Raw genomic sequence first — 272,240 nt, forward strand, 5'->3', positions numbered from 1 at the left:
ACAGACACACAGACACAGAGACACACAGAGACACACAGACACACAGAGACACACACAGAAACACACAGACACACACACACAGACACACAGAGACACACACAGACACACAGAGACAGACACACAGAGACACACAGACACACACACACAGACACACACACAGAGACACACATGCAGACACACAGAGACACACAGATGCACACGCACAGACACCACACACAGACACCACACACAGACACACACAGACACACAGACACACACAGAGAGGCACACACAGAGAGGCACACACACAGACACACAGAGACACACAGTTGCACACGCACAGACACACACACAGACACACACAGACACACAGAAACACACAGACACACAGAGACACACACAGAGACACACACACAGAGACACACACACACGGCATCTCCTGTCACAGAGTCCACAGGGGCCTCCCTGGGCCCACCTGTGAGAAAGGGAAAGTGAGCTTCACCTCTGAAGGTATTTCTGAAGCTGCAGCCATGAATTCCCAGGAGATGCAGTGAGAAGTTATAAAGTTTTATTTTTTTATTTCAATGCTTTAATATTAAATATATTTAATGTTTCCATATTTTAAAAAGTGGAATTTTGGATCATATCTGTGATCACCTCATATCCAAGCACTGCCATTTAATTTTAGTGCCCACATTTGCTTCTAGGTTCGTGACTAGTGACGACAGAAAGTGACAGCTTTAAACTTTCTCTTAAACTGGGGTATGAGTTCATCACTCTTTCTGTATGTTTCTCAAGTTTGAGAAAAGCTTAGCTATACTAAATAAACACTATGGCAGGTAAGGATGGGGAAGATGGGCGGGCCTATGTGGGAAAGTCCCAGGAGTACCTGAAAGAAGGAGAAAGTTCTGGAAAGAGGAGGCAGCATCTGGTAGAGGTTAATTATGAGCTATGAGCTAGGCTGATTTGATTCAGAGGTCAGCTCAGTCACCTTGGCTGTGACTTTAGAGCCTAGAGGCCATCACAAATGTATGAGAGTTAGAGAAACATTTATGTGAAATCCCTTGAGACATGGACTCATCTCAAGCACCAACATCTCTTCAACCACATCCACAGCACAACATACAACCTATGCGCACAGGAGTGGATTTACACTGTCCTGTGCAGACTCTGGCCAATGCACTCACTGGGCCAGCGGAAGTGTTCTTCAGGTTATGTGGCTGTGAAGACATCACCTGACTCTGCCACCACGAAGCAAAGAGACTGTGCAGAGGACAACTTCTGTATAATGAACACAGAATCAACAGGGGCCAGTTACTCACCAGAGAATGGCAGAGGCAGAAGAGGTTTTTCAGGGAAGGAGACACGACAGTGCCCCATCTGAGACTGTCATAGGGAGGGGTGAAAGCAATTGTATAAGAGATCTAATATTGGGACTTGGAGCTCAAGCAGGAATTATAGTGTTCCTGCTGTGACTGGCCACCCTGATGTCGTATAATGTGAATCTTTATTCCAGGAGGTCAGGCACCTCTCCTCACATGCCTGGGGCAGGGAACCCACAGATGCACTTGCCTCAGCCTCTGGACCTGCTGTCCCACGGGTCTGAACAGCTCCTCCTCCGCTCCTGGAGAGCACACAGAGCACAGGCTCCTGGTTGACTAATGCATGGCCAGGAGGGCAGCAGCAGGTTTTGGAGGGAGACCAATGGACCAGTCTTGCCGAGACTCAGCAGTCACATCAGAAAAATAGGGATAATTTTGAGGATGTAAGAAAATCACGGGGAGGGGGAAGGGTAAGCTGGGACGAAGTGAGAGAGTAGCATGGACATATATACACTACCAAATGTAAAATAGATAGCTAGTGGGAAGCAGCTGCATAGCACAGGGAGATCAGCTCGGTGCTTTGTGACCACCTAGAGCGGTGGGATAGGGAGGGTGGGAGGGAGACGCAAGAGGGAGGAGCTATGGAGATATACGTATATGTATAGCTGATTCACTTTGTTATAAAGCAGAAACTAACACACCATTGTAAAGCAATTATACTCCAATAAAGATGTTAAAAAAAAAAAAAAGAAAATCACATAGTCCAGCCCCTTGCACCCAGCAAATTGTAGCTATCACCATTATTTAAATTCAGCAGTGGATAGAACAGGATGGGGAAGCCTGGCTTCCAGCCCAAAGAATATAGAAGAAAGCTTCAGTTGCTCAACCATTGAGGCTTTTTTTTTTTTTACCTCAATGGGTTGCCCTGAGGATATCTACTGAATAGCTCATTGTCTCACTGGCCACATGTGTGCAACTGAGGATTTTGCTTGGAGTGCATGAAAGTGTCTGGGAGAAAGGGCAACACTCAGTTTCCTGGGACTGGCCGTGCCATCTTCTCTCCAGCTTGGTTTTGGGGTTTTGGACATGACCTTATCTGGCTCACCAGAGGATCCCTTTTCATTTTCCATCTGTAGATGATTAAGGTGACCTTAAACTCTAAACAGTAGATTTTAAATATGTGTATAGGGACCAATATCTGTGCGTGACGAGTGTAGCTCATCACCTTGGGAAGAGTGTGGACATTCAGATTCTAGCTCATCCTGACTATGTGACTGACAGAGGCTTGGCCCCTTCACGGGTTGGGGCCTTAATTGCTTCATCTGCAAGTCCCTCAGGAGACTGGATTAAATGCTGTCTAAGGATGGACCCTTCAGTGTTTTCAGCTGATCTATGAATACCTTACTGGAGTGCCTGAATGGTTGCTGATTTTCTTAAAGGTCTTGGAGCTGACCACCGTATTCGTAGAAAGGTGAGTTCAGGAGAATCTGTTCCATGAACCCTCACTTATAGAGAAAAAGTATTTAATTTGAGGATCTTCTCAGCCTTTAAATTCACCTTTTCCTTCTACTGTCTACTTTTTTTGTTTGTTTTACTTGGTTTTGGTTTACTAGGTTTTTTTTTTTTACATCTTTATTGGAGTATAATTGCTTTGCAATGGTGTGTTAGTTTCTGCTTCATAACAAAGTGACTCAGTTATACATATACATATGTTCCCATGTCTCTTCCCTCTTGCATCTCCCTCCCTATCCCACCCTCCCTATCCCACCCCTCCAGGCGGTCACAAAGCACCGAGCTGATCTCCCTGTGCTATGCGGCTGCTTCCCACTAGCTATCTACCTTACGTTTGGTAGTGTATATATGTCCATGCCACTCTCTCGCTTTGTCACAGTTTACCCTTCCCCCTCCCCATATCCTCAAGCCCATTCTCTAGTAGGTCTGTGTCTTTATTCCTGTCTTACCCCTAGGTTCTTCATGACATTGTTTTTTTCCTATATTCCATATATATGTGTTAGCATACGGTATTTGTCTTTCTCTTTCTGACTTACTTCACTCTGTATGACAGACTCTAGGTCTATCCACCTCATTACAAATAGCTCAATTTCGTTTCTTTTTATGGCTGAGTAATATTCCATTGTATATATGTGCCGCATCTTCTTTATCCATTCATCTGTCGATGGACACTTAGGTTGTTTCCATGTCTGGGCTATTGTAAATAGGGCTGCAATGAGCATTTTGGTACATGACTCTTTGAATTATGTTTTTCTCAGGGTATATGCCCAGTAGTGGGATTGCTGGGTCATATGGTAGTTCTATTTGTAGTTTTTTAAGGAATCTCCATACTGTTCTCCATAGTGGCTGTACCAGTTCACATTCCCACCAGCAGTGCAAGAGTGTTCCCTTTTCTCCACACCCTCTCCAGCATTTATTGTTTCTAGATTTTTTGATGATGGCCATTCTGACTGGAGTGAGATGATATCTCATTGTAGTTTTGATTTGCATTTCTCTAATGATTAATGATGTTGAGCATTCTTTCATGTGTTTGTTGGCAGTCTGTATATCTTCTTTGGAGAAATGTCTATTTAGGTCTTATGCCCGTTTTTGGATTGGGTTTTTTGTTTTTTTGTTATTGAGCTGCATGAGCTGCTTATAAATTTTGGAGATTAATCCTTTGTCAGTTGCTTCATTTGCAAATATTTTCCCCCATTCTGAGGGTTGTCTTTTGGTCTTGTTTATGGTTTCCTTTGCTGTGCAAAGGCTTTGAAGTTTCATTAGGTCCCATTTGTTTATTTTTGTTTTTATTTCAATTACTCTAGGAGGTGGGTCAGAAAGGATCTTGCTGTGATTTATGTCATAGAATGTTCTGCCTATGTTTTCCTCTAAGAGTTTGATAGTGTCTGGCCTTACATTTAGGTCTGTAATCCATTTTGAGCTTATTTTTGTGTATGGTGTTAGGGAGTGATCTAATCTCATACTTTTACATGTACCTGTCCAGTTTTCCCAGCACCACTTATTGAAGAGGCTGTCCTTTCTCCACTGTACGTTCCTGCCTCCTTTATCAAAGATAAGGTGACCATATGTACATAGAGAATCCTAATGATGCCATCAGAAAACTACTAGAGCTAATCAATGAATTTGGTAAAGTAGCAGGATACTAAATTAATGCACAGAAATCTCTTGCATTCCTATACACTAATGATGAAAAATCTGAAAGTGAAATCAAGAAATAACTCCCATTTACCATTGCAACAAAAAGAATAAAATATCTAGGAATAAACCTACCTAAGGAGACAAAAGACCTGTATGCAGAAAATTATAAGACACTGATGAAAGAAATTAAAGATGAAACAAATAGATGGAGAGATATACCATGTTCTTGGATTGGAAGAATCAACATTGTGAAAATGACTCTACTACCCAAAGCAATCTACAGATTCAATGCAATCCCTATCAAACTACCACTGGCATTTTTCACAGAACTAGAACAAAAAATTTCACAATTTGTATGGAAACACAAAAGACCCCGAATAGCCAAAGCAATCTTGAGAACAAAAAACGGAGCTGGAGGAATCAGGCTCCCTGACTTCAGACTATACTACACAGCTAAAGTAATCAAGACAGTATGGTACTGGCACAAAAACATAAAGATAGATCAATGGAACAGGATAGAAAGCCCAGAGATAAACCCACACACATATGGTCACCTTATCTTTGATAAAGGAGGCAGGAATGTACAGTGGAGAAAGGACAGCCTCTTAAATAAGTGGTGCTGGGAAAACTGGACAGGTACTGTCTACTTTTGGGCTTACTCTGCACTGGTATTTCCATGATTCAATGGAAATAAAAAGAAGTGAACACCCTATGTATAGCAGTGAGGAAAATCTCTGCTGCCTTTTGCTAAATCAGAATTACAGTACATGAGTTTGCTGGAATTTAAACCCACTTGGGTATGTTCAGAGAAGAAACTACAGTGACCTGGAGAAGCAATAGGAAGATAGAGAACACAGGACTAAAGAATTCCTCTTTACAGAGCTGCCAAGGGCCTTGGGGTGTTCTCATGTGCTTTGAGATAAATGAAAACACTTTTGAGTCCACCATCCCTGCAGACCTCTAGGTGCTGCTGGGACTACTGCAGGAGGGCCAACTCTGAGGGCCAGTCCTCCCCTTCTCTTCTTCCATCACACTAAGTCAACTCAGGATGGGGGAGAAGTAGTTTATGATGAAATCCACAGCCCTGCGATGGCTGTTGAGGTGTGCTTCTGTAGTAATGCCACCTTAGGTCCACGAAGCATGAATTGACATTTATTTGGATGCAACTGGCTCTAAAGTCTGAGGCAGAAAAGCAAGAGCTAGACTTTCTGTAACCCGAGTTCTTTCAACATTTAAGTGTTTTTTGTGCAGTTGCAGGAATGGAAAAAGCACGGGGTTAATGCACTTAGCGGCCTCTCTGGTTCTTTATGGAGGCAGGCAGGCACATTTCCAGGAGTGACCAAGGGTAGAGAGAGAGGGAGAAAAGCGAGTATGTGGGAACTCTGTTATTTTCTGAGCAATTTTTTTGTAACCTTAAAACTGCTCTAAAAAATCTGTTAAAGAAAAGGAAAAAAACACAGTCGGTGTTGAGTAGTTAACTTTGAAAATTACCAATCATTTATCTGTATTTGCCCCCCTTTTCATTGTTACTGAGCTAAAAATCATTTCATAATAATGATGAAAAATATAATATGTTTTTAAAAAAGCTTAGAGGGATGGGTCATTGCTGGCCTGGGTTCTGGTGGGGTCACCAAGAGGAGAGGTGAGCCTGGAACATGACACATAATAGATACTCAGTAAGTATAAAATGAATGAATAGATAAGTGAAATAAATGAGGTGGCCTGTCTGTGTTGGGACACAGGGATCTTTCTAATGTTATGCCCTGGGTTACCACTCAGGTGCAGGCTGCCTCTGGGGACCAGCCTTGTCCCCTGCCCCAGGCAGGGAAGCTGCCATCACCCACTCTATTCCTGGACTCCTCGAAACACAAAACCATAAGCTTGCCTCTTCCTCATCAACCCTGAAGGCAAATGATTGGGCTTTTTTTTTTTTGACTTAAGGGTTTTGCTGTCAACTGTAGGGGAATAGAAGCAAATCAGAATTTCGTTGTCTAAGTTGCTAGAATATTGCAAAATTCTTATAGTGTCCTAGGCCCTGGCATAAAGTTCTTGCCATGCACCTACAGTGGCAACTGGATGAGCCTTTGATCTTCAGTGATTGGTTTTTATTTCCTGTCACATCACCCCACTTACTGTCTCTAATATTATTGGTCTTCTTGGTGATTATATGCCTCATTTTCTCTGGATATAAATTCCTTGAGAAAAGGTTGCTGCCTGTCTCATTCCCACTATCTCTAAAGCTTAGAATGGGCCTCTACTATAGTGGGTGTTCTGGTTGGAGAATGAGTGAATGGAAACCCAAGAGTCCAAGGCAGTTTAGAGAGGAAATTCGAACCTGAGTTGAAGATGTTAGTGGCACTCACACACGTTTGGCAGGCATTTGGAGATATGGACATCTGACTTATTCATTCATTCAAAAACTGTTACCTGAGCACCTACTATGTGCCAGCTACGATGTGGGCACTTGAAATACAGATGTGGCTTTCAGCCACAGATTCCAGACCCAGGAATAGAATCTCTAGACCAAGTTCTCGAACTTACTTCTTCTGCCAATTTGCTATGTGGGTTGGACCAAATCTCTTAACCTTTCTCTGTACCGAGTAGGTTAGCTGACAGTCCATTGCCTCACAGACCAGTTGTAAGGATTAATTGGCATTTACAGAGTGCTTTGGGATCCAGAGATGAAAGGTCTATTTCATCTGCCAAATCGCATGATTACAGTAGCATGGTGAGGATGAATGATTTAGAAGGATTTTGAAGATGAAAAGACACTAAGTCTTATTATGATTTCTTTTAGCTTCTGGGCAATACCGGCCTGGAGGTTTATGTGCCCCCAAGCCTTTCTGGCACCACTGGGATTCCGTCTTTTTTTCTTGTTCTTCCCAAGAAGTTACGTTGGCCCTCAAAAATTTTAATTTGCAGTTTCCAAAAGAAAAATCAAAGGCAGCATCCTGAATTATAGAAACACAACCTCAATGAGCCTAGAGCTAAGGGAAGAGGAGGAAGACACAGAATAAAAGTTTCTCTAACATTTTCATCCCTGAGCTTATATCCAGTTGCTCACTGATTATTGGCACCGGTGAATTCTACTGAGAGTGACTCCCTGGACAAAAATAAGTCTAAGTAGTAATCAACCTAAAGGATGGCTTGAGGCATCAATTTGTTTAATGTTAGATTTAGAAATATGTTCAGAGATAAAGTCTCTGAGGACACATTAAAACTGCTTCCCGTGAAAGACAAAACACTTACCTATATCCTGTGCATTTCTGGAGTGTCCCTCCCTCTTGAGGACCCACAAGACCCATTCCTGGAGGTGGAGAGATTCCCCCTGGTACGGCAGGGTCTCCCACAACTTCCTTCCGGGTTCCCAGGACTCCAGAGGAAGCTGCCACTGGAATGTAGACTAAAGCAGGGTCATACCTTGGAGGAGGGTTCTGGGCTTGGGGTAACAAAACCTGCGTGGAGTTCACCCTGAAGAATCTCACCCGAAAGGAGTCCACTCCGTCACCATTTTTCAAAGCCCTCTTGGGACCAAAAATTTGCCAAGGATGTTAGTGATATTCAGAAGAGAGGATATGGTGCAGTGCCCTAAAGCTTCCTGCCCACCCACCCCTTAAATGCGGGGTCCAGAGTTGCTGCCCAACCTGTCCCACCCAAGGGATAGGTGTACACAAGAGGATGTAGGATTCAGGTGGTGGATGCCTTCTGATTTCCATCTGCCTGGGAGGTTGTGCTGAAGACATTTATATGGTGTTCCTGATACAGAAGAACTTGATCCTGGAGGCAGTAGCCCCAGATGGGACCTGGATCATGGTTAAATTCCTAACTCTGTTCAAAAGAAACCTACAAGACCAGAAGGAGTTTTCAGTTTCTTAATTCCAGAAGGGAGGTAAAACTTACCTTTATCAGCTCCTCTCAAAACCCGACTGGGGCCAGAGATAGTTGTCTTGATCCTTCCATGCATTCTCACGTCTCCTACCACTTAATTTCCTCAAGCCTGAGGGTCTCTTTTTTCTGTGCTCTTTTAGAGTATCAGCCAGGAGGTGGGGCGTGATTTCACTGATAGGTCACCTCACTTTCTAGCATATTTACAGGCGAATGAGAGTTTGGCTTTTGAAAAACACAAAGAGTGTGCAATTTAACTCAACACCACCAAAAACACGCAGTCTCCCCCCTGAGACCCACTCCTGGAAATTCTCATCACCATATAAAAATCACTATTGTGCTAAGCTTAAAGTAAACGCTGTAATCCTGTGCCTTGCCAGAAAATACATTTGCACAGGCATTTCTAGACAGAACAGTTTGCATCGGAAGGACGTGTATCTGAGTGCAAAGTGCAGAGAGCACCTTATCCGAGTGAGAGGGGATCTGAGAAGAAAGTTTTCATGAATTCTTTCAAAGCCTTTTAGTAATTCATGAACAGGCGGACCATTCAGTGGCACACCTGAGTTTTCCATTTCTAAATAGGGATATAATAACATAGCAGTTTGATCCAAAATTCTGTCCCTGAATGTCCCATTTCTTGGTGGCGATTTTCAGTGCTACAAGTGAACTTTATTGGCTTTGGGGAGTATTTCCCATTCTCTCTACAGTGCTTTCTGAAGCTGTGCGATTGCTCGATGAAAGGTGCTTTGTGAAAACACTGACTTGTTTTAAGAAAACATTATTCAACTTTTATGCCATATCTCTTCCCAGTATTTACGTTAATAGATTGCCCTAGGTATATGTACAGTTGCACAGTTTCTATATACATTTATTATTACATTATGTTTTATCTTCTCTGAAGATTGTCCCCAGTAGTCTTCTATATGTCTTGTTTTTGTTATGTCTGATTCTAAATTTATCCAGAGATGGCTGTGGTTTGATGAGTTTAAATCATAGGAAGGACATGTGCTGAATTAAAGGCTTGTTGGTAATTTTTTTTTTTTTTTGGATGCTGGGTGTTTTTAACCCTCCCCTCTTGCAGAGGAGAAATAGGTTTTTATAAGAATGTGTATTTAAAAACATTTTTTGACACATGACTTCTGAAGCCTGAGAATTCTGTGATACGGGAAAGGGCCAGGGGATCATTTGCAAGAGAAACATAAAAATGAAATATTAATATGATCAGGCACTAGCTTCAAGGCATTTGTTCTCTAGAAAATCAGTGCTGCCACGTTTCATTTCTTTAAGCCCTCTGTCTAACATAGCTCATATCTCTGTCCTCATTATTTAATTATAGGCCTAAGGACTCAATGGAGAGGGAGGGCATCTGGTCTCACGATTGATTTTATTTATTGGTTGTGGTCAGGTTGCAGACCTCTGGGAAGAAGGCAGTTTCCAAGAATAGCAGATTTTAGTTGTTACTTAGTCATCTATTCAAAGAACTGGTTATTTAACCAGAGTTCAGTAGCTGCCTGACAGTGCACAGTCATTCTCATTTTCCTGTGTCTGGGACCCCACCCCAGTTCTGAATCCATCCTGCATAGCAGGACGTGTCTGAGTTGTCCTGCCTTTCTTCTTCTCACCTCCAACCAGTGGGCATTTGTAGTCACCGGTGTAGAAGGACTTGGACTGTTGTGTTCCATGTGGTAGCCAAGACCATCTTGAAGGCACAGTGACTTAGGAAATGGGGAAACCTGGTTGTGAGTGCTAGGCTGCCCCAGGGCATTATAGTACATTGGAGCGTCTGAGTGGCCAGATTTAACTGTATTGGACCTATAACATAAGCTGTAAACCTAATATTTGTACTGGTGTAGTTAACTGTAGCCACCTCTCATTTGTTGGTTCACTTCAGCAGCTGCTTTGTTGCTTGTCACCTTCCGGGTGTTGGTGTTGTCGGTGCTTAAGTCAGCAGTTTATTCACTGCTCTGATTTTCAGATGAGACCGTTAGAGGAAGCTGATGAATCCCTGTATTTGGCTCTTTTGTCCTAATGGGCTACCTCCATCTCACTTCACATCTACTCCAATGTGAAACTTGGCCTAGACTTTAAATCTATAAACTGTAAAAACTTGCATTAAGAATTCATGACTTTAGTGTTTTTAAAAATAATTTCCGAGTGTCAATAGGAGTTAGCACGTTGCATAGTATGTAGACTTCCATCATCTCACTTGTTTCTCTCTTATCTCCTCCTCACTCCTTCCTCCTGGATTGCCTGTGAAACTTCAAAAGTGCATTCCTCTTTAAATACACAATAATCCAATCCTCATTAACTTTGGTTCTAGCCAACATATAGGACCTAACCAGGTGTATCAATCCGTTCAGGCTGCTATAACAAAGGGCCATAGATTGGATGGCTTATAAAAAGCAGACATTTATTTCTCAAAGTTTCGGAAGCTGGCAAGTCCAAGATTAAGTTGTTGGCAGATTCAGTCTGGTGAGAACTGCTTCCTGGTTCATAAAGAGCCATCTTTTTGCTATAACCTCCCATGGTGGAAGGGGTGAGGGATCTCTCTGGGGTCTCTATTATAAGGGTACTACTCCCATTCATAAGGGCACCACCCTCATGACCTAGTCATCTCCCACAGGCACCACCTCCAAAAACCATTGTGTTGAGGGAATAGGTTGCAACGTGTGAACTTGGTGGGGGACATAAACATTCAGTCCATTGCACCAGGGGAGAGAGGTAAAATGGGGAGAGAGGAGAGGGTCTCACTGTGCACTCCAGTCTGTGGTAAAATTATTTTTCAGACCAAACTATTTCCCTTTCCAAGATTCTCATGCCAGCTGTGCAAATGATAACATATTTTCTCTGTTCTGTACATTTGGATGCTTTATTCCATCCACCTGTGCGTAAGAAGCACACATTTATTGTTTATTTGTGCATTCCTTCTGCACCTGTTTCTTAAGTGCTCGCTCTGTGCTGGGGAATGGGCTAAGCACTGGTCTACGCAGGCCTTACCTCAAGGAACCACTGTTTCGGTGACAGGCAGAAAAGCAGACAGACAGGTCAACCTTGTGTGTTTTGAGTGCAGTGTCACTGGATGTTACGGATGCACAAAAGAGGACTATGTAATCCATTCTTCAGAGGTCAGAGAGGCCCAGGTACCCTGAATGATGGTGCAGTCTTGAAAGATGAGCAGGAGTGAGCCAGGTGAAGGAGGAGGGGAAGGGAGTTCCGAGAAGATCGAGGAACACTTGCAAATGGATAGGTGAGACCCGTAGCACACGTCAAAGAACATCCGTCCTAGCCATGCCCGAGTGGCTTGCTTGGGATCACGGCAAAGCCTCTTCCCGTGAAGGCTGAGTGCCCCCAACTGTACTTTTGTTCTACAAGTAAAGGCCCATGTAGTTTGCTTATGGTATTTGTTCAGCAGAGCCTTTACCCTTGGTATCAAGAGCTTGATTTTTCTCATTTCCCCGGTGAATTGCCATATTCTTCCCCTTCCTGCTGTCTTGGCAGCACTTAAGGAAATGCAGCTGTTTGGGGAAGCTCTTCTGAGATCTCATCTCTAAAGTAATAACAACCAGGATTTTGCACTGTGGGTTTGCTCAGGGTAGAGCACCTTGGAGTTGAGTAGATGTAGGTTCATAGCCCAGTTCTACCATTTCTAGCTGCCTACCCTGGGGCAAGTTATTTGAGGCTCAGTTTCCTTATCTGTAAAATGGGAATAGAATAATACCTACGTTATAGAGTTATGGTGAGGTGAGGCAATGCCCCATGTAGCAAAAGCATTCATCAAATGGTAGCTTTTGTCTTAATCCGCATTAAGAATGTAAAATCCCACTCACTGAATAGGGAGATGGTGGCTGTAGGACTTTATGCCTATGTGGCAAAAAATGGTTGAGAACTGAGTGCATGTGAGAGGGGAGGAAGGAGATCCCCTGGTCTCATTTCCTCTATTTGTCACCAAAATAAGAAAATAAAGAAACTGTTGCAAGGAATTTGCCAGGCCTCAGTGTCCCCTTCTCCAAAATAAGGGTTGGTTTAGATGATGTTTTAAGTCCCTTTCAGACTGTAACACTTCATCCATTTCCGTCTCCTGAATCATTGCTAATGGAGGAAATCAATTATCAAGGTACAGGTCTTCTAAATTATGGTTACATATTACAGTCCCTAAGAAATTTAAAAAAAATCCTGATGTCCAGTTCCCACCCAGACATGTTAAATCAGAATCGCTAGTGGGGTGGTGATTTTATGGGGCAGCCAGGGTTGAGGGTTACACTAGTGGCTAAAGTAAGAGTCTTGTCTTTGATTTCCAGCTTACGGCATCCGTTATAGCAAATCACCTAAGTCGGAGCATCAGATGTCAAATGTGAATATCGCCAATTGCTTTTGCTGTTGTTTGTTGAAAAATTTCTGTGTTACTCCTTAAAGTGAATGATTAGCCCTCTGAGAGATGGATGTAACTGCTAGTCTTTGAACCTCCTTTACCAAAATATTCCTAGCATCAAGACGTATGTGACCGATTATGTTTTTAATTAGAATGGAAATGTGTGTAAAGCTCTTTCATAGAAATGTGTACTAAATCTGTTTTAGAGAAAATTACTTGTCAGTCTTTTTTTTTTTTTCTTTTTTACTCAATTCCAATTCAGGCTTTGGCCTCCAATCAAGAGAAGCCACTACAATGAAATGTTTTCTGACACTGTGTGGAAATAGCTGTCCTTGATGTGTGTGTCTTTATTTATGTCAGGACTCCTAACAATTCCCACAAATAAGACCTGTTTTTTCAATGAAAAACATTGCAAAGTGGAAGAAGAATGTATGTCATGTTGACCAAAATAGCATGAGGATAATGAGGCCAACACTGAAGAGGCCTTAAGGGCCCAAATCTTCATGGGAAATATTTGTTGATTTTTACCTCACTGTAATTGGGAGAGAAAGCATAATGGTATTTTTGCTTGACAATTGCTTGATTTGTATTTATTGAACTTCAGGATGTGTGGTCTGTTAAAAAGAATTTCATAGGAGACATTTCATAAATCATATATATGTATATACATAATTTTAGAGAGATAATAACTATATACATTGTTTTGTAACTTGCTTTTTTTTTTAACTTACCATAAGTAGATGTTCTTCCTTGTCAAAACCTTTGATCTCCATCATCGTTTTAATGCCTATATAATATTCTTAATTTTCAATACACAAGAATTTGTTTAACCAATCTCATTACTTGGCATTTAGATTATTTCCAACTTTTCCTATGCCCCAATGAACATCCTTGTTCATATATCTTCTTGCCTTTGTACAATTCTCTCTTTAGGATGAATTAATAAAAGTGGGATTACTGGGTCAAATAGTGTTCATAATTTTAAGAATTTTGATACATATTGCCAAATTATATTGAAGGCTGTACCAATTTATACTCCTACCTGCGCAATTGTTTCTTGTTCAGCAGATTCTTTTCAGCAGTAGAGTGTTGTCGTCTGCATAGTAATTTGAAATCCAGAGTTAAACGCTCCCCTTGTACTAACTCGGCAAATACCTTCCTCACAACCCAACCTCATTCTGCAACGTAAAATGCTAGCGACAGCTAAACACGTATTGAAGCAACAGGGGTGGAGGCCAGGAGAATGAAGAGGAGAAAGAGGTTGTCAACAATGGGCTTAAAAGAAATTCATCTTTTTTTCTCTTGCCAGTGTCTGACCCAACCTCTTAGACAATGAGCTTCCTTCTAAAGAAAAGCTGAGGTTGGAGAGAAGGGAAAACTAGAAATTCCACTTAAACTTCCTCTGGGTCTCGTATTTGAGATTGGCAGCCCTGAGGCTTTCCAGATGACTTTTATTCGTTTGAACCTGTCTTTTGATCTTTTTAGAATTTCCTCCTCATTTCACCTGTTCTGGGTTTATTGCCTGGAAAACAAGCAGATGAACATATTAGCTCCTCCTTAAGGTGCCTCTAGACTACAGGAACTTTACGTTCAGGTCAGGAATCGTATAACATGACTACATGCTCCAAGTTTATGGGCAAGTTAAGCAACAGGGAATTTTATGCTGGGGTTTAGGACACAAACTTGTAGTAGACACATTGTGAGGTGGGAGGGAAATTTAAATAAGCAAAAACTCTGCCATTAATACTGATTCAAGTTCTCCAGTTGATGGAAAAAACACGTGAGAATTTTATTCTTGAAATTGCCTGTGAGTTAGACAAGGGTCAGGAAAACAAAAATATTATAAACACATCTCCCTTCCTTCCCCCATATATTGATTCTCCTCTTTCAGATGAAGTCAGTTTTCTAGTCAGTCTGTGTACAGGCCAGAATGATCTAAAACCTTTTAATTAGATGCTTTAGCAATCTCGATCCCCATTAATTCCGGGGGTGGGGGGGGGAAGAAAAGAGAAGCATGTGTCGAGTTGAGAGGGCAAGACTTCTGCATTCTCTAAAAAACTGACCTACACCTTATGTATCTGTCCTTACAGCCTGTAAAAGCCAGCACAAAGGAGAGTACCAGCTGGAATCATTCAGGGAAGGCAATGGCTTTCAAAGCCCTGGCTAGCAGCAGGTGGACTATGCATTAGGGGTTCTTTTATTGTTCAAGTAGTACTTATTTTCAGTGGGAAGCAATATGGTTCTTATGCAGTCAATAAAGCGCAAATTCAGGGTGTTTGCCTTTTAGCCAGAGCGGCTGACGATTTGTGATGACTCTGGCACCCATCACCCATAGAGCTCAAAACACATTGGACTGAAATACTGATGGACGTGGGTCCTGGCTTGGCAGACTTGATTCTTCAGACTCATGCTGAGGTCCATAGGTACACAGCCTCATGGCCGGTGTGATTCCAAAGTCTTGGGCTCCTGGTCAGTGGGTGCTTGGGACTGTTTTTCCAGATGTGACTGGCCTCTCTCTGACCCTTGCTTATTTGGCCAGCTACACTACTTTGCGTGGATATGCTGTGTATGGTCCAGGGGCGATTTGAGTAAATTGCTTTGTTTCTCCTGATAACATCTCTGCTTAGGAGTCATAGGTATTCCCATTCTAAATGTAGGTGGCTGCTGGTGGTGGGCGGACGGAAGAGGAGGGGATTCCTCACTTGTCCCCCTGCCTTGGGAGTTCAGGGATTCTAGGAGAGGTCAATGGTGTCCAATGCTGGGAGAAATCGGATCATACGCTCCTTGAGGGGATGATTTGCTGGTTTTGTTCCCCACTGTTCTCTCAGTGTCTGGCACACAGTAGGAGCTTCTTAGATACATCACGTTGCCCGAGACCAAGTAGCATGGTAGAGGGTGACACTAACCGGTTGTGACAAGAGCAAGCAGGAAAGCTTTACTGTTCTCTAAGGAGAGATGCTCAAGGGACTTAAGAATATGAAAAGTAGTTCCCATCATTAATTTCCACTTTTCTTCCCTACGTGCACCTTGGGCAGAAGTGGGGCAAGAGGTAGCGTTTTTAGGATACCTTGACTCATCATTGCTAAGAATTCAGCGTAAACTCACATTCAGAGCCCAAGGGCTTTCTTCCATGCTTTTTGTTAAATACAGGGTAAGGAGTTGGATCCTAATTGAAGAGGGAACCCATGGCATAGAGCAGTGGTTCTGGAACTTGCGCGTGCATCAGAATCACCTGAAGGGCTTGTTGAAACACAGATGCCTCGGTCCCACTTCTGGAGTTGACGGAGGGGCTGAGAATGTGCATGTCTAACAAGTTCCCAAGTGCTGCCGATACTGCTTGTCTGAGACTGAACTTTGAGAGCCAGTTGGCTTCGAGGAAAAAGCACTCACATTGGAGTCAGATAAAGCTGGACTCCTGTCTTGCTGTGTGACCTTGGTCAAGTCCACTTTCAGTAGCCTCAGTTTCCTCACTTGCAAAATGGTGACAATTTCCACCTCACTCACAGGACTGTTGTGAGGGTGAAATGGAATGAAGTGACCAAGATGGCTGGTCCATGGTACTCACTCGCTCCAATGATGTGAGACCTTTCTCCCTAACTCCTTTTGTGGGCTCCTCAGACAATACGGGGCCTGTTTGAGGGCTTATGCCTTGTGAACTGAGCGTCTCCTGTATTAACTTCACATTACCACTTGTTTACATATCCTGAGGGTTGCACTGTTACTGAACATTTGCTATGTGAATGGCACAGTGTGAGATAATTTTTACAGTATGTATGACATTGGATATTATTCCTCTTTAACAGATGAGGTTAAATAACTTGCACACAAACCCGCAGCTAGTAAGTGGCAGAGCTGAGCATTCAAACCAAGGTCTCCTCCCCACGAGGCTCTTGGCTTCTTTGTTAGAGTGGTTCCCGTGAGTCCCTGTGGGCAGAAGATGCCAAGATTATTAGGTCCTTTCCTCTAGTTACTCACTCACAGGGCATATCTATCTATATAGGTAACACATCTGAGAAAAGTAAGCAGTTATTCTGAGGATGTGAGTGAAAGGGGTAGGATTTTTTGTGTATCTTTAAGCCCAGCACTCTGTCTTATTCATCGCACATGCTGCCTTGTGCACAGAGGACTCAGCAAATGCTTGGGGAATTAACAAAGGCAGTGAAGGTTCAGGTCAAGTGACACCCTCATCTAACTTAAAATTACTGGGTCCCCTTCTTAAATGACTAGTAAGACTTGCCTCATTATCATTTGTACACACCAATTGGCACTGGTTCCCGAACAACTGATGAAGAGTCTCTTAAGTATTGATTTAGAACCTTTGCTGAAAATGAGCAGCAGTTGTTAGTAACTTCCCTTGCCTGGATGATTTGCACTCTTTTTTTTTTTTTTTTTTTTTTTTTTTTATGGTACGCGGGCCTCTCACTGTTGTGGCCTCTCCCGTTGCGGAGCACAGGCTCCGGACGCGCAGGCTCAGCGGCCGTGGCTCACAGGCCCAGCCGCTCCACGGCATGTGGGATCTTCCCGGACCGGGGCACGAACCCGCGTCCCCTGCATCGGCAGGCGGACTCTCAACCACTGCGCCACCAGGGAAGCCCGATTTGCACTCTTGATTTGATTTACCAGAATAATTTGGAAAAGCAAACCAGGGCCCCTTGTCAGGACAGGATCACTTTTGAATACTTGCAGGTAAAAGCACAGCTCGACTTTGCCTGAGGTAACCTTGAATCTGTCCGTCCTGAATCCTGTGCCCCTGGAGAGGTAGTTCTCAAACTTAAAAAAAAAAAATCAGTCACTTACTCCGCGATCCCTTGCTTCTTCCATAAAAACCTCCAACAGATCAGAAGAGAAAACTGCTCTGCGCAAGTAAGGCCACAGGGTTGGCCTGTCTGGGTGGGAAAGCTGCAAGGCTTCGGGCAGGGCTGTGGATTGGCGATCATCCAAAGATGCATGGCAAACTGCCCACTCCTGCTACTTGGCATTCCTGAGGGCAGTGGTGGCTTTGGCGACATCTGCAAATAGCAGGCAGGGATGTAGTAGGGGCAAGTGGGTTACATACTCTGAAAAGGGTGGTGGCCCTTATGCTATTTTTGTCACATGCACCGTAGGTCACTGCTTCCTACGTTGGAGCCGATGCAGTCCTGCTGTTTTGTCAGCACAAGTATCCAAGGACAAATTTTAATTGTGCCATAAGTATCGGGGAAGATAATGAAAAAATTTCTCCAAAAAAATAACAATTTCCAATAAGCAACATTCAGTCAGCCTAGGCCAGTTAATTACTGTAGGTATCTGTTCTGAACGGTCAGTACCTATAACTTATGCGTTGTTAAATATTTCGAATATCACTCCCATGGTTTCTGTAATAGAAACCGCTAGAGCAATTTTGTATGTACGCTTTGCAAGATCAGTGGGCGGATGACAAAGTGTGACTTCCTAAAATTGTCAACACTATTTCTTGTTTGCTGTTGGGTTAAGAATGGGTTAGTTGGTGATTGTACTTGAGCTACTGGACACAGAAGAATGTCTAATGGTGTGACACAGGCCATGAGATGTGCAAAAGGAAAACTGTTTTAGCTCAGACTCCAATCAGAAAACAATTCTGCAGGCACTCTTCTCTGATTCTTCTTTCCCATGTCCAGGTCACAGCAGCAGAGAAGGCAGACCCAGAACACTCAGATTAGAGACAAAATCCATTCCTTGGCTAACACGTAAGGCAGGCAGCCAGCATTTTATGGAGGATTTTAGAGAAAAATCATTTTCTATCGAAATCAGTTGGCAAAGATTATTCTTAAATTGAACTTTGATCAGTTGCATTGCATATGAAGAGACTAAGAATATTTGAAAATAATTGAAAGAGCCTGAACTCAAGGTCACATTCATCTTAGCCCTGGCTGGCATAGATGAGCACATTGTGTGGCAGAGTGTCAGGTGAGCAGAAGCTGGGAGAAGAGGAATGCAGTCCAGGCCCACCACGTAGTAGGTGCTCATTTCCATAAGCTGCTTTCCTTGACCACAGCAACAGAGTTAGTTCATGCTCCGTGCCCTCTGCCAGCCTGGCAGCAATTATAACAGAGACAATTTATCGGACAAGGGATTTACACCAGCTGGAGCAAGCAGAATAAGATATCTTTTCTCTTTTTAATAGAACTGAGTGAAAAGTGGAAAGCAGAACTACTGACATGTGTATAAAAGTAAATACATTCATTTCTCAAAAGTATACCATATTTCCTTAAGAATATAAGAGAAGAAAATCGCGTTTCCAAATGTATACTTTCATACCTAAGTTTTGGACTCACATATAGAAGGCAATTAATCACTCATTTATTTACTTGAAGATTCTGTCAAATTGCAACATGGCTTCAATTCTTAAGAGATATGTGGAAGCAAACACAATTTTTTTTATTAAGAAAAGTGAACAGATTTAAAGTTCTCTTTGTCACTTGTTTGATATCTTACACAGATGGAATTTTTTTCAGTTTAATTCAACATGCATTCATTGGACTGTTGCTATATATTTGGAATCATGTTAGTGGCTGGGGTATAGAGATAACTGCTAAAACCACATATCGGAACTCTTTCATTACCAAGGTATCTTATTAAAGTGTGTGTGTGTGTGTGTGTGTGTGTGTGTGTGTGTGTGTTTACACCGTAATTCTTACTTTAGGTTTGTGTATGTGGATGGGAACAGGGGTGGAGAAAACTTTTTTGTTTTAAAGAAAGTATCATTGAAGTTCTCTGATTTCAAAAAGGTTAAGAAAAATCTTTCTGAGTGACACTAGTGGAGTTTTCTTAAAGGATAAGTGGACATCACAAAGGACTTCCTAACCCAATCCCACTCCTGTGTTGTCCCTTCCCATGTACCCCAGCACACAGCAGTCTCCTTGGGAGAACGTGCCTCCCTCTGGCCTAACACAGGTGCTTTTGAACTTGGAGTTAACTCAGAACCTACACGCCAGTCAGCCAGTCCCAGGGATCCACTCAGCCTCAGTGACACTGGGTTGAATGTTGTCAGAGAGTCAGTGTTCTCTCTCTCTCTTCCTTCCTTTCACACACCAACCAAAATGAACCCCAAAGCAATTTTAAAGGGGAAGAGAATGAAATTTATCAAGTTCTAGAAAAGAAAGGATTTTAAAAAGGCAAGAAAAGAAGTAAACATTGGACACCATACCTATCTGACAAGTCCGAGCTAAATAGTAAATAGATGGGAAAAATGGAGATTCCTCTGATTTGGTAAGGAATAGCTGTGACTGCCAAGATGAGACCATCAGCTTACAGTGGGTACAGTTGTTTTCTCAGTGTCAATTCAGCACTGTGGTTATTAAAAACAACCCACCTGAGTAATTTGGGGGTGAACTGAATCAGTAGAAGACATCCTTTCAGTCTGACAGTTGCTTTACATCCAAGTCCCTGTTGGCCACCTGGGGGCAGCATGAGAATCCCAGGCCTTACAATTCAAGTATCACCTGGTTTCCTTGTCTCCATAAGGTTTGAGAGACCAACTAGTCTTGTGAGAATGTGTGTGTGTAAATGTAAAACCTATCTTTTCTGTCACCACGACTGAATACAAATTCTACAAGACTCCTCTGTGAGCATTTGGGTGTTAATCTCATGCATATTTCCCAATAGCCCTGGTCTCATCACTTCTGGGTGGATATGTAGCAACATGACACAATCTCATTTACAACCTTTCATGGTCAGATTATAAAATCATAACTCCTCAAAGAAGATCTTTGAGGGCAGAGTACAGAGACCACTGAGAATTACTAAGAACAATTAGGAGCTCTGAGTTCTCGCTCTAATTTTTCCAAAGCCCCACCCTATGACTAGACCAAGAGATTTCAGTGTTTGTTCCCTGGGGAAAAATTTGTTGGCTTGGAGACTTAAAAATTCCTATGGAGTGAAAAAGAGTGGGTACACACACATACCACCCCACTCCCATCCCCACCAAGGAATCCCAAGGGCATGAGCCCTAAAGCAACCTCATCCTGATTCTAACCCCATCAGAGGACATCTGGGTAGCCAGGTATCCTGATGGTTCTCATTTATTCAACATGAAAAATGCCTACTGGGGCTTCCCTGGTGGCGCAGTGGTTGAGAGTCCGCCTGCCGATGCAGGGGACGCGGGTTCGTGCCCCGGTCCGGGAGGATCCCACGTGCCGCGGAGAGCCTGGGCCCGTGAGCCATGGCCGCTGAGCCTGCGCGTCCAGAACCTGTGCTCTGCAACAGGAGAGGCCACAACAGTGAGAGGCCCACGTAGCGCAAAAAAAAAAAAAAAAAAAATGCCTACTGAATGCTAGTCCCTGTGTGACTCCTGCAGTGGTTGGGGGTAGGCATTAAAAATAAAAATGTGCCCTCCTATAGGAAGGAACAGCATAAATCTTGAAAGGCTTTACATCTACAGATATTCTCAGCACAGAGCAGGGCTTGGTCGGCAGTAGGTGATAAATGAATGTGAAATTGAATGAGGATCTGACTCAGAGTACACCTCGGTTTGACAACTTTCTTTAAAAATCACCAATTCTCTCTAGTGTATATAGGTTTTTTTTTGCTTTTGTTTCTATTTATTTATTTGTTTATTTTTTCGGCTGTGTTGGGTGTTTGTTTCTGCGCGCAGGCTTTCCCTAGCTGCTGCAAGCGGAGGCTACTCTTCGTTGCGGTGCGCGGGCTCCTCATTGTGGTGGCTTTTCTTGTTGCGAAGCACGGGCTCTAGGCACGCGGGCTTCAGTAGTTGTGGCACGCGGGCTCAGTAGTTGTGGCTCACAGGCTTAGCTGCTCCGTGGCATGTGGGATCTTCCCCGACCAGGGCTCAAACCCGTGTCCCACGCATTGGCAGGCAGATTCTTAACCACTGCGCCACCAGGAAAGTCCCTGTTTTTGTTTGTTTTTAACTGTGGAATTCTGGAGAACAAAGAAAAGATTGTCAGGATGGGGAGATTTTTCTTTACGGCTCTCTGTGGACAGTTTACAAAGTGGATGGCTCTGTGGTTGACCAAACCACAGATAAGTTCCTGAGGGACCTATATGGAATGCATCTCTAAGGCTTGCTGGTGATTAGGCCTGTCCCAGTATAATGCATAGTGTTAAGAGCTGTGCCAGAAACATGGTATTCCAGAAGTCTATCTTGGAGCTTAGCGTTTCTCTGGGGAAAAAAGCCTCTTTTCATATGATGGACGACTCTAAATTGCTTTGCTGTAGAGAAGCAGACATTCTTAATAAAGGACATGTGAGTAAGGGATGTCCTTGGAACAATCTCAGAGAGGTCTGGTCCACCCCACAAGTTGCTAGTGCCTTGTTGCATCCTCTTAAAGTTCATGTTCCTTTCCTCCAGAGCACAGGCCTGGAGTGTACATAGCATTCATACATGTGATTGTTTGGTTAGGGTCTACTGTCTTCCCCTAAGCTCCATCAGTGCAGGAATTGGGTGTGATTTTAGTGACTACTGAGTTCCCAGGACTTGGTATAGTGTATGGCACAGAGTTAACACTAAATAAACAAGGACTTTTGTGAATGAACTCACACTCTGTTTAAGAGCCATAGTATCATTGTCATAATGCACCTGCTGCTATTAGCTCTGTCACCTTGCAATTCTGCTCACTCCCTGACACTATTAAACATATGTATTTGTGGGATATATAACACATATATACACATATGTATATATATTATATACACGTGTATATATACACGTGTGTATATATGTGTGTGTGCGCATGTTATATCTACGTAGACACCTCTGTGTGTGTGTGTATCTGGCAAAATCATAGAGACAAACAGCAAACTGATATGAGTATATGCAGTAAATATGACAATGTGTTAATATTCTTATTGTGTAGTGGGGAACATCAGTTAAATGAAAGAGAAAGAGAGAGCTTGGCTATTTCAAGTAGCCAGGAGCCTCTTATGTACAATACAGCTGCACACTGGGATCATTTGGGAGCTTTAACAAACCCTCATGCCTGGGTCTCATCCCCATTTGGGTGTGTGTGTGGCCTGGGCAACAAGAGGTTCTAAGAACCACTCAGGTGATGCCAGTGTGGAGCTAAGGTAGTGAGGCACTGGTTGAGGACCAGACGGTACGTCGTTTTGGAGCAGATTTTGTTACCTTTGTGAGGAGTCATTCTACATCTAAGGCGGATTGTTACCCCTTCCTCCAGAGGAAGAGCTTCAGGGATGGGGACCTCTCCTTGTGGTTTGACAGAGGACAAGTGTGGAGAGGAACCCAGGAACTTTTCAGGAGAGATGCGATCAAGATTTTGACCCCTACTTTTTTGAGATTCAAACTTCCAGTGGATTGAGATGGTTCCAGTGAAGGTCCATCACCAGGAAAAGATCCCAAAGGGTCCCAAGAAGAGTCTTTCATGAGAGAAGGGGGAGTCTGATAATATGGGCCCAATGTGAGGCCACATTTGTAGCACTAATGATAAAAACAGTGACGGATTGCTCTGAGACTTTTACCCTAAGTGATTTTGTTGACCTGGTTCTGTGTGTTTGCCCTGCAAGTAGGTGGCATACAGTGTTTAATAGTCCCATCAGGGTGACCTGGCTGGGAGAGGATCAGTTCTCTAATGGAAAGATGGATAGTCGGCTGGTGAAAACCCAGCAGATGTGCATCCTCCTTCCAGCTAGTTGGTGAACTCATTGCCTTGAGGGCAGTGACTCTGTTTGGCTCTCCAGCTTCAACCTTCTTTGAAGATACTAAGAATGTGGTTAATTATCAGCTTGCTCCACCTTTTTTTCAGCTGAGGCTTCACCTTAGATTTCTGCTCAGTTTCCTTGCTGCTAAATTACTTTCCTGGACTTGTGAGGGATACCTCGTTGGAACAAGGAAAGGTATTTACACAGAAGTACCTGTTCTGTGCTGAATGGGAAAGATAAGAGGCACCTCAACCGTGGTGTTCGGCCTCCAGGACCCTTTGAGCAATGGGGGCAGAGGCTGCTGACACCCCCACTGGAAGACAGAATTCAATTTAAGTCTCAACAATCCTTGAAGTCCTTTGCATGCTCTTAGAGAGGCTGAATGAGTGTCACTTCAGATGTGGTGAGAAGCTGAAATGGAAACTATTATATCAAAACATTTCATTTGGTGGGGGGACTGTTTGGAAAAAATCTTAATTTTTTTTTTTAGGAACAAAGAGGAGTTGATGAAAGGATTTGAGGTTATAATGACCAAAGTCTCTACTGCCTCTCTTCTCTCCCCACCCTTCTTCCAAAATGGAGAAAAGAAATGAAGCCAGAGAAATGTCTTAAATATTGTCAGTCTGGCAGGCCAAGTTTTTAGCTAGGATAGCGTGTAGTAGTAATACCTTTTAATTACAGTGGTACAATTATAAATAGGAAAGAAATGAAAAGATGAAGATGCGGTTTGTAATGAAATTACCATAAATACCATGGCAAGCTTTAAAGTCGTCACGAAAATCTGTAATACCAAAACATGAATATGGAGGTTAACTTCTACCAAGGGTAGAAATTAAAATTTTGTGGATTTGTGGTCTTCCTTGTTAGTTTGGTATTTCCTCCTAAGTACACATAAGTACCGTTATTTTACAGACACAGACAGACCTTTAAAAAGTCAGAGTCCTGGTTGGGAACTCTTATGTTCTCCAAGCCACTTGGGCAAGCTGACATAGAAATGACTTGAGTTACCAAGGCAAGTGGTGGGAACATCAAAAGAAATCTAGTCCAACTGCCTGGAGGGTTTTGATTACTTCTCCTTTTGGAAGCAGGCATGTATTTTGTTTGTGATGCACAAGTTTATCTTCAGTCTTTATTTAAAGACCCATTTTACTTCCCACTGAATGGACACATTTTTATGGCTGAGGATAGGGGATCATAACTGTGAACTGCTGCATTGGTCCTGAGGTGAATAAGCTAAGCTATTCGATCGGAGCCCTTAGATGGGTTACATCATCTTTTGTTGCCTTTGCTTTTCTCACAAGTTAGCTCCTGTTTGTTAAAATATTGCTAATGAGATCAATATCACGAGGTCAATTTCCATAAGTCTGTTCCCTAGCTGCACACTGCTAAGAGATCTTGAAAACATGGAACTTTGATTAGAAGAGAAATTAAATAAATGAGTTTGGCTCACTTTATTGCAAACCTTTTGCCAACATTGTGAAAATCCTTAACATGTCCTGGTGATGGTAGATTGTGTCCTCTCTTTGCCCATGACAAGAAACTTTTTTCTTTTTCTAAACCAAGAACAATGATTTTGCTACTTCTTACTGCCATTAGCGTATGGGCTAGCACAATCAATTAAGAGGTATATTTTTCTGCCTCTGCTAGGAATAAGAAATTATGCTGTGATGGTTATCTAGGAGTAAAGATGGGACAGCAAAGTAAATCTGAGGATGCCAGATTGAGGAAAGTATTGAGAAAAAAGGGCAGATTAGAGAAGGCTTTTTATGTGGACTTAAAAGAAAATCCAATGGATAATGGAGAGTCATTGAAGGTATTTGAGCATGGAAACGACATCATGAAAGTGGTATTTTGGGATAAATCGAAAGGTAAATAAATTGGAATCTGGTCATTGCCTGCCCTGGAGACACTGTGGGGGCAGAAACAAAGTGACAGTCACTTTTCCTTAGCTTGAGGCTATGGGAAACCTAAAGCCCAGCTACTAATACCAATGGTGGGTGGGAAGTCTGGCTCCTGAGAATTCCCTCTTCCTTTGTCCCACTGCCCCTACCAGTTGGGCTAGGTGGTTTCAAGTGAGGGGTGCAGCTCTCCAAGTACTGCAGTACCCCAGGTGGAAGGAGAGGGAGGTTCTTGGAGGGCAGGACCTCCTGCCTGAGGATGCATGTAGTTGTGTGTGGTAGTGGTGGTGGAGTTTGAAATAGCCAAGAAGAAGTGGTCTCACTCCTCTCTGCCCCTTTCTAAACTCTCAGGAAAGAATCAATATAAGACCTGGATGACTTTGATTAGCCCTTCCATCTGGTGCCACATTGCTAGCAAAGAGAGCTGATATACTGAATTCATTGGGGGAAAATAAGGAGAAGTTGGAGGAGCTTGGCTGCTGTAAAAGAAAGATAACAAGTTGAACAACTTACAACAAAGGGAGTTAGAATTACTGGGTCAGAGCACAAGAATATAAAATACACATAATAAATATCCTCAAAGGAAAAAATATCAGAAATGGAAAAAAGAAATGAGCATTCCTAAAGAAGATCCTACCAGAGATACTGGGTAAGATGAAGACAACAGATGAAGAACTCAGAGGGATTGAATAGTAGAATGAAAACCTTGGATGAACTAATCAATGAGCTGGAAGACCAAGCCCTTAGGTATCAGAAACAGACAATAAGGAGAAAGATTGGATAAAAGAAAAGTTAAGAGAAAGAGAGAAGTGCCAATATGATAGGGATCCTAGAATGGGAAAGAAAGAGAAAGTAGTGAAGAAATATTTCAAGAGTTAATAACTATCTATATAGAAATATGGATAAAAGACTTTAGATTGAAAGGGTTTTAAGTAGAGATAAGGAAAAATCATACAATAGAGATAAGGGAAAATCAACACAAGCCACATTATAAAGACATTTAAGAACTTAGAAGACAAAGAAGAAATTCTAGAAGATTCTTGAGAGAAAGAGCAGATGACCTCGAAAGGACCAAGAATAAACTGCCATCACACTTCTTAACAGCAACACTCGATGCAAGGAGACAGTGGAGTAATAGTCTCAAAGCACTAGTACATTGTTCCCGAGGTTTTATACCCAGCTAAATTATCATTGAAATGCAAGGGGTGACATGAAGATATTCTTAGTTATACAGAGTCTAAGAATTTTTACCTCATAAAGACAGGCTTCGAAATGCTACTGGAAGATGAAAAACCATTCCAGCAGGATGCTAAGAGTATGGGAAGTGTATCAGTCAGTCAGGGAACAAATCATTTTAGATGTTTCAAGCTGAGAGGGATTTAATGCGGGGAGTTGATTACAAAGATGTTGAAAGACTCGGGGGAGCAAAAGGGGAAGGGAGGTCTACTCAGAACTCAAGGAGCTGCTATTGCACCTGGGCTGGAGCCTCTGAGCCCACACTCGCTCTGGGTGCTCCTGGAGCTGCACTGCCAGTGCTGCTGGAAGCATGGGGCTGACACTGGGCAGGAGCCACCATTGTTGAAGCTGAGGTGCTATCAGAAACAGAATGGCTCTGATCATCTTTCTACCTGCTGATCAGGCACAGGTGCCTCCCATTGGCAGAACCTAACTAGGATTTGGCCAGCAAGGAAGTCTGGGAAATGTAGAGCCTTTTGCTTGCCCTTCTTCCGGAAAAGAACATAGAAGAGTAAGTGTGAGACTAGGAGCTGAAGACAAATATCTGGCCCGGGAGCTAAGGGCATGTAAATAAACTAGAAAGGTTAATTCCTGTCTAAATAAGGGGAACAAAGAGAGAAGGCAACAAGGTCACGTCCATTATAATCTAGAACAAAAATGAACAATACCATTTCATTGGCAGGGAGGTGAGAGTGTGCTAAAGCATCTGTTTGGTAAAGATATAGATACTGAAAAATGTAAGAGACTGATAGTGTTCTATCTCACTAGTCATTGTACAAAACATAACTAAAGCAATAGTGAGATAACACTTTACAGACTTCAGAGTGGCAAATATTATAAAATTGAATGACTTCAAATATAGGCAAGAATTTGATAAAAAAGGAACCCTCGTGCATATGAGAGTAACTGGTACAGCCACTGTCTGGCAATACTTACAGACATTGAGGATCTAGCCAAACCACTCCTGGGATTATAGGCCAGAGAAACTGTTGCATCATAAGGGGACATGAACAATGATGTCCACTGCTGCATGTGTGTGGTAGCAGACAGGTGGAGGCTAAGAACTTAGATACCTATCACTAGGAGACTGAATAAGTAAAACATGGGGAAGCTTACTATGGAATATAAACTAGGTACCTAAGGGCATTATGAAAACACAAAAACATAGTGTTAAGTGAAAATAGTAAGATATAGAATAAGATGTATAGGAAAATATTACTTATGAAAAATAACATACATACCCAAAACCTCCACATAGCATTTAAGGATACCATAGTGGGTTGAATGGTAGCCCCCGCAAAAGATATGGTCACGTCCTGGAATTTGTGAATGTGATTTTTTGTTTGTTTGTTTTGGAAAAAGGGTCTTTGCAAAAGTAATTAAGTGAAGATCCCAAGATGAGATCATCCTGGATTATCTGGATGGGCCCTAAAGCCAATGACAAATGTTCTTAAAAGAGACACAGAGTGGAAACAGAGAAGAGAAGGCAGCCAGGTGAAGACAAGCAGAGACTGGAGTGATGCGGTCCCAGCCAAGGACACCTGGAGCCTCCAGAAGCTGAAAGAGGTAAGGAATGGAATCTCCCCTGGGCATCCAGAGGGAGTGTGAGCCTGCTGATACCTTGACCTTGGACTTCTGCACCTCCAGGGCTGTGAGAGGATAAATTTATGTTGTTTTAACCTACCATGTTGGAGATAATATGTTACAGTAGTCACAGGACACTAATGCAGATGCCTTTTAAATCTTTATTTGATAGATTTCTAAAGCTGTACATGAGGTGCAGTCAGTCCACCAGGGGTCCACAGGGACTGGATGACAGTGTCAGGAGGCTGCCTTGGTGACCTGTGCACTGTGCTCCTCTTCCACACCCTCTCCCCTTTCCCCTTAGAATCTGTCTTTACCCTGTGTATTGGTTATCCACTGCTGGGTAACAAATTACCCCCATATTCAGCAGTTTAAAACAACAAGCATTTATTATCTTACAGCTCCTGTGGATTGGGAATCTGCGTGCTGTGGCTTAGCTGGGTGCCTCTGACCTACCATCTCTTATAAGGCTACAATCAAGGTACCAGCCAGGGCTGGAGTCATCTCAAGGTAGGATTCATTTTCAAGCTCACTCACGTGGCTGTTGGCAGGCCTCAGGTTTTCACTGGCCAGAGACATCAGTCCCATAACCTATGGGCTCCACAGAGCTGTTCACAACGTGGTAGTCTGTTTCCCCCAGAGTGAGGGATGAAAGAGAGAGAGAGAGAGAGAGAGAGGCCACAACAGAAGCTGTGATCTTTTATAACCTAATCTTGGAAGTGACATCCTGTCACTTCTCTCTGTTCTGTTCGTTAGGAGTGAATCACCACATCTAGCCCATACTCAAGGGGGTGGGGAGGTTACACAAGAGGTCGGTACCAGGAGGCAGGGATCACTGGAGGCTGTCTGAGAGGCTGCCTAAAATACTCCAAGAGGAAGTTAGAGAAATAGAGTACTCTCTCTCAATAGGGAGTAGGATGTACCCGAGTTGAGAGGGACCATAGGAATTCTTACGAGAAAATGTGTCATAAGCAGAGTTAAACATTTACTCATACCTCTGCCATTTCTCTCTGGCCTCTTCTCTGGGTTCTATATGATTAACCAAACCAACTGAACAAAAACTAAGAAACTGACTTCCATGCCGATCACTTCTCCAAATTTCAAATTCCATCTCCCTCCCCAAACTGTTTGCTGTTGTTTGCTTTCCGAAATCCTCAGGAGTTATTTTTTATATTTTGTCCAGCGTTTATAGTAGTTAGCGGGAAGGTTGTTCTGTAAGCAACTTACACCGCTGCAGTAAACATGCAACTCTATTTAAAATGCATTTGATCAATGTCTGAAAATATGTTACCCTGGTTACAGTGAGAGGGAAAAGGATGAAAAAGCCTAGGAATTGCTGGGTCAAAACAACTTGTTTGGGCTTCTGTAAAAGACTCTAAGTATTCTAAAGTTCATGTTTTTTTCCTGGAGTAGAAACAACATGAACTAGAGAGCTCGATGGCTCTGGTTTAAATTCCAATTCTACCATTACTAGCAGAGTGACCTCATGCAAGTGACTTCATCTGTGCTTTAATTTCCTCATCTGTAAAAATCAGGTAAAGATATATAGCTCTTTGGAATGTACAGGGTCAACCAAAGCAATGTATGTGAAATACATGCAGCGCACTGAAGCAATGTTTGTGAAATACATGCAGTGCACTACGTGGAACACAGGCGGCCTTCTTCAGAGCTCTGTACACTTTCTTTCCCTCCCTTCATTATCCAGTTATCCGGTAAGTGCCTAGAGCCAACATAGTTTGGCGTTTGCTAGACCATCATCCAGAGCATCCCAGTGTGCACGGAAAGAAAACAGCTCATTGAAAATAGCTGTCTTTGTAGGGAGAGTGTGGTGTGTGCGTAGGGCTGGCTCCCCGCCTGGGATGCAGGGGTCAGTGGGGCTGCCGCCAGCCGTCTGCTGCGTTGGCCAGGGAAATAAACTCACAGCCCTCCTGGCACCTACTGCTGGCCTTGGGTAAACATAATTAGAGTCTTTAAAAAGAGAAGAGGGAACACAACCAAGATCCCCACTCACCATGTAAACAGGATGTCCACTGAATGGCAGCCGTGGAGATGTTTATGTTCTGTTCAGGGGACAATTGACAAAAGGCCTCTGGGAACCTTTCTTGCTGCCTGGAGCAATGGTCTGCCGACAATGGTGGTGGCTGGGTTCTTCCCCGGTTTGTACTGTGGCTGGTGAGCTTCCCCTGAGAGCTCTGGGGCTGTGCTGTCTGGAACCAGATGTAGTCCTTTCGCATGCTGGGTCTGGTTATCAGCTCGAGGCCCTTCATACACAGATGAGGGCATTCTGGCCTCTGTTGCTCAGTTTCCAGCGTGCCTCCTATGACCTAGAGGCTGGCTGGTTGAGGCCTTTATGGAATAATAATCATGGATTGCTACCATTTACTCAGAGCTAGGCAGCGGGCCAAATACTTCCCATGGATGATCTCATTTAACCCTCATTATAACCCTTTGTGGTAATTTTATTGTCCTGAGGAGGCCCTGCAAAGCTAAGCAACTGGATTAGAAGTCAGATCAGTTGGATCTCAAACCTGGGCTTAAATAGTAAGCTTAGGTAAAGGCAGGGGCCATGGTCAAGTTCAACACTCCATCTCTATGGCCCAGCACAGTGTGTGAGAAAACACTTGTTGAATGAATAATTTTTCAGAAAAAAAAAAATTCTACCAAAATGCTGCTCTCCACTGATGTTCTGGGGAGCACATTTTCCCCTAGTAGTGAGAGTGTGTTGTGTGGTTTACTCCACACATTCCTTTCCACCCTGGCAACTCAGGGCGCTCACTGGTCAGTGCTGGCTGCAGTTGGGTCTTGGGTAGGGGCTGAGGCACCGAGACAGGGACCAATTGGCTAAGTGTCTAACGAAGAAGCCAAGTCCTAATTGAGTCCGGTCTTCTCTGGAATTCTAGGCAGGGAAAGCATCTCCTGAGACCATCCAATCGCCTGACCCCAAAGCAGCAGAAACAGTGAAAGCAGATGCTCATCTCAGCTGGCCTTTGTCTCTGGTGCACAAGCCCTGGAGAGTGGTTTCTCTGCCTTTCTTCCGGGACACAGGAGGGTTTAAATGGAGCTGTGAAGATAGGCTGAGCAGATTTTGCAGGAATGCCAGGAGGTGGTCCCTCTCCCCTTATAATTCCAAATGCAATAGGTGGAGACCCAAGAATGCTTTAGTCTTCGAATTCCTGAATAGAAGGGAGGGGCATGCTTGTTCTGCAGGATGGATCGACATGTCCAGGTCCAGAACAGAGCATGGTCTTTATCTTAAGTCTGAGTTTTTAGATGAGAGGGAAATGCAGCCTTCTCTCTCTCTATTCAGGTCTCCTTTTGGGAAGGCACTTGGGCGGTGGCAGGGACCCTCCCTGGAGTTGATCATTTCCCTGCCTAGAGCTGAGGCCATAGTGACCTCAGTATTGTTACTAAGTCTCAGTCAAGTGCAGGTGGTTGTTTTTGTTTTTGTTTTATTATTATTTTTTTCAGGTGGTTGTTTTAAAGTGGCCCAAGTTGTTGGGATATTGCTGGAAAATAAAAGCAAGCCAAGGATTGCCCAAACTGGTATTATTTGGTTGATGGTAAAATGATGGAAATGATGAGGTTCTGTGCTGTGTGTTCGTTCATTGTTGATGGTGGATTTTTTGTTTGTTTGTTTTTGCATTTTAACCATCACATCCCTCTGTCCCAGATTCTGGACCCATTGGTTGATGATGTGTCCTGTTGGGATACACCAGACTTGCAGATAGGCCTGGGATTTCTGGGAGCAGTCTGGGACCAAAGGTATAATTCAACATCCTTCTCAGTGGTCTCTTTTCCTTATGTTTGTTCATTCCTGCACACGGCATGGCCTTCCACCGTATTGCTGCGTCTCATCTTTCAGTCCCAGTGTCCAGTCTAGGCTCCCATTCCAGCTGCTTCTCACATAGGAAGCAGGGTGGCCTGTCCAGCTCCCCTGGCATGCCAGTGTATAACTTCTTTATCTTGCCTTATGAAGAGAGATCCTATACTTGTTTTACCAGTGGCAGAGCTCGCGGTTCCTCAGCTCTAAGAAGTAAAGGACAGCCTGCTAGGGACTGGGGCAGGGGGGGAAGCAGCTGCAGCCACGGCAGCTGGGAAGACTCTGGGTTCTGCTGACCCTCATTTGGCTGAGTCAATAGAAGAACAAGCATGATAATGGAATGGATACTCTTTTTTTTTTAATTAATTAGTTTTATTTATTTATTTTTGGCTGCTTTGGTTCTTCGTTGCTGCACGGGCTTTCTCTAGTTGCGGCGAGCGGGGGCTACTCTTCGTTGCAGTGCGCGGGCTTCTCATTGCGATGGCTTCTCTCGTTGCGGAGCACGGGCTCTAGGCATGTGGGCTTCAGGAGTTGTGGCTCGCAGGCTCAGGAGTTGTGGCTCACGGGCTCTAGAGCGCAGGCTCAGTAGTTGCGACGCACGGGCTTAGTTGCTCCACGGTATGTGGGATCTTCCCAGACCAGGGCTTAAACCCGTCTCACCTGCAATGGCAGGCAGACTCTTAATCACTGCGCCACCAGGGAAGCCCTGGAATGGGTACTCTTGATTGATACGTACTGATAAAAGTCTTGGTGGAGGCTGTGGGAGGCTGGGGGAAAAGGGTTAAGATCTGAGTAGAAAGAGTTTGAAAACAGATTCAGATTCATTAAAGTTGCTGGTGGAGATTGTTAATGATTCAGAGTGTTTCTTTGGATCAGAGAGTCACGGGGCTCTTTTAAATTGAGCATTTTTTTTTTAATTAAAAAAAGGAACTAGCAGATTTCCCCAAAATATAAATTGGGCTTTGGCAGTAAACTGCTTCTTCTTGCCATCAGAGAGTCATGCGAGTCTCAGGAATGGCAAACATCTGTTTGACGGGCATCCCGACCTTGGCTTGGCAGAGAACTCAGGAGAAACAGCATCACGAGTTGATGCGTAGTTTTCATTTGAGATAGCAAGCATGGTGGGTAGCAGTGAGGCCAAGTATTAAGAGCAGAGTAGCTATTTAATAAATATTTACTGGGCTTCCCTGGTGGTGCAGTGGTTGAGAGTCTGCCTGCCGATGCAGGGGACACGGGTTCATGCCCCGGTCTGGGAAGATCCCACATGCCGCGGAGCGGCTGGGCCCATGAGCCATGGCCGCTGAGCCTGCGCGTCCGGAGCCTGTGCTCCGCAACGGGAGAGGCCACAACAGTGAGAGGCCCGCGTACCGCAAAAAAACTAACAATAATAATAAAAACCCCCCAGCAATTAATAAATATTTACTGAGTGTCTACTACGGGCCAGCTAAGCTATGTGCTGGGGATACAACGGTTACTAGGACACACCTAGGACATAAATAGCTTAGCTTCACACAGACCCTGGGGATAAAAGTTCACAGTATGTTGTCATGAATATTCTGTACCTTATTGTAGTTCTTTCTTGTACAGCTACTGGACAGCCAGGCATTTTTTTCTTTTCACCATTTACTCATTAGCATACTAGCAGACCTTTTCAGGGTGTTTGTATTAAGATTAAAATTATAAAAATAGTCGGAGATTCATGAGTGCAAGTTTGCTCTTGTAAACCTTGTGTCAGTACTTTTCAGAATTCATAATTTTTCAGACTTTATATAAGTAAAATGATAGATTTATAATATAAATACCCCCAGCAGGTACTGGGGCGATATCTTTTAATAAAGCATTTAAATATTTTTGCCACTAGGTGGATATATGAATATTGACACTGATTGTGATAAAGATTGTAAGTAACCTCACATCATTTCAGGTCAGGCAGGCATTGCTGCGAAGTGAATTATGAAAAATATTCAATTTTCAAAGATTTAAAAAATTCTCACAATTGTAGATAAAGGAATTGTGGAAAGTATTGGTGAAGATCATTCACTATGACCCATATAGTTTATTGCTTCATACACTGGAATAAAAGTTTACAAAGTGTGTTGCCATGAACATAATCACCTTTGCTGTGATTATTTCATCAGATTTACCTAGAAAACAATTTTGAGTTTTCCCTACAAACAAGTTTAATCAGAGGAAAATCAACACCACCACCCACCGCAGATCTTCTGCCATTCATGTTTAGATTCTTTCCCCAGGCTGCAAGGTTGGCATTCTATTGGAATCACACTGCTAGCTGACTTCTTGTGAACTGTCATGTGAAGTGGGAAATAGAATTCCACCAGAGCTACACTAAATCTTCTAATTAGACATAGAATTCCACCCGAGCTACACTAAATCTTCTAATTAGAGCCAGGAAGTATTTTATTTGATGTGCAAAACAACATAAAGCCACCATCCTGGCCCATGGCCCCCGTGGCATCCACATCAGTGGCTGGATGGAGAGTAGGGGCAGGAGGGAGCTATGGGTAGGTTGGTGAATGTAACCACACTGGCCTCGTTTCTGTATCTTGTGCACTCCAAACTTCTTCGCAGCCTGTGTGCTCTCTGTTTCTTCTTGGAATCCACTTCTTGTGACTTCTGAAGAACCACTTCCTTCTTGTCATTTAGGCATCTCCTAATGGCACCTTCTATGACAGACGTCCCTTGACCACCCTATTTAATGTCGTCCAACTTCAGTCACTCTTTATAACATTACCCTATTTTATTTTCTTCAAAGCATTTCTACGAGATGACCCTGCTATTTGTTAACTTACTTACTTGTTCAATATTTTTCTCCTTCACAGAACAAAGACCTTTCTGACTCATTGATAGGATTTTTAGTCCCTGGAGCAGTGCCTGGCATATGAAAGGGCTCACTAAACATTTGTTGGATGCATGAATGCCCCCTACAATGTCACTAGTTCCCCTGTTTTACGGTGCCTCCCTCTTCTCCCCTCCCAACATCCCAGTGTTCCTTTTGTGACAAATGTCTCGGAAGAAAAAAATACTGCAAATGTGGGAAACGTGATAGAGCGTGAAGTGTGGTAGAATATTAAATTAGCTTCATAAACTGTGAGTCATAAATCATGGTTCCATCTGTTCTGTGACAGAGTGAAAACAGCACAATCTTCCACAAGATACGAACTGAAAACAAAGAGAAGCCATGAGTTTGGACTCATGAGCCTGTTACTATTATTTTGGATTGTCTTCTCTTTCCCACACTCCTCAGCAGTCATTTTAGTCATGCTATGCCCTTCTGAAATAAGCCCAGGAATCAGCTCTGAAATAAGCCCAGGAATCTGTTCATAGTAGATATCGGTTCCCTCCAATCTACAAGTTTCTATGCCTTAGCTCCATACCTGGCACCTTGAAGCCATTCAACAAATATTTGAGGGCTATTAATGGTAAATTCCACTGTTATAGATTTCTTCTTCTGAGTCAATTGTGTTATTTTTTTCTAAAACAAAAAGATCCTTTAGAATTAATACAATCTAGTATTCACTGATAAATCTCACTGAAAGATTTGATGGGGTATAGAGTACAGGATAGTTTTTTTTTTTTTGTGGTACTTGGGCCTCTCACTGTCGTGGCCTCTCGCATTAAGGAGCACAGGCTCCGGACGCGCAGGCTCAGCGGCCATGGCTCACGGGCCCAGCCGCTCTGTGGCACGTGGGATCTTCCCGGACCGGGGCACGAACCCGTGTCCCCTGCATCGGCAGGCGGACTCCCAACCACTGCGCCACCAGGGAAGCCCTACAGGTTAGTTTTGTAAGCATGAGTCATTACTTGAGCAGGAGAGGTCTGGGTGAGGCATGGTCACGGGCTGCACAAGGGCACAGGTTGTCCTGAGAAATGATGGGACATTCAGAGGGGAGAGAGGAATGAAGAAGAGTTTCCGACACAGCTGGTTCACGTTACAGTTTTACCTGAGGCCAGCATGGTGACAGGTGCTGTTCTGGGAGGCTTGGTGCCTTCAGGTTGTGCCTGTTGGCTAAAAGCATGGTGAAGACAGGAGGTCACCAGGACGTCCTGGGACTGACAACACCGTACTTCTGTCTTGGGGAAGTTAAGTTAAAATGAACATCCGTACACAGATGGCCTTTCTGACAGGCTTCCCAAGAAGTTGATGGCAGTGATTGCCTCTGGGCAACAAAAGTGCGGGGCGGTAGGTAGGGTAGTGGGTGGGTCTGTAGAGTTTTGTTTTCCTCTTTATAACCTTTTCTAGAATTTTAATTTTCCCCCATGACATGTAACTTGTTTCACAATTACAAAATTTAAAAATCAGTATCTTTTAAAGACTTTACCATGTTAAAATGCTAGCTGAGTAAAAGTGACTATCACAGCAATTGTCATAAAATAGTAGTAGGGGGACATTATGACAGGGTTCAAATTAACATATTAATATGAGAAGAAGACCCTTCCATTTGTAAAACACCGTTATTCATGAATAGTTTTCAGTCTTCTGTACAGTGTTGTTCAATCCCTGAAGACACTATAGCAGCTCCAGAAAAAGACCGGGCAGTGGTTCTAGAACACAGACCCTCAGGCTTAAAATTCTCTGACATAAAGCCTCCTGCTCTACTCAGTCTGCTCTCCTTGTGACTTGGTTTCCTTTTCTCCTCTCTCATTACCAATTAGACTGCTGCCTCTGAGTGTTTTGAATTCAAGCCCTGCAAGACAAGAATTGACTGTCGTTGTACAGTACTCAGGGTAGTAATAGTTTCCTAGGCTTGTTCACTCCCCTGTATCTTTATCATAAAATGCAGTCACCTGAGGTCACATGCAAATGCATCTGGTCTTTTCAACCTGAAAACTTCTAACGCATAACTCCCGTACTTAAAAAACCCCAATACTACCTCCTTACATTGATAGCACACTGAATAGATTTTCAAGCTCCCTTATGCAGTCCTACTTCATCATCAAGGAAAGAGGGGACTTCCCTTTTGTGATCCCCTCCTATCATGGAAGGAGCTGTTTAAGTCACAATTACACATAGGGAAAGAAGATTTGCACAAGGTATGAAGGTATCATTATCTATAGCTGTTGGGGAGTAAAAGGTTTTTCCAGTTATCATCTGCTTCTGGAACAGCATACCTTGTTTAGTCTAAAAGACATGAAGTAAGCCGGGCACTGTGGTTTTACGCAAGCATTAGTCAAACGCTTTGGATGATTGTAATTTGTGTAAGAGAAGAGCTGTGCAGAGCCGCAGTAGTAGTAGAGTTGCACCAGACAATTTGTGGGGGGTTTCTTTTTCATTTTCTACTCTCATAACTTAGAAAGGCCAGGGGACTTTCATGAGTGAGAACTATAGGCGTGACCTTATTTGGAGCAGCAGGAAGATCGGAGAGATTGTTGAGGCATCGTCTGGCTCTGTGATTTTTTTCAGTGTTGACACAGTTAACACTTGTCTGATTTCCTCGGAATTGCAATAAGTTACAGCCCCCTTCCTGGCCTTACAAGAGCAATTCGTTGCTGATAAACTCCTTGCAGGCAGACCTCTTGCAGGTAAAAAATGGAATATCCATTGAAATTATTACTGCATCATTATTTTAAAAATTAACAAAGCCTCTGTGTATATATAATTGGATCTTGGTGGAGAAATCTATTTGTTCGCCAAACATATGTTCTTTCCCCTTTACAGGGGAGACCTGTGCTCTGCCCTGTGGTGTGAAAGGGGGAATGTTCAGAGAGGTGGTACCCAGACAGAGGCTATCTTTCCCAGGCCCTTTGCCTCATGTGTGACGGCTTCTTGCCAATAAAAGTGAGAGCCGGTGTGCATCACTTCCAGGCCGGGGTTTTAAGAAGAGATGTACATTTTCCAATGTACTTGTCTCCAGGATTCCACTGGATGCAGAGTACACTGAGGTTTAGGGGCTGGTGGAGCCAAAAGAATCACTATGAATCACTAAGAATCCCCGAATCACTATGTGTTCAGGTCAACCAAGAACACCTGCATTGGACTATTACATAGCAAGGAAAAAAACCTGTATTATGCAAAGCCACTGAAATTTGGAGTTTATTTATCCCCCTAGCTTGAGGGTCAGAAAACATTTTCTGTAAAGACCCAGATAGTAAATATTTTAGGCTTTGTGGGACATATATGATCTCTGTCTTGTGTTCTTCTTTTTTTGGCTGAAAAAAATGCTAGATATTTATTTTTTTCAGTTTTTTAGGTATAATTGACGTACAAAATTGTAAATTTAAAGTGTGCAACATGATGGTTTGATACATATATATGTCTTCTTTTTTTAATAACCCTTTAAAAATATAAAAATCATTCTTAGCTCACAGGCTGTGCAAAAACAGCTGCAGGCTTAACTAAAACAAACTTTTAATACATAACAAGACAACAACCAAAACCCACACAACAAAACGGTGTAAATGGTGTGTGAGATATTACTACCGTTGACCAGCAAACCATGGAGACTGGAGAGAAGACCTTTAGGCCACTTGGGCCAACCATTCCACCATTAGGATGGCTGCATGTGGTCGTCCATTGTGGCACCCAAGTGTTCCCAAGACACGCACAGTCCAAATTTATTCTCATAAATGCAAAAAATGCTTCCAAAGTTGAAGTTGGTGTACTGCATCAAACTACTAGAAGAGTTAAAATCTCATAACCGAATTGGCATATCTAAAGATATGAATGGATTAGGGCTTCCCCTTCCACTGTCTTCCTTTGTCATCGTACAGCACTTCTTCCACCACTCTTTGGTTTTGGTTCCTTTGCTCCTGTTAGTGGGGTCTTCAAACAGTAGATCAAGATCAACTAGCAGATCTTGAAGCTCCACATGGTAAGATTCCAAGATGGTGTCTCCATTTCCCTGATCCGTCACCATCACAGGCCCAGGTTTCCCAGGTGGATGGTGGGGCTGCCAGCCCTGGCACCTTCCATTCCACCCAGACCCTTCTCTCAGTCAGCACAGAACCCAAGACCACTCAGCTTTGAGGAGAGTGAACATCCAACAATAAGATGAGATAATACATGATAGATTCTCCCATGAAGATTTCAAAGAATTCCCAGTGGTGTGAGAAAAAGCTGGTGGAAGAATATTAGTGAAAGAGCAGAATTGAAAATTACATATTCAATATGATCCCAATTGTCTAAGAACAAAGACTTGAAGGAAATACACCAAAATGTTAACAGCGGTATTCCTGGGTGGTGGACTATGAATGATTTAAAAAATATTCTGTTCTGTGCTTTTTTGAAAATATGTACAAATGGGCCTGTGTTATTTTTCAAAAGGATCAAGAAAATTCATGGTAGTTCTTCCTACAAAGTCTTTGGAGAGCCCTGCTCTACGGAGTGAGTTCCAGCTCAAGTCTTGCTCTCTGAGTTTCTGCTCTGAGAAGCTCTTAGGGGACCCTGAAGCCCATGTTCAGATCGGGAGCAGGAAAGGCAAGAGGGGCGTGAATGACGGAGTTCTGAATATGAGTGAGCGTAAGATTTGAACCAGAGGAAATCTGGAGGCCCAGAGCAATGTTTGTTTGGTGAGCTCTGTTTCTTCCCTTCCTGCAGGCATTCAGCTTGTTTCAGATCCAGTGTCTTATCCCCAAATATACCCTGTCCAGTCTGGTTCTCCATCCCGACTCGGTACTGAGTCCTGAGTCCTGGCACAGGAAACAAAACAGGAAAGGCTTGCAGGCCCAGGCTGTCCTGTCCTGTCATTCTCGCCGTTCCACGTGGGGGTCAGAGCAGAAGCCTCCCCGCCATGCTCTGTGCTTGCAACCCTCACCCCTGCGGTCCAGACCCTTCCTGCTGCCCTTCATCCTTCTCGAATGATCGTTGCAGGCCTATGCTGTGGTAGCCCCACACAGGTCATCATTTGGTTTGCGCACATGCACGTGTACACACGTGCCCCCTGGACCGTTTACGGGTCCACTGCTGGGCACGGGGTTACGCAGAACACTCGTTCATTCAGCCAGTCAGCAAATTGCCCTGTAGGTGCCAGGGTACAGAGGAAGCCAGATAGAAAAAGTCCCTTCCCTCTTGGAACAGACTTTCCCCTAGGGAGATAGACAGTAAGCAAATACATATACGCTGTAATGTAGAGGAGTGGTAAGTGCTATAAAGAAAAATAAGGCTGGGGAAGAGGCTAGCGACCTGGGATGGAAGGTGCCTTTAGAGAGACTGGTCGGAGAAGGCTTCTCTATGGCAGTTCCATTTTAGCAGAGACTTTGATGCAGTGAGGGAAAGAGCTAAGTGCAGAGTGGGGACAAGTGTTCTGGCTGAGGGAACAGTAAATGCAAAAGCCTTGAGTCAGGACCAAGCTTGATACCCGTCCTCAGGTTGCTTGCCTTCTAGTGAAAGAGACAGATGGGTAAACAGACAGTTTCAATATTGTGTAATAGACATTTATCGCTCAGTGTTTATAACTGTCTAAGTTTTAGGACATTTAAAAACGTATGTTATCTATTGTCTGTGCCCCCAGTAGAAAATAAGCTCCATGAGGGTGGAGATTTTTGCATTTTTTTGTTCACAACAGTGTCTCCAGGTCCTAAAACAGCTACAGGCACATAGCAGATGCTCAGTATTGTTTAAATGGAGGAGAGAATCCCACACTTGCCCCTATTCTCTCAGTCCCCCTCCCTAGAGGCAACCACTTATTAGGCCCTGGGAGGAGTGTGTTATTTAAATGGACCACCACTGTCTCCACCCAGCTTTCGGGTGAGTCTCTGAGTATGCCAGGAGGTGGAGGGTGCCGCCCCCCAGCTGTCATGTGAGCTGCAATAGACACTGGTTCCCTGGGGATACTCAGGACCTGGATGTCCTTCCCGGTTGCGGAGCGAAGGAGGTAATCAGGTGACTCCGGTTTAACCCCGCCTCCTGAATTCAGGCTTCCATGAGGACTTGGCACTTAGGAAAGAACATGCCCACTGCCCTACACAATGGGGACCATTCTTTCAGCTTATGCCGTATCTTACACAGGAGATCTGGCAGCAGATACTCTTTCTGCATGTGAGTGTGTAAAGCCAGGGCTGGCACAGGCCTCAGTGCCCTAAATGTTGGGAGTCTTTGCTTTTGCAGTGGCCTTGATGCACAATCCCTGAGCAGCACCCTGGCCAGGGACCAAGCTGGGGTGCAGGAACTCAGTTCCCATCTCAGAATGGGAAATACGCAAGTATCAAGTCATCCACGTGGAGTATCTGGGGAGTCAAACTGAATTTTCCGTCATTTCCTTCATAGACAAACAAGGCAGGAATACTCCTGAATTTTATACTTGGGGCCATTTACAATTTAAAGTATTAGGAGAGAAGAAATCAATAATTACTGAGTGTCCATTATTCTTGTTAGATTAATTAGAAAACTATGGTCCAGAAAATTTAAAGGTGCCCAAGACTACACAGCTGGTAAGAGAATGGTTACTTAATTAGTTTTAGAAAATTAAAGCAGGATTCCTTGCCTCGAAGCACATCTCCTAAAAGGCAGTTTCCTTCTGATGTCTGCAAGGCCCCATTCAGGTTTCACTCTGTCTCTTTAAATCCCTTGGGTCAAGTTACTCCATCTTAGGGTTCCGAGTACCCACCACAAAGCCTAGCACTTTGTAGATACAATAAATGTTAGTTAATAAACGGGAGAAAAAACTTAGTCACTAACACTCTGTGTGAATTAGAATTAGTCTACTGATTATTTTCCCTCATACAGGAATAGCATATTTGCTAATTATAACAGTTACCATGACTTTGCCCTTTCAGTTAACGGCCACTGAATTCTTCCGTTTGTTCAGCCAGAGTCTGTGGAGCTATCCTGGACTCTTCCTCTCCTCTCACACCTTTACATCCAACATACCATCAAATTCTCCTGCTTCCCCCTCAAGAGGCGTCCTGATCTGACTAATTCTCACATCTCCCCTGCTACCACCCTGGTTCAAGCCACCATCAGCTCCTACCTGGATCACTGCGGTAGCTTCCTCATGGCCAATGGGCTTCTGCCTGTGCTCCCTCCAGCGTATTCCAGAACAGCAACCAGAGCAAATCTTATGAAAATGTGTCAGATCACATGACTCCTACATGGTCCGTGCCCCTCTCCCCACCTCCATCCTGGGACCTATGCCCCCCATCCAGTTTTATTGAGATGTAATTGACATGTAACATTGTATAAGTTTAAGGGATACAACATCATGATTTGATGTATGTATACGTTGCAAAATGACTGCAGTTAACATCCATCACCTCACAGTTACGTTGTTTTTTCTTATGATGAGAATATTTCATATCTGTCTTAGCAACCTTCAGCTATACAACACAGTATTGTTAACTCCAGTCACCATGGCGTACGTTACATTCCCAGAGCTTACTTATCTTATAACTGGCAGCTTGTACCTTTTGACCACCTTCAGCCATTTCCCTCACCCCAACCCTCCACCTCTGGCAACCACCAGTCTGTTCTCTGTTTCTATGAGTTCTGTTGTTTTAGATTCCACATATAAGTGAGATCACACAGTGCTTGTCTTTCTCTGACTTATTTCACTTAGCATAATGCCCTCAAGTCCATCCAAATTGTTGCAAATGGCTGGACTTCCTTCTTTTTTTATGGCCGAATAATATTCCAGTGTGTGTGTATGTGTGTGTGTGTGTGTGTGTGTGTGTGTGTGTGTCTATGTCTATATATATATATGCCACATTTTCTTTATCCATTCAACTGTTGATGGACACTTAGATTGTTTCCATGTCTTGGCTGTCATAAGTAATGCTGCAGGGACCATGGAGGTGCAGATATCTCTTTGCCATAGTGATTTCGTTTCTTTTGGGTATATACCCAGAAGTGGAATTGCTGGATCATATAGTAGTTCTATTTTTAATTATTTGAGAACTTCCATACTGATTTCCATAGTGGAGCATCAATTTACCTTCTCAGCAGCAGTGCACAAGCGTTCCCTTTTCTCCACAGCCTTGCTAACGCTTGTTATCTCTTGTCTTTTTGATGATAGCCATCCTAACGGTTGTGAGTTTTATTGTGAGTTCATTGTGGTTTTATTTGCATTTCCCTGATGATTTGTGATGCTTAGCATCTTTTCATGTTCCTGTTTGTTGTTTGAATATCTTCTTTGGAAAAATATCTATTCAGGTACATTGCCCATTTTTAAATTGGATTTTTTTCTATTGGGGTGTATGGATTCATGTATTTTGGATATTAACCTCTCATGAGATGTGTGGTTTGCAAATATTTTCTCTCATTCTGTATGTTGCCTTTTCATTTTGTTGATTGTTTCTTTTGCTGTGCAGAAGCTTTTTACTTTGATGTAGACCCACCTGTTTAGTTTTTGTTTTGTGACTGACCTGTGCTCTAGGTGTCAAATCCAAAAACATCATTGCCAAGACCAATGTCAAGGAGATTTTACCCTATGCTTTCCTTTGGGAATTTTGTGCTTTCAGGTATTAAATTTAAGTATTTAATCCATTTTGAGTTAATTTTTGTGAGTGGTGTAAGATAGGGGTCTAGTCTCATTCTTTTATGTGTGAATAATTTTTCCCAGTATCATTTGTTGAAGAGACTGTCTTTTCTCCATTGAGTATTCTTGGCTCCCTTATTAAATACTAGTTGACCATATCCTGGGACCTTTTTGACCTCATCTCCTATTGCTCTCTCTTTCTTCTTTGGTATTTTTGACTCAGTAAAAGATTTGTTTTATTTTCCTGTTGGATGCTGTTTCTTTGAATTTGTCTGCATCTTGTAGTACCATGAGTTTACAAAGGTTATCGTACAATTTATTAACTTCTCACTCTGTGCCATGGCTTTATGTAATCTGGTGGTTTTCCACTCTGGCTGCACATTAGAATCCCTTGGGGAGCTTTAAAGAAATACCAGTGTCTAGGTCTCCTCTGCAGAGATTCTGAAGTAACCGATTCTGGGAGGTAGATGGCTATAGGACATCAGTATTTCTTTTTAAAGCTCCCTGGGGAATTTAATATGCAGTTGTCACCAAGAAGCACTTATGTAATTCTTTAAAAAAATCTCCTGAAATATGTGTTAGTATTCTCATTTTGAGCCCTGGGATGGCAGGGACTTCACGTGTCTTTTTTTACTGGTATAGTTTCAGTGTCTAGTAGAGTGACTGACATATAATTATTGCTCAATAAATATTTAATCAGTGAATGAGGAAACTGAGGCATTAAAGGCTTAAGTACCTTGTCTAAGGTCCACACACTTAGTGATGAGAATTATAACCCGTATCTGTTTCCAAAGCCAACACACTTAGCCATATATTACACTTTTTTGCTAGACCCTTACCTTACCATGTAAGTGTAGGGAGCAGTGCAAGATGGAAGGTAGGTGACACTGAAGACAGATTTTCATTTCACAACTTCTGGGATTTTGACAAAAATACTGCTTTGTTAAAATGGGTTAGAATTGATATGGAAAATGTTCCAGGAATATTTGATGAGACCGTACCTTTCAGGAGCAGAATGAATTACACTGGAGGAAGGGGCTTATAATTTTGTTTTCCCTGGACTGAACTGACCCACAGTATATTTTAGGGCAAAAACAAAAGCTTTCTTTAAAAATTCTGTTCTATAGTAATTGAACCACAAGTCTTTTCTAAAACAGCATAAATCTGTGCTTCCCGAGGTGAAAGTGTATGCCACAAACCATGTCTTGACATTTCGTATATTATCATGTGCTAGCCTCTGCTTTTAAACTTTAGTTATCTTAATGACAGAGATTTTCCATAAAACACTGTGTGAATGGGCATGTGAATGTGGTTGTTTGTATGAAAGAGAAAAAAAGATTACAGAAAAAAATTGCGAAAGAAATTATACCAAGAACCAAACAATGTTATATCCAGATACCTTTTGTTATAGGCTAAATGTTTGTGTTCCCCCTCCCGCCCCCCAATTTATATGTTGAATCCCTAAACCTCAGTGTGGTTGAGTTTGGTGATGGGGCCTTTAAGGAAGTAATTAAGGTTCAATGAGGTTATGAGGGCGGGGTTCTGATCCAATAGGATTAGTGTCCTTGCGGGTTCTCTGATGAGAGGCACCAGAGAACTTGCTCTGTCCCCCCATGAACATATGTGGAGGAAAGACCACGTGAGGACATAGCAAGAAGGTGACCATCTGCAAGCTGGGAAGAGAGTCCTCACCAGAAACTGTATCAGCTGGAATCTTGATCTTGGACTTCTGGCTTCCAGAACTGTGAGGAAATACATTTCTTTTGTTTAAACCACCATCTGTGGTATTTTATTATCGCAGCCCTAGCAGACTAATATACCTTTGGAGGAGTGTTGGGGGCTGTAAAGACATGAAAATGTTATTTTTGTGTCAAAATTGCCAGTCGCTAATACTATGCCAAAACCTTTTATTAAAGTTTATTACCAGAATCTTAATTAGAGGGAAATTTCAGAAAATGGGGTAGAATGTATATGAAACTATTTTTCCTAGATGAAAAAGCAGATTAGTGCCACCTATAAGTTAACTCTTAAACGAGGTTAGAATACTACAGAAAGAAAATGACAGTGCATACTCATGGAAAGCTATGGGCAGAATTGCTCCATGGCAGGACAGATGCAGGTTTCACAGGCCAAGAGGACCTTTTTGAATAATAAAATTAAAATAATTAACATAGTACATTTTGTTCATGCTTCAAGAAATATCACCTAACCAAGCTTCTTAATTTACTTTAAATTTCCTAGTCCTTCAACCTTCTCTTGTGAATATATTGCATTCTCTTTGTTGTCCTTAACAAATCTGAGTTTCCAATCTTTTTTTTTTTTTTTCATGTTTGGGAAACAGTTTAAAAGAATTGATTATGAACTTAGGCTTTGTGGGGGTTTCTGCTTCTGGAGAGAATAGACAAGGACATGGGGGACCTTCTCTCCCATTGAAACCATAAGGAAATCCTAGAAAAAATTGTTTTCTATGGGACCAGGCAGGGGTGGTATTCATGTGAGGAAGCTTTGATTAACCTTAATCTCTCTTGAATTTCAGAGAGAAAGAAGCCGATATAAGAGAGCAGAGAGTGAAGGCAGCCTTCTCTACCTAAGAAAGCTTCCTCGTAGGGAAACAGGATCAAGGGGAAATAGGCTAGGCTTTGGACCAGGAGGGGCTGTCAGGATAAATTAAAGTCTGAAAAGCCCTAAATTCTGGGACAGATTCCTGGGATCTGCCTGCTCTTTTGAAGACCTCCCCAACCACGAGTTTTGGTAAGATAGTAGCAGTGGAGGAAGGGCTGGTAAGCAGAGAGAAATTGCTTAGGTCTGTGCATTCCTGTGGTGTTTGGATTCTCCCTGCCTGGAGATGAATCCAAAGATTAAAAATATTCCAAAAATATATGAAACTGTAGCCAATTTTCTTGCAGCTTAGCTACTGAAAGCATAAGAAAGGTTGTGACTCAGGAGGTTGGGGGTTTCAATCGATTTAAAGCTGTACCCCAGATATAGCTGAACTTGACTTCAAAAGAAATATTAATGATAAGCTCCTCACCCTAACTTCCAGATAGAGAAAAGGGCTTGTATTTGCTGTGAAATAAAACAAAGTAAAACAAAACCAAGTATTTTACTTCACTCATCACTGTTCTTTTATATATAATATCTAGAATACAATAAAAGAATTATGAAGCACACTAGGAAACAGGAAAATGGGATCTATAATCAAAAGAAAAAATAGTCAATAGAAACAGACCCATAGATTACTCAGTTATTGGAATTAATAAACAGAACTGTAAAACAACTAATACACATATGTTTTTAAAATTTGCAGGAAATGATGGCTATAATGGGTAAAAAGGTTGGGTATTTTAGAAGGGATATGGAAAACTCTAAAAAAAGAACAAAACAGAAATTATAGAACTGAAAAATACAGTATCTGAATCAAACACTCATTAGATGGGCTTAACATTAGATTGAACACTGTCAAAGTGAGGATCAGTGAACTTGAAGACAGACAACCAATGTATTTATATTAATGTCAGATAGAGTAGACTTTAAGGCAAGAAGCATTACCAAATGAAAGAAGGACATTTCATAAGGATAAAAGGGAAAATCATTAAGAGGACAATAATGCTAAGTGTGAGTGGACCTCAAAATATATGAAGCAAAACTGGATAGAAATAAAGCCACAAGTATAGTTGGAGATCTTTTTTTTGTTTTTTTTTTTTTTGCGGTACGCGGGCCTCTCACTGTTGTGGCCTCTCCCGTTGCGGAGCACAGGCTCCGGACGTGCAGCAGCTATGGCTCATGGGCCCAGCCGCTCCGCGGCATGTGGGATCTTCCCAGACCAGGGCACGAACCCATGTCCCCCGCATCGGCAGGTGGACTCTCAACCACTGCGCCACCAGGGAAGCCCAGTTGGAGATCTTAATACACCGCTCTCTCAGTAATTGATAGATTAAGTAGACAAAAAATGAGAAAGGATATAGAAAGTCTGAACCATTCTCTCAACTATATTAACTTGACATTTACATAGCACTACACCAAACATCTCTAAAATACTCATTCTTTTCAAGTGCATTTAGAAAATTTACCAAGATAGAACTTATGCTGAACTGTAAAAAGAAGTTTGAATAAATTCAAAAGACAGAACTTATACAGAGTATGTTCTTAGAACACAATAGAAAATAACAACAAAAATAAATCAAGAAAAGCCCCCACATATTTAGAAATAAACAACATGCTTCAAAGAAGGAATCGCAAGGAAAAAGAAAATATTTTGAACTGAATTATAACAAAAACACATAACAGAATTTGTGGATGCAGTAAATAGTGCTTAAAGAGAAATTTATAGCATTAGTGTCTTGCATTACAAAATACAAAATTTTAAAAATCAGTTCTCTCATCTTCCACCTTTAGGAGCTACTGAAAGAAAAGCAAATTAAGTACAAAGCAAGTAGAAAGAAGGAAAAAATAAAGAGCAGAAATCAATGAAATAGAAAGAGTCAACAAGGCCAAAACTTGGCTCATTGAAACACCTGATGACATTTATAAATTTTTAACAAAAGAGAGAAAATGTAAATTACCAATGTTAGGAGTGAAAGGGAGGCATTCTTAGAGACCCTAGAGACATAAAATGTTAACAAGGTAATATCATAGCCTATGTTATGCCAGTAAATCCAACGACCTAGATGAAGTGAACAAACTCCTTGAAAAACACGAATTAACAAATCTGACAAAAAAGAAATAAAATTTCTAAGCCCTATATCTGTTAAGGAAATTATATTCAAAATGAGAAAACGTCCCACAAAGAAAATCTCAGACCCAGATGATTTCACTGGTGAATTCTCCCAAATATTTAAGGAAGAAATAATACCAATTTTACACAAATTAGATCAACATTAGAGGTGGTTGTTATTGCCATCAATATGCTTTTCCTAAGTCTCTTCCCTCAGTTGTCAGCATCTATCTTAAAACAGAGAACAGAACTTTTCCTTGTCTTCTACAAAAAGTCTGAGTTCAATGAGAGGTTATTTTGTAAATCCTTCCTTTCCTATCTGTGTTCCTTTGACTTCATGATATGTGGTGTTTGCAAAACACCCTGTGTTGCCGTCGCCTCTGACTTTAATCTTCTGTAACCTTTTTACACAAAACCAATTGTTCTTCTGGGACTCGAGAAAAAGGCCTGCCCAGCAGCGTGATCAAAAGTTTTTCAGAATCCTATCACAACTGGTTTTTTGGTGTCTTTTAACAACAACTAAAACGTTGTTTACTTGTTTCTTCATTTCTTTTGGATAAGGCTTTTCTAGAAAATGGCAGAGAATTGTTCAGATCAAGTGTTTCCTGCTTTAACTTGGTTTCATATAATGGCTGAGATTAAAATTTGCATAGTAAATGGAAAATTTGTGAGCAATCACGATAATGGCTGGAGGAAGCTTTTTTTCCTGCCTTTCTTCAGAAATACTAAGAGGCAGTTAGACTAAATCCTTCAGAAGCATTCTTTATTGCTGTTGTTTGATGTGGTTCCAGCCACATCAAACACAGGAGGCATCCAAACTTCCCTGACTTGAAGTGACTGAGGTTGCATTTTTCAGAGACCCCAGGAAACTGGTAGTGATGACGGAAGAGTAATCACAGTGAGAATGCCTGACCTGAGTGACAAAGCATACATAACTGACTAAATGAAGAGGGATCTGTTGCTCTGGACGCCCCTTCTCCCTACCCCTTCTGGGTTTTTTTCACTTGATTTCCCCACTAGCTGAAAGCTGACTTTTGTATACTTCAAATAAAGGACAGTTTCTGAAGGGCTGTGATATTCCACTGTATTAGAATACAGATTAAGCTGCCATAACAGAGACTCTAAAATACAGTAGCTTTAATAAGATAATTTTTTTCTCTCTCATGTAACAGTTAGGAGGTAGGTTGGAAATCCATGGCAAGTAGATGGGTCTGTTCCACAAGGTCATCCTGTATCTTAATTCTCTATCATCCCCCAGAGCAAGGTCTTAACCTTTGATCCATGGACCCTTGGGAGGCCATGCATAGAAGTTAGGGAATCTGTTGAACTTGGATGGAAAATGTTAACTCTTTATTTTTCATTCACCTCTAAATAAGATTTAGTACTTCTTTCACTTTCGAACGCAGACAACAACCAACAATGATAGTAGCAGTTGCTACCAATAGAAACTACAGATAACTTTATGTCATATTAATTTGTTGCAAATATCTGATAATATCACTACTAACATCACTACTAACAGTAGACCTGCCTTTAGAGCTTGCTATTTAATGGGTTAATCAACACAGACTTATTAATAGTAAAACTTCTAAACATAATTTTGAGATGTATATTTCAATATATTTTCCTTTTTAACCTTATGTATCTTATTTTATGCATTTATAAACTTTACTCTAAGAAGGGCTGCATAGGTTTTACCAGACTGCCTAAGAGATCCACAGCACAAAATTGGTTAAAATCTCTGCTCTGAGATGTTTCCCTTGTCCTCATGGTAGAATCTTGCTTCTCTGATCCACGTCATTCATTCTAGTCAGAAGGAAGGGAGAAAGAGGAAGTGGGGTCAAGCGTTTTCCTTATAAGAAAACGTCCTAGAAGTTGCATACATCCCTTCTGCTTATATTATGCTAGTGGTAATATGGTCAAACGGCCACATCTAGCTGCAAGGGATGCAGGGACTGTACTGTCTAGGGGCCGTGGGTGATGCTAAATAAAGATGATAATGGTGGGGTGCTCTAGAGCTAAAATGAAGAGTAGGAGAATATATCCAGCGTGTAGCTGACCATCTCTACTCCCACATAATTCTATCTGGACTCTGAAATATTTCAGTGATGCTTCAGTAAAATGTATGATTTCTCTTGATCTGGAGGGACAAGCACATTTTTAGTCATATTTGAACTGTGTCTATATTGTCTTTCTCCCAAAAGTTCAGGACACGTTACAGACACTTTCATGAGAAATTGGTCTGTAAGATTTTCAGTTAGACCACTGTGTTTTTGTTTTGTTTTGTTTTAGTTCTAAAAGAAAGGACTTAGTTTTCTTTTAATTGAAGTATAGTTGATTTACAATATTGTGTTAGTTTCAGGAGTACAGCATAGTGATTCAGGTTTTTTGTAGATTATATTCCATTATAGGATATTACAGGATATTGAGTATAATTCCCTGTGCTGTATAGTAAATCCTTGTTGCTGATCCTTTTTATGTATAGTAGTTTGTATCTGTTAATCCCATACCCCTAATTTGTCTTTCTCTGTCTGACTTATTTTCACTAAGCATAATATTCTTTAGGTCCATCCACATCACTGCAAACGGCAGAATTTCATTCTTTTTTATGGCTGAGTAATATTCCATTTTATATATATATATATATATATATATATATATATATATGTATGTATGTATGTATATGTATATGTATTACATCTTTTTAAGCCAGTCCTCTGTTGATGGGCACGTGAGTTTCTTCCATGTCTTGCCTATTGTAAATAGTGCTGCCATGAACTGACCATTGTGTTTGTGGGCTAGAAAAGCATTATGAATGTAGAAGGTGCTTTCGTTAAATGGAAAGACCATACGAATTCAGATAACTACATTCAACACGAGTGATAAAAAACATTAATGATCAATCCGTCTGGTTGTGGAAGTCCTTTGTATAGAGTTAAAAGCTTTATTCGAGTTCTGCTTCTTTGTATTTTGGGGTAAACATACATTGAATGTCTATTCTGTTACATGCAAGATGCTGGGGACTGGGTACACCAATATTAATGAGACAGATTTCTTATCTTCAAGAAGCTCAGAATCACATTTGAATGTGGGTGTGCATGTATGCTTGTGTATGTGGGGGTGGGGAGGATGGCACATGTAAGTAAAATAAATTGTCTTTAAGTGTGATTGTTGCTAAAACAGAGAATAAAGGTGTTGTGGATATAGAAAAAAGATAGGAGGAAATGAATGTCAAGTAAGGAATGGAAGATTAATCCTCAAAGAGGTGGAATTTATTATTTTTATTATTACACATTGTAATCAATAAGTCATCTGTCCCTGAAATGTAGCTCTGTTTTCACCCTCTTTTGACTTGGAGACAGGTATCAACAGTTCTTTGCAATCTTCTTAAAGAATTTTCTACTATCAAAACACAAGGCAGCAGTACAAATTTTATTGAATATTTTGTAAGGGATGAGGGTAACTGACATTGCACAGTTCAATGTTATTTCTCTCCAAATTATTTCACTTCAGAACATCCCTTGAGACCTTCCTCTTTTTCAGTCTCTCCAATCCAGAGTCAGTTAGGGGTTCATCTCTGCTGTTCCTCCAGAGCTAGCTCTTCTGCTCTGGTTTCTCTTACACTGGAATCTACAGCACCCTCTCCCTGGCCTGCAACTGGTCTTTCTTCTGAAGAGCAACTTAGTTTCACCCGGCACTGCAAATCTGTTTACCTATATCCATAGTACAGTAGGGTCTTTTAGGTATACAACAGGCCACTCTTTCACATTGTATCGAGATGACAAATTAAAAAACAAAATTGTGGCTACATCCAGAACTGTTCAGGACATCACTTGCTTTAGTGATGTGAGTGAAGCAAGATGCCGTAGCATCGTGTTGGGGAGGTAAGGTGGCTCAGTGTAATGATTATGTTACTTATGATTGCCTTTAATTGTATACAACAGTGACTCAGAGTGAATCAGAGTGACCGAGAGCTCCAAAGGGGCGCTTGAAATTCTGTATCTTCCCTACTCCTGAATGCTGTACAATATTTAGGTTCATCTTTTCAAGTTTCCTAGAGAAATTAAATATTGTGCATAACTTGGAAGTAAAGGAAGGACATGAAGAGAGAGGAGAGAGGGAGAGGTACTAGGTTGGAAAAAATGACAGAAGTAGTGCTGGGACATTGGGGTGGTGGTGGAGTTGTGGGCGGAATCAGAAGCTCTTCATCCCACGTCAAGCTTCTAGCTAAAGTTAACATAGCCAAACATTCGCTCAGCTCATTTCTAGTTTGGAAGTGTAGGATGAGAATGCCTTTCTAGCTGCTCTGTGTGTGTGTGTGTGTCTTTAAAAATGGCTAATTGAACTGGAGTCAAGGAAGGAGAAGGAAGGGTGGAGAGAGCAGGTTATAATGCGGGTGACAGATACTAAATAGTTCTCTAGGAGTGGCGAGTAGAGGAGGGAAAGAGAGCGTGGGTGTGTCTTTATTAGAGCTCCAACGTTGTTTCACTTTATGTTGCAAGTATTAGCAAACCTAACTCAAGCTTTTTTCAATGATAGGATTTTCATTAGAACATCATTAAGAGAGTAGGCTTTGGAGTAAGACTGCTTGGGTTTGAATTCTGGCTTTAACCTTCTGATCTTCAGTAAGATACTTAATCCTGGTGTCTCAGTTTCGTCATTTGAATTAAATAAATTCATTAAATTAAATTAGTAACTGTAAAGCACATAGAAAAGTGGCTTCTGGCAAGCTTTCAACAAGTCTTAACTACTCTTTGTTGTTATCATGTTAGTAAAACCAACATCCCAAATCTATAAAGTCAGTTTGCAGAAGCTCACCAGGTAAAGGGAAATAATAAGATTCTTTACTTTGCTGTACTTTCATACACTGAGTATTTTAAATCATTATATTCACAGTGTTAACTGTGCCATTCTCTCCACAAAATTGTGTGTGTACATATGAATCATGGGGCTCTAATTTGAAACTCTGAACAAGCTGCATATGTGGTCACTTTAATTGTACAACAAACCTACAGAATATTTAAGTGTAAATTATGATGATGATTTTTAAAAATTTATTTATTCTTGGCTGCGTTGGGTCTTCGTGGCTGCACGCGGGCTTTCTCTAGTTGTGGCCAGCAGTGGCTACTCTTTGTTTCAGTGTGTGGGCTTATTGCGGTGGCTTCTCTTGTTGCGGAGCACAGGCTCTAGGCACACGGGCTAAGTAATTGTGGCTCGTGGGCTCTAGAGCGCAGGCTCAGTAGTTGTGGCGCACGGGCTTGGTTGCTCTGTGGCGTGTGGGATCTTCCCAGACCAGACCGGGGCTCGAACCCGTGTTCCCTGTATCGGCAGGCGGATTCTTAACCACTGCACCACCAGGGAAGTCCCTATGATGATGATTAAACACAGATAAGCTGCACTTAGCAAAACCTGCACCCAAATTGACTCTACGGGGTGAATAATTAGGTAGCAGTGTAAAAGAATGCTCGTGAGGACCGGGCTGCTAATTAGATCCGTGCTGTTTCAATGTTCTCCCAGCTGGAATGGCCAAAAAAGCAGTCAGACATTAGCCTGTGGCTTTTGGGGGTAATTTACAGTCTGTGGGCACAGGGGTGGCGTGAACACTATGACACTCCTCAGGCGGCTGGTTAGCATACTGTAGTTTTAATCCCTTAAACCAATAAATGAAGGAGAGAAAAAGAAGCCCAGACTGTAACTGGAGGAAAGGAGAGAAAGAGAGGGAAAACAGAAGGAAGAATAATTTTCATGAAATGTCTTCTTTGGGCCACCTTCTAGGAACATTCAAATATTATCCTCACACCAACCCTGTGGGAAAGATATTCCTATCCCCACTGGTCACAGACATCATTGGCTGTCCATGTAAAAACTATTTCTCTCCTTTTTTTTTTTCTTGCTGGTTGAGGTTCACTGTTTTTGAGCGTTTACCTCTTTCATATAACTTAGATCCTTCTCATGTTCCCATCCCTCAGTAACAAGGGTAATCCTGGTGGGTCATTGCTTTCCCATTATCCTCGACAGGAATTGTGTAGCCCTGAACAAGAGATAAAATTCTAGTCAATGAAAGGTGAGGACCAGGATGCTGGGAAGATTCTGAGCAAGATTTCTTTATTGTCTAAATGAGACCCTGGAAGGAGGTAGGCCTTCTTATGCTGCTGTGCATAGTTGCATCTGCACAGGTTGCATGAATGAGTGGGGGTCGTCTTGGGGTCATAAGCGGAGCCAGCCTGAGGACAAAACAGACACACTGAAGTGCCTCCTGTCTTTGGACTTCAGTGCGTGATTATAAACAGTCTCTTTGTCTAATCCTCTTTGGGGTGGGGTTCTGTTACTTGTAGACAAAAACATCTAACTGATATACCATTTTCCATATTATGAGAAAACTGAGGTACAGAAAGGTAAAGAGACCTCCCTACACTTGCATGCATGATAAGGAGTAGAGAGAGCAGGTTATGCCTTCTGGTATGGAGATAAGATGCGTCTCTTTTAAACAGCACTGCCTCCCACCCCCAACACACACTCACACCCCAATCTGACCATTTCTGTCTTTGAACTGGCAATTCAGTTCATTTGCACTTACTGTAGTTACTGATACATTGGATCTGTTGCTCTTGTTTAGGTGATTACTTCAATTTGTTCCACTTTTTCCATATTTCTTTGGAATACGTTTTACTTAGAAAACCAGACATCTCTGTCTTCCCCCCAACAAGATGAGAAGTCTGCATACGCTTATGCTCTTAAAACTCTCCCCCTACCTTTCTCTACGCTGATCTCATCATTTTGATGTTATCTAGAAATTTAATTAGGGGTTATTATGTGTATATGTATTTCTTTTTCTCTGCTGCAAATTTAACTATTTTTAAATAACAGAAACTCTAACAAGATACTTATTCATCTATCTACCTTACTGTAAATTTGTCTTATAGTTAAAATTCATAATATTTACTTATTCTAAAGTTAATCAGCGGCCTGATGAGTGGCCTTATGTTGGTCTCCAGTATGTTAAAAGTTGTGTGTAGTGGTTGTTTCATTGCAAATTAAAAATTCCTTCTAAAATTTGTGAATTTGAGTCAAGCATTTGTGTACCTTTTGAAGTCCTCGGGGAACTATACTCAATTTCTTGTAATAACCTATAATGGCAAAGAATATATATACCATTTTTGTAAAATACTGAAAGAAAAGATCCTAGCACTTCCTGTTAGTTAGACATGTGGGCAAGATAAAAATACATTCAGCCATTCAGTGTCTCAGAAGAATGGTCACATTAAGACTCACATTGAAGAAGTGTTTAGGATAAAGTACTTTAAAAAGAAGGAAAATCCAAGAGATGCTGCATGAGATATATGAAATAAAGGTATTTAAATACCTTAGTGAAGAAAAAACATGTATTCTACTGAGGAATGTAGTTCCCTGTGCTATACAGTAGGTCCTTGTTGTTTACGTATTTTATATATAGTAGTGTGTGTATATTAATCCCATACTCCTAATTTATCCCTTCTCCCCACCTTTCCTCTTTGGTAACCATAAGTTTGTTTTCTATGTCTGTGAGTCTGTTTCTGTTTTGTAAATAAGTTCATTTGTATCATTTTTTTAGATTCCACATCTAAGTGATATCATATAATGTTTGTCTTTCTTTGCCTGACTTCACTTAATATGATAATCTCTAGGTCCATCCATATTGCTGCAAATGACATTGTTTCATTCTTTTTTTATGGATGACTAATATTCCACTGTGTATGTACAACATCTCTTTATTCATCTGTCGATGGACATTCAGGTTGCTTCCATGTCTTGACTATTGTAAACAGTGCTGCACTGAACATTGGGGTGCATGTATCTTTTTGAATTAGAGTTTTCATCTTTTCCGGATATATGCCCAGGAGTGAGAATGCTGGATCATATGGTAACTCTATTTTTAGTTTTTGAGTAACCTCCATACTGTTCTCCATAGTGACTGCACCACTTTACATTCCCACCAATAGTGTAGGAGGGTTCCCTTTTTTTCCACACCCTCTCCAGCATTTATTTGTAAACTTTTTAATGATGTCCATTCTGACTGGTGTGAGGTGATACCTCATTGTAGTTTTGATTTGCATTTCTCTAATAATTAGGGATATTGAACATATTTTCATATGCCTGTTGGCCATCTGTACGTCTTCTTTGGAGAAATTTCTATTTAGGTCTTCTGCCCATTTTTTGATTGGGTTACTTGTTGTTGTTGTTGTTGTTTTGATATTAAGCTGTATGAGCTGTTTGTATATTTTGGAAACTAATCCCTTGTCAGTTGCATCGCTTGCAAACGTTTCTCCCAGACCATAGGTTGTCTTTTCCTTCATTGTGCAAAAGCTTTTAGGTTTAATTAGGTCCCATTTGTTTATTTTTATTTCCATTACTCTAGAAGGATAGATCAAAAAATATATTGCTGCGATTTATGTCAGAGTGTTCTGCCTATGTTTTCCTCTAGGAGTTTTATAGTATCTGGTCTTACATTTAGGTCTTCAATCCATTTTAAGTTTATTTTTATATGTGGTGTTAGAGAATGTTCTAATTTCATTCTTTTACATGTAGCTGTCCAGTTTTCCCAGCACCACTTATCGAAGAGAATGTCTTTTCTTCATTGTATATTCTTGCTTCCTTTGTTGTAGATTAATTGACCATAAATGCATGGATTTATTTCTGGACTTTCTATCCTGTTCCATTGATCTATGTGTCTGCTTTTGTGCCAGTATCACACTGTTTTTATGGCTTTAGCTTTGTAGTATAGTCTGAAGCCAGGAAGCATGATTCCTCCAGCTCCATTCTTCTTTCTCAAGATTGTTTTGACTATTTGGGGTCTTTTGTGTTTGCATGCAAATTAAAAAATTTTTTGTTCTAGTTCTGTGAAGAATGCCGTTGGTAATTTGATAGGGTTTGCATTGAATCTGTAGATTGCCTTGGGTAGTATGGTCATTTTAACAATGTTTATTCTTCCAATCCAAGAACATGGTATATCTTTCCATCTGTTTGATTCGTCTTCAGTTTCTTTCATCAGCGTCTTATAGTTTTCAGAGTATAGGGTCTTACAGTTTTCAAAACTCCTTAGGTAGGTTTCTTCCTAGGTATTTTATTCTTTTTGATGTCATGGTAAGTGGGATTGTTTCTTTAATTTCTCTTTCTGATATTTCATTGTTAGTGTAGCGAAATGCAGCAGATTTCTGTATATTAGTTTTGTATCCAGCAATTTTACCAACTTCATTGATGAACTCTAGTAGTTTTCTGGTAGCATCTTTAGGATTTTCTATGCATAGCATCATATCCCCTGCAGAGTGACAGTTCTACTTCTTCTCCAATTTGGATTCCTTTTATTTCTTTTTGTTCTCTGATTGCCGTGGCTAGGACTTCCAAAACTATGTTGAATAAAAGTGGTGAGAGTGGACGTCCTTGTCTTGTTCCTGATCTTAGAAGAAATGCTTTCAGCTTTTCTCCATTGAGTATGATGTTTTGTAGGTTTGTCATATATGGCCTTTATTATGTTGAGGTATGTTCCCTCAGTGCCCACTTGCTAGAGAGCTTTTATCGTAAATGGGTGTTGAATTTTGTCACAAGCTTTTTCTGAATCTATTGAGATGATCCTATGGTTTTTCTTCATTTTGTTGATGCAGTGTGTCACACTGATTGATTTGCAGATATTGAAAAATCCTTGCATCCCTGGGATAAATCCCACTTGATCATGGTATATGATCCTTTCAATGTATTGTTGGAGTTGGTTTGCTAGTATTTTGTTGCAGATTTTTGCATCTATGTTCATCAGTGATATTGGCCTGTAATTTTTTTGTTTGTGTCTTTGGTATCTTTGTCTGGTTTTGGTATCACGATGATGGCCTCATAGAATGAGTGCAGAAGTGTTCCTTCCTCTGCAATTAGAGATGGTTTTTTAAAATAAACCAACCTGTTTCATCTGTGCTATAGGCTATGGAGGGAAGGGTCACATGTCTACACGTGAGCCAGAGTATTTATTAAGCGGACAGGAACATGGCCTGACTCCTCACTGGCCACCATGGTGTGAGACCTCACCAAAGGGAAAGTGTATCTGGAAGAAGAGTGAACAGCAGAGGCCATCTGGTTTTGTGCCACACCCCCACAGAGAGATTCTCTTGCAGAGGTAAACCTAAAAGATTTGGGCTTTTGTAAAGGGAAGGACAATTTTCACTCTATACCTCTACTCTCACAGTGGCTTAGCAGGGCAGGTTTTCCTAACAGGGTTCTGTAGCTGTCACTCATCACTCACTATTAAGCCTCCAGCAGGGCAGGTACACGAAACCATTGCAATTCTTTTTCCTACAGAGCCTGTCTGCCTTCAGACTCCTTCTCAGAGCAGAGCTCCAGGCAGCAGCCAACACTAATTGTGGAGGGCTGACACACTAGATAAAACTTATTCGCTGCTCCACCTCTGTGCTTTTCCTAACTTCCCTCCAAAAAGAAATACACTAGTGCCCTGCCCATTCTATGAGGTGCTGCTTTTGCTAAGGTGCAAGGCTTGTTAATGGGTTGATGTGTTTTCTTTCCAGGTAATACATTTCTCTTTAAAGTGTAGAGAGTGTTTTAATGTGGAGGAATGATCTAACGGCTGGAAGTTTCAGGAAGTCAAGTGAACAGGAAGGCAGCATAATATGACAAAAAGAGCACGGATTGTGGCTTAATAGGCACTCGGTAAATGTTAGTTCCAGTTCTGTTTTTGTGTTGCGTGCCTCCCGACTGTCTAGTACTGTAACAAAGACTTGATCTTGGGTGGCCTCGGCCTGCAGGGGCTTAAAGCAGGATTTTGGTTCCTGGCCAGAGAGTGAGGTCGGGCAGCAACAGTGAGAGTACTGAATCCTAGCCACCAGACCACCAGGGACCAGTGGCCGGTGACAAGGCCCTGGCCCATCAGCTGTGTAGAAATGAATTTCCACATAGAGACGGAAACTAGTGAAGCAAGTAAAGTATTTATTAGGAGGAAGACAGTACAGTAGGTGTGGATAGTCACACAGGTGGGCTCAGAGAGAGAGTTGCGCCCTCGTGGTGGTTTGAATCACTTTTTTGGGACATTTCTTCTGGGTTTCTTTTGACCAATCATCCTGCTTTGCCTGGTTCTGAGTCCGTATTTGGTTTATCTCAGCATCCTCCCCTATGTGCTCATGCATCTATTAGCCAAAATGGCTTCTAGTGAAAAGGCCTATGGGTAGTTGACATCACTTACTGTGGGGTGGCACCCCCTCCCTTTTTGACCTCCAAGGAGCCTTTCTGTGCATGTGTAGTTGGGAAGGGCTCCTTGACTTCGAGAATGAGGAATATGTGGTCTTTTATCTCTTATCTGGGCAGGGCCCAGCCTCCTCTATCATCCTGCTTTTATGGAGTTTCTGCTGTTATGGAGTTTCTGTCCACAGGGGAGAAACTGTTCAGCCTGGGGCCCATCTATCTCCTGCTTCATACCCACAAAAATTTAAGATATGGACCTTTCCTTTGAGAAGGTTTTATTTATATTGATGAGATGATACAGGGCAATCTTTTCTTTTTCTTCAGAGACTATTGTATTACAGGCAGCAGTGTGGGCAACACAGTTGACTTAAAATTTGGAAAGAAGAGAGCAGCCAGTTTTCTGCTGTGTTGTCTACACAATCTCAAACCAGCAGCTGAGTTTTTTTCACTGAACTCTTTTGGGTATTAGAAGGCAGACTAAATATTTTACTTTCTGCCCAGCAACTTGAGGATGGAAAACACATCGTTTGATTAATTAAAAGCAAAATGTTGGAACTACTTACCTTTCCATTCTTTAATTAACAAAGCCCACAGGCCACATGAGGAAGTAATAACACTCATTATGTTGTGATGAAGGACTGTGATGATGAGTTAAGTCAGACAGGACTCCAGGCACGATTCCCTTCAAGGCTTCCCCAAGATGTTGTCCCGAATGTGGACAGATCCTTACTCGTTGAAGAATTCGATCTCACCAGTCCTGGCACGTGCTTTTTCAGAGAGTGCATTTCCTTTTGCAAGGGAAAGAAGAGCCCTTGAAACAAAGGGTTATATTTTATTTAAGCCTAGGCATCCTTCCTGGAATTTCCTTTATTGAAAGAACACCTCCTTTGATTTGTATCTGTTTGTGTTAGTCTTTGGCACACAAAAAAAGATTGATCCCTTCCAGGCAGAACTGTCCCATCTGAATGATCAAAAACTACGTCAACTGACTTACAAACCAACAAATTATTTTCTTATTGTCCCTTAAATCTCCCAGGAAGCACTGGGAGATTTTTGAAGATAGTCTCCATTCCCCAGGCTTTGTTCACCATCCTTCATGCCTGTGGGTGGTCTCGAGGAATTTGAGGAAATGACAGACACTCATTCTACCTGCAGGTGGAAACCACCCCCAATCCCCTTCCTCCAGAGTCCTTGGCTCCGGTGCTCAGTGTGAGAGCTTCCCGTGCTGTGTCACTGAGGCATTGCTGAAATTTTTAGTCAAGTGGCTTCTCACCCCCAGGGAAAGTGAGCTTTAAAATAACATTCGCTGCTCACTCAACTACGGCAGTATCAGTTAAGACGCTTTGTCCACATAAATGTAAAAGAGAAATGAAATAGCAGACTCACTTTCTTTTCTTAAGTCCACTCTCTGATGGGAATAAGAAATAACTCTTGGGAGATTGGGATTGACATATATACACTAATATGTATAAAATGCATAACTAATAAGAGCCTGCTGTATTAAAAAATAAAATTAAAAAAAAAACTCAATAGCATTGTGTGTCAAGATTTTTGCCCTCGTTTCCATTTTTTTTTTTTTGAGGTTAAATTCAACATCTCCATTATCTTTAAGAATCAGAGATGGTGATAGCTTTTCAATTGGATTTTTTTCCCCAGAGAGGAAATAAAGGCCTGTAAAAAAAGACTCTTTAAATGATCTCATGGGAAGCCCCAAATTGAGCAGCAATTGGATTTTCTAGAAGTCTAACAAATATGCTTTTTAAGTGACCCTCTGATGGAATACCTGTAAAAAAATCCTTGCTTCTTCCCATGAAGATTCATTCACCAAGTTTGATTGTATAATAGAAGTCACCATTTTAAGTTAAATGAATTCTAAACTGTTACTTTCTTCTTGTTTTTATTTTAATGGCATGATGGAGTCTTTGCTGGAATTTTAGAAAAATTTTGTGGCTGACTTTGCACGCCACATTTCAGCAAGTTGTAAATTTTATGGCTCTGGAAATACAGTGTTAGCAGTGGAAATGCTGACCCCTCCCTGATTATAGTGGCACAAATAGCAATGCTATAATCTCCGTCATTGAAAAAATTGCATAACGCTAGAACCTTGAACATGACCTGAATTGTAGAATATTTTAAAACTAGCTGAGGGAAAGCATCCCCAATTCCATGGAGTCAGTGCCTGTCTTCACCAAGCTGGTTTAGCTGCAGGTACAGAAGCCCTCCAAATGTACTTTCTCCTTCTTTTATATCCTGACATAATCTGGTAGGATGTGAGGAGCCCCACCTCCAGTAATAGGCAGGTGGAATCTGAAACTTGAAGTCCCTTATTAAATCTGGTATCTGTTGTGATTCATGTGAACCTGGGCTGACACCACCCTGGTACAAACTACCACTAACTCTTGCCTGGTTATTGACCTTACCTCTTATCTGGTCTTCCCAGATCCCCTCTGACACACCTGTCATCCATTCTCACATAGCCTCCAGTTTGGCAATCAGATTATGTCTTTCAGTTGTGTTAGTTTGCATCCTCTGAGAAGCATATGGCAAAACAGGATTAGATGTGCCTGTTTACTTGTTGGGGGGAAAGGAGAGAGAGCTGAACAAGATGGAGAGAATCTTCAGACAGAGATGCAGGCCTGATCCCTCTGAAGGAGGCTGGTGGGAAGAGTGTCAGACTGCAGTGCAGGTCTAAGAAAGTTTCTCGCTGCCTGATGAGCAGTATGTGAGTCAAAATTGCCATGTGTCATGTCTTGTGAGAATGAGTCTGCATTATTATCCCTGTGTCAACAAAAAAATAATCAGTTGATCTAAGAAAGAAATGGAAAATTTTATTCAAGCCAAGTTGAGCCACTATAACACGGGAACAGCATCTCAGAAAGCTCTGAGAACTGTTCTGCCCGTTAGAAGTCAAGGCACAGTTATGTAAGTTTTTTGAGACAGAGGGCTGTACAGTAAATGACACATTATTGTACGTATTATTGACAGTTTACAGAATCCAGATCTAAGAGTCATTGTGGCCCCTTACAAGATCAAGAAGGAATGTTATCTTTTTTTTTTTGCGGTACATGGGCCTCTCACTGCTGTGGCCTCTCCCGTTGCGGAGCACAGCCTCCGGACGCGCAGGCCCAGTGGCCATGGCTCACGGGCCCAGCCGCTCCGCGGCATGTGGTATCTTCCCGGACCGGAGCACGAACCCGTGTCCCCTGCATCAGCAGGCGGACTCCCAACCACTGCGCCACCAGGGAAGCCCAGAGATCTGAACACTTTTTGAGTTGATGAGGACTTATCAGTTAAGGTTTTTGGTCATAAGTAATAGAATCCAATTGTTGTTAACCTAAAAGAAGGAAAAAAAGACTGAAAGGACATGGGGTGATTCACACCACACCATCAGATGGCTTCCTGCCATCAAACAACCGTTGGATTTCACACTAGAGGGGAGAAACCATTAAACTCTGTATTCTCCAGTGTAATGGCAGTGTTTTGAGTCCATAACAATGAAATCATTGCCTTGGGTCATCTGTTAATTCCCTATGTGGCTAAACATTAAGCCTGGACAGTCATCAATTACAAAAGAGAAGGGACTAGAGTAAGACATAAATAAATAGAAAAGGAGCATCTGAACAGGCATGAGGCAAAGCTCTCCAGAGCCCAGGATGCTGGCTTCTATGTAGTAGCCAACTGTGGTCTGTAAAATCCAGTAATCAATTGTATGAGACTTGGAGGAAATGCCAGGTCAGGGATTCATCAATGCCATGTGTATATTGCCACGCAACAGTCAACAGTTTGGGAACTGTGTGAGGCTGTTTTCTGGCTGATTTATGGATTTAAAAATGTTTTTTGTCCAAGCTTCAATATCCAAGGGGGAAAAGGCCATCTTTTAGACTTCCCCTTGTGATGAAGGACTCAGAGAGGCTGTGAAGTCGGTGGATTTGGTAGATGGGACTTTTACCCTTTATGCCTTTCCAACAGTTACACTCAAGATAAAGCACTCCACAATCTGAGCAATAGAACCAGGGAGACACAAACACTTTCTGGCAGGAACAACTTCTAGGCTTTTTCAAAGTTGCCAAAGATCATGGGAAGAAGGGAACATGAGAGAGTAGTGGAAACATCCAAGAATGTGTTGAAAGAGTCACAAAATTCAGCATGAAAGGAAATAAATATTAGAGATGACAATTAACTAAGGAGAAAATGAATTCCAGAATCCCTGTGCTACTCATTGAATTGAAACTGGTTTGCTGTCTTGCAGCTAATGAATAGAGGGTAATCTAGAAAGTCAGGCCATATTATGATTTTAGATCTAGTGCTGATAGAAATTATTATATAGAATTTGAGTTTGAATTTTCTTATATCCTCTTTCTCTCTATAAAGTTAGTTGCTGCAGCTGTGATAAGGAACAGGGAACAAAAGTAAATATAAAACTGTGGCTTCTTTAGAAGCTGTTTTGTTTATTGCAACATGTGTGATGGAAGGCACATTAGAGATTTTCTAGCATACTATTCCTATGACTGAGGTCCAGAGAGAATAAATGACATAAGTTAAAGATGAATGAAACAGGACTTTTGCATAGGATGTAGGAAGCTGGAAAGAGCATCATTCTCACTCTAACAACCACAAAAAAATGCCAGTATGCAAATTCACAATTTTCTTGAGCCCATCAGAGCTCTCAGGGCAATCAACCGGCATGAAGTCTAAAGAAAAACAGGTGCTTCCAAGGAGCAATGAGACTCAACTACTTGTTTACAGGGGCAGACCCACTGATAAGTAGAATTTGACTACAATTTTTAACAAATCGCTAACGGCTGAATGTGGGCTAGGTTGGAGAATATATAACCCCAGGAGGCTGTAGACACAAGGGGACTTCACAGCACTTTGGAACTTTTCTCCATGGACCTCATCAAGTGCTCACAAAAAGACTGGGGGCAGGATGAGAATCCCGAGAAAGCCTCCATCACAGAGCAGACCTGGGGGAGGGGAACAGCTGCCACTGTGGGAAAGACACAAATCCTTCTTCTCCCCATCTCTCATGTGGGACAAATGCTTAAATCACTAGTGCATTGTTGCTTTTAGGACACTGGAGAAACCCAGTGTAACTGTGGAAAGGAAACTGCAAAAAACTCTGTCCTGGGGGTGGGGCAGGAATATGAGCTGGTCCCAGACCCACAACTGAGGATGGGGTAGGATCACTGAGATGGCCCAACTCTGGGGATCCAGGGAACATGGTGCTTGACTAAGATTGCAGATGAGCAAAACAACTGAGGTATTCTCCGCAGACTGCCACTTGCTGTCTGCTCCCAAAACCAGGCTAAAAAAAACAATTGGACAATTAAATAAAATTGTACTTGTGCAATTAACAAGTAACAGCACTGAGGGGTAGTGAAATGGAAGACCTAAAGCTGTGTGGAACAGACATTCAGGAGAAAACCTCCTACAATCCAGTACCCGCCCTAAACACCAGGTAATGTTAGAGTAATTTAAAGCTGTTGGTGCACTCAAGGTAACTATAACAACAAATCACAAACTCAGCTCAAATCCTGACTAGATTGATTTAGCTCCTCCACGCTAAAGACCTCGCAGAAGGAAATGCATGCCCATATGTAGACACACAAACTAGTAGCCTTAGTGTCTACTGACCTACACAAGAAGTTTGGCTTTCAACAAACAGTTACAAGGCAGACAAAGAAGCAAGAAAACAGACACAGAGTTGGGGCAAAGCATTTAACAGGACCAGACTCATATGTGGCACAGATGTTGGGACCATCAGACAGGGGCTCTAAATAGCTATGATTAACATGTTAAGGGCTCTGATGGAAAAGGTGGACAACATGCATGAAAAGGTGGCTACATTCAGCATAGAGATGGAAACAAAAGGAAAAGAATCAGTGGATAAATGGAAAACAGGAACAGAGGTGAAGAGTTCCTTTGACAGGCTCATCCATAAACTCAAAACAGCTGAGGAAAAAATAAGTGAACTTGAAGATAGACCAATAGAAATTACTCCAATTGAAACACAGAGAAAAACAAGTGAATAAACAGAACAGAATGTTCAAGAGCCATGGGACTATTTCAAATGGTCTTAGATTAACAATGATCTGAACACTGACTTTCAGTAGCATTTGACACAGTGGCTACTTCTTTTCCATGATGAACTTTCTTCACTTGGTTTCAAGGGCCCAACACTCTCTTCATCTCCTTTGTTCTTCACTGGCTGCTGCTTTTCAGTTTTCTTTGCAGGTCCCTCCTTTTCTTCTAACCCATAATGTTGGAGTGACAAAGGGCTCAACCCTTGGTCTCTTCTCCCTTCTACAGTCATTCCATTGCTGATCTGGTCTAGTCTCATGGCTTTAAATACCACTTATGTTCTGGTGACTCTCGCATTTATATCTCCAACCCAGACCTCCTTCCTGAACTCCAGATTTATATATTCAGCAGCTTATTGGCATATCTTCCTGAATGTCTAGTAAGCATCTCAAACCTTATATGCCTTGACTTAAACTCTTATATATCTCCCCACAAGACTGTTCCTCTTGTAGCCTTCCAGTGTCAGTTGTAGCAGTTCCATTCTTCCAATGTCAGGCCAAAAGCCATGGCATCATCCTTGATGTCACTCTTTCTCTCACATTCCACATACTAATCATCAGGAAATCCTACTGACTACCTTAGAAAGATATCCTGAATGTGACTCTTTTCCTCTCCTCTACTGCTACCACTCTGGACCTAGTCACCACCACTTTCTATCTGAATTATTGAAGTTTCCTCCTAACCAGTCTCCTTGTTTCTAGTCTTATCCTCATTCCACTTTAGCCTGTTTCAAACAGCTGCCAAAGTGGACATTTAAAACATAAATCAAATTATGCCACTCATCTATTCAAAACCATCCAGTGGCTCCCAATATTCAGAGTGGAAGCCTGGTATGGGCTGAATTATGTCTCCAAAATTCATATGTTGAAGTCCTAACCCCCAGCACCACAAAGTGTGTCTGTATTTGGAGATAAAGTCTTTAAAGAGGTAATTAAGGTAAAATGAGATGCTATGGGTGGGCCCTAGTCCAATATGACTAGTGCCCTTATAAGAAGAGGAGATGAGGACACAGATAACACGAAGACTGAAGGATGACTATGTGAACACACAGCAATAAGACAGCGTCTGCAAGCCAAGGAGAGAGGCCTCAGAAGAAACCAACTGTACCAACACCTTGATGTCAGACTTCCAGCCTCCAGAACTGTGAGACAATAAATTTCTGTTGTTTAAGCCACCTAGTGTGTGGTACTTTGTTATCACAACCCCAACAAACTAATACAAAGCCCAAATCCTTTCAATGGCCTGTGAGGACCTACATGATTTGGGTCCCAATTCTGTATCTCACCTCATTTCCTCCTCCTCTCTCCCTCTCTCATGCTACTCCAGCCACACTGGTTTTGAGCAAGCCAGGCATACTCTTTCTTTAGGACCTTTGCCCAAAACTGTTCCTATTGCCTGGACTACTCTTCCTCCAAATATAAGTGGCTAATACACTTTCCCTTCTCTAGTCTTTGCTCAAATGTGACTTTCTTAATGAAACCTACCCTGAAAACTCTATTTAAAACTTCAGTCTTTCCTCTCTCCCTTCCCCAATACTCACAACCCACTTTTTCTGTTCTGTAACCTTCTAACATGATATAATTTACTTGTTTGTTATTGTGCCAGAAATGTCCTTTGCTCCTTCAGATCCACTCTTTACCCTTTTCCACCCTGCTCTGTGCCCTGAGAAGGTGACATCTGTGGGTGGTATCAACAATCTTCCGTGCTCTCTGGCTTCTAGTTGAGTTCAGCCACGGGAGGCTCAGTCAAAAGATTGGATGTGGGGAAAAGAGAGAGTTCAGGGTGTGTATGTCCCCAGATTCTTCTGTCAAAGGAGACTAGACTGGTCAGCACAGTGTCCCTTTGCTTTTGGAGAAGCAAGGAGTTGAGGGATTGGCAGGCTTTCAGAGTCTTCAGTTGGTTGGCTTCATCTGTAGAATTTGTTACTCACAAGTCTGTTGTTGATTGGTTGACTCTTAGAGGCGTGTTTACTGAGTGAGTCTGTCCCTGTTTGGCTGACTTTCAGAATGAAGGACTGACAGTAGTTGGCTTGCAAAAATATGTTCACTGAAGTGTTTTTGATGATCATTTGAACTGGTTTAAAAGTGGTTCTGATGACTACTTATTACCATGGATATAACTTTTCTAAGTGTGTGGCAAGTTCTGAATTCTCACCTCTGCCATGCTGTGCTTTGCTCTTTTCAGTCCTCTGGTAATGGCTTCCTCCTGTTTCTAGCCTTGGGGTCCTTTATCAGGAAAGAGTCATTGAACTATGTGCATTCACTCCTTTTGAGTGTGTAGTCTATTTTCTGGAGGGATCCTGATACACCGTTTGTTTGTCTTTCTTCCCCTGCTAGAAAGTATACTCCATGAGAGCAAGGATTTTTTTTCCCTCAGTTTTTTTTTTTCCCCCCTCAGTTTTGCTCATTGATGTATCCAAGTGCCTGGAACAGTGTCTGGCATATAGTGGTGCTCAATAAATATTTGTTGTTTGCTTGATATACTGGTCCTAAAATTCTTATTGGATATAAATTTATACCTCTCAATCTGTACCTCTCTGTATCACTTCTAATATTTATTTCTCTTTTTGTTCTCTGTATAAATATCTCAGCGCTATTTCCCAATTTATGTTTCTCTCTTCATCTTGTCCAGCCCAGAATTTATGTCATCTAATGGATGTCTTATTTCAATGACTATATCTTTCATTTTATTTCTAATTGTTCTTTTTCTAATCCAGCTGTTCTGATTTCATTTCTGGCTGTTTATGCTTCATAATTTTTTGTTCTTTTTATAGCTCTTATGGCTTCTTTTGTCTCTCTGAGGACCATGAACACACTTCTATTGAAGTTGTTTTTATATAGTTCAGTATTGTTTTGCTTGGGTTGACTTTTTTAGCTCTTGATTGTAGATTTTGCGACTGTTTTTCTTCGTTTTCCTCATATGTTTTGGAATTTTGTTATTTAGGCTCATCTTGAATTGGAGTTTCCTTTTATTCCTTGATTTTGCTCTCTTTCTCTCTCTGGGCTCACCTCACCCTGAGTAGACATTTTGTGGTTGACTCCATCCAGTACTCTAGGGATCCTTAACCCAGAACCAGGTCTTGGTTTGGGCTCCAGACCTGTGGTGACATTGAAGAGAGAGTAAATCCTATCACCAAGCATGTGGACAAGTTGGTCCTGGGACTGGGGGTTATATCTGCATTCTCCTCCCATCATAGAGAAGTGGGCATAAGTAACACATAGCCTCAGGAAGTAGTTAGTTGAAGCATTTTCAGCCTTCTTAAGGGCAGGAAAACATACTTAAGTCCCTGGGTTTGAACAGTGAATCTGGCTCAGGTCCCAGACTATCTACAGCTTCACAATATTTTCTGGTTTGTATTTCTGTTCTGTCTGTGGTTCACAAAATGATAAACTTCTGTTTGAGGTTAGGCTGTCTCTATTTTCTCTTTTTATATTTTATCTATCATTGCTATGTGATTAAAGTAGGGATGGTACTTTAAAGCATAGATTTCTAACATATCTTGACTTGGAGTCAGATGGTCTCCCATAGCATAATTTTTTTAAACACCTTTATTGGAGTATAATTGCTTTACAGTGGTGTGTTAGTTTCTGCTTTATAACAAAGAGAATCAGTTATACATATACATATGTTCCCATATCTCTTCCCTCCTGCGTCTCCCTCCCACCCTCCCTATCCCACCCCTCTAGGTCGTCACAAAGCATCGGCTGATCTCCCTGTGCTATGCGGCTGCTTCCCACTAGCTATCTGTTTTACATTTGGTAGTGTATTTGTGTCCATGCCACTCTCTCACTTCGTCCCAGCTTCCCCTTCCCCCCTTGTGTCCTCAAGTCCATTCTCTACATGTGACTTTTTCTTAAATTCAATCATCCTTTTCTCTATCTGGTAATGAGTTCCTATTGTATCAACAATAAGTATGGAAACTGGCAGTTGCAGTTTACTTTTATTTCCCAACAGGATTAAACAAATCATCATTGGCTAAGATCTTGAATTGTCTGGGTACATTCTGCTTTGTTCTATAGATCAAAAACCCTGAATGAGAGTTCAGAGAAATCCAGCATTGCTTAGAAGACAGTTCTGTGATACCCAGCTTGCTTAATTTCACCACTGCTGACTCAGTGTTTGTCTACTTTTATATTTTCTAGAAAGAACATATTTTGGACTGCTTATCAGGTTTTTGAACTTCTTATGGGTTCACATAAAAGACTGAGCTCTGACCAGCCTAGGTTAGAAAAAGAAGCCTAAGTTAGGCAAAAGGAAAAGGTAATTCAGTGGAGGGAAAGAACTTCCCTGCATTTCCAGGTATTTAGTTTCCTTGGTATCTTTACTAGTGAAACTGACTGGAAAAAAGAAACTGATTTGACATGAAAGTTGTAGCTTACCAACTGGTATCGGGTCTCTTGGAAATCAACCAACCAGAAACTTTTAACTCAGTAAATTTAATAAAAGGCAGAACTGAAAGGGCCAAAATTGATGTTCTCCAAATGAGAAAATTGGAGCACTGCTCCCCACCCTGCCTTAGAAATAAAGTGCCTTTTGTTAGCGGTTTACAGATGCTGAGAATGGTTGCTATACCGATTCCACATTGTTTTTCATGTTTGAACCAAAATAAATTTCCAGAAAATTTGGATTTTTCCAAAAGAATTTCTAGGAAAGAGGGATAGGATACAGGTTACCTATAGGTAACCTATATAGGTTATATAGGTTATAAGAGGCTGTATTCACTTGCTCAGTAGACAAACCTGAACATAACTTCCTGTTACTGTTGGACCAGATGGTGACTTTAAGGCATCTTTAAAACCAAAAACCCCACAAGAAAACAACACACACACCCACACCCACACACACACACCAGACACACACCAAAAACCAAACAAAGACCTCACCAACATGGCCAGACTGTTTTCCTTGCTCCGGAACATACTACTCATATGGGATTTTGAACTGTTAGGCACGCTGTCCCTCCTTAACATTCTTCCTTCAGTTTACTTCAATCTAGCTTCCACTTCCACCATTCTGCCAAAGCTGCTTTCATCAAGAATATCATCGATTTCCATGTTGCCAAATGCTACTTATTCTTTTCTCAACTTAGTGTTGAGAAACGGATGAATAAGCTACTTTTTGTTAATTTTTCTTTACTCTTACCCCTCTTTTAAAATATTATAGGTTAACTGTGCATACTAATGCGTCTCTTAATTCAAGTTTGTGAGATGTAATTTTGGCTATTTATAAGTGATGACATTTTATCCTCTAAAATCTCAGTGATTTAGATAAAACCTTTCTTTCCCTCCCTTCTGTCTTTCCTTCAACTTCCTCCCTCCCTCCCTCCTTTCCTTCCTCTGTTTTTCACTTTCTTCCTCCTTTTCTTCCTTCTCCAAACATTTATAGAGCAAGAACACTTGATTAAGGAGACTTCCACGATCACCTCTATTACCCTTAGCACTGCTAAGATATAGTCATAGATGGGCTAGACCAAAAATAGACTCTAAAATAGAAGCAACTTCATCCTCATTCTTTAGGTCAATATTGAAGCACATGTGTGGAGCTGTAGTGGAAAAGAACATTTAAAAATTTTATTTTCTTGAAGTATAGTTGATTTACAATGTTATGTTAGTTTCAGGTGTACAACAAAGTGATTCAGATATATATATATATATTCTTTTTCATATTCTTTTTCATTATGGTTTATTACAGGATATTGAATACAGTTCGCTGTGCTATACAGTAGGACCTTGTTTTTTATCCATTCTATATATAGTAGTTTGCATCTACTAGTCCCAAACTCGCAATCCATCCTCCCCACTCCCCTTCCCCCTTGGCAACCACAAGTCTGTTCTCTATATTTGTGAGTTTCTGTTTCATGGATAACTTCATTTGTGCCATATTTTAGATTCCACATGTAAGTGATATCATATAGTATTTGTCCTTCTCTTTCTGACTTACTTCACTCTGTATGACAGACTCTAGGTCCATCCACCTCACTACAAATAACTCAATTTCGTTTCTTTTTATGGCTGAGTAATATTCCATTGTATATATGTGCCACATCTTCTTTATCCATTCACCTGTTGATGGACATTAAGGTTGTTTCCATGTCTTGGCTGTTGTAAATAGTGCTGCTATGAACACAGGGGTGCATATATCTTTTCAAATTAGAGATCTGTCTGGATATATGCCCAGGAGTGGGATTGCTGGATCATATGGCAACTCTATTTTTAGTTTTTTGAGGAACCTCCATACTGTTCTGCATAGTGGCTGCACCAATAAACGTTCCCACCAACAGTGTAGGCGGATTCCGAAAAGAATATTTTTAATCTACTATTATCAATTGGCACCTTATATTCATACCTGGTTCACTCAGGCTAAGGCAAAAGTGTTATATCATTCTAAATACTCAAATCTGTGATTTAGATAATAAGACAAGTAGTTAAATAATTGAATTTTTTCACTGTAATATTGGTAGAAAGTATATTGGATTTGGGCTCTCTGGTTTGAGAAATAGTTCTGCCCATACTGGGAATGTGATTGAGAGCGAGTCATTTGACCTCTTTGAAATTTAGATTCCTCTTCTTTAAATTGGGGCCATGTGACTTCATCTCATTTAGTAAGTATGAATAGAATGGAAACATTGAGGAACCGGTGCATGACTCTAGCCTCCTGCCAGAGTGACTGCTGATGTTCCGGATGGCAGAGCCTCCATCAGCCTGTGTCCTGAGTGAGTGTGCTGCAATGGCCATGTAAACGAAGCCTATGCAGCATTAGTAAGCAGTTAGCTTTTTGCATATTTATATTAGGTCACTGAATTTTGGGGGGTGTTTGTTACTGTGACCTAACCTAGCTTGTGGTTCTGAAGAGCCTAGGGGTAGGACAGGAATAAAGACACAGACGTATAGAGAATGGACTTGAGGACGTGGGGAGAGGGAAGGGTAAGGTGGGACGAAGTGCGAGAGTGGCATGGACTTATATATACTACCAAATGTAAAATAGATAGCTAGTGGGAAGCCGTCGCATAGCACAGGGAGATCAGCTCGGTGCTTTGTGATCGCCTGGAGGGGTGGGATAGGGAGGGTGGGAGGGGGACGCAAGAGGGAAGAGATATGGGGATATATGTATATGTATAGCTGATTTACTTTGTTATAAAGCAGAAACTAACACATCATTGTAAAGCAATTATACTCCAATAAAGATATTAAAAAAATAACTAATATAGAGGGAAGAAAAAAAATAAGGCAAAAAGTAGAGGAAAACCTAAGATTTAAGTTGGGTAATTTTAGGTTGGAAGAAACTTGAACCTACCTATAGGCTAAAGAGAAGGAGCTGATAGAGAAGGATAAATTGAATATATAGGGAAGAGGGTGGCAGGTCATGGAAGGATAAGAAGCAGGCTGGCCTTAAACATGAGGAAAGAGACATCTCTGAGACTGGATGAGATGCTTGTAGATTGTGGGGTGAGGTGTTTAGGGAATTAAATCCCTGATCACTCATTTTCTTTGGTTAAGTATAAAGTAAGTTTATTTGCTGAGGGGGAGGAAGGATGGAGTTGAATGAAAAGAACTTGAGGAATTTGGTGGGGATTTGGAATGGTTGCCAATGAGCATGAGAAAGGGAGCTGACCAAGGACAAATAAAGGACTTGACTGTCTCTTACACTCAATTATGAGCTCTTAAAGGCAAAGGATGTATCTTTATTCCTCTATATTATCAGATTCAAGCACAGTGCCTGACATACTAGAAGTGCTCAAGAAATTCTTGCCCAAAACATGACTGCCAGTCATTACTATTTGACCCATAGCTTTGACACTGAATGGCTGGGATTTTCCCCTTAACCTTGAAATATCAGCTTGCCCCAGACTTACTCTTACTTATTTCCTATAAAAGTTATTATTAAAAGAAACAAAATCAAAATCCAGTTCCGAATTGGAAAACTAAATCCCAATATACCCAGGAAGCAAATGCACAGACACAGCCAGACTAATCAGTCGTATTTCTCTTGTTGTATTTCAAACTCTTTCAACAGTAGTGGCAGTTTTCCAAAAGGACTTTTTTTAACAGAAAGCTTTCATCACGTTCAGTTCTCATATCAAGCAGGTAGTATTGCAATACATTTGCAGTGTCAATTGCAGTTAACATTTTAAAGAGATATGTGAATTTTGGGGATGCCTCTTGTGGCAGTTAAGCTCTGGAGGAGTTAACATCATGGCTCCATTTTAAATAAAGTGCATGCATTTTTAAAAACTTTAAAAATTACCAAAATAATGTTTACCCATTGAAACAAGTAAAACAATGCAAAAATATGTAAAGGATAAGTTAAAAATTTCCACTTTTCCCATGCCCATCCACTGGAGACGATGTTAATAGCTTGGAGTATATTCTTCTTTATGCTTTTCTCTATGCTCAGACAAATATATGTAGCCCTATGGATGACTTTTTCTTATTGTTTTATGTTTTACTAAAACTACATACATTACTCTGCAACTTGAATGTGTAATCGTCTAATTTATCATGTATATTTTCCCCAGATTAATAACTTTAGATTGAATTGTATTACCTAATGTATTAAATTTTCCCTTTTTCATAAATATTCAAGTTTGCTCGTTTTCTGCCATTTAAAAAAAGCTACAACAAATGTCCTTGGATGTACCTTCTCATGTTTTTAATTTCTTTTTCATAGCGTCCCCAGAAATACTCTTTTGGGGTTTGTAATGAGAAAGCCTATTCTAGATATCAGGGGGAAAAATGTGTCCAACAAAAGCTAACGTGTGGGACAGTGCAGCAAATGGGGAGCAGAATGAGAGAAAATCAGAAGTGGGTTCTAAGTCTTGTTCCGGGTTTGCTGTGTGTTGGGGAAATCTCCGTGACTTCATCCCTTTCCTTGAAATTGAACTATTAATGTTTTCCTTGTCATCAACATAGTCCCTCATTATTTCTGCTATACAGAAAATGCTGCTTATTTATCATACATACATGATTATACGTATAATACAAACGACTGCTGGCTCCATAGCTCCCACTCATATTTCCCCCAAACCATTTACTTTAAAAAATTTTCCAAAGGGATGCTTATATGCTGCCCCAAAAAGTTATTTGGAGAAGCTTTATGTTCACTTGCCATCAGGAGGTGGCAATATTCTTGTCAAGGGGCTGACTCCAAATGCTCCATGCTTCCAGTCCTCTTGGTCCCTAAAGGTCCCAGGTTCTGCCATCTGCCACTGGGATGCCCAGACAACTCTGCTATGTACAGTCATACAAGGTTTTTCCTGAACTGCCCCCATGACTTTCTGGCCCTCTTTTCTCCCTAACCACTGGGCCTCAAACTCAGTCCAAGGGGCTGGATGGAAAACAGACGCCAAACCACCCTTTCCACGGTTGACTTCTTCTTTTGGAAGCTCTGATCTTTTGGGCAGTCTTCTGATGACCTCTTTCCAAACTCTTGTTCCAAGACAAGCTTCAGACAAAAGTTCGCAAGGTTACAATCGAAAGCAAATAGATATATTTAGAGGAGGAGGACAGCCTATTCCAAATGCCCTGTTACATATATCCCTATAAGGTGTAGCTATGTTCAATATTCTGAAGCTTAAGTATTCTGTTAATTAAATATGAGGGTTTTGTGAATGAAGAATAACAAAGAAAGTAAGAAAACTCAAAAGGGAAGTCATTACTTTCACCACGCGCACAGGTGAAGGGGTGGTTCTCATATTTGGTGGCATTTCATATGCAAACACACATATAGTGACGAAAATGTAAAGAAAAAAGTATCTGTAAGGAGGGATTTTATTACGGAAGTTGTTTTTTTTGTGTGTGTGTGTGGTACACGGGCCTCTCACTGCTGTGGCCTCTCCCGCTGTGGAGCACAGGCTCCGAACGCGCAGCCTCAGTGGCCACGGCTCACGGGCCCAGCCACTCCGTGGCACGTGGGATCCTCCCGGACCGGGGTACGAACCTGTGTCCCCTGCATTGGCAGGCAGACTCTGAACCACTGCGCCACCAGGGAAGCCCAGAAGTATTTTTTTAATGGCTACATTTAATTTTTTTAAGACTTTATTTTTTAGAGCAGTTTTAGGTTTAGAGGAAGGTGGAGAGAAGGTACAGAGATTTTTCATATACCCCCTACCTCTATGCATATGTAACTTTCCCCATTATCAACATCCCCCACTTGAATGTTACATTTGTTATAATCAGTGAACCTACACTGACATCATAAACTCCCAAAGTCCATAGTTTATGTTAGGGTTCACTCTTGGTGTTGTACATTCTGTGAGTTTGGACAAATGATGATGACATGTATCCATCATTATAGTGTCATACAGAGTATTTTCACTGCCCTAAAAATCCTCTGTGCTTCGCCTGTTTATCCCCCTCACCCACACTCTGCCAACCAAAGCAATCACTGATTTTTTACTATTTACACAGTTTTGCCTTTTCTAAAATGTCATATAGTTGGAGTCATACAGTATGTAGCCTTTTCAGATTGGCTTCTCTCAGTAATATGCATTTCCGTTTCCTCTGTGTCTTTTCATAGCTCGATAGCTTATTTCTATTTAGTGCTGAATAATATTACATTGTATATTCTGGGTATACTACAGTTTATTTATCCATTCACCTACTGAAGGACATCTTTGTTGCTTCCGAGTTTTGGCAGTTATGAATAAAGCTGCTGTAAACATCTGTGTGTAGATGTTTGTGTGGACATTAAGTTTTCAGCTCCTTTGGGTAAATACCAAGGAGTTTGATTGCTGAATCGTATGGTAAGAGTATGTTTAGTTTTTTTTTTTTCTTTTTTTTTTTTTTAACATCTTTATTGGAGTATAATTGCTTTACAATGGTATGTTAGTTTCAGCTTCACAACAAAATGAATCAGTTATATATATACATATATTCCCATATCTCTTCCCGCTTGCGTCTCCCTCCCTCCCACCCTCCCTATCCCACCCCTCCAGGCGGTCACAAAGCACCGAGCTGATCTCCCTGTGCTATGCGGCTGCTTCCCACTAGCTATCTACCTTACGTTTGGTAGTGTATATATGTCCATGCCTCTTTATCGCTTTGTCACCGTTTACCCTTCCCCCTCCCCATAGCCTCAAGTCCATTCTCTAGTAAGTCTGTGTCTTTATTCCTGTTTCACCCCTAGGTTTTTCATGACATTTTTTTTTTTAAATTCCATATATATGTGTTAGCATACGGTATTTGTCTCTCTCTTTCTGACTTACTTCACTCTGTATGACAGACTCTAGGTCTATCCACCTCATTACAAATAGCTCAATTTCGTCTCTTTTTATGGCTGAGTAATATTCCATTGTATATATGTGCCACATCTTCTTTATCCATTCATCCGATGATGGACACTTAGGTTGTTTCCATCTCTGGGCTATTGTAAATAGAGCTGCAATGAACATTTTGGTACATGACTCTTTTTGAATTATGGTTTTCTCAGGGTATATGCCCAGTAGTGGGATTGCTGGGTCATATGGTAGTTCTATTTGTAGCTTTTTAAGGAACCTCCATACTGTTCTCCACAGTGGCTGTATCAATTTACATTCCCACCAACAGTGTAAGAGGGTTCCCTTTTCTCCACACCCTCTCCAGCATTTATTGTTTCTAGATTTTTTGATGATGGCCATTCTGACTGGTGTGAGATGATATCTCATTGTAGTTTTGATTTGCATTTCTCTCATGATTAGTGATGTTGAGCATTCTTTCATGTGTTTGTTGGCACTCTGTATATCTTCTTTGGAGAAATGTCTATTTAGGTCTTCTGCCCATTTTTGGATTGGGTTGTTTGTTTTTTTGTTATTAAGCTGCATGAGCTGCTTATAAATTTTGGAGATCAATCCTTTGTCAGTTGCTTCATTTGCAAATATTTTCTCCCATTCTGAGGGTTGTCTTTTGGTCTTCTTTATGGTTTCCTTTGCTGCGCAAAAGCTTTTAAGTTTCATTAGGTCCCATTTGTTTACTCTTGTTTTTATTTCCATTTCTCTAGGAGGTGGGTCAAAAAGGACCTTGCTGTGATTTATGTCATAGAGTGTTCTGCCTATGTTTTCCTCTAAGAGTTTGATAGTTTCTGGCCTTACATTTAGGTCTTTAATCCATTTTGAGCTTATTTTTGTGTACGGTGTTAGGGAGTGATCTAATTTCATACTTTTACATGTAGCTGTCCAGTTTTCCCAGCACCACTTATTGAATAGGCTGTCCTTTCTCCACTGTACATTTCTGCCTCCTTTGTCAAAGATAAGGTGACCATATGTGCGTGGGTTTATCTCTGGGCTTTCTATCCTGTTCCATTGATCTATCTTTCTGTTTTTGTGCCAGTACCATACCGTCTTGATAACTGTAGCTTTGTAGTATAGTCTGAAGTCTGGGAGCCTGATTCCTCCAGTTCCTTCTTTCGTTCTCAAGATTGCTTTGGCTATTCGGGGTCTTTTGTGTTTCCATACAAATTGCAAAATTTTTTGTTCTAGTTCTGTGAAAAATGCCAGTGGTAGTTTGATAGGGATTGCATTGAATCTGTAGATTGCTTTCGGTAGTAGAGTCATTTTCACAATGTTGATTCTTCCAATCCAAGAACATGGTATATCTCTCCATCTATTTGTATCATCTTTAATTTCTTTCATCAGTGTCTTATAATTTTCTGCATACAGATCTTTTGTCTCCTTAGGTAGGTTTATTCCTAGATATTTTATTCTTTTTGTTGCAATGGTAAATGGGAGTGTTTTCTTGATTTCACTTTCAGATTTTTCATCATTAGTATATAGGAATGCCAGAGATTTCTGTGCATTAATTTTGTATCCTGCCACTTTACCAAATTCATTGATTAGCTCTAGTAGTTTTCTGGTAGCATCTTTAGGGTTCTCTATGTATAGGATCATGTCATCTGCAAACAGTGACAGCTTTACTTCTTCTTTTCCGATTTGGATTCCTTTTATTTCCTTTTCTTCTCTGATTGCTGTGGCTAAAACTTCCAAAACTATGTTGAATAAGAGTGGTGAGAGTGGGCAACCTTGTCTTGTTCCTGATCTTAGTGGAAATGCTTTCAGTTTTTCACCATTGAGGATGATGTTTGCTGTGGGCTTGTCATATATGGCCTTTATTATGTTGAGGAAAGTTCCCTCTATGCCTACTTTCTGCAGGGTTTTTATCATAAATGGGTGTTGAATTTTGTCAAAAGCTTTCTCTGCATCTATTGAGATGATCATATGGTTTTTCTCCTTCAGTTTGTTAATATGGTTTATCACATTGATAGATTTGCGTATATTGAAGAATCCTTGCATTCCTGGAATAAACCCCACTTGATCATGGTGTATGATCTTTTTAATGTGCTGTTGGATTCTGTTTGCTAGTATTTTGTTGAGGATTTTTGCATCTATATTCATCAGTGATATTGGCCTGTAATTTTCTTTCTTTGTGACATCCTTGTCTGGTTTTGGTATCAAGGTGATGGTGGCCTCGTAGAAGGAGTTTGGGAGTGTTCCTCCCTCTGCTATATTTTGGAAGAGTTTGAGAAGGATAGGTGTTAGCTCTTCTCTAAATGTTGGATAGAATTCGCCTGTGAAGCCATCTGGTCCTGGGCTTTTCTTTGTTGGAAGATTTTTAATCACAGTTTCAATTTCAGTGCTTGTGATTGGTCTGTTCATATTTTCTATTCCTTCCTGATTCAGTCTTGGCAGGTTGTGCCTCTCTAAGAATTTGTCCATTTCTTCCAGATTGTCCATTTTATTGGCATAGAGTTGCTTGTAGTAATCTCTCATCATCTCTTTTATTTCTGCAGTGTCAGTTGTTACCTCTCATTTTTCATTTCTAATTCTATTGATTTGGGTCTTCTCCCTTTTTTTCTTGATGAGTCTGGCTAGTGGTTTATCTATTTTGTTTATCTTCTCAAAGAACCAGCTTTTAGTTTTATTGATCTTTGCTATTGTTTCCTTCATTTCTTTTTCATTTATTTCTGATCTGATTTTTATGATTTCTTTCCTTCTGCTAGCTTTGGGGTTTTTTTGTTCTTCTTTCTCTAATTGCTTGAGGTGCAAGGTTAGGTTGTTTATTCGAGATGCTTCCTGCTTCTTAAGGTGGGCTTGTATTGCTATAAACTTCCCCCTTAGAACTGCTTTTGCTGCATCCCACAGGTTTTGGGTCGTTGTGTCTCCATTGTCATTTGTTTCTAGGTATTTTTTGATTTCCTCTTTGATTTCTTCAGTGATATCTTCATTATTAAGTAGTGTATTGTTTAGCCTCCATGTGTTTGTATTTTTTACAGATCTTTTCCTGTAATTGATATCTAGTCTCATGGCGTTGTGGTCAGAAAAGATACTTGATACAATTTCAATTTTCTTAAATTTACCAAGGCTTGATTTGTGACCCAAGATATGATCTATCCTGGAGAATGTTCCATGAGCACTTGAGAAAAATGTGTATTCTGTTGTTTTTGGATGGAATGTCCTATAAATATCAATTAACTCCATCTCGTTTAATGTATCATTTAAAGCTTGTGTTTCCTTATTTATTTTCATTTTGGATGATCTGTCCATTGGTGAAAGTGGGGTGTTAAAGTCCCCTACTATGAATGTGTTACTGTCGATTTCCCCTTTTATGGTTGTCAGTATTTGCCTTATGTATTGAGGTGCACCTATGTTGGGTGCATAAATATTTACAATTGTTATATCTTCCTCTTGGATTGATCCCTTGATCATTATGTAGTGTCCTTCTTTGTCTCTTCTAATAGTCTTTGTTTTAAAGTCTATTTTGTCTGATATGAGAATTGCTACTCCAGCTTTCTTTTGGTTTCCACTTGCATGAAATACCTTTTTCCATCCCCTTACTTTTAGTCTGTATGTGTCTCTAGGTCTGAAGTGGGTCTCTTGTAGACAGCAAATATATGGGTCTTGTTTTTGTATCCATTCAGCCAATCTGTGTCTTTTGGTGGGAGCATTTAGTTCATTTACATTTAAGGTAATTATCGATATGTGTGTTCCTATTCCCATTTTCTTCATTGTTTTGGGTTTGTTATTGTAGGTCCTTTCCTTCTTTTGTGTTTCTTGCCTAGAGAAGTTCCTTTAGCAGTTGTTGTAGAGCTGGTTTGGTGGTGCTGATCTCTCTCAGCTTTTGCTTGTCTGTAAAGGTTTTAATTTCTCCATCAAATCTGAATGAGATCCTTGCTGGGTAGAGTAATCTTGGTTGCAGGTTTTTCTCCTTCAACACTTTCAATATGTCCTGCCACTCCCTTCTGGCTTGCAGAGTTTCTGCTGAAAGATCAGCTGTTAACCTTATGGGGATTCCCTTGTGTGTTATTTGTTGTTTTTCCCTTGCTGCTTTTAATATGTTTTCTTTGTATTTAATTTTTGACAGTTTGATTAATATGTGTCTTGGCGTATTTCTCCTTGGATTTATCCTGTATGGGACTCTCTGTGCTTCCTGGACTTGATTAACTATTTCCTTTCCCATATTAGGGAAGTTTTCAACTATAATCTCTTCAAATATTTTCTCAGTCCCTTTCTTTTTCTCTTCTTCTTCTGGAACCCCTATAATTCGAATGTTGGTGCGTTTAATGTTGTCCCAGAGGTCTCTGAGACTGTCCTCAGTTCTTTTCATTCTTTTTTCTTTATTCTGCTCTGCAATAGTTATTTCCACTATTTTATCTTCCAGGTCACTTATCCGTTCTTCTGCCTCAGTTATTCTGCTATTGATCCCATCTAGAGTACTTTTAATTTCATTTATTGTGTTGTTCATCGTTGCTTGTTTCATCTTTAGTTCTTCTAGGTCCTTGTTAACTGATTCTTGCAATTTGTCCATTCTATTGTCCATTCTATCTCCAAGATTTCGGATCAACCTTACTATCATTATTCTGAATTCTTTTTCAGGTAGACTGCCTATTTCCTCTTCATTTGTTAGGTCTGGTGGGTTTTTATCTTGCTCCTTCATCTGCTGTGTGTTTTTCTGTCGTTTCATTTTGCTTATCTTACTGTGTTTGGGGTCTCCTTTTTTTTTTTTTGCAGGCTGAAGGTTCGTAGTTCCTGTTGTTTTTTAAGTCTGTCCCCAGTGGCTAAGGTTGGTTCAGTGGGTTGTGTAGGCTTCCTGGTGGAGGGTACTAGTGCCTGTGTTCTGGTGTATGAGGCTGGATCTTGTCTTTCTGGTGGGCAGGTCCACGTCTGGTGGTGTGTTTTGGGGTGTCTGTAGACTTATTATGATTTTGGGCAGCCTCTCTGCTAATGGGTGGGTTTGTGTTCCTGTCTTGCTAGTTGTTTGGCATAGGATGTCCAGCACTGTAGCTTGCTGGTCGTTGAGTGAAGCTGGGTGCTGGCGTTGAGATGGAGATCTCTCGGAGATTTTTGCTGTTTGATATTATGTGCAGCTGGGAGGCCTCTTGTGGACCAGTGTCCTGAAGTTGGCTCTCCCACCTCAGAGGCACAGCACTGAGTCCTGGCTGCAGCACCAAGAGCCTTTCATCCACAGGGCTCCTTAATTTGGGATGATTCGTTGTCTATTCAGGTATTCCACAGATGCAGGGTATATCAAGTTGATTGTGGAGCTTTAATCCGCTGCTTCTGAGGCTGCTGGAAGAGATTTCCCTTTCTCTTCTTTGTTCTCACAGCTCCCAGGGGCTCAGCTTTGGATTTGGCCCCGCCTGTGCGTGTAGGTCGCCGGAGGGCGTCTGTTCTTTGCTCAGACAGGACGGGGTTAAAGGAGCCGCTGATTCGGAGGCTCTGGCTCGCCCAGGCCGGGGGGTAGGGAGGGTCACGGAGTGCAGGGCGGGCCTGCAGCGGCAGAGGCCGGCGTGACGCTGCAGCCTGAGGCGCGCCGTGCGCTCTCCCGGGGGAGCCGTCCCCGGATCCCGGGACCCCGGCAGCGGCGGGCTGCACAGGCTCCCCGGAAGGGCGTGTGGCTAGTGACCTGCGCTCGCACACAGGCCTCGTGGCGGCGGCAGCAGCGGCCTTAGCGTCCCATGTCCGTCTCTGGGCTCCGCACTCTTAGCCGCGGCTCGCGCCCGTCTCCGGAGCTCTCCCAAGCAGCGTTCCCAATCCCCCCTCCTCGTGCACCAGGAAACAAAGAGGGACGTAAAAGTCTCTTGCCTCTTCGGCAGGTCCAGACCCCTCCCCAGACTCTCTCCCGGCCAGCCGCGGCGCACCAACGCCCTGCAGGCTGTGTTCACGCCGCCAACCTCAGTCCTCTCCCGGCGCTCCGACAAAAGCCGGAGCCTCAGCTCCCAGTCCCGCCCGCCCCGGCGGGCGAGCAGACAAGCCTCTCGGCTGGTGAGTGCCGGTCGGCCCGATCCTCTGCGCTGGAATCTCTCCGCTTTGCCCTCCGCACCCCTGTTGCTGTGCTCTCCTCCGCGGCTCCCAAGCTCCCCCACTCCGCCTCCCGAAGTCTCCACCCGCGAAGGGGCTCCTAGTGTGTGGACACTTTTCCTCCTTCACAGCTCTCTCCCGCTGGTGCAGGACCCGTCCCTATTCTTTTGTCTCTGTTTAGTTTTTTCTTTTGCCCTAACCAGGTACGTGGGGGGTTCCTTGCCTTTTGGGAGGTCTGAGGTCTTCTGCCAGCGTTCAGTAGGTGCTCCGTAGGAGTTGTTCCACGTGTAGATGTATTTCTGGTGTATCTGTGGAGAGGAAGGTGATCTCCACGTCTTACTCTTCCGCCATCTTCCCCTATGTTTAGTTTTGTAAGAAACCACCAAACTATCTTCCAAGGTGGCTGTACCACTTTGCATTCCCACCAGCAATGAATGACTTCCTGTTGCTCCACATCCTTGTCAGCATTTGGTGTTGTCAGGGTTCCAGATTTTGGCCTTTCTAAAAGATGTTTAGTGGTATCCCACTGTGGTTTTAATGTGCATGTCTCTGATGACATATGATGTAGACCATCTTTTCATAGGTTTATTTGCCATCTGTTTTTCTTCTTTGGTGAACTGTCTGTTAAGATCTAAGGCCCAATTTTGAATTAGGTTGTTTGTTTTCTTATTGTTGAGTTTTAAGAGTTCTTTGTGTATTTTGGATAACTGTCCTTTATCAGATGTGTCTTTTGCAAATATTTTCTCCTATTCTGTGGTTTGTCTTCTCATTCTCTTAACATTGTGTTTCACAGAGCAGAAGATTTTAATTTTAATGAAGTCCAGCTTAACAATTCTTTCTTTCATGAATTATGCCTTTGGTGTTATATCTAAAAAGTCATTAACATACCTGAGGTCATCTAGGTTTTCTCCTATGTTACCTTTTAGGAGTTTTATAGTTTTACGGTTTACATTTAGGTCTGTGATCCATTTTGAGGTAATTTTTTTGAAGGGTGTAAGGTCTGTGTCCAGATTCTTTTTTTTTTTTTTTTTTTTGCTTGTGGATGTTACAGGACCATTTGTTGAAAAGACTATTTTTGCCTATTGTATTGCCTTTGCCCCTTTGTCAAAGATCAGTTGTCTGTATTTTATGTGGTTCTATTTCTGGGTTCTTTATTCAGTTCCATTGATCTATTTGTCTATTCTTCCATTAATGCCATGCTGTCTTGATTACTGTAGCTTTATGGTAAGTCTTGAAGTCATGTAGTGTCAGTCCTCCAACTTTGTTCTTTTTGAATATTATGTTGGTTATTCTGGATCTTTTGCCTTCTGTATAAACTTTAAAATCAGTTTGTCAATATCAACAAAAAAAAACTTGCTGGGATTTTCCTTGGGGTTGCATTGAATCTATAGATCAAGTTGGGAAGAACTGACATTTTGACAATATTGAGCCTTCCTATCCATGAACATGGCATACCTCTCCATTTATTTAATTCTTTGATTTCATTCATCAGTTTTGTGTTTTTCCGCATATAGATCTTGTACATATTTTGTTAGATTTATACCTAAGTATTTCATTTTTGGGGTGCTAATGTAAATGATATTGTATTTTTAGTTTCAAATTCCACTTGTTCATTTCTGGTCCTGGCATACCTCGGAGATATTGTGGGTTTGGTTCCAGACCATCACAATAAAGAAAATAAGGCAATAAAGCGAGTCACATGATTTTTTTGGTTTCGCAGTGCATGTAAAAGTTATGTTTACACATTACTGTAGTCTATTACGTGTTCAATAGCATTTCTTTAAACAAACAATCTATGTACTTTAATTAAAAATACTTTATTGCTAAAAAATGCTAAACATCATCTGAGCCTTCAGTGAGTCATAATCTTTTTGCCGGTGGAAGGTCTTGCCTTGATGTTACAGCTGTTGACTGATCAGGGTGGTGGTTGCTGAAGGTTGGGGAGGTTGTGGCAGTTTCTTAAAATAAGACAACAATGAAGTTTGCCACATCGATTAACTCTTTCTGTCATGAACTATTTCTCTGTAGCATGCAGTGCTATTTGATAGCATTTTACCCACAGTAGGACTTCTTTCAAAATTGGAGTCAATCCTCTCAAACCCTGCTGCTACTTTATTAAGTAAGTTTATGCAATATTCCAAATCCTTTGTTGTCATTTCAACAAAGCATCTTCACAGCATCTTCACGAGGAGTAGATTCCATCTCCAAAATCCAATTTCTTTGCTCATCTGCAAGAAGCATCTCCTCATCTGTGAAAGTTTCATTATGAGATTTCAGCAATTCAGTCACATCTTTGGGCTCCACTTCTAATCCTAGTTCTCTTGCTATTTCCACCATATCTGCAGTTGGTGGAAACTGCATATCACATTTTCCCATCACCACAATGACGATCTTTTTTTTTGGGTGTGGGGAAAAAAAGGGAAGGAATTCATAAAATTAACATTATGTCCTCAACATGTGGCAAGTCGATCAGCTATGTGATAAATCTTTTTCAGAGCTGCACTCCAAAGGGCAAGAGTGCCTATTCTCTTCCACTACCTCCTGGCTTTCAATAACTCAGTACTTCAATTTATATAATTGAGGTTTGCATCAGAGCAAAGTTCCAAAGGCCCCCAGTGGGCAGTTTGTTTCTTGCTGAGCACATTTTAAGGTTGTATTTTGACTTGTTTGTCTTTCCTCCCCTTGAATGCCATGAAACAGTTTACTGGAGCAGAATTGCTTTTATGTGTCCTTTCTCTTTCATGTCCATTGCTGGCTGGCACTTCAGTAGTGTGGTCATTAGCATGAGCCCTAATGCTTGGGTAACTGGGCAAGCAATTAGTCGAGCCAGACAGATCTTCCTTTTTTTAACCAGGCTCTCCTGGCTTCTCCAAACACAGCCAGAGAAACAAAGACCATGGGAGGAAACCAAACAGTAAGTCATTTCTTTCTTTAGAAGGAACGAACTCAAAACATCATTAAGTTGCCATTTTGTAGTTGAGGACAAGCTGCTTCAGGAAACAGTGCCATAGGGGTAATGTTGGAGGGGATGGCTGGATGCCATCCTAGCCCGGAATTTCCTGTGCTGACTCTTCTGTGCCACGCTGCCTCTGTTGTAGCACATCACCTTGGGGAAAATATTCAGATTCCACATCAACACATGGCTAGTGGAAGAAGCTTCTGGAAATCTCCAGACATAACTGAGAAGCCCACTCAAAAGGGAAGAACTCTGTGAGACACCTCTTCAAACATCTTGGAAACAAATGACAGATTAATGCTGGAGCTGTAATTAGAGCCTGAGTTGAGATTTCTTTTGTCCTGGAAGCTAAACAAACTAGAAGAAGGAAAAAAAAATCCAAATATAATTTATAGACACAGAAGGAACAATTGAATTAGTAAGAGTAGGCAAGAGCTCAAAGAGAAATTGGAGCATGAATTCTGTCAGCACGGGATCAGATGAAAGGTATTTTTTAAAGCTTTTCAAACCTCTGAATCCTGTTGCTCTTGAAACACGGTTGAAGAAACGGAAAAAGCATGACTAGAAGGTCTATTGAAGCCAGGAGAGTAGAAATTCTTGGTTCTAGCAGGCTGAGCTCATCTCAGGGATGGGGAATGAAGAGTGAAAGAAATTATGTTCCCACATCATCCCTGTAGAGTACATGAGAAATGTAGCCTCACCCCTCATCTTTGTAGACCCCATATGGGATCAATCTTGGTGATGATGATAAGTCCTTGGTGACTGTGATATTTCCTTTTAAGATCCTTCAGATTTGACATGAGAGTGGGTTGGAGTGGAAGGGTGGAGAAGGGGAGGGAGAAAAAGGGATCATAGGGGATGAAAGAGGGTAATGAATTTCAAACAAACCACAGGAAGACAAAAGGTTGGACTCATCAGAAAAGTTTCAACACTTCCAAAACAAGTAAGTTAGGGAAACGGCATGAATTGTGCCCATGATTTAAGGTAGTAAGGGAGAGGGTTCTTTTGTGTTCTGCTTTCTGAAGCTGGAATAATTCTGATGGCTGCTTTGGCAAATGCTGTAATTCTTCCTTTCTCAACTCGCTGGAGCTTGCCACTAAGCAGGACACCTAGGATGAGTCGTTTGTGTGTTCTGCCAGTTTACAAGAACAATCATGAGGGAAAGAGCACCGAGTTGGGAGACTGCAGATGTGGGCTTCTGCCACTACTTGTGCAACCTTAGGCAAATCAGATAGCATCTCTGGACCTGCTTTCTGATCTGTAAAATGAAGACATTGGGTCGGATGACTTTTCAGAACCCTCTAAGTTCTTTATGCCCTCAAATATAACATTCTATGGCTTTATCTTGTGTCTCTTAGTCATCCCTTCCGGCAACCTCCTCAAAATTCTCTTGAAAAGGAAAATTTCATATAAAATATTTCTTAGATAGTGAAAGAGTTCGGAACACACCACCCCCAAATATTCTGCTCTTGCCTTTAACTCAAAATATTGAGTTCAAGGCATTTCAGAAACAGCAGAAGGGCATTCCGACCTTCCTTTTTCTTCCTGAAAGCAGGAGATGAAACTCACGTATGGAAGATGTCCTGCGTATATCAGGAGGAAAGAAACATCCTTATAACCAGGGATGGGGAGAAATTAGTTCAAACAAACCCTATTAAGCTCACCCTCATCCTCCTAATCACTCCTCTGCAATTAATTACTCTAGCCCAAGCCCCTTTGCCTTGTCGTATTTTCACGATTTACTCCACCTTAATTGTCCACCTTAATGTATAAGTGTTCAGCTTTGGCTGCCTCTTTGGGTCTTCATTTCTCTTGTGAGGGCTCCAAGGTACTAGTAAAAAGAGATTGAAACGTGTATGGTTTTTCCCTATTAATCTATCTTTTGTCCTTCTAATTCTTTAATTAGACCCAGCTGGAGACCCTAAGAGATTAGAGGAGAAAATTTTCTTTCCCTACAATAGCAGTATGTGTCTCTAGTTTTTATTTGCTAAAGACGTGACAGGGACTTCCCTGGTGGTGTTGTGGTTAAGAATCCACCTGCCAATGCAGGGGACATGGGTTTGAGCCCTGGTCCAGGAAGATCCCACATGCTGCAGAGCAACTGAGCCCGTGCGCCACAACTACTGAGCCTGTGCTCTAGATCCCGCGAGCCACAACTACTGAGCCCTGCCTGCCACAACTGCTGAAGCCCACGTGTCTAGAGTCCGTGCTCCGCAACAAGAGAAGCCACCGCAATGAGAAGCCCGTGCACCGCAGCAAAGAGTAGCCCCCGCTCGCCGCAGCTAGAGAAAGCCCGCACACAGCAAAGGATACCCAGTGCAGCCAAAAATAAATAACTAAATAAATTTATTAAAAAAAAAAGAAGACCTGTGACAAACATTGCCATCCATAGGCGTGTGCTTCTCTTCCCTGCCTTTCTTCTGGGGGAAAGTCTTCTTCCTTTCTTTCTGTTCTTAGTAGGAATTGCAGATGATGAGCCCCAAGTAGAACCCTTAAAAATAATATAGAGTGAAGGAAAAGGAAAGGAAGGAAAGGAAGAGAAAAGTGAAAAGGAGAGTCTGGCCAAAATGAGAGTTTCCTCTCTCATGGACTTTGTCCCTGGGTAGCCCTCAGGATGAGAGGAGTTCAACAATTCTGAGTTTGACAGCCCTCCAATTGCTCAAAATTTCTAAAAAGAACTAGAGATGCTTTAACTGGTCTAGCTGAGTCTATGCACCTACTTCTTCTTGAGCTCTATGGACTTTATGTTACACTAATAAAAGGACACGTCAGCTTAGTCTGTGAGACAGACGTGGGATCTACTGACTATAAAAGTGAGCAGTCCTACGGGAGCAATACCACCATGGGAAATTGGGGTGGCATCCCTTCAGGCTTCCTGTTAAAGAAGCCGGGGCTAGGTTCCTTTGGGGATGACTAAGTCTCATGCAAGCCCATGACTTGCCATTGGATCCGTGAATAAAGGTCACTCTGCCTCTCCATTCACTTTCCCAACCCAAACAACTCGCACACTCAGGGTTGCCACGAGGCCTTTGTGTGAGGTGGACACGCAGTATCCCTCCATATTCCATCTGGTCTGGCAAAAGGGGCCAGGCTGGATTTGAGCAGGGGCCCCTGCTGGCAGCTGTATTCAGCAGCCCTGCTCAGACTCTTTCATATGGGAATCATTGTCCAGGTCCATTCGAGGCAAAACTCAAATTGCCACCCATTAATCAGCAACTTGTAGCATTGCGGAGAATCAGAATCTGGTAACGCACAGGGAGTACGATGTTAGTATTGTTCCCCAGAAGGAGAGGCTCTGTTCTGGAAAAACCAGTACTTAGTTTTCCTCCCTTAAATCTCCTTGAAAAGTGAACTTCTTTCTGAAGCACTTGGCTTTGTTAAAGGTCAGGAGAGTGCTTAACCTCGGCTAGGGGTCAGGGAAGGAGTGGTGGTGATTGGAAAGAGCAGGGAAACTTCTGGGCGCTGGTAAAGTTCTCTTTCTTGATGTGGGTTCTGCTTACACAGGTGTGTTTGGTTTATGAAAATTCACTGAGCGGTGCAATTATGATCTGTGTGCTTTCTTGTGTATATGTTACAGTTCAATTAAAAAATGTTTTCTTTAAAAAGTACCCAAGTTGTACTCTCCTTGAGGTGAGGGATTGTGATTTTATTCACACTCTATCCCCTGCTTTGAGCACAATGTCTGACTCATAATAAGTACTTAATAAATAGTTTTTCAATGAAAAAAAAGGAGGGAATGGCTTTCCTCTGGTATCCCAGCACCAACCATTTGTCGTCCTTCAGAGGTGTTGGCTCCTGACCAGTGAGGGCTGCAACCACACAGTTTATAGAGGTCAGCTGGTGGAAACCTCTCAGCACTGCCTTGGCAAGGAAACTTAATGGACAGGTGCCTGGCTTTTTGTGTTCTAAGTTCTCTTAAGCATAGGGTGGATTTTCGAGCCTGGAGAAACCACGTTGATTACAAGTGTAAGTCATCCAGGACAAGGGCTCCATGATGGAGAGAAAGCCTAACTTCAAGTACAAAGACCCAGCTGTTCTTGGAAAAGCCAAACGAACTGCACTGGGAAGTTGTGTCTTACCCACAGTGAACAGAGCAGCCAGACACCCTGATGCTTCCAGGAGAGCCATAGGATCTATTTGCCCTGGCGCAAAAAGAAAATACTTAGAATTTCTTTGAAACAACCATAAACTTACAGAAAAGTTGAAACTATGGTATAAAAACATTGTTTTCTGAACTATTTGTGAATAAGATGCCGACCTGATGGCCCTCATCCCTGAATACTTTAGTGGGTATTACACACAACAGGACATTTTCCTTACATAGCCATAGTACAACCACTAGATTCAGGATATTAGCAGGTACATCACTACCATCTGAACTGTAGCCTCCACTGTAGTTTCACCAGCTGTCTCCATAATGCCCTTTATTGCCTGTGAGAAGGTCCAGTTCAGAACTATGCATTGCATTTAGTTATTGTGCCTCTTTGGTTTCCTTCATTCAGCTGCAGTTCTTCAGTCTTTCTTTGACTTTCCTGACCTTCACACTTTAAAAGATAATAGGCCAGTTATTTAGTAGGTTGTCCTGCATCTGAGTATCTCTGCCGTTTTCTCATCATTAGATTTGGGTTATTCACTTTGGGCAGTGGCATTGCAGAAACGAGGCTATATTCCTCTCATTGCAGCCTATCAGAAGGCACAGAATTTTAATTTGTCCCATGACTGGTAGTGTTCACTTTGATTACTTGATTAGAGTGGTGTGTGCCTGCTTTCTCCACCATATAGTTACTTATAATTATGGGTATTTGGCGGGGGGGGGGAGGTAATTTGAAACTATGTAACTATCCCATTCATCATCAAACTTTCAATTTATTCTTTTATTAATTAAGTATGTATGGTTTCTGTCGTCTTTATTTAGCAGGCTATAATGCATTGCTGTCATTATTTCTTTAAAAGCTCTAATTTCATTGTCCCTCAGTGTGATCAGTGGGCCTCCTTCACGTTGGCTTCTGTGCCCTTTTGGCACGTCTTCATCATTCTTTGAGTACTTTCATTTCCTGGTATAAGATACTCTAGGCACATCTTGTATTTTCCCTGCTCCAGTGGGGAACGACAACAACAACAACAACACACACACACACACACACACACACACACAGAGAAATCTTTATTTCTATGACTAGCTTTATATACGGAAAACCATGAGTTCACGTCCATACCTCTGATTCTAGTCCGACACCAACATCACAAGCTTCATATCTATAGTTTCCTTTTCTGACAATGAGAGACTTGACTCCCATTATCTTTAATATATTTGCTTATTTGATCTAGCTCCTTGACGATAACCAACCTCCCTTCTCCACCGCCATCTCCTCCTCTGTAGGGTCCCCCTCCACACCCTCACACCCTGCTGGGACTCCCACACCGTTTGCTGGGTCACCCCTCCATGTGACCTTTCTTCACCCTGCTTGGGCTCTCACATCTACGTTGAGCCACCTCACATTGTGTGCCCCCATCCCCTGCTCTATCTCTGGCCACCTGTGCTGCCCCTCATTTCACACGGGCTCTGCCAGTCTGTGCTGGACTGCCCCTGCATGTGGATGCCCTCCTTATCCCATTTGGGCTCTGACACCCTGATGTAGCTTCCTCCACGTGTGCTGCCCTCTCATCCTACCTAGACTCTGACACTCTGCTCTGGGCTCTGCAGCTCTTGTCCCAGTCCCATTGCCAGTGTGGAAGCCCACCTTGGTCTGCCCCACCTAATGGCTTTAGGATTGAATTCTTCAGGAAAGGCAGGAGAGAGAAATGAAGGGGAAGGGGAATAGCGGACAAGGAGAGCTTTCTCCTGAATTTTGGCACAGAAAAAATGTGTTCAGCATAATTGTTTTAAAAGCATATTATATTCTATTTAGATGGTTCACCCATATCTTTTGACTTATAACTGAGAAAGAGATATCTTTTCAGACCAGTAAGGAGAAAGATCTGATTCTTTTTATTATAGTTTTCAGAAAAGTATTTACCATGTAACTCTTAGTATGATTTCAAGTAACCCTGGTCGATCCATCCAGGTTGAGGAAGACTGAAGATGTGGCTAACAATTTCAGTGAGAGCAGACGAAGACTCTGCCTTTATTTTGTAATTTAAAATTGTTTTTAATTTTTTAACATCGTTATTAGAGTATAATTGCTTTACGGTGGTGTGTTAGTTTCTGCTTTATAACAAACTGAATCAGCTATACATATACATATATTCCCATTTCTCCTCCCTCCTGCGTCTCCCTCCCACCCTCCCTATCCCACCCCTCTAGGTGAACACAAAGCCCCGAGCTGATCTCCCTGTGCTATGTGGCTGCTTCCCACTAGCTATGGGTTTTACATTTGGTAATGTATATATGTCCATGCCACTCTCTCACTTCGTCCCAACATACCCTTCCCCATACCCGTTTCCTCAAGTCCATTCTCTACCTCTGTGTCTTTATTCCTGTCCTGCCCCTAGGTTCATCAGAACCATTTTCTTTTTTAGATTCCATATATATGAGTTAGCATATGGTATTTTGTTTTTCTCTTTCTGACTTACTTCACCCTGTATGACACACTCTAGGTCCATCCACCTCACTACAAATAACTCAATTTCGTTTCTTTTATGGCTGGGTAATATTCCATTGTATATATGTGCCACATCTTCTTTATCCATTCATCTGTCGATGGACACTTAGGTTGCTTCCATGTCCTGGCTATTGTAAATAGAGCTGCAATGAACATTGTGTTACATGACTCTTTTTTTTTTTTTAACATCTTTATTGGAGTATAACTGCTTTACAATGGAGTGTTAGTTTCTGCTTTATAACAAAGTGAATCAGTTATACATATACACATATGCCCATATCTCTTCCCTCTTGCATTTCCCTCCCTCCCACCCTCCCTTTCCCACCCCTCTAGGTGGTCACAGAGCACCGAGCTGATCTCCCTGTGCTATGCGGCCGCTTCCCACTAGCTGTCTACTTTACATTTGGCAGTGTATATATGTCCATGCCACTCTCTCACTTCGTGCCAGCTTACCCTTCCTCCTCCCTGTGTCCTCAGCTTCATTCTCTACATTTGCATCTTTATTCCTATCCTGCCCCTAGGTTCTTCAGAACCCTTTTTTTTTTTTAGATTCCATATATATGTGTTAGCATATGGTATTTATTTTTCTCTTTCTGACTTACTTCACTCTGTATGACAGTCTCTAGGCCCATCCACCTCACTACAAATAACTCAGTTTCATTTCCTTTTATGGCTGAGTAATATTCCATTGTATACATGTGCCACATCTTCTTTATCCATTCGTCTGTCGATGGACATTTAGGTTGCTTCTATGTCCTGGCTATTGTAAATAGAGCTGCAATGAACATTGTGGTAGCTGACTCCTTTTGAATTATGGTTTTCTCAGGGTATATGCCCAGTAGTGGGATTGCTGGGTTGTATGGTAGTTCTGTTTTTAGTTTTTTAAGGAACCTCCATTCTGTTCTCCATAGTGGCTGTATCAATTTACATTCCCACCAAGAGTGCAAGAGGGTTCCCTTTTCTCCACTCCCTCTTCAGCATTACTGTTTATAGATTTTTTGATGATGGCCATTCTGACTGGTGTGAGGTGATACCTCATTGTAGTTTTGATTTGCATTTCTCTAATGATTAGTGATGTTAAGCATCCTTTCATGTGTTTGTTGGCAACCTGTATATCTTCTTTGGAGAAATGTCTATTTAGGTCTTCTGCCCTTTTTTGGATTGGGTTTTATGTTTTTTGGACATTGAGCTGCATGAGCTGCTTGTAAATTTTGGAGATTAATCCTTTGTCAGTTGCTTCATTTGCAAATATTTTCTCCCATTCTGAGGGTTGTCCTTTGATCTTGTTTATGGTTTCGTTTGCTGTGCAAGAGCTTTGAAGTTTCATTGGGTCCCATTTGTTTATTTTTGTTTTTATTTCCATTTCTCTAGGAGGTGGGTCAAAAAGGATCTTGCTGTGATTTATGTCATAGAGTGTTCTGCCTATGCTTTCCTCTAAGAGTTTGATAGTGTCTGGCCTTGCATTTAAGTCTTTCATCCGTTTTGAGTTTATTTTTGTGTATGGTGTTAGGGAGTGTTCTAATTTCATTCTCTTACATGTAGCTGTCCAGTTTTCCCAGCACCACTTATTAAAGAGACTGTTTTTTCTCCATTGTATATTCTTGCCTCCCTTATCAAAGATAAGGTGATCATACATGCGTGGGTTTATTGTTCCATTGATCTGTGTTTCTATTTTTGTGCCAGTACCATACTGTCTTGATTACTGTAGCTTTGTAGTATTGTCTGAAGTCACGGAGCCTGATACCTCCAGTTCCATTTTTCTTTCTCAAGATTGCTTTGGTTATTCAGTGTCTTTTGTGTTTTTATACAAATTGTGAAATTTTTTGTTCTAGTTCTATGAAAAATGCCATTGGTTGTTTGATAGGGATTGCATGGAATCTGTAGATAGCTTTGCATAGTATAGTCATTTTCTCAATGTTGATTCTTCCAGTCCAAGAACATGGTATATCTCTCCATCTGTTTGTATTATCTTTAATTTCTTTCATCAATATCTTATAGTTTTCTGCATACAGGTCTTTTGTCTCCTTAGGTAGGTTTATTCCTAGGTATTTTATTCTTTTTGTTGCAATGGTAAATGGGAGTGTTTCCTTAATTTCTTTTTCAGATTTTTCATCATCAGTGTATAGGAATGCAAGAGATTTCTGTGTATTAATTTTGTATCCTGCTACTTTACCAAATTCATTGATTAGCTCTAGTAGTTTTCTGGTAGCATCTTTAGGATTCTCTATGTATAGTATCATGTCATCTGCAAACAGCAAGACAGCTTTACTTCTTTTCCGATTTGGATTCCTTTTATTCCTTTTTCTTCTCTGATTGCTGTGGCTAAAACTTCCAAAACTATGTTGAATAATAGTGGTGAGAATGGACAACCTTGTCTTGTTCTTGATCTTAGAGGAAATGGTTTCAGTTTTTCACCATTAAGAATAATGTGGGCTGTGAGTTTGTCATATATATGGCCTTTATTATGTTGAGTAAGTTCCGTCTATGCCTACTTTCTGGAGTGTTTTTATCATAAATGGGTGTTGAATTTTGTCGAAAGCTTTTTCTGCATCTATTGAGATGATCATATGGTTTTTATACTTCAGTTGTTAATATGGTGTGTCACATTGATTGATTTGCGTAAATTGAAGAATCCTTGCATTCCTGGGATAATCCCCACTTGATCATGGTGTATGATCCTTTTAATATGCTGTTGGATTCTGTTTGGTAGTATTTTCCTGATGATTTTTGCATCTATGTTCATCAGTGATATTGGCCTGTAGTTTTCTTTCTTTGTGACATCTTTGTCTGGTTTTCTTTCTTTGTGACATCTTTGTCTAATCACCGCTGTGATTAGAACTGATCATACTAATAGTAGTGTATGGAATTGGGTTATAGCGGGTGGTTTTATGTTGCTAACAGTAGTGATAAAATTAATAACCCTGAGAATTGAGGGTACACAAGCTAAATGTAGACAGAAAATAGTAAGGTCAACTGAAGCTCCTGGATGTGCTACGTTTCCTGCTAAGAGTAGATACACAGTTCAGCCTGTACCTGCACTGGCTTCGACTATTAATGATGTTAGTAGTAATAGGAAAGAAGGAGGGAGTAGTCAGAAACTTATATTTTTTATGTGGGGGAAAGCTATATCGGGTGCCCCAATTATTAGGGGCACTAGCCAGTTTCCAAACCCACCGATTATAATGGGTATGACTATAAAGAAGATTATTACAAATGCATGGGCTGTTACTACCACATTATAAATTTGGTCATCTCCGAGCAGTGTGCCGGGTTGGCCTAGTTCAGCGCGAATTAATAAACTTAGGCCAGTGCCCACCATTCCGGCTCTGGCGCCAAATAGTAAGTATAAGGTGCCAGTGTCTTTGTGGTTGGTTGAGAATAATGAGCGATTTATGAACATAGGTAAAATGGCTGAGCAGGTATTAGACTGTAAATCGAAAGACAGAGGTTGAGCCCTCTTTTTGCCAAGTCCTGTGGTGAATGATCATTTTGAATTGCAAATTCACGGAAGCAGCTTCAACCCTGCCGGGACTTCTGCCTTTTTTTTCTCTCAGCGGGAGAAGTAGATTGAAGCCAGTTGATTAGGGTATTTAGTTGTTAACTAAAAGTTTGTGGGAAATGTATCCCTGCAATCTAGTGAGGATTTAGCTTAATTAAAGTGTTTGATTTGCATTCAATTGATTGCAATCCTTATTGGGCAGGAATTAAGTAAATTGTACTTGCTTAGGGCTTTGAAGGCCCTTGGTCTGGGCTAACCTAAATTCCTATTCTAGGATTGACAGTACTGGTGTGAGACGTAGAAGTATTGTGGATATTACGATTATGGTTGTTAAAAGGGTTTTTTGTTTTGTGAAGTTGAATTGTCACTTTATCTTCATGTTGTTTGTAGAGGGGAGTAAAGTTAGTGCTGTGGAGTATGTGAGCCGTATGTAGTAGTATAGGTTGAGTAGTGCTGTGATGGCTATGAGTGTGGACAGGATAATGGTATTATTTTTTGTTATTTCTTGAATGATCATTCATTTAAGCATGAATCCTGATAGTGGCGGGAGTTCTCCCATTGAGAGTAGAGTGAGTATGGTGAGGGTTGTGGTGACAGGTATTTTGTTTCATGTGTGATAGTTATAGTGTGGTGGTGCTTGAGCTTTGAATAAAGAGTATGAATATAGTGAGGGTTGTTGTGATGTAGATGAGTAGGTTTAGGATGGTTATGGTTAGGTTCTACAGTAAGATGGCTGTTATTCATCCCATGTGGGCGATTGATGAGTAGGCCATGATTTTTCAGAGTTGTGTTTGGTTTAATCCACCTCAACCTCCGATTAGAATAGAAAGTATTGATAGGGCTAATATTAGATTTAGACTGATTGATGGTGAAATTTGATATAGGATTGACAGGGGTGCAAGCTTTTGTCATGTTAGTAGGATTAGGCCTGCTGTTAAGGGGATGCCTTGTGCTACGCCGGGCACTCAAAAGTGAAAGGGGGATAGTTCTACTTTAATAGCTAGTGCTATTGTTATTATCATGGATGCTGTTGGGTTGAATAGTTTTGTGATGGTTCATTGGCCGGAATGCAACATGTTAATGATGATTGCTATTAGAAGTAGTGTGGATGCGGTGGCCTGTGTTAGAAAATATTTAGTGGAGGCTTCCATGGCTCATGGATTAAAGTTTTTTTTTATTATAATAGAGATGATGGCTATTATATTTATTTCAAACCCAATTCAGGCTAGCAGTCAGTGAGAGCTGGTAATTACGATTGTAGTTACTAAAATGACAGTTGTTAGGGTAATAATAAAGATAATGGGATTTATTAGTATGGGAAGGATATAAACCAACATTTTCGGGGTATGGGCCCGATAGCTTGTTTAGCTGACCTAACTGTAGTATGTAGTGTGATGTGGTAGCACGGAGAATTTTGAATTCTTAAGGGTAGGTTCAATTCCTATGATTCTAGAAATAAGAGGGTTTGAACCTCTATTATTTGCTCTATCAAAGTAACTCTTTTATCAGACATATTTCTTATGTTTGTGGAGGGATGCTTGCTGTTATGACGGATAGTGACACATGTCGTATACATAGGGCTAGTGTTAGAGGTAGGAAGTTTTTTCAGAGTAAGTGTATTAGTTGGTCACATCAAAATCGAGGGTAGGACGCTCGCATCCTTCGCATAGGAAGGATGTTGTTAGTAGCAGTGTCTTAATAATGAAGTGAATTGTGTATAGTTCTGGTGTGCAGGGGTTGTGGAATGCTCCTAGGAATAGAATTGTTGTGAATATATTTATTATAATGATGTTGGCATATTCTGCTAAGAAGAATATGACGAAGGGGTCTGCCGCGTACTCTACGTTGAAGCCGGCTACGAGCTCGGATTCCCCTCATGTCAAATCAAAGGGGGCTCGGTTGGTTTCTGCTAGGGTAGAAATAAATCATATTATGGCCAGTGGTCATGATGGGAAGACTAGTCATAGTTGTTCTTGTGTTGTGGTCAGGGTTGACGGGGTGAAGGATCCATTTATTAAGAGTACTGATAGGAGGATGATTGCTAGTGCTACTTCGTACGAGATTGTTTGTGCCGCTGCTCGTAGGGCTCCAATTAATGCGTAGTTTGAGTTGGAGGCCCGGCCAGATCGTAGAATGGAGTATACAGCTAGACTTGATATTGCTAGTATGACTACTACTCCTAGGTTTATGTTGATGAGGGGGTATGGTACGGGTAGAGGGATTCATATTGTGAGGGCTAGGGTTGGGGGTAAGACGGGTACGATGATAACTATGGAGGTGGAAGATGTGGCTGGTCGTAGGGGTTCCTTAGTGAATAGTTTGATTGCATCAGCAAAGGGTTGGAGTAGGCCATGGGGGCCTACAGCGTTTGGTGCATTTCGGAGTTGGATGTAGCCCAGGATCTTACATTCTACTGGTGTCAGGAATGCTACAGCTAGGAGCATAGGAATGATCAGCAATAAAATGTTAATTATAAACATTTTGTTGGGGAGAGGGTTTGAACCTCTGAGTATAAAGGTTTAAGTTTTACGCAATTACCAGGCTCTGCCACCCCAACAAAGCCCTGGTGTTGGGTGATTAGTTTGTGCTTGCTTATGAAGTTGAGATTAGATCATTAATTGTTTTGAAGGCGCTTACTTAAAATGGGCCTTATTTCTCTTGTCCTTTCGTACTGGGAGAAATGCGTAATAGATAGAAACCGACCTGGATTGCTCCAGTCTGAACTCAGGTCGCCTAGGACTTTAATTGTTGAACAAACGAACCCTTAGTAGCAGTTACGCCATAGGATGTCCTGATCCAACATCGAGGTCATAAACCCTATTGTCGATATGGACTGTAGAATAGGATTGCGCTGTTATCCCTAGGGTACCTTGTTCCGTTGATCAATTTTTTGGATCAATAAGTGATATTATACTTTGGCTAGTAGGTCTAGGCTTTAATCACTCGGAGGGTTTTTTGTGCTCGGAGGTCACCGAAATTGTCAACCCCTGTGAAATTTTGTTATTCCTTGGTGGTTTAAGATTATGGTTTTGGGGTTGATTAATTGAACCTCCGTAGGGTCTTCTCGTCTTATTTTGTTATCCCCGCCTCTTCACGGGGAGGTCAATTTCACTGATTAAAAGTAAGAGACAGTAAAACCCTTGTGTGGCCATTCATACAAGTCCTTATTTACAGAACAAATGATTATGCTACCTTTGCACGGTCAGGATACCACGGCCATTTAACGATTGTCACTGGGCAGGTGGTGCCTCTAATACTGGTGATGCTAGAGGTGATGTTTTGGTAAACAGGTGGGGTTTGTGTTTGCCGAATTCCTTTTACCTTTTTTAATCTTTCCTTAAGTGCATGCCTGTATTGGGTTAACAGTGTTTTTAATTAACAGTTTAGTGTTGGATTATATTTATTTACTGTTAATTATCAGTATATTATTTGTTGCTGATGTAAGCTTGTGCAAGGAGAAATCTTTCTTGTTACTCATGTTAACAGTATTGCTTCTATAGTCTTATAGATTAGTCCAGTATAAGGCTAGGAGATGATTTACTTAGTATTGGAATTGAAATGTGTTTTGTCGTTGAGCTTGAACGCTTTCTTAATTGGTGGCTGCTTTTAGGCCAACTATGGTATTGTTTCCTTTTACTCTCTAGTCAAGGTTGTATCCTTTTCTAAAAAGCTGTACCTTTTTAGACTAACGTTTAAATATACGTTGAAGCTTATTGTGGTTTTTAGTATTATTTAACGTTGAACTGAACTTCTTTTCCTGGACAACCAGCTATCATCAGACTCGTTAGGCTCGTCACCTCTACTTATAAATCTTCTCACTATTTTGCCACGTAGATGAGTTTGTTCTAGTAACTGTTCATAAGTAGCTTGTCCGGTTTCGGGTATTTTAGCTTAAGTTCTCTTTGTTAAATTGTTCCTAGTTAAGACATTATGCAAAAGGTACAAGGGATAAGCTTTGCTTTTTATTACTTTTAATATTTCTTTCATCGTTCCCTTATGGTACTTTCTCTATAGCACCATCAGTGTTTCAATTTCTATCTCCTGTACTTTAGATGTCTGGTGAATGTTTTATTTGACTAGCTTGTGTTAGTATGGTGGGAAAGGTGTGGGCTAAGTTTAGTTCAAGACATACCTAGATCATGAAATCTTCTAGGTGTAAGCTAGGTGCTTTATTTAAGCTATGTCTTGTTTTATCCAAACACACCTTCCAGTATGCTTACCTTGTTACGACTTATCTCCTCTCATATAATTGTTTAGCATGTGTTGGTGGATTGTGGCTTTGTCATGGAACCTGAAGAAGGTGACGGGCGGTGTGTGCACGCTTCACGGCCTTATTCAATTAAGCGCTCTACTCTTAATTTACTGCTGAATCCTCCTTTAGTTTTTAGGTTTCATAAAAACTTTAGCGTGGATAAAGGGTGTTCTTGGTGTAGAAAATGTAGCCCATTTCTTCCCACCCCATAGGTTACACCCTGACCTAAAGTTTTTATGTGTCATAATTATGCTTACTTTTGCTTCTTTTTAGGTTTTGCTGAAGATGGAGGTATATAGACTGGAGTAGCAAGGGTTGGTGAGGTTTATTAGGGTTTATCGATGATAGAACAGGCTCCTCTAGAGGGGTGTGAAGCCCTGCCAGGTCCTTTGAGCTTTAAGCTGTTGCCAGTAGTACTCTGGCGAGTAGTCTAGTTCTTATGATTATTTGGGTTTAGGGCTAAGCATAGTGGGGTATCTAATCCCAGTTTGGGTCTTAGCTATCGTGTGATCAGAATATATTAAAGTCACTTTCGTCGTTTATTTTTGTTTTAATTATGGCTTTTTACAGCTTAATTAAGGTTTAACTTTATCTTGTATGGTTCTTTAACACGCTTTACCCTGTAGTTCTATTAATTCGGGTTAATCGTATAACCCCGGTGGCTGGCCCGAAATTTACCAACCCTAGTTAATACGGCTTAGTCAAACTTTCGTTTATGGCTTAATTTTTATCACTGCTGTCTCCCGTGGGGGTGTGGTCAAGCAAGGTGTTGTGAGCTGCTGGTGTGGCGTGCTTGAGACCTGCTCCTTTTAATCTTAGTGACTTAGAGGGCATTCTCACTGGGGTGCGGATGCTTGCATGTGTAATTCTATTAAAAACTATAGAAAGGCTGGGACCAAACCTTTATGTTCATGGGACTGGTGAGCCCATCTAGACATTTTCAGTGTCTTGCTTTATGAGATGTTTAAGCTACATTAACTTGCTGCATGTAGGTGAGGTTTGTGTGGTTGTATTATGTGGTTTATGTCAGATTTAGTATTAGATTTTTGATAGGATGGTTGGCGAATCTAGGGGGAAGTCTGTCTATATGGGTGGTGAATGTCTAACTAGCTCATTGGTATGATAGGAGGGGGGGTGAGGTTGATTCATTATGATATATAACTGTTTTAAGCCGGGGGGCGCGGAATAGTGAAGTGCTATGTCCTGTAACCATTAACTGACTGCACAACGTAGGTTGCTGTAGCCAAATAACAAATACATACAAGTCCAGCTACAATTTGCTTGACTGTGTTAAGACCTTTTAAGGTCATTAGCTGAGTCCAAGCAATTTCCCCCCCAAAAGTAAAAGATACCAAATGTATGAAACCGCAGTTATGTGTGAGCATGGGCTGATGAGTCACTAACCCATCAAGATGTCTTACTTAAGGGGAAAGAGTGGGCGATTTTAGATGAGATGGCCCTGAAGTAAGCACCAGATTGTCTGATAAAGTTCACCAATAGAAATCCCCACAAGCTCTGGGCCCGGAGCGAGAAGAGGGACACCTGCTGAGCGCGTTGATGGTTTCACGTGGCCTGGTGATCAAGCTCGTGGTCTAACGGACGGGGTTACCAAACATGTTGGTTTAAACTGATTTAACTCAATGTACTACGTATGATCAATAATATATATGTGCTATGTAATATTAATGATAGAATGGACATGTTCATTAGGCATGGGGTAAATAATGTAATACATGATTATACATACGATGTACATATATACATACGTGGGAAGAAGACAGTTATGTGGTGGTAACAAATATGTACGGTACACATAGCATGTATGTAGTAGAATGAATTATTTTTAGTACTGACATAGTACTGTAGTTTTATGAATGTCTTGTAATATACTTTTTTCAGGGAATAGTTTATATAATAATATATATAATTTATATAGAATTTATAGAATTTATATAGAATTTGGGTGCTGGCGGTGAAGTTTAGTGCTTCTTCCTTGAGTCTTGGGGAGATATGTTGTTCTCCTTTTCCGGTTTACAAGACCAGGGTATTGTGTTATACTACAAAGCCTCTTCATTTTAGGAACTTGTTTTCAATGAGACTAATTACTGGTATTAACACTAGGATTAAAAGAAAGTATAAAATGGATGCAAGTCGTCCAATAATTATGTATGGGTGTTCCACGGGCTGTCCTCCGATCCATGTTAGTGTTAGTAAATCTGCCACTAGTCCTCAAAATAAGAATCGGCTGAAGGGCCCAAATATCATGCTTCGTTGTTTGGATGTGTGGAGTATTGGAATAAATGCCAGGACTAGGATTGAGAGCAGCAGGGCCAGGACTCCTCCTAGCTTGTTGGGGATTGATCATAGAATTGCATACATGAATAGAAAATATCATTTTGGCTTGATATGTGGTGGTGTGCTGAGTGGGTTTGCTGGGGTGTAGTTGTCAGGGTCTCCTAGCAGGTCAGGTGAGAATAGGACTAAAATTAGTGAAGCTAAGATTAATAGTAAGGCGCCCAGGATATCCTTCATTGTATAGTAAGGGTGGAATGGGATTTTGTCTATTATCGGCTGGGATTCCTGTGGGGTTGTTGGATCCTGTTTCGTGAAGGAATAATGGGTGGACGGCTGTGATGATGAAAGGGAGAATGAAGTGGAAGGTGAAGAATTGTGTTAGTGTTGTCTACAGAAAAGCCACCTTAGATCCATTCAGCGAGGGTAGTGCCGATATATGGGATTACTGAGAGTAGGTGTGTGATGACAGTTGCGCCTCAGAATGATATTTGTCCTCAAGGTAGGACGTAGCCTATGAATTTGGTGGCTATGACTATAAGTAGTAGGATAATTCCAACATTTCATGTTTCCTGAAAGGTGTAGGATCCATAGTATAGACCGCATCCTACGTGGACAAAAGGGCAGATAAAAAATATGGAAGCTCCATTTGCGTGTATATATCGAATGATTCAGCCATAGTTGATGCCTCAGCAAATGTGTTACTGATGAGAAGTCAGTTGTTGTGTCTGGTGTGTAGTGTATTGCTAGAGATAGGCCTGTTAGGATTTGTAGGATTAGGCAGATACCTAGTAAGGAACCGAAATTTCATCATGATGAGATATTTGATGGGGTAGGGAGGTCAATGAATGTGTTGTTGAGGGTTTTTATCAGTGGGTGGGTTTTTCGGGTGTTGGTCATTGGTGTTCTTACAGTTGAATGACAACGAAGATTTTTCATGTCATTGGTCATGGTTGGAGTCTGTGTGAGAATAATGATGACATATATTGTATTCATTTTAAGTATTATTTTTGTGATTAGTTTTGTGGGGGTTTCTTCAAAACCTTCGCCTATTTATGAGGGTTGAGGGTTGATTGTGGGTGGTTTTGGTGGTTCATTTTTGGGTCTGATAGTATTTTTGATCTATTTTGGGGGGACATTGGTTGTGTTTGGTTATGCAATAGCTATAGCCACTGAACAGTATCCTGAGGTTTGGGTTTCTAATAAGGTTGTACTGGGGGCATTTCTTTTAGGGTTGATAGTAGAGTTTTTTTTGTTGTTTTTTTTCTGTTTTTAAATTAATTTTATTTATTTATTTTTGCTGTGTTGGGTCTTCATTTCTGTGCGAGGGCTTTCTCCAGTTGTGGCAAGTGGGGGCCACTCTTCATTGCGGTGCGCAGGCCTCTCACTATCGTGGCCTCTCTTGTTGCGGAGCACAGGCTCCAGACGCGCAGGCTCAGTAGTTGTGGCTCACGGGCCCAGTTGCTCCGCGGCATGTGGGATCCTCCCAGACCAGGGCTCGAACCCGTGTACCCTACATTAGCAGGCAGATTCTCAACCACTGCGCCACCAGGGAAGCCTGATAGTAGAGTTTTTAATGGTGTATTATATTTTGAAGGATGAGGATGTGGAAATTGTGTTTAAGTTTAATGGGTTGGGGGATTGGGTTATTTACAATGCTGGTGACTCTGGGTTTTTTAGTGAGGAGGCTGTGGGGATTGCGGCGTTATACAGCTGTGGTACTTGGTTGGTGATTGTTACTGGTTGGTCGTTATTTATTGGTGTTGTGGTTATTATGGCGATTACTCGGGGTAATTAAATTAGGAGTATATGGAGGGTGATGGTAATGAGAAATGATAGAAAGTATAGTTTAATAAGGCCTTTTTGGTTTGAGATTAGTGTGGAGGATTTTAGTTGAATGAAGGCTGTAGTCTTTGGTAGGACAGTTTCTAGTCAGATCAAGTCTAGTAAGGAGGTTTCTAAGCTTTGGCTTATTAATAGGTTTAGATGGGGAGGTAGGCGGTGTATGATGGTGGGGAAATATCCTAGGAGGGTGGAGAATTTAGAGGAGTTTGAGGGGTGAGTATATTTTAAGTTTTGTGTGTTAAGATTGATTTTGAAGGCTAGTACGAAGCCCATAGCTGTTACAATAAGGGCAGTTAGGTTTTTTTGTTTTTTTTTTTTTTTTTTGCGGTACGCAGGCCTCTCACTGCCGCGGCCTCTCCCGTTGCGGAGCACAGGCTCCGGATGCGTTAAGCCCAGCGCCCACGGCCCACGGGCCCAGCCTCTCTGCGGCATGCGGGATCCTCCCGGACCGGGCCACAAACCCGCCTCCCCTGCATCGGCAGGCGGACCCCCAACCACTGCACCACCAGGGAAGCCCAAGGGCAGTTAGTTTTAAGTGCAAAGGTATAGTTATTAGGGGGATGGTTGTTGGAGGGATGTTGTTGGAGATGACGAAGCCAGCAAAAATACTTCCGATTAACAGGCGTTTGATGGAGTTAACTAAGAGGGGGTTGTTTTCATTGATAGGAGCTGAAGGAGAGAAGCGGGGCTGTCCCAGTAGTGTGAAGAAGATATTGCGAGTGCTACAGATGGCTGTGAGGGAGGTAGCGGTTAGTTATTAACAGGGCTCAGGCGTTGGTAGAAGACGTGGTGGTGGTTTCGATAATTAGGTCTTTTAGAGTAAAAACCGGTGAGAAAAGGTATTCCCGTTAGCGCTAGACATCCAATGATAACGGCTGTTGCAGTGATGGGTAAGGTCTTGAATAAGCCTCCCATTGTTCGAATGTCCTGCTCGTTGTTTAGGTTGTGAATAATGGATCCAGAGCACATTAATAGTATGGCTTTAAAGAAAGCATGTGTGCAAATATGTAAAAATGCTAGATGAGGTTGGTTAATACCGATTGTTACTACCGTTAGACCTAATTGGCTTGAGGTAGAGAAGGCAATAATTTTTTTAATGTCATTTTGGGTGAGAGCACATATGGCTGTGAATAGGGTGGTAAGGGCTCCTAGGCAAAACGTTATTGTTTGAATGAGTTTGTTGTTTTCTGTTAAAGGGTAAAATCGGATAAGTAGGAAAATTCCCACTACAACTATTGTGCTTGAGTGGAGTAGGGCCAAGACTGGGGTCGGACCTTCCATTGCTGAGGGGAGTCAGGGGTGAAGCCCAAATTGGGCTGATTTTCCGGCTGCGGCTAGTAGGAGTCCTGTGAGGGGGAGGTTTAAAGGGCTCAGGTCGAGTATGAAAATTTGTTGTAGGTCTCTTGCATGTATGTTGGATAAAAATCATGCCATTGATATAATGAATCCGATATCTCCTATGCGGTTATATAAGATTGCTTGAAGAGCAGCTGTGTTTGCGTCTGTTCGTCCACGTCATCACCCGATGAGCAGGAAGGATATGATTCCTACCCCTTCTCATCCAGTAAAAAGTTGGAAGAGGTTGTTGGCTGTAACAAGGATTAGTATGGTGATGAAGAAGAGTAGATACTTGAAGAACTGGTTGATGTAAGGACCTGAATGTATACATCATATTGAGAATTCTATGATAGATCATGTGATAAACAATGCCACTGGTATGAATATAATTGAGAAATAACCTATTTTGAAGCTAAGTGTCAACTTAAGTGTTTAGACAGTAATTCAGTGTCAGTTTGAAATGAGTATTTCTTGGCCTGTGTGAAGGAATATTATTGTTGGGATTAGACTGGTAATGAAAGCACATAAGATGGTATTTTTTACATATGATATTTATCATTTTTGTAGAAGTTTGTACTAGTTATCATGATTGGAATAATTAGTACTAGTAGTGTGATTAGGCAAAAGAAGGGAATAGGTTAATTACTTTTATTTGGAGTTGCACCAGTTTTTTGGTTCTTAAGACCAATGGAGAGCTACCATCCTTTAAAAGTTTGAAAAAGCCATACTATTAGGTATGGGGGCATGAATTAGCGGTTCCTGCAATACTTTCTCGGTAAATAAGACGTCTTAGTCTTCTGTTGCTAGATCCACAATCTAGTGGTTTTTTTAAAACTATATTTACAGTATAGGGGGCCCAAGATGATTGTAGGGTTTAGTGACAGGAGTAGAAGTGGTAGGATATGGAGAGCTATAAGAGCGTGTTCTCGTGTGAAGGAAGGTATAATATTATCAATATGGTGTGTACGTTTGGCCACATTGTGTTGTGATTAGTATATACATGGAGTATAGGACTGTAATTACAATATTGGTTCCTATTAGGATAATAATGAGATTTGACCATGAGAAAGTTGATATAACTACGAACAGTTCTCCGATTAGATTAATAGTTGGGGGTAGGCCAGGTTTGTTAGGCTTGCTAATAGTCATCAAGTGGTTATTAGTGGGAGGAGAATTTGCAGGCCTCGGGCTAAGATTATAGTTCGGCTGTGGGTTCGCTCGTAATTTGAGTTTGCTAGGCAAAATAATATAGACGACGTGAGGCCGTGAGCAGTTATTAGGGCGGTAGCCCCTTTGTAACTTCAAGGGGTTTGAATGAGGATAGCTGCAATAACGAGTGCTATATGGCTGACTGAGGAGCAGGCAGTGAGGGATTTTAGGTCTGTTTGACGTAGACAAATAGAGCTAGTTATGATTATTCCCCATAAGGAAAGCATAAGGAAAGGGTATGCTATGTATTCTGTTAGGGGATTGAGTATTGACGTGACTCGTAGCATGCCATAGCCCCTGAGTTTTAGTAGTACGGCTGCAAGGACTATGGAGCCTGCGATGGGGGCTTCTACATGTGCTTTGGGTAGTCAAAGGTGGAGGCCGTAGAGGGGCATTTTTACTATAAAGGTTATTATGCAGGCCAGTCATATAAAGATGTTGGATCAGGAGTTGGATAGTGGTTGGGCCCAATATTGAAGTACTAGGACATTTAGGGAGCCTATGATGTTTTGTACATATGTTAATGCCACTAGCAATGGGAGTGACCCAATTAATGTGTAGAATAGAAAGTAAACCCCTGCCTTCAGTCGTTCTGTTTGGTTATCCCAGCGGATAATGATAATAAGGGTAGGGACTAGCGTGGCTTCAAATATAATGTAAAATAGGATTAGCTCTGTGGCAGTGAATTCTGATTAGAAGTCTTTGTAACATGATTAGTATTGTGATGTACAGTTTTTTTCAGATAAGTGATTCTTTGAGTAAGTGGGATTGGCTGGCTATTAATATTAGTGGGAGGAGTCATATTAGGATTAGTAATGGTGCAGAGAGGGAGTCAGAGAAGAATATTAATGAGTAGTTGAGGCTATTGTCATTGAATTGGTTAAGAAGGAGTAGGCTTGTAAGGCTAATTAATAGGCTGTGGGTTGTGGAGGTAATTCAGATTATGTTGCTTTTTGATAGCCAGTTTAGAGGTATTAATATGATTGTGGGGATAATAAATTTTAGCATTGGAGAAGGTTGAGGTTTTGTACCTAATCGGTCCCACATGTGTTTGATACTCTTACTAATAGGGCTAATCCGAGGGCTGCTTTGCAGGCCGCCAGTACCAGTAGGATGATTGGTATTGTGCTGGCTAAGGTGGAATGTGAGTTTAAGATTGTCAGGGCTGCTAGGATAAACGGTGATAGTATCACGCCCTCCAGGCAAAGTAGTGAGGATATTAGGTGGGACCGGTATATTAGTAACCCTACAAGGGATATAGTGAAAGCTATAATAGTGTTTAGATGTACTAGGGACACTTGGTAGTTATGAGTTTAGCCGTAATCTAAGGAGTCGAAATCACTGTTTTATTTTAAACTAAATACCATATTCAGCTCATTCCAACCCCTTTTGAGTTCATTCGTAGGCCAGGCTAATTGCTATTAATGAAATTAAAAATAGGGCTATGATAAGTATTGTTTTTAGGTTGCTTGGGTTGCTCTGGGGAGGGGTAGTAGGAGGGCAATTTCTAGGTCAAAAAGAAGGAAAGTGATTGCTACTAGGAAAAATTTTATGGAAAGGGTAAGCAGGCGGATCCTATAGCGTCAAATCCGCATTCGTAGGGACTTGTTTTTTCTGCGTAGGGTTTAGTTGAGGAAGTCAGAAGGCGATAAGTAGGAGTAATGAGGCTAGTATTGTGTCTGTTGGTAAGGTCAGTATTAGGTTTATTGTTCTTTTTCGGGGTGTACCGAAACTAGCAGATTGGAAGTCAGTGTACTAATTAATACTAAAAGGACTCTGAGCCTCATCAATAGGTAGATACGTAAAGAAATAGTAATACGACATCTACAGAATGTCAGTATCAAGCAGCAGCTTCGAAGCCGAAGTGGTGGGTGGATGTGAAGTGGAATTTTAGTTGGCACAGGAAACAAACAATAAGAAAAGTAGATCCAATAATGACCTGCAGTCCGTGGAATCCTGTGCTTCGAACAAAGTTGATCCATAGACTCCATCTGAGATTGTAAAGGGGGCTTCGTAATACTCTGACGTTTCTAGGAGTGTAAAATAAACACCGAGGGCAATTATAATAAAAAGGGCTTGGAGTATGTGCTTGTGATTTCCTTCTATAAGGCTATGATGGGCTCAGGTAATGGATACGCCAGAGGCTAATAGCACAGAAGTGTTCAGGAGTGGTACTTCTAGGGGGTTTAAGGGGTGAGTGCCTGTTGGTGGCCAGCATCCACCTAGTTCAGGAGTGGGGGGGCGAGGCTTGAGTGGTAGAAGGCTCAAAAAAAGCTGGTAAAAAGTAGGACTTCTGAGACGATAAATAAGATTATTCCGTATCGAAGTCCCTTTTGGACGGTTGGTGTGTGGTGGCCTTGGAAAATGCTTTCTCGAATGACGTCTTGTCATCATTGATATACTGTTAGAATATTAGTTAGTAGGCCCAGTATTAGAAGAACTATTGAGTTGAAGTGGAATCACATGATGAGGCCTCACGTTACGAGAAGTGCTGAAAGAGCTCCTGTGAGGGGTCAGGGACTGGGGTTTACTATGTGATACGTGTGGGTTTGGTGGGTCATTATGTGTTGTCGTGCAGGTATAAGCTTACTAAGAGGGTAAATACATGGGCTTGAATTATAGCGACAGCAAATTCAAGGATGGTGAGTAGGGTGAGAACAGTAAATGTAATAAGAGCTGTGAATGTGCTGGTGCTTACTAGCACGAGGGTTGTCTCCCCGATTAGGTGTATTAGTAAGTGGCCTGCCGTAATATTGGCTGTTAGTCGTACTGCCAGTGCTACTGGCTGGCTGAATAGGCTAATAGTTTCGATAATTACTAGCATAGGGATGAGGAAAGTGGGTGTGCCTTGTGGTAAGAAGTGGGCTGGGGATGCTTTTGTTTTATTACGGAGGCCCGTAATGATGGCACTGGCTCATAGAGGGATGGCTATTCCTACATTTACTGGGAGCTGTGTGGTGGCTATAAATGAGTGGGGTAATAGTCCGAGGAGATTGGTTGAACCGATAACTAGAATGAGTGATATTAGTATTAGCGATCAGGTTTGTCCTTTATGATTATGAATACCTATTATTTGCTTTGATGTGAGTTGAATTAATCACTGTTGAAGGGAGATTATGCGATTATTAATTAGTCATTTTGATGTTGGGGATAGAATACTTGGGAATATAACGATCAGGATGACTACAGGGATGCCTATTACTGGGGTTACGAAAGGGGCAAATAGAGTTTCGTTCACACTGTTTCTCAAGGGGCATGTTGTTTTTGTATTTTAGTGAGTGTTGATTTTGGGTTGGGGTAGTAGATGTGCTTTGAGATTTTTAGTTGAAATATAATAAATAGTGTTAGAAATATAGATGAAATAGTGACAAATGTTGATATATCTAGTTGTGGCATGTCATCAAGGAGAACTTTGGCTCTCAATTTTTAACTTAAAAGGTTAACGCTAATCTAGCTTCTTAATGAGTTTATAGTATAGACGCTGATCATTTCTTGAAGTATTTTAGGGGCACTAGTTCAAGAACAATTGGCATGAAGCTGTGGTTTGACCCACAGATCTCTGAACACTGTCCGTAGAACAAGCCTGGTCATGTTGATATTAGGGTTGTTTGGTGTAGGTGCCCTGGGATTGCGTCTGTCTTTAGGCCCAAGGAGGGTATGGCTCATGAGTGTAGTACATCTTCAGAGGAAATCAGTACTCGGATTGTTATCTCTATAGGTAAAATTACTCGGTGTCTACTCCTAGTAGTCGTAGTTCTCCTGGTTTTAGGTCTGGTGTTGGGATTATATAGGAATCAAAGTTTAAGTCTTTGTAGTCAGTGTATTCATAGCTTCAGTATCATTCATGGCCTATAGTTTTTACAGTAAGAGATGGGCTGTTGATTTCATCTACCATATAAAGAATTCGTAATGATGGCAGGGCGATTAAGATTAAGATAATGGCCGGCAGGATAGTCCAAATAGTCTCCACCTCTTGGGCATCTATTGTGCTAGTATGTGTTAACTTAGTTGTAAGTATTAGTGTAATGATATAGAGGACTAAGGAGCTAATTAGGAAAACAATTATTCGTGTGTGGTCGTGAAAATGTAGCAGTTCTTCTATGATGGGTGATGTTGCATCTTGAAAACCTAGTTGGAAGGGGTATGCCATAGAGATATACAATATTTTCACTTGTGACTTAACTTCGACAAAGTTATATAAAATTTTACTAATACCTAGTTCATGAAGAAAGACCTAGTGGCTATGATGTTGGCTTGAAACCGATAAGAAAGGGTTTGATTCCTTCCTTTCTTGACTACTTTAGATTAATGTAGGTTGGTTCTTCGAATGTATGATATGGTGGAGGACATCCATTTAGTCATTCTAAATTTGTGATAGTAAGCTGTACTGCTAATACTTCTCGTTTGGATGTGAATGCTTCTCAGATAATGAAGACTCAGTATGACCGCTGTTAATGAGATGAATGAGCCTGTTGATGAGATGGTATTCCGTGTTGTACAGGTGTCTGGATAGTCAGAGTATCATCGAGGCATGCCAGATTAGCCTAGGAAATGTTGTGGGAAGAAGGTTATGTTGACACCCACGAATATGATCACAAAGTGAATTTTTGCTCATGTCAAGCTGAGTGTATACCCTGAGAATAGTGGAAATCAGTGTACACATCGTCCTATGATAGCAAAAACAGCTCCCATTGAGAGCACATAGTGAAAGTGTGTGACTACATAGTAGGTATCATGAAGTACAGTGTCTAATGATGAATTAGCTAGGACAATACCTGTTAGTCCACCGACTGTGAAAAGGAAAATGAAACCCAAGGCTCACATCAGGGCCGGTGATCATTGAATATTGCCTCCGTGGAATGTTGCCAATCAGCTAAATACTTTTACCCCTGTAGGGATGGCAATAATTATAGTAGCTGATGTAAAGTATGCTCGCGTATCAATGTCCATACCTACTGCAAATATGTGATGGGCCTATACAATAAAACCTAAGAACCCAATTGATATTATAGCTCATACCATACCCATATATCCGAAAGGCTCTTTTTTTCCTGAGTAGTAAGGTGCAATGTGTGAGATCATCCCAAACCCAGGTAGGGTGATGGTGACCTTGTAGAATGAGTGTGAGTGTTCCTTCTCTGCTATATTTTGGAAGAGTTTGAGAAGGATAGGTGTTAGCTCTTCTCTAAATGTTTGATAGAATTCACCTGTGAAGCCATCTGGTCCTGGGCTTTTGTTTGTTGGAAGATTTTTAATCACAGTTTCAATTTCAGTGCTTGTGATTGGTCTGCTCATATTTTCTATTTCTTCCTTGTTCAGTCTCGGAAGGTTGTGCATTTCTAAGAATTTGTCCATTTCTTCCAGGTTGTCCATTTTATTGGCATATAGTTGCTTGTAGTAATCTCTCATGATCCTTTGTATTTCTGCAGTGTCAGTTGTTACTTCTCCTTTTTCATTTTTAATTGTATTGATTTGGGTCTTCTCCCTTTTTTTCTTGATGAGTCTGGCTTATCAGTTTTGTTTATCGTCTCAAAGAACCAGCTTTTAGTTTTATTGATCTTTGCTATTGTCTGCTTTCCTTTCTAAACGATTCACTTAAAAAAAATTATTTATTTATTTATTTTTGGCTGCATTGGGTCTTGCTGCACGCAGGCTTTCTCTAGTTGCAGCAAACGGGGGCTACTCTTTGTTGAGGTGCGTGGGCTTCTCACTGTGATGGCTTCTCGTGTTGTGGAGCATGGGCTCTAGGTGCACGGGCTTCAGTTGTTGTGGCACGCGGGCTCAGTAGTTGTGACTCGCGGGCTCTAGAGTGCAGGCTCAGTAGTTGTGGTGCATGGGCTTAGTAGCTCTGCGGCATGTGGGATCTTCCTGGACGAGGGCTCGAACCCGTGTCCCCTCCATTGGCAGGTGGATTCTTAACCACTGCACCACCAGGGAAGTCCCTGAATGATTCGCGCTTTTTTTTTTCAACCTTTTTTTTTTTTTTTTTTTTTTTTGCGGTATGCGGGCATCTCACTGCTGTGGCCTCTCCCGCTGCAGAGCACAGGCTCCAGATGCGCAGGCTCAGCGGCCATGGCTCACGGGCCCAGCCGCTCAGCGGCACGTGGGATCCTCCCGGACCGGGGCACGAACCCACGTCCCCTGCATCGGCAGGCGGACTCTCAACCACTGCGCCACCAGGGAAGCCCCCAATGATTCGCTTTTTAGTGCAGGGACTTATTCATCCTCAAATGATACCTGGTAGGAATTCAATGAATATCTGTCAGATGATTAAATAAATGAGCAACAATTTAAGTCTGCAGCCACCTTTGCTGGGTAAGACACTTTGGATCTGAAGATTCTATTGAACACAGGGCACCCTCCAGCTCCTCAGGAAATAGTGGACATGGAACCTTCCCTTGAGGGAGAGAAAGCATGTTTCTGGGAGCTTTGCAAATGTTTCATGGGAATCCCACTTTTGGTTCTCTTAAGGACTCTTTTTTGGTTCATCACTCCATATGCCTCATGGACCAAATTACTACATGTTTCTGGTGGTTCAACATGTTCTTGGCCACAGAGGCTGATATGCTGCTACAAACTGAGCCTGGTAGGAACTTAAAAGGAGATACTTCTCATCTGTCCTCTGGCATGCCTTCAGTGAGACTCAGGCATCTGAAGACATCAGACCCAGACACCAAAATGAAATTAACAAGAAGGGACTCCCATGAGGGGGACTGGGCGCCTCAGATTCAAATGAGCAGTCGATTGAATCCAGTGAAGGCGCTAATGAGCTGTTCTACGCAGCTCTGGCAAACTCACCCTGCACCTATAATTTTCTCTCTGGATATCATTAAAATCAAATGATTCCCTTATTTGGGGTATCCATTTACAGTGTAATTATTTTGGTCTTTTGTAGTGACTTTCGTGGTTAAATTAGGCAATTCTCCTGCCTGTGTAGATAATGTAATGACTTTTTAATCATTTGTTTTCTACCAGCCAAATTGTTTCCATGATCCCATTAGAATTCTTCTGTAGTGATTCCAATGGATTTATTGAACTACTGGTGACAGCCTCACTGATGAACTGCAGGCTGCCTGCCGTTAAATTCAGCCAATGAATATCAAATACCTTCCATTTTCCCAGGAACCCAGAAAAAAATCTAATAATTTTGATCGATGGATATGTTTCCTGACATTCAGCATAGAAATTACAAAGAATACCATATGCTTATGGTAGGTTTTAAAAATATAAATTTTTTTTTTATGATTATGAAAGTAATACATTATTATTCTTAAAAAATCCAGAAATAGGGCTTCCCTGATGGTGCAGTGGTTGAGAATCTGCCTGCTAATGTAGGGTACACGGGTTCGAGCCCTGGTCTGGGAAGATCCCACATGCCACGGAGCAACTGGGCCCGTGAGCTACAATTACTGAGCCTGCGCGTCTGGAGCCTATGCTCTGCAACAAGAGAGGCCGCGATAGTGAGAGGCCCGCGCACCGTGATGAAGAGTGGCCCCTGCTTGCCACAACTAGAGAAAGCCCTTGCACAGAAACAAAGACCCAGCACAGTCATAAATAAATAAATTTAAATCATATGGGCTTCTAGGAAGACCTCTGCTTAAAAAAAAAAAAAAAATCCAGAAATACCCCAAATACAACAAATACTATAAGAACGCCTGTAATTTCACCATTTACTTAAAACCATTTTGTATTAGATGGTATCTCCCTATAGTTTTTTAAAAAAAATCTATTTCTCTTTCCATTATCTATCAATTATCTACATACCTATCTATCTATTCAAAATTGGAGCCATAATTTTTTAACCATATTTTTTTCATTTAATATGCATAAGAATTTTTCCATGTCTCTGAATATTCATTGCAGTTATAATCTTTAATGGTTGTGTGATATTTTAGTGTATAACATTTGTTCTCCAAATATTTTCTGAGCTCCTACTCTGAACAAGCAAAGACTTACTGTAATTGATTTAGTCATTGATCTATTGTTTGAACTTTTAAAAATATAAGTCACATCAGAGCTCTCTGCTCCAAACATTGCAAGAGCTCCCCATTTTGCTAAGAGTAAAAGCTTACATCCTTATGATGGCCTTGGAGGCCCTTCAAGGTTGCCCCCAACTCTTACCTCTCTGGCTTCATCTCCTATTCTTCTCCCTGCCCAGGCCACACCAGCCCCACTGGACTCCCTACTGTTTTTCTAATTGTCAGACAAGCTGTGCCCCTGGGCCTTTGCACTAGCTGTTCCCTCTGCCTGGAATGCCCAAAGACCCACTACCCAGATTTCTCACCTCCTTAGAATCTTGTGCTCAGGCGTCATCTTCTTAATGAAGCAAACTGTTGCTTTTTGTCTTGCCTCCAGCCACTCCTGATTGCTCTTATCTTGCTCTGCTTTGTCTTTTTTTTTTTTTTCACAGCGTCTATTATTTTCTCATGTACTATTATACTTTATTTACTAAGTTTACCATTTATTATCTACTCCTCCCACTGTAATGTAAATTCCATGAGGGTAGAGATTTTTGTCAATTTTGTTCACCAATGTATTGCAGGTGCCCCAAACACTACTTGGCACATAGTAGGTGCTCAATAAATATTTGTTGCATGAATGTATAAATGTTTTTGCATTTTTGGCTACTTGTGTACAACGCTATATAGAGTCTAAATCTTTGAATCAATCTCTTGTGATTTTCTGAGATTTCATGGAATTACTGAATCAAAGGAACAACTTTTAAGGCTTTCTGATATATGTCATCAAACAGCTTTTTAGAAAACTTGTGCTGATTTACGCTTCCAGCAGAGTATAACTATGTCCATCTCATTGCATTAACACAGGCATTAAGTATTATTTTAAAAATAACTTCGTTAACCTGAGTGCTGAAGAACACTACTCATTTTAAAATTTTATGTTAAAAAATTTTACAACTATTTGACTACTAGTAAGTTTGAAGATTTAAAAATCAGCTTATTAGTTATTGATTTCTTTGGGGAATCACCTGATCACATTCCTTACTGATTTTTTGTAGTGAATATTAAGATTTATTTTCATGTTTATTAGGAATACTTTGTGCACACAAGAGAATATATTTAGAGGAAAAAAAATACTCTTGAACCCACCGCCCAGTTTAAGAAATAGGACATCGTCAGTTCTTTTGAAATCCTAATGTCCCAGTGAATGCCTCCCAGCCCCATTCCTTAACATCTTCACAGAGAAACCATTGCTTTTGTGTGTGTCCCCAATGGCATATTGTTTAGTTTTGTCTGTTTTGAAAATGGAGTCATACTGCAGTTCAACATTGTGTTTCTAAAATGTTTGATTGCTGGAATCTGGCCGCAGCCTCCGCCTCGCCCGCCGCCTCCAGCCGCCTCGGGCAGTGGACCCGCACAAAGTGAGCGAGCCTCGAGCCTTCGTGAAAGTGTGCAAGCAGGACCCGAGTGTTCTGCACACCGAGGAAATGTGCTTCCTGAGGGAGTGGGTGGAGAGCATGGGGGAGTAAAATACCACCTGCTACTCATAAAACTAAATTGGAAGCAAATACCAAGGAAGAAAAAACAGATAGTAAGAAGGTGGAGGAAAACATAAAGGCAGATGAACCATCAAGTGAGGAAAGTGATCTAGAAATTGACAGTGAAGGTGTGAATGAACCAGACACTGATGCCCCTCCAGAAATGGGAAATGAAAATGTAGAGATAACTGAGGAGATGATGGATTAGGCAAATGATAAAACAGTGGCTGCCGTTGATGCCTTAAATGATGGTGAACTATAGAAAGCCATGACTTGTTCACAGATGCCATCAAGCTAAATCCTCGTTTGGCCATTCTGTATGCCAAGAGAGCAAGTGTCTTCCTCAAATTACAGAAGCCAAATGCTGCCATCCGAGACTGTGACATAGCTACTGAAATAGATCCCGATTCAGCTCAGCCATACAAATGGCGAGGGAAAACGCACAGACTTTTGGACCATTGGGAAGAAGCTGCCCATGATCTTGCCCTTGCCTGTAAGCTGGATTGTGTTGAAGACGCTAGTGCAATGCTGAAAGAAGTTCAACCAAGGGCCCAGAAAATTGCTGAACGTCGGAGAAAGCATGAGCGAAAACGTGAAGGGAGAGAGATCAAAGAAAGAGTAGAAAGTGTCAAGAAGGCTTGGGAAGAACAGGAGAGAGCCCAGAGGAAGGAAGAAGCTAGACGACAGTCACGAGCTCAGTACGGCTCTTTTCCAGGTGGTTTCTTGGTGGAATCCTGGTAATTTTCCTGGAGGAATGCCTGGAATGGGGGTGGGGCATGCCTGGAATGGCAGGAATGCCTGGGCTCAATGAAATTCTTAGTGATCCAGAGGTTCTTGCAGCCATGCAGGATCCAGAAGTTATGGTGGCCTTCCAGGATGTGGCTCAGAACCCAGCAAATATGTCAACATATCAGAGCAACCCAAAGGTTATGAATCTCATCAGTAAGTTGTTGGCCAAATTTGGAGGTCAAGCATAATGCCCTCTGACAAATAAAGCCCCTGCTGAAGGTAAAGCAACTTAGATCACCTAATGGATGTCACAGTAATACAAACCGTGTACCTCTGACCTTCTCATGAAGAAAGCTGGGGTGCCTTGAGGATAATCCCTACCCCTCTGCCCCAAATGCAGCTGAAATATTTTACAGTGGTTTGCCATTAGGGTATTCATTCAGATAATGTTTTCCTACTAGAAATTAAAAACTTTAAACAATTTAAAAAAATAAAGTAAAATTAAATGTGAATTCAGCAACTACAGTTCATTTGCTTTTACTGCTATGTACTATTCTCTTGTGTATATATACCACTGTTTATTTATCTAAGCTCAGTGGGCAGTAGGATTGTTTCTAACTCTTTGGTATGATAAATGACACTGCTACAAACATTCTTACTCATGATCGCTGAGGTGTTATACACAAAATGTCTGTAGGGCATGTACCTAGGAGTGGCATTTCTGGGTCACTGAGGATGTGTATGTTCAACTTTTCAAGATAACGTAGAACTCCTTTCCAATTTGGTTGTATTAATTTATATTCCTACTAGCAGTGGGTGGGCTTTCCCATTGCTTCACAATTTTTCTAACTCTTAGTACTATGCTGGAGTGGCTGAAAAGTGGTATCTAATTTTGGTTTAAATCTGCATTTACCTTTCAAATGATTATTGGCGATTTACCTTTCCTCTTCTTTTTATTTATATTTAAAGGGTGATAACCACTGTTACCACAGTCGTTGATTGGGTACTACATTGCGTGCCAGTCCCTGCACATTGCATCATCCACTCACCAACCCTGTGAAGTATTTACCATCATATTTTGGGGCCCCAGGGAGATTACTATCAGAGTACATATTACAAACTATTTCTTCCAAATGATGACCTTCACATCTTTATAACATGTGACTTGAGACCCAAGACTAACCTGTAATCTTGTTAGACTGCAATTTGACAGAAGGTATCTAAGTTCTAAAGTCTGTCCTAGGTCTTTCAGAGATTAAAAAAAAGAACACTAATAGTCGTATGAGAGAAAAATTTCTAGAGTTTATCTCCAAGGCCATTTTCTTGTGACCTTAGCAGAAAGGAAAAGGTCAATGGCATTTTTGTCATTATGTCTTGAATGATTTAAGAAATCACATACATGTGAAAGTACCAGCTGGAGCAAGATACATGCCTCCTCTCAGAGGAGTTGTCTCCTGAAGGAACCTATTATTATTTTTTCAATGAATTACTTTTTTTTCTGTTGGATTTCCAAAGGGGAGTTGGCTGGTTCCAAAATCGAGTCTGGAATTTTAGAAAAAGGGAATGTTGTTATTGTTTCTTTTGAACTAATCAATCCAATAAGCATCTATTTTGAATCTGCTTTCTATAAGACCCTAAGACACAGAGATGTTTGAAAGAACAAGAGGATATCATTCCCATTTCCACTCTGTTTCCTATTAAGTTGGAAGGTTTCAAACTCTCAAAAATAGAATTCATTCATTTTTATTTATTTTCTGTCATGTATGTGTACCCCTGGTGTGTGATGGTTAATCCAAGATTAGGTTAGGGGGCCTGATTGATGCCTAGATACATGGAAAGCCATCATTTTAAGAAATGTTTTCAACAATATTAATAGTATATCAGAGGTAAACAACCAGCCCAGAGCTTCCTGTCAATCTCCCTGTGAGAAAACCCATAGGAAGTAATGTGGGACGGATCTAAGGGGGCATGGAAAGGTGTTATCATTGTGCTTTGGAAGGCTAGGGCTAGACCATTGCAGGCTAAGCAGGTCTTCACTCCCAGAGTCCCCTTTCTGATGGAGGAGGCCCCAGCCAGCCTGATGGAGAGCTAGGTATGTGGGAGTGGAGAGGGGTGACATGCTTTGCTGACACTTGCCTTTGGGTCAAACTAGGCTCAGGAAGCCCACTGGGCCACAGACCACTGGGTCTCCAGGCAGCTTGCGAAGGGTGAGCAAGCAGGAGGTCAAGAAATGGGCAGAGGAAAGAATGACACTGTGGGCCATGAGGCCAGACCTGAACCTGATCTTTCCCATTGCACCTCTGGTTGGGTTCATCTGTGCTTGTCTGCCAGCCCAAGATAACACATGCAGCACATACACACACACACATTCCACACTCATATCCTTTTCTCAGCCTTTCCGTCACTCACTTTACCTATACTGTATGTGGCCTTGTGCTATATTCACTTGAAACAAATAATTTTATTGAAGTATAATTTGCATACCATGAAAGTTACCCATTTTAACTGTACAATTCAATGTTTTTTTGGTTTTGTTTTGTTTTGTTTTTGGTAAGTGTACTGAATTTGGCAACCATCACCAAAATCTAGTTTTGCAACCGTTCTGTTACCCCAATAAAATCCTTCACGTCCATTGGAAGTTGACCCCTGTTTCCTACCCTCCAGGCCCAGAGCAACCAGTCGTCTGCTTTCCATCTCTTATAGATTTGCCTTTTCTGGATTTTTCATATAAATGGAATCATGCAAAGTTGGTCTTTTGTGTGTGGCTTCTTTCAATTAGCATGAAGTTCATCCATGTTGTAGCGTATATCAGTTTTCCATTTCTTTTGATTGCTGAGTGGTGTTCTATTGTCTGGACACACCACATTGTGTTTGTCACTTGCCAGTTGGTGGACATTTGGGCTGTTTACACTTTGGGGCTATTATGAGTAAGGCTGCTGTGAACATTCATGTGTAAGTCCTTGAATAAGCATATGTTTCCATTTCTCTCGGGCATGTACATAAGAGTGGAATTGCTGCATCATATGATTAAGTCTATGTCTAACTTTTTAAGAAACTACCAAACTGTTTTCACATCAGCTGTACCATTTTATGTTCCCTGTGATTGACTTTTTCATATGAGTTCTGTCTCCCTTTACAGGCTATAGGCTTCTAGGGGACAGCACTCCTGCCTGTAGCTCTGTGTAACCATAACTCTCAGCATAGAGTAGGTCTGTGGTCATTAATGATGATTGCTGTAGTGGGCTGAATGGTGATTCCAAAGATATATCCACATTGTAATTCCTGGAACCTGTGAATATTACCTTATATGACAAAAGATGTGATTAAGTTAATGGTCTTGAAAGGAGGGGCTCCTCCTGGAATATCTGGGTGTATCCTAAATGCCATCACAAGTATTGTTGTAAGAGGACAGAGGCAGAGGGAGATTGCACACAGACACACAGAGGAGAAGGCTATGTGAACACAGAGCAGAGAGATAAGGGGCCACAAGCCAAGGAATGCTGACAGCTACCAGAAGCTGGAAGAGGTGGAGAACAGCTTCTCTCCTAGATCTTCCAGAAGGAGTGAGGCTCTGATGACATCCGGTTTCAGCTCACTGAAACTGGTTTTGGATTTCTGGCCTCCAGAACTGTGAGAATAAATTTCTGTTGCTTTGGTAGTTTATTACAGCAGCTGCAGGAAACTAATACAATTTGCTAAAAATGGTAGCTGAATGGAGCAGGAGTAAAAGCTGAAACACAGCATATCTGGAGATCGTAAACATAGTCTTGGATGTAGGAGGCAAAGAGTTTTCCATTTCCTTTGGGGTAAGCCTATTATTATGAATGAAATGCATTCATTTACTCATTTAGTCATTAATTTTCAACCATTGAATTTCTAGTAGCTTTATTTGACTGACTTTCCTTTAGAGTGGATATGTTTTTCTTTCCATCTGGAAGGAAGTTACATATCTGCCATTGCTTGATATACTTTATTTTATGTTGTGTCCAAACCAGTGTTACTGCCTGTAACCATCGGGAGGGCAAGATTCTGGAACCAGACCACCTGTGTTCGAATACTGGCTCCGCCACTGTGTGGCTCTAGGCATGTCATCTGTATAATTGGAATAATAAGTGCACATAACTCATAAGGTTTGTGTGAGGATTAGACAGTAACAGTTTTAACAACCAGCTCTCTCGATTTGTAATATTTGCCAATTTCTGTGGTATAAGTACTCCCTCCATGAACAATTTTAAGGTATCAAAGTAGCATCACTGAAGGTAGAAGTTGGAAGAGATGCACAGTAGCACACCATGATGTAATATTTCCTCTAATACAGATACAATAGATACCTAAACCCAAGAATGTAGATAATAGTAAAATGCAGTAAAATAGTTAGGAAGACATTAGTTTTAAGTATTTGTTAACCTTGTTTTTTTAATAATTTATTTAATTGTATTTATATAATTTAATTTTTAATAACGGGCTGGGTTTAACAACTGGCTCATAAACTTCTTAAAAATTTAACAATTGACACTCCCTCGGGCACTGGTATAAACTGACTCTAGCTCACCTAAATTAATGTTTGTAAAGAACTATAAAGGCTGAAGTTACGTATTTTTCTTTATTATCCTGGAAAAGCCCTGGCACTAGCCTAGGATCCTGTCTTGTCCCCACGGATGATTAATCGCTGTTAGGAGAGACCTAAATTTAAGGACGTGAGCGCCCAAGAACAGCACTGAATTGGTAGCAAAATGAAGGAAATGGTAGCTTCTCGATCTCTTTATCAGAGTGCTTGATGCATTCAGACCACTTTGGGCTTGAGGGCCCTTTAAGAATAAAGAAAGGGCCCAGAGAGGGGAATGCATAGGGCAACATCTAGCTTAAGATGTAGCATAGTTGGGGTCTTGGGTAAGAAGCCTAGCTAGAGAGTGGCAGAGTTGGAGCTCTTTATTCCCAGTCTGTCTCTCTGTTAGTCTTTAGATGGCGACCTTTTGTTCTCTTCCCACCACATCCATCTCTGATTTAAAGTTGACTAGTTTTTAAGAAGCGATGTGCTGCAATGAACATTGTGGTGCATGTCTCTTTTGAATTATGGTTTTCTCTGGCTATATGCCCAGTAGTGGGATTGCTGGGTTGTATGGTAGATCTATTTTTAGTTTTTTAAGGAACCTCCATACTGTTCGCCATAGTGGCTGTATCAATTTATATTCCCACCAACAGTGCACGAGGGTTCCCTTTTCTCCACACCCTCTCCAGCATTTATTGTTTCTAGATTTTTTGATGATGGCCATTCTGACCGGTGTGAGGTGATACCTCATTGTAATTTTGACTACTCAGCCATAAAAAGAAATGAAATTGAATTATTTGTAGTGAGGTGGATGGACCTAAAGTCTGTCGTACAGAGTAAAGTAAGTCAGAAAGAGAAAAACAAATACCATATGCTAACACATATATATGGAATCTAAAAAAAAAAAAAAATGCTACTGGCGAACCTAGTGGCAGGGCAGGAATAAAGACGCAGACGTAGAGAATGGACTTGCGGACACGGTGGGGGAAGGGGGAAGCTGGGGCGAAGTGAGAGTAGCATCAACATATATATATTACCGAATGTAAAATAACTAGCTAGTGGGATGCAGCAGCATAGCACAGGGAGGTCAGCTCGGTGCTTTGTGATGACCTAGAGGGGTGGGATAGGGAGGGTGGGAGAGAGGCTCAAGAGGGAGGGTATATGGGGATATATGTATGCTAACACAGGATTGTGAAGCAATTATACTCCAGTAAAGATCTATTAAAAAAAAAAGCAATGTGTAGATCAAGAATTGATGAATCACCGTAAACACAGTCCAAAGGCAGCTGACTTAAAGTGCTTCAGCTAGGTAACTCACGTGGACTCCCTAAATGTTGGATGTTACTTAAATACTTAGAAAAGTATTTCATGATAAGTATCCATTTATCCTTTTGCTGATGAAACTAGTTCCATGAATTGTAAACTTAAATCTATATATACATATGTACATAAGTACATGTATATGTACATATATACGGTGGAATATTACTCAGCCATAAAAAGGAACGAAATTGGGTCATTTGTAGAGACATGGATGGACCTAGAGACTGTCATACAGAGTGAAGTCAGAAAGAGAAAAACAAATATTGTATATCAACGCATATATGTGGAATCTGAAAAAATTGGTATAGACGATCTCATTTACAAAACAGAAATAGAGACACAGATGTACAGAACAAACATATGGATACCAAGGGGGAAAGGGGAGGGGTGGGATGTATTGGGAGATTGGGATTGACATATATACACTATTGATACTATGTATAAAATAGATAACTAATGAGAACCTACTGTATAGCACAGGGAACTCTACTCAGTGCTCTGTGGTGACCTAAAGGGAAGGAAATCCAAAAAAGAGGGGATTTATGTATACGTATAGCTGATTCACTTTGCTGTATAGTAGAAACTAACACAGTATTGTAAAGCAACTATACTCCAATAAAAAAAATAAAGTTTAAAAGTACTTATAGCAATGAAAGTGTTTTCTAATACTCCTTTAAATGAGTAAAACCAGAATATAACAGATCAATTTATTCTGGAATACATAGGGAGAAAATAAGCAAATTACCTAAAACCAACTAATTCACAATTTAAATTGAAAGTTCTTTGTATTGCGAGCTACAAATTTCGGTTTTCCTTGGATTACCTTCAAACAGGTAGGATAACATAAAAACTTCTGAAGCAAAAAAGGGTGTGGTAAAGACCTGCCTCCAGAAACTTCATGGCTTTGCTCCCCAAAGTGTGCTGTGTGGAATTTTATTCCTGGGAAATGCTTTAGGGGAAAAGGTCTCTGATCAAATAAGCTTGGGGAATGCTGCATTTAATCCCCTCTCAGAGATGTACGAGGCTCAGCAGTTCAAGCTCTGAGCAGGGCTATTGTAGAGACAACTCGCTAATTTAGTGTCACTCCCCATGTCTTAGACTTATTTGACCCCAGAATCCTGTTTTCATGTAACTCCTACAAAGATCTCGAGCAACCAGTGTCCTCCAGGACACAATTTTGTAATCCCCACAACTAGGATGATTATTATTGCTTCTAAATTGTTTTATGATCTTCAGCAAACCTTAGCCTCAGTTTCGCCTTTGAACTAACAACCCCCTCACAGAGATGCTGTGAACCAAAACTTCCACGGAAAGGTCCCCTGAAAACTTTGGCATACTACTTCTGTCTTGGGCTAATGTTCATTTACCAGAAAGACACCCTGTTAGTTCTTCTATTACCCCATTCTGCCAGAACTCTCAGTAATACCCCTCCGTGGAATGTCCGTCTCCGGTTGGCACGCACATAAAAGTGTGGACACTCGGCAAAGCCAAGGAAGCTACGACTTGCTTATATTTCAACCTGATGGTCTGTTTTAACGGTCATTTTTTTCTTCTAAAGGCGAAAACGCCGCAGTAATTTCCTTTAGTACATTTTTAGCCACCTATATCGAGACAAGTTGTCATGGAATAACCTGTGTTCACATCCTCATTTCAAGGGTGGCTTAGATGTGGAGCCAGGATGGCTGCAGCCTTAAGGCTCACCTCAGCTGGTTACTCTGAAGCTGCCTTCTCAGTCTGGTTTGGGTTTAGAAACAAGGTAGTACGTAATCCAAATACGCCAGGGCAGAAGATACAAATGACTAAAAAGCAAAGCAGCTTTAAAACTCCAGTAGGGGGCTTCCCTGGTGGTGCAGTGGTTGAGAGTCCGCCTGCCGATGCAGGGGACACGGGTTCGTGTCCTGGTCTGGGAGGATCCCACGTGCCGCGGAGCGGCTGGGCCCGTGAGCCATGGCCGCTGAGCCTGCGCGTCCGAAGCCTGTGCTCCGCAGCGGGAGAGGCCACAACTGTGAGAGGCCCGCGTAACGCAAAAACAAAACAAAACAAAACAAAACTCCGGTAGGATACTGGGGGTTTGGCTCGTGTGACACTACCCAAGGATTCATTATTCAACGAGGTGCCCAGTGGACTGGGTGCCCGCGGCTGGCTTGCTTCTGCAGAGGCAGCGTTTGCTTCTTTCCAAAGTGTGTTATGCTTTAGGCTCAAATGCAAACTCTGAATAAATATTGATCTTTACAGAGTAGGAAAAAAAATGACAGATGTGCTTTTTAGTTTTTGGGTGTTTCCTTGAAGTGAGGCAAGACTAATTTGGACTTTGGGGACATTTATCTTTGGAGTTTCTGGAGAGTGTCATAAAGGCTCTTCATTGAATCAAGCTTCCATGGGTGGAGATGAGCTTAATTTCTATCACAAGGCTTAAGGTCCCAACTCCAGCCAGGTTTCTGCCTTTCTGTCTCCTAATAAAGACCACTAGTTATAAATTGGAAAAACCCAAGATTATCTTTTTGGTTAAAATGGATTATTCACAGAATTCTGAAATACATCTTTCCCTCGTGAGCTGTAAACTTAAAGCTACAAACTCTTTCTCAAGCAGGAACTGAAGTTCAAAGAACTTGACTGGACTGAAGCACAAAGCAATAAATATTTGTCCCTTAATTTGCCCTCTAATGTCTTTCCTGTTTTTGTGTTTGTGATATTAATACAGGAGAAATTCAGTAAATGGTCACTGACTTTGATTTGATAGCTACTGAGTCCTTCGTTCTCGAGGCTTGGGTTCTGGAGTCAAGAGAAGGACAGGAAATGGAAGAGCTCATTTGGCCAGTGTCTAAGGAGGGGCTGGTGTTCTGCATTTTATCTAAACCTCCTTGTCCATGGACCTAAGGCCTTGCTCCTGGATGTGTGAATTGTGCAGTTGCATGGGGCCCCGCACAAAGAAGGAGCCCAGGCTTGGTTCAGTGCCCTGTGGTCACCATCTTGATAGTCTTAATACTTTTTGAACAAGAGACTCCATATTTTCACTTTGCTCTGAGCCCCTCAAATTTCCTAGCTGGTCCTTACCCGGGATTACAGTTGATTAAGGCTCTCTGCTTTCCTCTTGCTCTTTTCTCCCACCCATGGCCCCAGATCCAGCCTCAAGACCATGCTCAAGGCTGGACTGTCCAGTGTCCTGTCCACTGGAGCAGGAAGCTAAGGATTCACCCTGCAGTGAACCAACTTTCAATGATTCTCCTGTGGATTTTTTAGATTATTTGTCATCTCAGAGTAGCTCTTCTTCGTTTGAATTTTCAAAACATACCAGGTAAGTTCAACAGTTGTGCAAGCCAATCATGATTAGGAAGGGAAATATGTTACCAAGGAACAATCCCATAATGCCAATGCTTAATGCAAATTATTTTTCATTTGTAATTTTCTTTCTTTTTTTTTTTTGCGGTACGCGGGCCTCTCACTGTTGTGACCTCTCCCGCTGCGGAGCACAGGCTCCGGACCCGCAGGCTCAGCGGCCATGGCTCACGGGCCCAGCCGCTCCGCGGCATGTGGGATCCTCCCGGACCGGGGCACGAACCCGTGTCCCCTGCATCGGCAGGCGGACTCTCAACCACTGTGCCACCAGGGAAGCCCTCATTTGTAATTTTTATACTCTCACTGATAATAAATGAGTAAACAGGTGCAAAATCAATTTACATTTGGAGTTTACATTAGAATTAAAAAAAATCTTACTGAACACCTGAATACTTTGTTTTATGATGTCAGTTTCCTATACATGGTTTCTGTTTCTTTATGTTGAGCCATATGGAGGACATTTATTCAATATGCTTATTAAACTTGTATATTTGCACCACTTGCATAAACTGCCTAAAATTATGATGATGAAACTCCTGTCTTTGGATAGGCATTTGTTTTCTTTCCTTTTCTGTTTTTTCTTTTTCATTGCCTCAGGAAATTCTTCTGAAAGGGCCATGTTTCTCATTTACCCAATTTAAAAATTGCTCTCCTCCAATAGCCCCTTCCTCTCTCCTACTTTGGTAGAAAAGTTTTCATTACATTGTACCTTATTGTGGTGATCTGTGCCTTCTTGAAGAATATGGAAAGAAACAGGCCTATCTGTTGTTACTCTGTCTGTATCACTGAGAGCATTTTGTATTACGTGACACTCTGACCTCATTACGAGAACCCACAGGAGACATTGCTCTCTGCTCTCAGTTGGAGTTGGTATAAGGCCTGGCTCATCTGGGGCTATGCCTAGTGTATCAAGCTCAGGTTGTGTCATTAGGCTCACTGGACATGGAATGAGATGAGAAAAAAAATCTAGTTAATAAAACTTCTTTGGGACTTCCCTGGCGGTCCAGTGGTTAAGACTCTGCGCTTCCACTGCAGAGGGTGTGGGTTCAATCCTTGGTCAGGGAACTAAGATCCCGCATGGCACTGCCAAATGAAATAAAAAGCATCAAAAAACAAAGAAACTCCTTTTAGGAGGAGTACTGTGTATGATTGAAGGGAATACTTTGAGAAGCTACTTGCAGAGGTGTTAAGAATTTCAAGGGGTGTGATCAAGTAACAATATGCCCAATAATCTTCCCTCTGAGTAGTTTGGCTGGATTTAGCTGGGGAGGTTTTTTTTTTTTTTTTTTTTCCTGGTACGCGGGCCTCTCACTGTTGTGGCCCCTCCCGTTGCGGAGCACAGGCTCCGGACGCACAGGCTCAGCGGCCATGGCTCACGGGCCCAGCCACTCTGCGGCATGTGGGATCTTCCCGGACCAGGGCACGAACCCGTGTCCCCTGCATCGGCAGGTGGACTCTCAGCCACTGCGCCACCAGGAAAGCCCACATAGGAACCTTTTATTCATGCAGCTCCTCTGTAAATAAATGTGGAAGAGATATTTTAAAGACTATCAGCTTGAAGGGATGCCCACAGACCTACATGTCTTGATCAAGTCCTAATGTGAATTCCTTGTATAGTTTAGCTTCCCCTGAGCAACTATTTAGTTTCTGTGTTTATGGTCTTTGGGACTCATAACCAGCCATGGTTTCCTCTTTGAGGCGCTGGAGCAGAGCTTAGAGCTAAGTATGCAGTCCATCTCTCCCGAGTGTGAAAAAGTCCCTGTACGCCTTTGTCCTAAGCTCACTCCTGGATCCGTTTTACTGTCTAACTTTTATTTCCTCTTGCCTCATTTCTCCTACTTATTTTATCTTGCCAAATGGTGTACATCTTCTCAGGCTGCCTTCACTCCCTCCTGCTTCAACTTTTTTTTTTTTTGCGGTACGCGGGCCTCTCACTGTGTGGCCTCTCCCGTTGCGGAGCAACAGGCTCCGGACGCTTAGGTTCAGCAGCCATGGCTCACGGGCCCAGCCGCTCCGCGGCATGTGGGATCCTCCCGGACCGGGGCACGAACCCGCGTCCCCCACATCAGCAGGCGGACTCTCAACCACTGTGCCACCAGGGAAGTCCCTACTTCAACTTCTAAATTATTTTTTAGGTATATTAATATTCTCTCCTCTTCCTTCTTTGTCTTCTTCCTCCCCCCCCTCCTCTTCTGTGGTAACTTCGTAAGAGTAACAACAGTTATTTCATACCCTGTATTATTGGCCTTCGTTTCAAGAGCTGGCCTCCATTGTTGTGATTCTACATAAATTGACAAAGTGACAAAGGATGAAGATTCATAATATATATGGTGGAGGGAAGGATGAAGGAAGGGCTCCATCAATTTGCCAAGTAGTAAAGGCCTTACTGTTATATAAGTAAACATATACATAGGTAAGCAGCAAAGGATGTTAACTGTATGTAGAATCTAAAAACACAATAAAATACAAGTGAATCATACTGCACCTCACCAAATAAAGCCATTATGTATATTTTTATTGAAAGTAATTCAATATATGACTAGTATTATTCATTTATAATATGACTAATAGTCAACAAATTTTTGGCTTACCCTCCTAACTGTATTTCCAAATGCCGTAGCAGACATTTCCACCAAGAGGTCCTAAAGGCACATTAAACTCAGCATCTTCAAAACCAAACTCAGTATGTCTGGAAACCCTCACCCCTGCTCACACTTGTTCCTCCTTACTCATTAGCGTCACTGTCCAGATTCCTCTCTTTTCTTAACCCTTACATCTGATCAGTCATCCAGTCCCCTGCTTAGATTTGAAATTTCTCTTGAGTCCAAACTCTCATCTCTGACACTAAAGACATTTCAGATCCTGTTATCTCTCCCCTTTACCTGAAGTCTCCTGGGGCTGTGTGTGTACTCTAGGTGTACATAAAGCTATCTTTTGGGGTAAGTGAAGAAAGTATTAGAGCTGTTACATATATTTTTACCTCTTCCTTTTTAAATTTATTTTTTATTGAACTGTATTTGATTTACAGTGTTGTGTTAATAACTGCTGTACAGCAAAGTGATTCACTAATACATATATATGTATATATATACACACACATTCTTTTTTTTTGGCCGTGCCGTGCAGCATGCAGGATCTCAGTTCCCCAACCAGAGATCGAACCCACACCCCCTGCATTGGCAGTGTGGAGTCGTAACCACTGGACCACCAGGGAAGTCCCTACGTAGTCTTTTTTTTATGTTCTTTTCCATTATGATTTATCATAGGATATTGAATGTAATTCTCTGTGCTATACAGTAGGACCTTGTTGTTTATCCATTCTATATGTAATAGCTTACATCTGCTAACCCCAGCCTCCCAATCCATCCCCCCCTCAACCCCCTTTCCCTTGGCAACCACCAGTCTGTTCTCTATGTCTGATTCTGTTTCTGTTTCATAGTTAGGTTCATTTGTGTCATATTTTAGATTCCACATATAAGTGATATCATATGGTATTTGTCTTTCTCTTTCTGACTTACTTCATTTAGTATGATAATCTCTAGTTGCAGCCATGTTGCTGCAAATGGCATTATTTCATTCTTTTTTATGGCTGAGTAGTATTCCATTGTATATACGTACCACATCTTCTTTATCCGTTCATCTGTCAATGGACATTTAGGTTGTTTCCATGTCTTGGGTATTGTGAATAGTGCTGCTATGAACATAGGGGTGCATGTATCTTTTTGAATTAGAGTTTTGTCTGGTTATATGCCCAGGAGTGGGATTGTTGGATTATATGGTAACTCTATTTTTAGTTTTCTGAGCAACCTCCATACTGTTTTCCACAGTGGCTGCACCAACTTACATTCCCATCCACAGTGTAGAATTTACCTCTTCCTTTTAACATTTCTGGCTTTTATGATGTACATCTTGGAACAGTTATATATGTAGATAAATAATAGTCATATATAGGACTGTGTGTTCAAAATTTTCTACTGGAGTGTGCAATCAGAATCGTTTGGAGATGACCAACCTAGACCACTGCAGTTTGTCACCATGCCTTCGGTCTAACTTCCCCACTATTCTGTTATTCATTATGAGTTAATACAAGTAACGTGTTCAGAATAAACTAAGCACTACCTAAGTGTCAACTATTATTATTATTATCCTGTCCCCAAACTTAACATTCTGCCACCTTTTAGATCCTCATAATCATGCATCTGGACTTATTATTTAAAAGTCTTTAATAAATAAGTCAGTTCTCGTATTAGGATTCTCAGGGTTCGCTCCCTGGCTCCTGGCCTGCTTTGCCAAGTCTTTGTGAGCACAGGCTGACACCCTGGGCTCTGGCTAGAGGAGAAAGATCGCTGTGGTCTAGCACCGTAACAAGATGCGGTCACTCTGCTTCCAGCCTCTCCCTTGACTTCTTCCCATAACACATGTCACTTCCCTAAATCACACAACTGATTATGCCACTGCCTGGTGTGAGAGAACTTGTGGACTTTAGACTATCTATAAAATAAGGTCCACATTCCCCTGGGAGAATGAGGAGAATAAAATATGTTGGAAGGTTGCTACCTAGGATTTGTAGAGTTTTGTGTTCTGCTGTATTTGCTGAGAAAAGGAAGGGAGGAAGAACAGCATAGTGTTAAGGCTTCAGAGGCAGATGACATGGATTCAAACCCGTCCCTCTCATGTGTGATCATGGGTAAACTGCTTCCTATCTCCATGACTCAGTTTTCTTATATGTAAAAGGGCGTAATGATACTTGCCCCGTAGGGTTGTAAGGTAACATATATTTTTCTTGGGAACTAATAGGTTCTTAATAAATGGTAGCACTTATTAAAAAAATTGAAGTATAGTTGATTTACAGTGTGTCTTAGTGTCTGATGTACAGCAAAGTGATTCAGGTATTTTTTATATATATATATATATGTGTATTCTTTTTCAGACTATTTTCCTTTATGGTTTATTACAGGATATTGAATACAGTTCCCTGTGCTATATAGTAGGACCTTGTCGTTTATCTGTTTTATGTATAGTAGTGTTCATCTGCTAATCCCAAACTCCTAATTTATCCCTCCCCCACCCCCTTTCCCCTTTGGTAACCGTGAGTTCTGTATGTCTGTGAATCTGTTTCTGTTTTGTAAATAAGTTCATTTGCATCATATTTTAGATTCCACATATAAGCGATATCATATGATATTTGTCTTTCTCTGTCTGACTTCACTTAGTATGATAATCTCTAGGTCCATCCATGTTGCTGCAAATGGCACTATTTCATTCTTTTTTATGGCTGAGTAATATTCTATTGTATATATATATCACATCGTTTTAAAATTTTTATTTTACATTGGAGCATATTTGATTAACAATGTTGTGTTAGTTTCAGGTGTACAGCAAAGCGATTCAGTTATACATGTATCTATTCTTTTTCAAATTCTTTTCCCATTTAGGTTATTATAGAATATTGAGCAGCGTTCCCTGTGCTATAGAGTAGGTCCTTGTAGGTTATCTTTTTTATTTTTAAATTAATTTGTATTGGAGTATAGTTGATTTATAATGTTGTACCAGTTTCTGCTGCACAGCAAAGCAAACCAGCTATACACATACATACATCCACTCTTTCTTAGATTCTTTTCCCATATAGGTCAGTACAGAGTATTATGTAGAGTTCCCTGTGCTATACAGTAGGTCCCTATTAGTTACCTATTTTATATATAGTAGTGTATATATGTCAATCCCAATCTTCCAACTTATCCCCCCACCTTACCCCCTTGGTAACCATAAGTTTATTTTCTATATCAGTGACTCTATTTCTGTTTTGTAAATAAGTTCGTTTGTACCATTTTTTTAGATTCCACATATAAGCGCTATCACATGCTATTTGTCGTTCTCTGTTGGTTATCTATTTGAAATATAGCAGTGTGTACATGTCAATCCCAAACTCCCAGTCTATACCTCCCCCCGCCCTTCCCCCACTGGTAACCATAAGTTTGTTCTCTAAGTCTGGGAGTCTGTTTCTGTTTTGTAAATAAGCTCAGTTGTATCATTGTTTTTAGATTCCACATATAAGCGATATCATATCTTTGTCTGACTTACTTCACTCAGTATGACAACCTCTAGGTCCATCCATGTAGCTGCAAATGATGTTATTTCATTCTTTTTTATGGCTGAGTAATATTCCACTGTGTGTGTGTGTGTGTGTGTGTGTGTGTGTGTGTGTGTGTGTGTGTACACACACACATCTTCTTTATCCATTCATCTGTTGATGGACATTTAGGTTGTTTCCATGTCTTGGCTATTGTATTGATAAATAGTGCTGTTAAGAATGTGCACATATCTTTTTGAACTATGATTTTCTCCAGATAGATATATGCCCAGGAGTGGGACTGCTGAATCATATGGTAACTCCATTTTTAGTTTTTTAAGGTTTTCCATAGTGGCTGCACCAATTTATTGAATACATTCCCAACTGGTAGCACTTTTATTTGCAACATTTTCACACCTTTCGAAAGTCTTCACTAAGGGATATTTAACACATCCTAGTTAGAAAAGACTTTTTGAAAGAAATGACAACTAAGCTGGGAGCTGACATAAATAGGAGTGCTGCAGGCTCTGACAACAGAGCGTAGTGTGACATGGCTGGAGTAGAGACAGAACTGGGAGGGAGAGATGAGGCTGGAGAGCTAGGACAGAGTCAGGGAAAGAATATCTTCTGTTTTTTTGTGATACTGCAAAGTTTTAACTTCCGCTCAATTGCAACCAACTTTATTTTCATAAAATAACACATGCAAAGACCACTCCATACAACACTCAGAAAACTAAAGCAGCACCTTTATTTTATACACACAAACAGTATAAAATGTTTATGTAAGAGCTGTGTTTGTTTACAATATATTATATTGCTTCAAGCCAATGCCAAAAGTTCATACATTATATTCCCTATTTTATTGTGTTTACAATATATTATATCGTTTAATGCCACTACCACAGTGTTGTTTCTTTCTCTCTTTTTTTTTTTTTTCAATACTGAATTCTCTGGAATCATGGTAAGGTCAAAATATATTGTATTGTGAGTTTAGAAATAAGGGGAATTTAAAAAATGTGACAGATGTCTAAATACGTGACAATATAATTTGAAATGCTATAACTTCTGCACTTTTACAACTGCTTCATCCAGACCCTTGTGATTTACGCATTTTTGTTCCATTTATCTTCTCTAATGTTGCCCAGCCCCTCGACATCATGAATGCATTGTACTTTTGGAAATTATCTGCCAACTACACACTGAAAAGACAAAACTTTAACCTGAACAACTTACATAACATAAAATCAGTCCCAAAGCACTGAAACAAGAAAATCTATACCATTACGCTACAGATGTACTTAGAAAACTTAAAAGGCAGAGTAAATATCAGCTTGGTGATTTATAATGAAGCTAATAAAATTCAGGCCAGTATTCTTAACTGTAATGAACATTATTTGAACATTCAACACATGAAAGGTTAACAAAGGCTATGAACTTGGTGTAACTTAAAACGTTTCAGATGCCGGAGTTCACCAGATGTAATTGGATTCAGGTGGGTCCTGCCGTTCCTCGGCCTTTTTAAGTGAAGGCGTGTGCTGCCTGAGCCCGGCGCCTTCTGGCCTCAGGGCATGCGTGAGGCTGGCTCCGTACCCTGCAAAATTATTCACAGCTTAAAAGAAAAGAAACTACAAAAACAGGCTCTTCAGATTCATTATTAATCATTCAAATGAAATCCATTTTCCCTTTTCAACCCAGAGTGAAAGACCACAGCAATCACAAAAAGCTACCTGAATGAAGAGATGTTACAGGTTCAAGATCTCTGTTAAAAGAAACCCATTTTACTAACTCCGTCAAATCTGGCTTCCACTGAATCTCTGATTCACTATGTATTTTGGCCATGCAGATACTCTTGATGCAAACTTTGGATGAATGTGATTGAATGGAAGGATGTTCTCCACCCAAGAGTTGGTAAGGATCTGGCACTGAGGTCTCAGTAGCAGGGATGCTTCTGCAGAGGACTTGGTCATTGATCCTTTCACTGCCTTGTAAAACCAGACTCCGTTACGTTGATCTAGTTCAACGTAATAACCCCCATTCTTCATATAGATCACATGATTAGGCGTGGCTATTGCGTTTACACAAAATAGGAATTTTATAAGAATTAAGGACTCCAGTACACATGTTAGAGAAAGGTTATGATTTGAACTGACTCCTTATCAATGGGGATTTGTGAGTTTCGGTGAAGGTGGGCATCGATCGATAGCATTTCCAGCTCATTATAAGTGGAGTGTAACACTGAGTTACACAACTTGAAGCCTCTTTTCTTATTACTTGTGAACTTCTGGAGATGCTTCTGGGCACTGACTCACTTCTACTGATTTCCTAAAACTGATCCAAAACAGCAATCACACTTTAAAAATCTGCCTCCATCTTCCTGTGCATTAGAGTCAAGTTTGGCATTTCATTTGTTCCTTGTGGTTTTTTCTAAAATTTATTTTAATTAATTAACTAATTAGGCTGTGTTGGGTCTTCGTTGCTGTGCGCGGGCTTTCTCTAGTTGCGGCGAGCGGGGGCTACTCTTGGTTGCACACAGGCCTCTCATTGCGCTGGCTTCTCTTGTTGCAGAGCACGGGCTCTAGGTGCATGGGCTTCAGTAGTTGTGGCACGTGGGCTCAGTAGTTGTGGCTCGCGGGCTCTAGAGCGCAGGCTCAGTAGTTGTGGCGCACGGGCTTAGTTGCTCCGCAGCACGTGGGATCTTCCCGGACCAGGGCTCAAACCCGTGTCCCCTGTACGAGCAGGCGGATTCTTAACCACTGGGCCACCAGGGACGTCCCTTCCTTGTGGTTTTTAAATGCAAGCATGGGGGGGGACTTCCCTAGTGGTCCAGTGGCTCAGACTCCACACTCCCAATGCAGGGGCCCGGGTTCGATCCCTGGCCGGGGAACTAGATCCCACATGCTGCAAAGAAGACCTGGTGCAGCCAAATAAATAAATAAATGCAAGCATGCCATTAAGTAACCACTGAGGACAGAATACTTTGTTCCTGGATGTGTCTCTTTGAATTGTCGGTATGTAGGCTAGTAGCTCATGGCGCGGCCAAAACAGTGAGCCAACAATTCGCTGCAGTAAATCCCTACCCTGCTGCTCACCCTGCAACCCGTGAAGCCCACACCTCCCTGGTGAGGGGAGCCTAAGCTGGGGAGTCTGTCTCCAGTATCCTCCTCCCAAGTAGGAATGTCTGGGTGCCTGGGACCTCTCAGCATGTCACCCTGCTGGGGGTCTGTTCTTAGCAGAACTCTGTGCCTCAGGGCTTCCTTGTCCCCTCCCGTTAATCAACATAAACCTCATTCTTTCAGCCTGATTCTCTCAGCCAATGTACGGAGTGGCTGGGTGGCCTCTCCTAGAAAACACGTTTGCATTTGAATCAAACACCAAGGCATCTTCTTGGCGTGCAGTGCCTGGATCTGAAGGAGCAACAGATGACGAAAGCCTTCAGCAAGTGGGAGTGCTATTTGGTGGCTGGCAGACCTGCCAGAATTGCTCATCTAAACTACATGCATGAGGGCCCCTAACTTGCCTTCTTCCCAGAAGAGCGACCGGGTGTAACAGCAGGGACAGTGCCTCTTGTACTCCCCTCCCGTCATCGTTGGCGGTCACCAGGCCCCAAGTGTGAGTCCCAGAAGACCTTGGTAATTGAGTCCTGGGACGTATGGTCTCACTTCAGGTCATCCCTAGGCCCAAGGACTTCTGGAAACTTACTCTGATTTGGGGACAAACGGCACAGTTTGTATCCTGAGTTAAAGGTGGCGTAAAGGGTTTGGTTTAACTCTTTTCCAGAACGGCTCCAGAAATGGTTAGTTTTCTATAGGTCTTTTACTCCCACGAAGGTCCCCCCCCACCCAGTATGTCCTAACAGGGATACCATTCAATCATTCCCACCTCGGTAAAGGAACGCTTTTCCAGAGGAGCTCCACTTCTTGTTAAGCTATGCCCTCCTGAAGCCAATTCAACCTACCATCCAGCCAATTCGGTGGGTGCAAAAGACTCAAATCAATGGCTTAGCCTAGACCAGACACCAGTATACTTTAAAATAAACAAATAAACGTGTATACCTACACATAAATGGTATATATACCTATCAGAATAATATAATGTGAGTTATAAAATATGCACAAAAATTAGAAATTAGAGATTGAGACATGTAACTATATATACATATAAAATTTATACATAAATGTAATAAAAGAATATAAAAAATGTTTTCAAACTATATTTTCCCTCAGCACCCAGCTGATCATTCCACACTCACTGGGCTACATGCATCACCCTTTGGAGACCACTGATTTAGAAGAACATCTGATGTGAAAGTGATCTGTTCAATTTGTGTACATTATTTTGGAGACAGAATTTGGTAGACACAACCTGGATGTCTGTTAATCAAGGGAGCTGTATGACTGAATGAAGCCTTTCTTTCCTCAAAGGAAAGTGGCCAGTGGGCCCATACTCAGGAGACTGAGTTCAAGCTGCAGGATGAACCTGCAGAAACTGCATTATTTATTTCCTTCACTTGCTGATTGTCTGTCCCTCCCTCTTGAACCTGGGTGCTACCAGGAAGGGCCTTTTCTGTCTGTTCACGGGTATGTCTCCAGTGCCTGGATTCATGCCTAGCATATCAATCAAAACGGAATGATTGAATTTAGCAACTTTCATTTTGTGTATAAAATAGGTCAGTGGTTTATTAGCCTATAGCTAGTTCATTTTTGGTACTCAATAAATTTGAAAAAACACAACTCCATGATAACATCTCTCCCGTACTTCACAGACCTTTACCGTCCCACAAAAGAACCCATTTAAAGCATACCATAACCAATACAGTTTAAAGATTTTACAGAGCAGAACTCTTCATGTTCTATATGCTCACTGATCAATCCTGAATGATAAAATCAGAACCATGTAGATACCGATCTACATTTGATTTAAAATCTTACTTATTTCTATCACAGTTAACATACCGTATTACCAAATCACCACGTAGTACTAATTCAGCCTGGAAGATAGTTGTGGTGTTATTTTACAGTGATGCTTTCTTTCCTCTTTATACTCTAAAGCTTAGGCTCTACAGTTTAGAGAGTACCGGGTGGGGCGGGGTGTGGCATGCAGAGAAGCACGGGGGAGAATAGGCAGCGGAGGAGAAGTTGCTTTCCTGAAAAGGAAAGCAGGGCTGAGTTAGGCTTGTCCATCCGCCTTTGGAGCCAGGAAACAGACATGCAAAAGGCTGGCTCCCCAGACGGCTCGCACTCACTTTTATTGCAGTGTCTTCCATGCCAGCCTTCCTGACATTGGCATTTGTTGGGTTCGTGGCAGGTTCCGTGTATACCGCAGCCAGGCTCGCAGACAGCTAGAGTCAAAGGAGATAGAGAGAATGTTGCCTGAGCTTTCATTTGTCAACAGAATTACGCAGCTGCTTTTCCTGCAGTTCTTTAGAATGTGTTAGTTTTGGCTTCATCCCTTAATTTCTTTTTTCTTTCTTTCTTTCTAAGTCAATCTCCAGCTAGAAGTCAGTTTTGGACTTTTTGAAACAGTCCTGAGAGTCATCTTAAACTAGACTTGGTGCTTCTCATTCACAATAGACGCTCAGGAGGACTTTGAAACTGCTGGGCGATGGAAGTTCATCTTCCTTAAGAAAACTCCTAAGAGTTAAAAAGTTTGGTTGTGTGTGCGATTGTGTCTAAGGTTTTTTTACGTGCATGGATTTCATACAACGTCTTTGGTCCACTTCAAGGAAACATACGTCAGTGAAGAAAGGTTAACTGTGATGCCCAAGCGACATGCAGTAGGTACAGAAGTCATGAAGGGAGGAGAGACTCCTACTAGTTTAATTATCCTGTAACACAAGATCGACTATGTGTTCGGGGTACTTACGCTTTGAACAGAGGTCTCCTTGGTAACCTTTGGAGCACTTGCATTTACTTTTGCCAATGCATTTACCTCCATTTCGACAGGGCTGCGGGCATTTGCCTGAAATAGAGAAGAATGCACATAAGCAAGGAACTCTGTGCTTCATTCAGAGGCAATTACATTTTTTTCCAGAGGAACTGCAAGGCTTTGAGAGGATCAGGCCTTTTAAGTAGCAGTTATTTCCACTTATTTCTGATCTACCCTGGCTTTGTTACTGTTTGAGTCTCGTTTTTGGAACAAACAGGCTAGTCTTCTTACTTATGATTCTGGATACGTATCTTCTACAATGAAGATGTTCAAATGTATTTATATTACTTTAAAAAAAAAGAATAATGTTTTAACTGATTCATAAACGCTTGTAATTTAAGGTATACTAAAAATGAAGGTATGAAGGACGCCCTAACTGATCTTTTCTGAGTTCTGATTTTTCTATGTCACTTTTTCTGAAAGCAGGCCTATACCTGGACATGATGACTTCTGTCTTAGCCTCGGATTCTCCAGAAAGCAGGGCCTGCGTGCAGAGTTTATTTGGGAAGTGGTCCTAGGGGCCAGGAATGGGGGGTGGGGAGAGTAAAATGGCGAAGGAGGGAAAGCCAACGCAAAAGTATAATATGTTTGTGGGTTGGTCATCACTATGGGCAACTGGGCTCTATCCTGCAGCGTCTTTCTGAGGAGCCAGGTAGACTGACTGCACCTTCAAGGTGACTGAAGGAAGGAAGAGGGCAGCATTTATCCATCTGTATTTGTCTCCCACTGATCAAGGGTCACCCCATGGAATAACTTTCTTGCATTCCCATTCTGTGACTGTGTGAGTGCAGATTCTATTTTTTTTTTTTTAGTACTCAGGAGTCTCTGGGTGGAAAGCAAGAGAAGTGTGACACAGCTAAGGTGCAATTAGGCTATGTCTGTGCAACATAGGTCATAGCAGTGGCTGGAGTGAAAGGCTGGCTGAGAAGGCTATGAGGTGGGGCACAAAAGGGGCCTGATTCCACACCTGTGCATTTTTCTGGAATGTCTTAGATCCTAATGATACATCATTCTTTCTTTTATCTCTGTGCCAAATGAGTATTGCTAGTCTTTTCACAGATCTTTGAATCACAGGATTTTAGAGCTGGAATAGGGCCTTAGATGTAAGAATTATATAATATTCTTCTTTTCTCTTACTTTTGAAGCTGTTTATTCTCCCTCTGCAATCTAGAATTTGCCATCCTAAGGGTGAAGTTTTTTTCCAGGCAAGCATTATGCTTGACAAACATAGAGTGAATCCCATATGAAAGTAATTTTGCTAAAAACACTTTCTTCTCTTTTTATTTCTCCAAAAATGACTTTCTTCATATATAAATCAACCAAAGCAGCATTTAGTCATTGTGGAGATAATAGAGACATAATATTGAGATGTTAGAATCTCTCAAGAACCTGGAATGCCATTAGACCTGTAGGTTCTTCTGATGCAGGGATGTTCTAGAAACATGTATTAAAACAATCTTAATATTAGAATGCCACCTTTTTACTGACCATTAAAAATCCAAAAGTGTACTTTTTGATAGGTTTGGATACAAATAATAGCATTTACTATTTGGTCAAGATCCCAACTCTAATTTAAGGAAAGGAATACCTAATTAATTCTGAATTTCCATTTGCATCAAAGAAACATCTGTCCCCATCATATGCACAAAATTGGATCATATCACAGTACTCTGCAATGCACTGGGTTTTTTCAAGTAAGCAAGATGTGGGACAATAACTAGATGGCAGAAAAGATGGAGGAGTTATTGTGAAATACTTGGTGAGCCCAAGTTTCCCCATATTCTATGAAATGTGAACTTGGTATCCAGGGACAATGCAGAGAATGACTGATGGAGAGAATCTTTTCAGTGACTCCAAGGACCTTTTTGTTTTCTTGGCAAGAGGGAAGTGAGGACCCTTAGGATCACTGCAGCCAGGAAGGAGGAGGACGTTCTCTCCCAGTTATCTCACCACAGAAATATGATTGCCGGTGATGGTTAGAAGGCCATTCCTAGATCAAACCTCATGAAGCCAAAACAGCATGAAGAGATGATTGTTTTAAAATTACAAATTCTGTAAGTGTCTGTAACATTGACTTCCTTTTCCTGAAAATATTTTGCAACCAATCTATCCACTGGACAGTGGTAAACTGAGTCAACTTGAGCGATTACACATTTTTACCCAAATGAGACTAAATATTGCCTGAAGACAAACAGATTTGACTAATTCTAAACAATTTGAATTTTAACTCTAACCAGTGAGAACAGTGAGATAAGGTATTGACAAAATAAAGATATTAAACTTCCTCTGCCCATCAGATTGTGAGGTAACTTAAATTTGTGACTATCCTTCACATAGAAAAAAAGATAAAAATAGTTTACAATAAGTGCCAATAACTGTCATCTCTGGGTCTTAGAATTATGAGTGATTTTTAATTATTTTATCCAATATTCTAATTTTTTATGGAGAGCATTTCATACAGATACGTTTTATAATAATAAGAACCCATTAAGGTATTAAGAAAACATTTATAGTACAGTATAAATAATTTGGTCTTTTTAACTGACGGCTCATTAAAGATTCTTGTAAAGTCTGTGAACCTTAAAGAACAAGATAAACGTAGGTACATACATCTGGATACTTCTAACCATGGTCTTATTTGTTAAACTGCAAGTATATCTCACAGCCAAGTCAGAGTGAAGTTTGAGAAGATATCAATTCTGATAGAGGCCAGGAGAAATGAAAATATAAATAGCATCAGAATACATATTTCATTAAAAAAACAGACAATAACAAGTGTTGGTAAGGATATGGAGAAATTGGAACCTTTGTACATTGCTGGTGGGAATGTAAAATGGTACAGCCACTTTGGAAAACAGCTCAGCAGTTCCTCAAAAAATTAAAGAGTTAACATGTGGTCTAGCAATTTTACTCCTAGGTATATACCCAAGAGAACTGAAAATATGTTCACACAAAAACTTGTACACAAATGTTTGTAGCAGCACTATTATTCGTTGAGTCCTAAAGTGGGAACAGCCCAAATGCCCATCAACTGATGAATGGATAAACAAAATGTGGCTGGTATATCCACACAATGCAATGTTATTTAGCAAGTAAAAGGAAGTAATGATATATGCTACAACGTAGGTGAACCTCGAAAACGTGCTAAGTGAAAGAAGTCAGACATAAAAGGCCATATATTGGATGATTCTATTTATATGAAATGTCTAGAATAGGCAAATCTAAAGAGACAGGAAGTGGATTAGTGGATTCCAGGGGCTTGGGGAGAGGCAATGAGGAGTGACTGCCGATCGGTACAGAGTTTCTCTGGGGGATGATGACATGTTCTGGAATTAGAGAGAAGAGATGCTGCACAACTTCGTGACTATATTCAATTATATACTTTAAAATGGTGAATTTTACGGTATGTGAGTTGTATCTCAATTTAAAGATAGGAAACATAATTCAACTTTTTGTCTCTATTACACTAGAGGCACTTTTCAACGCAAGACCCATTTAAATTTTTTCCTGGTAATTTGGTTCCTGTAATAGAAACAAAAAATTTCCTAAAAGGATTTGAGTATAACTTGTGATGGGGATAATCAGGAGCTTTCAAAAGGCCCACAATTTTTGGTGCAGTTAAAAAAAAAAAAGAATAGGAAACAGTTTCTGCCAATGGAAAGGTCATAAACCTAAGGGCATGAAACAGATATCTACATGAAGAGAAATGAACCCATGAACGAAGATTCATAAACATGAACCAACTAAATATGCGAAGTTTGAGATTAAGTATGGGAAGAAAAGTGAGGGGAGAGAGCTCAGAGATATCTTTATCAGGGCAGGAAGAGCAGAAACCACATCCTGACGATTAATTACATGTCCTATGGAAACCGTAGAGGTACTTCATTTGAACTCTATAAAAAAACGTCACTTCAGCTACTACTTATTAAACTACAAAAACCCACAAATATATTAGAGGTTGAAAGTTAAAATAGGAAGTCAGTATTATTGAATACTGAACCCAGTACAACTTCAGAAACTATGGCTGTACCAAACACAGTGGGTGTTTTATGGATACAATACAGCTGGAGGTGAAAATGCCACATTCCAGAACTTCCAGAAAGGCGGGGACATAGCCCCTTTAGCAGACGTGCTCACTCACACTCCTTTTGCGCCTTCCTGAGCGGGGCTTCGGTGTAATCTGTCTTCTAGGTCATAGAGTAATTGAGAGTGGGGCTGGCTCATTTCTGAGTTGAGCAGAGAGCTTTCAGTGATGTGACTGGGAGGTGACAGGGCCAGGGCAAGCGGTTTGGTATCCTGATTCCCAAAACAATGATTACCTACCACATTCCACCGTTACATTTTTTTCTTTGTACCAAAGCATGACAAACGTCTAGTGAAGGCATAATGTGCACTGATTTTAAGTTTATGGCTCAACTCTTTCTTTTTTTTTTTTTACATAAATACTCATGAGACACTTCCTCAATCAAGATATAGAGCATTTTGGGCACCCCATAAAGTTCCTTTGTGCCCCCCAATCACTATTCTTGTTTCTGTGAGCATCCATTACTTCTGCCTGTTCTTGAACTTCATAAAAATGGAATCATGCAGCATGCACTTTCTTGTGTCTAGCTTTTACTTAGCATAACGTCTGTGCAATTCATTCATGTTGTTGCATGTGCTATTAGGTTTTTGTCTGTTTGTTTTTATTGCTCTGCACCTTTCTTCCCCATCTTTTTTCTTGAGTGAGTCTATCCTTTTCTCTGAGATAAGTTACGAGGCTCCGTCTGGTTAGGAAATGTGGCAGTGAGTGCCAGAGGAAAAACTCTCTATGCCTGCAGGTAGGTGAACAAATTCCAGCTGTCCTAAAGCTCTGATCTACATTTCCAGGCTGAAACTATGGGCTCTGCACAATGATAAGGGGATAAAAATCACTAGCAAGAGACAACGCAACATGGTGAATAACTCGAACCCAGATAACTGAGTCAGAGAGCATTGGCTCTGAGTCACCTGTGCTGAGCTATGTCACTCTTTGCCCACCTTTAGCCAAAACAGATGGCGGCTCAATCTAGTAAAAAGAAACCACTGGCCTGAGTCCTTAGACAAGGTATTCATTGTCTCTGGGCTTCAGATTCCTCATCAATAAAACGAAGGGGTTAGATGGAGCTTCTAAGTTCCCCCCCGAAAAAAGACAATGCAGGTCAATACTCACTTATTTCACACTGTTCCCCCTCAAGTCCTGGAGGGCAAATACACTTTCCAGGGTAGAAACAGGTACCTCCGTTAAAGCAGGTGGCTGAGCAGTTTGCTGTTAGGATGAAAACAGGGTATTGCATTAGATAGTAGCTTAAATCTAACAACAACAACATTTCATTAAGGCTAAGTGATTCTTCTTAGGCATTTACTTATTTAACAAAACAAGCCACTTTACACATACAGGACTTGTAAGCAATTGCTTGACCATTTGCAGATTCCAGCAACGTAACAGGATACCACACACATTACACAGGGCCCACCTCTAGGGGTTTACTTCTTAGTGAAAAAAAGCATCATGTGTAAAAAAAAGAAAAAAAAATTATCTTTTTTATTTTCTTATAAATATCTATGCTCTTAAAGGAGAAGAACTCTATGAACCCAAGAAAATATTTTTTAAGATGAGGGAAGAGTAAAAGGAGAAAACTTTCTTTGGAATAGATAAAAGGGAGAGAAGCCATAAGTACTGGGATCAGACAAAGGAGAAAGCAACTTCTTTTCTGAATAAGAGGAACAGAGATGCATCTTATATAACAGGAATTTTTTAAAAATAGACTTTTTTGACATTTGCAGGAAGGAGTAATTATATTCAGGAAAAGACAGACGGTTGCCCCTTGCGGGTCCCACAGGCAGGGAAGTGGTGGCAGTATGAGCTGGAGGGATGAACAATGTGGGTATATTATTGTGGGAGTCTAATTAACTATATTTTCCAGGTAATAATCATACTGTTTGTGATTCATACTAAACCCTCTCTCTTAGAGTCAGCTTCTGAAATTTCACTGCTCACTGGCACCTAAAATAGAGGGAGGACAGAAATGGGGACGGGGGAGAGCAAATATCTAAAAATAGACAAGTTGGCTCATTCTGTAAAGGAGATGAAAATAAGAACTCGATTCTCAGCTATTCCAGTTTTATGGCCTATTTGTTCTTGTCCTATATAAAACAGGCCAGAGTTGGCTATAGATGAACGAAAGCTGGAATAAGCTTTCAGTAAGAAAATCAGAAAGGAAATCCAAAAGTTCTAAGTGTATGCTTTCTTTGTGGAAAAGAAGTCCAACTGGCATATTCTATGAATATCATGCTTCTTAAATGATAAAGCTTTTTGTTAAAAATCAGAAGTACCTCTCAGCTTAAGGCCATGCTGTACTTGCTTTGGCAAAATCAAGCCTCCTGATGTAGAGGGGAGCAAAAGCATTGCTTTTGGGGTACAGAATTTAGGATTTGGGAGAATCAGCTCTTGGACTTCCTCTTTGCTACTTGCTGCTAGTATTGTTAGGGCTGGACAGTTGTTTTTTTTTTAATTGTGGAATGTTTCACGAATATGCATGTCATCCTTATGCAGGGGCCATGCTAACCTTCTCTGTATCATTCCAATTTTAGTATATGTGCTGCTGAAGCGAGCACAAGACAGTTGTTTTTGTGAGCGTGTCCTGTTTCTCCTGGGGATAATGAGAAGAGATGAGAAAACATCAGGACCTGTGTCCACTTGGCTGGAGCCCTCTGGGCACTGTCCCATACTAATGTGTAGAATGCAATGAACCTGGGAGTATAATCAAAAGTTACAGAATATGACAAAGCTGATTACTGAATTTGGCCACACCCTTAGTATTTGCATAATACTTTACCATCTGGACCAAGCGTCTCTACATTTCTGTTGTGCCATGATTCTTTTTTTTTTTTTTTTTTTTTGGCGGTATGTGGGCCTCTCACTGTTGTGGTGTGGCCTCTCCCGTTGCGGAGCACAGGCTCCGGACACGCAGGCTCAATGGCCATGGCTCACGGGCCCAGCCGCTCCGCGGCATGTGGGATCTTCCTGGACCGGGGCATGAACCCGTGTCCCCTGCATCAGCAGGCGGACTCTCAACCACTGCGCCACCAGGGAAGCCTGTGCCATGATTCTTGACTCAGAAAATGAGCCAGAGACACCAAGTAACTTTCACTGGGGCTGAGGGTTTGCTAGGCCAGTGTTTAACTACTCAACTGTTAAAGTTTGCAACAGATGTCCCAAGAGCCAATAAAAGTTAATCTTTAGTGTTTCTTCAAATATGTAGGGCTAAGGTCTAGCTCCGTTCCAGTAATTAAACCATTTTTCAGAAGCTCTACACTCCCTCCTGGTTAATAAATGCATCTTTTTGTTGAGGGAGTAAAAAACATTAGTTTTTAATGTTCCCAGATCTCTGGGGAAACCAAGTGGAATTTCAACAGACTTTCCAAAAGAATAAAAAAAAGTTACTGGAGTCTAACAAGTAAGAAAATCTTTCATCTGAAAGGTAAAGTATTACAAATGTAGAAGAAACTGGAATACACATAGATCTTTCCCTTCAACAGGGACCATGCAGCATTTGTGACACCCTAGCGTAAGAAAAACATTACAATTGACAGTCCACTGTGCAAATACACCAATAGCAGCCTCATCTACTCACAAACGGTCTTTCTAAACCTGATAATACATTCATTCTTCATCCAAATCTCTGAAGGATTTGCTCTATTTCCTAATAGTTTTGAGATAATATGAGTTTAATTCTGCTTCAAGAATGAACTTCTGCCCAGGTTTGAAGTAGCAGAGATGCTGAAGGCTACATTCAGACAAATGCAAAGAAGCTTCACAAGAAAGAGTTTTATTCACTGGCTATTATGAGTGTCATTAGTGCTTAATCTTTATGAACATAAAATTTTAAAATTATTTTCACTCCAATGCTATAGTTTTAGAAGATCACTTACAACTAAAAGGTAGAGATGCTCTCACACATGATCTCATTTAGCATAGAGGTGGGGGAACCAGGGGTCAATGGCTTAATTTCCAGTTTAGAGTTGGGAAAAGCATCGCCCACAGAGATGAGGTTCTCTGCCCAGAAGCAGTCACTGGTAGAGGAACTAAGATGTGAAACAGGTAGCCTGAGTAGCAACATGGTACAGTGGAGGGTGTGAATTTCGGCCAAGCTTCTCAAGCTCTATAAACCCCATTTTGCTTAGCTGAGATTGAGATGGAGGATGCTTTACATATCTCAAAAGATTGTTGAGAGTAAAGTCAGGTAATTGTAGGAAGGTACTTTGTATATCATAAAATAACAGACAACCATAAGTGACTATTCTGACTCATATTAAGGGCTCTTTCCTTTAGCTTTTCCTTCTTTTTTTAAAAGCTGCTCAATCTTAACTGGTGCTATCTGCATTATCACTAAAGAGACACTTCTCTAAAATAACACATCATTTTATTTTGAGGCAAGTAGTTATTTAAAAGAAACAGTGCCCTACTCATGCAATTAGCATTTTGGACACAAGGATAATTTCATTAAATACATACACTTTAAGGATATAATTTAATTTCTTTCCATAAAAGATGTGAACTGGGCAAAATAGGTAGGTGTCCTGTAAAGAGTATGAATCACTCAGTACTATTTTAGAGCCACATTTGAATCTACTTTTTGAGAGTAAAATCCGGCTATGATGCAGCATCATAGGAAGGAGGATCCTGATCTCTCAGGGATGTGATATGTGAGCACAGAATTAAATTCGGGGTCAGTGAACTTCTAGGTCAGGCAATTTGGAAAAGACTGTTTGATTTCAGTCTTTGAAGCTCACCCATAAAACTAATTTGGGACATACCAAAACCCCAATGGGGAAGGAGACGTTAATTGTTCGCAAAAATCCATGCTCCCCTCCCATGAAGTTGTCATTGGGAGATGGCTGTCCAACCAGGGATGACATTTCTCCTGCCTGCATCCAGGTAGGATCATGGAGCTAATTCCCATCCATGGAATAGGTGTTGAAGTTTTGTAGGTCACTTCTGAGCTTTTGTTTTGTTTTGTTTTTTGTTTGTTTTTTAAGCAGTACCTACTCCAGTCTGTCTTTCTCTGCTTATTGGCTGGATCTGGAGAGCTCCAAAGCTCTAGGCAGAACCACTGATGGAAGGCACCTGGGACCCTAAATCACTGCATGGAGAAGAACTGCCCTGCCCACTGACCAAGTATTCCTGCCCTGGAGCATTCTGTGAGCAAATGTAAACCTGTACTGTGTTAAGCTACAATAAAATTTGGGGTTAAAGTTATAGCAGCCAACTGAGCCGGCGCAGCACAACTACTAGCCCGCGCGCGCCTAGAGCCTGTGCTCCGCAACAAGACAAGCCACTGCAATGAGAAGCCTGCACACAGCAACGAAGAGAGCCCCCGCTCGCCACAACTAGAGAAAGCCTGTGCACAGCAATGAAGACACAATGCAGCAATAAATAAATTTACATTAAAAAAACAACAACAAAAAAGTTATAGCAGCTGGTGAAGTGATACATCCTATTTACAGAGCTGTTATGAAGAGTGATGATATAGTAAATATACGTCTTTTAATCAAACATTTAAAAAGTAAAAAGAACCTTGTTCTTAGAAAGTTACCTTTATCACAATTGACTCCATAGAATCCAGGTGGACAGATGCAGAAACCGGGAGTAACACAAAGCCCGCCGTTCATGCATCGTGGTGTACAAAGGGCTAATGGGGAGAGAGAATTCTGATTAAGACCAAATAGGGTTTTGCGAGCAGGACCATTTTGGAAATGTCAGTAATACAACAGGTCTGTATTTTCACGCTTTGTAGTTGACATTAAAGTAGTCACTCTTTAGAGATACAAGTTTGCTATATTAAAAATTATTTTATGCAGTAAATAAGGCTATTTTTCAACCAATTTCATAGAAGAGAATTAAAATTTGCCCAGAATCATTATGTTAACTAAGATGTGGTCTTCTTAAGACTGTAAATATTTTTTCTTGCCTTATTTCCTCAATCTTCCAATTTCAAAATCAGTGCAGATGAAGGTCAGGACAAGATGGCGGAGTAGGACCTTGACCTCACCTTCTCTCACGAGCACACCAAAATCACAACTAAGTGCTAAACAATCATCGATAGAAAGACTGGAACCTACCAAAAAAGATATTCTACATCCAGAGACATAAAGAAGAAACCACAACGAGACAGTAGTAAGAGCACACTCGTGATATAATCAAATCCCATAGCCCTCAGGTGCGTGACCCATAAACAAGAATAGTTATATTGCAGAAGTTCTCCCACAGGAGTGAGAGTTCTGAGTCCCACATCAGGCTCCCCAGCCTGGAGGTCTGACATTGGGAAGAGGAACCCCCAGAGCAGTTGGTTTTGAAGGCCAGCGGGGCTTGAATGCAGGAGCTCCACAGGACTGGGGGAAACAGACACTCCACTCTTGGAGGCTGCACACCAGGTCTTGTGTAACTGGGACCCAGGGCAAAAGTAATGACTTCATAGGAGCCTGGGCCAGACTCATCTAGTTTTGAAGGGTCTCCAGGGGTGGGGGGCAGCTGTGGCTCACTCCGGGGACAAGGACACTGGTGGCAGAGGTATCCGGAGAGAATTCATTGGTATGAGCTCTCCTGGAGGCCGACACTTTGCCACCAAGACCTGGCCCCACCCAATGGCCTGTAAGCTCCAGTGCTGGGACACCTCAGGCCAAACAACAAACAAGGTAGGAACACAGCCCCACCCATCAGCAGACAGGCTACCTAAAGACTTCCTGAGCCCACAGCCACCTCTAGACATACCCCTTAACATGGCCCTCCCCAACAGAGGGCCAAGACCCAGCTGCACTCACCAGTGAGCTTCCCACCAGAAAGCCTACACAAGCCTCTAGACCAGCCTCACCCACCAGGGGGCAGACACCAGAAGCAAGAATACTATGATCCAGCAGGCTGCAGAACTGAGTCCACAAACACAGGTCAGAATCTACCAGCTGGTCCCTGGCCCCTGGGCAATGAGAGGGGAGTGTACTTCTGGGACACACAGGACATCCCCTACAGAGGGCCATTTCTCCAAGGTCAAGAAACATAACTAACCTACCACATACATAAAAATTCAAATAGAAGTTTAGACAAAATGAGATGGCAGAAGAATATATTCCAGACAATAGAACAAGATATAACCCCAGAAGACCAACTAAGTGGAGATAGGCAATCTACCCAAGAAAGAGTTCAGAGTAATGATCGTAAAGATGATCCAAGAACTCAGGAAAACAATGGATGCACAGAGCAAGAAGTTACAAGAGTTTTTAACAAAGAGTTCAAAAATACAAAAAACAACCACACAGTTGAAGAATACAATAATTGAAATGAAAAAATACACTAGAAAGAATCAACAGCAGAATGAATGAGGCAGAAGAATGTACAAGTAAGCTGGAAGACAGAGTGGTGGAAATCAGTGCTATGGAAAAGAATAAAGAAAAAAAGAATGAAAAGAAATGAGGACAGTTTAAGAGACCTCTGGGACAATACCAAATGCACCAGTATTTGCATTATATGGGTCCCAGAAGGAGAAAAGAGAGAGAAAAGGCCTGAGAAAATATTTGAAGAGATAATAGCTGAAAAATTCCCCAACATGGGAAAGGAAGCAGTCACCCAACTCCAGAAAGTGCAGAGAGATCCATACAGGATTAAACCAAGGAGGAACACACCAAGACATCTACTAATCAAATTGACAAAAATTAAAGATAAAGATAAAATATTAAAAGCAACAAGGGAAAAGTGATAAATAACAAAGAAGGGAATCCCCATAAGGTTATCAACTGATTTTTCAGCAGAAATTCTGCAGGCCAGAAGAAAGTAGCATGGTATATTTAAAGTGATGAAAGGGAAAAACCTACAACCAAGAATACTCTACCTAGCAAGGCTCTCATTCAGATTTGATGGAGAAATGAAAAGCTTTACAGACAAGCAAAACCTAAAAGAATTCAGCAGCACCAAATTAGCTTTACAACAAATGCTAAAGGAACTTCTCTAGGTGGAAAAGAAAAGGCCACAACTAGAAATAAGAAAATTATGAAATGGGAAAGATAACAGTAAAGGCAAACATACAGTAAAGGTAGGAAATCATCTGCACACAAATACAATATCAAAACCAGCAATCGTGAGAACAGGAGAGTACAAATGCAGGATATTAGAAATGCATTTGAAATTAAGAGATCAGTAACTTAAAACAACTGTGTATATGTATAGACTGATATATCATGGTAAAACCTCATGGTAACTGCAAACCAAAAATCTATAATATATATACATACAAAAAAGAAAAAGGAATCCAAACACAACACTGAAGATAGTCATCAAATCACAAGAGAAGAGAACAAAAGAGGAAAGGAAGAAAAAAGACCTACAAAAACAAATCCAAAACAGTTAACAAAATGGCAATAGGAACATACATATTGATAATTACCTTAAGTGTAAATAGATTAAATGCTCCAACCAAAAGACACAGACTGGCTAAATGGATACAAAAACAAGACCTGTGTATATGCTGTCTATAAAAGACCCACTTCAGATCTAGAAACACATACAGACTGAAAGTGAGGAGATGGAAAAATGTATTGCATGCAAATGGAAATCAAAAGAAAGCTGGAGTAGCAATACTCATATTAGACAAAATAGACTTTAAAATAAAGACTGTTGCAAGAGATAAAGAAGGACACTATATAATAAGCAAGGGATCAATCCAAGAAGAAGATAATAACAATTGTAAATATATATGCACCCAACATAAGAGCACCTCAATAATAAGGCAAACGTTAACAGACATAAATGGAGAAATTGATAGTAACACAGTAATAGTGGGGGATTTTAACACCCCACTTACATCAATGGACAGATCATCCAGACAGAAAATCAATAAGGAAACACAGGTCTCAAATGACACATTAGACCAGAAGGACTTAATTGATATTTATAAAGCATTCCATCTGAAAGCCTCAGAATACACATTCTTTTCAAGTACACATGAACATTCTCCAGGATAGATCACATACTGGGCCACAAATCAAGCCTCAGTAAATATAAGAAAATTGAAATCATATCAAGCATCTTTTCTGACCACAATGCATGAGATTAGAAATCAACTAAAAGAAGAAAACTGCAAAAAACACATGCTATTAAATAACCAATAGATCCCTGAAAAAATCAAAGAGGAAATCAAAAAATACCTAGAGACAAATGAAAATGGAAACATGATGATCCAAATGCTATGGGATGCAGCAAAAGCAGCTCTAAGAGTGAAGTTTATAATGATACAAGCTTACCTCGGGAAACAAGAAAAATCTCAAATAAACAACCTAACATTACACCTAAAGCAACTAGAGAAAGAAGAACAAATAAAACCCAAAGTTAGTAGAAGGAAAGAAATCATAAAGATCAGAGCAGAAATAATGAAATAGAGACAAAGAAAACAATAAAAAAATCAATAAAACTAAAAGCTGGTTCTTTGAAAAGATGAATATAATTGATAAGCCTTTAGCCAGACTCATCAAGAAAAAAAGGGAGAGGGCCCAAATCAATAAAATTAGAAATGAAAAAGGAGAAGTTACAACTGACACCGCAAATACAAAGGACCATAAGAGACTAAGCAACTTTATGCCAATAAAATGGACAACCCAGAAGACATGGACAAATTCTTAGAAAGGTACAATCTCCCAAGATTGAACCAAGAAGAAACAGAAAATATGAACAGACCAATTACCAGTACTGAAATTGAATCTGTGATGCAAAAGCTCCAAACAAACAAAAGTCCAGGACCAGACGGCTTCACAGGTGAATTCTAACAAACATTTAGAGAAGAGTTAACACCTATCCTTCTGAAGCTATTCCAAAATATTACAGAGAAAGGATCACTCCAAAACTCATTCTATGTGCCCACCATCACCCTGATACCAAAACCAGACAAAGATACCACACACACACAAAAAATTAGAGGCCAATATCACTGATGAACATAGATGCTAAAATCCTCACAAAATACAAGCAAACTGAATCCAACGATACATTAAAAGGATCCTACCCAGTGATCAAGTGGGATTTATCCCAGTCATGCAAGGATTTTTCAATATCTGCAAATCAATCTGTGTGATACACCACATTAACAAATTGAAGAATAACAATCACATGATCATCTCAGTAGATGCAGAAAAAGCTTTTGATAAAATTCAACATCCATTTATTATAAAAACTCTCCAGAAAGTGGGCATAGAAGGAACATACCTCAACATAATACAAGCCATATATGACAAATGCACAACTAACATCATACTCAACAGTGCAAAGCTGAAAGCATTTCCTCTAAGATCAGGAAGAAGACAAGGATGTGTATTCTTGCCACTTTTATTCAACATAGTTTTGGAAGTCCTAACCACAGCAATCAGAGAAGAAAAAGAAATAAAAGGGATCCAAATTGGAAAAGAAGTAGTAAAACTGTCACTGTTTGCAGATGACATGATGCTATATATAGAAAATCCTCAAGACGCTACCAGAAAACTACTCAGCTCATCAATGAATTCAGTAAATTTACAGGATACAAAATTAATACACAGAAATCCGTTGCATTTCTATACACTAACAACAAAGGATCAGAAAGAGAAATTAAGGAAATTAAGGAAACAATCCTACTTACCATCACATCAAAAGGAATGAAATACCTAGTAATTAACCTACCTAAGGAGGCAGAAGACCTGTACTCTGAAAGCTATAAGATGCTGATGAAAGAAACTGAAGATGACCCAAACAGATGGAAAGATGTACTGTGTTCTTGGGTTGGAAGAATCAATATTGTTAAAATGACCATACTACCCAAGGCAATCTACAAATTCAATGTCATCCCTATCAAATCACGAATGGCATTTTTCACAGAACTAGAGCAAAAATTTTAAAATATGTATGGAAACACAAAAGATCCCGAATAGCCAAAGCAATCTTGAGAAAGAAAAATGGAGCTGGAGGAATCAGGTTCCCTGACTTCAGACTATACTACAAACCTACAGTAATCAAAACAGTACGGTACTGGCACAAAAACAGACACATAGATCAATGGAACAGGATGGAAAGCCCAGAAATAAATCCATGTACCTATGGTCAGTTCATCTCTGACAAGGGAGGAAATACTATACAATGGAGAAAAGACTGTCTCTTCAATAAGTGGTGCTGGGAAAATTGGACAGCTACATGTAAAAGAATGAAATTAGAACATTCTCTAACACCATACACCAAAAACGCTCAAAATGTTATAAAGACCTAAATGTAAGACCAGATACTATAATACTCGTAGAGGAAGACATAGGCAGAACACTCTTTGAGATAAATTGCAGCAATATCTTTTTATATCCATCCCCTAGAGTGATGGAAATTAAAAAATAAATGGGACCTAATTAAACTTAAAAGCTTTTGCACAGCAAAGGAACCCATAAACAAGAAGAAAAGACAACCCTCAGAATGGGAGAAAATATTTTCAAACAAAGCAACTGACAAAGGATTAATCTCCAAAATATACAAGCAGCTCAATAACAAAAAAACAAACAACCCAATCAAAAAATGGGCAGAAGACCTAAATAGACATTTCTCCAAAGAAGACATACAGATGGCCAAGAGGCACATGAAAAGCTACTCAACATCACTAATTATTAGAGAAATGCAAATCAGAACTACAATGAGGTACCACCTCACACTGGTCAGAATGGCCGTCATCAAAAATTCTACAAATAATAAATGCTGGAGAGGGTGTGGAGAAAAAGGAACCCTCCTACACTGTTGGTGGGAATGTAAATTGCACCCAATGTTCATTGCAGCACTATTTACAATAGCCAAGACATGGAAGTAACTTAAATGTGCATCGACAGATGAATGGATAAAGAAGATGTGAGACAGATACACACACACACACACACACACATACAATGGAATATTAGCCATAAAAAGAATAAAATAATGCCATTTGCAGCAACATGGATGGACCTAGGGATAATCATACTAAATGAAGTGAGCTAGACAGACAAATATCATATGATACCACTTATATTTGGAATCTAAAAAAAAAAGATCCAAATGAACTTATATACAAAACAGAAAAAGACCCATAGGCATAGAAAGCAAACTTATGGTTACCAAAGGAGAAAGGGAAGGTGGGGGAGGGATAAATTAGGAGGTTGGGATTAACAGATACACACACTACTAGATAACCAAGGACCTACTGTATAGCACAGAGAACTATACTCAATATTTTGTAATAACCTATATGGGAAAAGAATCTGAAAACTATATATATATATATAAATATATATATATAACTGAATGACTTTGTTGTACACCTGAAACTAACAATGCTGTAAACCAACTATATTTCAATTAAGAAAATAAAGAAAAAAATCAATGCAGACAAGAAAAAATCTATTTTTTGAAGATGAAAAATATTTTGCTTACTCTGGTCAAGTAAACTCAGTATATGTGAGCTTGTGGTTTAGACACATTTGTGGTTAATAAACATTTTCATGTTCACCTCTTTTTTCATATAGCTTTCTTAGTAGTAATTTCACCAAAATATATATATTTACTACACAAATGATTTTCATCCTTTTTTTTTTTTTTTTTGCCTAGAGCACCTTCATAACTCAGGTGTAGACTTACTTGTGAAACAAGCTACTTTTAATTGGAGTAGATACTTTCAAATCACTCATAATACTAGCTTTTTAAAACCAATTTTAGTGGAGGAAAAAAAACTCAAAACTTTCATAAGATTATGCTAAAGCATAGTATATATAATAGTGAATTGCGGAGGGGGGTGGAAGAGAGTGAAAGTGGCCACAAAGAATGTAGACATTGTGCCAGTTTTCTGCTCCTGTCACCACATATTGGATTTAACAGAAAACCACTCCTAGAAGAATACTTTCCAATAGCTTTGCTGTGGCTTTTCAAGACTGCACAAATCCTTATAATGTGACCAGAAAAATAATTTCAGGTGATGTGTTAAAAATACATGTGGGGCTCCTGTGTAACACCCATTTCATTAGGAAGCAAGCAGGGAAGCTGGCTGTCTCTCTTCTTACCTTTCTCACAGTGAGGTCCATAGAATCCGTCAGGACACTGGCAGACCCGTCTTTCATTACAAAAGCCTCCATTTCGGCACCCCCCTGGGCACTCAGCTTCACCAAAGAGAAACAAGGTTTATACAGACAGCTTTCAAATCATGTTGAGTGAATTACAGGGGCATGAAGAGGCTAAAGGTCGCTTTTTCCCCAGCACACCAATTATCATAATTTACTGAATACCAGTACTTCCACTTCATTCTCTCTACACTGCCTGTACTCCACTAAGTCTTCATGAAAGTAAGATACTGCCTCTCAATCCTACTTCCAACAGTAGGGAGCTCGTGGAAGAAGGCAAAGCGAGCTTATGTTCTGCCTTCCTCCCACCCATCAATCTACTGCATTTCCTTAAATTCACACTGAAACAGAATGATGGATATTGCCCTCAATATTCATTTTCAGAGGGGGGAATGACCTTTTGGTACATCTTTAGGGCACTGAAAGCCTCCAGAGCTTAAATTCTTTGTTGGAAGAGCTTGTATCAGGATGGGAAAGGAGACAGCATGGGAAAGCCTTCATGCTTAACTGGGAATCCGGGCTGTGATGGAGAGGTGCCTTTGCCTGGCAGAGGTCACTGGCGTGATCTTTGGAAGTCAAAAGCACCAAGCTTTCAGCAGGGCGTATGGTTTGTAGTAGTTGCTGGTGATGACTGGAACCCTTGCTATGAAGGTGGGGACTCCCAAAGATTGTGTTGGAGGAGGGAAAGAAGAGAGGTGGAAGACAGGGCGTTTTGAAGGGTACTGGAGTTCCTAAACTTGTGAGTGCAGTCAAAGCAGAGAAAGTCTGTCTTAGTACTATTAGCGGACCCTGCGTTTACCCCTCCTCCCACTGGTGTGGTTTTAATTATACAAAATAATTAGCTAGCTAGCTAGCTACAATTTTTGGCACAAATCACACCTGGGAGCCTTATGAGCCTTCTCTGGAATCACCATCACTGATTACCTTGTTGACATGTTTTAAAGAAGATGGCATTTTGAGGCGTCTGCAGGATGGTGTTGCCTTCAGAATTCATTACAATCACATTCACTTCAAACGCTGCCACTCCATCTTGTTTGCCGAGACATGGAAAACCAACTTGAACAACTAAAGAAAAAGAAGGTACGGAGATACAGTTTATCTAGTTGATCCCATTTCTACAGAAATCTTGGTAAGAGAGACAAAGAACAAAGCAAAAATGTTCACATTTTGTTATCAGACATGCTTGTATCTCCACTAGAGTACGGACTGTATTTTGATTATCTGGGCATTCTCCACAGAACGTGTACATCATGCTGAGTGGAGAATTAATGACCCTCATTGATTTGTACCCTACTAATATGAAACGGGGGATATTTTGTTCATAGTCTGAACTTGTACCCTCTTGAAAAAAAAGATGGTAAAATGTTCTCTAAGAAGTAAAGGTGCAAATAGGTAGCATAGATTAATTAGGAGAAGAAACTTTGTGAACACCTTCACCAGCCTCCATATAATTCAAAAAGAGCTAAAAGTCAGCACTGCAGAATCTATTAAATAAAGCCCTATAAGCAACACCCCACTGGTTTACTTTTACTATGTATGCTTGAAAGTGACAAAATATCTTCTTTGGAAATATTCTACAACTCAGACTAGACCCCGATCATTGGACTGAGTTAATAAATGTAATATTTTCTCAGGCTATTTGTTAATATTGAGAAGTGTCCATATCTTGGGGATCTAGAAGAGAGTTTTCTGTGATGAAGTAATCTCACAATAGACATATCTAATGGTTTAGGTTCCTAAAGAGGAGACACATCTTTTTAGTGAAACTGATGATCACTTGGGGTATGTAGGTGTAGACTAAGCAGAGAGTGGGAACTAATAGTGTTGCTGTACAGAGACGGCGAGGAGTTGTCCACAACTTCAGCTGTGAAATACTCACAAATCACTGGGTGGAAATTGGCTCAAGTCATTGGCTGAGAGGCCGATTTCACAAATTTCTGAAATCCACTGGATTATCCTAACATATCCACTGGAGAAGACTAATCTAGCTGATCCACTAGACTCCAGTTCTTCCTTATGAATAGAACAAATATTGCTAAGAGGTATACATATGAAATTCTGTTTCATTTTGTTTCTGTATGGCAGGTTATGGTTACTGCCAAGCTTGGGAAAATCGTACCATGCCAAGAAAAATCCTTTCCCTTCAGAGTTTTCATAAACCTTTCCCCTAGTTGTACAAGAAGAAGCTAGCTAGAAATTAGTGTGCTCTTTTCCATAATGCACTGCACACCAGTTGGTCATACAATCTTCTTAACGTGCTTGGCAACCAGAAACCACTCTCAAGGCTTTGGCATTGTCAGTGTTCATTACTGTGCTCTTCTCCAAATAACACGGGTTTCCAGTTCTCCTGAATCTTGAGATCTGAGCATTGTAAATAATTAAATGATGAAAAAAACCCAGATATTTTAACAGAAATAAAAAGAGAGAAAATAAGCAAACTTGTTTCTGAAGTCCCAAAGTATAATTGTCCCCACTGAAAACCCTGGTTTAATGAAATTGTATATATGAAAATGCAAACTTACAAAATACAAAAATCCATAGTAGGGATTTCCATTTCAAAAGGAAGTAAAGGACTGTACAAGGAAAACCGTGCTGGATCTGTTATTGCGGAATACTTGTGAAATATACATAGGATTCTTTCTTATGGCTGCATCCCGGATCTGGAAATTTTACTTGGGGACCAAGGGAATCTGAAAGGCTACATGGATACAGAAGATTTGCAAAAAGCAAGACTCCAATTCTTGTTGTAGAGCTTACAGACTTCCTCACTTACTGGCCTTTTCTTTCCTTGTTTGTAACAAATGTCTTCCCTTTTTTTCTGCCCTCTCCTCTATCGGTCTCTACTTTTCTATCTGCCTCTTCTTTTTTCTCCCAGTTTTCTTTTTTTTCCCCTGCTCTGCACCTGGATTGTATCTTCACCGAACAATTGGGCACTTTGAGAACTAACTGGAGGCAGTCTTGTAGGGAAGAGCTGTATGGAATTATCTGCTTTTATGGTGAACTTGGCATTTGTGAATTGGTATCCTGTTCACGATATTAATTGCTAGCAAAAACAAGAAAAAGAGCACAAGAGTAAAACGTGGATTTTTCTGAATACGCATTGTGATGACCAGCAGTTACCTTACCGACTGATATCCAGAGGAAAATAATTTGGAAGATTCTTCTGTCCGTGTGGATGACAGGCTCTTGGTGCTCCAGCCAGGCATGAGGGCTGTGCCTTTGAGGTGGGAGAGCCAAGTTCAGGACACTGGTCCACAAGAGACCTCCCAGCTCCACGTAATATCAAATGGCGAAAATCTCCCAGCTCCACGTAATATCAAATGGCGAAAATCTCCGCGAGATCTCCATCTCAACACCAAGACCCAGCTCCACTCAACGACCAGCAAGCTACAGTGCTGGATACCCTATGCCAAACAACTAGCAAGACAGGAACACAACCCCATCCATTAGCAGAGAGGCTGCATAAAATCATAATAAGGCCACAGACACCCCAAAACACACCACCAGACGTGGACCTGCCCACCAGAAAGACAGATCCAACCTCATCCACCAGAACACAGGCACTAGTCCCCTCCATCAGGAAGCCTACACAACCCACTGAACCAACCTTAGCCACTGGGGACAAACACCAAAAACAACGGGAACTATGAACCTGCAGCCGGCGAAAAGGAGACCCCAAACACAGTAAGTTAATCAAAATGAGAAGACAGAGAAACACACAGCAGATGAAAGAGCAAGGCAAAAACCCACCACACCTAACAAATGAAGAGGAAATAGGCAGTCTACCTCAAAAAGGATTCAGAATAATGATAGTAAAGATGAACCAAAATCTTGGAAATAGAATGGAGAAAATACAAGAAACATTTAACAAGGACTTAGAAGAACTAAAGAGCAAACAAACAGTGATAAACAGCACAATAAATGAAATAAAAATTCTCTAGGGGCTTCCCTGGTGGCACAGTGGCTGAGAGTCTGCCTGCTGATGCAAGGGACCCAGCTTCATGCCCCGGTCCGGGAAGATCCCACATGCCGCGGAGCGGCTGGGTCCATGAGCCATGGCGGTTGAGCCTGCGCTTCCAGAGCCTGTGCTCTGCAACGGGAGAGGCCACAACAATGAGAGGCCCAGGTACTGCAAAAAAAAAAAAAAAAAAAAAAATCTCTAGAAGGGATCAATAGCAGAATAACTGAGGCAGAAAAACAGATAAGTGACCGGGAAGATAAAATAGTGGAAATAACTACTGCAGAGCAGAATAAAGAAAAAAGAATGAAAAGAATTGAGGACAGTCTCAGAGACCTCTGGGACAACATTAAATGCACCAACATTCGAATAATAGGAGTCCCAGAAGAAGAAGAGAAAAAGAAAGGGACTGAGAAAATATTTGAAGACCTTATAGTTAAAAACTTCCCTAATATGGGAAAGGAAATAGTTAATCAAGTCCAGGAAGCACAGAGAGTCCCATACAGGATAAATCCAAGGAGAAACATGCCAAGACACATATTAATCAAACTATCAAAAATTAAATACAAAGAAAAAATATTAAAAGCAGCAAGGGAAAAACAACAAATAACACACAAGGGAAGCCCCATAAGTTTAACAGCTGATCTTTCAGCAGAAACTCTGCAAGCCAGAAGGGAGTGGCAGGACATATTTAAAGTGATGAAGGAGAAAAACCTACAACCAAGATTACCCTACCCAGCAGGGAACTCATTCAGATTTGACAGAGAAATTAAAAGCTTTACAGACAAGCAAAGCTAAGAGAATTCAGCACCACCAAACCAGCTTTACAACAAATGCTAAAGGAACTTCTTTAGGCAGGAAACACAAGAGAAGGAAAAGACCTACAATAACAAACCCAAAACAATTAAGAAAATGGTAATAGGAACATACATATTGATAATTACCTTAAATATAAATGGATTAAATCCTCCAACCAAAAGACACAGACTGGCTGAATGGATACAAAAACAAGACCCATATATGTGCTCTCTACAGTAGACCCACTTCAGACCTAGGGACACATACAGACTGAAAGTGAAGGGATGGAAAAAGATATTCCATGCAAATGGAAATCAAAAGAAAGCCGGAGTAGCAATTCTCGTATCAGACAAAATAGACTTTAAAACAAAGACTATTACAAGAAACAAAGAAGGACACTACATAATGATCAAGGGATCAATCCAAGAAGAAGATATAACAATTGTAAATATTTATGCACCCAACATAGGAGCACCTCGGTACATAAGGCAAATACTATCAGCCATAAAAGTGGAAATGGACAGTAACACAGTCATAGTAGGGGACTTTAACACCCCACTTTCACCAATGGACAGATCATCCAAAATGAAAATAAATAAGGAAACACAAGCTTTAAATGATACATTAAACAAGATGGACTTAATTGATATTTATAGGACATTCCATCCAAAAACAACAGAATACACATTCTTCTCAAGTGCTCATGGAACATTCTCCAGCATAGATCATATCTTGGTTCACAAATCAAGCCTTGGTAAATTTAAGAAAACTGAAATCATATCAAGTATCTTTTCCAACCACAACGCTATGAGACTAGATATCAATTACAGGAAAAAATCTGTAAAAAATACACACACATGAAGGCTAAACAATATACTACTTAATAACCAAGGGATCACTGAAGAAATCAAAGAGGAAATCAAAAAATACCTAGAAACAAATGACAATGAAAACACGATGACCCAAAACCTATGGGATGCAGCAAAAGCAGTTCTAAGAGGGAAGTTTATAGCAATACAATCCTACCTTAAGAAACAAGAAACATCTCAAATAAACAACCTAACCTTACACCTAAAGCAATTAGAGAAAGTAGAACAAAAAAACCCCAAAGTTAGCAGAAGGAAAGAAATCATAAAAATCAGATCAGAAAGGAATGAAGGAAACGATAGCAAAGATCAATAACACTAAAAGCTGGTTCTTTGAGAAGATAAACAAAATTGTTAAACCATTAGCCAGACTCATCAAGAAAAAAAGGGAGAAGACTCAATAGAATTAGAAATGAAAAAGGAGAAGTAACAACTGACACTGCAGAAATACAAAGGATCATGAGAGATTACTACAAGCAACTATATGCCAATAAAATAGACAACCTGGAAGAAATGGACAAATTCTTAGAAATGCACAACCTTCTGAGACTGAACCAGGAAGAACTAGAAAATATAAACAGACCAATCACAAGCACTGAAATTGAAACTGTGATTAAAAATCTTCCAACGAACAGAAGCCCAGGACCAGATGGCTTTACAGGCGAATTCCATCAAACATTTAGAGAAGAGGTAACACCTATCCTTCTCAAACTCTTCCAAAATAGAGCAGAGTTAGGAATACTCCCAAACTCATTCTATGAGGCCACCATCACCCTGATACCAAAACCAGACAAAGATGTCACAAAGACAGAAAACTACCGGCCAATATCACTGATGAATATAGATGCAAAAATCCTCAACAAAATCATAGCAAACAGAATCCAACAGCCCATTAAAAGGCTCATACACCATGATCAAATGGGGTTTAACCCAGGAACGCAAGGATTCTTCAATATACGCAAATCAATCAATGTGATACGCCATATTAACAAATTGAAGGAGAAAAACCATATGATCGTCTCTACAGATGCAGAGAAAGCTTTTGACAAAATTCAACACCCATTTATGATAAAAACCCTCCAGAAAGTAGGCATAGGGGGAACTTTCCTCAACATAATAAAGACCATATATGACAAAACCACACCCAACATCGTCCTCAATGGTGAAAAAGAGAAACCATTTCCACTGCGATCAGGAACAAGACAAGTTTGCCCACTCTCACCACTATTATTCAACATACTTTTGGAAGTTTTAGCCACAGCAATCAGAGAAGAAAAATAAATAAAAGGAATCCAAATCGGAAAAGAAGAAGTAAAGCTGTCACTGTTTGCAGATGACATGATACTATACATAGAGAATCCTAAAGATGCTACCAGAAAACTACTAGAGCTAATCAATGAATTTGGTAAAGTAGCAGGATACAAAATTAATGTGCAGAAATCTCTTGCATTCCTATACACTAATGATGAAAAATCTGAAAATGAAATTAAGAAAACACTCCCATTTACCATTGCAACCAAAAGAATGAAATATCTATGAATAAACCTACCTAAGGAGACAAAAGACCTGTATGCAGAAAATTATAAGACACTGATGAAAGAAATTAAAGATGATACAAATAGATGGAAAGATATACCGTGTTCTTGGATTGGAAGAATCAACATTGTGAAAATGACTCTACTACCCAAAGCAATCTACAGAGTCAATGCAATCCCTATCAAACTACCAATGGCATTTTTCACAGAACTAGAATAAAACATTGCACAATTTTTGTGGAAACACAAAAGACCCTGAATAGCCAAAGCAATCTTGAGAAAGAAAAATGGAGGTGGAGGAATCAGGTTCCCTGATTTTAGACTATACTACAAAGCTACAGTAATCAAGACAGTATGGTACTTGCACAAAAACAGAAATATAGGTCAATGGAACAGGATAGAATGCCCAGAGATAAACCCACGCACATATGGTCACCTTATCTTTGATAAAGGAGGCAAGAATATACAGTGAAGAAAAGGCAGCCTCTTCAATAAGTGGTGCTGGGAAAACTGGACAGCTACATGGAAAAGAATGAAATTATAATACTCCCTAACACCATAAACTAAAATAAACTCAAAATGGATTAAAGACCTAAATGTAAGGCCAGACACTATAAAACTCTGAGAAGAAAACATAGGCAGAACGTTATGACATAAATCACAGCAAGATCCTTTTTGACCCACCTCCTAGAGGAATGGAAATAAAAACAAAAATAAACAAATGGGACCTAATGAAACTTTAAAGCTTTGGCACAGCAAAGGAAACTATAAACAAGACGAAAAACAACCCTCAGAATGGGAGAAAATATTTGCAAACAAAGCAACTGACAAAGGATTAATCTCCAAAATTTACAAGCATCTCAATATTAAAAAAACAAAAAAACCAATCCAAAAATGGGCAGAAGACCTAAATAGACATTTCTCCAAAGAAGATATACAGGTTGCCAAGAAACACATGAAAGGACGCTCAACATCACTAATCATTAGAGAAATGCAAATCAAAACTATAATGAGGTATCACCTCACACCAGTCAGAATGGCCATACTCAAACAAAAATCTAGAAACAATAAATGCTGGAGAGGGTGTAGAGAAATGGGAATCCTCTTGCACTGTTGGTGGGAATGTAAATTGATACAACCACTATGGAGAACAGTATGGAGTTTCCTTAAAAAACTAAAAATAGAACTACCATATGACCCAGCAATCCCATTACTGGGCATATACCCTGAGAAAACCAAAATTCAAAAAGAGACATGTACGACAATGTTCATTGCAGCAGTATTTACAGTAGCCAGGATATGGAAGCAACCTAAGTGTCCGTTGACAGATGAATGGATAAAGAAGACGTGGCACATATATACAATGGAATATTACTCAGCCATAAAAAGAATCAAAACTGAGTTATTTGCAGTGAGGTGGATGGACCTAGCGACTGTCATACAGAGTGAAGTAAGTCAGAAAGAGAAAAACAAAGACCATATGCTAACACATATAAGGTGTCTAAAAAAAAAAAAAAAGGTTGTGAAGCACCTAGGGGCAGGACAGGAATAAAGATGCAGACGTAGGGAATGGACTTGAGGACACGGGGTGGGGGAAGGGTAAGCTGGGACGAAGTGAGAGAGTGGCATGGACATATATACACTACCAAATGTAAGACAGATAGCTAGTGGGAAGCAGCCACATAGCACAGGGAGATCAGTTCGGTGCTTTGTGTCCACCTAGAGGGGTAGGATAGGGAGGGTAGAAGGGAGACGCAAGAGGGAGGAGAAATGGGGATAAATGTATATTTATAGCTGATTCACTTCGTTATACAGCAGAAACTAACACACCACTGTAAAGCAATTATACTCCAATAAAGATGTTTTAAAAAAAATACCTCTTCCACACTGAGACCAGTATGGTGCTCATACAGCCTCAGCCTCGGTCATGCAAACCGCTGCCTCACAACAAGGGAAGAGATGAATAAGATGGGCGAGATCTCATCCTCGACACCACATGATTATAAGCTGTTCCATGAATATAAAGCATCCAACACAAATAGTCATCCATTCATTCTCTCAGCAAATACTTACTGAGTACCTACTCTGGGCTTCACTTTCTAAGGATGGGGGTCACCAGGAAGAAGATGGTCCTCCCAGCATTAACACCTATTGGACAATTTCTACACATTGGATTCCTGATGGTCTTGGTTGAGAAACACCCCTGCTCTGTTGGTTTCATGGGATGACAGAGAAAGAGTGTTCCAACAGGTAAAGCCTTGGCTTGATGGAAACTGTTTTTCGTTATCCAACTGAGGAATTTTACTGAACCACCCTGCAGTTTGTATTTCCTGTTTCTGTTCTCTTCAGATGCCAGAAAGCAGGCACTTCATAACTGTTAAAGATCAAGAGTTTTCTTTTTCGTGCAACGCTTAGGCATATAGGAGTCTGTAGGATAAAAGAACACCTTAGCAGCTTGAGGGTATTAAATAGACCAGCAGAGTAATGAATGCTACCTGGACGCTTAGGAGCAAGACACACTGATTTGGTTACTTTTTAATAAGTCAAGTTACCCTCACTGCTCATGCTGGGGGGACTGAGCTTAATGAGGCTAATGAATAACTGCCCTGAAATGAACTACAATTCCCATAAACTTCTTGCACCTGCATTTCTGCAAACAAATCCTACATCTGCCTCCAAAAATCTCTATGGGGGGAGGGGGGGTTGTCCGTGTAAAATGTGTGTGTGTGTGTGTGTGTATAAATGCACACACATGTGCATGAGTCACCTCATCCCAGGCTTGTTCTTTTTAGTCTCACCTTGCCCGAAGTATCATCCACTTTTCTTCTACATTTTATTAAAGATTCTAAATTATTAGCAAATGATGTTTTCTCTAAACATGACCTATTAAAGTGTTCTCATATCATATATTCAAACCCTTACTGCTTCAATATCCTAAGAAGTAGAATTTCAGTAAACTTTTTTTTACTAGACACAAAAAATTGATAAAACTGGGAAGATTTTGGATATAAGCATCTGATCAGAAATCCAAAGATTCAAGATTTATTTTAAGTTGAGGAGGTATAACTGTGCAATTAATTAATACCTTTTAATGGGCTAAGTGAGTTTGTACTTCTTTAATAATCAGAAAAAGACAAAAGAAAAATTCAAAAATATGAAATGGAACTTGAGAGACATGTTATGTATTTATCTTACTCCTGACCACTTCTTAAGAAAAAGAACAAATATGCTCAAGAAAAATCTTATAGAAAATTATCTTCGACTAAAAAGGAACACCAAGTGACGTGGCATGAGACCGAGTAATGCCCTATTCCAAGAATTTGGTGGTCATATTCTAAGAACTTTCTTGTCTCCATGATGTAGCAGTATGCAATAATACTAGCATTATCATCTGAGCGGAATTGGGGTACCCATGTATCTGGAATGGGATATTCATATCCTTGAGGCTACAAATCTTAGCTGAGTGTATCTCCAGAACCCAAGGCCTTTTTCCTTCATAGGAGCTTCCTAGAACCTAAACCCATCTGGATTGGAAGTAAATCCTCTGGGAGGGCTGTGAGTCATATCGGCAGCACTGGGATGACCCAAGAGAAACTCAGATTCACACTCTTCCTGTCTATACCCACATGGGCATCTATGCCAGGAAATTAGAGAAACTCTGTGCTTATTTAGTCCCCAACTCTTACAGTGCTGGGATGTGGCAATACAGATACATTGGAAGTAGTAGATAACTACAACCTGAAAATGGACTCTGTAAGGGTGCCTGATTTCCTGATTATTTCATCAATTTAAATTAGCTCCTCAGCAAAGGAAACCATAAACAAAATGAAAAGACAACCTACAGACTGGGAGAAAATATTTGCAAATGATGCAACCGACAAGGGGTTAATTTTCAAAATATACTAACATCTCATACAGCTCAATATAAGAAAAAAACAATGAAAAAATGGGCAGAAGATCTAAATAGACATTTCTCCAAATAAGGCATACAGATGGCCAACAGGCACATGAAAAGATGCTCAATATCACTAATCATTAGAGAAGTGCAAATCAAAATTAAAATGACGTACCACCTCACACCAGTCAGAGTGGCCATCACTAAAACGTCTACAAATAACAAATGCTGGGGAGGGTGTGCAGAAAAGGGAAGCCTTCCTACACTGTTGGTGGGAATGTAAGTTGGTGTGGCCACTATGGAAAACAGTATGGAGGTTACTCAGAAAACTAAAAATAGATCTACCATATGATTCAGCAATTCCACTCCTGGGCATATATCCAGAGAAAATTCTAATTTGAAAAGATACAAGCACCCCTTTGTTCATAGCAGCACTATTTACAATAGCCAAGTCATGGAAACAACCTAAATGTCCATCAACAGATGCATGGAGAAAGAAGATATGGTATATATATATATATACATATATATATATATATATATATACACACACACACACACACAGTGGAATATTACTCAGCCATAAAAAGAATGAAATAATGCCATTTGCAGCTACATGCATGGACCTAGAGATGATCATATTAAGTGAAGTAAGTCAGAAAGACAAATACCATATGATATCACTTATCTGTGGAACCTAAAACATGACACAAATGAACTTACATACGAAACAGACTCACATAGAGAACAGACTTGTAGTTGCCAAGGGGGAGGGGTGTGGGGGAGTGATGGATGAGGAGTTTGGGACTAGCAGATGCAAACTATTATATATAGAATGTATAAACAACAATGTCCTATTGCATAGCTCAGGGAACTATATTCAATATCCTATAATAAACCCTAATGGAAAAGGAAAAAATTAGCTCCTAACGAGATCTTCATTTGATGTCTGACAAATTATTCTAATGTTCCTTTAAAAGAACAAGACTAATCTTTTTTAAGAGACAGGATTCTGCTATCAATTATTTTAATATAAAACTATAAATATTATAATATTAGAACAAACAGTAGTCTCTAAAACCAACTCTTATCTATAAAAAACTTATTGTAAAATAAAGAGCATATCTTGAGTCAGTCCAACCTCTTACGCTGGAAAAGTCGACAATTCAGAAAAATAATTCAGGTTGAGCCCTACCTCATACTACTGCCAAAATAAATTTTTGTAAAATATTAGAAGCATGTGTAAATTATCACCTAATGGTTCTCTGGAATAGGAATTAATTTCCAAGCATAAAAGTAATAGGAAGAACATCACAAAGGAAAAGATAGTTTTGACCACACAGGATTTTAAAGCCTCTGCATATCCCTCCTCAAAAAAATAAAATAAAAACATAAGTTGAAAAAATTGCAATCAACAGTCAGTACTTTACAGTGAGCTTTGCAAATTAATAAGAACCACAGTATTTCAATATAAAAATGAGCACGGCACACAGACATTTACATCGTCTAACAGATACAAGAAAATAACTTCCTACCTCATAGGAACTTAAAAAATCAAATTGAAAGAACACTGAGAAACCACTTTTCACTTTTTAAGTCAGCAAAACAGCTAACATGATTAATAACACATGTTGATGAAGTTAGTAAGCCAGGCACTCTCCAGCACTGCTAGCCAGGGTGCAAATAGGCACAGCCTTTGCGGAAAGTAATTTGGCATTTTGGCAATTTAAGAGCCTTTTAAAAAGTTCATAGTTCATATCCTTTGACACAATAATTTTACATCTAAGAATCTATTCTTAACAAAATAATGAGATGAACTTTAAGATTTTGCTACACACGTGAATCCAACAAGTATTTTCTGAGAGCCTGTTCTATGCTGGGCCCTGTGTTGGCAGTCATGGTGAATAAGACAAACAGGGCTACTGACCATCTGTTACTTTAAAAATGATGTTTACTGTGATATTTCTAGTATGCCAACCCTAAAAACAATCTAAGTAACACAATAAGGGAATGAGTAAATAAATTACGGTATGTTCATAAAACAATATTATAAGGGCATTAAAAATAACTTTTGGAAAAATGTGTAGTGACATGGGAAAATGCTTATGTTAAAATGTTAAAAGCCAAAAAATCATTATGCAAGACCAAATATATAATATTACTACAATTATGTAAAAATATATATATACTCAATGTAACATAGGTTACATAAGTGATCTCTGTATTTTTCTAACGGTCATAAAATCTGGGCTCTAGTCTCAGCTTCACTGCTTATTATGTGACTATGGGAAAGTCAGGTGAACGTCACAAGCCTCAATTTTCTAATTTGTAAAATGGAGCCGTAATTCAGGCCTTGACGCCCTCCCAGAACACAAACTAGATAATGCATGAACTGGTGTTTCAACTGGTTAAGTTGAAAAGGTCTAAACAAATAACTGCATACTGGATTTTCTTAGTAGAGAAGAATGATTAGATCTGAAAGACTGAATCCCTTTCTCCTACTTTGCTATGTCTCCACTCTACTTCAAATTCCTATTCAGGGCTTCCCTGGTGGCTCAGTGGTTAAGAGTCTGCCTGCCGATGCAGGGGACGCGGGTTCGTGCCCCGGTCCGGGAAGATCCCACATGCCGCGGAGCGGCTGGGCCCGTGAGCCATGGCCGCTGAGCCTGCACGTCCGGAGCCTGTGCTCCGCAATGGGAGAGGCCACAACAGTGAGAGGCCCACGTACCGCAAAAAAAAAAAAAAAAAAAAATACAATACAATGTTCATTTAGGGGAAGTTTTTCTTGACTTGTCCCATTCTCTGTCGATCACTTACTTTGCATCTTTGCCACATTTATATGTACTACATTAATTCACACTTGTTGGCCAAGTATATCTCACATAGTGACTTTTCTTTTTCTAATCTGGAATCATTTATGAACTGAGTTTTTAGGAAATTCTAAAACTTCCATTTCTTCATGCCTATCCTAATCTTTTGCCCAAAGGAAATAGGGACATAACAACTGATTTGCCCTAAAATCAATAGATCTCTTCAGGAAAACATTCTGTAATGTCTCTGATGGGTGACAACTGGATCTAAAATATTATTCCCATCGCTATTATATTTTAAGTGTAAACCTTTCTCTGAGGCGAAGACCACCCACCTGATGCCTTGTGAGGCACTGTTCCCAGCAGAGGGACATTGACGGTTGGGTCTGCCATGATGCCTTTATCCAGGGAGCGCAAGGACAGGAATTCATAGAAGTATTCTGCCTACAACAAAAGGCATTGACAATCAGCACCACGGAAACCACAGAGAGTGGGAAGGCACTTCTCAATTCATCATCCCTCTGATGGAAGACTGACATTTTTCACTACAGGAATTCTGGAGCATACGGCACTTAAAATATTGTGTAGGCATAACTCTCTCTTCTGGGTTTTAGAACTCTAGAATTAGACTCTGCTTGGAGAGAAGTGATTCTTTAAAAATACTAATAACACATGTCCACGATATTCACAAGGTAGCCTTTTAGCTTAAAAGTATTGAGAAAACTTCTCTTAAGGAAACAGGTGATGTCAAAACAATCTTCAACTAGCCCTTAGAAAATCCACCTGAGCTTCTTGGGTCATTCTTTAATTCTTTTCAAATCTGACGTGAGTCTTTGACCAGAATTTGGAAAGATGTAATAAATAAGTGATAATGAAAGCAGCAACCTATTGGCAAAAGAAGACATGAAATTCCAAAATTTAATTATCTTGGTGTGAATGTTTATTTTTCAGTATCATTCCCTTTGGAAGGTTTATATTTAACATCTCAATTTAATTATGGAGAGAAAAGTCTAAACATGTGAAAACCACCTCTTCAATATGACAACAAGCCGCAAAGCTTTATATTGTAAACATTTTCATTTTCCCACTGAGTCTAGTTGAGAAAATCATTCTTGCTACTTGAATGGCCATGAAATACTGAAAGTAGTGATGTATAATCTCACTCAAGCTTTGATGCTTAACTGATTCTCAACTGGATTATTAAAACGGTTTGTGATGGAAACAATGTGTTCTTGCTTAAGAATAAAGAACAATCAATAAATAGCACAGATTCTGAAATGAAAGATAGGCAGATTGAGAGGTTCTGCAGTTATCTGTAGGATATCCAGAATTTGGATGGGTTAATTAAGTTGATTACATAAACATGGGCTAGGAAGAGGTTTAAAAAAGAATACAGCCTATCTTATATGCAGTATAAAAATTTATATGCAGTATAAAATTTATTTTCCAATGTGGAAGATATAAGAGATATATGGTAGACATTGACACAACTTTCTGCCTTAAGTCACAATATCAATGTATTAGGCATTAAGGGCTTTACCATGAGGGTGATCATGCAAAAGGGTAATCTCAGCAGCTATAGGGACACTGTCCATGCCTGGAGTGAGTTGAAAAGCACTTGCAGCTTTCACTAGGTCAGAAGGGGCACCTTCACTGACCAAGTTCCCACTGCAACCGCTTCTTTGAATTGTGGCAGGGGTTCCAGAAGACCACTGTGAAAGGTTCCCTGGGTGGGTAAAAAGAGTTGTGTGAATTAATTTTACTAAATTCATTCACTAGGAGGGCCCTGAGGATAAAGGGTCATAAGACAGTTAATTCCTACCCTGTCTAAGGGAAGGATTGCAAGAATTCTGATGAAAAGAGTGTCATCAGGAAAGGTCATTCAATTGGAATGAATTCCTTTGAAAAAGAAAACATTATTTATGTCCCTTCAGGAAAACCAATGACTATTAAAAGTGGGCTGCTACTTAGACGGCGTTTCGTGAATCTAGGTGTTTTAAATGACTTCTACCGGCTGTGCTTCCCTCTATACTTTACTAGATAATATTTGTCATTCCCCTTTTTGTTCTAAAGCATATCATGGTAGGTATTATGAAGGGATTTAGCACTGTATGCCCTCGTAATTAATAACTTTTGGTTACTTGTATTACCAAGTACAGTAATATCAGCTAGCAACAATAACACAACAACCACTTGTGAAATTCCACATGCCAAAATATTAGAAATATTTGTATTTATAGTACATTTAACAATGGAAAAGAGCTGGGTGGACAGAGTGCAAATATGTTGAAAATAAAACATTTCAGTAGCTATATTGCTTCAAATAACACATAATGTTATCATTTGCTGCTCCATAATTATACCTTTCACATTATAAATTAAATCTGTTTATATGGATGATGTATTTTTAAAATGCATTTATAAAAACTAATATAATTTCAGTAAGTTTTTAAAATCATTTTCTGCATTAACAAGAAAAAGGATGGAAGACTAGACACCAAGATTAAAACAATGACTGTGTAGGATTTTTTTTTTTAATTGGAGTGTAATTGCTTTACAATGTTGTGTTAGTTTCTGTTGTACAACAATGTGAATCAGCTATATCCCACCCCTCTAGGTCATAACAGAGCACTGAGCTGAGCTCCCTGTGCTATGTGGCTGCTTCCCACTAGCTGTCCATTTTACACATGGTAGTGTATATATGTCAATGCTACTCTCTCACTTCGTCCCACCCTGCGTCCACAAATCCCTTCTCTACGTCTGCGTCTCTTTTCCAAATTTTCCACATGTGGTTCCATGACTTTTATAGTGAAATAAATACACTTATTTAACAACAGACATTAATCATATACCCTGCTTTCAGTTCTGTGTGGCTGATGAGAATCATTGGCTCTATTTGTATAAATCTCTGATCAGAGTTGAAATATTCTTCTTGGGCTTCTATTTAGTGGGGCCACGCTCACGTAACAATGTATTTAATCTCCTGCAGTCTCCCTGAAAGTGTGCTTCCAGAAAACAACACTCGGTATTTAAGCAGATTCTGAATGTCTCTTTCAAAAGCTTTTGATGATGTTCACAGAAAGTGGGGCTGAAAGAATTTCACTCAGTCCAGAAATATAACTTCATAGAACCTTTGGGTCTCCTGTTGTTGCTTTTGAGTGTGGTCACGTAAAGTAGGTTGGGAAGCACGAATGCGCTATATTCAGTTCCAGAGAGTTTATAATTAGCATTGGCATGGCCTCGCCACAGGATGCAGCTAGGTTTAATAAACGTCTCTGGCAAGCCAATACTCTGATCTTATCAATCACAGATTTTACACTACAGGTTTTAGGATGTCCGTTTGATTTCTTTGAGAATCAGTAAACATCATGGCTTTTCTACTACAGTTCTATCACAATGAACTGGTCAAAACAGTTTCTTCTTCGGATCTTATCAGCAAAAGGCAGCTGCCAGAGAAAACCTTTTTACTTATTTGGCTTTCTTTTTAGAGATGATGCTGCTATAATCTCTAAAGTATATGATTTTCTTCATACCTGGTATATATTTTTCAAAAGGACTTTGTCCATGTTCATGTCCACTGCCTTCTTACAAACTCCAACTTGAAAACCACTTAGAAATTGACCCACCTTTTGTCTGATCTCAACACTGACTTCTTTCAGTTTCACTTTGTCATTATAAAGCAATCTATCAAAATCACCAATACCATATAAATATTTTTACAAATAAATTATCATCACCATGAGGTAGAGATGAAATATATTCCTCATTTAGCTTAAGGGCTTAAATATTTCCCTCAAAATCATAGAAAATGGCTGATGGAAGAGGTGATAGATTTATTAATGTCATATTATAACTCCTAGACAGGACTTTCTGTTTTTACTTTAGTTATAATCAACATTCTTAGTCCCAAAACTCTCTCCTGGAAAAACTTATTTGGGGGCAAATAAAACCTAAATTCTATGCCAAAGAGAACAGAGAGCTAGCTTTAAAGTTTGGGAACAAGTTTCACAAATTGCACATTTATTATTGAGATAAAAGTAACTCAGAGCATGAACTGCAATAGGGAGGTGGCATGTTGGAGAGCATAAAACCTCTATTAGGAAAAAGTACATTCTGTTACATTAAATGACACTAGTGGAAACTCAGGTAGGGGTAACTAGGATGCTTATTTGGGAAACACATGAAAGGACTGCCTTGTATTCAAACAAAGAATGGGTCTATTCAGAAGAATAATTCACTTCTAAATTAAGTTGCTGAGAAATCTTGCTGGCCTGGTTTGCCACGCAGTAAATTTTCTTTTCATAGAGAGGTATAAAAGACACCCAAATATTATCAAGAAAGGACGGCTGGAAGCCATTTAACTTGCTTCCAAGCAACTTGGCTAAATATTAGAGTTGTTCCTTCCAGAAGAGATGAAGACATCATTTAAACAGCAAAATGGGATAACTCATAAGGCCTTTGCTCTGGCACTCATTTTTGGGTAGATATAGAGAAAGGAAGCAGAGAATTGCATTAACCATTGGAAGGAATGGAGAGAATCCAGTATTTCTTTTCCACCTTTGAAGTTCTGAGTTTATGGTATACACTTAATCTAATAAGCACAATAATGGCAGCAACCTCTGAGTTAAGAATCAAAGGTTCTTCATAAAACCATGGCTCTCAAACCTCTTTTAACTTCATGTATTACAATGTTGGCCTAAGTATTCATGGGAAAACTTAAACAATAAAGGTATCGTATTTGTCCCTCCAAAATTTTCAGGTGATTTAAAACTACAGAACAGGACTTCCCTGGTGGCGCCAGTGGGTAAGAATCCTCCTGCCAATGCAGGGGACACGGGTTCGAGCCCTGGTCTGGGAAGATCCCACGTGCCACAGAGCAACTAAGCCCATGCGCCACAACTACTGAGCCTGCGCTCTAGAGCCCGCGAGCCACAACTACTGAAGCCTGTGCACCTAGAGCCCGTGCTCCGCAACAAGAGAAGCCACCGCAATGAGAAGCCTGCGCACCACAATGAAGAGCAGCCCCCACGCACCACAGTTAGAGAAAGCCCACGCGCAGAAATGGAGAGGTCTTCATTTCTTCACACAGCCAAAAAAAAAAATATAAATAAATAAATTTATTAAAAAAATACAGAACATACTGCCATAAAGTCTGAAATTTTACCAATAATTTTTGCTGAGTGTTCATTATACTCTAGTCACTGTTCATTTAATTGTCACAACAGCCTACTATTATAGCATACAAGTATGTTCAGATTAGCCAGGCCCTGAGCCTGAGAATTACTAAAGGGATATAAAATAGCTCCTACACGGTATGTGAAATGCAAGAAGAAATCTACTAAAATAAGCAAGAAAGGAAAATAGTTCAATGCTGAAGTCCCAAACAAAACGAATAAGCATGCCCAATGCTTAAAATAATCTGACACCTGAATGTCTAGACCAAAAATGCCAGATCTCACGTTCTTCCTCGGCATTCTTCTTGTTACCTCTCTGCAAAATTTCATCCTTCAAACTCACAACTCCTTATCCTTGGATTCTGCGACAGTCCACTGATTCTTGTCCCACATCTTGACCTTCCTGCATGTCCTTATTAAGTCTCCTTTCAGCTCACAGTCTCAGAAAATCACTCGGACTCAAGCCTCAGCTCTTCATTCGTTACATTCTGCCATAAAACTCCTGCACTTTCACAGACTGAAGTACTGAATATTTCCTTCTGAGCAATGATGCTCAGTGCGAAACATTTACACCACGTCGTGGCGTGCTGTTTCAGCATGGAGCCTCATTCACAAAGCACCATCCCCACCTGAGTTCTTTGCATCTGTCGACAGTATTATCATTTTTCCATAATAAAGGCACCAAACCTTAGAGTTGTTTCTTGCCTCTCCCGATAGCCAGACACAAAAATCTTATCCTTTCTCTTTTCGTAATCTTTTTTTTTTAAACATCTTTATTGGAGTATAATTGCTTTACAATGGTGTGTTAGTTTCTGCTTTATAACAAAGTGAATCAGCTATACATATACATATGTCTCCATATCTCCTCCCTCTTGCGTCTCCCTCCCTCCCACCCTCCCTATCCCACCCCTCTAGGTGGTCACAAAGCACCGAGCTGATCTCCCGGTGCTATGCGGCTGCTTCCCACTAGCTATCTATTTTACGTTTGGTAGTGTATATATGTCCATGCCACTCTCTCACTTTGTCCCAGCTTACCCTTCCCCCTCCCCATATCCTCAAGTCCATTCTCTAGTAGGTCTGTGTCTTTATTTCCGTCTTAACCCTAGGTTCTTCATGACCTTTTTTTTTTCTTAGATTCCATATATGTGTTAGCATACGGTATTTGTTTTTCTCTTTCTGACTTACTTCATTCACTCTGTATGACAGACTCTAGGTCCATCCACCTCACTACAAATAACTCAATTTCACTTCTTTTTATGGCTGAGTAATATTCCATTGTATATATGTGCCACATCAATTCTGTCTCTTCCTTTCATTCCCACTGCTCACCCTAACCCAACCTTCATTTCTTCAAGGTGGCATTACTGTAACATTTCTGCAATATCCTTCCTCTCTGCCTCTTTAAAATATCTGCCATAACATAAGCCAATATATCTAATGAAAACATCACTTTTTTACTGAAGTGTAGTTGATTTACAATATTGTGTTAGTTTCAGGTGCACCACATAGTGATTCAGTATTTCTGCAGATTATATTCCACGAAAGGTTATTACAAGATAATGGGTATAATTCCTGGTGCTACACAGTATATACTTGTTGCTTATCTATTTTATATATAGTAGTTTGTATTTCTTAATCCTGTCCTCTTAGTTTGCCTCTCCCCCCTTCCCTCACCCCTTTGGTAACCACAAGCTTGTATTCTGTATCTGTGAGTCTGTTTCTGTTTTGTATATACATTTATTTGTATTATTTTTTATTATTTTGATGTGGACCATTTTTAAAGTTTTTATTGAATTTGTTACAGTATTGCTTCTGTTTTGTGTTTTGGCTTCGTGGTGGAGAGGCATGTGGGATCCCAGCTCCCCAACCAGGGGTTGAACCCACACACACCCCTGCACTGGAAGGCGAAATCACAACCACTGGACCGCCAGGGAAGCCCCTGTGTTATTTTTTAGATTCCACATGTAAGTGATACAAAGTATTTTTCTTTGTCTGACTTATTTCAATAAGCATAATATTCTCTAGGTTCATCCACACTGCTGCAGATGGCAGTATTTCATTCTTTTTTTACGGTGGAGTAATATTCCATTGTGTGTATAAACCACATCTTCTTAATCCAATCATCTGTTGGGCCCTTGGGTTGTTTCCATGTCTTGGCTATTGTAAACAGTGCTGCTATGAGCATAGGGGCTCATGTATCTTTTTGAATTAGTATCACTTTCGCCACATCGCAATCCTTTCCTGTCTCTCTTTATCTCCAGGATAAGGCCTTTAGCCTTTCTGAATGTCCTTCCACAATTTGGGTCCACATTTCCTTTGTTTCTTACTACTCCCCAACAGGGATACACTGATGGAGCTCAACTGGCCTGCTCTGTACCTACCGGAGCCACACCTGTATCCCAGTGTTTTGGCCTATACTGACCTGTGATAGGACTTAAACCAGCCTGGCCCTTAAACATGTACCGCCATGTATTATTATGAAACTTTTCACATGCGTATATCATGTATTCTCATATACATTTTGGATTCTTTGTGTTGAGGGTGGGATTATATATTTTTTTCCAGAATTCTATTGGAGATTCACTCAGCCTTGTGCACAGCACGAGGTATTGAATAAATATTTGCTGAATGAATGAATGACCTACCAAGGAACGTCCAGATGTGTAAGCCCACTGCGTTCCAGGACACATGGTTGTGGTGAAGTGGCGTTCGCCTCTGATTCTACTGATAGGCAGCAGCTTCTCTGTTTTGGCAATTGCTCAATTACTTTTATGGGTCAAAAGATTCTCTTTTACTTTGCTGTGTGGCAGTCCCCGCAGCATACATAGAGAATAGAGAACATTTTAGAAGAAAAGAGCAGTCAAAGAAACATTGACATCTGATAGCCAGCCAATCTGGGCATAGTTTGTAACCGTTTTATGCTTGTTTGGGGACAAAACCTTGGCAGTCAGGCTCCCAGAAGGAATATAAGCAAATAGTGTAAACAAGGTCCAGTTCTGAATCATGACTGTCCAGTGCTCCTCTGGTTCATATTTCCCACTTGCATCTCTCCTATAAGTTACATAGATATACTTATAAGGACATGCAATTTATATAATTTTAAAAGTTTATAAATTTTGTAAAATTGTATAAATTTACATAAATTTTGCCTTCTGTAAGTTACAATATGCAATTGCCAATGCCACTGAAATATCAACAATGACTTTTTTCCTGCTTTCTTTTGAAACTGGCTCTAAGAGGAACTTGTTTCAACAACAAAAAGAAAAAGCACCTTCTCATGCAGAGTAGTTATTTAATTATGTCGCTGGCTTGGATTAAATTGACATTGAAATTAACATTTTTAAGGAGAGAATTTCAATCAGCCTAGTTCTTCTGTTCTAGTAATTGTTTTTATACACACTAGAGTAGACCACAGTCAGTGGGCTGGTTGAGGGAGTGAAGTTATTGGAATATAATGGTAATAGTAAAACTTAAAGTCCAAGTAAACACACCCGGGACCACAAGAGTTTTGTAAACTAAAACTGGCAGGAGATCACACGGTTTGGCTTCACATGAATCTGAAATATCTAAGACATTTTCCATTTTTTCCTCCTAGGGTTTGGAACCATCATCGCTCATGCAAACCAGAAACAGACCCGGTTATCTGACAAATCCCTGGCTAGTCACTCTCTTTTAAGATTCCTAAAGATAGGAAAGCAATGCAAGAGAGCTATGTTGCTATTTTGTATTAGATAAAACGAAAAGTTAGGTTTTGTTTTCTTTTTAATTTTTTTGAGGGAGGGGTATAACAAGGCAGCAGAAAAGCAAAGCATTAGAGAATGGAAAAGGTTTTTTTAAAGTTCTTTTGAAGACTGAAAAAAAGAGTATCAGTATAAAGACCGCGTAGGCTCTGAACAAAATACAGTCCCCGTTCAGCACACATTCACCAGACTGCCAAAATTTTCCTTGGAAAGAGCAATGTTGGTAGGGTAGGAGATAGATGGGCCCCTGGGCTGGAAGGCTGGTGTTTGTCAGGTGGAGTAAAATTGAAGCTTTGTTCTCACCAGACACTCCAGAAGCTGAGCTCTGCTGAAGTAAAGAGATAAGATGACCACTGCTGAGGTCAAGGAAAACTTCCCTGTCTGCACATGCACAGGAAAGCTCCTTGCGGGTGAAAAAGGGAGGGTGCGCCACCCCATAATAAGTGTGGACATATGCCCCACAGGCCTCTGCGGTGGGATCCATCTTAGCAAAAATTTGTGCACACATGTTGGGGAGGATCCTAGGACCAGTCAAGTGTGGAAAATAGAACAAGATAATTGTCCAAAGGTAAACAAAGACCCGGAAGGACTGTCCTATATAAGTGATTTAAATCACCTCTTTACTGTGCTCCTCCCCTCATTAGAGAGGACCTCCGTACCCTTTCTCTCTGGGTGTGTATTTCTGCCTTGCTTCTGTCTTAAATAAACAGACTCCTTATCTGTGTGCTCTCCTACATGTTATGCTGTGTCTCTGATAATAAACTTTGTACCTGTTTTTACCTCCTTGAAACATTCTTGCTTTCAAATGGCGATAAGAGCCAGGGAAACTTTGTCTTTAGCCTCTAGCTCCTGGTGGTCCAGCGGCTAGGATTCCTGGTTTTTTTCACCCAGGCTACCCGGGTTCAATTCCTGGGCACGGAACTAAGATCTCTCTTCAGGACCGCTCACTGCTGCCTCTCTGAGATCATCGACAGCAGTGGGGTTTCTGAAAGCTTCATTTCTTTTTATTCCTCAAGGCTTCTGGGACAAGTACCTCCTTCTCAGAATAAGCCTGCCCTAATTCAGGCATTTGTAAAGTTATGGGTCAGTGCCAACCTAAAAACTGGGCAGTAGGAAGAAGGACCATATTGGGCGATATTGCGTGGGGTAAGGTAAGGGACTGAGGAAAGAAAACATCATTACAAGTGGTGCAGCCGGCACTTTGAGGGCTAAGGACAGTCTATACAGGAGGTATGGGGAAAAAAACCAGTGTGGAGGAACTCAACAGTACAGCTACAATGTCTCCTGGACACTAAGAATGATTATTGGAGACCATGGAAGGGCTGATAAAGCAGCAGTATGACTGCAGGTGTTCTAGAGGAGATGGGAGAGGGAGAGTTCAGTTCTGACAAAGGAAAAGGAATACTTTTTCTATTTTTTTCCTTCACATCTCAAGATTTATATTTGAATATTTCTTTTCTTAAAGCTTCAGAAGCAGTCATCGGATATTCACTTAACGGAGGTGGTGGGTGGGAGAGAATGTGCTAAGAGCTATTTCTCTAATAATACTTTAGAAACCGCGCAAGTACCCTTAACACCTCGTTTAATTCTTCATCAGTATCTCATCCCCTTACTCTCTTTCACATAATTCACTTGGTGGTATATTTCAGCGTATCACATTTTTGGGGGGCAGGATGACACTTATAAAGTGTACCAATAAATTTGGCTAGTACATATAAGTAGCTCAAAAGAGGCAAAGTTAATATTCCATTTCTTTCAGAGTTCTTTATAATTTATCTCTAGAGGTATATATTTATTACATTCTATTGATAAAAAGTGTTTGAAATTTTTAACGGACTTAGAAATGTCAGGAGATAGTCTCAGTGATGGCTTTTAAAATATTTAATATTAGGTCATATTTTTCTTAGTTTAAGCTTCAGGTAAAGAATTGCTTCTGCAATTCTTTATTTTTTTTTTTATTGAATCCACATGGACAGTATTAACTTCTCTGATAAAACCCAGAAAAAAGACTTTCTCTCTTAACTTGGTTTTTAAAAAAATGCATTAAACTAACTTGTTAATGGTTATGAGATATGCCTTAATTTGACTTCTTTGTTCATATCATTTCAATTTCATATATCAGAATACTATGTGACAAGATATCTTCCAATGGCCAGTTGTTCTGTTCCTACCTAAGAGCCAGAGAGAAAAATAATCTGTAACCTCATAATTAGATTTGCAAAGTCCAAAATTTAGAGAACTAGTCTTACTAGCAAAAGATTCAAATAATAGTCACCACTATAAAGTTTTTTATACTTCAGAAAAAGCCATTGCCTTCAACATACAGCACAATTAGCCTTTTACATCTTCTAAGCTCCTCTGGACATTTGCTGCTATAAAATTGTTAGTCATCCATACGCCAATTGTCCCTCTTTAAGAAAAAGAGAAATGGCACTGAAGCAATTTCCTGGAGACTACTGACGCTGAAAACCCATAATCTGAGGACTGGCTAAATCTATGTGGCTAACTCCAGTTGTCTCTGAGGACCCCTGAGCAATTCTTTTAAACATCCCTAGTTTCTCCCTTCTCCTACACACAATTCCATAGATTCCCCCAAGTCCTCTGCCCCATTCCTGCTGTCTTCACTCAACTGACGACAATATCTTATCCACAATGAAAACAGAGACTGCTAGATAGGAATTCTCTCAACTTTCCTCCGTCTACCTACAAAGAGGCCACATCCACATTCCATCCTGCTTCCTTCCCACATCCTCTGAGACTGGCTCCATCAATAATGTCATCTTCTCTCATCTATAATAATGTGATGAAAAGGTTAAAAACTCAACCCTGTGCCTACCAGGCTATCTTTCTTCCTTCCTATTATTATGATGTTTCCAGAGGAGGCTATACTTGTGGCCTTGGTTTTCTTGCCCATCGGTCTTCAGCTCACTAGAGCATGGCTTTTTTCTCTCATTACTATTAAAATGTTTTCCTAAAAGGTCACGGATGACTTCCAAGTTGTTAAATCCATTGAGCACTTTTCTGCCTTAATCTCTCCTGTATTCTCTTAAATTTTTTTAACACAATCAGCTTCTCTCTCTCTTTGACCTATACATAAAAACAATTTGCGTTTTCTGTCTCCTTCTCTATGACCTTCACATGCTTCTCTTTTTATAACTGCACCTTACAACGAGTTTGGAATGTGGGCCCATACACCATTAGAGAATCCATAGCTTTTGTGTTTATATGTATATGACTATTCTGGGGGGAGAGGAGACCCTAGCTTTTATCACATTCTTAAAGGAGTCCATGACTCAAAAAAAAAAAGGTTAAGAACCACTGCCTTCAAGGTTGATGTTTACTTCTGGTCTGCTCTTCTTGCTTCTGCTCTCTTCTTGGGGTGTCTTAATCGTTTCTATGTCTTCAATTTACACCTACATTTCCATGATCTCCAAATTCTTATCTCCAGTTTTCACCCTTCTTCTGAGCTCTAGATTCATATCGACAGCTGTCTACCAGACATCTACCCTTGGACTTAACATGCTTGAACCAAACTCATTATCTTCCCAATGAACCTGTTTACTTACATGTCTTTAGACAGCAAGTACCCTGTAACCAGTGGCCCAAGCTCTAAACGTGGCAGTCTTTTTAGACTATTCTTTCAACACCCACCTCTACAAACTTTCACTGATTTCTCAAATCTATTTCCTTCTTTCCTTCCCATTGTTACGACCAAAATTCAGACATTTCTCACTCATGCTCCTGTAGTTGTCCCTCAACAAATCTTCCTATTAATGAATGACCTCCAGATGTATGCCCTCCAATCCACATTATCATCCAGTTTTTCCTCCTGAATGCCAGCTGGACCACATCACCGCTCCCACTTAAAACCCTTAATAATTTCTAACCACAAGGAGGAGTTCAGCTACAGCTTTGCACTGGGCTCTGCACACCAGCCTCTTCTCTCATGTCTTTCCTCACGAGGCATTGATCCGGTCACAGCAAGCTTTGAATCCACGGAGCTGCCATGCTCTCTCATGAACCCTGCTCCCTCCTCTACACTTGGAATGTCTAGCCCTGCCCTTGTCCACCAGGCAAGGTCCACCTTGACTTACCTCTCCAGACTCAGGTGAAATGTCACCTCTTTGGTAAAACTCTTCCACTCCAGATGCTCCTTTCCTGTACTCTTCCTTATCTTTACTATCGTATTTATGCTAACAATCTATTTACTTGTCTTCCCACTCTCCTCTAGGCAGAGGATCTTGTCTGTTCTTATTTGAATCCCCGATGACTAATATATTTTTTGTGGCTCAAAAATGATTATAAAAAAACAGATACAAGCTTTAAGTCCAGTTAGTCATCTCCTTAAAAATAACAGGTAAATCAGGTCTTACCACGTCTAGTCCAAGTCATGAAATTCTGACTTTAAACGAAACAGAAGCCCCAGTATACTTGTGAAGCTTTGATCGAGGGAGGTAGACTGGAATTCCAGTCACAAGTCAGCAGGAAACGGGTGACAATGAGGCCACACACAAGAAAACTAAGCTGCCTCTGAGCTGGCCCTCCGCTGAGACAGCTAGCAGTCCATATAACACCATCCAGACTCTGGGGTGAATCTGGGTGAGACTCAGGCTACAGTCAGACCAACTTGGCTCGAATTCTAATTCCACGACTTACTAGCTGGCCTTGGGCAAAATCTTAGCCTCTTATTCATTCAACACATATGTACTGAGTGTGCCAGACACTAGGCTTTCTGTATGCCTACAATGCCAAGGATGAGTAAAAACAGATCTGGTTTTTGTCCTTATGGAGTTTGCAGGCTGGAAGGGGGTTGATCATTAATCAAATAATTAAGACTGTGATAAAGTACTTCAGAGGAGATGTAGAGCTTTGCGAATACGTAATTTGACTTAGCTTGGGGTCAAGAAAGGCTCGCCTGAGGTCTGCTGAATGCACGGAAGTTACACAGGTGGAAGAGGGAGCAGCATTTTCGGCAGAGGAAAGATCAGGTGTGTAAGCTCTGACAGGGCTTTGGCAAGCATGAGGAACCGAAGGGTTCCGAGCACTGTTGCAAGGATTAAAATAAATAATGTGTGTAAAGCAGATAGCCAATGTTGGCACACAGTAAGCATTCAACAAACAGCAGGATTAATACGCGAGTCCCTTACTCATGGCGTGTGGCAGCGGTTTCTAGACAGTGGGAGAACGCATAGGTAGAAGGAAGCAGTCTGAGGATTTCTGGGTGTTTGGGGCTGGATGAGTGTGATCAAGAGGGTTCTCACAGTCCTGAAGGACATCAGCCATGTGCTGTGGTTATAGGGAGAAGAGTTCAAAAGGAGAGCAGTGGCTGTGAAAATAGTCTAAAAACCTTTTCCTTTTCTGCTTATTGCAGACGTGGGTTTATAGTTCAGGTTATCCTGTGTAGGCAAAATTGCAATTACCTTATTTCTTTAGCTTTAAAACAAGTTAGAAATGTCTTTTCAAACTATTAGAGGATAGAAGAACATGTATGACTACACCACAAGATGTAATCAGAAATATCTAGGCTATGGGAAACTCTACATGCCAAAAACCTAGTCTCCTCAACAAAAATTTGAAGAAATTTAAAAATGAGAGCAATGGAGGGGAAACATAGATTAAAAGAGACCTAAAAGACTTAGCAACCAATCACAATATGTGGACCTTATTTTTGGATCCTCATTGAAATAAACAAACCTTTAAAAATGTATGATGTTATATACCATGATCAAGTGGGGTTTATTCCAGGAATGCAAGGATTCTTCAATATACGCAAATCAATCAACGTGATACACCATATTAACAAATTGAAGGAGAAAAACCATATGATCATCTCAATAGACACAGAGAAAGCTTTTGACAAAATTCAACACCCATTTATGATAAAAACCCTGCAGAAAGTAGGCATAGAGGGAACTTTCCTCAACATAATAAAGGCCATATATGACAAACCCACAGCCAACATCGTCCTCGATGGTGAAAAACTGAAAGCATTTCCACTAAGATCAGGAAGAAGACAAGGTTGCCCACTCTCACCACTCTTATTCAACATAGTTTTGGAAGTTTTAGCCACAGAAATCGGAGAAGAAAAGGAAATAAAAGGAATCCAAATCGGAAAAGAAGTAAAGCTGTCACTGTTTGCAGATGACATGATACTATATATAGAGAATCCTAAAGATACTACCAGAAAACTACTAGAGCTAATCAATGAATGTGGTAAAGTAGCAGGATACAAAATTAATGCACAGAAATCTCTGGCATTCCTATACACTAATGATGAAAAATCTGAAAGTGAAATCAAGAAAACACTTCCATTTACCATTGCAACAAAAAGAATAAAATATCTAGGAATAAACCTAACTAAGGAGACAAAAGACCTGTATAGAGAAAATTATAAGACACTGATGAAAGAAATTAAAGATGATACAAATAGATGGAGAGATATACCATGTTCTTGGATTGGAAGAATCAACATTGTGAAAATGACTCTACTACCCAAAGCAATCTACAGATTCCATGCAATCCCTATCAAACTACCAGTGGCATTTTTCACAGAACTAGATCAAAAAATTTCACAATTTGTATGGAAACACAAAAGACCCCGAATAGCCAAAGCAATATTGAGAAAGAAAAATGGAGCTGGAGGAATCAGGCTCCCTGACTTCAGACTATACTACACAGCTAAAGTAATCAAGACAGTATGGTACTGGCACAAAACCAGAAATATAGATCAATGTAACAGGATAGAAAGCCCAGAGATAAACCCATGCACATACGGTCACCTTATCTTTGATAAAGGAGGCAGGAATGTACAGGGGAGAAAGGACAACCTCTTCAATAAGTGGTGCTGGGAAAACTGGACAAGTACATGTAAAAGTATGAGATTAGATCACTCCCTAACACCATACACAAACATAAGCTCAAAATGGATTAAAGACCTAAATGTAAGGCCAGAAACTATCAAACTCTTAGAGGAAAACATTGGCAGAACACTCTATGACATAAATCACAGCAAGATCCTTTTTGACCCACCTCCTAGAGAAATGGAAATAAAAACAAAAATAAACAAATGGGACCTAATGAAACTTCAAAGCCTTTGCACAGCAAAGGAAACCATAAACAAGACCAAAAGACAACCCTCAGAATGGGAGAAAATATTTGCAAATGAAGCAACTGACAAAGGATTAATCTCCAAAATTTATAAGCAGCTCATGCAGCTCAATATCAAAAAAACAAACAACCCAATCCAAAAATGGGCATAAGACCTAAATAGACATTTCTCCAAAGAAGATATACAGACTGCCAACAAACACACGAAAGAATGTTCAACATCACTAATCATTAGAGAAATGCAAATCAAAACTACAATGAGATATCACCTCACACCAGTCAGAATGGCCATCATCAAAAAATGTAGAAACAAGAAATGCTGGAGAGGGTGTGGAGAAAAGGGAACACTCTTGCACTGTTGGTGGGAATGTAAATTGATACAGCCACTGTGGAGAACAGTATGGAGGTTCCTTAAAAAACTACAAAAAGAACTACCATATGACCCAGCAATCCCACTACTGGGCATATACCCTGAGAAAACCATAATTCAAAAAGAGTAATGTACCAAAATGTTCACTGCAGCTCTATTTACAATAGCCCGGAGATGGAAACAACCTAAGTGTCCATCATCGGATCAATGGATAAAGAAGACGTGGCACATATATACAATGGAATATTACTCAGCCATAAAAAGAGACGAAATTGAGCTATTTGTAATGAGGTGGATAGACCTAGAGTCTGTCATACAGAGTGAAGTAAGTCAGAAAGAGAGAGACAAATACCGTATGCTAACACATATATGGAATTTAAGAAAAATAAAAAATGTCATGAAGAACCTAGGGGTAAGGCAGAAATAAAGACACAGACCTACTAGAGAATGGGCTTGAGGATATGGGGAGGGGGAAGGGTAAGCTGTGACAAAGCGAGAGAGAGGCATGGACATATATACACTACCAGACGTAAGGTAGACAGCTAGTGGGAAGCAGCCGCATAGCACAGGGAGATCAGCTTGGTGCTTTGTGACCGCCTGGAGGGGTGGGATAGGGAAGGTGGATATATATATCCAGTATATATATAACTGATTCATTTTGTCGTAAAGCAGAAACTAACACACCATTGTAAAGCAATTATACTCCAATAAAGATGTTAAAAAAAAGTATGATATTTATGAGAGAGAGTTGGAAATTTAAACACTAACTGGATATTTGTTTGTATTAGAGAATTATTTTTAATAATTTAATAGTGTGGGTTTTTTTAAAGTTATCTTTATAGATACATACTAAATATATTTGTGGATGAAATGATATGATACCTGAAATTGTTTCAAAATACTATGGGAAGGGGAAGTAGTTGGGGCGTACAGATGAAACAAGACTGGCCATGAGTTAATAATTCTTGAATTTGGGTGACAGATACATGGGTGTTCATTTTTCTATTCTGTCTATATTTGTACTTTATATTTTCCATAATAAAATCTTTTTAAAAAAGAAAATGAAGCCTCATACTGGCATCTATGTTGACTGGATAACCTTCAATTCACAGAGAATAACACATCCATACGGCAATGCTTCCCCTGTGGGCGGATGCTCGTAACTAAGGCTCCCCACCTGCTCCAGACACACTAGCTTCTTGCTGTTGCCTTAACATGCCAGGTATATACCTGAGGAGCTTGGCACTAACTATTCTTTCTGCTCAATGCTCTTGCCCCAGATATCTGCACAGCTTGCTCCCTGAATTTTATTCCAGTTTCAAGTAAAATGTCATCCAAGCAGCCTTGCTTGTTCATCGTCTTTGAAATAGCAACACCCACCATGCATATTCTTATTTTCTGCTTTAATTTTCCACATAGCACTTATCATCACTTGATATATATCCATTTAAACTTTTAAAAATTATGTCTCCTATTCACCACATGGAAAGTAAGCTCTATGAGGGCCAGCACTTTACCTCTTTTGTTCACTGCTGCATCCCTGGCACCTAGAGCCGTGCCTGCCACATGGAAGGTGCTCAATCAATATTCATAGGATAAATGAAAGAAGGAATAACTAAAGAAAGATCCACTAAATACAATGACCTATTCTTCTGTCCATGTTTCAATTTGGAAACGTTTTTATTAATTAATTGGAATTAATTTACTTTAAAACCTTTGCCATCATCAGAGCTGTTGGCTGAAATTGAGCCCTAGGATAAAAGGCAAGATATAGGAAAATCAAACATACTTTTGGAAATATAAGCACAGTATAATTTAACCACAGTAACATTTTACCTATTGTCTGATTTCTCTCCATTCAAACTGTAATATAGGAAATTGGTTGTATGGGATAACACACTGAATTTAATTTAAGCAGAAGAAAATACAGTCGGTCAACCAACCATGGATTCAAATTGGATGAAACTGCCGATGCGAAACCGCAGATACAGAGGGTCGACTGTATTCACTGCACTGAGCCACTTTATATACTAAGGGATGGAGCATTCTCGGATTTGGGTATTTGTGTGGGCTTTTGGAACCAATACCCTGTGGATACCGAGGGATGACGGTACTCTTATATTCTTAAGTAAGTTCAGGCAAATAGTATTACTATCAGAGTTTCTCTAAGACAAAAATTAAGACTTCTGTAGCTCTTGCCTTGTTTAACACTGTACTATACACTAGACAATATAGGCAATAAATACTACTGACGTAAACCAGTGCTTAAAAAAATAATTTATCTGTTGTTTTTGTCAGAAAAGGTTCTATATCAATACAAGTAGGTGAATATGAGTGTGAGGAAAACTTGTAAATAACTGAACAAATATTAGGGGGAAGAGCAAGCCAGCAGAAGGAATAGTTAGTGCCAAGTCCCTCAGGTGGGATGGTACCTGGGACAATCAGGAAAGAGCACGGAGGCCAGTGTGGCAGGACCAGAGTGGATAGGGCACTGTGATTATGAGCACCTGGCTGGAGGGGAAGCATTGCCCTGTCACAGGCAAAAGGGTCAGATCCTCCCAGTGGAGAAACCCAGGAAAGCTGCTCGTAAGAACAAGATCAGCTCTAAACATCCTCTGGGGCCAGAGTTAAACACTGTGGGTTACGTCACACCCTGCCGCTTATCTCCTCTCACTTCTTCGTGCTCCCCCCGCCCCAGCCTGTACCCCCTTGCCCCAATCTAGCCTTGGAGGCGTGGGAAGTGGTCTAGTGAGGAGAGTCAGCCATGGTGCCTTCCAGGTCACAGCTAAGGGAGGAGAGGAGTTTTAACTGTGAATAAAGATCAGAATTTTTACTACTATACAGAAATGGATATTTTAGTTACTGAAATGAGAATAGTCTTAGCACGAAAATACTCAAAGGACATTTTACATCTCTGGCTGACTAGCGAAATTCCAGGATCTGCCTGAGGACTGATCCAAAGGCTCAGGAGAAAGAAGCCTACATAGTAAGTTTGGAGGTGCTGTTGTGAAAAAGATAGTTCTGTGGTGTTTTGCTTATTTAGTGTAATAGTTTTAAGCCCTTAGATTCTTACAGGAGGATTTTTAAGAGCCAAAGACAGGGCACCATATTTTCCATCTGAATATTAGCCAACCTCATGGCCTCTCTATTTTGCCCACTTAAAACATGTCAGAATATTAGGGCCAATCTGAACCTTCCCTTGTTACTTTTTAATTGTTACGTTACATATTCGCTTTCTCATTTCTAAAAATTATTTCCTGTAGATTATTTATTTTGTACTTGCAGTGCCTCTTCCTAGAGGTAAACCTACTTAATGATAATCACTCTTTTCCAAAAGCACAGTGAATGACAGTGCTTTACAGTTAAGCAGTTTGAGGCAGATGTGAGCAGACACCACGGTTAGTCAAGCTGATTCATTTAAAAAAAAAAAAAGGCACATTAAAGCTGAATCAACTGTCATCTTTTAGTGATGACTGTTGATCTGATGTGATGAGAGAAAGTTCACGCACGTGGATGGGTCGATTCTGCTCCCGGATGGCCTGGGACATCGTTAACTCATACAGACTGATTCTGGGCCTGGTTCAAACTTCTAAGCCTTTGTTCTTGGGGCTCAGAGGACGGCTTTGAAGTTCAGGATAAAGCTCTTCTAACACACCATTACCAAAGAATAACCTTTTGATTATGATCTCATGAAAGTATAATCAATAACTTACATAAGTTAAAACCATGGCAAACAGTGATGGTCCTGTAATTGGACCTTTATGAATTCCATATGTTACAATCTCTGCATTAGCTATCAGTCTTGCATAATACATATATCTCTTCCCCAAACATAGCCATTGAACTTTCTTAAAAGGCCATGAAACTTTTCACAGCTACTGAAAAGAGTTCAGCCTTGAACTCTTCAGGCCCTTAAGCTAGTGTGTGGGTACCTAACGGGCAGGAATTTTTGGAAAGTTTAAAAGGATACTTCCCGCAAATCCAATAGACACTCATTTGTGCAAAGCAATTTAATCAGAGCCAGTAACTTTTTACTTAATTGCATGACTTGTGTGCTTTAAAAAAATATATCAGGGGAATAAAAGACTTTTCCAACAAATCACCGTTAAAATATAAACGGAAAATATATTCATTTAGCAAAAGGCATGCTCTCATGTGAAGTTCTCAAATGACTGGGACCGGGCTAGGAAGCCATTATGTCATTATCTACATTATCTAAGATTTATATTTACTTCTATCTCTCTCTCTCGTTGAACTAAATTACATTTTTACTAAATTTAAAATGTGGGTGTTTAGTGTAGCTTAATTAGCTTCACTTTGGGAGGAAGGGCAGTAAGCATGCAAGAAAAGAGAAGATTTGGGAAGAAAAGTACCTAATCCAGGGCCATGGCAGCTAAAAACAAACAAACAAACAAAAACCCCAAACAGAGTTTTCTGATCTATGTAAGGGACAAAGAAGAAGTCTAAATTGAAGGAACACTTAATGACAGAATAAAAGATATCCACAGACAGATTAGCCCCATCCTTTTGTACTAAACACCAGACCTTTAAAGAGAGATAAGTATATAAAGTAAAGAGAGGACACATCACAGGAATTATTTTGGCATCTTGACCCCCTCCCTCACGACTGTTACTACCCCTGCCCCAGTGTCACCTATTCAGTTTTGTTACCTGTTATCACGATTTTTTTCTTTTGGAACATATTTGAAAGTTGGAAACCTAATTTCCAGCAAATGTATATGCCTTTAGAGTCCTTAGTTCAAAATAGCACTGCTAAATCTTTGTAACACTACTGTTACTATATAGAACTTCTCCACTTGCAAATATGTTACCAGCTTTCAAATTAAAATTTGAATTACTGACTCACAATGCATTCATTGTACCCATCTACAGAGAAATGTAATATTTGGCTTCATATCTATTTGATTATAATTCCTAGAGGCTGAGACCGTAACTATTTACCAATCTCTTTTCAATGGTCCAATGTCATTTTATAAAAGTAAATTCAAATATCTGTGTGCGTGCACACAAACACACACACACACACACACACACACACACAAAGGGATGACCAAAGACCAGTAACATCAGAGGGAAGAAGGATCAGGCTTTTTTGTTATTAACATCTTCAGCTTGACTGTTTTTTAAGAAAATATCAGTGAGCTAGTTTTGTCCCCAGTTGTGACAGAGAATAACACGTTACATAAAGAGGCAAAGAAATAGGCCAATGGGAAAACTGTATGGATGCAAATCAGCAGAGCTGATATGATCTGAATCATGATTTGTGTGAATATGTGGAAATTAAAAAGCACTGAGAAATGGGTCTCCTATATTCAGGAGGGATAAAAAGGATGGCTCTGGAAATTATAGACTGGTCAGCATCAATATGTCTTTTAATACCTAAAAGAATAACATCAACACAGAGTCACATGACACAAACAGTGCCTGACTAAACTGATGTCCTTCCTCAAAAGAGAGGACGAGAAGCAATGGAGTGAGTCCACCTCTATTTCAAAATTACTATTGAGTCCTTCCCACAATTGGGACGTCCAGCCTTTCTACCATTCTACGGGATGACAAAACAATCAAATTAAGAGCCACACCCAAAGCATAAACCTATGTCAGCCTGGTCTGCATACTGGATGGTGTTTCATTCAGAATGGTCTTGGAAACCCAACCTATTAGATATTCTTATTAGTGACTTTTATAAACAAAATGTGAAGTTGCTCACAAAAGCTGTAGACTTTCTTAAATTAAGTAGATTTTAATATTCTAGAAGACAGACATATCCAAATCTTAACCAATTAAAATACAACACTATTAAAACTAAAAAAAAATATGCCAACCACTGAAGCGTACTGGGGCAACTGAAACTAGGCAAATCAATCTAGAAAACCATAGTTTATCATAACCTGGATTTGAGTAAGCAATTTTATGCTGCCTGAAAAAAGTCAACTTGATTATGAAACTTATTGTGTGTAAAATCCTTCCTTCATGCCATGCATTAGATATAATACTAGTATTTATTTTAAATGATATGAATGAATCCCAGGGATTCAGAGAAGCATACCAAAAGCTTATTAAAACCATTTAAAACGGCTTATGAAGGACTGTTTTTGAAAATTAAGTATCCAGATTGATTACTTTTCTAATTTCATTTTTGTCTTTAATTCTTGGTGGGTTTTTGTTGTTGTTGTTTGTTTGTTTTTGTTTTATATATTTTGTTTTGTATCAGTCTGGAATACCAGTCTCTGATTTCAGTGAATTTTTGCTACACGGCTGTTCTCAAGTCCTTAAAGGAAAAACAAAAAGAAATGAGATTTCACTGTAGCAAGTAAGATTCTGGATGGATAGAAAGTGAGGGCCATCAACATGATGAAAGTCTGGATAGCTAAACTTACAGGTGAGTTCTTAACACAAGGCACTTAAAAATCTGCCCTATATGCTTCCTATGAGAGGCTGAGATTCCTTCCAGCTCTACTAATCTACAGTTGACCTTGAAAGTCTCTTCATTCACAAGCAGCCTCCCTGTCAACATTTCCTCCCCACTCCTCATGCTCTGGACTGGTGCTTTGCCTACTTCTTGTTTCGACTTTTTCCATGCCCAGACTTTATCATTTGTTCATGCTACTCTGTATCACTCTAATTTCTTCAAAATTGCTTTGTTCTAAAGAAAAAAAAAAAAATCAAACCTTCCATAACATTTATTTCTGAGTTATCTCCCTCCCACAGAACTCTTTCCATCAGCAATTTTTTTTTTTTTTAAAGAATCACCTTGGCATTATCTCTTATGTATTTCTATCTCTAGTGTTTTCCCTCAATTTTCTCTGGCTGTGCCGTATCACTTTGGTTCATACTATTAGAGGAAATTAAAGTAATAGAAGTTCTAAGACCATGAGGAAAAATCATGTTTATTAAATGGAAGAGGGAAGGAAAGGGAGAGAATCTGTAATTCTAAGATCAGTGGATTCTAGGGGAAAGAACTAAACCCAAAAAAGAGCCAACATTCTAAAATGAATTGAGAGGACAACAGAACATAAGGGTCAGTACAAGTTGTGCTAACATAATGTCTTTCTTCCTTCTTAGGTAGTGGACAAAAGACAAAGCCAATTTATGAACCCAGGCCAAATTTCCAAAGTCATGTAAAAACAGTGCTATTTTATATTATCTGACTATTAAACACTTTTCAACTCTCATTGAAAAATCTGTATCTGTAGTTCCTTTTGATGCTGTTGGGATTTCCACAATTCGGGATCTCAGAGAGCTTTGTAAACAGATCAGGCTTCACAAAGCCCCTCTAAGGTAAAATGGTAGAAGGTGACATTCTAGAGCTGGAAAATTCTAGGAGATCATATGGGGAAACTGAAGGCCATGGAGGTTAAGTTATAGTTCCAAGGCCCATCCAGGCAGGTCTGGCCCAGCATGCTTTCCATAATACCACATTGCCTCCCTACCAACCATTTCCATTATGCTAATGTTGAAATTAAAGGGGAAAAGCCCACACTGACATTAGCCTGAGATTTGGGGGACTACCATTGTTAAATATCTACCATGTCCTAGGCACTGTGCTGGGTAAAAAATACCATGGCCAGAACTGAGTGGTGCCTGTAAGCATCCCATCCAGCTATTGCCCCCAGATTGAACATTAAAGTGTGTGTGTGTGTGTGTGTGTGTGTGTGTGTGTGTGTGTGTGCATGCGCGCGCACGCGCACACACGTGCTTATGGGACTGGAAAACACAAGAACAGATCAACAGACTTCCTCAGCTCCATTCCAGGAGAAAAACTGTAGGCTATTCTTTCCTTCCACATTTTATGGGACCGTTGAATTGTGATGTGGTGATGCTACACCTTCTCACAGCTTAAACATTCAGACTAAAACAAAGTGGAAAGCTCTGCTCTGGCTGTCAGAAGATACGTGCTCTTTTGCCAGTTCTGTGGCCAGGTTTCTCTGTGATACTCAGAAAGTCAGTCATCATCTCTGGTTTTCTTATCTGAAAAGGAAGGTGTCTGAAGGAATCTTTAAGACTCCCTCCCTTTTAAGAGTTTATAATTCTAAGTGGAGGCAGCCCTTGACAAATTCTTCTAAGGTTTAACATCGAGTCCGACGAGCATTTGGGAAGAATATAGTTCATTCTGCATAGATAACCAGGTGGAGAACTGGGCTTAATAAAGAGTTGGTTCTCAATGTTAAAGTCTTGGCCTATTAGATCTGTGCTCTCAGTGATCTAAGACTCATTACTCATTAGAGTAATCTCAGAAGCATATGAAAACCTGGACATTCGCAGCAACATCCTTGGATGACACTTTTGTCTTTATCAATATCTGATGTTTTCGAAGTGCAGAGATACGTTTTGGAGAAGGAATTGATGAGATTACTTAGGGCAAGCCAGTGGGATGGTTGAGAATGATTTACCTCCATCAGACCTGCCCATTTCCCTTCTGTTCACCACGTGTTCACGGCAGAAGATCTCACTCAAAGAAGCACGTGAGTGCCCTGCCTTTGAAGTGGCTGCAGAAGATGCTCAGCAGCAGAGAAGCCAGCAGTTTATAAACAATAGTTGGAGTCTACCTACCAGGCTTTAGTTCCCCCCTGAACATTTTATTCCACAGAGAGCAAATTCAGCAGAAGTTAACGGACACTTCAAAGGCTAACATGCAGAGTATTTACTCAGATATCAAGACTGCTGCACCAAGTGAAACCAGCTCTTTAGCTGCTTGAGGACTTTCTCTTAAATACTCCCCTTCTCCTCTTTCCCCTTCTACCCCCTTGGAGGTTCAGCTCTGATTACAAAGTAATAGGCCCTCCCTTTTACAGAACACCCATAAGAATTCCCTTATTTTGATAAATGTAGCAAAATACAACATTCTTCCTCTTAGAAAGATAGCACTTAGAAGTGCTATCTTCTAGCCACTGATGACAATAACTCTCTAGGCTTTGGAGTTGATCTACTTGCTAATCCCTCTTTGCCTTGTTCCTGTCAAGAGTGAGAAAATTATACTGCTGAGTGTTGGGAGACTAAATTACTTAATATATTTAAAAAAATTTTAAAGAGTATACATGCAAAAATAAATGTTCCAATCACTGTTATTTCAAAATACTTCTGGATAGATATGTCTAAATGTGTATACGAAACACGAAAAGAAACATAAATATTTATCCACATTCACTTAAAATTAGTAGAAAATGTGTTTTGTTGCTATGTTAAAAAGGAATTACCTGTTTTATTCTTTAGAAATTGCCCACCAGTTGTATTTGTAGACTAGAAGCATAATTTATAATTAATATATATTTGAAGAGTCCTATTTTCACAATTAATAATCATCCCTAGGTAGAGCTTTTTACCTTGGCGGACTTAACATCCCTGTATGGGAAGCGAGAGCCACTTACTGATCCCCCACTGCCCCCTACAGTATGAAATTCCCACTAGATGAACTAGGCAGAACTTAGCAAAATGCAGGCACAAATCAACAACCATCAGTACCGTTTGGAAAGCTTCATTTGGAGGTTTAGAAATAAGCCACAAAAGAATACTGAAAAGGACACCCTTGCATAATTCTGTTGGAAGTATGGAGTAGCCAGTGCAAGCCATTCAGCAATAGTGTATGTGCCAAGAGCCTGTACAATGATCCCAGGTACTCCGACTCAGAAATTCCACTTGTGGAACTCAGTCCTAAGGAACTATTATTAATATTATTAATCCTAATATGGAAAAACTTTTATTCATCAAGTTGCTCTTCACAGTATTATTTATATAGTGAAAAATTATCTAAAGACATAATCAAAATAGGAGAATGTTTAAATAAACCAGAGAATAAATGTAATAACATGAGGAACTGCCCCACTGTCCTTAAGCAAACAACAAACAGAAAAGGACACAAATCATTACTTCAGTGCAAACAACTAGATGAAAAAACACCAAAATATTAACATTTCTTAACTATACATGACTTCCCCATTCTTCTTTCTCTTTTTCTGTATTTTCCAAAAATTTTTAGAGGGTATACTGGTTTATGATGGAAAAAAAGTAATGAACTTAAAATAAAACTCTGTAAGGATTCATAAAATGAAACAGTTATACCCAGGAAATTAAGTACTACAAACTCTAATGAAGTTCAGTTTATGCTCCTGAGTGAGTAGTGGGTTTTGCAAGTTATAATCACTACAAAGACAGTTTGCAATTTAAAAAAATCTCAGTTTGTAACAGAGAGACAAGATCTCAGAGCTGATTCCTCACTTCTTTGTGAAGAGCCAAGGCAGGCATAAATGTTATGAATATCCAGAAAGGAGCTACAATTAGGAGAAGGTCTTAAAGGAGAAATATTAGTAACATAGCTGTCCTGCCTTACCTGCCTCAGAGTTTAACTCCAAAAGTCGGTCAGACTGAAAGGACTGAAACCAAGCTAATAAGAAAACCAGAGAAAAATTGTCTAAAATCAATTTTAGGAGATTTGATCAGCCTTATGAAGGCAAACAGGATTTTGAAAAGTTAATTCTGCTCAAAGTTTATTTTTTTGATACAATAAACCATACTGTCCAAACTGTTTTTCTTCCTGGGATTTGAATTCAGACACAAAACCAAGAACAATGCGGAAATGGTAATGACAAATAATAAATCACAGACATTTCAGAACTGAAAGGAACCCTCCTATTTTACAGATGAGAAAGAAAATGAAATACTTGTCTGAGGTCCCAGAGAAATGGTGTAGGAGCCAGGCAGGAAGCCAGGCCTCCCAAGGCTAGCTCAGTGTGACACTCTGGGTTCAGAGAGTTGGACGCCATCACTTGGAGTGGCATTTGGGCATCCTGCCAGTACACTCCCTTGCCTGGGATCTGACCGGCTACCTTCCTTTGGCCTCATGGCTCCCATTTAGCACTAACAGCTCATTAATATAAAGGAAAGCAAAGACCTTCCTTTTTCAGTGTCTACTATGTGTCAAGTACTTTGTACACATTATGTAACTGCATTTTGCTGCCACTGTACGAAGTAAATTAATTCTTTTCTTTTAGTACTTGAAGAAACCAAGGCCCCAGGAGTTTAAGGGATGAAGACTTGGCCTGGGCTGCCCTTTGCCTCTCTTTGATGGTAACTTCTCCCACTGTTAGGCAGCTAACACAGAAAACTGATGTGTTAGAGTTCTCCAGAGAAAAGGAACCAAAAGGATAAATAGTTAGATAGATGGTACATGTGATTTTGGAGGCTGACACTTAGCAAGCTGGAGACCGAGGAGGGACAGTGGTGTTCTTCCAGCCAGAGTCCAAAGGCCTGAGAATGAGGACAGCCAATGTTTCCAGTCTGAAAGAAGGAGGGCTCAAGGCCCAAGAAGAGTCGATCTTTCCATTTGAAGGCTGCAGGTAGGAGGTGTTCCCCCTACCCCTTACTCCTTCACGAGGGTCAGCCTTTTTGTTCTATTCAGGCCTTCAGCTGACTGGATGGGGCCCACACACATGGGCCCAATGTATGTGGGCCACACACTCTCAGTCTACTGATTCAAATGTCCATCTCATCCAAAACGCCCTCACTGATCTATCAAGGGTAATGTTTGACCAAATGTCTGAGTACCCTGTGGCCCAGTCAAGTTGACACATCAAAGTAACCATCTTCCATCGTATTCTTCAGTATGTTGAGGGCCTGGACTAGGGGGAGGTAAGCAAGGCACCCAGAGCACAAATTTATGGAGGCGCTCACCCAAGTTCAACAAGCACCCTGGGTGCCTTACTTCTCTCGCCCCGGTCCTGGCCCCATGTTCCACTCAAAAGGGCAGATTTGATTACTTTTTTTAAACTGAAGTGTTTTATACTGGGGAACAACTTTCTACAATCACGTAAATACCATTCTAGAAAAGTCTTGGGTATGCAGAGTTTCTCAAGGAATTGATAGCAAAAAATATCTGAAACACCAAATAAGGAAACAGAAGAAGGGTAATTATTTCTACACTTACTATGGAATGGAATGATAACTCACTTACCTTTTCCACTGAAAATGTTTCCTTATAATTTAAATAGTATTTATTGCATGGGGCCTCATTTATTTTTATTGAAAGGCAGAAGCCTTTCTACAAAATCACAAACATACAAATCTTCTGTGTATTATAGAAAAGTGCATAGCTATTAAAGATTAGGTTTGAATTATTTTACTTTTGGCTAAAGGCCACTCATTGCAAATTATCATAGTTATTCCTCACATTTCGTTATCTACAGTTTCACTGATGCATGATTTTTTCACAGTTATGGGAGGACTGAATGAACCTAATGAGATCATATAAACGAAAACATGTTTTAAACTATTAAGTGCAATATAGAAAAGTGTCACTACTATTAGCAGAATGATAGAACAACCTCTTACCTCAATTCAGGAGAGCTGTATCAGTTCATACACTCTCCCTCAGTAAACAAGTAATGTTTCCTCAAACCGTGGACAACATAGGACATGCAATGATAACTCTCCAAACTCAAGGCTGCAGATATCCAAGAAATCAGATAAGTTTAATGATCAAACTTTGGGAACCAAAGACATTCAGCCAGTCTGGAGTCAAGTGCTATTTGGCATCTGAACCAGATCTTGACTTAGATGATTTGTTTTTTGCCTTGTAAAGCAGGACTCTCTAAATGACATGGGCTGCGGGAACTTGATATTGGTGGCTTCAGTTGATGTCGGGGTCTTAAGTTGTGCTGCATTAAGTAGCAAGTGACAAAGTTCAATGCCAAACTGTGGACAGGGGTAGATTCCTCAGTTTTGCACAGAACACCAAGCTGCTCTGAGGCTGTAAGCTTGTGGAGAATATAGCCCAGCTTGACCCCTTGAGTCTGTATAGCTTGGGGAGCAGGGAGACCTGAGAAGCAGACTCCTCTCAGTGCCGCCCTGCTGTAGCAGAGGTCAAGACATTCCCCTCCAGGATGGCATGGGTAGAGCCTTTCCAAGAACTCACAGAAATAGTTGGTCTTTGCTGGGGAAGAAGTAGGAGTAAATGAACCAGAGGCCTTACATCAGCAATGGAGGGGACAAGTCAGTAAATTTTAGGGTACAAATGCAAAGTAGGACTCACCAAATGTGAGTCCATAGACTGGTAGAATCTTGGTATATTCAAGTTACAACAGGAAGACAGGTTTTGGCCTATTACGAAGAACTTTCTATAATTAACGCAATCAAATTTACTAAACAAAATCTGCCTTAATAACTTCCTTGCCACTGAGCATGTTCAACTAGAGGTTGAGCGATCACGATTCCTGGATGCTTCAAAGAAAGGGTGGGATTCATGGGACGGATGAGTTCTGAGATCTCTTCCAACTCTATTCTGTGACATCTAAAGATACAGCCAGAGAAAGCAAAGAAAAAATTGGATGAACACGGACACGTAACTCAAAGCTTGACTCCTGCCTGAAATTGAGCAACTGCTTAAAAGGAAGAAATGGGTAATCAGTGTATAATGAAATCATGCACATTTTTAGTTATTTAGGATGAGTTCTCAAACATAGGATGAGTTTTAATGTTTTCAGGGGCACTGAATTTGAGCAAGGTGTTTTCTCACTTGCTGAATATATTAAAGATCTACTGAAATGAGTTACATAAAGATCATAGTTACTCAAAATGGGTCTCTGTTATAGAGAGCACCCCTACAGCCTTTAAAAGTATTGGGGTGGAAAATTCCACAAAGAAGTAACCTTTACATTGCCATCTGCTGGCTACTGGCTACTGCTATAAGTGACGGCAACATAATACACTCTCAAATCCGAATCAGATTCCAACTGGAAATAGGAATATTGATTGAATTTACAAATGATAGAAATCAGATGACTTCACTAAGTACTCAAAAGCCAAATAAATACCAGAGTACTTTTACAAGTCTCTTGGAGATCCGTCTGGTTATTGCCTTGATTAGGCGATGTCCTACTTGGACTTGTGAATCCTCCCAATGGTGCATCCATGACCAGTACTGAAATAACCCTTTGAAATGAGGCATCCTAATAAGTCCTACACTGGAGGTTTATTCAGGTGTATCTTCAGCTCCCACAGATAGTTTCCTAAAAGTAGTTTTAAATGTTTAATTTGGGAGAGCTGACTTACTCTATCACCTAGCAGTATAGTGACATTTGTTGTAGTCATTTCAAAAAAAAAAAAATATATATATATATATATATATATATATATATATGGCAAGTGGAAGGCAGAATACATTAGGCCAAATTATCTCAAGTACATAAAAGCCATGAAGTTAAGCAAAGAAGTTGTTCCAAATGTGCATATCTTAGTTTCACAGGTCTCAGGCTATGCCCTGAAGAACACTGGGGACCCTATGCTGGTAATTCACTCCTCTCCCAACAAAGGTAATGCTCCCTCTTCAGTACTTTCATAGAATCTTGTTCATATTGCATTATTACATGGTTGATATTGTATTATTGTTATTTTGGTTCGTATCTGTTTCTGTACCAGATTGTAGTCGCCTTGAAGGCAAGCATCATATACAATTCACATTTTCTTTTTTTTTTTTTTTTTAAGCATTCAACACATGTTTGGCATTAGGTAGGCCCTCAATAAATATTTATTGAGTTGAGGTCAAAAGAAGGAAGAAAGGGAAGAAGAAAAGAAGGTTCCAAAGTCTCTAAAAGCAGTATTTCTATTCTACTCCTGAAGTCTTAGCTCTAGACTCCAGTTTTCAAATGAACACCAGACTTTGCCATCTGAAAGGTTCAGCAGAAATTTCATGTTCAGCAATTTTCAAATGGACCCTACTGTCTCTGTACCTCAAACTGTTCTGCTTTTGCTCCTGTAATTCATTTCTCAGTTAAGACATAATTATCTGCCCAACCATCTGAGTCATCCTCTATTCCCCCATCTCCGTAATACCCACATGCAATAAGTCCTGTCAATTACACTGAGAGAGACCTCTCAGTTGTATCTTCCTCTCTCCTCCCTCTCTCCCCCAATTACCTGCCTTAGTTCACATCCTCGTCACCTCTTGTGGTGTCTTAAGTAACTTCCTAACTGGCTCCTGTCCTCAGCCAGGTACTTCATCATCTATCCTCCATCTGCCACCGAAGTTATCCTCCATACAGATACATTTTCATCTACTTTTAAACTTTCAATGGCTTCCCACTTTTTACAAGACAACTGTGGCACACAGAAGTCATCATAATGTTCCTCAACTTACTTTTTTAGATCTATATTCTTCAGGTGTGTTCCATAAACCCTAACCATTCTGAGCTAATTGTCATTCTCCAACCACACCAACGATTCTCAATCCTGTGTGCCTCCCCACAGGTCATTCAGCAGACCTAGAATGCCCATCCAATCCCTACCCGCCTTGGCCACTCTCTGCCTACTGAACATTTTTTGTGACCCAGTTTAGATGTTACCTCCTCTGTGATGTCTATTCCAGAATATAAGCAACTGCAAATTTACCTGATCAATGACAAAATCCTCTGGCTTTATGCTCCAGTAGCACTTTTCCTAGGGCAGTTAATGGGGGCTACAGCTAGCCCATATGAAGGCTCTGTGCAAATTAGGTATAAGTGCCCCCCCCCCCCACCCCGCCGCGGGCAGAGGCAGCTTTGTGTCAGGCTATAAGACTTGACAAGTGAAACATAGGCTGGATTTCAGCTTGGTCAGGTTGAACCTGCCTCTTTGGTCAGGTTCCCTCATGCAATGAAAAACCTTGTTCAGCTGTACATGGTGGCCCTGAGAACTTATCACAATGATTATGATTGCTTTTTTTTTTTTTTTTTTTTTTGCAGTACGCAGGCCTCTCACTGTAGTGGCCTCTCCCGTTGTGGAGCACAGGCTCCGGACGCGCAGGCTCAGCGGCCATGGCTCACGGGCCCAGCCACCCTGTGGCATGTGGGATCTTCCCAGACCGGGGCACGAACCTGCGTCCCCTGCATTGGCAGGCAGACTCTCAACCACTGCGCCACCAGGAAAGCCCTATGATTGCCTTTTTGATGTCACAGTCTTCACTACCAGCTGGTGAATTCCCAGAAGGCAGTTAGATCAATCAAAATTTGTACTCTCAGAACCTATGACATGTAAACATTGATGAGTGTTCTGTGAATTGCTATTTTTTGGAATGAGAAGATATTCCAAAAATCATCAAAGAAACATCTGTGAAGTATATAAATGCGTACATAAGTATTCTTAGCTGTATAGTCTTGGGCAAGTAATTTGACTTCCTTATGCCCTAGTTTCCTCATCCATGAATTGCGGATAATAATAGTACCTACCTCAGGACTGTTGTGAGGATCTGATAATATCTGTAGAGTGCTTAGAAGAGTGCCCAGTTCAGAGTATGCTTTATGTAAGTATTGGCTGTTATCATTAACATAGGATAAAGAAAGTATTCTCAGATGAATCTTTTTTAAATCTGACAACAAGATCATTTTGGAGGAAGAATCTTTCTGCCTTGATTTAAAAAAATCTAGAGACAGACGTTACAGTTTGTATAAAGATATTACCATTATGGGCTTCCCTGGTGGCGCAGTGGTTGAGAGTCCACCTGCTGATGCAGGGGACACGGGTTCGTGCCCCGGTCCAGGAAGATCCCACATGCTGCGGAGCGGCTGGGCCCGTGAGCCATGGCCGCTGAGCCTGCACGTCCAGAGCCTGTGCTCCGCGACGGGAGAGGTCACAGCAGTGAGAGGCCCGCATACCGCAAAAAAAAAAAAAAAATATATATATATATATATAACCATTAATATTAAATGATTGAAGATGTTCTACTTAAGACATAGAATCATAACATTTCAGAATTCAGAAGGCATTTAGAGGTCATCTAAACTGCTTTTCTTATAGATTTAAGAATTGGGTCAAGTGACCTTTCCGTGGGTTCTAGTGTTTCTCCATCTGGCCCTTACCAAATATCCAGCTTTATTGCCTCATCTCCCCCCATCCCTAGCCCCCAGTATTCTCCCTTCCACTCATCAGCCCTCAGTCTCGGGCACCACCAGCCTCTCCCAGAATGCACTTGCACAACTCTTTTGCCTCTGCCTGTGACAGCCCTCCTTCCTGTGCCTTGCTCCCGTCTCAGCTGATTAAACCACCTCATGCACATCCTTCAAGTCCCAGTTCGATTACTGTATCTTCTCTGGTGAAGCCTTCCCCTACTTCTTCAGCCAAAATTAGCTGCTTCCTCCTCTGTGTTCCCCGAGCTCGCTGTGTGTTCATACCTCTATTTAGCACTTATCAGAGCAAGGGCTCTGGATCTCACCTGCCTAGGTTTAAATCCCAGCTCTGTCCCTTGCTCCCTGTGTTTCCTTTGCTCCTCTGTGTCTCAGTTGCTTTATCTATCAAATGGGAACAATAGTATATTCAGTCATTCAACAAATAGTTATTGCCTACCTATTGTGTATCAGATGTTCCAGGACCTGGAGTTATATGGTGAATAGGACACAAAGTCCTTGCTCTCATGAACTTACATTTATTGGGAGAGTCAAACAATTGAAGTCCAATATAATCAAGTATTATCATTATTTTAGGTGCCATGGAAAAATATGCAGCAGAGCAGAAGACTCAGAGTGCTGGGTGGTGGGTAGCTCTTGTTTTAGAGGAGGGAGTCAGGATAAGTTTCTTAGAGGGGGTGACATTTGATCAGACATGGGGGAGACGAAGGAACAAGCCACACAGAAATCTGGCAGGAGTGCACCTAGGCAGAGCAAACTTCATGTGCAAAGGCCCTGAGGCAGGAAGGGTAAGCATGGGGGTAGGGGACAGAAAGGCTAATAGGGCTACTGCCAAGTTAGTGAAGCAGAAAGTGGAGGAAATGAGGCACTCCTTATTCTTAGCACCAAGACTTTCAGATTTTTATCTCTTAAATGTTTCCCCAATCCATTTTCCCTTCTCTTCATCCTTGATCTTGTATCTCATTATCCCTGATTTCTCTCCTTGCTGTCAACCTCCCTCAAAGCTCTCCTCCATTCTGCTGACAGGATGATCTAAAGACTGTAACTCTGAATCTGTTGTCCTCTGCTTTATACTTTTTCACAGACTGACTCAACACGGCCTATAGAGTAAGTCTCAGATGCCTTAACATGAAGGACAAAGTCGTCTAGACCTACCGCCTGCCTTCCTCTCTGCTCCCTACCTTGCATATACACTCCAGCCACACCAAAGTACTAGTTCCCCAGATAACATATCTCTGGTCTCTCTGCCTTGTCTGATGTTGTCTCCTTTCCCTGAAAATCATCCCCTCCTCCATGTTTGTGCTTGTCCAACTCTATAGTCAGACCCAGTGCCGGAGTTACTTCTCCTATGTACTCTCATTCCAACCTGGGAATGCCTCAGTACTTCTACAATACCACTTACCAGGAATTATTAAGATGATCTGTTTATATATAGCTGCCTCTCCAGTTAGCTTCTAATTTTCTCAAGGGCACGGACTTGGTTCTTAATCATGTTTTGCACACAGTGCATGATCCGAGTTATGGCCAAAGAGCAGCTACGCAAGGACTGGGTTCACGTCCTTTCTCTCATCACTGCCAGGTAAGAACTCACTCCCCAAATCTGTCCCGTTGTCCCAGGCCCACAACACACTGCTGCCCTGTGAGATTCTGTTCAGGTGAATGGGTTTCAAAAGATGCCTGATATTTTCCAAGATTCTTTAATCAGATTCATCCATAAAATCCAAAAAGAAGACAAAATGTACAGCGCAGAGGCATAGACAGCCGTATCTCTACCTGAGGAAAACAGGGAAGAAGAGAATGTGTCCTATGACTTTAGAGTTTTAACTATTAGGTTTTGAGAGAAAGTCATATACTTGATGAAGCAGGCTTAGTTTGAGTTAACCCATTTCCAGTGTTCGACCTCTCATTATTTTAACTGAAAGATCACCTGCTAAGTGTAATTTCTATATCTTTATTACACTTTTCTTGATACTTAGAAAAGTTTTCTTGATAATCAGAAAGGTAGTATGGGAGTTGAGAATAGATGCTAAGTCGATTCTTCTTCAAATTAACATTACTTTCTTTACTCAAGCATCCTTTTACAGTAAGTTCAAAGTTCTAGATTCCATTAGAAAAAATTTTTCCTATGCACTCACATAAGTGATTTTTTATAGTTCTGTGCCTTAATCACATAAAAAAATGTAACCTGGAGCTGAGACTAATCATTGCAAACTCTTCCAAAAGTTTAGTAAGAAAGAAGAGCTAAATGGTGGTTGTAGAAAAGCCACTGTCATGGAATCGAAACTATGATACAAATGAACTTATCTATGAGACAGACTCACAGACATAGAGAACAGACTTGTGGTTGCCAAGGGGGAGGGGGGTTGGGGGAGGGATGTTTTGGGAGTTTGGGATTAGCAGATGCAAACTATTATATATAGAATGGATAAACTACAAGCTCCTACTGTATAGCACAGGGAACTACATTCAAGATCCTGTGATAAACCATAATGGAAAAGAACATGAAAAAGAATGTATATACATATATATGTATGTATAACTGAACCACTTTGCTGTACAGCAGAAATTAACACAACATTGTAAGTCAATTATACTTGAATAAATTTTTTAAAAAGAAAAGAAAAGCCACTGTCTACCCAACAGAGAAACCAAAGATTTACTTAATACATCCCTGGGACAAAGCTGCAAAATGTTGAGTCCATTCTCTTCACAGCAGAGAAGACAGAAACCTACCTTCTTCTCCTCCCCCAAAACACTTCTCCATTGTTTGACCTTGACATCCCCTTGACTGAATTTCCCTTACCTCTCAGATGAGACACAAGGTCCATCATGATCACCTAGAACATGCCTTCCCTTTAAGACCTCCATGCACTTGAACATCCTGAGCTCTTCTCTTGGAAGGCATTTTCCTCTCTCGCTGGTCTGATGAAAGCTTACTCATTCTGCAGGAATGAATTCGGACATCACATGCTCAGCTCCTGGCTCCTTTCCTGCTCCAGACAGGGAAAAGTATGGCCTTCTTTGTGTTCTCTGCCAGTCCTAGACTTTCTAACCTCATTTGCCTGAGTGTGATGGATATCTGTTTCCTAGACTATAAGCTACCTGAGGGCAGGGAGCATGTTTACTCCTCTTTGTATGCTCCTGTGACTGACTGAGTGTCTGTGTTTGTTGACTGACTGTGTACTGAAGGCAGAGAACATGTTCTCCTGCATGGGAGAACTCCCCATCCACTAAGGTTCAGGGGAATGTAACCAAGTTCATCCCAGGTTGGCAAATGGAGAAAGCTGGCTAAAAAACTGCAGCAAAAGAAGCCCTGATCTGACAATACCTCTTCCAGAGATCCAGCTGAAGGATGAAAAGCATTTTCACTATACTCTCAATCCCCAAAGTTTTTTCCTCACGACACCCATCCTGTTCATTAGGGACATTTAAGTTAAATGAGTTTAATCCAAAACAAAATGCTTTATTGAACATCATTCCTTCCCACTTCACCACAATGATTTAAAAGATTTCTATTGGTGCAAGCATTTAAAAGTCAGAAATAAAGATAGAGGATAATGGCAAATGGTTTGTTTACGTGCCTTTACACCACTGTGTAAGGAAGACAAAGCACAGTTTACATTTCTACCATGTAAATCGCTCTAGAACCAGATGTGGCTTACAAGGTACCTTGTAACTCATCTCCTCTAAGCTATAAAGCCTTTTTTTTTTTTTCCTTGCAAAAGTTTGAGAAACTTACTGCTGTTTTCTATCAGCAGATACGACAGATGGCTGGCACATGCCTGCTTTGCTAAATGAAATGGGCCCTCTGCAGAATTACTCTTTGATTCCCTTGTGGCATGTCCACAACACCACAATGCAAAATACTACAGCATAGCAGAATCTAAACACTAAAGGTTTAAAGCTGTGGGGTTTTTTTTTTTTTGTAGAAAATGGATTTATTCGAGTGGAATAAAATGCATCAAATATATTTTTTAAAAAAAGGGAGGTTTGTTAAAGCTGTGCTTTTGATATAAGTACCTTCTTTTAAAAAAATCATGCTCACAGTATGTAAACATATTCACATTCCCACTTTGAAACCATGGAACAGGGGTCAAAAAATGAGGCATTTCCTCCATTTCATGACATAAAACCACTGCAAAGGTATGATGGCAAACCCCAGGAGTACAAAGGTATGCAACTACTCGGCTGTAACTACCAACACAATCATAACTCCATTAGGAAAAAATGTGGACAGTACACATTAAGGGATTTAAATAATAATAATAAGTGTTACCATAACTTCAGAGTTGGGAGGAGGTGTTTCAGGGCATTTGGCAGTTCTTTTGAAGACGGAGAGGAAGTACTTGAATGAAAATTCACTCTCAATTGTTTTTCTTTGATTTTTGTCAAGGGGAGAAAGGAAGGAAAAAACCATTTCAATACAGGTCTCCTTAACTCAACCAGTCCAAGGGGAAATTTGAGACCTCAAACTGCAGCTAGTTTAAGGGGGCCAGTGTTACATCATATCAAACACAACGTTGCAAAAACAAGCTATCTGGAGCTTTAGGGGTATTTGAATGACAAAACTAGATTATCCAGTTGATCTTACACGTACATGCCAGTAGAGTGATTCTATTTTTTAAAAAAATTAGCAAAACTGTGAGTCAGAGGTCGGCAAAATGGCCTGTTTCTAACTTTTCTTTTTTCCAGTGTAGTGTATTTACAATATTGTGGGGAGACCTTCAACATGGTGGAGGAGTAGGATGGGGAGATCACCTTCCTCCCCACAGATACATCAGAAATACATCTGCACGTGGAACAACTCCTACAGAACACCTACTGAATGCTGGCAGAAGACCTCAGACCTCCCAAAAGGCAAGAAACTCCCCACGTACCTGGGTAGGGCAAAAGAAAAAAGGAAAAACAGACACAAAGAATAGGGACGAGACCTGCACCACTGGTAGGGAGCCGTGAAGGAGGAAAGGTTTCCACACACTAGGAGGCCCCTTCTCGGGTGGAGACTGCAGGGGGTGGAGGGGGGAAGCTTCAGAGTCACGGAGGAGAGTGCAGCAACAGGGGTGCGGAGGGCAAAGCGGAGAGATTCCCGCACAGAGGATCGGTGCCGACAGGCACTCAGCAGCCCGAGAGGCTTGTCTGCTCACCCGCCACGACGGGCGGGGGCTGGGAGCTGAGGCTCCGGCTTTGGTCGGATCCCAGGGAGAGGACTGGGGTTGGCGGCATGCACACAGCCTTAAGGGGCTAGTGCGCCACGGCTAGCCGGGAGGGAGTCTGGGAAAAAGTCTGGAGCTGCCAAAGAGGCAAGAGACCATTGTTTCAGAGACCACTGTTCAAGGAGAGGGGATTCAGAGCCCCACCTGAAGGAACTCCAGAGACGGGCGCGAGCCGCGGCTATCAGCACGGACCCCAGATACGGGCATGAGACGCTAAGGCTGCTGCTGCCGCCACCAAGAAGCCTGTGTGCTAGCACAGGTCACTATCCACACCTCCCCTCCCGGGAGCCTGTGCAGCCTGCCACTGCCAGGGCCCCGGGATCCAGGGACAACTTCCCCGGGAGAACACACGGCTTGCCTCAGGCTGGTGCAACGTCACGCCGGCCTCTGGGGCTGCAGGCTCGCCCCGCATTCGTACCCCTCCCTCCCCCCGGCCTGAGTGAGCCAGAGCCCCTGAATCAGCTGCTCCTTTAACCCCTTCCTGTCTGAGCGAAGAACAGACGCCCTCAGGCGACCTACACGCAGAGGCGGGGCCAAATCCAAAGCTGAACCTCAGGAGCTGTGCTAACAAAAAAGAGAAAGGGAAATCTCTCCCAGCAGCCTCAGGAGCAGCGGATTAAAGCTCCACAATCAACTTGATGTGCCCTGCATCTGTGGAATACCTGAACAGACAACGAATCAGCCCAAAATTGAGGCAGTAGACTTTGGGAGCAACAGTAGCCTTGGGGTTTGCTTTCTGCATCTAATTTGTTTCTGGTGTTATGCTTATCTTAGTTTAGTATTTAGACTTTATTATCATTGGTAGATTAGTTTATTGATTTGGTTGCTCTCCTTTTTATTTTTAATATAGATATATATATTATCTTCCTTTTCTCTTTTTGTGAGTGTCTACGTGTATGCTTCTTTGTGTGATTGTGTCTGTATAGGCTTTGATTTTACATTTGGCCTAGGGTTCTGTCTGTCGTCGTTTTTTTTTTTCTTTTAGTATAATTTTTAGCACTTGTTATCATTGGTGGATTTTTTGTTGGTTTGACTGCTCTCTTCTTTCTTTTTTTATTACTTTTTAATTTTTTTAAATTTTAATAACTTTATTTATTTTCTTTTTTTCTCCCTTTTCTTCTGAGCTGTGTGGCTGACTGGGTCTTGGTGCTCTGGCCGGGTGTCAGGCCTGTGCCTCTGAGGTGGGAGAGCCGAGTTCAGGACACTGGTCCACAAGAGACCTCCCAGCTCCACGTAATATCAAACGGCGAAAATCTCCCAGAGATCTCCATCTCAACACCAAGACCCAGCTCCACTCAACGACCAGCAAGCTACAGTGCTGGACAATCTATGCCAAACAACTAGCAAGACAGGAACACAACCCCACTCATTAGCAGAGAGGCTGCCTAAAATCATAATAAGGTCACAGACACCCCAAAACACACCACCAGATGCGGTCCTGCCCACCAGAATGACAAGATCCAGCCCCATCCATCAGAACACAGGCACCAGTCCCCTCCACCAGGAAGCCTACACAACCCACTAAACCAACGTAAGCCACTGAGGGAAGACACCAAATAAAACGGAAACTACGAACCTGCAGCCAGCAAAAAGGAGACCCCAAACACAGTATGGTAAGCAAAATGAGAAGACAGAGAAACACAAAGCAGATGAAGGAGCAAGGCAAAAACCCACCACACCTAACAAATGAAGAGGAAATAGGCAGTCTACCTGAAAAAGAATTCAGAGTAATGATAGATGATCCAAAATCTTGGAAATAGAATGGAGAAAATACAAGAAACATGTAACAAGGACCTAGAAGAACTAAAGAGCAAACAATGATGAACAACACAATAAATGAAATTTAAAAACTCTAGAAGGAATCAATAGCAGAATAACTAAGGCAGAAGAACGGATAAGTGACCTGGAAGATAAAATAGTGGAAATAACTACTGCAGAGCAGAATAAAGAAAAAAGAATGAAGAGAATTGAGGACAGTCTCAGAGACCTCTGGGACAACATTAAATGCACCAACATTCGAATTATAGGGGTCCCAGAAGAAGAGAAAAAGAAAAGGACTGAGGAAATATTTGAAGAGCTTATAGTTGAAATCTTTCCTAATATGGGAAAGGAAATAGTTAATCAAGTCCAGGAAGCACAGAGAGTCCCATACAGGATAAATCCAAGGAGAACCTGGCCAAGACACATATTAATCAAACTATCAAAAATTAAACACAAAGAAAAAATATTAAAAGCAGCAAGGGATAAACAACAAATAACATACAAGGGAATCCCCCATAAGGTTACCAGCTGATCTTTCAGCAGAAACTCTGCGAGCCAGAAGGGAGTGGCAGAACATATTTAAAGTGATGACAGGGAAAAACCTAAAACCAAGATTACTCTACGCAGCAAGGGTCTCATTCAGATTTGACGGAGAAATTAAAACCTTTACAGACAAGCAAAAGCTAAGAGAATTCAGCACTACCAAACCAGCTTTACAAAAATGCTAAAGGAACTTCTCGAGGCAGGAAACACAAAAGAAGGAAAAGACCTACAATAACAAACCCAAAACAATTAAGAAAATGGTAATAGGAATGTATATATCGATAATTACCTTAAATGTAAATGGATTAAATGCTCCAACCAAAAGACACAGACTGGCTGAATGGATACAAAAACAAGGCCTGTATACATCATGTCTGCAAGAGACCCACTTCAGACCTAGGGACACATACAGGCTGAAAGTGAGGGGATGGAAAAAGATATTCCATGCAAATGGAATTCAAAAGAAAGCTGGAATAGCAATTCTCATATCAGACAAAATAGACTTTAAAATAAAGACTATTACAAGAGACAAAGAAGGACACTACATAATGATCAAGGGATCAATCCAAGAAGATATAACAACTGTAAATATTTACGACCCAACGTAGGAGCACCTCAATACATAAGGCAAATGCTAACAGCCATAAAATGGGTAATCGACAGTAACACAATCATAGTAGGGGACTTTAACACCCCACTTTCACCAATGGACAGATCATCCAAAATGAAAATAAATAAGGAAACACAAGCTTTAAATGATATATTAAACAAGATGGACTTAATTGATATTTATAGGACATTCCATCCAAAAACAATATAATACACTTTCTTTTCAAGCGCTCATGCAGCATTCTCCAAGATAGATCATATCTTGGGTCACAAATCAAGCCTTGGTATATTTAAGAAAATTGAAATCGTATCAAGTATCTTTTCCTACCACAACGCCCTGAGACTAGACATCAATTCCTGGAAAAAATCTGTAAAAAATTCAAACACATGGAGGCTAAACAATACACTACTAAATAACCAAGAGATCATTGAGGAAATCAAAAAATACCTACAAACAAATGACAATGAAAACACAATGACCCAAAACCTATGGGAAGCAGCAAAAGCAGTTGTAAGAGGGAAGTTTATAGCAATACAATCCTACCTCAAGAAACAAGAAACATCTCAAATAAACAACCTAATGTTACACCTAAAGCAATCAGAGAAAGAAGAACAAAAAATACTCTCAAAGTTAGCAGTAGGAAAGAAATCATAAAGATCAGATCAGAAATAAATGTAAAAGAAATGAAGGAAATGATAGCAAAGATCAATAACATTAAAAGCTGGTTCTTTGAGAAGATAAACAAAATTGATAAACCATTAGCCAGACTCACCAAGAAAAAAAGGGAGAAGACTCAAATCAATAGAATTAGAAATGAAAAAGGAGAAGTAACAACTGACACTGCAGAAATACAAAGGATCATGGGAGATTACTACAAGCAACTATATGCCAATAAAATGGACAACCTGGAAGAAATGGAAAAATTCTTAGAAAAGCACAACCTTCTGAGACTGAACCAGGAAGAAACAGAAAATATAAACAGACCAATCATAAGCACTGAAATTGAGAATGTGATTAAAAATCTTCCAACAAACAAAAGCCCAGGACCAGATGGCTTCACGGGCGAATTCTATCAAACACTTGGAGAAGAGGTAACACCTATCCTTCTCAAACTCTTCCAAAATAGAGCAGAGAGAGGAACACTCCCAAACTCAATCTATGAGGCCACCATCACCCTGATACAAAAACCAGACAAAGATGTCGCAAAGAAAGAACACCACAGGGCAATATCACTGATGAACAGAGATGCAAAAATCCTCAACAAAATACTCACAAACAGAATCCAACAGCACATTACAAGGATCATAAACCATGGTCAAGTGGGGTTTATCCCAGGAATGCAAGGATTCTTCAATATATGCAAATCAATCAATGGGATACACCACATTAACAAACACGGATAAAAACAATACGATCACCTCAATAGATGCAGAAACAGCTTTCGACAAAATTTAATACCCATTTATGATAAAAATCCTCCAGAACGTAGGTAAAGAAGGAACTTACCTCAACATAATAAAGGCCATGTATAACAATCCCACAGCCAACATTGTTCTTAATGGTGAAAAAAAATGAAACCATTTCTACTAATATCAGGAAAAAGACAAGGTGCCCATTCTCACCACTACTATTCAACAAAGTTTTGGAAGTTTTAGTCACAGCAATCAGAGAAGAAAAAGAAATAAAAGGAATCCAAATCAGAAAAGAAGAAGCAAAGCTGTTACTGTTTGCAGATGACATGATACTATACATAGAGAATCCTAAAGATTCTACCGGAAAACTACTAGATCTAATCAATGAATTTGGTAAAGTAGCAGGATACAAAATTAATGCACAGAAATCTCTTGCATTCCTACACACTAATGATGAAAAATCTGAAAGAGAAATTAAGGAAACATTCCCATTTACCATTGCAACAAAAAGAATAAAATATCTAGGAATAAACCTACCTAAGGAGACAAAAGACCTGTATGCAGAAAACTATAAGACACTGATGAGAGAAATTAAAGATGATACAAACAGATGAAGAGATATACCATGTTCTTGCACTGGAAGAATGAACATTGTGAAAATGACTATACTACCCAAAGAAATCTACAGATTCAATGCAATCCCTATCAAACTAGCAATGGCATTTTTCACAGAACTAGAACAAAAAATTGCACAATTTGTATGCAAACACAAAAGACCCTGAATAGCCAAAGCAAACTTGACAAGAAAAACAGAGCTGGAGGAATCAGGCTCCCAGACTTCACAGTATACTACAAAGCTACAGTAATCAAGACAGTATGGTACAGGCACAGAAACAGAAATATAGGTCAATGGAACAGGATAGAAAGGCCAGAGATAAACCCATGCACATATGATCACCTTATCTTTGATAAAGGAGGCAAGAATATACAATGGAGAAAAGAGAGCCTCTTCAATAAGTGGTGCTGGGAAAACTGGACAGGTACCTGTAAAAGAATGAAATTAGAACACTCCCTAACACCATACACAAAAATAAACTCAAAATGCATTAAAGACCTAAATATAAGGCCAGACACTTTAAAACTCTTAGAGGAAAACATAGGCAGAACATTATGACATAAATCACAGCAAGATCCTTTTTGACCCACCTCCTAGAGAAATGGAAATAAAAACAAAAATAAACAAATGGGACCTACTGTAACTTAAAAGCTTTTGCACAGTAAAGGAAACCATAAATGAGACGAAAAGACAACCTTCAGAATGGGAGAAAATATTTGCAAACAAAGCAACTGACAAAGGATTAATCTCCAAAATTTATAAGCAGCTCATGCAGCTCAATATCAAAAAAACCAACAACCCAATAAAAAAATGTGCTGAAGACCTAAATAGACATTTCTCCAAGGAAGATATACAGATTGCCAACAAACACATGAAAGGATGCTCAACATCACTAATCATTAGAGAAATGCAAATCAAAACTATAATGAGGTATCACCTCACACCAGTCAGAATGGCCATCATCAAACAATCTACAAACAATAAATGCTGGATTGGGTGTGGAGAACAGGGAACCCTCTTGCACTGTTGGTGGGAATGTCAATTGATACAGCCACTATGCAGAACAGTATGGAGATTCCTTAAAAACTAAAAATAGAACTACCATACGACCCAGCAATCCCACTACTGGGCCTTTACCCTGAGAAAACCATAATTCAAAAAGAGTCATGTACCACAATGTTCATTGCAGCTCTGTTTACAATAGCCAGGACATAGAAACAACCTAACTGTCCATCGACAGAAGAATGGATAAAGAAGATGTGGCACATATATACAATGGAATATTACTCAACTATAAAAAGAAACGAAATTGAGTTATTTGTAGTGAGGTGGATGGACCTAAGGTCTGTCACACATAGTGAAGTAAGTCTGAAAGAGAAAAACAAATGTCATATGCTAACACATATATATGGAATCTTAAAAAAAAATGGTTCTGAGGATACTGGAGCAGGACAGGAACAAAAACGCAGACATAGAGAATGGACTTGAGGACATGGGGAGGGGGAAGGGAAAGCTGGGATGAAGTGAGAGTCGCATGGACATATATACACTACCAAATGTAAAGTAGATAGCTAGTGGGAAGCAGCCACAAGCACAGCGAGATCAGCTCAGTGCTTTGTGACCACCTAGAGGGGTGGGATAGGGAGGGTGGGAGGGAGACGCAAGAGGGAGGAGATATGGGGATGTATGTATAGGTATAGCTGATTCACTTTGTTATAAAGCAGAAACTAACACACCATTGTAAAGCAATTATACTCCAATAAAGCTGTTTAAAGAAATAAAATACTGTAGTGCACACTTAAAAAAAACAATATAGTGTTAGTTTTAGGTGTACAGCAAAGTGGTTCAGATATATAGATTCTTTTTCAGATTCTTTTCCATTATAGGTTACTACAAGATATTGAATATAGTTCCCTGCGCTATACAGTAGGTCCTTGTTGTTTGTCTCAAATTTAGGGGAAAATTAGAATAAGGAATGCCTCTTTGAAAAATATCAACTATTGTAAGTTATGTACAGTAATAAAGAGTATTTTCACTTTAATTACCAAAAATCCTTTAAGCCTCAGCCTCTGTAGTAGAAATTCTTCTCTAATCTAAAAGGCTTGAGATGTGCCACACCTAGAGAAGCCCACACGCCACAACAAAGAAGAATCCACACGCCACATCGAAGACCCAGTGCAGCCAAAAAAAAAAGCCTTGAGAAGGAGCATGTCAGAAAATGAATATTTAATTTGCAGATAAAGTAGAGACAGGGTTTTCCATGGAAAATGAGGATTACAGGGAGAGGAAGAGACCAAGGAATCGGATTTCAGGCAGGAAAGCTTTGCAAAGCAGATTTTGGGAGATAAAGAGGAGACGGGGTTGTCCATGGAAAATGAGGATTACAGCAAGAGGAAGAGGCCAGGGAATTGGATTTCAGGCAGGAAAGCTTTGCAAAGCAGATTTTTGAAGATTTCATAAGAAACTGGTAGGTAAGAATAAGGTAAACATTAGCAAATTTGGGCTACATAGGTTACAATCAGCCATGAAATCAAATTCTTTTACCATTTTGTGAGTGATATGTAGTGGATAAATGATACTGGATAATAAATGAAATATAAACTATTTACAATACAGAACATCGTACAATTTTAAACTCTAAAGTACAACTTTTTACATGTGTTTAATGTAAAATAATTTTTAAAATTACAAACCAATACACATTCACTGTGGAAAAAACCAAAACATAATACATGTAGATATAACTAATGTGAACACCTTGGAGGATTAGACTTTTATCAGACATGTTTTCCTATGTCTCCCCACATATTTTGTAATGGAACGAAACAGAATATACTGTTATAGACGACTGACTTAATTTGTCATGAACATCCTTCCATAGCATTGAGTAGATGTCTAGAATATTCTTATTAATGCTTCTCGCCACTATCACAGACCTCTAGGTTCTGCCGTTTTTCACTTTTATAAATAGCATGACCAGGAACAGGCTTGCACCAAAAACTTTATTCATATCCATGATTATTTCCTTAGGAGGAATCTCTGGAAGTAAAATTTCCTAGTCAAAGGATCTATGTCAAGCCTTTTGCCATCAAAGTCAAATTGCCCTGCAGAAAGGCTAACATACACATCAGCTACAAATAAGTATGCATAATTCTCCACATACTAAAAACACTTTTAAAAAACTTGACCAATGTGATGTGAGGAAATAATTCTCACTGTACTTTTTATTTGCATTTGTTTGAAGTAGAACATGAAAGTTATTTTAAATGGCTCCAAGAACCCCTTGGGTTACTGGACAATACTTTATTGGAAGTAGATAACACCTACTGCCTCTGCTAGATCTTAATCCTAAAGTTATTTTAACTTTTCCCACATGTTTCCAAAACACTTAAATATTAAGTTTAAAATTTCATTAATCAGCTATGTATTTTGCTTGTGTTGAAATCCCTAAATGTTTAATATTCTTTTGAATGAAATAACTAGATAATGGAATGAACTTTTCATTTTCCATGTAGATATTTTGATGTGGTTTGGCTTTAGCCAAAGATGCCTTTCAAAATACCTAATTGACACTGAAGTCATTTTTCCCATATTCAAAATTTCCATGCATTTCAAAAACTATGGTGCTGGAATCACAGAACTTTATTGGCATTAGTCAAATTTAAATAATATTTTAAAACATCTTGCTGTTTGGCATTGTGTAGATCCTTTCCCCCTTCCCAGTACGCCACACTGCTCCAAAAAAAACATACCAGATTTCACACAGTTACCTGTGGTAACTTATCTGGAGCAGACTGGACATAGAGAGTAAGATAACTGAGGTGCTAATATTGGCCTGCATAATCCACATGGATAATCAACACCTAAACAAGAGAGGGAAGATTCTAGAAGCTTCATCTCCATGCCAGTTCTACCATCTTCTCTAATCCCCTACAAGAAATAGTCCTGAGATTGTTTGATATGCAATCCATTTTGTACTCAACAATATGCCAACGTTCGCAAAGGGGAGAGAGCATGGAACTTAAGTCTTTGCTTCAAATTTCATTCTTCAGAAGACAAACTCAGAGGAAAAATAAATAAATTGATCAATCAATCAATCGGAGCTACTGACATTTTCTACTTCAAGTGCAGTTACTGAACCCTTTCAGCTAAGGAGGGGTGCAAGTCAAACTACCTTCTAATGGTTCTTACAAATCCATTTTCTTTAGAAGTAAAGAAAATGTTCTTTTTAAAAATATTGATCCCAGCTGACAAGTGGTCAAACAATAGATTCAGGTGAAAAAGAAAAGGAGATAATAAAAGGTCATTAACTGATTACTGATTTCATAATATTTCAAAATTAGTTGTCCATAAAGTATCTATGAAGAGGAAACTGTAGGGAAAAAAAAAGAGGAATACTCTCCCTATAGAGCAACAGGAGCCTCAGTGAACTTATCTGCAGAATGGGGGTATTGGAATAGATGACCTTCCTGTTAGGAACTTTGGTGGATCCAGAACATCTATTCCTTTATGACAATGGAAGTGTTGAAGGGTCTAGATTTGATCTGTTTTAGAAAGGAAAAATGAGAGAACAGACGTGAAGGAAAAAAGGCAGCTAAAATGGTCACGCCCATACTACAACAGGTAATTAGAGGGAACACTAGTGGTGTCTCAATTCAAAATAGCTACTTTTTATAAAGTGTTTTCTGGATCACATTCTTTATGAAGATATCCATTTAAACAGTTTTAGAATAAAAAGACCTGAAAATGTGACTTTAATTATAACTACAATGATTTTCATAAGTAGATACACTTTACCAACTAACGAGCAAAAGAATTTACTTACCATTTGTCCTCTAGAGTAAATTCTCCAACTGCACAAAAGAAACTAAACTCACATAATGTTTATTCTCCCTTTCCTTCCCAAATTAGGTCATTTATGTAATACTGAACCTCTACAAAAGGTTAACATACAAAAGATGCTAATGTGCTAAGAAATAAAAGGAACACTTCATAAAAATATAGTGGTTTTCTTTTTCCATATGAAAGTATTTAAAAAACAGTAGCTTGCAATGTGTTACAAACATTCTTATATGACACTTTCTGAGTCTGTGAATTCTTGCCAGAAATATATAGTGTTCACATCATTCCAGTGAATAACACTCAACATACCAATTTTTTTCAAAGGCACAATGTCAAAAATACTTATCGACTTTAAAATCTGTTTTTTCTGTAGTATATACCAACCACCTGTGACATTGTTCTAAACAATGACATTGTTGTAAACAATGTCACAGGTGGTTGGTATATACTACAGAAAAAAGTCTTAAATATTATGCTATATTTCAATGTCAGTGAACACAGAAAAAAAAGTAATGTTGGTATTTGAGGTCATTATATTTCCAGCAGCCTGAAGACATTGAGACTTATCAAAATAGTGATCTTAGGCACTTTGCCTACCCCTTTCTTTTGGGAATCTTTAATTTATGTGACATGGTTAAATAAATGGGAGTTAACTCTTCATATGCTTTGGAAATTACATAAAAATCACTCTTAAAATTGTAAAAAATGTAGCCGACTACACACTATATAGTATTATTTCTACCTGCCATCAGGTGCTGTAAATATTAAAGGGTAATTTTCTTCAACCTTTCTGGTTAACATAACTCACCTGCCCTTCAGCTTGCCAGGTGAAATTCATGGAATGGATATTGACAGGAATGGCTGGCATTCTCTGTTGTGCTCTTCTGAAATCATGTGTAAAAGGGGCCATTTTCCCCTCTGAAACAATCAAGATATCTTCTTCAAATCCTGGTTTTAAAAAAACAAATAAAACTATCAAACTAGCTGGACTTAAAAGCATCCAAATGAGAACTTGCACGCAAAAGAACACCAAAGAATTAGTAATGGGTCATTTCTTTTCACAAGGCACCTGCCTTCGTACCAACTGATATTCCTGTGGGTGATAAGAATGATGCCAAAGACGCATGCTTTCGGGGAAAAGGAGTGGACGTGGAGTTAACTGATGCTAGCAAATGCTGGGTCCACCTAAAAACTCAGGATTGTAGAAACTAGCAACAGCATGATCAGAACACTAGATCAGCTTAGGTTTCTTGAGAGAGAAGTTTATACGCTTTTAGATGGAAAATAGCTAATTAAAAGGGGGAGACCAATCTTCCTTGGAAATTAAGCTTTGAAAACATACTAAATGCATGCATCTCTCCTCCTTTAATGGAAAAGCTGGACAGAGAGTGAAGACCCAGGCAGGGGAAGAAGCAGAAGCTCCCGTGTTAGGCGCGAAACCTTACCTATGAGCACTCTCGCCTGGTGAGCATCGATCCACAGGTACAGGCTTTCCTCCGGCGGCTGCCCGACCTCCGCCCGCAGCACTAGCAGGCACGGGAGAATGCTCCAGAATCGGAGCGCGGCGGCAGGGAAGGCGCCTCTCCGGGCCATACTACTCCGGACCTCCTGGCTGGTGGCTCTCGCAGCTGAAACTCCTGCCGCACCTACCCAACCTGCAGCCGTTAAGCTGTCTCTCAACCGGGGCCGTTCCCGCGTAGTCAGCTGGGCGTGTAGCCTCTCGGCTCTGATGCGAGTGAGCCCGGGTGAGCGCGAGGAGGAAGAGGAGAAGGGAGTGGAAGAACTGGCGAGAGCGGGGCAAGACCGGGGGGGCGGGGGCGGGGGCGCAGGAGGAACAGGGGAGAGCAGAGACGCAAGACTGGCAAAGCAGGAGATGCCAGCCCGCCGAGCGAGGCCAACAGTCAGAGGGTTAAATACAGCGGGAGAGGAAGAGCGGGAAGGGCCGGCGCAAGTGCGGTGCGAAAGAGGAGGCACTCGGCCCAGTCGGCCGCCACTGGGCGGCGCTGGGGAGACGCACGGGGGTGGGGCGGCACGGGACCCCAGAGGCCGCGTCCACGCCGCTGTGCGCCGCGTGGGAGCACGCACGAAAGGCGCACGTGGTGGAGGGAGATGCGGAGAAGGGCGCTCAAAGGTGCCTCTGGGAAGTCCCTCGCTTCTGCCTCTGGCCAGACGAGGCATGAATGGAGGGAAGTGGGGTGAACTGACTTCACAGGGCTTAACTGAGCGCAGGTGATGATGATGATAACTCCCATTTGTACTCCGGGGCTAAATGAAGGCGCATATTCCTCCACTTCTCCCTTTCCGCTACTGTCATTCCTCCTTCTGCAAACCCTATCCTCATCCACCCGCGCTAAGCTGACACGGCGCATTCCCATCCATTTAAAACCCAAGACTCGACCGTCCAGTGGTTCCCTGATGGCTGGCGCTCAGGTTGGCGGGGGCGTGGGGTTTCATTGTCACTTGCCTGACACCATGGAGGATGCTTTTTAACAGCTGTGGAGGCTCTTCTCCCTGATCACCGGAAGCACTTGGAAGAGTTCCCTGAGCTCTGGATGACAGGCTTACCTGACCTGCTGGGGTAGAGCTCCCAAAAGTTGTGAATATCTTCATAGTTGCCGGTATTTTAAGAAATTTGGAGGCGTGCCGCGCTGGTACTGAAATCGCAGGCGCTTTAGAGCAACACCAAGGATCTGGCCTTGCCTGTGGGAAGAGTAGTTGGCTGGCAGTGGGCTCCAGCCCAGCCACACCGACTCGACCCCAGCAGAGAGGATTTGTTTTGCCCCCTGCCTAATCCCTTGGATGAGCAATGAAAACGGAAGCAAAGGGTTTTTAAATTTTTTTAACTTAGATTTCAGACTCAGAAAAGAGTTGTTTACTTCTGTATTTTTTGGCATCCGAATGCTGGACAAATGTCCCAAGGATTGAGCATCTGGGGCTGGGCGTGTTCTTTCACCCAGTCCCTTGCAGAAGTGGATACCTCAAGAGGGGAGAGCAAACCGGCAACAACGGAAGAGAAGCGGAACACGTGCATGAATTCAGCTAAGCGTTGGGTCATGAGAAGTTACTAAAAAGAACAGAATATGTGTATTTCCAATTATGAAATATTTTCAACCGTGCAACTGTTGATCTTTGAAAAGAACTAGACGAAATCTACAATGGATTTGAACTTTGTGTTTTAATTGTAAAAGTACTTTAAAGTGCTTACTTAAACCTCACAAGTCTTTTAAATAGGTACTATTATTATTCCCATTTTATTGACGGGGAAACAAGGCTCAAAAAGATCCAGTAAGTTAGTTGACTGTGGTTACCCAGTGGTAACTATGGTTACTTACCGGGTCAGAGGCAGAGTCAGGGTTCAAATTTCCAGGCACTCTGGTTTCAAAGCCTATTCTCTTAACCACTATACCTCCACTGATAAGTAAATCATAATTAAGTCTGTTTGCATCCAAAGCTTCACAGCCATTCTTCTTTACAATAACATTTACCTCTTTTCAAAGATTTCATGAGTTTTTATTTCAGTGAATATTCATTTATGTAATGTATTCATATACATTCTGAAACCTTTAAAGCACTTTAGCATTGTAATGCCAGTTGTCCCCCAGTTAAAGATAATACTTTTGCAACACAATGGACATTTTCCTTTACTCCAGAAAGTTGTCGTTTTAATTGAAAATATATTTTTCCCTCAGTAGTGTTCAAACCCCTACGGCTCTTGATGCAAGGACGCCCTCTACAGGTTGTTCTAATCAAATACTAACTGAGAAATAGCCTTCATAAAATTTACTTTTTATGTAGAGAAAAAGAGGGACTAAATTCTCCCTAATTCACCTTCCCCTGAGTGAGGTCTTTCTGCAACAGTTGAATTTGGTGTTGGTGATACTGGTAGTATATCGTGCTGTAAGGAATTTTTTTTTTTTTTTTTTTTTTTTTTTTGCAGTACGCAGGCCTCTCACTGCTGTGGCCTCTCCCGTTGCGGAGCACAGGCTCCGGACGTGCAGGCTCAGCGGCTATGGCTCACGGGCCCAGCCGCTCCGCGGCATGTGGGATCTTCCCGGACTGGGGCACGAACCCATGTCCCCTGCATCGGCAGGCGGACTCTCAACCACTGCGCCACCAGGGAAGCCCTGTAAGGAATTTTTTTTTCCAGAACAACGGGTCTCTGTTCGCTTCTCCCCAGCAGTGGACACTTAGAAAAATTACATTTTATGATAGAGAAAAGTGTTATTTAAAAATATTGGATTTGGGCTCTTTTGGGTTTTAAAGGGAAGGAAGGAACCAGTCAGCTATTTTCAAGAGTAATATGGTGTCTCTTTGGGGGGAAGGTCCATCTAAGAGTTGAATCAGGCTGGACTCTCCCTTCTATTGTTAAAGAGCAAAGAGGCTTTTTCATTCAGAAAAAAAGTCATGTTTTAAAATTTCTCTGCTCAAATAGAAATGCAACAATATTTGCACATGATAAAATGTTGGAAATAATATGCTAGGAGGTGTTGCGAGTTAACTTCATTTAGTTGAAAATCCGACCATTTATTTTTCCAGTCCATTATCCTTCCTTTCCTTGTGTAATTAATTCTTGTGAATTACATTTGCAGGCAACTTCATGTATTTGTTCATTAACTCATTCACTCATTCAACAAATATTTATTAAACACCCATTTTGTGCAAGACACTGTCCTAGAAACAACAGGAGAGACAAAGCCAGTGAAAAATATCACGAAACTACATGAGAAACAAAACACGATCCCAGCCCTTGAAGACCACTGGAGCTATTTAAATGAATAAGGTAAGTACCCAAGTAACCGTAATTCAAGGCAGAATACAATGATTGTTGATAAGACAAAAGGACTGGAAATTCAAAGGAGAAATCTCATATCTGGGATTCTGAAAGTTTTATAGTTCATTCATTCATTCATTAAAAAAACACTGACTGTGTGTCTGATGTATGCACTGTACAGGTACAGGGGATAGGAAGGCAAGTAAAAAGACAGCCCCTGCTCTTGAACTCTCGGTCTAACAGGGGAGATTGTTAAGAATGAACAATAAAGAAGAATGAATGCCAGGATGGGGATGTGCACAGGGTATTTTGGGACTGGGAGAAAAGTCCCCTAATGCAGACTGGGTTCTGGTAAGACTTCCTAGGGGCCAGGGTACTTGAGTAAGCAGTTCTGAAGGTTAAAGGGGAATTGAACATGTAAGGGAGAGAGACAAGGGATGTCCAGCAATAGTGAGAACAGAGATGAGAGAAGGAATGGTACCATCCAGAACCTGAATGTACTGATCTGCAATGTGATGAGCCTGGAGTGGGGGAGAGAGGGATGGATGAAGCCAAAAAGGGAAGTAGGAGTTGGTTATGGAAATTGTGCTGAGAAGAATTCTCAATAATTTATGGAGAGACACTGTCCTCAAGGAGGTGGAGCATAACTCCCCACTCTTTTTTTTTAAACATCTTTATTGGAGTATAATTGCTTTATAACGGTGTGTTAGTTTCTGCTTTACAACAAAATGAATCAGTTATATATATACATATGTTCCCATATCTCTTCCCTCTTGCGTCTCCCTCCCTCCCACCCTCCCTATCCTACCCCTCCAGGCGATCACAAAGCACCGAGCTGATCTCCCTGTGCTATGCGGCTGCTTCCCACTAGCTATCTACCTTACGTTTGGTAGTGTATATATGTCCATGCCTCTCTCGCTTTGTCACAGCTTACCCTTCCCCCTCCCCATATCCTCAAGTCCATTCTCTAGTAGGTCTGTGTCTTTATTCCTGTCTTACCCCTAGGTTCTTCATGACATTTTTTTCCCTTAAATTCCATATATATATGTGTTAGCATATGCTATTTGTCTCTCTCTTTCTGACTTATTTCACTCTGTATGACAGACTCTAGGTCTATCCACCTCATTACAAATAGCTCAATTTCGTTTCTTTTTATGGCTGTCCCCACTCTTAAGCGTAGGCTATGCATAGTGACTTCCTTTCATAGAGTTCCATATGGAAAGAGGTAAAAGGAGTAACTTTACAGCAGAGAGACCTAACAGACATGGGTGATCTTGTCCAGGTGATCAAGGTCAACATTAACAGTGATAAGTCATGTTGATAGTATGTACCCTGGATAAGATGTGATGAGAATGGTAACTTCACCTCTGTGGTCTTCTCTTAAAAACCCATAGCTTCTGTCTAATCATGAGAAGAATATCAGAAAAACACAATTGGAGGACATTCTACAAAATACCTAACCAGTAATCCTTAAGACTGTCAAGGTCATCACAAACAAGGAAAGTCTGAGAAATGGTCACAGCCAGGAGGAGCCCAAGGACACACGACAAGTAAATGTAATGAGGTATCCTAGATGGGATTCTGGAACAGAAAAAGGACATCGGATAAAAACTAAGGAAATCTGAATAAACAATTAATAATAATGTATCAATATTGGCTCATTAACTGTGACAAATATACCATATTAATGTAAAATGTTAATTGAAGGAAAACTGGGTGCGGGATTTATGGAACTCTGTGCTATCGTTGCCATTTTTCTGTAAATGTAAAACTGTTCTAAAAAATAAAGTTTATTTAAAAAAATTAAAAAGTAAAGTTTATTTTAAAAATAAATGGTAGACCTAGATACATTCAAAAATACTAAAATACTACGAAAAGATGCTCAACATCACTCATTATTAGAGAAATGCAACAAAACTACAATGAGGTATCACCTCACACTGGTCAGAATGTCTATCATCAAAAAATCTACAAACAAAAAATGCTGGGGAGGGCATGGAGAAAAGGGAACCCTCTCACGATGCTAGTGGGAATGTAAATTCGTACAGCCATTATGGAGAACAGTATGGAGGTTCCTTATAAAACTAAATATAGAATTACCATGTGATCCAGCAATCCTTCTCCTGGCCATATATCTGGAAAAAAACATATTTCAAAAAGATACATGTGGGCTTCCCTGGTGGCGCAGTGGTTGAGAGTCCGCCTGCCAATGCAGGGGACACGGGTTCGTGTCCCGGTCCGGGAAGATCCCACATGCCGCGGAGTGGCTAGGCCCGTGAGCCATGGCCGCTGAGCCTGTGCGTCCGGAGCCTGTGCTCTGCAACGGGAGAGGCCACAACAGTGAGAGGCCCGCGTACCGCAAATGAACTTATTTACAAAACAGAAATAGAGTCAAAGATGTAGAAATAAACTTATGGTTCCCGGGGGGCAAAGGGGGATAAATTGGGAGATTGGGATTGACATATATACACTACTATACAGAAAATAGATAACTGATAAGGATCCCCTGTATAGCACAGGGAGCTCTACTCAATACTCTGTAATGACCTATATGGGAAAAGAATCTAAAAAAAAAGGTGGATATATATACATGTATAACTGATTCACTTTGCTGTACACCTGAAACTAACACAACATTGGAAAATAAATATCAACTATATTCCAATAACAAAAATACTAAAGTGCTGACATTTGAAAATCAAAGGATTTTTCATAAAAATTTGGATTTTTCAGGTTCTTGAGGCTTCTTTTTGGCTTCTTGTGGCTTACTCAAGTAAAACTGAGACATCTGGCAATATTCCCTCCCAAGAGGATGTGTGTGAGCAGTGCTGTAAGTACAGTTACAATACTCCTCTTTCCAGCCTGCTCCACTCAGTTACTTGACTTGCTGGGCTTCTGGAGGCCCAGAAGTTTGCTACTCGCTACTCAGGGCCTGGAGGAGAGGCCATGGGACAGGGAGTGGGAAGGTGCCTGAGGGGGCTGAGCCATCCCTTAGCCTGGAAGTGCAGTTGTGTGGGAACAAGGACAAAGCCTGCTGTAGAGGAGGATCTTGTCACTGCCTAGCCACCCGTTCACCCCAGCAAACTGCCATCCTGCTGACCACTCTGCCTTGTGGTCTCCGCCAGAGCTATTTTGGTGATGACAGGTGTTGGGACGGAGACTAGGGTATATCAGCTGCACCCTGAGCTGCGTTTGGAGAAAGAGGGGAGCAGGCAGCCCTGTAGCACACTGGTATGGAAAGGGAGCCACAAGACACAAGATAGCAAGTAAAGAGAGCAAGTTGCCAAGCATTGTTTTAATGCAGCCCTGTTTTTAAAAACCAAACACAATATCTATCTGCCTATCTATCTATCTAGTTAATATGTATATAAAACCATGCCGAGAAAATGTCTAAAAGGTTACATACCAAAATATTTCCAAGGGTAACCTATGAGGAGTAAGACTGGGATGACGGAATTATTTTTCACTTTATGCACAAATATTTTCTGATTTTTTTTTAATGGGCAGATGCTCTTGTAATTAAAAACCACTTCGAAGAAGAAAGGTTGTTTCTCTCCTGCTCAGTCAGTTTCTCTCAAAGTAGGCAGCTGTCACCACCCTAGTCCAGCACTTCTTGCTATGCTGCTTGCATACTTTATCACTTAAGAACTGTACATCACAACGCATGACAGCTCATTACTGAAGCACAGCACAGCTTGAGGGTTCCTCATCAGCGCATGTAACACTTCTGCTCTTCTTTCCTCACATGATGGCATTGCCAAGCAACCTAGCATATCTTGTCTTCCACAAACCATACCCATTATTTTCTGTTCATCCATGCTGTTTCATCCCTATGACATTTAACAGCACTATTTTTTTATAATTGGGAATAAAAGGAAAACAATTGTACTGCCCAATATTAGAGAAATGGAAAACAAATTAGAATACTTTCATAAGATGAATTATTATTGAACTATTAAAATTAATGTTCTGACCTATGTATTCAACCATGAAACTATCATCACAGTCAAGATAAAATCCATTATCCATCACTCCCAAAAGTTGAACAAATCATATACTTTAGATATGTGCAGTTTATTATATGGCAACTGCATTTAATTAAATCTGTTTAAAAAATTTTTAAGAAATAAAAAATATTGATGTTTCATCAGGACACAAAAAACACTAACCATAAAAGAAAAAATTGGTAAATTAGGTGATATTAAAATTAAGACTTTTTTAAATCAATAGATAGCATTGAGAATGAAAAGACAAGCTATAAAGTAGGGGAAGATACTTGGGCATATAGGACTCTTATCCAGAATATATAAAGAATTTCTATAAATTCATAAGAAAAAGGTCAAACAATCTGGTAGAAAAATGGGCAGAAGGCTTGAATAAGCACTTCACAAAAGAGCATTATCTAAATGGCCAATCAACACATGAAAAGCTGCTGAACTTCATTAGCAATCAGAACTAAAACTACAGTGAAACCAGTTCACTACATTCAGAATGCTTAAAATTAAAAAAGAAAGACTATATGAAGTTGGTGAAGAAGTGAAACCTATACTGCTGATGAAAGGGTAAATTAGTACAATCATTGTGGCAAACTGCTTGGAAATAGCTAGTAAAGCTCAGTGATTGCACTCCTATGGATAAGCCCAAGAAAAAAAAATGTGCACCTATCCATCCAAAGACATGCACTATTTATCTTGGCCCCCAAATGGAAACAACTCAAGTATCAACAGTGGAATGAATTAATAAATAATTATTATTGGTATGATGGAATACTACACGGCAATGAGAATATGCAAAGTACAATTACACACAACACAGATGACTCTCACAGACATCAGGATGAGCTAAATAAACCGAAAGGGTACATACTGCATGATTCTATTACTAAAATTCCCCAAACAGGAAAAACTAATATTAGAAGTTAAGATAATGAAAGGACTACCTTTGGAGCGGAGTAATGACTGGAAGGGGATGTAAAAGGTGCCTCAGGGTGCTGGTAATGTTTTGTTTCTTTTTTTTTTGCGTTGTGCGGGCCTCTCACTGCTGTGGCCCCTCCCGTTGCGGAGCACAGGCTCCGGACGCGCAGGCTCAGCGGCCATGGCTCACGGGCCCAGCCGCTCCGCGGCATGGGGGATCCTCCCGGACCGGGGCACGAACCCCTGTCCCCTGCATCGGCAGGCGGACTCTCAACCACTGCGCCACATGTTTTGTTTCTTGATCTGGATGTCTGCTACATGGGAATGTTTATTTTGTGAAAATTCGTTACATTGAACGAATTTATGATTTGTTCACTCTTCTATGTGTATATTTCAATAAAACATTTACTAAAAATTATTATATCATATAAAAAACAAAATTATAAAAGATAGAACACATAGGTGAATGTATGTATAAGCTTAGAGTGGGAATGACCTTTCTAAGCAAGACACTTGAAAGCTATAAAAGAAAAGATAAATAAATTTGGCCAGAAAAAATGTTTTAAATAGCTATGTAGCAATTAATATAAAAATAGCTACACCATAAACAGATTACTGGGGAAAATATCTGCAAACATATGACAGACAGACGGATAATTTTCAAATTTCCAAAATGCTTATCCTTACCAATAATGCTTATGCCTACCATATTAGCTAGTAGAAAAATGGACAATATAGACTTCTGTTTCACAGAAATAGAAATACAAAAGGCTAAAAGGTGCTTAACTTCATTCATAATGGAAGAGGTGCAAACCAAAACAATGAGATATTGTTTTATTTTACTGATGTCAAAAATATAAAAATTGACAAATATAAAATTAGATAAATTAAAAATTAGATAAATTTTTAAATAACTGAATATAAAGTATAGTCAAGGAAATAGGCAAACAGAAACTCTCATATATTATTAATGAATGTGTTAATCCACTTATCCGTTTGGGAGAATAATTTCTAATTTTCCAATATCCATCAAAAATTCAAAATGCATATATTCTCTGACTCAATAATTCCACTGTTAGGAATTTATTCCATGACTATACATGGAAAAACACCACCAAAATACATTTACAAAGATATTCTCTTTGTAATGGTAAAAGACAAAGAAACAAAAAACTTGAGACTATCTAAAGATCCATTAATAGGAAAGTAGTCAAACAAATTATGGTACAGTATTCAGTGGAATATCAGGCAGCCATTATCCAGAAAAAAGAAACTCTGTGCTGATTATGAAAGTTCTCCAAGATTCATTATGAAGTGAAGAAGATGCAAGCAAGATGCAAAGCAGTGTTTGTAGTATGTGTTCCTCAGTGTACATAAAAAATGAATACACACACAAACACTTAAGCACAGATGTACATGTACATACAAAAACACAGACATCATCATCACGTGCACACATAGTCAGCCACACACACACATAAATTTATCTGCAGGAAAAATACATAGGAAACTTGATGCTAGTTTCCTTTGGTGAAAAGAACTATGGTTTAGGAAGAGTTTGGGGAGAGAGGATTTTTTAATTCTATTTTTCTCTATTATTTGAAATTTTTTAGACATACAGTTGATTTCTACTTTTTGAAATGTTAATAGAAATTACTTAGGTAACATGCTATGAGCCATTTAAATTTTCTTCTCTTTGCTTTTCTGTTTTCAAAAATAAAAGTCTAAGAAATGTTTTTTTAAATGACATTTCCAAATACTTTCTGATAGCTCATAATATAATTTTGAATGAGAAAACCCCAAGAAAAGAATGTTTCTGTGTAATATATTATGTGTAACATAAACACACAAAAATAATATTAAAATGCTCTGAAATGTTACTGAGAAATGAGAAACTTGCCCCGATGGAATAACCAGAACCATCCTGTACTTATATAGTAGGGAGAAGCAGACTAGAGACAGACACTCAGAATATCAGCAGGAAAACCATGGAATATTGAATAAATGATACTGAGGTAACTGGTTTCTGCTGGGAAATAAAAGATCTCTATTTCATACCACATTCCAAAATAAGTGTCAGATAGGTTATACATATATTTATGTATAAATGTAAATATTTATATATATTTAAATATAAAAGAGGAAACAAAATACTAGAAAAAAATATGAGTTAGTATTTACCTGAGAAAAGGAGGAATTGAAGGCAGAAAGCATAGAGAAAAATGTTTAAACTTAACTACAATGTTCACTGCTATTTTACATATAGTAGTAAAAAACTAGAAACCACCTAAGTGTCCAATCATCAGTTTTAGTTTAAATACAAATTTAAAAAAAACTATGCACAGTTAGGAGTATTGGAAAGTTACATAATCACATTTAACAACATCTATGATATATTGTTGAATGAAAAATAATCACATTAAAAATATTATGTACTGTGGGAACCTACTTAAAACGTGTGTGTGTGTGTGTGTGTGTGTGTGTGTGTGTGTGTGAAAATACATGACTGCAGGGATAATACTTCAAAATGTTAACAGTAACACCAGTGTTTATAGCATTATTCACAATAGTCAAATGGTAGAAATATCCCAAATGTCCTTCGATGGATAAACAAAGCGGTATTAACATACAATGGAATATTAACAAATTTCTTAAAAGGAATTAAATTCTGATGCATGTTACAACATAGATGAAACATGAAGACATTATGTTTAGTGAAATAAGACAGACACAAAAGGACAGATATTGTATGATTCCACTAATATGATATTCCTGGAGTAGGCAAATCCATAGAGGCAGAAAGTAGAAGAGTGGATACCAGGAAGGGAGGGAGAATGAGGGATTATTGTTTAATGGGTACAGAGTTTCAGTTTGGGGTGATGAAAAGTTCTGGACGTGGATAGTGATGGTTGCATAACAATGTGAATATTTCAATATTTAATGTAACCTTAAAATATTAATAGTAGCTATCTCGTTTTTATTTTCTCCTCTTATTTTTACGTTCTTTTTGCTTGTTTTAATTTTATTTGCTCGTCATTATTTTCTAACATTTCTATTACAGAAAAGTTACTTATATATCGAAAATTATTGCTAAAATAGTAGCTATGGACTCTTGTGAAAGGAATGAAGGACACTGACAGTCACATTAGTCACTTCTATATAAGAGGCATTGGTTTTATTAATTTACTCCTCACAAAAGTTCTGTCAGGGGGTCACTATGCATATTCATATAAGAGGCTCAATGAGGTTAGGTACTGTGTATAAGGTCACACAGCTAAAACTCCGCAGAGCTAAGGAAACACCTCAGGCAAGTTTAACTCCAAGTCTGTGTCCATGACACATACAGCTTATGACTGTGGCCTTTTAAATTATTAAAGAGTCAGGTCCCAATGAAATTCCTAATTAAAATTCCTCCCAGATAGTCTAGGAAAACATTCCCTGTATGAGAAATTGTGTCAGGAACGAAGGCATTGAGATATGAAGTAGGAGCTGGGAGTTGACTGAGAGATGGACAGAAAGGTTGGACCCATCCAGGAATGTAATTTTCTCAGGCAAGAGACAGAATTGCTGAAAAGGAACTCAGAATACAAATATGTTGTTTCAACAATAACTGGACAGTTCACGTGAAAGCACTTTGTAACCTGCAAAGCCCCACTCGTAGCTGGTATTTTATGAGTTCCAGCAGCAGTGGTCTGAATAGCCAAGACTCAAGGCCTGGGTGCGGAGCTGCTCGCTCACCTCTGTGTCTGAGGCTGTCCTCAGGACAGAGGAGTGGGAGGCTTTTCTTGTTGTGATCACTGATCTCTGAAGTCTCCAGAACACTATGAACCTTCCTCCCTTGATTCTTCTCTCCAGTTTATTTGCTAATCTGAGTTCCAGTCCTTGACCCATTCCTACAGCCAGAAAGTCATCACAGACACAGACATCCTAGAACACAGACTCCTAAAGCAATGGAAAATTCCATGGGTAACAGAAATACTATGTGAAGGAGCTACATTCAGAATGAGCCTCAAAAAAGCAGCAGGACAGTTTTGACATAGAGCTTTTTTTTTTTTTTTTTTTTTTTTTTTTTGCGGTACGCGGGCCTCTCACTGCTGTGGCCTCTCCCGTTGCGGAGCACAGGCTCTGGACGCGCAGGCTCAGCGGCCATGGCTCATGGGCCTAGCCGCTCCGCGGCATGTGGGATCTTCCCGGACCGGGGCACGAACCCATGTCCCCTGCATTGGCAGGTGGATTCTTAACCACTGCACCACCAGGGAAGTCCCAATATGCATACTCTTTAACAGAAATGTTTACTTCTGAGAATTTATGAAATAATTAGATATGCATAAAATGTATATGAACAAGAATGATCTTGACAAACTTTACTATATTAAAGAATTAGAATAATTCCCATCAAAACTGAACAAACAAGTACACAGTAGAATGCCACGATGTAAGTTAAAATGGGTTCTAATGGAATTTGTTGACATTAAAAGAAATCCTCATTATTTTAACTGAAAAAAGCATGAATGATCGTGGTATAATCAATAGTATAATTACAGAATGGTTTAAAATATGTCTATGCATGTTAACATATTTGTGTACATCTGGACACTACTTATGTTAACAGTGATTAACTCTAAATGATGACGTTACTACAGATTTTCACTTTATCTTGTTTAGTTGTATTATCTAAATCTTTTACAATAAAGCTGTATTAATAAGAAAAAGTAGTAAATCTAGTTCACTGTGTTTGAAAAATATTTAATGGCTTTTCTTTTCAAGCAAAGAGATTGAATCTAAATGTCATGTACCTCCATGAATGATGACTGTTTTGGAGTCTGCCATAGCATTATGTGAGGTTAGCTATCAACAATCTTGATTAAAATCAGGTTTTACAAAGACCGCTCTCATTTATGCAAGAATACCAAGGGATTACATGCTGTTTGGAGCCTTGTTTGTAATATATTTATAGTTCCCACAAAATTTCACCTTTCCTTTGGGCTTTTAGTGCCACTTGGGAGGCAATGTAGAGTTATGGAAAAAATGTGGATTGTGGAAACAAGACAGCCTCCTCACTTCTCCACACCCCACCAATTGAATATTTGAGGACACTTTGTTTGATTAGCTACTTCAACTCAGATTTAGTTTAAGGAATGCTTCTGGCACTTTAACGCGTCTGAAATACAATAGGTACTTCATGAACGTCTGCAAAATATACACTGAAAGACTTAATGCAATATTTGGATCCACATGGCTATGGTTGGTTCCCTCTTGTAAATTACTAGCTTCTTCCAAGTTACTACAGGCTGTCTGCAAAAATTTACTCTTAACAGTTTATTCTAATGGCACAAATGCCTTGAATATTTATCATTAATTTACATGAAGTCATATAACTCGTGCCCAAGAGGAAATTTTGCTCTGCCCTTTGGTTATGGCAATAAAAACTACCATTAATAGACAATGGGGGGCATAGGTCTAGCTTCATCATCTGTGCAACCCTAGCAGCATCAACTAGCATCTTAGAAAACACTGTGACTCTAAAAACTCTTCTCACATATGAAAAAATTATCTTTATAATTAAAAATCTTTTCCCAAGGCTTTTTATAAAATATACTGTGGAAGTTGCCTTATTAATAACTGATAATCACAATGAGGGTTGAATTCTTCTATCTTGCACTCATTCTTGAGAATATTCAAGTTTCCTGAGGCATTTTTCTCTGGACCATCTGAACATGATACATATTCTTTCCGTTCATGGGAATAATCACAATCAAACAATGCCAGTTTATGTGACTGGCTTCATTTAGGTAAAATACTGAATAGCATTTGGCCTGTAGTAACCTTTAAAAATAGGCACTTGTGAATTTTTGAAAGGACACATTCAAAATTTCAAGGGACATCAGCTAATTGTGAAAGTAAGACCTAATGAGGGAAAAATTCCTTGGCAGAGTTAACACAAAATAGGAAATTAATTTGGGGCAGACAAATCTCAATTTTGTCACTTTCAAGTTGATCAGGTCCTCAGAGACTGTTTCAGGATAAACTCAAAACAGAAGCGGGATAAACCAAAATGATAATTTGTTAATCTCTAACAGGCGGAATCTAATTTTGGAAACTAGAATACAAAAGTCAGCATTCCAAGACTTCCCTTTCCTATGAAGGTATGAAGGTATCTGCAGAATTCACTTGGTAATCACAAGATTGGTGAACATTGATCCCAGCTGACAGTATGGGATGGCATGAGAGTTACTTCATCTTGGCCAGTGAGTTTCAACTGCCACCCATTAGGAAGCATTTTAGAAATGCCTTGTGGGGATATTTTTGGTTGTTACAACGACTAGAGGGCACTTTGGGCTCTTACAGGGTGTGGGCAGGGATAGTAGATGTCCTGCTATGCACGAGACAGGACCACACATGAATTGTCCCACAGTCTACACATCTTTTGATGACTCCATTGGAGATTCATGTAGATGAAAACCTGTTTATAATTATATGAACCTAGAAACCTAGCTCCATTTTACATATAAACATACAGTTTTTAATATACACTGAATTTTCCAGAAATGCAACTACTGGCAATAGTAAGATTCTGCGAAGAGTAAGATTGTACTTGGTTTTGCTTGGATCTTTACCAAGAATTATCCACGTTTTGGAAAAATCACATCACACCTCTGCTTTTCTCATTTTCCTGTACTTTTATATATAATAGCTTCTGATCTTCTTACTTCCCTTGAAACCAAACTTTTCATTAAAGTAGATGCAAGCATCCATTTGGATTCTATTTAAGGATCATAAAGGGGGACAAACAGAAGGCAGCTTTGGGTCAGTCTGTAAAGTCTATATACTATGTGATTCCATTTATGTGACATTCTAGAAAATCAGGGACTACATCAATGGTTACCAAACGCCGTGGGTTTCCAGGATGGTTTAATTACAACAAGGCATCATGAGGGAATTTCTTGGGGGGCAATGTTAGCTGTTCTGAATCTTGACTATGGTAGTGATTACTATATGACTGCATGAATTTGTCAAACATTATAGACATGTATACCAAAAAAATTGAATTTTACTGTATATAATTTTTTAAATGTTTAAAAACTTGGGGAAAAAACCCACAAACGAAACACAGAAAATAAAGCAACTTAAATGGTAGTGTTGGGTCTTAGTGTTGAGAACCACTGAACTAGGCCATAGACACTGATGACATTTATGCTCCCACAGTTCACATCTCTAGTGATTGAACTACTCATTCTCATCACTCTCCTGTGAATAGTGTCAGATATATGGAGAGATATAAGTTATTTTTTAATAGGATTCATGACAATGAATGAACTACAGCTCAATCAAAGCCAGCAAGTTACTGGCAGTTAGGATTAAAACCTAGCCACTAATTCTAGTGAACATTTACTACACAATACTGCCTCGCTAGTTTTGTGCTTAAATGGAAGAATGCTGTGAATTCTTAAGCTTTTCCATTCATTGCTATATTACAACTCTAAAATAAAATAAAATAAAGTAAAATAAAAAAAATACCAGGACTCACATTATACTACCTCCTGAGTTTACTAAGAATTAAAAAAAAAATGCTTTTGTTTCCTAGAAGAAAAGTGTACTAAAATGTCACTTCTACTGAGAGAAAATACAAGTCTCTTGTATTTTTATAAGGTGTTTACAATTGGTCAGCATTTTGGCTGGGATGTTAAAGACTTCTTGCCATTTAACAGTATTTATTCTGCAGCCTTCTGAAACTGGGAAATTTTAACATGTAGAAATGTTTAGTTCACTTATTGTAGGTGATTAAAATGGTTAAGGAAGGAACATTACCTAATAAATGCCTTAATTTGGGTAATATCCAAAGAACAGATGTCAAAATGATGAATTACTAGCTTTTTAAATTTTCTTGCCTAACAACTATTTAACCAATTAAGCTATATGAATAAGTAACAAGAATATAACATTTAGATAATCATTAATTGATATTTGTGCTAAGAATCTGTAATTCATATCCAGTATGCTGGCTTTCTAAAAGAAGAACTAAATAAAGGTCACTTTAATAAATTTGCTTCACAATAACTGACATTGGAATTGTGAATTCAAATGACTTAAAAACAAAAACCAAAATATACCTCTATTGACTATAAGCTGAACCATGGATTTGAAGTCAAGATGAAGGTTCCAATGTTCACACTGTACATTCTAGCATCTGTGGCACACCATCAACCTTCAAGTGGTAATCCTATTTTAGTTACTCATAATTGTGGTTGGAATTGTCCCATCCACCATCAACTTAAAATTGGAGGGGTGGGAGTGGAGGTGGAGGTATACACAAAATAAGGTTGGCCATGAGTAGATAATTATTGGAACTGAAACTTCCTCTGACGCTATGATGGAGTAAATGGTGCCGAACTTGTCCTCCTATTGCAAACAACTAGAAAAGTGGACAAAATATAAGAAATCTGTTTGAAGACATTGAATGATAGGAAGTGTTAAAGTTTGTAAATCCTGAAAGAAAGGAGACAAGTTATTTAAGCTCAATGATCACTCTGGCTGTTTTTCTGAAGGCCCTTTCCTGACTATGGAGTAGGGAGAGGGAATCCAAGCAGAGCTAGGTAGTCTCTGAGGAGACAGAGATGGAGGAGGCCAAGGCAGCTGGAATTTGTGAAGCAAAGAACTTAGAAGAAAGATTATGGGGGGAAAAAAGCTCAAGAATTCTTCATAGAAGTCTCCTTGAGTCTGTTTCTGAATACTAAGATGAAAATCCATAGGGGGAAACTTCACAAGGCTGGTTAAGAAACTACTCAAAAGCAATAAGCTGAAAAGTTCCCAGAGCTCATGCAAAGCAGGGAGACATTTGATTTCCAACCAAGCAAACTGTAGAGACTTCGGTGAACATTGAGGTACTTGGTGGAGACCCCAGAAGGATAATTCTTTAACGGTAGGGTTAAACTAGCTCTAGAATAAAAATTACCCTAGATTGACTCTAATGAAGCTTAACAAGATTCAAAAGGATCAACCTAACCTGCAAGTAAGTTAACTTCCTTCAGAACAAGACTCAACACTCTTTAAAGAAAAATGTTTAAATCCAGACATTTGAAGCCTAAAATTCATAATGTTCAGAATCCAATAAAAAATTACTAGGCATGCAGAGAAGCAGGAAAAGGTAATACATAAACCAGAAGACAAATGAATCAATAGAAAAAGATCAAGAAATGATAGAAATGATGGAATTCACAGATAAGTACTTTCAAGCACTACTTTAAATATGCTCAAGAGTTTAAAGAAAAACATGAATATAATGAGGAGAGAGATGGCAGCTATAATAAAGATAAAATTGCTGAAAACAAGTGATAAAGAAAAGAATCTTTAAAGCAGGCAGAGAATAAAAGACACATTACTTATAGAGGAATAAGCTTAAGACCTCTTTAGAAACAATTCAAGGTAGAAAAAAATGGATTTTACAATGCTGAAAGAAAAAAAGGCAACCTAGAAAGCTATATTCATTTAAGTGTCCTTCAGTAAATTAAAAATGAAATGAAAATGTTTAAAACAATAGTTGAAAAAAATTTGTCATTAGAAAATTTGCATTACAAGAAATAAGAAAGGAAGATTATACAAGATGGAACTCAGAAAAGCTAAATACATGGATAAATATAAAATAATATTTTCTTTTAAAAAATTTTCCTTAAAAGCAGTTAACTCTTTGAAGCAAAAATAGTATTGTGAAGTTTATAATATGTAAAAGTAAAACATATGACAGCAATAGTACAAAGATTGAGAGGGAGGAAACAGAGGTGTAGTCTTATAAGTTTCTTCAGTATATGTGAAGTGGTACAATATTATTTGAAGGTAGACTGTGCTTAGTTATAGAGGAATGTTGTAAATGCTAGGAAAAACACTAAAAATAAAGCAAAGAGGTATAGTTAACAAAACAATACTGGAGATAGAATAGAATACTAAAAATACTCAATCTAAAAGAGGGGGAAAATAATATAGAACAAATATAACAAGTAGAAAACAAATAGCAAAATTGTAGACTTAAAGCTAACTATATCTTTAATTACATTAACTATAAATGTCTAAATACCCCATTTAAATAGCAGAGATTGTTAGATTGGATTTTAAAAAGGAAGACTCAACAATGCTGCTTACAAAAATAGTATTTTAAATATAAAGATTCAGGTAAGTTAAAAGAAAAGGATCAAAAAAATGTATACCAAGGAAAAACTATTCATAAGAAATAGAGGCATTATTAGTATCAGAGAAAATTGACTTCAAGATAGTGAATATTAGTGATAATTGTTGAAGCTGGGTGATGGATATATGCCAGTTGGTTATACTATTCTATTTACTTTTGAATATGCTTGACAGTTTTCAAATATAACATTAAAAATTGAAAGAAGAGAAATATGTGTTAAAACAAGGTTGTTTTTTTTTTCTGTGTCGATAATATACCCATCCCTTATTTCACTTACCCATTTTGAAACAAAAATAGCTTATGCTGTGGGTTTGCATTACCAGCTTCAGTACTATAGAGACATACTTTTTCCTTTTTCTATTACTTTAATTTCTCCTAAAATGATTATATTACATATTTTTGAAATAAAGTTACTTAGGGATATTAGAGAAGTTTAATAATTCCCCTGGTGGATGTGGATATTAGGTTCTGGAAAGCTGTAGATGGATTTCACTTTTATAGAGTTCCCAGAGTTACTACATATTTGGAACACTGTATTGCATTTCACATTTTAGAGCTATTATCTTCAAATCCTCCAGAACAGAAAAGAATGTTTTCCATTATTAACAGAATATTTTTCTTTTTCTTTTTTTTTTTTTTTGCAAAAAAGAGAAGCAATTTGAAAACTGCCAGATTGAAAATGGCATATAATTTACATGACAATAAAACATTTCACAGAGAACTGCTATAAATGGCATTTAGCCCACTATAGAAAAGATTTGTCATTTAACTTCCATCTTCTCCATTATTATTTATCATCCTTACAGGAGCTTCAGACAGTTTATCACAGGTATACATAATTTCCAATCTCAGACAAGATTTTGTAGATAAGCATTAAGCTATTTTTCTCATATTCACAAGTCTATGCATATTCTTCCCTAATTCACTGGGTAACATTCAATAAATTTCCAACAGAAACTGAAGGATAATACTTAACAGAATTTTACCCATATATAACACCTTAAACATAAAGCATTTTTTGTTATAATGTTTATATCTTATATTTTTATGAAACCATACTTACACAGGGTAATACACTAACACTTATTTGTGTCAAATACTTTCATGAACACAAACGTGGTTTTATTCATTTAAATTTATACCCGACTGTTTCAAGAGAGACTTTTATGTGGTTTAAAAGATACATTGAAGCTTTGTAGTATAGTCTGCAGTCTGGGAGCCTGATTCTTTCAGCTTCATTTTTCTTTCTCAAGATTGTTTTGGCTATTCAGGGTCCTTTGTGTTTCCATACAAATTGTGAAATTTTTTTTCTACTTCTGTGAAAAATACCATTGGTAGTTTGATAGGGATTGCATCGAATCTGTAGATTGCTTTGGATAGTATAGTCATTTTCACAATGTTGATTCTTCCAATCCAAGAACATAGTATATATCTCCATCTGTTTGTATCATCTTTACTTTCTTTCATCAGTGTCTTATAGTTTTCTGCATACAGGTCTTTGTCTCCTGGGGTAGGTTTGTTCCTAGGTATTTTATTCTTTATCTTGCAATGGTAAATGGGAGCGTTTCCTTAATTTCTCTTTCAGATTTTTCATCATTAGTGTATAAGAATGCAAGAGATTTCTGTGCATTAATTTTGTATCCTGATACGCTACCAAATCCATTGATTAGCATACTACAAAGCTACAGTAATCAAGACAGTATGGTACTGGCAGAAGAACAGAAATATAGATCAATGGAACAGGATAGAAAGCCCAGAGATACACCCATGCACATATGGTCACCTAATCTTTGATAAAGGAGGCAAGAGTATACAATGGAGAAAAGACAGCCTCTTCAATAAGTGGTGCTGGGAAAACTGGACAGCTACATGTAAAAGAATGAAGTTAGAACACTCTCTAACATGATACACAAAAATAAACTCAAAATGGATTAAAGACCTAAATGTAAGGCCAGACACTATAAAACTCTTAGAGGAAAATGTAGGCAGAACACTCTACGACATAAATCACAGCAAGATCCTTTTTGACCCACCTCCTAGAGAAATGGAAATAAAAACAAAAATAAACAAATGATACCTAATGAAACTTCAAAGCTTTCGCACAGCAAAGGAAACCATAAACAAGACCAAAAGACAACCCTCAGAATGGGAGAAAATATTTGAAAATGAAGCTACTTTTAAGCAACTTTGTCTTTTAAGACAAAGGATTAATCTCTGAAATATACAGGCAGCTCATGCAGCTCAATATCAAAAAAACAAACAACTCAATCAAAAAATGGGCAGAAGACCTAAATAGACATTTCTCCAAGGAAGATATACAGATTGCCAACAAACTCATGTAAAGATGCTCAACATCATTAATCATTAGAGAAATGCAACTCAAAACTACAATGAGGGATCACCTCACACTGGTCAGAATGGCAATCATCAAAAGATCTACAAACAATAAATGCTGAAAAGGGTGTGGAGAAAAGGGAACCCTCTTGTACTGCTGGTGGGAATGTGAATTGGTACAGCCACTATGGAGAACAGTATGGAGGTTCCTTAAGAAACTAAAAATAGAACTACCATATGATCCATCAATCCCACTACTGGGCATATACCCTGAGAAAACTATAAGTCAAAAAGAGTCATGTACCACAATATTCACTGCAGCTCTGCTTACAATAGCCAGGACATGGAAGCAACCTAAGTGTCCATCGACTGATGAATGGATAAAGAGGATGTGGCACATATATGCAATGGAGCATTACTCAGCCATAAAAAGAAACGAAATTGAGTTATTTGTAATGAGTTGGATGGACCTTGAGAGTGTCATACAGAGTGAAGTAAGTCAGAAAGAGAAAAACAAATACCGTATGCTAACACATATATATGGAATCTAAAAAAAAGGGGGGGTCATGAAGAGCCTAGGGGCAAGATGGGAATAAAGACACAGACGTAGAGAATGGACTTGAGGACATGGGGAGGAGGAAGGGTAAACTGGGATGAAGTAAGAGAGTAGCATTGACATATATACACTACCAAATGTAAAATAGATAGCTAGTGGGAAACAGCTGCATAGCACAGGGAGATCAGCTCCGTGCTTTGTGTCCACCTAGAGATGGGTTAGGGAGGGTGGGAAGGAGATGCAAGAGGGAGGGGATATGGGGATATACGTATGCATATAGCTGATTCACTTTGTTATACAGCAGAAACTAATACAACACTGTAAAGCAATTATACTCCAATAAAGATGTTTTAAAAAAAGATACATTGAATATAAGTGGATGGCATACATATTCAAGCCAGGGATTCTTTAAAGTCTAAATCAGAACATATAATTTTTGTCTCCATACAAATTTTAAGATTTTTTGTTCTGGTTCTGTAAAAAAAATGCCATTGGTAATTTGATAGGGATTGCATTGAATCTGTAGATTTCATTGGGTAGAATAGTCATTTTCACAACGTTGATTCTTCCGATTCCAAAACATGGTATATCTCTCCATCTATTTGTGTCATCTTTGATTTGTTTCATCAGTGTCTTATAGTTTTCTGAGTACAGGTCTTTTACCTCCTTAGGTAGGTTTATTCTTACGTATTTTATTCTCCTTGTTGCAACGGTGAATGGGATTGTTTCTTTAATTTCTCTTTCTGATCTTTCGTTGTTAGTGTATAGGAATGCAAGAGATATCTGTGCATTAATTGTGTATCCTGAAACTTTACCAAATTCATTGATTAGCTCTAGTAGTTATCTGGTGGCATCTTTAGGATTTTCCATGTATAGTATCATGTCATCTGCAAACAGTGACAGTTCTACTTCTTCTTTTCCAATTTGTATTTCTTTTATTTCCTTTTCTTCTCTGATTGCCGTGGCTAGGACTTTCAAAACTATGTTGAATAATAGTAGTGAGAGTGGACATCCTTGATTTGTTCCTGATCTTAGAGGAAATGCTTTCAGTTTTTCACCATTGAGAATGATGTGTGCTGTGGGTTTGCCATATATGGTCTTTATTATGTTGAGGTAGGTTCCCTCTATGCCCACTTTCTGGAGAGTTTTTATCATAAATCGGTGTTGAATTTTGTCAGAAGCTTTTTCCGCATCTACTGAGATGATCATATGGTTTTTATTCTTCAGTTTGTTAATATGGTATATCACATTGATTAATTTGTGTATATTGAAGAATCCTTGAATCCCTGGGATGTCCCACTTGATCATGGTGTATGATCCTTTTAATGTGTTGTTGGATTCTGTTTACTAGTATTTTGTTGAGGATTTTTACGTCTATATTCATCAGTGATATTGGTCTATAATTTTCTTTTTTTGGAGTATCTTCATCTGGTTTTGGTATCAGGGTGATGGTGTCCTCGTAGAATGAGTTTGGGAGTGTTCCTTCCTCTGCAATTTTTTGGAAGAGTTTGAGAAGGTTGGGTGTTAGCTCTTCCATAATGTTTGATAGAATTCACCTGTGAAGGCATCTGGTCTGGGACTTTTGTTTGTTGGAAGATTTTTACTCACAGTTTCAATTTCACTACTTGTGATTAGAGACACAAAAGACCCCGAATATCCAAAGCAATCTTGAGGGAAAAAAACAGAGCTGGAGGAATCAGACACCCTGACTTCACACTATACCACAAAGCTACAGTAATCAAGACAAAATGGTACTGGCACAAAAACAGAAATATACATCAATGGTACAGCATAACTTTCACCAATGGAAAGATCATCCAAAATGAAAATAAATAAGGAAACAGAAGCTTTAAATGATACATTAAACAAGATGGACTTAATTGATATTTATAGGACATTCCATCCACGAACAATAGAATACACATTTTTCTCAAGTGCTCATTGAACATTCTCCAGCATAGATCATATCTTGGGTCACAAATCAACCCTTGGTAAATTTAAGAAAATTGAAATTGTATCAAGTATCTTTTCCAACCACAACGCTATGAGACTAGATATCAATTACAGGAAAAGATCTGTAAAAAATACAAACACATGGAGGCTAAAGAATACACTACTTAATAACGAAGTGATCACTGAAGAAATCAAAGAGGAAATAAAAAAATACCTAGAAACAAATGACAATGGAGACACGACGACCCAAAATCTACGGGATGCAGCAAAAGCAGTTCTAAGAGGGAAGTTTATAGCAATACAATCCTACCTTAAGAAACAGGAAACATCTCGAATAAACAACCTAACCTTGCACCTAAAGCATATAGAGAAAGAAGAACAAAAAATACCCCCAAAGTTAGTAGTAGGAAAGAAATCATAAAAATCAGATCAGAAATAAATGAAAAAGAAATGAAGGAAACAATAGCAAAGATCAATAAAACTAAAAGCTGGTTCTTTGAGAAGATAAACAAAATTAATAAACCATTAGCCAGACTCATCAAGAAAAAAAGGGAGAAGACTCAAATCAATACAATTAGAAATGAGAAAGGAGAAGTAACAACTGACACTGCAGAAATACAAAAGATCATGAGAGATTACTACAAGCAACTCTATGCCAATAAAATGGACAACCTGGAAGAGATGGACAAATTCTTAGAAATGCACAACCTGCCAAGACTGAATCAGGAAGAAACAGAAAATATGGACAGACCAATCACAAGCACTGAAATTGAAACTGTGATTAAAAGTCTTCCAACAAACAAGCACCCAGGACCAGATGGCTTCACAGGTGAATTCTATCAAACATTTAGAGAAGAGCTAACACCTATCCTTCTCAAACTCTTCCAAAATATAGCAGAAGGAGGAACACTCCCAAACTCATTCTACGAGGCCACCATCACCATGATACCAAAACCAGACAAGTATGTCACAAAGAAAGAAAACTACAGGCTGATATCACTGATGAACATAGATGCAAAAATCCTCAACAAAATACTAGCAAACAGAATCCAACAGCACATTAAAAGGATCATACACCATGATCAAGTGGGGTTCATTCCAGGAATGCAAGGATTCTTCAATATACAGAAATCAATCAATGTGATACACCATATTAACAAATTGAAGGAGAAAAACCATATGGTCATCTCAATAGATGCAGAGAAAGCTTTTGACAAAATTCAACACCCATTTATGATAAAAACCCTGCAGAAAGTAGGCATAGAGGGACCTTTCCTCAACATAATAAAGGCCATATATGACAAACCCACAGCCAACATCATCCTCAATGGTGAAAAACTGAAAGCATTTCCACTAAGGCCTGGAACAAGACAAGGTTGCCCACTCTCACCACTCTTATTCAACATAGTTTTGGAAGTTTTAGCCACAGCAATCAGAGAAGAAAAGGAAATATTAGGAATCCAAATCGGAAAAGAAGAAGTAAAGCTGTCACTGTTTGCAGATAACATGATACTATACATAGAGAATCCTAAAGATGCTACCAGAAAACTACTAGAGCTAGTCAATGAATTTGGTAAAGTAGCAGGATACAAAATTAATGCACAGAAATCTCTTGCATTCCTATACACTAATGATGAAAAATCTGAAAGTGAAATCAAGAAAACACTCCCATTTACCATTGCAACAAAAAGAATAAAATATCTAGGTATAAACCTACCTAAGGAGACAAAAGACCTGTATGCAGAAAATTATAAGACACTGATGAAAGAAATTAAAGATGATACAAATAGATGGAGAGATATACCATGTTCTTGCAGTTGAAGAATCAACATTGTGAAAATGACTCTACTACCCAAAGCAATCTACAGATTCAATGCAATCCCTATCAAACTACCACTGGCATTTTTCACAGAACTAGAACAAAAAATTTCACAATTTGTATGGAAACACAAAAGACCCCGAATAGCCAAAGGAATCTTGAGAACGAAAAATGGAGCTGGAGGAAACAGGCTCCCTGACTTCAGACTATACTACAAAGCTACAGTAATCAAGACAGTATGGTACTGGCACAAAAACAGAAATATAGATCAATGGAACAGGATAGAAAGCCCAGAGATAAACCCACGCACATATGGACACCTTATCTTTGATAAAGGAGGCAGAAATGTACAGTGGAGAAAGGACAACCTCTTCAATAAGTGGTGCTGGGAAAACTGGACAGCTACATGTAAAAGTATGAGATTAGATCACTCCCTAACACCATACACAAAAATAAGCTCAAAATGGATTAAAGACCTAAATGTAAGGCCAGAAACTATCAAACTCTTAGAGGAAAACATAGGCAGAACACTCTATGACATAAATCACAGCAAGACCCACCTCCTAGAGAAATGGAAATAAAAACAAAAATAAACAAATGGGACCTAATGAAACTTCAAAGCTTTTGCACAGCAAAGGAAACCATAAACAAGACGAAAAGACAACCCTCAGAATGGGAGAAAATATTTGCAAATGAAGCAACTGACAAAGGATTAATTTCCAAAATTTACAAGCAGCTCATGCAGCTCAATAACAAAAAAACAAAAAAAAACAATCCAAAAATGGGCAGAAAACCTAAATAGACATTTCTCCAAAGAAGATATACAGATTGCCAACAAACACGTGAAAGAATGCTCAACATCATTAATCATTAGAGAAATGAAACTCAAAACTACAATGAGATATCATCTCACACCAGTCAGAATGGCCATCATCAAAAAATCTAGAAACAGTAAATGCTGGAGAGGGTGTGGAGAAAAGGGAACCCTCTTGCACTGCTGGTGGGAATGTGAATTGGTACAGCCACTATGGAGAACAGTATGGAGGTTCCTTAAAAAACTACAAATAGAACTACCCAGCAATCCCACTACTGGGCATATACCCTGAGAAAACCATAATTCAAAAAGAGTCATGTACCAAAATGTTCATTGCAGCTCTATTTACAATAGCCCGGAGATGGAAACAACCTAAGTGCCCATCATCGGATGAATGGATAAAGAAGATGTGGCACATATATACAATGGAATATTACTCAGCCATAAAAAGAAACGAAATTGAGCTATTTGTAATGAGGTGGATAGACCTAGGGTCTGTCATACAGAGTGAAGTAAGTCAGAAAGAGAAAGACAAACACCGTATGCTAACACATATATATGGAATTTAAGAAAAAAAATGTCATGAAGAACCTGGGGGTAAGGCAGGAATAAAGACACAGACCTACTAGAGAATGGACCTGAGGATATGGGGAGGCGGAAGTGACAAAGCGAGAGAGAGGCATGGACATATATACACTACTAAACGTAAAATAGGTAGCTAGTGGGAAGCAGGCGCATAGCACAGGGAGATCAGCTCGGTGCTTTGTGACCGCCTGGAGGGGTGGGATAGGGAGGGTGGGAGGGAGGGAGACCCAAGAGGGAAGAGATATGGGAACATATGTATATGTATAACTGATTCACTTTGTTATAAAGCAGAAACTAACACACCATTGTAAAGCAATTATACCCCAATAAAGATGTTAAAAAAATAAAAATAAAAAATTATCTCATTTTAAATGAAGAAATGCAAATTAAAACACAACCAAGATACCATTTCAAATTGACAAAACTGGAACAGACTTTTTTTTAAACTCATATTCAGAGTTAGCAAGAATTCCACCAGACTGGCAGTCATAGCCACTGCTGGTAAAAATGTTTATTTATGAGTACTTTATGAAAAAAAATTGCTAGTATGTATTAAAAGGAATAAAAATGTTTACCTTTTTGCTCCAGTGGTTCTACGTATAGGGATTGGCTGGTTTTTCTCCTTCTGTCCCTCCATGTCACCACTCCACCCTTTTTGGTCCTACTCTATGTTGTCTAGGGGAAGATCCCTGAGCTCCCTTGCTTTCTCGCTTCTAGTTGGCTTTAGCCAGTGAAAGCACTGAAAGGAGAAGAGAGGTCAGAAAATGAGAGATCTGGGGACATCTACTTCCCACCACCTGATTCCCCACTGCTGCCATGGTTTTGTGAGCAATTTTGTTCCTTAAAGCCAGTGGTTCTCAAACTTCAACACATCAGAATCATCTGGGAGCCTCGTTTCCAAATTGGTAGGACAGGCTAAGGCCTGAGAATTTGCATTTCTGATAGGTTTCCTGGTGTTGCTGATGCTACTGGTCTGGGGATCACGCTTTGAGAAGTACAGCTTTAAGGCCACGGTTCCTTGTTGCCCTAGTTGCTCAGCTGAGACTTTCTTTGTGAGACATTGACACTGTAGCCCTTTTCTCTCTCTGGTTAGGCATGGGAAGGGTGTGTTTGCCAGTCTCTGAGTACTTCACCATTCCTTGTTGATTCTTCAACCCTGTCCACGCCTCTTGTCATCAGTCCCTTCATGAAAGTCTCTTGAATTAAACATTTGGAATATGCCATCAGTTCCCTGATAAAACCCTGGCTGATACAGGGATTTATCCTTGAGAAATAATCAAAGGTGCAGACACAGACTTAGGGGCAAGAATGTTGTTTGCAGCATAATTTACAACAGCAAAAACATTAGAAACAAGGTGCATGGCCAACACAAGGGAAAAGATGGAATATGAGGCAGTTGTGAATGGCGAACTGCATAATTGTACTGACTAACCTAGGGAATGCTCATAAAGCAACGTTTAAGTGAGAATGAGCTGTAAAACCGTACTTAGTGAATGTCCACAATTTTTATAATTTTGTGTGGATGTGCTTGTATAAGGTTTGAACTGAAATGAAATTGGAGAGAGTAGTTTATTGAATGAGGATTTGATTTGCCAGTATATTTGTATTTCTCTGATTGAATGTTTTGAACCACAGGTGTAAATCCAATTAATAGGGGGCCCACGTTTGTTCCCTGGTCAGGGAACTAGATCCCACATGCATGCCACAACTGAGAGTTCGCATGCCACAACTAAGGAGGCCGCCTGCTGCAATTAAGACCAAGCGCAGCCAAATAAATAAATAAATATATTTTTAAAAATGGGCAGAAGACCTAAATAGACATTTCTCCAAAGAAGACACACAGATGGCCAACAGGCACATGAAAAGATGTTCCACATCTCTAATTATCAGAGAAATGCAAATCAAAACTACAATGAGATATCACCTCACACTGGCCAGAATGGCCATCGTCAAAAAGTCTACAAATAATAAATGCTGGAAAGGGTGTGAAGGAAAGGGAAACCCTCTACACAGTTGATGGGAATGTAAATTGGTGCAGCCACTATGGAGAACAGTATGGAGGTTCCTTAAAAGACTAAAAATAAAGTTGCCGTATGATCCAGGAATCCCACTCCTGAGCATATCCAGACAAAACTGTAATTCAGAAAGATACATGCACCCCTGTGTTTACAGCAGCACTATTCACAATAGCCAAGACATGGAAACAACGTAAATGTCCATCAACAGATGAATGGATAAAGAAGATGTGGTATATATATACAATGGAATACTACTCATCCACAAAAAAGAACGAAATAATGCCATTTGCAGCAACATGGATGAACCTAAAGATTATCATACTAAGTGAAGTAAGTCAGGAAGACATATCACTCATGTGATATCTCTCATGTGATATCACTTATATGTGGAACCTAAAATATGACACAAATGAACATATCTCAGAAACAGACTCACAGACATAAAGAACAGACTTGTGGTTGCCAAGGGGTGTGGAGGAGGGAAGGATTGGGAGTTTGGGATTAGCAGATGCAAACTATTATGTAGAATGGATAAACAACAAGGGCCTACTGTATAGCATAGGATATATTCAGTGTCCTGGGATAACCCATAATGGGAAAGAATATGAAAAATATGAAAAAGAATATATATGTATAGCTGAATCACTTTGCTGTACAACAGAAATTAACACTGTAAATCAACTATACTTCAATAAAGATTTTTTAAAAAGACACAAAGACCAATGTGGGATAGTGGAAAGAACGCAACTTGGGATTAAAACACTAGAATTTGATTTTAGGCTTTGTCACAACCACAATCAAGCAGTCCATGAAATCTGCTGCAAAATATATAGTAGAACAAAAATTATAAAGCTCAATTATGTAATCAGGGAATCACAAAAAGCTTCTTCATCAGAGTCTGAATGCTCTGTGACATGCATAGCAAGTATGTGTTTACTAAGCTGGAGTTAACATTAGTCTATCCTTCTAATCCTTCTCTACTTCAGAACAAACGTGCATATTGTTCTCCCTGCATATGCATAATTATGAAAGTTTTGGCATATTAGTCACAGTGAGAATGAGCATTCAAAAGCCAGAGCTGATGGTTAAAACAGAGGTAGCATTATTCTTAGACAGGAAAATGGGTATCTTGTCCCTGACTCTTAATTACAGTATGTTTCCATAAAGAAAACTGGAAAGGCTGTTTAGGAATCTAGCTTACAGAAAATAAGCAATCCCACATTTGTATGAGCCAGAGATAAAATTATTTTTTAATTGTATAATGGGAAGAAAGACAACCCAATAATGGACGAATGGCATCAAACTGATAATGACTGAGGGATTCAAATAAAATATGAATGTAGGATAAACCTGAAATGCTGAATTAAAAGGGACATGAGCAACTAAGATGCGATCAGATTTCCAATTCTGACATTTCCTTCTCTGATCACAGCATCCTAATCATCCCATTCTTTCACTCCTACTGAATGTCCTATTTGTCCAAATAATAAATTCAAGTTTTACATTTGCCTGTTCTTTCAGCATATCTACAGGCTGCAGCTTCATTTATCTCCCTACCCAATGTGACGCTATGCCAGTGGTGATCGTTTGATCACTAGACTGGACTCTCTCATCCATACGTATACTTGTGCCATAGTCTGTTTGGCCAGACCTCGAGCTTAGGAATCTCTAATGTCTGTTTTCTTTGCTCATACTCTGAAGCTGCCAAACCCAGCTGTAGAATCACAGAACTAATCTCGCCTTCTGCCTACAATGGTGATAAAGGACACAATGAAAAATGTCTTCCAAATTCCCTCCTGATTAACCAGGAGAGTACCTTAAATGAGAAAACTCATCTATGAGCATGGTAAAATAAAAGATATAGTCAGATTCTGTTAAGAGACAAAATAATCCTGCCTAACTTTCTGTGAAGTAGGATTGAAATAGAAGAACCTTGTTCTTGCTCATTACTTGTTGCCACAGTGACCATGACTCAGTAACTAAAGGAACGGGTGTTCCATTCATTCTGAGCTACCTAGGCCATTTATTATCAGGTGAGAAAGCCATAGAATGACATTTTTAGGTGTCTAAGAACACAGAAGCCAGATTGTCTTCCCAAATAAATGCCCTGAAGGCCTGCTTCAGAACCCCAACATATTAATAAAAATTTAGATTCAAGAAAACAAAAGTGGTGGCTAAAGGAATTGGGGTAATCAATAAGGTAAGTTAAATATCTAGAGAGAAGTTGAATTTTTACAATTAGTGTATAAATTTGAATAAAGTTACTTGAAACAGATGATTTATACTATTTAACACGAAGTCAGTGATGCAGTTTATGACCTCAGTCTAAATGAAACCACCCCTCCCCCTACCACCAAAGAAAACACTGGAGAGAAAGGAGAAGCTTCACCAAAGGAAACAAAAGCCCTGGGTTTCACATCCTTCATAATGGGGAGTAAAGTTCTTATGTTGCTCTTGATTTTAATAATTAGATGGCAAAAGTCTAAGAATGGTTTTACTGAAACAGGATGCTTTCCTTCTTAATTATTGCAGAGAATAAGAACAAACTAACAATCCATGTCTAAAAGAGGAAAGGGATTAAAACCCAGGAAGTATAAAATAAGAGCTTTTAATTTTTGTAACAATTAAAATGGTCATTTACCTCTTTTTCTGCCCAGTATCTCTGCATTTTTCTGAGAAAAGAACCCCATGCCCCCATCCCCACTCTAACCATAGACTCCAAATGGAGATAACATCGTTTTACATGTACCTGGTCTAGATTATGCAGAAGCGAGTATCTGACTTAAGCTGGGTCAGTTCTAGAACCTCATCATCCCCACCCACTCACCACCCAGTCCTGTATACTGGTTGAGTTCATAGGCAAATAGACATTTGGCGCAAACTATGAACATCATATTACTTCTCCAGGGTTTGTTCAACAGGATTTGTGCAAATGGGTTTTTTTAACTTTGAAGATAAAGCTGGGAAGATGGGTGGAAAAGTATGTGTGGACAAGAGTAGTCAGAGAGGGACTTCCCTGGTGGTCCAGTGGTTAAGACGCTGCGCTTCTACTACAGGGAGCAAGGGTTTGATCCCTGGTCGGCACCGCCAAAAAAAAGAGTAGTCAGAGAGAAGCAAAGAAGGGAGGTGGAGCTAGAAAATCGTGGTAGCCTCAAGTCTCTGGCTCAGGGGGTCTCTAGCTGCACTCTTGCCCTTTCTGGTTACAGGAGCCAATGAATTTCCATTTTGCCTAAGTTAATTCAAGATGAATTTCTACATCTTAAAACTAAATACATACATGTAAGATTTATGACTATAACTGTAAATGAGCTTAATATTTTTAGTAAAAAGTCAAAGACTCAGATTCCAATGGAAAATAAATCCAGTTCTAAGGCCCCCTCCTCACTACTTAACATCTTGAAATCATCTGGAATTCTATTTCTGGAAAATTAACTTTTACATTGTGTATTAATAACAAATTAGTCATAGTGATAACATTTACAGATTCCTTTATTGTGATAATTAAATGAGCTAATGCATGAAAAGTATTTGGCATGATGCTTCGCACATACTAATCCTTCAACAGTGTTTGCAATGGTGAGGAGGATTATCAATATTATTATCACTCCACACAGAGCCCTTCTCTCTCTGCAAGCTCTCTTTTCGTGGTCTTAGCCTCAGCTTTCACTATCACAACTACCTGGATGATTTCCAAACCTATGTCACCTACCTGGACACCACTCCTGGGCTTCCTTGTTTTACTTTCAATTTCTCGTACAAATCACCGCTTAAATATTCCACCAGCACATGGAGCTCAACGCATCCAAATTAAACCATCTCCTAATTTCCTAATTCCTGTTAATGGAACAAGCATTCTCCCCATTCCCTAATCTGGAAACCTTTGCTGCGCCTCTTACGTTGCCCGCATCCCTCAGCAAGATAATTGAGCCCAGTGCCTGGATCATGTAGCTGCACAGTCCACGCCGGTCTACTTCCCTATCCTCTTTTAACTTTAATACATCGTTAAGCCCTGTAAAAAAAAATTTGTAAAAATGCCGCTGTGGGGCTTCCCTGGTGGCGCAGTGGCTGAGAGTCCGCCTGCCGATGCAGGGGACATGGGTTCGTGCCTCTGTCCGGGAAGGTTCCACATGCCGCGGAGCGGTTGGGCCCGTGAGCCATGGCCGCTGAGCCTGCGCGTCCGGAGCCTGTGCTCCGCAACGGGAGGGGCCACAGCAGTGAGAGGCCCGCGTACCGCAAAAAAAAAAAAAAACCTTTGTTTTTACCTTCCTCTTTATGACTCCCTCCTTCCAATGTATTACTTTTCACTAGTATTGAGTTACACTCCTAGTTTTCCTCCTTATTTTCCAATTTCTTCTTCCTTCTTTTATCCTTACAGATTAATCCTCATCAAACATCGTGCCAATCATGCATTTGTTATATGTTAACTAACAGGTTCCTTGTTTTGAACATAAGTCTAAACCTGTCAGCCCGTCATGCCAGGCTTTCTACTAACATGGGTCTAACCTACATCACCAACTGCCGCCTTTATGGACACTATGGCTCAGTTGACCTGGCACATGGACCCCTCCCTAATAACCCCAAACATTTTGGGAACTCTCTAGTTTTATCCTTGATATTTCTTCTGCCTGGAAAGTGTTCTTGAACCATCTCTGCCTGTCAAACCCTATCTAACCTTCCAGGACTTTGTCAGAAACCACCCTTGTCAAAAAGCCTTGATTCATGCACCAGCTATGACTTGTTCTTCAAGCCACTGTAGAATTCTGTATGCCTCTAATAGTGACGAAAATGTTTTTCTTAATTAAAGATTCTCAGGATTGTTATCTTGATGTTTTACCAGATCGTAAATTGTTTAAAGGGTTTTGTCCCACTCATCTTTTAATTTTCTGTAGGCCCTTGTTTGTATAGCATATTTCACAGAGTTGGTACTCAATAAATATGTGTCAAATTTAATAAAGATTGTACAATTTAAGACAGAAAAAGTTATTCTGAAAGCATGACCAAGGTTTCTTAAGCAGACTATGTAAAATAAAGGCTTGTTCAAGTACAAAAGTCTATTTACTATCTGTAAATCTTTGCTGAGAGAATGAACTAGCTAAATATGTCTCTGAACAACACAAGACAAGGCACACACAATTTTTATGGCAGTAGACCTGAAAGAAATATGTACTTTGCAGAGACACCAGGCCACAGAAACACCTGTGGCCTGTGAATAAAGGTCTTTCTGAATATTTGATGACGTGCCAGAGGTGCTCTTTGCACACAGCTTATTTAGAGATATTTGGCTCTCCATGTTACTTTTGTTAATACAGAGAGAACAACAGCTTTCAAACACTACACTGTACAGCCTGAGTAGAGGGAGAAAATAATGGAATATAGGGCTAGGAATGCAGACTGCAGCCGAATTCTGGAGGACCTGGAATGCTGGTATCGGGATTTTATTTAGTAAGCAACTCATTGAAATTTTTTGTTGTTGTTTCTTATTGTTTGTGCTTGATCCTGTAAGCACCGTCATAGAAATGTGCTTCAGGAAAATTAACTGCAGAGCAGAGGGTAGTTTGGATTGGAAAGACAGCCTAGAGGTAAGGACCTAGCTGGTCTACTTAGAGTAGAAAAAGGTCAAATGCACTAAAGTGGCAGAAGTAATGGACAGGAGGGAAAGGATGCTGATGCAGGAACTATTACAAAGGACTTAGCAAGTGACCTGAAAACGATAACGATGATCAGGGTAAGGAGAAACCAAAAATAGCTCCTCAAGTTTTGACTCGGAGAGTACAGACAGTCAGTAATAATGTGGGGAGAGAGGGAGGGGGGAGAGAGAGAGAGAGAGAGAGAGAGAGAGAGAGAGAGAGAGAGAGAGAGGGAGGGAGACAGGGAACATCCTAGAGGAGCTGGAAATGCTAATTTTATTTCCTTTACTCCTGTGAAAACAGGTTTTCTTCTTACTTCCCTCATTGTTCCTTCTTAGTCCTATATGTTGGTTTCTCTTCCTTTGTTTGTCCTTTAAGAGTTAGCATTTCAGACAAGTCACTAATATCTGGGTAATGCAAGCCAGTTAGATACCTCTTTCTGTATAGCAAATGGAATAAAATTTTAAAGGATTTATCACCTGCAGTATTGTTATCAGTGTAGATAACAGATATGTTTAAAAAAAAAAGATATGGTTATGTGCTCCTGAGGGAGGGGAGTATAAATTGGGAATTAGATTTTACACTTAGAGGTACATATACTATATACTTCGGGGTTTTACAGTTTAAATCAACTTTATTGATATGTACATATGATAAAATACATTCATTTAAGTGTATTGTTAGGTACGTTTTGATGAAAGCGTACCCACGTAACTACTACTCAATTAAAATAAAGGAAACTCTGTACAAACCTTGCACCAGCCCAAATGCCTCTCTGCTACTGCTTTGGACCTCTGGCGTCACCTTGGCTTGAAGTGGACCCCAGCTGCTCCTGTTCCACTGCTGGATCCTGCACCTGTGCTAACTCCTGCAAACTCACCTCCTGAAGGAAGGCCTGCCACTCCTGCTGCCCCATGGGCTGTGCCAAGCGTACCCATGGCTGTGTCTGCACAGCAGCACTGGACAAGTGCAACCACTGCCTCTGATGCCAGGCAGATCCCGCTCCCGGATGTAAACAGCACCGCGTACAAACCTGCATTTTTTTTTCATGCTACCCTAACCGGATTGCTGCATTCCTTTTTCTATAAAATATTTGAAGGACAGTAAGCTCATCTAGATTCTTTAAAAAAAACTTTATTACCCCCTCAAATTCACTCATATCCCTTTGCTGTCATTTTCTCTCTAACGTCCTCCCCAAACATAAACATGATTCTGCTTTCTGTCACCACGGATTATTTTTCCTGTTTCAAAATTTCAAATAAATGGAATCATATGGTATGTAATTTTTGTGTCATTTGTAACTAAAGAAAAGTTTTCAAATGTCTCCAGATTGATGTACATTAATAGTTCATTCCTTATTATTACTGAGTAGTTCCAATACAGTTCCAATTTCATTAGTTCCACTAAAATTTGTTTATATAGTCACCTGTTGATAGATTCTGTTTCCGGTTTTTGCTCATTGTGAATAAAATTGTTATTAACATTCATTTTCTCTCTTAACTTTTTTAAAAATCGGAACATAGCTGCTTTACAATGTTGTGTTAGTTTCAATGAAGTGAATAAGCTATGTTTATATATATATAATCCCTCCCTCTTGTACTTCCCCCCCCAACCCCCACCCCCATCCCACCCATCTAGGTCATCACAGAGCACAGAGCTGAGCTCCCTGTGCTGTGCAGCAGGTTCTCACTAGCTATCTATTTTACACCTGGTAGTGTATATATGTCAATCATAATCTCCCAATTCGTCCCACCCTCCCCTTCCCCCACGCTGTCCACGTGTCCATTCTCTACAGCTGTGTCTCTATTCCTGCCCTGCAAAGAGATTCATCTGTATCATTTTTCTAGATTCCACATATATGCGTTAATATACGATATTTGTTTTTAGTCTTTCTGACTCGCTTCACTCTGTATGACAGACTCTAGGTCCATCCACATCTCTACAAATGACCCAATTTCCTTTTTATGACTCAGTAATATTTAATTGTATACAGGTAACACATTTTCTTTATCCATTCATCTGTCGATGGACATTGAAGTTGTTTCCATGTCCTTGCTATTGTAAATAGTACTGCAATGAACACTGGGGTACTCCTCTTTTTTTTAAATTAATTTTTGTCTGTGTTGGGTTTTCGTTGCTGCGCCAGATTTCTCCAGTTGAGGTGAGCAGGGGCTACTCTTTGTTGCAGTGCACAGGCTTCTCATTGCAGTGGCTTCTCTTGCAGAGCACAGGCTCTAGGCACGCGGGCTCAGTAGTTGTGGCTCACAGGCTCTAGGGAGCAGGCTCAGTAGTTGTGGTGCACGGGCTTAGCTGCTCCACGGCATGTGGGATCTTCCCAGACCAGGGCTCGAACACGTGGCACCTGCACTGGCAGGCGGATACTTAACCACTGCGCCACCAGGGAAGTCCCCCGTATGTCTTTTTGAATTATGGTTTTCTCAAGGTATATGCCCAGTAGTGGATTGCTGGGTCATCTGGTAGTTCTATTTTTAGATTTTTAAGGAACCTCCATACTGTTCTCCATACTGGTTGTATCAATTTGCATTCCCACCAACAGTGCAAGAGGGTTCCCTTTCCTTCACACCCTCTCCAGCATTTATTGTTTGTAGATTTTCTGATGATGCCCATTCTAACCAGTGTGAGCTGATACCTCATTGCAGTTTTGATTTGCATTTCTCTAATAATTAGTGATGTTGAGCAGCTTTTCATGTGCCTCTTGGTCATCTGTATGTCTTCTTTGGAGAAATGTCTATTTAGGTCTTCTGCCCATTTTTTTTATTGGGTTGTTTGTTTTTTTGATATTGAGCTGCTTTTGAGATTAATCCTTTGTGAGTTGCTTCATTTGCAAATATTTTTTCCCATTCTGAGGGCTGTCTTTTCATCTTGTTTAGGGGTTCCTTTGCGGTGCAAAAGCTTTTGTTTCATTAGGTATCATTTGTTTATTTTTGTTTTTATTTTCATTACTCTAGGAGGTGGGTCAAAAAAGATCTTGCTGTGATTTATGTCAAAGAGTGTTTCCTATGCTTTCCTCTAAGAGTTTTATAGTGTCCGGTCTCACATTTAGGTCTTTAATCCATTTTGAGTTTATTTTTGTGTATGGTGTTAGGGAGTGTTCTAATTTCATTCTTTTACATGTAGCTGTCCTGTTTTCCTAGCACCACCTATTGAAGAGACTGTCTTTTCTCCACTGTATATTCTTTTCTCCTTTGTCATAGATTAGGTGAACATAGGTGCATGGGTTTATCTCTGGGCTTTCTATCCTGTACCATTGATCTATATTTCTGTTTTTGTGCCAGTACCATACTGTCTTGATTACTGTAGCTTTGTAATATTATCTGAAGTTGGGGAACCTCATTCCTCCAGCTACGTTTTTCTTTCTCAAGATTACTTTGGCTATTCAGGGTCTTTTGTGTTTCCACGCAAATTGTAAAATTTTTTGTTCTAATTCTGTGAAAAATACCATTGGTAATTTGATAGGGATTGCATTGAATCTGTAGATTGGGTAGTATAGTCATTTTCACAGTATTGATTCTTCCAATCCAAGAACATGGTATATCTCTCCATCTGTTTGTGTCATCTTTGATTTCTTTCATCAGTATCTTATAGTTTTCTGAATACAGATCTTTTACCTCCTTAGGTAGGTTTATTCCTAGGTATTTTATTCTTTTTGTTGCAATGGTGAATGGGATTGTTTCCTTAATTTCTCTTTCTGATCTTTCGTTGTTAGTGTATAGGAATGCAAGAGATTTCTGTGCATTAATTTTGTATCCTGCAACTCTACAAATTCATTGATTACCTCTAGTAGTTTTCTGGTGGCATCTTTAGGATTATCTATGTACAGTATCATGTCATCTGCAAACAGTGACAGTTTTACTTCTTCTTTTCCAGTTTGTATTCTTGTTATTTCTTTTTCTTCTCTGATTGCCATGGCTAGGACTTCCAAAACTTTGTTGAATAATAGTGGTGAGAGTGGACATCCTTGTCTTGTTCCTGATCTTAGAGGAGTTGTTTTCAGTTTTTCACCATTGAGAATGATGTTTGCTGTGGGTTTGTCGTATGTGGCCTTTATATTATGTTGAGGTAGGTTCCCTCTATGCCCACATTCTGGAGAGTTTTTATCATAAATGGGTGTTGAATTTTATCAAAAGCTTTTTCTGCATCTTCCGAGATGATCATATTGTTTTTATTCTTCAGTTTGTTAATATGGTGTGTCACACTGATTGATTTGTGTATATTGAAGAATCCTTGCATGCCTGGGATAAATCTCACTTGATAATGGTGTATGATCCTTTTAATGTGTTGTTGGATTCTGTTTGCTAGAATTTTGTTGAGGATTTTGCATCTATGTTCATCAGTGATATTGGTCTGTAATTTTCTATTTTTGTGAAATCTTTATACGTTTTTGTTCTCAGAGTGGTGGTGGCCTTGTAAAATGAGTTTGGGAGTGTTCCTCTCTCTGTAATTTTTTGAAAGAGTTTGAGAAGGATAGGTGTTATCTCTTCTCTAAATGTTTGATAGAATTAGCCTGTGAAGCCGTCTGGTCCTGGACTTTTATTTGTTGGAAGATTTTTAATTACAGTTTCAATTTCACTACTTGTGATTGGTCTGTTTATATTTTCTAATTCTTCCTGATTCAGTCTTGGAAAGTTGTACCTCTCTAAGAATTTGTCTATTTCTTCTAGGTTTTCCATTTCATTGGTGTATAATTGCTTGTAGTAGTCTCTTATGATCCTTTGTGTTTCTGCAGTGTCAGTTGTAGTTTCTCCTTTTTCATTTCCAATTTTATTGATTTGAATCCTCTCCCTTTTTTTCTTGATGAGTCTGGCTAATGGTTTATCAATTTTGTTTATCATCCCAAAGAACCAACTTTTAGTTTTATTGATTTTTGCTATTGTTTCCTTTGCTTCTATTTCATATATTTCTACTCTGCTCTTTATGAATTCTTTCCCTCTACTAACTTTGAATTTTTGTTGTTGTTCTTCTTCTTTCTCTGGTTGCTTTAGGTGTAAGGTTAGATTGTTTATTTGAGATTTTTCTTGTTTCTTGAGGTGAGATTGAATTGCTATAAACTTCCCTCTTAGAACTGCTTTTACTGCATCCCATAGGTTTTGGGTTGTCGTGTTTTCATTGTCATTTGTTTCTATGTATTTTTTAATTTCCTCTTTGATTTCTTCAGTGATGTCTTGGTTATTTAGTAGCGTATTGTTTAGCCTCCATGTGTTGTGTTTTTTAGGTTTTTTTTTTTTTCCTGTAATTGATTTCTAATCTCATAGTGTTGTGCTCGGAAAATTTGCTTGATATGATTTCAATTTTCTTAAATTTACCAAGGTTTGATTTGTGACCCAAGATGTGATCTATCCTGAAGAATGTTCCATGTGCACTTGAGAAGAAAGTGTATTCTACAACTTTTGGGTGAAATGTCCTGTAAATATCAATTAAAGCTATCTGGTCTAACATGTCATTTAAAGCTTGTGTTTCCTTATTTATTTTCTGTCTGGATGATCTGTCCATTGGTGTAAGTGGGGTGTTAAAGTCCCCCACTATTATTGTGTTACTGTCAATTTCCCCTCTTATGGCTGTTAGCATTTGCCTTATGTATTGAAGTGCTCCTATGTTGGGTGCATAAATATTTATAATCATTATATCTTCTTCTCGGATTGATCCCTTGATCATTATGTAGTGTCCTTCTTTGTCTCTTGTAACATTCTTTATTTTAAAAGTCTATTTTATCTGATATGAGTATTGCTACTCCAGCTTTCTTTTGATTTCCATTTTCATGGAATATCTTTTTCCATCCCCTCACTTTCAGTCTGTATGTGTCTCTAGGTCTGAAGTGGGTCTCTTGTAGACAGCATATATATGGGTCTTGTTTTTGTATCCATTCAGCCAGTCTGTGACTTTTGGTTGGAGCATCTAATCCATTTAAATTCAATGTAATTATTGATATGTATGTTTATATTACCATTTTCTATACATGGGTCTCTCACTGTTGTGACCTCTCCCATTGCCGAGCACAGGCTCTGGACGCGCAGGCTCAGCGGCCATGGCTTACGGGCCCAGCCGCTCTGCGGCATGTGGGATCTTCCTGGACCGGGGCATGAACCCATGTCCCCTGCATCGGCAGGCGGACTCTCAACCACTGAGCCACCAGGGAAGCCCCAGGGTTTCCTTTTGTGGGTCTTTTTCTTCTTTTGTGTTTCCTGCCTAGAGAAGTTCCTTTAGCATTTGCTGTAAAGCTGGTTTGGTGGTGCTGAATTCTCTTAGCTTTTGCTTGTCAGTAAAGCTTTGGATTTTTGCATTGAATCTGAATGAGATCCTTACTGGGTAGAGTAATCTTGGTACTCTGGGTAAAGTTTTTCCCTTTCATCACTTTAAATATAACCTGCCTCTCCCTTCTGTTCTATAGAGTTTCTGCTGAAAAATCAGCTGATAATCCTATGGGGATCACTTGTATGTTATTTGTTGTTTTTCCCTTGCTGCTTTTAATATTTTTTCTTTGAATTTAATTTTTGTTAGTTTGATTAATATGTGTCTTGGTGTGTTTCTTCTTGGGATAATCCTATATGGGACTCTGTGAGCTTCTTGGATTTGGGTAGCTATTTCCTTTCCCATGTTAGGGAAGTTTTCAACCATAATCTCTTCAAATATTTTCTCAGACCCTTTCTCATTCTCTTCTTCTTCTGGGACTCCTATAATTCGAATGTTGGTGCATTTAGTGTTGTCCCAGAGGTCTCTGAGATTGTCTTCAAAATTTTTCATTGTTTTTTCTTTATTCTGCTCCTTGGCTGTTATGTCCACCATTCTATCTTCCAGCTCACTTATTCATTCTTCTGCTTCAGTTATTCTGATATTGACTCCTTCTAGTGTATTTTTCATTTCAGTTATTGTGCTGTTCATCACTATTCCTTTGTTCTTTAGTTCTTCTAGGTCCTTGTTAAACATTTCTTCTCGATCCATGCCTCCATTCTATTTCCGAGATTTTGGATCGTCTTTACTCTCATTACTCTGAATTCTTTTTCAGGTAGGTTGCCTATTTCCTCTTCATTTATTTGGTCTTGTAGGCTTTTACCTTGCTTCTTCATCTGTAACATATTTTTTTGTCATCTCATTGTTTTGATGGGTGGGGCTGTGTTCCTGTCCTACTGGTTGTTTGGCCTGAGGCGTCCAGCACTGGAGTCTGCAGGCAGCTGGGTAGGGTTGGGTCTTGGTGCCTAGATGAAGACTTCCAGGAGACCTCACACTGATTAATATTCCCTGGAGTCTGAGGTTCTCTGTTAGTCCAGTGGTTTGGACTCAGCATCCCACCACAGGAGCTCAGGCCCAACTCTCGGCCTGTGAACCAGGATTCCACAAGCTGCGTGGTGTGGCAAAAAAAAAAAAAAAAAAGAAGGAAAGAAAGAAGAAAAAGAGCAGGACAAAAACAAAGAAAAAAAAGAAAAGCCAGAAAAGGCCTTGACGTGGGGTGGGGGTGGGGCACGGACTTAAGTGGGGACAGGGCCTAGGCTCAGGACCTACGTGGCTGGAAAAGGCCCTGGGGGAAGTGCAGGGGCAGTGCTTAGGCTTAGTGCAGATGGAGGGGGCTCTGGAAGGCAGAGGTTCAGGCCCCGGACCCCAGCAGACTCGCCAGGGCCCAAGTGGGCAGGGGAAATACTGGCTGAGTTCCCCTCCAATTCCCCAATCCCCCGAAGGTCCCTCCCTGTCCCCACTGATCCCTGCACTGTGGGTGGTCCCCTCTGATAGTGGGAACCCCTCCCCTTCCCTAGCCACCCCTCAGGGGTGCCAGTCTCATCCCACCTCCACTTTTCCTCCTCCCCTCTTTCCCTCTCACAACCTACCTAATCACATGGGGATTTCTCCTGTCCCTTTAGGTCATTAACATTCATATTTAAATCTTTGTGTGGATATGTTTCATTTTTATTGGGCAAATATATAGAAGTGGAATTGCTAGATTATATGGTGAGTATATGTTTAACCTTATGAGAAACTGCCAAGTTGTCATCCAAAGTGGGTGTACCATTTTACATTCCCACCAGCAATATGTGAAAGCACTGGCTGCTCCACATCCTTGTCAACACTTGATGTTATCATTCCTTTGAATTTTAGCCATTCTAGTAGGTGTGTGGTTGTATTTCACTGTGTTTTAATTTGCATTACTCTAGTAATGTTACTCTAGTGATGTTGTGCATACTGCCATGTATTTATTGGCCACTCATGTATCTTCTTCTGAGAAGTGTCTGCTCAAATACTTTGCCCATGTTTAAACTGGGTTGTTTGTCTTCTTATTGAATTTTAAGTATTTGAGATACAAGTTCTTTATCAGATATATGTATTTGTGAATATTTTCTCCCAGTCTGTGGTTTGCTTTTTGATTTTACTAAATGTGGTCTTCAAAGAGCAGAAGTTTTTAGTTTTAATGACATCTAATTAATCGCTTTTTAAGAATATGACTAGAACTTTAGGAACTCCAGCTTAAGAAAATGTAAGCCTCAGCTTCAATTTGCTACCTTTCTGTTATTCACCTGGGATGCTTGAAAATTGCAGAATTAGGTTAGAATCTAGGTAAATCTTACAAAAGTCCATGAATATGACTTCTGTTTATATTATAAACACTTTTGTTTATATTAATAGGTATCATTTTGTGGGTGTATGATATTCAATAAGCAGTGTACTAAACACTTCACATATGTTTCATTTAATCCTTACAAAAAGCCTCAGTGAAGAGGAAACTTGGATTTTGAGTAATAAAATAAGTAGACTAAATGCTTAAATATTATCAGTGGCAGAACTAGAGTCTACCTGACTCCAAATCCCTTTGAATCTTAAATACTATACAGTATCCTGTCCAGGAAATCTTTGTATATGTAAAAGTCAAAATATTTTCCTATGTTTTCTTCTAGAAGTATTACATTTTAGTTTTTATTTTTGTGTTTGTGATCCATTTGGGTTCATTTTTGTATATGGTGTGAGGAAGGATTGAAATTCATTTCCCCCAATGGAGATCTAGTTGCTCTGTCGTCATTTGTTTAAAAGACTATCCTTTCTCCCATTGAATTACCTTGACACCTTTCTAGAGAATCAACTGACAGTTTGTGTGGGTCTATTTCTGGAACCACTGTTCTGTTCCATTGATCTGTATCTCTACTCTTATATGGATACCACATTGTATTGATTACTGTAACTTGACAATGTATCTTTGTGATATTGCGATTTTTAATAAGAAATATATATTTCTGGCACGGAGCTCCTAAAACCCTTGGAATTACTTAAGTGTTGAGAGTGACAAAGGTGTCTTTTGTTATGTTGATGAGATGATCTTTGGAATACCCCTAAATTGCATAAAGGTGGGGGCTGGTCACCAGAGGAACCAACAAATGATGTGATTACAGGGTTGGAACTTTCAGTCTGACCTCAAGAAGGAGAGAGGGACTGGAGGTTGAATCAATCATCAATGATTTAATCAATCATGCCTAGGTAATGAAGCCTCCATAAAAACCCAAAAGGACATGGTTTGGGAGCTTCTGGGTTGGTGAACACATGGAGGTGCTGGGAGAATCGTGCACCTGGAGAGAACATGGAAGCTCCATGCCCTTTCCCCATACTTTGCCCAATGCATTTCTTCCATCTGGATGTTCCCGAGTTACATCTTACTATAATAAACCAGCAATCTGGTAAGTAAAATGTTTCTTTGAGTTCCATGAGCTGCTCTGGTAAATTAATCAAACACAGGGAAGGGGGCCTAGAAACCTCTGATCTATAGCCAGTTGGTCAGACGTTTGGTAGCAACCTGAACTCGTGACTGGTGTCTAAAGTCCAAGGTGGGGGGAAGTCATTGGAACCCCCAATCTATAGCCAGTTGGTCAGAAGCACAAGTGACAATCTGGGCTTGCAATGGGCATCTGAATTGCAGGGGATGAGGGGGCCTGGGGGGTGTTAGTCATCTGTGACTGAGCCCTTTACCTGTGGAATTTGATGCTATCTCTGGGTAAGCAGTGTCAGAATTGAGTTGAATTCCTGGACACCTTGTTGATGCCAGAGAATTGTCTGGCATTGTGTGGGAAACTGCTCCTATCCAGTGAGCATGCACACATACGTCATACATTGGAATTGGGTCCAGGAACCCAAAAGAATCTTGAAGTCAGGTAATGTAAGATATCCACCTTTGTGGGGTTTTTGTCAACATTGTTTTGGCTATACTAGGTCCTCTGTATTTCTGTATAGATTTTAGAATCAGTTTATTAATGTCTATTTTAAAAACCTGCTGAGATTTTTAAGTGGTGTTGGAAAATTTGGGCAGTCCCATATAAGTCAATGAAGTTAGAACATACCCTCACAACATACACAAAAATAAACTCAAAATGGCTTAAAAACTTAAATATAAGATATGACACCATAAAACTCCTGGAAAAGAGCATAGGCAAAACATTCTCTGACATAAATTATAGCAATGTTTTCTTAGGTCAGTCTCCCAAGGCAATAAAAATAAAAGCAAAAATAAATAAATGGGACCTAATCATATTACAAGCTTTTGTACAGCAAAGGAAACCATAAACAAAACGAAAAGACAACCTGTGGACTGGGAGAAAATGTTTGCAAATGATATGGCCAATAAGGGCTTAATTTCCAAAATATACAAACAACTCATAAAACTCAATAACAAAACAAACAAACAACCCAATTGAAAAATGGGCAGAAGACCTAAATAGACATTTCTCCAAAGAAGACATACAGATGGCCAACAGGCATATGAAAAGATGCTCAGCATCGCTAATTATTAGAGAAATGTAAATCAGAACTACAGTGAGGTACCACCTCACACCAGTCAGAATGGCCATCATTAAAAAGACTACAAATAACAAATGTTGGAGAGGGTGTGGAGAAAAAGGAACCCTCCTACATTGTTGGTGGGAATGTACATTGGTGCAGCCACTATGGAAAACAGTATGGAGGTTCCTCAAAAAACTAAAAGTAGAGTTGCCATATCATCCAGTAATCCCACTCCTGGGCAGATATCCAGACAAAACTATAATTCAAAGAGATACATGCACCCCTATGTTCATAGCAGCACTATTTCCAATAGCCAAGACATGGAAGCAACCTAAGTGTCCATTGACAGATGAATGGATAAAGAAGATGTGGCACATATATACAATGGAATATTACTCAGCCATAAAGAGAAACAAAATTGAGTTATTTGTAGTGAGGTGGATGGACCTAGAGTCTGTCATACAGAGTGAAGTAAGTCAGAAAGAGAAAAACAAATACTGTATGCTAACACATATATATGGAATCTAAAAAAAAAAAAAGGTTCTGATGAACCTAGGGGCAGGACAGGAATAAAGACACAGATGTAGAGAATGGACTTGAGGACACAGAGAGGGGGAGGGTAAGCTGGGACAAAGTGAGAGAGTAGCATTGACATATGTACACTACTACCAAATGTAAAACAGATAGCTAACAGGAAGCAGCTGCATAGCACAGGGAGATCAGCTCAGTGCTTTGTGACTACCTAGTGGGGTGGGATAAGGAGGGTGGGAGGGAGACGCAAGAGGGAGGGGATATGGGGATATATGTATTCATATAGCTGATTCACTTTGTTATACAGCAGAAACTAACACAACATTGTAAAGCAATTATACTCCAATAAAGATGTTAAAAAAAAAAAAGTGGAAACAACCCAAATTTCTGTCAACTGACAAATGGGTAAACAAAATGTCATATATCCATACAATTAACTATTATTTGGCTATAAAAAGGAAATTCAGTAGTGATACAACATGGATGAATCTTGAAAACATTACGCTAAGTGAAAGAAGTCAGTCACAAAAGACCACATATTATATGATTCCACTTATATGAAATGTTCAGAACAGGCAAATCTTTACAGACAGAAAGTATCAATAGATTGGTGGTTTCCAGGGGCTAGGGAGAGAGGGAAATTGGGATTGGCTGCCACTAGGTATGGAGTCTCTTTTTGGGGTAATGAAGATGTTCTGGAATTAGTGGTGATGGCTGCATACCCTTGTGAATATACTAAAAAACATCGAATTGTACACTTTTAAAGGGGGAATTTTAGGTATGTTAATTTTATCTCAATAAAGCTTTTATAAAAAAAAATGACATAGAAGCAACCTAAATGTTCATCAACATATGAATGGTACATATATACAATGAAATACTACTCAGCCATAAAAAAGAATGAAATAACGCCATTTGCAGCAACATGGATGAACCTAGAGATTATCATACTAAGTGAAGTAAGTCAAAAAGAGAAAGACAGGGCTTCCCTGGTGGCGCAGTGGTTGAGAGTCCGCCTGCCGATGCAGGGGACGCCGGTTCGTGCCCCGGTCTGGGAAGATCCCACATGCCGCGGAGCGGCTGGGCCCGTGAGCCATGGCCACTGAGCCTGCGCGTCCGGAGCCTGTGCTCCGCAACGGGAGAGGCCACAGCAGTGAGAGGCCTGCGTACCGCAAAAAAAAAAAAAAAAAAAAAAAAGAGAAAGACAAATACCATATGATATTACTTATATGTGGAATCTAAAATATGACACAAATGAACCTATCTACAAAACAGAAACAGACTCACAGACATAGAAAACAGATTTGTGGTTGCCAAAGGGGTTGGGGGAGGAAAGGATTGGGAGTCTGGGATTAGCAGATGCAAACTATTATATATACAATGGATAAACAGCAAGGTCCTACTGTATAGCACAGGCAACTATATTCAATATCCTGTGATAAATCATAATGGAAAAGAATATGGAAAAGAATGTATATAAATATATAACTGAATCACTTTGCTGTACAGCAGAAATTAACACAACATTGTAAATCAACTTTACTTCAGTAAAATAAATTTTTTTAAAAACGTGCTGAGATTTTGGTTGAACTTGCATTGAATTTAAAGGTAAATTTGAGGAGTGTGTACATCTTAATATTAAGTCTTCCAATTTGTGAACATAATACAACTCTCCATTTAATTAGGTCTTTTTTCAATTCACTCAGCAATATTTTATAGTTTTCAATGTACAAATGTTACACATATCTTATAAAATCCATCTTTGAGTATTTCATGTTTTATAATGATTCTATAAATTTATTATTTTTATTATTTATTGTTATTTAAAAATTTTAAACTTCCAGTTGTTAACTGCTTACATGGTAAAATAAAACTGAATTTTTAAAATACTGACCATATATTCTGGATCTTGATATATATATACTTAATAATACTTCTAGTAGGTTTTTTTTATTTTTGTTAGGTTCTTGATGATTTTCCTTGTATTAAATCATGTCATCTGTGAATAAGACTAGTTTTACTCCCTTCTTTCTGACTGTGTGCCCTTCACTTATTTTTCTTGCTTTAACACACTGGCTAGGACTTCCATGGGCTTCCATGGACATTCCACAACATGGGCATGATGTGGTGGATACAGCACTTGGCATTTATTCCCACTTCCTTCTAGTGTGACCTTCTGTGCTGAGTAGATGGAAAGCTAAATACTAAGTTTCCCAGACTCCCTTGGCATCAGAGTTCTACAGTTGGCTAGATTCCACCAATTAGATACACCTACACACATGAGAAAATGTGAAGCTAAAGTGGAGGTCCTCTTACTGCCGCTTTTGGCTGTTTACTGTTGACAAACGCAGTCATGGAACTGTGGGGTTTTCGGCAGTGTCCAGTCTCCAGTTTCATGGCTCTCAAGAGGCAGTAGAATCAGCTTCCTGACCTCTGGATTGCAGCTACAGTGTTTTGTTGGTTGGTTGGTTGGTTTTATTTTGTTTTTAACTTTAATAGTCCTAGTGGCAAACTCCTGATTCCCCACCTTCCTGCTTATGGCAGAGGAGGTAACGTCACTGGGAGATCAGTTTTGTGATGCTTAAGGAGTCATTCCTGGATCTCAGCTTATAACTCAGTCTTCCAGCCCTTCAAGTGATTTTTTAAAATGATCTAATTCTTTGTAATAAATCCCTTTCTGTTTCAAATACTTCAGGTGGCATCTCTTTCCAGCACTGTGATACACACAGTCAGGAGAGACATTCAGCAAAGGTTTAAACAAACAGTAATCAGCAGATGTGGAAATAAACAGCCAGTTCAGGGACAGAAATTAAGACCCTGGAGAGACAGGTGTGCCAGACACAGTCTCTATCAAAGAAAACAATGCACTGCACTAGTTATCAGGGAACCAGAGTCAACTTCAGGACAGGCTGTGTTGCAATACAGCGTGTGTGTTGAGTTGGTAAACCTCTGCCCTGGGGCTCTTGTGGCTCCTGCCATTCCTTATGCCTAGGAAAAAGTTTGATCCCAAATTGCTGGGCAAGATTATACCTTTAGCTCAAGGTGAAGCTATCTCAGTGATAACAATTAGAGAGATGCAGGGACAGGGCCATAAGCAGAGCAGTTTAAAGATTAAAAGAATAATTTCAAGGTGAATAAAAGGCAAAGGTATTTCATAAAGTATTTAGTATATGTATGGTACTCATTACCCCCAAGATGTGAAATAGATATATATATTTATATGTATTTTTCCTCATATACCATTAAGAATTGTAAGTAGTCAGACAAGTCATTGAGCCCATTTGTCATCTAATTTAGAAATCTCCTCCATGTTACTGACTAATAGTTATCCAGCTCTTGCTTGAATAGTTAGAGTGACAGAGAGTTCACTATTTCACAAACCCAGCTATTCCATTTTTCTAATCATCAGAACTTTATTTTTAATGTTGAATACCAAATCATTTCTCTGTAATTTTTTCTGTCTCAGGGTAAGCACATGGTCTTTTGCTACTTATCTCTGTTTCAAAGTATCTCTGTATATCTCTCCAGAGATATCCATTCCCACTCAGAAAAGTCCTCAATTTCCTTTTAGGAAATCATATCTCTTCCGTGGTGTATGGTTTTCGGAAGAAAAAAACCTGTGTGCCTGCCTCCCACTTTGGAAACAAAGGGCAAATCTTTCCTTTCCTCACCCTTATAAAACCAGCATAAGTATGTGTCCTAGGTTTGGTCAACTTTCCCTTCAGTTTTTTAATCTTAAGAGAATGTGGCATGAGTTAAAAAAAAAAAAGTTAGACATCATTCAGCACAGAGGTAGTATGCCAACTACATGTGCAGTTATGAGACAGTGGCTGCACTTTCAGCTTCCGGATCAGGTTGTGTTACCTTGGTTATTGTTCATCTCAGAATCTGGCTCTCTAATCTCAAGTCTAAGCACTGCCAATAGCCTCCCAATGGTTTTATTATCTTTTAGAGTTTCTGTTGCTTGCAATTCAAATCTCTAACCAAAACACTATATATGAATGAGTGGGTAGTTTTTTTTCCCTGAAGTGTCTAGTCGCTGCTTAACTTAGTTAGGGATAATTTGGTTGCAATAGACAGAACCCACTCCAGCTGACTCAAAAAATGAGTTTTATTGAAAGAGCACAAAGAAGCCTCAAGGCACTAAGGACAGGAATTAGAGCTGTGTCCAAGGGAACTGAAGCAGGGAAATGGGAAGTCAGGAACTGTGGTTATTCTTTACATCTCTCAGGAGTCAAGCGTTCTCCTTCATATTTGTGTCTCTCTTGTGGCTTCACTGCTATTTTCTACACATGTATTCTGATCTCTATTCTTGCTGGGTTTCTGTTTAATCATCTCATATTGACTATTCATGATCTTTTAGCTTAACATACAATCAGTGACTACAACCCTATGTCTCTTAGTTCAGATTATCCAAGGGAGAAAAATGTGCTCTCTGGCTGCCAGCAGATTGGCTGGCTTTGAGTTACTAACCTTTAGTCAAATCAGCTAGGGAAGAGGTAGGGGCAGGTTAACTGTATATCCCTCTAGAGGCGGTGGATGTGGCAGGTCAAGGTAGAAGGTACTGTTGCGAGTACCTGGTAAATGGAATGATTGGTCTGGTGTGTGTTTGATGGGTAAATGCCCCCCACAAGGTCAGATATTTTGAAAAACTGTAGCCTGGGAATTGGAAGTTATCCTTTCCTAAGAATCATCCAAGATTTCTACTCACTAAGAATAATCTTTCCACCAAAGGATACCTGCTTGTTTGTTTGTAAGTAGTCATACTGATTCTAGTCACCAGTTGTTGCCCCCGAGAGGCTGACAGAGACCCATAGTTTCTCCTCATTCTCTGTCATATTCCAGGATTTCTCATAGTGATGTCCATGGACCGCCTGCAGTAGAATCTACTGGGAAGTTTGTTTAAAATGGAGATAGATTCTTGGGATTCTCTCTAGATCTACCAAATCAGCATTTCTGCAGGGGTAGGAGTGGAAGGAGCTGGCCATCTGCATTTTAAACAAATTCTCTAGGTGATTTTCAAGTATATTAATGTTTAAGAACCACTGAGCCAGAATATAAATTACTTGAGGACACGGCACAGTTAGTGCATCCTGTTCAGGATTAAATCCCTTACACATTGCCTGGCACATAAAAGACACATACAGATTCAATAAACTATCTCTTACGTCTACAACATAATTCTGATTATATACAAATGTATAACAACAGTGATAAGGCTTAACTTAAAATTACTGATTGAATCATAAACTCTTGATTGTATTACAATACTAAAATATCTCTATTTAATACTAAGAACTTGTAAGGTGTCAAAAATCAGCCAATTATTGAAAAAAACAAAACAAAACAAAACTCCCTGCAAACAAAAGTCCAGGACCAGATGGCTTTACTGGGGAATTCTACCAAACATACAAAGAAGAACTTATACCAAACCTTCTCAAACTCTTCCAAAAGACTTGAGAGGAGGGAACACTCCCAAAGTCATTCTATGAAGCTGCCATGACCCTGATACCAAACTACACAAAGACACTACCAAAAAGAAAATTACAGGCCAATATCTTTGATGAATGTAGATGCAAAAATTCTCAACAAAATATTAGCAAACCAAATCCAACAACACATAAATAAGGTCATACACCATGATCAAGTAGGATTCATCCCAGCATCACAAGAATGGTTCAATGTATGTAAATCAATCAATGTGATACACCACATCAACAAAAGAAAAGATAAAAACCACATGATCATCTCAATAGATGCAGAAAAAGCATTTGATAAAATTCAATATTCATTCGTGATAAAAAAAAACTCTTACCAGGAAACCTTCAAGATAATGGAAGAGTAAGATGTGGAGATCACCTTCCTCCCCACAAATACATCAGAAATACATCTACATGTGGAACAACTCCTACAGAACACCTACTGAACGCTGGCAGAAGACCTCAGACCTCTCAAAAGGCAAGAAACTCCTCATGTACCTGGGTAGGGCATAGGACAAAAGAAAAAAAAAAGACAAAAGAATAGGGACTGGACCTTCACCACTGGGAGGGAGCTGTGAAGGAGGAAAAGTTTCCACACACTAGGAAGCCCCTTAGTGGGTAGAGACGGTGGCGGGGTGGGGTGGCGGGGGGAAGCTCCGGAGCCACGGAGGAGAGCTCAGCAACAGGGGTGCGAGGGCAAAGCGGGGAGAGATTCCCGCACAGAGGATCGGTGCCGACCACCACTCACCAGCCCAAGAGGCTTGTCTGTTCACCCGCTACGGCGGGTGGGGCTGGGAGCTGAGGCTCGGGCTTCCGAGGTCGGATCCCAGGGAGAGGACTGGGGTTGGCGGCGTGCACACAGCCTGAAGGGGGCTAGTGCCACAGCTAGCCGGGAGGGAGTGCGGGAAAAGGTCTGGAGCTGCGGAAGAGGCAAGAGACTTTTTCTTGCCTCTTTGTTTCCCGGTGCACGAGGAGAGGGGATTCAGAGCACCGCCTAAACGAGCCCCAGAGACGGGTGCGAGCCGCGGCTATCAGCGCGGACCCCAGATACAGGCATGAGATGCTAAGGCTACTGCTGCAGGCACCAAGAAGCCTGTGTGCTAGCACAGGTCACTGTCCACAACTCCCCTCCCGGGAGCCTGTGCAGCCCGTCACTGCCAGGGTCCAGTGATCCAGGGACAACTTTCCTGGGAGAACACACGCCGCGCCTCAGGCTGTTGCAAAGTCACGCCGGCCTCTGGGGCTGCAGGCTCGCCCCGCACTCCATACCCCTCCCTCCGCCCGGCCTGAGTGAGCCAGAGCCCCCTAATCAGCTCCTCCTTTAACCCCGTCCTGTTTGAGCGGAGAACAGACACCCGCAGGTGACCTACACACACAGGCGGGGCCAAATCCAAAGCTGAACCTCAGGAGCTGTGTGGACAAAGAAGTGAAAGTGAAATCCCTCCCAGCAGCCTCAGGAGTAGTGGATTCAAGCTCCACAATCAACTTGATGTACCCTGCATCTGTGGAATACCTGAATAGACAATGAATCATCCCAAATTGAGGAGGTGGACTTTGGGAGCAATGATAAAATATATATATTTTTTTCTTTTTTCTCTTTTTGTGAGTGTGGTTGTATATGCTTCTGGGTGTGATTTTTGTCTGTATAGCATTGTTTTTACCATTTGTCCTACGGTTCTGTCTGTCCTTTTCTTTTTTTTTGGTATAGTTTTTAGTGCTTCTTATCATTGGTGGATTTATTTTTGGTTTGGTTGCTCTCTTCTTTCTTTCTTTTTCTTACTTTTTAATTTTTTAAAATTATTTTTTATTTTAATAACTTTATTTTATTTTATTTATTTTTCTTTCTATCTTTCTTTTTTTCTCCTTTTTATACTGAGCCATGTGGATGACAGGGTCTTGGTGCTCCGGCCAGCTGTCAGGCCTGTGCCTCTACGGTGGGAGAACCGAGTTCAGGACATTGGCTCACCAGAGACCTCCCAGCTCCATGTAATATCAAACGGTGAAAATCTCCCAGAGATCTCCATCTCAATGCCAAGACCCAGCTCCACTCAACGACCAGCAAACTACAGTGCTGAACACCCTATGCCAAACAACTAGAAAGACAGGAACACAACCCCACTGACTAGAAGAAAGGCTGCCTAAAATCATAATAAGGTCACAGACACCCCAAAACACACCACTGGACGCAGACCTGCCCACCAGAAAGATAAGATCTAGCCTCATCCAACAAAACACAGAAACTAGTCCCCTCCACCAGGAAGCATACACAACCCACTGAACCAACCTTAGCCACTGGGGGCAGACACCAAAAACAACGGAAACTACGAACCTGCACCCTGTGAATATGAGACCCCAAACACAGTAAGTCAAGTAAAATGAGAAGACAGAGAAACACACAGCAGATGAAGGAGGAAGGTAAAAACCCACCAGACCAAACAAATGAAGAGGAAATAGGCAGTCTACTTGAAAAAGAATTCAGAGTAATGATAGTAAAGATGATCCAAAATCTTGGAAATAGAATGGAGAAAATAGAAGAAACGTTTAAAAAGGACCTAGAAGAAATAAAGAGCAAACAAACAATGATGAACAACACAATAAATGA

At 40.1% G+C, this 272,240-nt stretch overlaps 1 protein-coding gene and 1 pseudogene across 2 annotated transcripts; one reads left to right on the forward strand and one right to left on the reverse strand.

The window, feature by feature from the left end:
• The first annotated feature begins 811 nt into the window (after positions 1 to 811).
• On the forward strand, positions 812 to 117,045 carry LOC309968942 (hsc70-interacting protein-like; annotated as a pseudogene). The gene is made up of 3 exons: positions 812 to 910; positions 2,741 to 2,772; positions 115,900 to 117,045. The product of its transcript is annotated as a hsc70-interacting protein-like (transcript).
• A 16,499-nt stretch (positions 117,046 to 133,544) lies between these two features.
• On the reverse strand, positions 133,545 to 218,886 carry WIF1 (WNT inhibitory factor 1; the record flags this gene model as incomplete). The annotated part of the gene is made up of 10 exons (XM_082850349.1): positions 133,545 to 133,666; positions 137,318 to 137,413; positions 137,938 to 138,033; positions 143,192 to 143,287; positions 147,618 to 147,713; positions 155,098 to 155,193; positions 156,079 to 156,219; positions 169,352 to 169,460; positions 218,102 to 218,241; positions 218,739 to 218,886. The coding sequence occupies 10 exons, from the start codon at positions 218,884 to 218,886 to the stop codon at positions 133,545 to 133,547; spliced, it is 1,140 nt and encodes a 379-aa protein (XP_082706475.1).
• Positions 218,887 to 272,240: the final 53,354 nt, after the last annotated feature.

Source organism: Leucopleurus acutus (assembly GCF_964270905.1).
Source record: "Leucopleurus acutus genome assembly, chromosome: 11".
NCBI classification, from domain to species: Eukaryota; Metazoa; Chordata; class Mammalia; order Artiodactyla; family Delphinidae; genus Leucopleurus; species Leucopleurus acutus.